This window comes from Ahaetulla prasina, chromosome 3, assembly GCF_028640845.1.
Source record: "Ahaetulla prasina isolate Xishuangbanna chromosome 3, ASM2864084v1, whole genome shotgun sequence".
Classification (NCBI taxonomy): domain Eukaryota; kingdom Metazoa; phylum Chordata; class Lepidosauria; order Squamata; family Colubridae; genus Ahaetulla; species Ahaetulla prasina.
The window spans coordinates 85,995,229-86,283,586 of NC_080541.1; the positions used below are offsets into that span (position 1 = coordinate 85,995,229).

Below are 288,358 nucleotides of genomic sequence, written 5' to 3' on the forward strand. Positions count from 1 at the left end.
AACAGTCAGCCGAGGCTGCAGCTGACTGTACCGGGATGCCGGCATCCACAGCCACTCCGTCTTGGAGGGATTGAGCTTGAGCCTGTTTCTCCCCATCCAGACCCGTACGGCTTCCAGACACCGGGACAACACCTCGATAGCTTCGCTGGGGTGGTCCGGTGTGGAAAAGTACAGCTGGGTGTCATCAGCGTACAGATGATAACTCACCCCGAAACCACTGATGACCTCACCCTGCGGCTTCATGTAGATGTTGAACAGGGTAGGCGAGAGAATCGACCCCTGAGATACCCCACAAGTGAGGCGCCTCGGGGCCGACCTCTGCCCCCCCGTCAACACCGTCTGCGACCGATCGGAGAGATAGGAGGAGAACCACCGATAAACGGTGCCTCCCACTCCCAATCCCTCCAACCGGTGCAGCAGGATACCATGGTCGATGGTATCAAAAGCCGCTGAGAGGTCTAAAAAGACCAAGGCAGAGGAACAACCCCTATCCCTGGCCCTCCAGAGATCATCCACCAACGCGACCAAAGCCGTCTCAGTGCTGTAACCGGGTCGGAAACCGGACTGGAATGGGTCTAGATAGACGGTTTCCTCCAGGTACCTCCAGGGTAGCTGACATGCCACCACACTCTCTACAACCTTCGCCGCGAAGCGAAGGTTGGAGACCGGACGATAGTTACCTAACACAGCTGGGTCCAGGGAAGGCTTCTTGAGGAGAGGCCTCACCACCGCCTCTTTCAAGGTGGCCGGAAAGACCCCCTCCTGCAAAGAAGCATTTGTAAGCCCCTGGAGCCAGCCTCGTGTCACATCCTGTGTGGCCAGCACCAACCAGGAGGGACACGGGTCCAGTAAACATGTGGTGGCATTCAACCTACCCAGTAACCTGTCCATGTCCTCGGGAGCAACAGGGTCAAACTCATCCCAAACAGTCTCAACAAGACGGCTCTCAGACATCCCACCCGGATCTACCCAATTTTGGTCCAGACTGTCCCGAAGCTGAACGATTTTGTCGTATAGATAACCACTAAACTCCTCAGCACGTCCCTGCAACGGGTCATCCCGCTCTCCCTGTTGAAGGAGAGAGCGAGTTACCCGAAACAGGGCGGCCGGGCAGTTATCTGCCGACGCAATGAGGGAGGAGATGTAGCAACGTCTCGCTTCCCTCATTGCCACTAGGTAGGTCCTAGTATAGTGTCCGATCAGCCTCTGAACGACTAGTTGTTAAGTTGTAATGCAGCAGGCCGTCTTTTAGAAGCAGCTCTAAGCAGGAAAATGAGGAAACAACAGTCTCATTTTTATTCAGTTTTTATGGTGAGGGTATTATTTACCCAAGGAACATTATGAACATTATACCCAAGTATCTCAGAAGCCCGCTACAACATTGCAGTTTGCTGCTAAACATCAATTTTTATATTGAACTTTTTATCATTCTGTAAGCTGCCCAGATTCAATCCAATAAGTGGTATCAAGAGCGTATAAATTTAATGAATAAAATAAAATAAAATAACCATTTATCTGTTGTAACTATTGTGTTTTATTATTTTATTATTGATGATTGCAGTGTTGTAGGGGTTAAGGCACCAAGCCTAAAAGTGGGAGTTCTAGGCAGCGGTGAAATCCAATTTTTTTTACTACTGGTTCTGTGGGCGTGGCTTGATGGGTGTGGTAGGGGAAGGATACTGCAAAATCCCCATTCCCACCCCACTCCAGAAGGATACTGCAAAATCCCCATTCCCACCTCACTCTGGGACCAGCCAGAGGTGGTATTTGCCAGTTCTCTGAACCACTCAAAATTTCCGCTACCGGTTCTCCAGAACCTGTCAGAACCTGCTGGATTTTACCCTGGTTCTAGGTCTACCTTAGGCACAAAGTCATCTGGGGCACTTTGGGCCAGTCATTCCTTTGCAGCCCTAGAAAGAAGGCAACAACAATTTGGTTCTGAAAATCTTGCAAAGGAAACTATAGGGACTTGCTTAGGCAATTGCCAGAAGTCAAGAGTAACTCAAAAGTCTGAAAAAAAGAGGCGATAGCAATACAAACTACTTGCTTGAATTTCAGACACAAGCTTGGTCTGGAGTCAGCACCCAAGATCCTTCTTCTGTTGCTAAACTACTATTTTGAAGATCTCATTGCATGTGATCATCCACTCAATTGAACAATCATACTTCATGTTTGGCATGGCAGGGTTTATTATTGTGCAAACTATTCCAACTTTGAAGTTTCAGAGTGGGAGATTATAAGTTCCAACATTAGAGTCCTGGAGGTGGTGTTGGTTTTTTTTTTGGCAAAATTTAATTACGTTTATTATAATATAAAATATGAATAATATAAAATATGAATAGAAACAAAAATCAGAAAAGGAAGCAGTGCAAAGATACAGAAAGAAAAAAAAAGCAGTGACTTCTGACTTTTTTCAATGCAATAGAATACAAAAAAAAAGTTACCTCAACTTTTTGCTTTGTGTTTCTATTAAAGCAGGCGGTACAGGTACCACTTAACCACCACAATTGAGTCCAGCATCTCTAAGCTATGGTTGTTAAATGGGTTGTGCCCGAGTTTACCACCTTTTTGGCCATGGTCATTAAGCAAATCACTGAAATCATTAAATAAAAGTGGTTATCGAATATGTCTTTCTCCACTGACTGCTTGTTTTAGAGCAGGGGTCTCCAAACTTGGTCCCTTTAAGACTTGTGGACTTCAACTCCCAGAGTTCCTCAGCCAACTTTGCTAGCTGAGGAACTCTGGGAGTTGAAGTCCACAAGTCTTAAAGGGACCAAGGTTGGAGACCCGTTTTAGAGGATCCCTGGGAAGGTTCCAAATGGCACTCAGGTGACACCCCTCCCCAGGACATTGCATTATTTTAAATACATGTCAGTTGCCAAGCGCCAGACTTTTGATCATGTGACCACAGGAATCCCTGCAGTCATAAGTGCAAGGACGGATTGTAAGTCCCTTTAACCAGCTCTATAGCAATTCTGAAGAGTTGTCGAAACAAATGGCCACAGGTCAAAGACTTCCTGTATTGGGGAGACTCTTGAAAGACACGGATTCCCATCCACTCCGGGTTCATTCCTTAGTATAGAATGGAGATCAGAATGGCCCATTCCTTGTGGATGAGTTGTGGCAGCTCCTATGTGGGAGGAACGGTCCCATCATTGTCTTGCTTTCTTTCTCAAACACATTTTAAACCAGGTGTCTCCAACCTTGGTCCTTTTAAGATTTGTGAACTTCAACTCCCAAAGTTCCTCAGCCAGCTTTGCTGGCTGAGGGACTCTGGGAGTTGAAGTCCACAAGTCTTAAAGGGACCAAGGTTGGAGACACCTGGTTTAAACCATCCATCGAAATTCTTTTTAGCTGCCTCCAAGGTTGTGGCTCTTGTATAAAAAAAGTCCCAATCTCCCTGGATGGGCAGCAGGAATTCTTGTTAGGGAATGGGAACGTTGCATGGCAGAGTGGCTCCGGGCTCAGTCCTCTCCAATTTTCTTCATCGTTCATATGAAGCTCCAGGGCAGGTCATCTTGTCAGTTTGAGTAGCCATATTATCAATCTAAAATAAAACCCTACCTGCTATTACAAACCACAAGCTACGGCGTTTGGCGAAGCATTTGACATCCCTGTTCTCTTGTCGCACAAAGAGAAGCAGATCTGCAGTGACTCATTCCAACATTAAGCCGATTCTGTTTAGCACATCGTCATGGCAAAAAAGAAAAACGAACATAAACTTACTTTCATTCATCTCCTGTGTGGGAATAGTTTCCATGCAATATGTAACATGTTTGGATTGAAATTAAAATTCCCTAGATAGAAACTCTCAGCTTTAAATCATTTAAAATTGATTCTGATTGAGATTGTTAAAGCATAGGCCTTTTTAAGACCTACATGGATTTTTCTGTCCCCTGCTCAGTTTCTCTCTTTTTCCCTCAGTCTTTCACATTTTTTTCTTTTGTCTTTCTTTTCACTTTCCCCCTTGTCTCCTCTCTTCTTTCCTCAGTTGTCTTCCTCCCTCTGTATTCTATCCAATCCAACAGAATGCTAGAATGAAATGATGTAATGGAGCTTGGCCATTATTTACCCACAGGACGACAAACATGGGCCAGTATAAAAGATGTATACTGAAATGGAAGTAAATTAGAAGGCCAACCAATATTTTTGGACTACCTTTCAGGGAACCTCCCATATTTTACTCAGAACCCTATGGGATGCAAGAGAGTAGCATTTCCCCAAAAATTAAAGTTGTTTTTCTAACAGATAATTGGGTTCATTTTGTGCTTCATGCATTACTCCGACTGACCACTCAATTTGACTAACTAAAGCAAGGGTGTCAAACTCTCAGCCCATGGGACGGATGCGTCACGTGCTGGCCACGCCCACCCCCGGTTTAGCGAAGGGAGGAAAGTCGCAATATGTCATGTGATGTGACGCCGCAAGTTTGACACCCGTGAACTAGAGTCTTCTTCCACACCATGGAAAACTGGTATCTCTTTCTGTCTTTTACAACCTACTTTGATCCCTTGACACTCCAAATTTCTAGGCTTGTTCCATTATCTCATGTGTATGTCAAATGACAAAGTTGGGAACAATGTAAAACTGGTTGTTGAGCACAAATTTGAAAAAAAAAAATCCACTTTCATTCAACCTTTCCCATGCAACTAAATGTCCTTTCCACAATTTAATTTTGTTTACTCAGTTTTTATTCCAAGAAGCTCAAGGCTCCTGACCCATTTATTCTTAGTTAGAACTTATGTGTTGAATGCTACCAATTGGCCCAAGATCATTTAATGAGCTTCATGGCTCAGTGGAGCTTTGAACTCAAAGCTTTCACCATTTATTCTTCTATTTCCCGTTTGTTGGCAACATGGCAATTTCTTCTTGATAGCAAAATACTATCTTCTTCACTCTTGAAATAAGAGCATCTTTCCCCTTTCCAATATGGTAATTCTTTAATAATGAGGACAGGGTAATGTTAGTTTAGTTTATCAACAACTGTTGTGATAAAAAATGTGAGAACCTGAAGTTTTCACTGTCAAGCCTGCAGATTATGCACATGCACATGTGTGTTTGTATGGACATACCAGAAGGCAGCAAATATTTGTAAATTTTTATATTTATTATAACAAAAATTATGACATGTTCATTTGTGCATTCTTCTTCAATATAACTCTTGGTATGTAAATGATCTACAGTAAATGAACTCTATACAATCATGCTGGTTGTGACAGCAGGGAGGAACACACAAAAAATGTGCCAAAAAAGTTAATGGTGAAGACTGAAAAAAAAATTAACACAAGGGTCTGTAGCCCACTGAAGTCTACCCAGCTTGTTACAGCTGCTCCTGCTAATTTTTGTGTGGATCGGAATCCAAAAATGTCGTCATTTGTGGGCAACTTCACATGAGAACACAGTCCCCCCCCCTGCTGACTTGGGCCCAGCCAAATCAAATGGCAACCGGACATGGTGGTACAGACACAGTAGGTCAATCAAGGCTTCCACACATTTCATTACTTTCACCCGCTGAGAGGGTTATATGTTGATAGGATTTTCCTGCCCTCCCAATTTGGTGGCATGAATGGTAGTTTTGACATACATGCGGAAGCTCCCGGGTGTAAATGGAAACAGGTGTGTGGGGGTGGGGGTGGGGGGGCAAATGTCAGTTTTATTAGGTTGTGCCCTCCTGCCAGGTCTACAAAAACATGTGAAGCATCACTATACAACACTGAGTTATTTACAGGAATTTCCCAATCAGCTGTTCTCTCAGAGAAAATTAGTGAGTCTCAGTGACTTAAAGTCACCTGAAAGAGTAAAAGCAACTCCTAGGAGTTAGTCTCCATAATTCTACAAATGTCTATCCATTTTCAAGACCAAAAAAGCCTTTTTTTTCTCTCAAAGAAATAACAGTATTACAATATTACTTAATCATTTAGCACTGGCAATACTGCCCTGTTTTCCAAACAGACAGAGGAAAGAAAAAAAAAAGAACAATTTTAAAAAATATTACATCAACGTCATCATCAGTTTCTTTGTAATATATTAAACCTTTTGTATTTTAATTTTTCTCCACTTGTTTTGTACACATCTGATATGTTAAGGAAGGGGAAGAGTTAAACTAGATTAATTTCTAACCAGTGAAGCATCACTAGAAAAAGAGGGGGGGAAAAAGAGTTGGTGATCATTACAGCTAACAAACAAGAAGCAGCTGCACTTCTCAGTTAAAGGGAAGGATCTGGAAGAGAAAGTGGAACAAAAGCTTTCCTCCTTCCTCACCTCGTTAGTGTAATACAAACCTAAGGAGCTTCCAGCTCTTAATGTCTTGTTAGCTTGTTTCCCAAAACTCCGTCATAGTGGCGTATCGTAATAATCGGGCAGTTGGTCCAGCTGATATTGACGCTGTTGCTGCTGCTGCTGCTGCTGTTGTTGTTGCTGCTGCTGCTGTTGTTGTTGCTGCTGCTGCTGCTGTTGTTGCTGCTGCTGTTGCTGCTGCTGCTGCTCATGATGTTGCTTCATTATCTCCTTCACCTCCTCCTCAAGCTCTGGTGGGATTATGAACTGATCATCTGGATCTGGCTGAGCTGGAGCAGCAAAATAGCCCCCCGTCTTCCTGAGTGGCGCATCGGCTGCTACTTCAATTAGGTTGTGGCTCCTCTCCAGAGGAGCCACTGAGCCGTTGCCTCGGCGGCGCCCGATCGTGCCAGTGGCAGAAGGGTCAGCCTTCCGAAGGAGGCACGTGTCTTCTTCATTCGCACTGATGACGATGCCTTCGTCGGTGACTTCCACCGGGGCCTGCAATACTATCTGCTTCTCCTTTGCTCGACCGCAGTGGATGTCCACTTCCACTTCGACTCTGCTGCCATTAGAAAAGACCCCTTCGATTGGCTCCTCATCATCGCTGTCAAGGCCATTGTCTGAAAAGGCGCTGGAAAACGTAGCGCTGGACAGCTGCCTTTGGAAGGAGTTGGAGAGGCAAACTGGGTGGAGCATACAGCGCTGTTCATTAGGGTAAGCGGGACTGTTTTCGTTCATGGTTACCTGAGGTGGCTCGTCGGAGGCCGTGGATCCAACCTCGCTGCTCATTTCGGAAGTGGAGATCTCGCTGCTGATCTCAGAGGCCATGCCGCTGCTTGATGAAGGCATCCCCAAACCATCAGAAGGCTTATCTTTGATTACTACGTTGACAGACTGGGGGAAGCTACCTGGGCTGGGAGGAGGCACCCCATTTAACTCACAGCAACAGAAGCTATCCTCAGTTACGTTGAGCTGAACCACCACGGCACTGAGGCTATCGTTGCAGCCATAGCTCTGAGCCAACGTGCAAAGTTTCTTGGCAGCTCCAAGGGCATCGGGGACGTTCCTGACAGCCTCCACAGCTTCGTCGATGGAGAGACTGTCCCATAGGCCTTTGCTGCCCAGAATGAAGAATTCATCCTGAGGAGTCAAAGTAATGGACTGTACGTGGGGGCGTGGAACAACACTTGGGTGAAGAAAGGTATATCCCAAAATTCTTGTTGAGTCTGTTACACCATTCACTTTGCCATCCTAGAAGGAAGGAACAAAACATATGTTAATTGCTTAATGTTGTTTTAAGAGCTAAATAGCAGCTCTTACTTGAGAGAGAGGAGGGATAAGGTTTGAGTAAAGAGCTGGTTTTAGAATCAATCCAAGCTGTTAGTACCTCTGAGTAGTGTGGACCATCATTCTGGTCCACTGGAAACTCATCTAAGAGAAATATAATATCTGCAATGTCTAGGATGTCCAATAATTTTAAAAGAGGCTGAGAGGAGCTCTGTGGCTTCAGAATGGACTGTCAATGTCAATCTAAAAGTAGTTAAAGGGAGAAGGGAACCTTATCCTACCTCCCTTCCTGCCACTTTTGAGACATGATGTTGAATTTCTATAACTAATAACAATAAAAAAGTAACAGATCTGCACCGTTACCGATACTGGGCAGATTAAAACTATAGGGCTTTTTCTCTCTGTAGATTTTTCACATCTGAAGTATGCAAAACCTTTCAAATTCAAAACATTCTGATCTCAAAAGCCTGATCTCAAAAGCCTGTCCAACTTTGGGAATTTTAAGACTTGTGAACTTTAATTCCCAGAAATCCCCAGCTAGCCATCTTGTGGAGTTGAAGTCCACAAGTCTTAAAAGTTGCCAGGGTTGGACATCTGTGCTTCACGTGGATTGTTCCAACTTTACCAAAAGTATTCCAACTTTGTTCAATTCCTCTGGAAATGTTCTGAGTTTGAACAAGACCTTTTCTGAGCTTTTTTTTTTTTGAAATGCATCATAAACTTCTACTAGTTACCTGCTGCCAGTTGTGGGAAAACAGTAATCCACAATTGGCCCACTGACCAGTGAAGTAATTATTTGTCACTTCTGCATTTTTTGAATGTTTGCATCTCTTTGTCACTGAATATCATCGCTTCTTCAGAATCCTACTGATATATATCACCCAGAGGGTGGCGAGACTCAGAAGGTAGATCGCTCAATCAATAAGAATGTAATGCTTGGTTTCTATGAAACATAACACCAATCATTCAACCACTGATGTCCGCATATTTCTGTAAAATATTTCAACAGAGGTCTTAGTGGCAATCTAGAAATGAGCATCAACGTTCTGGTATTTGCCTTGCTATTTTCACACAAATTCCACTTTGCCTGCTACTTTTTTAAAAATACTCTAGCCACAGCTAGAGAAGCAAGCAGATTCCCGAATGTTGTTTAGAAGTTCTCTATGACTTCCTGGACAACTTTATGTTGAGATCTTGGAAGGATTTTTTTTTTCCAGGATAGCCACTCTTGGTAAGATTTGCTATTGCCCTAAATTTTTTTAATTTTTTTAATTTATTTTTTATTTATTTTTTATTTATTTTTTATTTGCATTTATATCCCGCCCTTCTCCGAAGACTCAGGGTGGCTTACACTGTGTTAAGCGATAGTCTTCATCCATTTGTATATTATATACAAAGTCAACTTATTGCCCCCAACAATCTGGGTCCTCATTTTACCTACCTTATAAAGGATGGAAGGCTGAGTCAACCTTGGGCCTGGTGGGACTTGAACCTGCATTAATTGCAAGCAGCTGCTAATAACAGACTGTCTTAGCAGTCTAAGCCACCAGAGGCCCTAAATCATCTCCATTTCATAAATATGACACTGACTGGTTCTGGAGCTTTACAGATGATGTTGTAAAATGAAGCCTTCAGAAATGTCTCTTTAGGAGCATGACATGTCTCTGGAATCTACATAATAAGAACTTCATTGTGATGAAGGAAGTCAAAGTTTCTACCGTATATATTTCAACTCTTATTGTTTACTGATATGCTCACATAACTGGCCCTAGTTATCCCTTTAATTGGATGGATTTTAGACTCTGGCACCCCACATGTTGGATGACATCATTAATGATATAAATATTATGGAGTGATTTCTTCTTCTCTTCAGAAGACGTTAGTAGGAAGCCCTATGTGATTGTGAAGCTCTGATAACATTCAGTGGCAAAGAGATGCAAAAATCCAGATGACTTAGAAGTGAGTAATTTTTCACAGAACTGGTGAAAAAGAAGCTGGTGAGAAAAAGTGGCGACACCAGCTGCATGAAATAAAGCAGCGGACTACTTACCGAAGCAGGAATTAAGGACACTACAGGTAGTAGTCGACTTAACGACTACAATTGAACCCAAAATTTCTGTGACTAACCAAGTCGGTTGTTGAGTGAGTTTTGCCACATTTTATGACCTCTCTTGTCACAGTTGTTAAGTGAATCGCTGAAGTTGTTAAGTTAAGCAACACGGTTGTTAAGTGAATCTGGCTTCCCATTGACTTTGCTTTGAAAAAATGATCACATAACCTCAGGACACTACAAATGTTATAAAATGAACCAGTTGCCAAGCGTTTGAATTTTGATCACATGAGCATGGGGATGCTACAATAGTGCTAAGCGTGAAAAATGTTCGCAAGTCGCTTTTTTTCGATCTGTTGTAACTTCAAATGGTCACTAAAGGAACTATTGTAAGTCAAGGACTACCTGCAATGGCAACGGATACTTGGCATCAAATAACTCTTAACATACCATCCCTGTACAAGTCGCTTCTGCACTGCATAGCATTAAAAGAAGGAAAAATTAACAAGCTGTGGGTTTCTTTTTTACAGCCCTACCATACCAAACTCATATTTCTAGGCTTGGAGAAATGCAGATTTACTGTAATCATATAAATTGGAAGAGGAAATAAATTATGTCTGGGCTCTTGTTTGTTTTCAGGAAATTGCTCTGCAGAAAAAACTGTTTTCACATGCCCCAATTACATGTCTTTTTCAGATATGTTACTTCCCCTCAGGGGAAAAAAAGATTAATATCAGAGAGGAAAAACATTGTTTTTAAAAAATTAAAATAAGTAGTATTCATATTCTCAAGTTTTGGCTTGATTTGACTTTAAATAAAATCAGGGAATTTTTAACATCCTGTATTCATTTAAAGACTGGATCAAACATGAAAAGGGAAGTAGGAATGGGGAAAGAGGAAAGTTAAACTGAAGGAAATGTCTTGTATTTCATAACTTTACATGCTTTAATTTTAAAAATGTTATAAATGGTGGAAATGGGCAAACTGAAGAAAGTACCTTTGGTTTGGGAAGAATACCTGTGATATTAATATTATGGACATTGTAGTGGCTGTCCATAACAGCATTTTAGGAAACTTTGCCGTATATTTCTTTTAGGATGGCCTCCCAAAGATCTTGACTTTTCTCTAAACTTTGGGATAGTTTGATGGTAAAGCTATTAGATGCATATTTCATGAGGGATTGTGATATATGTTTTCTCTCGTATGTGAGGTTTCTTTTCTGTTCAATTTTGTCTGTTTTTTAAAAGACATTATATTGATTTTTTGGTATATGCTGTGCAGAGTCACTTCTGAATTGAAGTGTCCTTATAAGTCTAAATTATATATACCAGGTTTCTCCAAAATGAAGGCCAGGGTCTTATTTCCTTTTGACCCCTGAAAAAAACAGCTAGGCCTTTTTTTTTGGGAGGGTTCTAATTATTGACTCACCTCGCGGCGGTGGCACCGAAAGCGCTGCCCAGCAGGAGCCCGCTGCTGCCCCACTTCTTCTGTGGCCGCTTGTCACCACTCGCACGCATCGCCCCAGGCCTCCAATTTGCCTTCAGAAGCCTTCCAGCAGGCATCTGAAGGCAAAATGGAGGCTGGGGCGATACTTGCAAGTGGTGGCAAGAGCCACAGAAGAAACGGCCGCAGAAGAAGGCAAGGCAGGTGTCGGGGTGTGTGAGGCCTGGTAAGCAGCTCCACCCCTCCCATCCACACCCTAGCTTATTTTTTACCTGTGTGCCTCGCCCCACTCCCTGCGCCCCAGGATGGGCGGGGTCTTAATTAGGGCTAATTTTGTGGGTGGGGCTTAATTTGATCACATGTGTTCAAAAACATGATAAGGCTTCTTTTCAAGGTGGGTAGTCTTTTTGGAGAAACACGGTATATATGTACTTGCATACATGCATTTAAAAATTTTGGGATGGGGATGGGGATGGGGATGGGAATAGAATAGAATAGAATAGAATAGAATAGAATAGAATAGAATAGAATGCTCAGTGTACATAAAAACAACAAAATGATAATAATAATAATAATAATAATAATAATAATAATAATAATAATAATAATAATAATAATAATAATAATAATATCAGAGTTGGAAGGGACCTTGGAGGTCTTCTAGTCCAACCCCCTGCCCAGGCAGGAAAGTGATAGGTCATAGCTTATAAATCAAGTTACAATCATTAATCATAAGAATGTGGTCAAGATGTCAGAAGCAAATTCTGCTTTATTGGCAGCGTTCCGAAACAGATTTGCGAAGAAGCACCTGCATTTTATTAACCTGATCCCTCCCTCCATCACCCTCCCTGGGGCTGACAACCCAGTGTCTTACTTCTGTAATAATGGCCTTGTGCTGCTTGATCCTCCTCAGCTCTTCCTCACAGCTCATCATATAAGACCTAGACAAAGGCAGAGGCTTCCCGTTCCTGCAGAGAACGGATTGGCACTTTCCCACATTTGCTGAGGTTAACGTGAAGCATCCACCTGGATCTAATGGGTCATGTTTGATGTGGCAAAGGACAGCGGAACCTCCAAGTTTCTGCCCAGCAGTTCCAAGCTTCCTGAAATTTCAAGAAAACAACATTAAGAGGTTAAATAGGGAGAAGCAATGATCATGCGTATAGAATTAAGGTCATCACACACACTTATTTTCAAGATTCAGCAGAAAAAGTGAGGAACGCATACACACAGAGCAATTAAGACACCTACAAGTGAAATTTGATGCATTCTATTAGAGCTGCTGATGGAATTTTTACAGTTCATAGTTTAGTGATCATCCAGATGGTAGCAGTAGTTGACCTTGGCTGATTTTCAAAAGCTAAGGAGTGCTGGACCTTATTAGTAACCAGATGGGAGACAACCGCAACATACTAGGGCTGTAGGCTCAATTGGAATTTTTTTTAAATATCCAGAAAGGGGATATATTCTTGCCAATATGTTTATGAAGTCAGTAGGTGTTGAAGCTCTACCTGAAGATTACTTTTGCAGTTAATTGGTACAGTTTGTGTGGCTCCTTGATTTGTTACCTGACCTTCCCAGTTAAATAACTACATCAGTGGTAAAATTCAATTTCTTTCACTAATGGTTCTGTGGGCATGGCTTGGTGGGCGTGTTGTGGCTTGGTGGGTGTGGCAGGGGAAAGATACTGCAAAAAAGAAGAGGGCCGTGAAAATATTTACAGACCCCTCGCATCCTGGACATAAACTGTTTCAACTCCTACCCTCAAAACGATGCTATAGAGCACTGCACACCAGAACAACTAGACACAAGAACAGTTTTTTCCCGAAGGCCATCACTCTGCTAAACAAATAATTCCATCAACACTGTCAAAGTATTTACTGAATCTGCACTACTATTAATCTTCTCATAGTTCCCATCACCAATCTCTTTCCATTTATGACTGTATGACTATAACTTGTTGCTGGCAACCTTATGATTTATATTGATATATTGACCATCAATTGTGTTGTAAATGTTGTACCTTGATGAACGTATCTTTTCTTTTATGTACACTGAGAGCATATGCACCAAGACAAATTCCTTGTGTGTCCAATCACACTTGGCCAATAAAAATTCTATTCTATTCTATTCTATTCTAAAATCTTCATTCCCACCCCACTCCAGGGGAAGGATACTGCAAACTCCCCATTCCCTCCCCACTCCTGGGGGAAGAATATTGCAAAATCTTCATTCCCATCACACTCTGGGACCAGCCAGAGGTAGTATTTGCCAATTCTCCAAACTATTCAAAATTTCCACTACCGGTTCTCCAGAACCTGTCAGAACCTGCTGGATTTCACTCCTGGACTACATTAGAAAGAAATAGGAACTCTTCATCAGAACCCCCAGGGAACCAAAGCCATTCTCGTGCCCTCCAACTAGGAGGATCACAGAACAGAGACAACACTGTGCTATGTATGCAAACAGGCCAATTCAATAGAAGGTATCTCTTCCAACATTCCTAAGGCTGAACTCAAAGCAAATTCCCCTCAGAGAAACGGAAGACCTGACATTCCAACAGTTCAAGAATAGGGGTGCCCAAAATGTACTGAACTGAGATAGTTTTGACATTTAAAATTATATTTGAGTACAAAACAGCGACTTCCAATTATTCTGGAAGAGTTTCAATCTTGAAACAGCACACTTGAACTAGAGTGTTTCAAATTTGAAACAGTTCAAATTTCTTAGGTTTTGCATGCCCCCTTGTCCAGAACTTTTCTAAATAGGCAAACTATTAGAAAAGAAAAATAAGAAAGGCATTCTAGTTTTGCATTCCCTTTTCAAACCAACTGGATCAGATAAACATGACTGCAGAAATCCCAATTAAGTCCAAACTCACATATTAATTACATCCTCCCAACTGTACATTTCTCCAAAATTGGCGGTTTCCAGTTCATCTCAGAACTGTCAAGCCTACATAAATAATGCATAAAAATCCATCTATCTTCTTCCAAAAGCCGTATCTGGTTATAATTTAAACAATTTGCTTTTGATTATTCAGTCTAGAGTAATAGTGGAAATGAGCTGCTAGGGAGCTATGTATCTACATTCAGTATATCTATATACAGGCTGTTCTCTCCTTTTTTTAAAGGGGGGTATACAAGAAGAAATGTATGATTTTCATAATATTTTAAAAGAGTTGCATCTGAGAATTTAGGTAATTTAATGGAAGAAGAGAGCTGAGACAAATAGCATTTGAATCTATATATGCAAAGCACCAGAGCCAGTCACTTTTGTGCAAACGAAACAGAAGATAGAAATGGCAGGAATCAAGTCATTATTGTTTCTAGCAAAATGGTCACTAGCTTCTGTCCAGTTCACTTTTGGAATTAAGCTCTGGTAAATTAAATGCAGCTTGCTGTATTATTAATCTTCTCCAATTTTAGTCAAACATTAAATATAAAAACATGATTTCAAGGGGAATAAACAGTGTTAATTCATTGATCTGGAGAATCCTCCAACTTCTGCTGAAGTGTAAGCAGAAATGTTTAGCAAGTAAAGCAGAAATGTTTAGCAAGTAAATCCCTTAATTATCACTTATGATACATGGGAAATGCTGAACATATCTTCTCAGTGGCCAGTTTTCAAACTCTTTCTGTTAAAGACTTTTCTTAATGGTAATGTAAGAGCTAAGTTAATGCTACAATATTCTTCTTCAAATATCAACAACTGCAGGTAAAGGTTTTCTGCTGTCAAGTCATGTCAAACTCTAAGAGATGGTGCTCATCAACTTTGCAAACACAACTGACCTCTGCATTACAATGAACGTGTTGATCATGTATTCCTCTTCATTCTTAGTTTTCTGCAGCTCTTCTGCCAAGATATCACTCATGGTACATTGTAGAAGGTAGGGTATTTCCACGTTGCGGTCCCCATCAAAGACTCCATAGAGGGCCTCCCTGTTCTCACAGAAGTTATTGGCGGAAAGAGCTGCCACACACAGTCTGTCAAAATAAATAAACAAATAAATAAATAAATAAAAGTGTGGAGCAATCCAAGCCAGTTTAGCATGAGGGCAACTGACTGGCAATTTTCTACAAAGCTATCTTCATCAACGTGCCATCAAGTTTCACTCCCACATTTTCTAGGTATTAACATAAGCAGCTTTCACATTTCTTGCAGTTCATTTTGAAAAGAGAGATCTTAATCCAAAGAGGATGGAGAATGTAGTACTTGGTTGAAAAATCTGAATCCATCTAAACAATTCTACAGTAGAAGCAAAATAGAGAATAATCCTATTCTCTCAGCAAGCTAAGTATATGTGTAATCAATCTACTGGCCTTTTTGCCATGTAGTACTTTGGGCATTTCCTTTGGGCATGACACAGAAAAAAGCACTGGGTGTTAAAATCAAGCATATGTAATATACAAAAAGAAAACCATCATCCCATTTAATTACAAAAACATTACAATCATAAAGGACAAGACACATTTTTCCTAGATGTGCCTCAATGGAATTCAGTTATACTTGATTGTTAACCCAATTATTTTGCCATCAGCAAATTGATATAAGGCAATATATAGAAGAGACAGAAAAACATTATAGCTTAAATGGCATTCATCCTCTAGACCAAGGTCCCCAACCTTTTGGACCTCAGAGACCACCAAGTTCATAGTTTTAAATCCCATGGACCACTAATATGAATCCAGCGCCTGCTGAAGTGCTTGAACTCCCAGTGATGAGATGGGGTCCTTCAGGCACTCTCCCTCCTCTCTCTCTCTCTCTCTACCCCACTCTTTCTCTCTCAGCCTCTCTCTCTCTCATATCCTCTTTCATTCTGTCTCTTTCTCTCTCTTTCATTCTGTCTCTGTCTCTCATTCTCTCTTTCTCTCTCCCCCCTCTTTCTCTCTCTCATTCTCTCTCTTTCTCTTTGTAATCTTTCTCTCTCTCTCCCCTCCACTCTTTCTCTCTGTCTCTCTCTCTCTCTCTCTCTCACACACACACACACACACATATCCTCTTTCATTCTGTCTCTTTCTCTCTCTTTCATTCTGTCTTTCTCTCTCCCCCCTCTCTTTCTGTCTCTCTCATTCTCTCCTCTTTCTCTTTCTCTCTCCCTCTCCCTCTTCCTCCCCCTTTCTCTTTCTCTCTCTCTCATCTCTCTTCCCCCTTTCTTTCTTTCTCTCCTCTCTGTCCTCCTTTCTTTCTCTCTCCCCCACTCTTTCTCATTCTCTCTCTCTCTCATTCTCTTTCTCTCTGTCATCTCATGGGCCAGCCAGTGTCTTGGGGCTGAGAGCTCTAATCACAAGACTGGCCATTGCTTATCCCGGAGCAGCTCCTCCACCTGGGCGTGCTGCGGACTACCAGTGGTCTGCGGACCACCGGTTGGTAACCACTGTTCTAGATCATGGGTGTCAAACTCGCAGCGTCACATTGCCGTCACATGACTTTTTTCCCTTTGCAGAGCTGGGTTGGGCATGGCCTGCAGACCCCTGCTCTAGACCTGTGAATAAAAGCTGTTGCTGTTCACTGTGACTTTCTGGCCAATTTAAAATCACAGCAGAGGGATGTCCAACCCTGTCAACTTTAAAACCTGTGATCTTCAACTCCCAGAATTCCCTAGCCAGCTGGGGATTTCTGGGAGTTCAAGTCCACAAGTCTTAAAGTTATGAAGGTTGGACATATTAGACTTAGTGTGAAATATAACTTCAGTTGTTTTAAAGATGATTCTACACGTAACTGGCTTGAGTTTCCATTATCATACTAGAAATAGTGCAGCAAAGTTTAAGAAAAATTAGTGTCACTGAGAAATAGTTCAGCAAAGTTTAAGAAAAATTACAGTGTCACTGTCTTCCCCCCAAAAACTAGGAAGGAAATAGGAAATATTTACATAGAAAAAGGAACAGAAACTATATTAACTTCCTTTCTTTGGTATTCCTTTCTTTGGAATACCAATATCATTGTTGGTCTTCTTTTAAAATTTATATATTTATGATATATAAATAAATAAAATAGAAACCCCAAATCAGTCAACTTAATATTTGAACCTGCTGGCTTCCACTGCTATTCTGCTACCCTTTTTTTTTTAAATCCAACATATAATTTGTACCTTTCATCTAACTGAAAGGTGACTAAGGAGAAATATAATTTAAAAATTTCCACAAAACGTATTACAAAATAAAGACACAAAAATACAGGATGAAAATATATCAAAAAACTATCAAGAGCATTATTAAAATTAAAAAGGATATTATGTCCAATGTCAAAAGTTCAAGCAACAGAACACTAAATGTTTAAAATGACACATAAAGAAACCAGGAGGACATTTCCAAATCTGAAGCGATGCCGCCACAAAAGTTTATCTCAAACACCAATCTGCTTAGCAAAAATACAGAAACTATCACGACTCCTTTAACTTGTATTCCTGATTATTATATTTGTCTCTTGACTTTTCTTGAGGCATTTGAAGTAGCACATAGGAAGAATACTGCTCCTTTTATCCTTGCATCCTGATGGGGTAGTGAAATATTGACTAGCTCAAAGTCATGCTGCGATGTTCATGCAAATCATGTTTGTGAAATGCAGAATTCAGTTCAGAATCTTGGAGTTGTCGTTTTAAAAGAAAAAACAATGGCAAATTTCTCGTCCTTGCATATCCATGCCAGAGGTTAAGGCTCAAATGTATTCTTTTACTCACTGCCACTCCTAATGACTACCAAACCCAGAATTATGCAATGTAATATATAATTATGCTCAATTTGATAAGGAACAAAAGACCCAGAATTCTGTTTTTAGAAAAAAATGAACACAGAACTTTTAACTTTTTATCATAGCCATATTCTTTACAGTCCAGGGTGGATAAAAATTTATGTTGGTTTTTTTTTAAAGTTTTTAAAAAATCAGATTTTTTAAAAATTTAAATTGGATTTTTTAAAATCAAACTTATTTTAATAAAATGCTTTTGGAGTCAAAATCTATCTAAAGAGAGTTTTCTATTTAAGATACATTAATAATTTATTTTATTCAGCATGAAATGCAGCTGAATAAAATGTAGCATGAAGCTGTATATTCTGCAATATTTACATTTTTGATGGACTCGTTCAATGAATCTAAGCTCTGCAAGCTAAATAGGAAATCTTCATTTTGTTTGCAAATAATAATATTAAAGATTCTAACTACCAGCGAGAATGAGTCCTTACATTTAATGATCACCTGTCATTTCAGATCCATCATGGCAGCGCCTGTTAGTGGGCATCCACTCACCTGCTGCCCGCTATGTTCCTCACCTTGTGGTGTCACTGCCACAACACCAGCTGTCCCATTAAAGTGAATGGGACTGTCGGAGAGTCAACAGCGGGTCGGAAGAGGAGCCGTTGCGGGACAGAGATCACAGTTGCTCTTTAAAAATTATGATTTAAATTGAGTCGGTTTAAATCAAGCCTTTTTTACTAGTGATTTAAATTATGATTTAAATTGACTTGATTTAAATCAAATCCATCCCGTTACGGTCATTCACTCTTAACATCACTGGGCGTATAATGTACGAGTGTCCTTTTATTTTCAAACTCATCCTTGTTAATTTGGGTTTGTTCCTTTGCTCGCTTCATGCCATTAGCTTTCCTTCTGTACCAGAGGAAAAATGTCTCAAAATAGTTCTTTGGAGGATAAGCAGAGCCATTAGGATAATGAGGAAACAATCAAAAGAGGTTCTTACAGAAAGGGGGCATGAGAAATGAGGAGAGCCCAGGAAAACAGCTCACAGTTTTGATCCGAAAAATGAAAATATTTCAATCAGCAGGGAACTTGATGTGGCTGGACTCTGCAAATAGGCTTGATTCACACATTTCACTTAATCATTATGTATGAAATAAAGGACAATTGGCCAGGTTCACATAAGCTAATCCGCAAACCTTGCCTACAGACCTCAATGGCTAAAATAGCTAATCCAAAAACCAAGCAAATCACATTCTTATTTAATGCAACATGTTAATTTCATTAAGCAAGAGTAACTTGCTACCAAGGCAACGAATGTCACACAGCCTCTACTGAGACCCAGGTATTTACAAGGATAAAATGAAAAGGGAATATGTATACTTTAAAGACTGTCAATATTTCATTTTCATTGCCATGAAGCTTCAAGGTATTCCTCCAGTAATGGAAATGGCATGTTTCAGTGCCAATACCCAGAAAACGTGAGTGGGAACGTAGTAGTGCACTTATATCCTGTTTGTAGCATTGGCCTCTGTCTGGCACCATGCGAACAAAATAATATTAGTGGGACCATGGTTAATCAGTTCCATTAGGAATGACAGTTTATACATGTTGAGCATGTATAAAACTCTGAAGCAGTGAAGACTAACCTCTCAGCTAATCCTCTTGGCTGAAACTGACTCTACAGGTAGTTCTCGACTTACGACTGCAATTGAGCCCAAAATTTATGTTGTTAAGCGAGAAATTTGTTAATTGAGTTTTGCCCCCATTTTAGGACTTTCCTTGCCATATATGCTAAGTGAATCGCCGCAGTTGCTAAGTTAGTAATATGGCTGTTAAGTGAATCTGTTTCCCCACTGACTTTGCTTGTCAGAAGATTGCAAAAGGGGATCACATGACTGCAACTGTCATAAATGTGAGTCAGCTGTCAAGCATCCAAATGCAAATCACATGACCATGGGGATCCTGCAATGGTCGCAAGTATGAAAAACGGTCATAAGTCACTTTTTCAGTGCCGATGTAACTTCGAACGGTGACTAAACCAACTATTGTAAGTCAAGGACTACCTATACTATAGATACTCTTACAGATACAATGAAAGGAACATGCCATGAAGACATGCTGTATCTTCCCCCCTATATTACAGACTGGATAACCAGAAAGCAATCAAAATCATCAAGAGTAAAATCAGAATAAGATGTAAACAGCCGCCTACTTGAATTTATTTGTGTGTGTGTGTGTGTGAGAGAGAGAGAGAGAGAGAGAGAGAAAGAAGGAAGGAAGGAAGGAAGGAAGGAAGGAAGGAAGGAAGGAAGGAAGGAAGGAAGGAAGGAACGAAGGAAGGAAGGAAATTTTAATCAATAGAAATATTGTCTTTCCTCTCAAGAGCCTCCTCAGAAAATCTAATTCCTGTTATCCTCAAGAATGGGTTTGGGGGAGACTGCATTAAGAGATAATATCAATCTATGGAAAATAATTAAGCTCAGCAGAGAGAGTGGAAGGATCCTTCCTTAGCCAAGAGATGGATAGATGGAAGAAAATATCTCATGATATCATATATGTAATGAACACAAATATGCATCTGTCGCATAAATGATCTTCCATCTTAAACTGGATCACTTCCAAAAGTACAACCTTGAGAGGAAGTTCTCTTCTTTTTGCTCTAATTTGCATCTAAATACATTGATTTAAATAAATCCTCAGTTTTAAAGATCTAAATTCAGCAGACTTCAGACATTAAAAGCAAACTCTGATTTTGGACCTCACTTCAAAGGATAAAAATCTGTTGTTTGGCAAAACAGTCTGGTTAATGGTCATTGCTTCTGCACATGCATAACAAAAATATTGTACTCCATGATTTTAGGTGCAATTTTGGCAACTCTTCACCTGTCCCAGTGTTTGGGATAAGTTAGTCCTTGACTTAAAACCATAGTTGGGACTGGAATTTCTGTCATATGCTGTAGTTATAAGTTAAGTTGGACCCAATTTCACAGAGGCCCTTAAGTGAATCATATGAACACAAAAAAAGTCATATATTACAATTGCATGACTGCAGGACACTGCAACAGTCACAAATGTGAGCTACTTGCCAAGTGCCTGAATTATGATCCCTTGACCACAGGAGTGGTATAACGGTTGTAAATGCAAGCACAAGTTGTAAGATACTTTTCTTGAGGTAGTTATAATTTTGAACCATTGCTAAATGGTCGTAAGTCAAGAACGACCTATAAAATATTTTGTAAGGTTTGTCTAAAATATTTTGTAATATTTTTATTTTGGCATGCTAAATCTAGGAGGTTTAGGGGATTTTTAACGAACTGTTTTAATCGTTTTTTTACCGGGGAGTTTTAATGGGAATTTTAAGGGGGGGAGGGAAATTGACGGGTTTGGGTCGGGGGGGTGGATGGGTGGGGGGGGGGGAAACCTGTCAGGGAGGGTGCTAAGTCCACCATGTGTTCGCGGCAGTAACTTAACAGGTCCGAAGGTAGCGGGGAGGGGTGTCGTTCCAGCTTATCAGGGTCGAGCTATTAATACGGTAAGTGGGAGAGGCAGATATGATGGAAGGGGGGGCCACATCAGGTTTTGGGGGTTCGCTCTCGCTGTTTACGAGTGATTACGTGCTCCGGCCCCCCAGGATTTTCTCGTGACCCGAGTGGCCAGAGTACTTGGGACTTGGGCCTTTGGCTGATGTTATGTAATACCAGGTCCGTGGTTAATAAAGCCCCCCTGATTTCAGATCTAATTCAGGAAGGGACCGCGGACGTTATGGGCATTACGGAAACCTGGTTGGGCACCGAAGGGGGGGTTCCCCTAGTGGAGATGTGCCCACCAGGTTTCCGAGCATTCCATCAGCCGAGGGCCCAGGGTAGGGGTGGCGGGGTGGCGGTTATTATTAAGGAGAGTCTTGAGCCGAGGCAGACCACTGTGCCTCAGATAGCTGGGTGAAGTGGGGTCGTAGGACTCAGGTGGGCTTGCTGATCACGTACCTGGCTCCTTGCTGCGTGACAACAGCCCTGCCTGAGCTGTTGGAGTTGCTGGCCGGGTTGGCAGTTGAAACCCCTAGACTGTTGGTCATGGGGGATTTCAATTTGCCATCAACCGGCGTGGCATTCTCGGCGGCTCGCGAGTTCATGGCTTCCATGATGGCCATGGACCTGATTCAATTAATTGACGGCCCTACCCACGTCGGGGGAGGCACCCTAGACTTGATTTTTATCTCTGGCCAGTGGTTGAATGATCTGGTTTTAAATGATTTAGTTGTAGAACCTTTGTCATGGTCAGATCATTTTCTCCTTCGTCTAGACTTTCTGACCGCTACCCACCACCGCAGGGAGACGGAACCAATGCGTTGGTTCCGTCCCAGGCGCCTGATGGACCCAGAGAGGTTCCTGACGGAGCTTGGGCCGTTTCCCGAGAATCTGGCCCACGACACAACTGAAGAACTAGTCGCGGCCTGGGAACAGGCCGCGGCTGGAGCTTTGGACCGTGTTGTGCCTTTGCGGCCTCTGACCCGGCGTCGGTCTCAACCAGCTCCTTGGTTCTCCGAGGAGCTGAGGGAGATAAAATGCCGGAGAAGACGCCTAGAGAGTGTCTGGAGATCCAGCTGTTCTGAGGCTGACAGGACACTAGTTAGGTCCTATAGCAGGACCTACCTAGTGGCATTGAGGGATGCGAAACGTTCCTACATTTCCTCCCTCATTGCGTCGGCAGATAACCGCCCGGCCACCCTGTTTCGGGTGACCCGCTCTTTCCTCCAACAGGAGGGGTGGGAGGACCCCCTACAAGGGCGTGCCGAGGAGTTTAACGGTTATCTATACGATAAAATCGTTCAGCTTCGGGACGGATTGGATCAAAATTGGGTAGATCCAGGCGAGAGTTCCGAGACCCGTCTTGTTGAGGTGGTTTGGGATAATTTTGACCCTGTGACTCCCGAGGACATGGACAGGTTGCTGGGTAGGCTGAATGCCACCACATGTTTACTGGATCCGTGCCCCTCCTGGTTGGTACTGGCCACACAGGAGGTGACACGAGGCTGGCTCCGGGGGATTACAAATGCTTCTTTGCGGGAGGGGGTCTTTCCCGCTGCCTTGAAAGAGGCGGTGGTGAGACCTCTCCTCAAGAAGCCTTCCCTGGACCCAGCTGTTTTAGGAAATTACTGCCCAGTCTCCAATCTTCGCTTCACGGCGAAGGTTGTAGAGAGTGCGGTGGCATGTCAGCTACCCCAGTACCTGGATGAAGCTGTCTATCTAGACCCGTTCCAGTCCGGCTTTCGGCCCGGATACAGTACGGAGACAGCTTTGGTCGCGCTGGTGGATGATCTCTGGAGGGCCAGGGATAAGGGTTATTCCTCTGCCCTGGTCCTATTAGACCTCTCAGCGGCTTTTGATACCATCGACCATGGTATCCTGCTGCGCCGGTTGGAGGGGTTGGGAGTGGGAGGCACCGTTTATCGGTGGTTCTCCTCCTACCTCTCTGACCGGACGCAGACGGTGTTGACAGGGGGACAGAGATCGACTCCGAGGTGCCTCATGTGTGGGGTGCCGCAGGGATCGATTCTCTCACCCCTCCTGTTCAACATCTATATGAAGCCGCTGGGTGAGATCATCAGTGGTTTTGGGGTGAGATACCAACTATACGCTGATGACACCCAGCTGTACTTTTCCACCCCGGGCCACCCCAGCGAAGCTGTCGAAGTGCTGTCCCGGTGTTTGGAAGCCGTACAGGTCTGGATGGGGAGGAACAGGCTCAAACTTAATCCCTCCAAGACGGAGTGGCTGTGGATGCCGGCATCCCGGTACAGTCAGCTGCAGATGCGGCTGTCTGTCGGGGGTGAGTCGTTGACCCCAATGGAGAGGGTACGCAACTTGGGCGTGCTCCTGGATGGCCGGTTGTCCTTTGAAGATCATTTGACGACCGTCTCCAGGAGAGCTTTTTATCAGGTTCGCCTGATCCGCCAGTTGCGTCCCTTCCTGGACTGGGATGCCCTATGCACGGTCACTCATGCTCTCGTTACCTCTCGCCTGGACTACTGCAATGCTCTCTACATGGGGCTCCCCTTGAAGAGCACTCGGAGACTTCAGCTAGTCCAGAATGCGGCTGCGCGGGTTATTGAGGGAGCGGTTCGGAGCTCCCACGTAACACCTATCCTGCGCAGACTGCACTGGCTACCTGTTGTTTTCCGGGTGCGCTTCAAGGTATTGGTTACCACCTTTAAAGTGCTCCATGGCTTAGGACCGGGCTACTTACGGGACCGTCTACTGCCGGCTTCTATCTCCCAGCGGTCGGTGCGTTCCCACAGAGAGGGACTCCTCAGGGTGCTGTCAGCCAAACAGTGTCGACTGGCGGCCCCCAGGGCGAGGGCCTTCTCTGTGGGGGCTCCTACCCTGTGGAACGAGCTTCCCCTCGGGCTTCGACAACTACCTGACCTTAGGACCTTTCGCCACGAACTTAAAACCTATTTATTTCGTATGGCTGGACTGGCCTGATTTTTAAATTTTAAATTTTAATTGAATTTTGATGGGTCTTAAATTTCTGTAATTTTATGGGGTGTAATGTTATTTTAAATTTTCTGGCTAATTGAATAAGTTTCTTAAGGGTGGTTTTAATATTGTGTATGTTTCTGTTTGTATTTTACTTGCCTGTTCACCGCCCTGAGTCCTTCGGGAGAAGGGCGGTATACAAATTAAAATATTATTATTATTATTATTATTAAAGGCAATCATGGATAATCAATCATAGCCTCAAAGGGGGTGAAAAAGAGATCTTTTCTCAAAAATGTAATAGCTTTTATCAAATCTATATCTGATCATGAGGTCTAGCCTTCTTACTTCCATATCTGTGGGTTTTTGGATTGAGGGAGATACATGCTTCCAAGACTCAATTAAACTGGACAATTTATTCGACCCAACACCCAATATCATTCTCAACAAAATCTAGCATCTCGGCAGCAGCAACGCCATAAGGTGTGTTTTCTCATGTATAAGCCTATTTTGGGACATAAAGATCCTTATAAAATATATGTTACATTAATTTTACAACAGATGGACAGACTTAACCATACTTTCTACTGGGAAACTGTGAGTATTATAGACCAAGATGGAAGTTTGGAACTCAGACAAATCAGCCATCAACAAGCCCATAGAGATAAACAACATTTATATACTATTTAAAAGAGACAATAAAAAAGCTAAAAAGACCAGAACAACTCCTTACTAGTAATCAGCACCCGATAAGTGGGGATTAACACCAAAAATTGTTACTTAGCCTGCTAACAAAACAATCAAGATTGGAGTGCACCAAGGACGCTACACTTCCATACTATTGCAAAGCAATATAAATGTAACCTTGGGAACCAGTCCCCAAATGGAGCATTATAAATAGAAATGATATATAATTTACACTTAAGACTTTTTTCAAACCATAACTAGTGAATTGCAACTCCAAGGATTCCACTGCATTCTGAAAATGAGGAATAGCTTCAAGTGAACAGATTCATATTTGTAAATCAGTGAGTTCAATTTCACAGTGCCTATTCAAAAGCATTATATCCATACCTGACACACTCTTCTTATTCATGTTAACATAGGCACATGCAAGAATTCGCCACTCTGCACTCAGAGAATGATTCCTTTAGTTCCTTTACTGTAGAGCAGCGGTTCTCAACCTGTGGGTCGGGACCCCATTGGGGGTCGAATGACGATTTGCCAGGGGTCGCCTAAGACCATCGGAAATATGGGAAGTATACTTGCGAGTCGAAGAATCGTGCTCCAATGGTTGACTCCACAAGCCAGCTGCAGACTCTTCAAATCGCTAGCCGAATTCGGCTTCAGGCGCAATGAATTAAAAAGAGAGAAATCTTTGCTCTGATGTCTTCCTCTCAAGCCAGCTGCAATCACTCCCAATCGCTAGCCTAATCTGGCTTCAGGCGCGATAAACTTAATAGGGGAGGAGTCTCTGCATTAATGCCTCCGTCCTCAAGGCAATCACAAGCAGTTTAGATAGCTAGCCAATATGGCTTCAGGTGCGATAAATTCAAAAAAACAGTTTGCCGCTTTTTTCCCCCTTCTGCGGCTGCTAAGGCGCGCTGAGATCAGTTGGGGTCGCCACATCGTGTGGAATTGTATTAAAGGGGTCTCAGCACTATAAAGGTTGAGAACCACTGCTGTAGAGAGAGGGATAGTTGGCTCTCCTCAGTCTGTTCTCGTCTCAGTCATTCACTGCACTTTTCAAAACCAACATATCCTCAAAGGCTAACCATATTTAAATTTGGATTTGTAGGGGAGGAAAAAAGTGACGCCATGAGACTTACCTGAGTATAGTGCAATGCTGAGGAAGTCATATTTGTTAAAGCTGTCAGAAATACTAACTTGTGTAGGAAACGTAATCGGTAAAACTAAATAATCCATGCAGCTTTTAGAAAAGAAAGGGGCCACCCTTGAAGTAAAGACGCTGGTGTCAGTAGGCCTGGAATTTCTCAGTTTTGCCACCTGGGTTAAAAATAGCTCCCTAGCAAAGAATGTGAGGAATGGTAGCTGTGCCAAGTTGTAAGGAACTTCAAAGCAGCTTAACTGGTCCTCCCTCTAACAGGAATGCACAAGCTGACACTCCGGCATCATCAAAATATGGCTGCAGAAGTTTTTTGTTTTGTTTTTGAGGACAGGAGGGCCAAAATGAATAAATACAGGGAAAGCCGTGTCAATATTAAGCTTAACTGAATATCTAAGAGATCAATTCACTTTTAGATTGATGTGGCCTTGTCTTGTACACCATTTCATTCTGAAAAATTTGTATGACCTGCTCTAAAAGCATAGAGAGTGGTTTACACACAGGGAAGAGGTGGCAACAACATGGCCTTTGGTACACCACCAAATGGCTGCCCCCAACCCTGGCCTTCCCATTTATACACACATGCGCACACAATTGGTGAGCGTGTAAGATTAAATCTCTTTCTAATTAAGATATTTTTTTTATTTTAACAGGTGTGCTTCTTTATTTTGCATCCCTAAATTTTTACATTGCTGCCTGCAAAGTTTGCTGAATGTTACATTTATCACCCCTCCAGATCTGGTTGCTCAGTAGCCCATCTAATACCACGGTTAAGCTAGATCCAACAGAAGTGCCCCCCTCCCACACAGGTGAATATACTGTGATAAGGGGAAAGTCAGGCTTAAAAGCCTTGCAAGTGATTTTGAACAGCTTACTTGTTCTTAACTCCGGATGCTTCAGTGTAACCATGGCTCCACACTGCTGGGGCTCCAGAGGCATCTCCAGCAGAAGGCTGGTCAATCTTGAAGCAGCGAATATTACTACAAAGAGAAACAAAAAAGCTCAAGCATCCATGCTTCAAAAGAAAAGGAAGCAATCCCCGTTATCTTCTGCTAATCTTGTGTCATGTTTGTAGGTTATATTTTAAGTCACTAGACGAGAATGTATTTACGATAGCAGTGATAAGAGTCCCTGAATACGCAAGAAAAAATAGTCACAATGCTATATTCTTTACTCTGCTTTGCTAAAAAAAAAAAGTGTTGTCAAATATGACATTAAAAAAAAAGGAAATTAGAAATGTTAATAATAAGGTAAGTTAATTAGTTGCCCAAATAGGGTATTACAAAAAATAAAACAGCTATGCACAGATGAAAATGGTTTTCCCTCCCATGCATTCTGGCATAATTGCATTTTTTAATTCCTTCATTTCACCATTTTTTGGATTTATTTTTCAGTAAAAAGTATTTCACTTGTAGTCATCCAAAGTCATTTTTGTGTGTGTATGTTTCTGTAAGTTTGTATGTGTATAGTCATGAATCCACACCCATGTACCCTGCTTAAGTTGGCCGCACTTACGCACTTTTTCTTTGTCCATGAGCAACATTTTATCCTGCAATCCAGAACTCTGATGGCAAACTTCACCCACACACTTGTCTGAATTTTAGCTGCCACCCCACAAAAAAAAACCCCTGGAACTGTTTAAATGGTACTACTTAACACAAATATAGAGTGCAATAGGCTGAATGAATCAATGTTTATTTTTATAAACTATTTTTATTAAAAAAAAGAGAGAGTAAAACAAAGCATATAATTTAACCTGCTTTATATAAATACACGACTCTTGCAGATTTGGATGCTACTGCTGCTGATCCTGAGATATAGTTCAAAACAAGCAGTTTCATAAATAATTCTTAGTTCAGGAGCCGTGGTGACACAATGGTTAAAATGCAGTACTGCAGGCTATTTCTGCTGACTGCCGGCTGCCAGCAGTTCAGCAGTTCGAGTCTCACCGGCTCAAGGTTGACTCAGCCTTCCATCCTTCTGAGGTCAGTAAAATGAGGACCCAGATTGTTGGGGGCAATATGCTGAGTTTGTAAAACTGCTTAGAGAGGGTTGTAAAGCACTGTGAAGCGGTATATAAGTCCAAGTGCTAATGCTACTCATTATGAGCAAAGAAAGTAAATAACTCAGCTAGGCAACATGAGCAATGAGTTAACGAAGCGTTCATTGCAAACATTCGAGGAAGGACAAGGGAAGGCATTACGGTTTGTGTTTATATCTAAAGACAGTTTATTTTACCATAAATTAGCCTGATTAAGCTGAAATTCTGTCATTTTAAAGAAAGCGAGAGCCTAATAAGACAAAATATTAATTTAGAATAATCTATATGAAATGAGAAAATGAAACACTATAGTCAATTAGAGGATTAATTGATTAAAACATTGGGATATACATTAGATTGACAAATGTAAGATTAAACAAACTAATGATATGTATATGTTGAAATTGCACAAAAGATTTTTAATCAACCTACCGGCACACTGTATTCACTGGATTGAAGATGTTTTTTTATGTTTGTTTGTATTAAAAAATTAAAAATTAAAAAAAAAAGCGAGAGCCTCTTTCTAAGTTCAATAATGCATCCCCACCACCCCTCCAGCGTGACCCCTGGCCACTGAAAGAAAGTAAGCAAGGCCACCATCAGCTTGCCTAAGAAGTCAATTCCACTGGCGTGGAATAGTGAGAAGAAGAGGAGATGAAAGATTAAGGATTTTCTTATGTACCTTGCCCCTTTTCATCACTCCTTTCTTTCCCATGTATCATTTCATTTTAGCTCAAGCACAGGAAGCCAAACTTTGTTCTTATGCCCTACCTGTAGGTAGAGAGGGCATGGTATATGACATCAGCAGCAGCATGCTAAACTTTTCTGGCCTAGCTTTTTTCAATTTGGAGAACTACAAAAGATTATAATGCAATTTGAGGGAGATGTAGGGTGTTTAAGGAGCTTACTTTGCCCCTATAGATCCCCTAAGCATTTATTTCAAGGCTCTGAAAATTCTGTCCTTTGTCCCCTCCATCAGTCCTACTGCTGACCTGCAATCTGTTAGCCACGTTAGGTAGTAAATATGAAGCTTTATAGTACTTGGGGAGGGGGGGGGATGATGAGCTTCTGTTGCTCAGCAATTGGTTGAGAAGTTTCCATTCCTACCCACCTGCCCAAAGATAAAAGCTAAGCTGGAGTAATCGGAAATATATTGCAGCACATTAAACGGGATGACAGGGAAGGATTTAAAAAAAGCAGCAGGGAGCACTCCAGGAACTTGGTGTCTTCTAGAGTGAGCAAAATCATTTGCTTCAAACCATTCTGAGCATCAAATGTCACAAAATGTCTTGTCTCAAGTGGCAAACATCCCGTTTCAAGCACATCGAACACTTTCAAAAGAGAAGATTTCAAGCTTGGAACCTGTCGGCTTTGAGCTCAAACCAAAATGCCAAAGCATGCCATGTTCCAGTGAAATCAAAAAAGTTAAGTGCTTGAGCCAAATCTTTCTTAAAATGCTGCACTTAAAAACTTTTCAAAATGAAAATGTTTTGCACACCCCTATTATTATTATTATTATTATTATTATTATTATTATTGTTATTGTTATTGTTGTTGTTATTATTATTATTATTATTATTATTATTATTATTGTTATTGTTATTGTTGTTGTTATTATTATTATTATTATTATTATTATTATTATTATTATTATTATTATTATTTTATTTACACAAAATGACAGTATACACAGCAAACGAGATAATTATGCTGGATTTCATATCACAGATCTCATCATCATCATCATTATTATTAATAATAATTAATAATTAATATTATTAATGTGCTCCCTGTTAATTAAGTCTATCTAGAAGTTATTTTGGAAGACTGCTCAAAAACATAAGAGGTAGTCCTCAACTTACAACAGTTCATTTAGTGACTGTTCAAAGTTACAATGGGACTAGACTGTTTTTCACACTTACGACCGTTGCACCATCCCCATGGTTGCATGATCAAAATTCAGATGCTTGGCAACTGACTCATATTTATGATGGTTGCAGTGTTCAAGTGATCACCTTTTGCAACCTTCTGACAAGCAAAGTCAATGAGGAAGCCAGATTCACTTAACAACCGCAATGATTCAGTTAACAACTGTGGCAAGAAAGGTCATAAAATGGGGCAAAATTCACTTAGTGCTGCCAACTACTTAGCAACAGAAATTTTAGACTGAATTGTGGTCGTAAGTCAAGGACTACCTTTACTTCAAATTAAAAAGTTTGATAATTCCCACTCTAGATTATAGTTTCTATCAGTCCTGTCCACTTTTCATTTTAGCTAAGGGGAAAAAAATGTTTCCTTAAAAACAGGCAACTCTTGACAAGAGACCTTACAAATTTTGCCCTCTCCCCTCCTCTCCCCTCCATTTTTTAGTAATGAGCTATCTAGTAACTTAGGGATATTGCATATCTTTGAGTTTTTGGATTGTTTTTTTCTTCTCATACTGATGTGACGGGAAAACAACTAACCTAATAATGGAAAAAGATACCACTCAGGATGGGTTTACCTTCTCTCTCCTGGTGGTTCCAACGCTAGGAATGAGAAGGGGTTTGAGCCTATTTGCTAGAGTCTACTTAACTTGGTCATGCAGAACTTGGGAAAAGCCATTGCATGTCAAGATAAGATTCTTTATGCATGACCTGAATGACACAATCCTATGCAAAAATGGTGTGTGTTATCTGGGCCCTGAACTGGAAGCAGAGTAATTAATTGTTGGCAGGCAGCACAGTATACCAAGGGTTGGGCAAGTTTGTCGAAAGGAGTGGAGTTTCTAGAAGTGTCTAAAAATACTTATTAAACTGAACAGGAAGATTCTGTTCTAGGCAATAATATTGTGCTAATTGTAATTCATGCAGGTTATGTTTATACAAGTCCATAAAATGACTGAAAGTAATGCAAAGATTTACAGAGAGCTGGGAAAATGATCTCTGACAAAACTCTTCGAAAAATGACAGATATACATTTGCTGATAATCTCATCCTTTGGAACCAGGGGTTTACAATGATCACCGAAGACTGATTTCACAGCAATATGACAGTGCCACAAAGAAGCCATTGTGCAATTCAAGAATGCAGTCAAAAACCGCACGATTATTTCCTTGTACAGATATAGTGGAAATAAAGTTCACCAAAAGAGAACTTTGACCGTGACAAGTCATGAGTCAGCAAATTCAGATTATATTATATTTGAAAGTTATGAGAGACAAAGTCCTTTTGCTCAAAATAGCAGATCTTTCAATATTTCATAAAGAGGCTTATCCCATTTTAGTATGATGTGCAAAAAAAAAAAGAATACGTGCTGGGTACATAAGACCCTGCAACTCACACAAGAAACTTGACATTTTCTTGATAGGGCTGGTAGATTTAGCTGAAAAATGTATGCAGCAATAGAGCTATTGGAATCATAGGAGACATAAGTCAGGCTCATAAATATGTAAATATATAATCACTTTGAAAGGGACAAAGACATTTTGTTTCCTTTAGTTCGTCAGGATGCAGGGATGGGCAGCAGCCACTTTTATCATAAGCCAAGAAACACAGTTGAGGGCTTGAGCATTCAGCATAGCAAAACAGGAGCAAAGGGACATGTTCAGAGTTCAACTCTCCAACCAGGAAACTCACTGGATGACCTTGAGAGCTGGTCACTCTCTCAATTTAACTGGCAAAAAGACAAGACATGAACAGAACCAAAAATGACTGGTGATAGAAAAATAAAAAAATACTAGTTTTTACTCCTGCTTCTTGATTCTCTAAGTAAAAGGTGAAGGGGGGGGGAAGTCCTCCACATCTTCAAAATGAAAGTGTGAAGGTCAGGAGCAAAAAAAACCCCATTGTTTGGGTTCAAGGAGATTTTGGACAAGAACAAACAGGGACCATTAAAGGGGAAGGACTGGGCTTTTGGCTCTTATTTACCAAACCAGTTATTTACTGAGTTTCAAAAGAAAAACAATCCTCCTGAACATAGTCATTTAAAAAAAAAATTATGGGTGGTTAATGTTTACATAATAAGTGCTTTTCCCCAAGTGCATCGTGTACCCTTTGCCTATTGTGTAATAACATGGACGGCGCCTTACTTCAGCAGCTCCAAGGTTTTGTGATCCAGAACTAGTCTGGGGTTTCCAGTCAGGTCTAGTTCCTGCAGCTTCGGAGGCAAAGTTTCAGGCAACGTGACTTCGGTCAGCTCATTACAGCTCAGGTCCACACACTGAAGAACAAGGGGAGAGTTAAGATAAACAAGCCATGGGTTTCGGAACACAGATGCCTAATTGTTACATAAGAAATCAGAGTTCCAACTGTCACAATAAAATGCACAGTAATAAACCAAGATCTGGACTGTATCATTTCAGACCAGAGGTGGGTGCACAGATAATGGAAGGCTCCACCGCTCGGGAACTTCACCATTGAGAAAATCATTGCATAAATCAAGAATGTAGAATAAGCTTTATTCCTTAATATCTCATTTCCGGTGGGTAAGTATTGTCATTTAGCAGAGGGAACAACCCAATAAATATGCAGCTGCAGTCTGAAGTGACAGAGCTGAGAGCCTTTTCCTGCCGTTTAAGAGAATTAAGCCAACCTCCTCCATCACCACCCTTAATCAAGCAAATTCTACAATGGCATCAACAAAACACAAGATATGATTATTTAATATAAACATTCCTTTAAGTAATCCTCCTTTAATCTAACATGCTGTCATGAAACGTTAAAAATAAAACAGAGAGCAGCTGATATTCTAACTAATGTTAACAGCTGTATTTCCCCCCCCCCTTTCTTCTCTGTCTGATTTCTGAAAATCTTGGAAGGTTGCACACTATTTAATGACTCTGAGTGGGCCTAATTTAATTCTGTAACTTTTCTAAACTTTATGCTTCATTAAATAACCTCCATGTTTGTTGCAGAATGAATAGTGATTTGTCTACTGTCTGCCTTAAGAGGGTAATTATTATCCTTAAGCTAATGGAGCACATCAGTGTTAAGTGCGTTTTAATTAAAAGTAATTTTATAAATACATAGATTAGAAGCCAATTGCGGAAAGGGACTGTCATAATTCTGACAGAGCTGTTATTATTCACCACCAGCCTTTAATACAGAGCTATGTTGTGAATTTAAAGGTGCATTTAAAATCAATTTCAAAATGTAGGCTGCACTGAAAATCAAACAAAATTTTAAGATGCCACAAAAGAACAGATAATGAATGCCAATGAACTGGAATACTGCCGAAGGCATTAAAATATCCAGTTGGGTCTAATATTGAGAGTACAGTGATAGGTAGAAAGGAAAGACGACAGGGCTAAATCGTAGTAATTATTAAAAGTTTTAAAATTACTTCTTTTAAATTTACTCATTTTACACAACAGAGAATTTAATTGAATTTTAATTTATGTTCAAGGTAACAGGGCAATTGATTGGGCGAACCGGTAGTGGCGGCAGCGAGAGGCTTCGCCCACCCGCTTCTGTGCATGCACAGAAGTGTCATGTGTACGCACAAGTACGCACGAGCAAACCGGTAGCAAACTAAATTGAAACTCACTACTGCACCAGAGATGTATGATTTGGTTATAGAAAAGCATCTAACAAGTAATCTCACATGGCCAACTTAAAGCAAAAGGTTGCCTTGACATCTTGAGGAAGATGGAATAATTGTATTGATACCTTAAGATACCTTACATCTGTAAGATGTCTCACTTTACAAAAACTTTCAATATTTAAGTTGTTCTCTCTCTCTCCCTCTCCCTCTCCCCCTCTCCCTCTCTCTCTCTCTCTCACACACACACACTGCTCCAGTTACAATACCAATATTTCAAATATCTATTAGTGCTCTGAACTCTTCAAGGAACCATCTTTCTCTTTGAATGGAGAACATGGGGTTTTCTATAGAACATGGACAGAATGTAACTTCATCACACCAGGCTTAAGGTTTACTCAGCCTTCCATCCTTCTGAGGTCAGTAAAATGAGGACCCAGATTGTTGGGGTCAATATGCTGACTCTGTAAACAGCTTAGAGAGGACTGTAAAGCACCGTGAAGCAGTATATAAGTCTCAATACTATTGTTATTTAAATACACATGAGAAATTCATGAATTTCTCTCTATCTTAATTGGAGATATGTAAAAAAAAATGCTCTATCTTCACAATGGATGATTAACTTCAAGAAACTAGAAGGAGTTTTAGGAGTAAATTTTTAGGAAACCCCTACCTTGATCTCGCCAAGTTGCATGACTTCTGGAAAGACTTCGATGCAGTTGGAGTGTGCAATCACAGTATGCATGCGGCGACAATTCATGATAGTTGTTGGAATAGATTTCAGCTTATTGCCACTAACGTCGATTTCTTCCAACTCTTCAAGTTTGGCCATTTTACTACACAAAAAGGACAGAGAAAGATTTTGAGCATAAAACCCAAAGTATTCCCTTAGAATAATGACTTTAAAGGCCAAAGTACAGGTAGTTTTCGACTTACAACTGTAAGTTGTACTGTAAGTATTAACTGACTGTTCAAAGTTACAACGGCACTGAAAAAAGTGACTTAGGTCCATTTTTCACACTTACAACCGTTGCAGCATCCCCATGGTCACATGATCAAAATTCAGGCACTTGGCAACTGACTCATATTGATGACAGTTGCGGTTTCCCAGGGTCACCACTTCTGATAAACAAAGTCAATGGGGAAGCTAGATTCACTTAATGACCATGTTACTTCCTTAACAACTGCAGTGATTGATTTAAGAACTGTGGCAAGAAAGGTCATAAAATAGGGGAAAGCTCACTTAACGAATGTTTCACTTGAAACCTAAATTTTAGGCTCAATTGTGGTCGTAAGTCAAGGACAACCTGTATCCTGAAGCCTTTCCATGCTTGGCTTGTACAAAATAGTATGTGACAATTGATATGCCCATTGCAGAAAATAGCAATTTTTTTGATAGTTAGTAATAGCCCTGCAGATAAGGAAGGGCTCATTTGTTGATCTCCATTTCTTTCTTAAACGCTTCTTTGGAAAAATTACACTCACTTATATCACAACGTACTCTCATTGTGATATAAGTGAGTGTAATTTAATTGTGATATAAGTGAGTGTAATGATCTTAAGGTTCATGATTTCTAGCCAGAGGTTCTAGCATTCCTAAAACTGGAAGGAATTTACAAAGTTAGTCAGAACTGATTTCAGTAAAGGAATGTACCAGGATACCAGTTTAGTACAGTATTCTCGTAAATGTTTCCAATCTGTTCCCTTCAATATTACTGTACTTTTTCCTGATTTTGATCACCTCCTGTTTCTCTGCAAATTCTGCATACCGGTATATGGCCCTTTTGAACAACAGAGAATGTCTGCTCTACTGCCTTTATGATATTGTAAAATGCTATTATTTGCATAAATGAAAATTTAAAAAAAAAATCTAAGTAGAGAAATTCTTCACTGTATAACAGATGGAGAATGAGGGTTTTCCCATCCCTGTGATATTAATTTTTTTACAATTATAACCTTGGTCCTCTGGTTACTTTTCTTATCATTAATCTTCTAAAATAATTGGATTCCAAAGCCATTCAATTTTTAGGACATGCCAGATATGCTGATTCCAAGTTAGCCCATGAAACAAAGTTTCCAACAGACAAAGCCTGACATTCGTTGACCCTAAACAAAAGTCATGCCTTGTGATTTAAACGTAAATCTGGAAGATTACATTTCCTTCTATAATTGACAATTAGGGCTTCCTGAGTGAAAAGATCAGAGACAAATTTCCTCCAAATAAACCCTGAAACTGTGTTCAATTTTCAAAGACATGTTTTACAAATATATAAATATAGATTATTTCCTATGACAAAATCTTTTTCAAATGCATACTAATTTTACACCACAAACTTAAACTGAGTTCAGTCTATGTAACCAAACTACCGCTATTTCTGCCAATGAATGCACAAATATTTGCATTCCGTCTGATCTTCTTGAAATACACTGCAAGACATTTTCAAGCAAGGTAAGTTATAATCTATCAGAAGTTATGCTTCTTCATATAATTGCACATGGTTTATAAATGATGGCTCTCTTCATCCATGGTTTGTTTAGCATGTCAACCAAAGATGGATGAAAGAAGTAGCATAAAGAGACTCTGGTATGCTACTCATTTGATAGCAAGTCCAACTGCACAACTGTCCAACTGTCCAAAAGTCCAACTGTCAGTACTATGTTTACTCCAAAAGAAGCTACCATTTAGTGAAATATCTAACAACCTTCAAATAACCATATAAATAGCTCAAATGTATTTGATTAAGGAGAATCGGCTACTGCCATGCTTTTTTACCTTGCGGGAAAGCTTTGCAAGCGATTGTAAGCCATATGTAATATCTTCAGGTGAGGATGACCGGTTAACAAGGGGACACTTTTATCTGTGAGGTGATTGTTGGTCAAATACAGTTCTTGTAAAATACTATGGGTCTCCTCTGAGAGAGTGGCTGGAGGTAACATTTCCAGTTTGTTGGCAGAAGCATTCAAGTACCTTAAGCTGCAAAAAATTATTAGAGATAACTTTAGGTATACATTTTCAATGACCTTTTTAATGATTTAGTAGCACTAGTGCTGAAAATCTGTTTAAAATTGATCAACCTTTTTCTTACCTTTATCAGAGGTAGCCTTACTATCAAAAGAGAATTTAAATTGACGGAAATATGAGATAAGAGACTCCTTTATAGATCCAATTGATCCTGGGGATGTAACAAGGAAGCCAAAACAAGTTCTATTCTGCTTCGTTTACCACTATTTTAATAAGGTTCTCTGGTTAAACATTTTCATTTTCTTTTAAGTGACTGGCTGATACATATTGATGTGAATTATTCAGCTGATTGAGAGGACTGATAAACAAAAACAGGTACAAAAATAGAACTGAATGGAATGGAACGGAACGGAACCTTATTGGCCAAGTGTGACTGGACACACAAGGAATTTGTCTATGGTGCATAAGCTCTCAGTGAACATAGCAACATATGATAAATCATGATCATAATCATAATACAATAATCATAAATCATAAGACACAACACTTAGTGATAGGATAGGATACTAAATAACCAATCAATATAAATCATAATAGGATATTAAATAAATGCAGTCAACAAAAACCATAAACAACAAAGTTATTATAGTCATAAGAAACTAAGAAAATAGGTAATATAGTTTCATTAGGCACAAATAATATTACTAAGAAAAAAAAGTGTAAACAGCCAGTTTTGCTCAGTTTCTAAGATCCTCAGTAGTGCTTTGTTTCATTTAATTTCCAAAATTCTCAGCTGCCATAGTGCAATCAGAAGTTTAAGAAGAGCAAATTCTTCAGAAAGTTTTAAAAGCAGGGAACAATAACATTACTCATATAATAGAGACTTGAAGTGGATTCATATTACTTTTATATTAGCTTCCACACATACATGGAAGGTTATCTCAAGATGTTTATGTCTTTAAAAACTTACATAGTAAAATACGGTTATAATGAGAGTGATCTGTTTTTGAAATAGCAATTTTATGTATTTTAAATCAGGAAGCATTTGGCTCTATTTGGAGAAGTATCTTCTGCAGTAGACACCTTGGTAGACAAAAGAAATGGCATCGCTTTTGTAAACCACTTAGTATCTGGAGAGAACTGAGGAGGGGATTGGGATACAATTTAAAATGGAACGGCAGTGAGGAGATACCTTAATCCCTCCTTCTCCTTCCCATTCTCCTTTCCCAGCTGCACTGGGAAAATTGTTCGTTATAATAAATTTAATGGATGCCAAATCATATATTATGACCTTGGACAGCTAAACATAGAATTAAAAACCAAGAACCAGGCTAACAAGATAAAAAGAACACAAAAGAAAACATAATGGAACTGAACCCAACCCAAGATCAATTCCATCTCAAATCATAACAATGGAGTCACCCTGCTGTCTGGGGAACATCCAGGTCTTACAGAAGGCCTACAAGTTTGGGGCCACCCACATCTCAGGTTTCAGATGCAAGCGTGATCCATCTAAACATACTATTGGAATAAAATAGCTGCACTGGCTACCTGTGGCCTTCCGGGTGCGCTTCAAGGTTTTGGTGACCACCTTTAAAGCGCTCCATGGCATAGGGCCGGGTTATCTACGGGACCGCCTACTGCGACCAGATACCTCTCACCGACCCGTGCGCTCTCACAGGGAGGGACTCCTCAGGGTGCCGTCAGCTAGGCAGTGTCGTCTGGCGACGCCCAGGGGAAGGGCCTTCTCTGTGGGGGCTCCCACCCTCTGGAACGAACTCCCCCCAGGACTCCGTCAACTTCCAGATCTTCGGACCTTCCGTCGCGAGCTCAAGACTCATTTATTCATCTGTGCAGGACTGGCTTAGATTTTTAGATTTTTGAATTTAGAGGGGTTTTAAATTGATTTTAATATTTATATTTCTATTTTTAACAATTGGTATTATTAATTATTGGCATTAGAATAAGTCTTTTAATGATTATTTTAATTTGTATATTGATGTTTTTATATGCCTGTAAACCGCCCTGAGTCCTTTGGGAGATAGGGCGGTATATAAGTTTAAATAATAAATAAATAAATAAATAAATAAATAAAAGTGGCTTGGGAAACAATAGGTAGTATTAATCAAGAAGAAAGCAAAGGAAGAAAAAGGAATTAAGCATTTGCTGCTCTGCACCTACCAACTATGGTGTCAGAGGCATATTCCCAGTCAATCAATGCAATTGACAAATGGCAGTGTAGATATACTATCTTAATTTATAATATAGCATGATATGGATGAATAAGAACAGACTGCTTATATTTTCCCATTGATTAAGTGTTTGGATTGAAATGGATTGTGAGCTTTTTTTAATCACATGTTGCCATATCATCTAGAGCAGGGGTCTCCAACCTTGGTCCCTTTAAGACTTGTGGACTTCAACTCCAAAGCTAGCTGAGGAACTCTGGGAGTTGAAGTCCACAAGTCTTAAAGGGACCAAGGTTAAGACCCCTGATCTAGAGCAGATGTGTCAAACTTGTGACTTTTTTCCTCTTTGCTAAACTGGGGATGAGTGTGGCCAATGCATGACACATCCGGCCTGCGGGCCACAAATTTGACACCCCTGATCTAGAGTCTACACGATGAATTTTAGTTGACACTAACTCTTGCTAATTTTAGATAAGACAGCTTCATATAGTTTAAAATTAGTCTCTCTTAAACTAAATAAAGTCCAATTAAATGCCTTGTCCTGGCGTAGTTGCTGAAGAAGCTCTACTACTGATTTCCATCATTATCTTGAAAGAATGGAGAATATAATAATATTATAATGCTAGAAAAGCAGAAGTTATATTATAGAGCCAGCTTAAATCTCTTGCACTTTGGAAAGTTCAGTAGGAAATGTTTAATGAGAACAATATCAATTACATTTTTAAATCAGAAGGGACAACTCTAGTTAAACTCTAGTGCATCATATGTTCAAAATGTACAAGCTCAGACTGGATTTATTCAGGTTATCAAGCTTTTAATGATAGGAGATTTTTAATCAACACTCTTGCTGTAATTAAAAAGAAGCAAGAGCCAACAGCTATAATATCTTTGGGTGTTAAGCCTTTGATATGGTTTCCTGAAAATTTCTGAGGAAGGTTTTGGCAATTTGGCTTTCCCTGAAGTGCTATATTTTTTATCTGTCTATATCCTTTATTTAACTCTTAAATTGCAAAGGATCATTGTGTGCCTTATTATTATTATTTTGTTTGGGGGGGGGGGAACGACTCAGTTTTGACTCCTGGCAACTCCTTGGATTAATCCCTGCAGTTTTATTGGTAAGATTTTGGAAGTAGTTGGCCACCATCTTCTTCCTAAGGCTTCCCAGGGCTAAGAGAGTGATTAGTCTAAGGCCACCCAGCCAGCTTCATGCCTAATATGGGACTAAAACTCATGATTGCCTGGATTCTAGTCTAGTGCTCTTAACTAAAACCTCAAACAGGCTATTGCCCTCTTCTCAATTAAATTGATGTGCAACTTAGAATATGCAAATGAAGTTCTTGTACTCTTTGGAACCTTGGACCCCTTTAAGAATCTGTTGAAATCTACAGATGCCATTTGTCCTCTAATATAGTTATCATAGTGTTGAAAAAATAACAAAAAATTAATATAGTAATACTGTATATGTAAAATTAAAGTTGTAGTTTTTCTCATTCAAATTTAGAGACCCTTTAAAGTCTATGCATGGGCCTGTAAAGCGCAAATAAACCATAGATTAAAACTTCTATTAAACAACAACTTGCAGGCATAATTTAAACTTTTCAGAACTTTAATAGAATTACAATAAGGGGTCGAAAAGGTAATATTTTACTAAACAGTGAAAGTATTATATATTTTGGAGATAGATTGGATTAGGAATAATCTAATTTCTTTAAAAAATAGTTTGGGAATCTTGTAATCATAACAACATCGTAAAGGAGAGGAACCAGAGCATTAAATTATATTTTACTTCTTTATCTTAGCCAATTTATATGATCATCCATCTCAGGGACATTATTTTAGGCAGCACCAAATATGAAAATGAAAATAAGCAAAAAGTCTATGCAATAAAGACAGACAGACAGACAGCCCATATAGCAGCTAGAAAACCCATAAAAATGTCCAACAACACAAGTAGGAGACTAGCATAACCGCCAAGCTTTTTTTCTGATGGTAAATTTGAATTTACTTCACTATGATATAAACAAAAGATCTAGAGCAGGGATGTCAAACCCACGGCCCGTGGGCGAGATGCATCATGCGCTGGCCACGCCCACCCCCAGTATAGCGAAGGAGGGGAGTCTGGTACAGAGTAGTATAACTCCAAAGTACATTTGAGATAATTACCTGTGTTATTTTATCACATTACTTTAAACAGAATATTTGGGGGTGTGGGTTGTCAAAGTCATCCTGAGGAGATTTTCATTTTGCAAATTTCATTTTCACTGTGCAGTTTGCCAATATGTTAAGGAAAGTTGATTTAACTTTCTACTCCTTCAGGTTTATTTCTGCAGATTAATTCTAGTTTTAGATTAAATCTACTGACTAGATAAACTTCAGAACCAAGTTTCTCATTAGGTCAACTTGAGAATTATCATTTAAGCCCATATTTATGGATATTTATGGAATAATACCTGCTTAGGTAAACCATAGAAATTAAATAAACCATAAACCATAGCATAAAAATGTTTGGGGAAAGATTAGGTAAATTGGGCTGTTTAGAACTGGATCAATTCCAGTTCTAAAACAGTTCTTTTAAAAACCTTTTCAATAATTGTTTGGAGACAGATTATTACATTGGCGTCAGTTATTTGTAGGATCTATACAAAATTAGCATGAACATTCCTCCTCAAAAACAATGGAAGGCCCCTTTAAAATAATATGTAATTAATTCCCTATTATCTAAAAACAAGAGGGATGCAACAACAAAAATTGTTTTTTGTATAATGGATACCTTAGATAAGACCTGGTTTCAATCACTGTGCTGCTGGAGATATAACTCAGAAGTTGGAACTTTTAAGTTATATTTCACCTTTTCCATAGCTGTCATCTTTTGGGCCAAATCAACAGAATTGTTAGCATGATGTAAGCTAGTTGATATCTTTTGATAGCAACTTGTGTTCTTGGTTACAGTAAATATTCAGAAATTTTAATCTACCAAGAGGCCAAGAACTGTGAATATTACAGGCATGATAATTGCTTTAAATAATAATTCATAATATAATGAATTTTTTTAAAGGAATGTGATATGGAAAAAAAAAAGAGTACATAGTCCTGGAGACAAATAATTTAGGAAAGTAGTCTTGGAACAACTAACCCTGGAACTAGTTTGGCTATAATTGAAAAATATTTACAGATTTTTTTAATTTGCCACTGGAGAAAAAGAAAACATTATTAAAATGAGTTGCTTTAAATAGATTTACCCACGCTCCAAATAGTGAGCAAATGTCCTATTAAATTCAATTCTACCCCGATTTTCACCCTAGCTGGACACATAACTGAATAGCCATATTTTCTTGTGTGTGTGTGTCTATGTGTAAAAGTCTTTCCATGAAAGATAATAATAATAATATTCTGAGACACTCAAGGCACCCTACATATCTCAAAGAAGTCTTTTTGGCATTCTACCCATCCCAACGAAGTCTTTTTTGAAAAATACTGTTTAATCACTGTGACTATTCACTGTTTAACAAAAACATTTTGGAAGGAGGAAAGAGGCTGAAAGGTTTGAGGAAAAAGTGATAGAGGAAAATTCCTTGATTTAATCCTTCTATCTAGTTATGAAAATGCTAATTTCCATTCACAAATGGACAAAAAACCAGGCTGTTCTTTGAACATCTGCTATAGTACAATAAACCCCAAATAAGATTAAAACAAGAACCTGCCTCTGTCTTTAGATCTAAAATGGCAATAAATATTAAAAAATGAGAAATAAAATGCTTATATTATTAATGTGTTCTTTATTTCATGTTTTTCTTAATTCAGTTTTGAGGTCATCTGAGTCAACAGTGACTTTCAATGACTTACAATTAAAAAAATTAAAATAATGTATATCAAAGAAAAAGAGCTGGCAGGAAGAGAGAATTCCCCCCACCCCCAAAGCCCCAAAGAGCTCCAAGGCCTGGGAGAAAAGCCTGGTTTTTAACTATTGTGTAAAGTCTTTCCATGAAAGATAATAATAATAATATTCTGAGACACTCAAGGCACCCTACATATCTCAAAGAAGTCTTTTTGGCATTCTACCCATCCCAACGAAGTCTTTTTTGAAAAATACTGTTTAATCACTGTGACTATTCACTGTTTAACAAAAACATTTTGGAAGGAGGAAAGAGGCTGAAAGGTTTGAGGAAAAAGTGATAGAGGAAAATTCCTTGATTTAATCCTTCTATCTAGTTATGAAAATGCTAATTTCCATTCACAAATGGACAAAAAACCAGGCTGTTCTTTGAACATCTGCTATAGTACAATAAACCCCAAATAAGATTAAAACAAGAACCTGCCTCTGTCTTTAGATCTAAAATGGCAATAAATATTAAAAAATGAGAAATAAAATGCTTATATTATTAATGTGTTCTTTATTTCATGTTTTTCTTAATTCAGTTTTGAGGTCATCTGAGTCAACAGTGACTTTCAATGACTTACAATTAAAAAAATTAAAATAATGTATATCAAAGAAAAAGAGCTGGCAGGAAGAGAGAATTCCCCCCACCCCCAAAGCCCCAAAGAGCTCCAAGGCCTGGGAGAAAAGCCTGGTTTTTAACTATTGTGTAAAGTCAAAAGGATGAAGAAAACAGATCTTGGAGGGAATATCATTCCATATTTGCAAATGGTTTTATTAATTAGCATCAATGAATAAACTGCATAGTTACAAAAGATCAAATACCTCCACTAACAGTATTTCTTGTTTAGCATTAGATCCTCCCATACTATATAGCATCAAATTCCCAAGATGGTAATGAGATGAATTCCTCCAATGAAAAATGACCAAGACGTCCTCAAAATACATGGCAATGAACATTCATACAAGACTTAATAAAGACTTTAAACATCACATGGGAATTGATGTACTCGTCCAAAACTGAAAATACCAGAATGATATTTAGACTTAATAATTAAATAGTCTAGTCACCAAATGAGTATTTTCAATATCTGATCACTTGACTTAAGTAGAGGAATGGAAATAATCTGGACTTTATTTCTTAAAAGAAAACCGTTGCAATAGTAAATTGTGAAGAAAATGAGATACATTTCTAATTGTCTACTAGTTGAGAAATCCTCTATTTTCAGGCCACCATCTGCTTCAGATAAGCAGGCTGATTACCTAGAGATCCCTGGTGAGATATTTCCATCATCCTAACATGGAGATTTTTGCTAAATGTGTAAAATGAAATGAAATGAATGAAAGCATGTTGACCACGTATTTGTCCATTCAGTAAGAACTGAATAGAAATTGCTAATATTAACAATTCCAAAGACAATTTGCTGAGCATGATAATTTCAGGATGATGGCAATAGAGACTATAATATGCCTTTATTTTAAATGTGTAGCGTTTGAAAATATATTTGTATATTTTATGTATATTTTCATTTAGATCTTGAATGCAAAAAAAAAAAAAAGACAAATCTTAACAATCAATACCACAGATCAAAATGGAATAGATCCTGGAAAGTATGGAAATTTTAGAAAATATACATAGTCATAGGACAATACTGTATTTTAAACCACCTTGAGTGCTGTCTGTACTGTGACAGGCTGCAAAGTCATTTAGAAGCCATAAATATTAGTCTTCTCTTCTCCTACATCCTCTCTTCCAATCACAGAACAAATAGGCTGTGAAACAAAAGAATTTAATTTATCATCTAGATTTTGGCCACCTGCTCTACAAATAAATGGCCCAAGGGATAGACAGCATATTCCCTCATAGGCACTAATGATGGTGTTCAAGAAATAACAAAAAATGAAGTCAACCCTACTATGAGTAATCCTAATCTTCAAAACACATCTACCTATAACTCACAATCATAACATCTCAAGCATAAAGCCTTAAGATCCATGAAAAATATATTTCAGTTAACTTTTCATTCAGTCTTCCTTAAAAATGTTGTGAAAAATTTGAAAGAATGTGCTTTAGAATAAAAAGCTGGTGTTTCTTTCACTGCAGAAAGATCAATTTTAAGTTAAACTAACAGGATAGAGCATTTATTCTGTCAACAGGTAGCTCAAAAGCTGATAAAAATTGAACATCAAATTAAAAGTTCAATTTCTTTAATTCCATAATTTTAGAGCTGGAGGCTACAACAAATCAGTCTATGGATTAATTGACCATTTTATAATTCCTGAACTTTCCTAATATAGAGTATTCAAAAGTACCTGAGGGCAAGACAAGAAGTAATGGATGGAAACTTATCACAGAGAGATCCAACCTAGAATTAAGAAGACATTTTCTGACAGGGAGAACAATTAATCAGTGGAATGGCTTGCCTTCAGAAGTTGTGGGCGCTCCAGCTCTGGAGGTTTTTAAGAAGAGATTTGACAGCCATTTCTCTGGAATTCTATAGGGTTTCCTGATTGGGCAGGGGATTGGATAGGAGACCTCAAAAGTCCCAACTCTGTTATTCTGTATAGATAAGCATGAACATTTTCAAGAAATGAAATTACTTTAGGGGGTAATGCCTAAATATTCCTATAAAATACATGTATACATTGAAGGAGAAATTGATTTAGCCTGACTCTGCAAAAGGAAAAATTCAGAATAATAAAGAGCTAACCTTCCCCTATTGTAACTGAATGAGCCAACACAAAGAGGCTTCCTTAATTGGGGAACTTTCTATTTTTGATAAAAGTGACTATCCACTGTCGCTTGAAGAGAGAAGGTGTTCTGTGCTTACTGCCACTCGGTCCCAAAACACAAACAGTGACTTGTATAGTCATATGAGACACAAACACCTTTAAGGCATCAGTTTTTACTTTGGGGCAGGGTCACCAACCTTTCGGACCTCAGGGACCACTAAATTCATAACTTTAAATCCCATGGACTACTGATATAATCTGCGTAATGACCAGCTGGGTGGGTCTGGCTAGGTGGTCATGTGACTGGGTGGGTGTGGCCAACTCGATGTCACTCACGTTGAGGGGTGCCTCGCCAGCCTCTACTCACCCCTTCTGACCCAACCACTCCTCGCCTCCCCACCAGGGCTCCTTCGGGCCCCAGGAAGCAGTTGTTGGAGCTAAGCAGCCACCCTGAGAAAGAGTTGGCAAAACAGCTCAGTTCAAATCTGACAGAGAAGGAGGCTCAGTAGAAGTACCTCACTGAGGACTATGAGCATAGGCTTTCCAAGCAGAGGGAAGACCTGCATGAGTGCAAGACCAGGTACTGCCGCCTGGAGGCTCAGTGGGCTGTGATGGTCAGCCAGTTCCAGGCCATGATGCAGTCTCACTGGAACAAGGCCCTCCGGCTCTTCGCCACCAGGAGCACTTCCCTCTAGCCTTCGCCCAAAGCCCTGCACCAGGAGCCTGAAGCAGACCCCAAGTCGGAATTTCTGCCCCCCTCCGACCCACACAAAAAGACCCAGAAGGGGGAGACTTTCTGCAGCAACACAAACATTCATTGCATGTATCCGGCCCAGGAGCCGTAGTTTGAGGACCCCTGATTTAGTGCAATATAAAAAATTCAAATAATTTTTCTGCGGGCCACCAAAGTTTTCTCGTGGACCACCAGTGGTCCACGGATCATCAGTTGGGACCACTGCTTTGGGGTTTGAAAACTAGATTGCATCTGACTCCAGAAATGTTGTTCAGTTCTAAATATAAGACTATTTACATTTGATAACTTGCTATTTTTAGATAAAATTAAGAGAAGAATATTTTATGAATACTAGCTTTTACTAAGTTAACTATTAGTATTTTAATATATTGTATAGTTTGGCATTACTTATTTAAACTTAAAGATACATGATTGTATTGTTAATATCTCTGTATAAAAGAAAGTTGGAGGTCACTTTTGTTATATTTGGTAAATATTTGTTATATTTTCTGTCATGTTACTTTGTATTTTAATGTAGGTGTTGAAATTTAATAGATATTATTAAAAATACCTTTAAGCAAAGTATTTTTTTCTGTTTCACACTCTATAAATAAACATTTGGGGGATTAAGAGTGCATTGCCTGATTTTATTTACTTCAGTTTTTTTAATTAAAATAAAAAAACACATTTGAATTAAAAGTAGAAGTTATACAACTTGGAAATTACGTTTATACTGTTCTCTTCTCTTGGTGGATTTTTGGATTACCTGTCAGCTTTTAGCAGCAGATTAGATGGCAGCTCCACAAGTTGGTTGTGTTGCACATCCAGGACTTCCACATGAGTTCGTTCAATCCTCTCTGGTAGCCTTGCCAACTGATTGTGCCCGGCAAGTAATTTTCGCAAGCTGATATTGCAAAATAACCTTAAAACATACAAATAGCAGTAAAACTTACAGCTCTAATTAAAGCAAGCCTATTTCAGAGAAGCTGAGAAAAACTTCAACAACATTCTGATTATGAGACAGGGTCTAAAAGTAGCCAAAACAGGCACTGTGAGAATGAATCTATTAATTAAAAATAAAGGAGAGGAATCAATGTACAGAATCAAGTTACAACAGTTCATTTAATGATTATAACAGTTATAACAGCACTGAAAAAACTAGCATGATCGTTTTTCACGGTTACAACCTTTGAAGCATTCCCATGATCAAAATTCAGATGCTTGGCAACTGGTTCATACTTATGACTGTTGCTGTGTCCCAAGGTCATGTAATCAGCTTTTGCAACATGCTGACAAGCAAAGTTAATGGGGAAGCCAGATTCACTTAAGGTTACTAACTTACCAAATGCAGTAATTCACTTAACAACTGTGGCAACCAAGTTCGTAAAAATGGGGCAAAACTCACCTAACAAATGTTTCACTTAAGAACAGAAATTTTGGGCTCAACTGTGGTTGTAAGTCGAGGACTACCTGTATTTTACATACAGATAATCCTTGATTTATGACTGTGATGGAACCTTATCATGATCACTGTAAACCAGGTCACTCACATGACTGACCCAATTTTACAACCTTTTTTTGCAGCAACTGTTAAGTAAATCTGCAGTCTTTAAGTGAATGCCATGGTCATTAGTGGGTGATTTTGCTAAAAACACAGGGTTTTTTTTTTGGCATAAATTGTGGTCACATTATTGCCGGATGTTGTAAGCAGCTATAAATGTGGGCCAACTGCTGAACACCCAACATATGGCAATGTGTCTGGAGGATGATGAGGTGGCTATGAACTTTGGAACCATGTTGTAAGACTCTTCTGAGGATTATTTTCAAATGCAAATATCCTCTGGATATTTTTCTAAGGGGATAAGTGATCATCCAAGTTTTCTTCGGAAATTACATTGAACTTTCAATAATATCCTGAAATCAAAAGTATATTTTGCCAGGCTATACACAAGCATCATATCTAAAAGATGATACTGTAAGGTTGGGAAAAGATGCATGACCTTCTTTAGAACTTCTGCCTGGAAATCTGAGAGATTGCTTTGTTTACATCTGCATAAAGAAAACTGTTCTGAGTCAATGATATTCCATGAAGAAAAAGACAAAACCACATGGAACACAGTTCTGTCACTAAGCAAGCTAGAAACCGATTCAATGCAAACAATTCTCTACTTTGCATCCTGATTCTGGTTGTTTTAAAGGTAGGACTCACCTAGCGGGAAGTTCATGTATGTGATTGTGGCCCAGATCCAGTACTTCTAACTTTCGGCTATCACAAACCCATTCTGGAAGGCTCTCCAAGTGATTTCTGCACAAAAGGAAGACAAATAAAAAAAAATTGATGACAATATTATTAAGGAATGTTTACATATTACATCACATGTGGTTTAAAATGTACAAAAATATTAAGATGCCCTGTCAACTGCAGCACACAGCATTTAAGCAGCTGGGATTGACTGCAGCTACATGTGGAATGCTTATAGAATGGCAAACACAGATTGCCATGAAACATACGGAATAACCCTTAAATCTTGAATTAACCAACCTCACCACATAATATTATGTGTTAGACCACAAAAATAATCCCTCGTGCCAATTTACATGAAGGAGGTATCTTTAGTGAAGAGATATATAAAATGGAACATTTCAAAGCCACCCTAATGGATAAAACATTGTGTGCAGTATGTACGCATGCACATTTTGTCATTCAGCAGCTATTTTTTTTAAAAATCTTTCATTCCCACTCGGTCTCTCTTGCTTCAGTCTCTCTGGAAACAGATTGAGGCATATAATTCACTGACGTTTAGAAAGTAGTAGCAAGCTGCAGAAACATAATGTGGGCTTAGAAATGTCCCAGGATCATTTTCTCGTAAGTCATGGCAGCAGCTGCATATATATAACATGTTGACATCTCTATTACGGATAGTACTTGGGTTACAATGGGAATTGGTACTGGAATTTCCATTGCTAAGCAATGTGCTTGTAAAACCTGATGTCACATGACCACCTTGTTTACCAACATCAATTCTGGCAGTCCTGGTTGCCATCATTAAACAAATTGTTTTAGATGAGGATCCACCCCCCTTTCAAGCCACTTCTAGTTTTGGTCCCTCCCAACACTGAGCCTTGGTAAGGTATAGGACTGCCTCCTCTTTAACTACCTTAACCTGCCTAGCTTTCCATCCCTCACTGTCTTTTTAGTTACCTACTCCACTGCCTCTGACAGCCTTACCGCCTGTGCCTGCTGCCCCTGCCAACCTTGTTGCTCCAAGATGACCATCATTGTCTTCTACCTGCCACTGCTGAGGTGCACCTGGCCTGGCCTTTCGTGAGGCAGCTACTGGCCATGCCATGCCTGCTTCCTGAGGCTGCACCACTCTTTGTCCAAATGTGGCACAGTCTTCTCATGAGGTTTCTTTCATGAGGCACATGAAAGGCGGCCACTGCACTGGCACAAAAGGAAGGCTCTTCTAACCGGGGACCTTATTTGATGAAAGAAGGCCCTGGCTGGGACGTTGGAGAGGCCCCATTGGCATCAGTGTGAAAGACGGCAATGTAAAGAAGGCCTCATCCACTGCAGTCATGGTTTGCCGTGTGGCAGGCGTGGTGGCAAGCAGGGCTAGGCAATGGAGGCAGCTGGCAGCAGCAGGTAGGCAGAGGGCCAAAAGGTGGCAGGTGCCCTCAAGTGGGCCCAAATTTTGTTCATGTGACTGCAGGAGGCAGGAACTATTGCAGACTGGTCATAAGTCCCTTTGCTCAATGCCAATTTCAAACAGTCGCTGAACAAATGGACATTAAGCAAGGACTATTGTAGTCAACATCATCAGACATGGGAGACGGAGGAGTGAGATTCTTGTTTCACTCAATAAGCTCTGCTACATCAAAGATTAGTAGCGTTTGTAATATCTCTATACTAAAGCAGTAAAACCCCAGAATTAAATACAACACCATTTAGAAAAATTGGCAGTTTCATATAAAATTACACAACTTGCAAAATCATGTTGCTTCATTTACTTTGCTTGTTTGTTTTGATGCCTATGGCCTGAAAAGATTTAGCAGGAGCCTAAAACCTTCATATCTGGCAATGAGTCCTTCAACTTCACCCAACCAAGATACCCAAAACCTGTTCTGAAAGAAAGCTTGCTAGACTAAGTGGAGAAGATTATCTGCTATCATATCTGCTCTCCTTCTTAACCTTTAACTCTCAGGGCCATATTATTAACAAACTTTCTACTGTGAACAGTAAGAAGAAAATCTAATTACTTATGAGGTAATATGGATATTGGGTTCAAAGTTGTGGCATTTGCTTAGCAGCTCAGCAAATCAGAAGTAAGTGTAGTACAGAAAAGGGGATTCAGTGTGTTGAGGTTGTATTAAAAATCACTCCTCCGGTTTATACAGAAACATTTGTGACAAACTCTGCTTCTAAGTAAAGAAATATGAGAGACCAAATAAGTTACTCTCAATATTCCAGGATCACCACGGAAATTCACACAATCTCTTCAGTCAAAGAGATCACTTTATTAGCCTTCAAGTGCTCCAGTTTCTTCTCATGTTTTCACTAATGCCACATTTAAAACCGGTATCTTTCAAAGATATGCTTACCTAGAAACATCCAAATAAGTTAGATAATTTGGAACGGGATACACATCAAGGTGAACGAGTTCTAGAAGAGAAAGACAAATATTGCATTGCAAAGATCAATTTAAGTTCAAGCTACCAAAAGTAGACCACCTCATGTTGCCCAGGTTTACTGAAACAATAAAACAATTCATAGCATGGAGGACAAAATACAAGTAGTCCTCAATTTACAACAGTTCATTTAGTGACCTTTCAAAGTTACTGAAAAAGCACTGAAAAAAGTAACTTAGGACCATTTTTCACACTTATGACTGTGGCCTTGTAGCATCCCCATGGTCATGTGATCAAAATTCAGACGCTTGGCAACTGACTCATATTTATGACAGTTGCAGTGTCCCAGGGTCACGTGATCCCCTTTTGTGACCTTCTGACAACCAAAGTCAATTGAAAAGCCAGATTCACTTAACAACCATGTTACTAATTTAACCACTGCAGTGATTCACTTAACTGTGGGAAGAAAGGTTGTAAAATGGGATAAAATTCACTTAACAAATGTCTGACTTAGCAACAAAAATTTGAGGCTCAATTGTGGTCGTAGGTTGAAGACTACCTGCAATCTACACTGGATCACAGCTGAAGCAACTGAACAGTTAAAAACAGCAGCTATGAATCTAGTAAAAAAATAAAGAACATTTTAACATTTGAAGACATTTTACTGAAATAGATGGGATTTTCTTATTTGCCTTTACCTTACATACAATATGGCTCTGTTGTAAGGAAAAAGCAGTCATCCTTTATTTTGTAAACTATAGTTTTGCTTTAACACCTGTTAATTAATAGTGTGTGTCTTGGGAGTACATGAAATATCTTTCTCCCCAAGAGCTCTATGATATATCTCTGATCAGTAAAAAAAAATTGTATTGCGGTTTTATCACTTCACAACGCTACAGTTGGTATAGCTCTGTGATGGCGAACCTAAGGCACGCGTGCCAGAGGTGGCGTGTAGCGCCCTCTCTGATGGCACGTGAGATGTCACCCAGTTTAGCTCCGCTGCACATGCACATGCGCCTCCAGCCGACCAGCTGGTCTTCGTGTCTCTGCTGCATATGCATGGGAGCAGGGGGACATGTGGGTGGGCATGTGCGAGGGGACCGCACATGCATTGCATTTTGGGGGTTCGGGGGCACACGTGTGCACGCTTTGGGCACTCAGTCCAGAAAAGGTTAGCCATCACTGGTATAGCTCGTCTAGTATAACTAAGTTGGAAAGAAAATCTCTTCACATCGAAAATCAGCTTCAGTAGATTTAATCTGGGTGAGGACGCTAAAAAAAACCCTGGCTAAATTTTAAAAAGCTTCTCTAAATGGTCAAATGTTAGGCAAGAACAAGCAAACATTCTCCTAGTAGTCACTAGACAGAAATATATTGAGTGGGCACTGCAGATAGGCAGAATGAAAATTGCATTCTGATGTTATGCAGTCCTTGATTTCGATCTAAATCCTTCTCCCAACACCAAGCTCTCTTGACAAGTATTTTTGTTGTTGTAGTTAGTGGAATGGAGGTGCATTCAATCATACAACCTTTTCATTTGCAGAGTCTGCATTTGCAATACTACCCAGGCACAAATTAATCTCTTTGGTGAGAATGAGTCCTCTGGATAAATCAAAAATCTCTCATTTGATTATTTCACCAAGGACAGCCCCTAAAAAAGAGTTCACAGTACATTTGCAGGTAGTCCTCGAGTTATGATCACAATTGAGCCCAAACATTATTTTGCTAAGTGAAACATTTGTTAAGTTAGTTTGCCCCATCTTTAGTTAGTTTGCCACGGTTGTTAAATGAATCATTTCATTTGTAAGGTTAGTAATATGGTTGTTAAATTCATGTTTTTCACATTTACAATCATTGCAACATCCCCATGATCACATGATCAAAATTCAGATGCTTGGCAAACTAGTTCATATTTATGACGGTTGCAGCGTCCCAGGGACATGTGATCCCCTTTTGCAACCTTCCGACAAAGCCAGGATTGGACATGAGTGATATCGAACTGGCCAGACCCACTCCAACCCCTGAGGTCAAACACAACCCTGATGTGGCCCTCAATGAAATCAAATTTGACACCCTTGTTCTAGATCAGGGATAGTCAACCTTTTTATACCTACCGCCCACTTTTGTATCTCTGTTAGTAGTAAAATTTTCTAACTGCCCACCAGTTCCACAGTAATGCGGCGTGTATCGTCGTCTGCGCATGCCTCTCGCGTATCACGGATTGGGATGGGGGGGGAGCGGCTACCAGCTCTGCTTGTCTGTTACAGCTGGGTGGTGTGGGGGGAGATACACGAGCTATTCTGGGACGAGGCTCTTTTGTTTGTGGTTGCATTATAGCACCATTTAGTTTCACTTACGTAACGTGAACTGAACTTATGCGCGGGTGATACAAATAGTATATTTTCAGAAATTTAAATTGTCACAGGGAATTTTATGAAAACCTAATGAAATGTTTTTAAATAATGCTATGAAAATTATTTAAAAAGTTAATTAAATTTTAAAAAAAGGAAAGTGCTTCAGTATTGGACAAAACCCCTACCGCCCACCATGAAAGCTGGAACGCCCACTAGTGGGCGGTAGGGACCAGGTTGACTACCACTGTTCTAGATCAATGGTTAGGGAAGTAAAAATTAGCAGGAGAAATGAACTACTGATGCACAGCATAAGTGTGTATTTTAAACTAATCAATCAGTATTTCCAGCTAAAGAGAGCTTCAAGATTTGATGGAAATCTCCCCCCCCCAGTAGTAATATTATGTAAAGCAGGAGTATGCATAATGTACACAAACTGTGTGTGGGGGGGATTGTTTTCATTTGACCCAATTTTAAATTCAAAGTAAATTTAGTAACTTTTCTAGCTATGTCCTGCTGATTGCTTTCAGCAAAAAAATTCCAAAAGGGTCTGAAATATTATTCAAAAGACATGTGTATATCTTTGTTCTGAATAAACTTCTCAGCACTGTCACTCATCAGTACAGTGACCATAAACCTCTTATTATAAAGAATTTTATACAGCTGTCCTTTACATTTATTTCTCAAAAAATCACTTCCATCCTTTATTTTAGTCATTAGCATTTACTGTATAAACGAAACCACTTAATGCAGAATCTTTCACATTCATGTGAAAAATGTAGAAATTGAATTATCTTTTTAAAATAAATTTACATATACTGATTTTAGATATTTTGATTAGAATATGGGTTTTGTAAAAATTTTCTTGATTTTGGTTTGAATTTTCCTTTGTAAAGCAAAGTTACAATTTTTTATCTTTATGAACATCATTCAAATTTGCCCCTTTTTCAGGCTTATTCTTCATTTTTTCCCAATGAAATATGGCCACCGTACTCATAAGCCACATCAATTGCTGATTTGCTCCTTATCCTTTTAAATATCAGCACTAAACTGTCAACAATGAAACAGTGGCGAACTGTGGAGTTCCCAAAATGAATGTGAAAGGACAAGGAAGGATACATGGGAAAAAGCAGACAGAGAATCAATCTTTTGATAACAGGAAGATAAAAGGAAGATTGAGACCGTTTCAGATCTGAGCCTGTTTTAGATCAACTCAAAGTGTAGAAATCTAGAAGTTCTCCCTTGGCTTCTGCTGAGTGATATGGGCCCCTTATCAGAATATACTGCTAGCATGAGAAAGCTAGCTAAACTCCATGGGAAAAAGTATTGTGCAGTTAGATGCTGCTTTACTAGCTACTTGTCCCTTCTCCCTCTATGTATTAACTAGCACTTCTCCCTCTATGTATTCAATGCAGGAATCCTCTGAACCTGTCAGCCTTACTAGACAGTCCAGATAGGAAAACAGATGTGCTAAATCGATTTTATGGTCAGGCTACATTAACAGGTTTTTGCCAGTAAAAGTGCTATTCTCCTCCTTTACACCTTGGGAAACTAGGGAGGGTCTCTTGTGGACTTCTTGTCCCACTTATTATCCAGTTGGAGCTATGCAGTCTCACCGTTTGTCCAGAACTTTTCCAAGTACCATTATATAACCCATTTCAAAGAAGCTGAGCTGGCTGGTGAAAGAAATAATTACTTTCAAAAAGTGGAAAAAGAGAACAAGAAAGTGGAAATGGACAGCTGAGAAAACATCCCACAAAGTGTCTAGCTACATGAACCTGTGGTATCAATATAAATGGAACATAGGGGAATATTAAGGACTCTAATGAGAAAGAATTGATAATGTGCCTTCTCAATCCCTAACCCTAACCCAACCTAATCTGTAGATTAGAGTATTATTATTCAATGGAATAGGTAATCCTTGATTTACGATCATTTCTTTAACATGTCTTGAAGTTACAACTGGAAAACTCACATGTCCTTGAAATTACAATCACTGTAGCATCCCTGCAATCACATGATCTCAATTTAGGAACTTGGCAACCAGCTTAAACCAGCTTAAATTTTGCGACCTTCCCAGCTGGTTTCCGACAAGCAAAGTCAATTGGGGAATCTGGATTTGTCTAATGACAGTGGAATTCACTTCACTATGTGATTCACTTAACGTCAGCAGTGATTTGCTTAATGACATGGGGAAAATGGTAGTAAAATTGGATCTGGTCACATGATAATATAATTAATAACCACATCACTTAGTGACCAAAATTCCAGTTCCGATTGTGGTCATAAATTAAGGACTACTTGTATAAAATTTATATAGCTCTCTAGACCGATCACTTTATTTTATCTCACAAAGAATATACAAATTTGTGAGACACTGGGAGATTTAAAACTTGCATTTCCACTTTACAACACTCTAAAAGAGCATGTAAGCACCACTCTAGAAGCTTCCAAAATTCTGCTGCTAAATGTTTTATGCAAAGCCAGATGGTTAAGGACTGGAATCATCCACAACTTAATACTGCAAATAAACCCAGTGCAAGAAGAAAAGGCTGGGAATATCAATTCCTATTTGAACTATCTTCAAAGTAAACATACCATTTGAAGTGGCATAAAGAGCTTTAAGTAAGTATCCACTGATTTTGAGGGTTACCAGCTGGTTTCTTTCACAGTGTAGTATTTCAATGTTATTGAAGATGGTTGCATCTAACTCTCCTAGCTTATTATCCCGAAGATCGAGCTGGGTCACATGATGTAGGAAGTCACTCTCATCTCCCATCAATCTTCTAATCACATTTAACCTGGGACAGAAATGGGGAGGGGGAAAAAGAGCTGGGATCAGTTATTTAGCCTCCTTTTTTTAGAAAGCTGGAAAACAAAATTTGGCTTTTAATTTAACAATTCCAGGTATCCTTGGCCAAAAATGACCAAGTTCAACTTTTCTAGTTATACTTGCATTTCTCTGAAAAGTTTGCACTAATTTGTGAGAATGCTTTATTTTGTATTCAATACCCAATTATTTTTAATACCATCCAAGTCAGATGCCCTCCCCAATTATCCATTGCTCACTTTAATATTCCAAGGCAAATTATCAAGTCTCTCAAATGCATTTTTAGTATTTATCATTTTTGGGTCATAACTATTTTAAAGACTACAGTAAAGTGATGGCTTCCTAACTTTTCCCAATACAAAAATGTATGGAATTAATATCTGCTAAACATTAGTGGCAGATGAAGACATATTAACAAAGTTTTGATGATTCAATTATCCCTATTCACAACAAAGAAATGCTGACTCACATCAAATTTAGGAATTTCATCAGAAAATGCCAACATATATAGAATTTAAAACATTATTATAAGTTCCCTTGGAGTAAACAATGGCAAAGAAAGTAAAGAGAATGAATAACGTGAGGCTCTTCAAGTATTCAAGTTTTCTACCATTGGTAAAGCATTATGTGAATATACAGTCATGTGAAAAAGAAAGTATACGCTTTTTGAGTTCTATAATTTTATGTATTAGTACATGGTAAAAATCATCTGGTCCTTAGCATGGCTTTTTTTTTTTTTTGGTAAAATAAATGATGACATGGTGTAATAAGCCATGTGTTGTTGTTCAACTTCATTTTTATCTATTTAGAATAACAGAGTTGGAAGGGACCTTGGAGGTCTTCTAGTCTAACCCCCTGCTTAGGCAGGAAACCCTACACCACTTCAAACAAATGGTTATCCAAATATCTTCTTAAAAACTTCCAGTGTTGGAGCATTCACAACTTCTGGAGGCAAGTTGTTCCACTGATTAATTGTTCTAACTGACAGGAAATTTCTCCTTAGTTCTAAGTTGCTTCTCTCCTTAATTAGTTTCCACCCATTGCTGCTTCTTCTACCCTCAGGTGCTTTGGAGAATAGCTTGACTCCCTCTTCTTATACAATCTGAGGTTGTATTTACCTACTTATAAGAATTGTTAAACACCAGATGATTTTTATTATTTCCTGGTACGTAAAACCATAGAACTCAAAGAGGGTGTACTTTCTTTTTCACATGACTGTCTGTATATAGTGATAATATCGTGATCCAAAGCTCATTGCTGAAAGAGTAGGGCAGATTTTGCACCAAACCAGTTCATACTGAACCTCAAATAAACAAGGAAAGAGAACTTGTGACATCAATAAAAATTATCTGCAGAAAGCCATCAAACTGGTCACCTGAAATTTCTCTAAATTTTAATTCTCAGGGCTAAACAGATGAGATGGATGACTAAATCGCTTAATCAAAACACTGCTTTGGGATAAAAAGAAAAGTTATAAAAAAACTAAGAAAATAATTGTATCATATTAAAAAAATATTGCATTATTTTTTTCTTAAAATGTAGCACACGTCTTCTTTGTGAAATCAATATCCACTAGTAAAAAGGAGTTAATAGTGCTTTAAGAAGCAGGTTATTCCTGCAAACAGAAAAATAAATTGAAGCACTTCAGCAAAAATTGTGGAAATAAAACAATGCAATCCAATCTTACTGACAAATTTTGGGCAAATTAATATAGCTCCAATGTATATAATTATTTCAAGTTCAAAACTGCCACTGCATATGTATCCAATCCCTCAAAATTAAATCAGAATAATATAACAGGAATGAGGTCTTACACAAATATAGATAAAGGAGAATTGCCTGGTCTGTTATCATATCCATGGCCTGAAAAGCTTGTAAAGTTATGAGTTTCTGACTCTCTACAAATTTTCACTAAACACATTTAAAAATTAATAAGGAGCTACATAATAATTGCATTTTAACAATAATATGAAATAATATTTTAACAATGGGCTATATTAGCCTTCTCTTTTCTCATCTTTTCCAAAGTTTTCAACAATCTTTCCAATTGTCCCTAGTCAGAGGTCAGAATGAATTTCTAAGCCTATTTGGAAGTCAAAGAAAAGGTAAGGAAGTCTAAAGCTTTGGCTAATAATCAGTTCCCACAGAACCAATTGATCATAACAAATCAGTCATCAAAAGAAAGAAAAAATTAATATCTAACTGAATAAGTCAGTAAGACTGAATTTGAAAAGTACTGGTAAGTATTTCTGCTTAATACATTTCTCAACTGAAAGTACAGACCATTTAATAACAGCAAGCAATAATCTTGCCATAAAGTGATGAATTGTGTCAAAAATCAGCTGAAACCTCCACCATATGAATAAAAAAGCAAAGAAATGAAAAAGGTAATTAATTGGCAAGGAATACTCTGGCTGGAAAGTTTAATCATATGCTTCAAAGTATATGCTAATCACAACTAGTATCTTGAAAATATATTTTTTTTACAAAAGATAAATCCATCTTGGCTTGACACCATCTGTTAAAATAGTCATTTAACATTGATACAGATCTTTTTCCTCAGATGATACATACCTTAGATCTATATGTTTTATGTGTGGCATTTTTCTTAGTATTGGCAAACTTAATGTCTCCATACAATTTCCAGACATGCAGAGTTTGTCCATGGCAGTCAGTTTCTCCAGGACTTCAGGAATGTCACTGAATTCATTGAAAGAAAGGCCTAAATAACTAAGCTGATGCATCCTTTCCAACTCAGCTGGAAGGCTCTGGAGGAAGTTCCCATCCAACAAGAAGGTCTGTAAGCTTTTGATAAGAAGGAGGAAGAAATTTTTTTAAAAAATCACTTGTGAAAATTTTAGGTCATTAATCAATTATTTATGTCATGATTCAGATTGCTTTTAAATATCAGGCTCAAAATGAAGGTCTAGATCACGGCTGTCAAACTCGATCGTGTCATGTGACATCGTGATGTCATCACTTATCATGACTTTTTTGCCTTTGCGGAACTGGGCTGGACGTGGCCTGTGTGTGATGCACCCAGGCCATGGACCGCCAGTTTGACACCCCTGGTCTAGATCAAGGATCTCCACTCCAGCCTTATTATGAGATGTTCCTGCTCTTCAACTAAGCTCCCAATCAGTCTTCATATTTCCTCTAGGGTGATTCACTTTATGGGAGGAACCCACTAACCATTCTGTAGGCAAAGGCCATATAATTTTCTCCACAACCAAACACTGTTTGACAACCCACTGAGATTCAAACTGCTTTTAACATCTATGGTATAGACCTACTTGTTCATATCTCCAACAGCTGCTGGTATACTTCTGAGTGCATTGCAGGACACATTGAGCTCAGTTAAGGTTGGAATGGTGCACACCGCCAAAGGGAAATCTCCTAAATGATTGTTGGAAAGGTTTAAGCTCTTCAGCTTACTGAATCTAGAATAGAGAGGAAAAACCAGAAAAGGCATAACAGATTAATAAAAATAGTATCATAGGGAAACATGTAACTTAGAATACCTTAATACAGTTGAAATATCAGCCAACTATTATTTCTCCCAGTACTAGCCAAAGAGGCTAGGGTGATTTCCATTGTTGACTCTTTATTGATCTCTCATCACTTATACAAGCTGTAGACTTAAATGAAAAAAGGTATGTGCAGATGTTAATTTTATACCAAGTAAGGCAGCAGTGATCAAAATGCACAATGCTCAAGGGTGCACTAAAAGTTCCAGAACTATCCCAATAAAGCCTATAGCCTATTTTAAGATAGCAAATGCAGAATTTTTAAAGTAAATAAAGATTAAAAATCACTCAAGCTCTGGTCATCCCACGCATGGGACTATTGCAACACACTCCACATGGGCATACCTTTGAAGAGTATTCAGAAGCTATACAGCTGTACAGCTGACACAGTATGTAGCTGCACAGACAGTTCTTGGGGGCTCTAGGGTGGTCCATGTTACACCACTGTTCTGCGAGCTATACTGGTTGCCACCTTGCATCCAAGTTCAATTCAAAATGTTGGTTCTTACATTTAGAGCCCTTCATGAAGTTATCTAAGGAACCATCTCACCCCAATGGGGTTGGCCTACCCAATGCATGCACGGGCAGAAGGGACATGTTGAGGACGTTGCTGGTTGAGTAATTCTGGCAGGGGGTGGGAACGGGACAGGAGAAAAGCCTTTTCTGCTATGGCTCCCAGGCCTCAAAATATCATGCCCTTGAGATGAGATCTGTAACCCCCCTCTTCTTCTGACCTTTCAAAAGAGTCTGAAGACTTTGTGCTGCCAACTAGCCTAAACCCAATGGGGGCATGCCATTCTGGACATTGTTAATGGACTAAAACAAAATCTCCTCCCCATCTACATCTTGCTCCCTTTCTTCCCATTTTTGTGAATTTTAAATTTAGTGTTACTATTTATTGTTTTAATGTTTTATATAGTTTCTTTTACTGATTATAAGCTAGAGTCTAGAGTCACCTTTAGGCAAAATGGACAGAATGTTTGATAAATAAAATAAAATAAACATAAACATAATAGCAGTAGTATCACAGTTACAAAATTGGTCAAATTGGAAACTTATTATTATGATTGGTTGAACAGATGTTTAGACTAGATTTGGCATTTTTATCCACCTGTCGACCTGGGATCCCTAGATCCCTATTTCCCTAGACCTGGGATAGGCAGACGTTATGGTTTTAAAGGTATCGTCACAGGTTGTAAGCTGTTCCAAGTAAAGCTGTCTTTTGCTATTACTATTATTTTCATGGTTGCAATCTGTTAGATGTTTAGATTGGATTTGGCATTAGGTAGTTCTCAATTTACAATCACAATCTGGGCCAGAACTTCCATCGCTAAGCGATGCAATTATGTGGTCATTTAGCTGACCAGTTTTGCTGATGTCACTAAGTAAATCGCTGCAGTCAAGTGAATCACACAGTTCTTAAGTGAATCTGGTTTTCCCCATTGACTTTGCTTGTTGGAAGCTTCCTGGGGAAAGTCACAAATGGTAATCACATGACCCTAAGACTCTTAACAGTCATAGATACCTTCTAGTTGCCAAGTACCTGTATTTTGATCACATGACCATGGGGATGCTGCAACAACTGCACATTAAGGTGTAACTGCCCACTCTAACCACTATTCCTAATTCAGTTACAAAAATACTGTACAATTCTCTCTCCCCCCACCCCAAGTTTTCTTCTGCAACCATGGGACAAAAATTATATTTGATTTTTAAACAAAAACTCAAGGAACTGTTGTTCTTCTATGGTTGCCTGAGCGCCTCAAGATAGGATCCATGATTGGGAGCATAACTATGAACTTACACATTCCCTAGATTCCCTCACCCCAACAATTGCCTAAGTTATGAGTATTAAACGAGTTAAACATTCTTTGGGCAAAAAACATACTGCCTGACTCATCAGAAACATACCGCAAGGTTCATTAAAATGAGAAACTCATCATTAAGTTTTCAATTAGTAGCACTCATTAAAAAACAGTTTCTTAGTGAGAAGTTTTCTACACAGGGTGACTCCTTTTCTACAAGTTAATTTCATAGCGTTTTTTAAAACCTCTCCTTCAAACCTACCCAAGGAGAAATAATCCTTTTAATCCTTCTCAAAAATTTGCGCACCTCAAACTTGCGACAGCATCCTAAGAAGGACTCGATTTCAAGTAAAAGTTGAACAGGGAGGAGGATATGAAGAGATTACTCAAGAAAGCTAGAGGATAAACAAGTTATCAGGCCTGTTTCTGTACCCTACATTACCCAGATTACCTAACAACAGGGATCGTGAGGTATGTCATTGAGATAAATGGCTCAATGAAATGGTTAAAGGGCCCAACTGTACCAGGTTCAGACGGATAGAGGTTCAAAGTTCACCAAAAGGGGTTATTTTCCCTTCATTAAATCTCACATGATGAGGGAATTAATACACATATGCAGCGAACAACTGCAGCACCAAGAAAGCACTTTGAAAAATCAGCCATCTAAGAGGACTCTCTCAAAGTTAGCATCTTTCCTTCCCAACTTGACCCCTTTTCGGTCACAAAAAACTAGGGCAAATATGAAAGGAAGAGAGTTCAGTGCTAATGTTGAGGAAAATCCTACAGGAAAAAAAAAATGGAGCAGAAAGATACCTCTCAAGGAGGCCAGCCAGGTCAGAGAAATGCAATCTTTCTAGCTCTCAGGAGAAGATATTTAGGAATCTCAGGAAATCACAACTTCAAAATAGTTTTCATAGGGACACAGCTAATAAACAAGAAAAAAACTGTAATAAAGCAAAAAAAAAAAGCTTAATTGTAACAACAAAAAACACCTGAAGTGTACAAAAACATGGATCATAATTCCACCACACGGACCCATGTTAACTCAAACTAATGTCATCGTGGAGCAGCCCAAACCTGGGGAAACGGTCATGAAACTTTCCACCCCACTCCACCCCATATTTGTGTTGTTGTTAGTTGCAACATAAACAAAGCAATGCCAATTTATCGTTAAACTTCTTTCCCTGACTTTGTTAAATTTATCTGTTAATGTACAGTGGATGTGACAGTAAAGAAAGTGGGTAACTGTTCTAGGTTGCTTTAGGTTTCAAAATTAAAAATTGAATCATGTGGCAGTTTTTGTTTGTTTGTTGAGGCCATGCTAGCAAGCTGTGGGCACAACAGCACCACAGACTCAACCCAGAAATCAGATTAAACTCATCCTAGTAATATTGGGCAAATAAAACATAATTTACTTGAAGAAGTAAATCATGTCAGCAGGCTTAATCTTTCTTTCTTTCTTGAATGACTGGCTTCAGTAAGGAGATCTGACTTTGTTCAAACCACAGTGTAATGGTTCTGCTGGACAAAGAAATCACAAGAGATAAGCATTTTTTTTCAAAATGTATTTCAAATGATTTTCTGCACAATCAGTAAATCTCAATCTCACATTTAATTTTGAAATTTCCCCAGTATTTTTCAACCTAAGGTCCATCTTTCTTTTATCATTCTTCACTTCTTCTCCTTCTTATAAGAATATTAATGGTACATTATTTAATCTATCTTGAATCCATCAATTATTTTTTCTTTAATTCTTTAATGTCTGGTTCTCAGAGTCTGCCTGGACAAGTCCTTGAAGTTTTCTTGGCTAGGTTTTCAGAAATGGGTTGCCATTGCTTTTCTGAGAGACTGAGAGAAAGTGACTGGCTGGCCCAAGGTCACCAAGCTGGCTTTGTGCCTATGGTAGGACTAGAACTCATAGCCTCCCAGTTTCTAACATGATGCCTTAGCCACTACTCCAAACTGGCTCTCTATCAGATATATATCCAAACTATTAAATCAAAATTTCAATGTACTTCACTTAAGCATTGTCTGATTTCAAAGGAATGGAATTAGGGAGATTTCTATACCCTTTATGTTTATCCAGAAAAAAAAATCTAGCATTCTAAAAATCAACAATATTCTTGAGCACCTTCCTGCATTTACCATCTTTCTAAACAGATTTCAGAATAGCAGAAATTTGATGAACTAAGACAAAAGTTAAGTTACATTCAGTAGCTGGGGAAGCTGAAGGGAAAAAAAGGTTCAGGAAGTATGGTAAATCCTGTGAATCAATACAATGATTGGGCAGTTGGGAGCAATTCCTAGTAGAGGAAAATTTTTATTTATTTATTTTTATTTATAATTTAATTTCTATACCGCCCTTCTCCCGAAGGACTCAGGGCGGTTTACAGCCATATTAAAATACAAAGAATAAATAGCAAATTTAAAAAGAATTTAAAAACAAATATTTAGTAGGCCAATCGACTAAAACGGTCATAGACCGACATAAAACCCCTTAAAATTTACAGTTAAAATACACTTAGGCTAGTCCCGCTCGATGAAATAATAAAGTCTTCCGTTCCCGTTTGAAGGTCCGGAGGTCGGGGAGTTGGCGTAACCCCGGAGGCAACTCATTCCAAAGGGCCGGTGCTGCCACAGAGAAGGCTCTCCCCTGGGGGCCGCCAACTGACATTGTTTGGTCGACGGCACCCTGAGAAGGCCCAGTCTGTAGGAGCGCACAGGTCGTTGGGAGGCTATCGGTGGCAATATGAGAGTTATCTGAAGAGTCTAGCATAAATACGTACAGAGCTTTCTAAAATGCTGAGAGGGAAAAAGGGAAATGTGTAAGAAAAGACCTGGGGTAAATAACCAAGGCACACACTAAAAAGTGTAGGTACTCAGTCTCAGAAAACTAAAATGCAGTATAAGCTGAATAAAACAGCTTTTCAGGTTCCCCATGACAATATCCTATATTATATAACTCAACCTCAGCAATATTCCATAAACTATTACACATTTTATAAGAAATTTAATAAAAATTTATACCTTTATAAAATTCTATATACTCAAGCATTTCCTAGGCTCGCAAAATTTGGAAGATATAGCCTTCCTGGGTGCAAAGTGTAAAGAAAGAATATCAATCAGGATATAGCATCAAAATAACCTGAGAATTATTCCCTGACAGCCATGTAGGGTACGTTGCTTATCTCTTGGCCAAGGGAATCAGCATTGTTCAAAGACATTTTACATGGACATGTGGCCAGCATGGCTGAATGCCAAACATGCACGGAAAACTGTTACCTTCTACTGACATGGTACCTATTAATCTACTCACATTTGCACGTTTTCAAACTGCTAGATGGGTAGGAGCTGGGACAGAAACGGGAGCTCACTCAGTTGCATGGTGCTCGAACTTGAGCTGCAGCTTTCCGGTTGAAAAGCCCAGTGTCTTTAATCATTGAGCCATGGCGGCCCCTTTAAAAAATATGGAATTAATTTGTGTGTCATCCTTGATTATATTGTTTAGGAAGTTACTAAATTGGAGAATGAATTTGATATGGATAGTGGAGTAACATGAACACTTTGAATAAACTTTGCAAAGACTGGTTTATCCTATTCTAGTGCCATCCACATTTGTTGGGACTAGAAATACTAGAATTCCCAACCATTTGGGGCAATATATCTTGTTTCAACATGATACTAGATTGGAGAAGACTGCAGTACATTGTATAAAGAGATATTTGAGTCGTGGGTAAGATGTGGATTTTTTTTGACATCTTAAAAGACTATTTTTAAGCAGCTGTCATGAGAACAACCAGAAAAGAAACAACTAAAGATAATCCTACATGGTGGCCTGCACCTAGTGAGAGATGTGAGATTTACTGAATTGACTGAAAACAGTAACCGGTGTCATCAAAATAGGAACTAGAATGTTGAAAAGTTAAACATCGAGATTTGTTTTCCACCCTTCACGTAATAAAGAGCTTAAAGGTCATTAAATGACATTGAGATGCAGAAGATCTAGGATAGACAAATGATAATATTTTTTATAAGAGTTCTGAAATATTCCCAGTATAAAATAATAACATCCAATGTTAATAGCAATAAAATGGATTGCAATGGAGGTCACTGGGAAATCTGTCATATCTTATTAGAATCTCTAATGTATAATATTTACTGGGAATACAAGTGAGAGGGTATTATTGTACCATGCTTACAAGTTTCCCCTTTAAATCTAGTTAGCCAATGTGGGAGAAGAAAATTTTGGATTATAAGGCCCTTGCTGTGTTCCTTTCAATGAATTAAAGGCAACCGTGATATCCAATAATTTGACCAAAATATTCAGTCCATCCCATGCAGATTAAGATCTATATAAATTAGAAGTTTTGCCCCAAGTGTTTTGTGTATGTATTTTTGTGTGCGTGAGTCCACACATTTTTATCAGAAAGCCACACTCTTTTACATTGAAATTTCAAGAAAGACAGTTTAAACTCCTCAGGATAGTGTTGATTGCAATGCTTCACTTTAACATGTTATTTTCCTTATCGCAGCAGGTTTAGGGTTACTAAAAGATAACGCTCAAGGAATATAATATACTGCAACAACAAAAGCCTAATTGCTTTCTTTTTGAAGCAGACAAATCACCACAGATGAGAGATGAAAGCAGGAGTCCATCCAAAGTGCAAGTGTTTTTTTCTCTAGACAACAGAACCTTTGTACTCATGACAAGAACAGTCTTACAATAAGAAAGAAGAGTGGTTGGATACAGGAGGCATTGTATTTATGTAAGTAAAATGAAACAGCACAACAAGGATTATTTTATTATTCAGCTGCAAAAAGATTCCCTTGAGCAGACATACGCAACCTCTAAGAGCAGGACATTTACAGAACAACAATTTGTGGCTATATCCAGCCAAGCTGCTATACTGAGTTTAGGTCTAAAGCCAAGCTGCCAATCAGCTGCGCTGTCCTTTATTGTGCACTAGTAAGTGTGTTCCCTAAACGGAGAAGAATAAGTTGTCCTTTTATGTGCACAGAGTACAAAAGCTCCCTACCTCTTTCAAAGCACACCTTTCTACTGTGTTGTAGCAATTCAAAAGAAGTGTTTTAATGTAGCACAATTTTCAGTTTTTTTAGTCCAAACTGGCCACAGTAAAATCAGGAAAGCTGTAGCAGTTAAAACATTTTGGACATGAAGCTTTTTCATTAGAAAGCTGCAGTCATTGTTCCTTCTAAAAAGCATACACATTACTATGAGCATGGGGAACATGCATGCATTCACACGCACAAAGGATAGCTTTGTGGTTGATATCTTTTAACGCTCGATATAGTCACAGAATGCAAGAGATGGAAATACATTTAATCCAGACTCTGTCCAAAGAAGAATTAACCACTTTGTTACATAATAATTTTTGAATATTACAACTAAAAAAAAAAGAATCAATATAAATAAATAGAAACAGAAAGAAAAAATAGACAGTGAAAAAAAGAAAGAAAAAGATACAAAAATGACTTCCCCCTTCATAACAAATATAGGTAATTCTCGACTTACAACAGTTCATTTAGTGACTGTTCAAAATTACAATTTATAATTTATTTATTTATAATTACATTTTTATACCGCACCATCTCCCGAAGGACTCAGGGCGGTGTACAGCCAATATTAAAATACACATAACACTATGATATAAATATAATAAATAAACACTATTTAAAAAACAATTTAAAAACAAATATTTAGTGGCCAAATCACTAAAACGGTCGAAGACCGATTAAAAACCCATTAAAATTTCGCTAAAATACATTCTTAGGCTAGTCCCGCTCGGTGAAATAATAAAGTCTTTAGTTCACGCTTGAAGGCCCGGAGGTCGGGGAGTTAGCGTAACCCCGGAGGTAACTCGTTCCATAGGGCTGGTGCCGTCACAGAGAAGGCCCTCCCCCTGGGGGCCGCCAACCTACATTGTTTGGGCACCCTGAGGAGGCCCGCTCTGTGGGAGCGCACAGGTCGTTGGGAGGCAATCGGTGGCAGAAGGCGGTCTCGCAAATACCCCGGTCCTAAGCCATGGAGCGCTTTAAAGGTGATAACCAGCACCTTGAATTGCACCCGGAAAGCTATCGGCAGCCAGTGCAGGATGGGTGTTATACGGGAGCAACGTGGTGCCCCCTCTATCACCCGTGCGGCCGCATTCTGGACTAGCTGGAGCCTCCCGGTGCTCTTCAAGGGGAGCCCCATGTAGAGAGCATTGCAATAGTCCAGGCGGGAAGTGACTGAAAAAGGTGACTTACTACCAGTTTTCATATTTACGACCTTTGCAGCATCCCCATAATCATGTGATCAAAATTCAAACATTTGGCAACTGACTCACATTTATGACTGTTGCAGTGTCCAGGGGGTCATGTGATCACCTTTTACGGCTTTCTGGCAAGTAAAATCAATGCGAAAGCCAAATTCACTTAACAACCATATTACTAAGTTAACAACTGCAGCGATTCCCTTAACAACTGTGGTAAGAAAGGTTGTAAAATGGGATAAAATTCACTTAACAAATGTGTCACTTAGCAACAAAAATTTTGGGCTCAGTTGTGGTCATAAATCGAGGACTATCTATATAGACAATATTTATCACTTCTCTTAAAATATAACAAAAATCTTTTCTTCTCCCCATATCTCATCTCTTACCTATAAACAAATCTGTAAAATTCAGTCCTGACAGCAAAAGTCTATTAAAGGTTACCAGAGATAATGTATCTATTTTAATTTTGATTTTAAAAAAACCCCAATATTTCTTCTTTTTACTTTTAATGATCTTAAATTCTTAATCCTATCCAATAGCATCCTACAATTCGATTTCTTTCCATTTTTCCTTTGTTTCTTTTTCTGAAATTTTTCAAAAATTTTAACAGGACTCTTTTGTAAATTCCATATAAGAAAATTATCCCCGTTTGCTCTTTTGATTGGTTAAGACATCAGCCGGTTTAATTTGTATATCCAGTCTATCTAACATCTCCTTCCACATCATTCCCACAATCTGTCATTTTCAAATCAATTTCAGACCTATCCAGAAAAGCTTGCTCCTCTTCCATATCATCTTCCAAACACAGTGTCTATAATGGCAAACACGACACATTTTTTAAAATTAACTTCTGGGTTCGTTATTCACAAATATCCTTCAATATGTCCGATGTTAAATTATTTTGCTCCATTCTCTATTAGTAAGTCAAATCAAAATGCTCTTCTTCAATTGTAATATTTAATTCCTTATACAAAAATGGTGCCTCCAACCGAGCCTAACAAAAACCTGAAGTAGCCATATTCCAAGTCAGCAATAGTTACACAAATTAACAGCCTTTAGTGACGTTAGAAAACAGTATTTTACAATGTAATAACTGTCCGAAGTACCTGGGGGTAACATTGGACAGATCACTAAACGTCTGACAGCATCTGGAAAAAACAGCTGTAAAATTGAAAAGTTGCAAAACTTTACTGAACCGACTGGCTAAAACTAGATGTGCTGATACTAACACCCTACAAACAAGTCTTGGCTTTGGTTTATTCTACAACTGACTACTGTGCCAGTGTGTGGATTAACAGTGCCCACACCCAAAAGACCGATCTCCAATTCTGCCAGACAATATGTATCATCTCTGGCACATTGCATCCCACTCCTGTGCACTGGTTACCAATATTTTATAATTTCATACTGCCCCACATTAGAAGACAACGTTGTCTTCTCTGCAATCAGTTGTAAATGTGAGCTGGTTGCCAGGTCAAAATGCAATCAAGTGACCGCACAGGTGATGTGTCAGTCATAATTCTGAGAACAGGTTGTAACTTTTCTTGAGTCTGCCGTAACTTCGAAGGGTCATTAACCAACCGCTTGTAAGTTAAGGGCCACCTGTATTCCTTTTCCTGTTGTGTCCAACTAAGAATGGTAGCTGGCATATTTATAAACAACCATCCTGGTCACTGAAACCTGGTTGTAACAATCTCACCCTACTCAAGTTGGAAACAAACTCAGAGGCAATTTAAATGACAAGGCACAAACCACTAACTGCTTTACTATGTTTATTAACTATTATATCTTATTCCTACATTTTATGTATGTTCTTGCCACCAGAGAGTCCTGTGGCTATAATGAATTATTCAGTAACAAAGTTGAAGTGCGGTCAACCAAAATCAGTACATGGAACTAAAACGAAGTTTTTTCCTCCCTGGGACAGGAAGAAGCCTTAATCCTCCCTTCTAGTCTGAAGTGTACTTTCCTGGCAAATCCACTTGAAGTTAACAGAAAGATAATTAAATCCAACTAACGTTCTTTTCAAAAGGGACACGGTGGCTCAGTGGCTAAGATGCTGAGCCTGTTGATCGAAAGGTCGGCAGTTCAGCGGTTCAAATCCCTAGTGCCACGTAACAGGGTGAGCCCCTGTTACTTGTCCCAGCTTCTGCCAACCTAGCAGTTCGAAAGCATGTAAAAAATGCAAGTAGAAAAACACTTCTGGTGGGAAGGTAGCAGCGTTCCGTGCACCTTTGGCGTTTAGTTATGCTGGCCACATGACCATGGAGATGTCTTCAGACAGCGTTGGCTCTTCGACTTTGAAACAGAGATGAGCACTGCCCCCTAGAGTCGGGAACAACTAACACATATATGCGAGGGAACCTTTACTTTTACCTAACGTTCTCTCCGATAGTAAACTCTTTTCAAATTACATCACAAAAAATGCAAATAGTTTTAGAGGCAGCTGTTTGGATACAGTAAAGAAGGACTGTGTAAAGTAGAGGTATACTACTTTAACCAAGATCCCAACTAGCATTCACCCTTGTAAGCAACCATTTGAATAGCTAAAAGTCTTTAACAGAGACCCTAAAAGAAAGTAAATATTTCACATGGAAAAAGAGTTGATTCTCTATCTTTTGCAAGTAATCAACACCATACAAATAAAGCATATGCAGACAAGCAGAGTGGCAAAATCTGTGGGCCATTTGTCATTTTGTTTTGCAAGTGTAATTCGGTTAAATTTAGTCAATGGATCATTGTGGTTTTCTCTTTAGCCTCTACCCATTTTTAACGTGTCCTTCCCACAAATTCACCCATTGTAAAATATTGCTGCAACAGTCAGTTCCCACGATACCATCAAGTTATGTAAAATGGGTTGGGCTCTTGAAAATCACTCTGGGCACACACACTTGAGGTTCAGGTGAAAGACAGAGACTTAATACATAGCTAGAAACTTTTAAGGTATGGTTTAAGAGAGTTTAAAGCAACTGCAATCCTCCCCTGCCCCCCAAGGGAAAACGAAATAGATTAACAAGCTGTTTTACCTTTGTAGGTCATCAAGCCCTCTGACCATTGATGAGCTAGGGTTCAGCCTTAGGAAATTTTGCTTCAAATTGAGATGAGTGAGGTCCTGGCTATAAAAAAGATTGGCAGGCATATCTTCCAGGCTGCAGCATGAGAGATCCACTGAGCTTATTCGCTGGGATGCAATCTAAAAACAAATCATTTTTTTAAAAAAAAGTTAAAAGTGCTTATTGGCTAAGTAAGGATACTTTCCTGCTTATCAGATTAGTTCAGCTATAAAAGCTAAGTGTGTCCAAGGCTATTTTCAGAAAACAACGAGGGAGGAGAGTATCTCCTTAAATATTAATCTTTCAAAAAAAGTCTCATATTTATTTCACAGTAACTTTTAAGTTTCTCTATACCTGTGTCCTTCTGAATGGCCTGCACATGTTTATCAGCTAGAGAGTCTGCATGTGGAAAGCCATAGGAAATTAAAATGATGGAAGTAGTGTTGTTGCACTGTAAGCTCCATCCCTTTTGCATATCTGTTGTGACATCACACATGTAAAAGGGGGTAATTCTTTGTAGCCTGCGGATGTCTCTGTAGAAACATTTCTTTTTCTGTAGTTGTCTCTATTCTGCTCAATACACTTCATCTACTCAAAGATATCCTACTCCCTAGAACTTCACCTATTTTCTCCTGTTGTTTATGCTTGGAAATGTACTTCTGAATGCAACAAGCCTCCTTTATTTCCTTTAAGTTCCTCTTTCAAGCTCAGGAACACTTTAGGGCAGGGGTGTCAAACTCAAGGCCCGGGGGCCGGATCTGGCCCATGGGCTCCTTAGATCTGGACTGTGGGGCCGTCCTGGAAACAGCAAAGGACCTGCCTGCAGTGCTTCTGCTAGGGAAAATGGGCTCCCAGGCTCAGTTTTCAGCTGCCACAGCCTCCTGCAACCCTCTGCCAGTGAAAGCGACCCTCACAAACTCCTTTTTCACTGGCAGAGGGTTGCAGGAGGCCATGGCAGCCGAAAACTGAGCCTAGGAGCCTATTTTCGCTGGCAGAGCACTCAGGCCACCAAAGATGCCCCTGACAGGAGTGACATTGAACTGGCCATGCCCCCCCGCTGACATCCCCTCGAGGTCAAACACAACCCTGATGCGGCCCTCAATAAAATTGAGTTTGACACCCCTGCTTTAGGGCATTACCCTAGTTCCTATACCATAGTTAAACAAAACACACATGAATGAAACAATCTTATACAGTAGTGGCCAAAATTGTGGAAACCTTTTGGGAAAAGTGTATTTTCTAAAACTAGCTAATAACACTATTTTTTGGGGGGGGGGAGTAGTATTACATATTATATTAGTAGTATTATATATTAAATTATATATCAATGGAAAGATAATTTAATCAAAAATACACTTTTCCCAAAAGGTTTTCACAATTTTGGCCACTACTGTATACCGCTTGGTTTATCTCTGCATCCTTCTTCCCTCTTTCTTGTTTGTGTGTATTTTTTATTAGAAAAACACATGAGTTTTTGTAAAGCATTATGTATTTAGATCACTGTATATAAGCAAGTGAAACCACAAGTTTTTTTCTCATCCAAGAGAGCAGCTTTATGGATGAAACTGCAAAGAAATACAAATTGTCCTTTGTTAAAGTTCCATATGCTATCTCTTCTGATCTTTCTTTGATCAAAGAAAAAAAAGCAGAGAAAATATAGACACATCCTCTGTAGTTAGAGGCTCACAAACAGAATCCAATCCATTGAGTTTAAAGAGTTCTTCAACTACCATTGGATTTCTCTAAGGAATGAGAAAAGTATAGGACTGGGATTGTTTCCAATACAGGTAGTCCTCAACTTACGACCACAATTGAGCCCAAAATTTCCATTGCTAAGCAAGACATTTGTTAAGTGAGTTTTGCCACACTTTATGACTTTTTTTTGACAGAGCTGTTAAGTGAACCAATGCAGGTATTCAGTTAGAAAACATGGTTGTTAAATGAATCTGGCTTTGGCATTGAGGTTGCTTGTCAGAAAGTCACAAAAGATGATCACATGACCCCGGAGTATCGCAACCGTCATAAATACATGCCAGTTGCCAAGCATCTGAATTTTGATCACATGATCATGGGGATGCTGCAATGTGTGAAAAACTATTGTAAATCATTTTTTTCAGTGTGTTGTAACTTTGAACGCTCACTAAATAAATGAGTTTAAGTCGAGAACTACCTGAACTATTTGCCTGAGTTCTCTCCTCTAACTACTAATAAAATCTAAAGGGATGGAGGAAGATTTGATTTGATTTGATTTGATTTGACTGACTGATTGATTTACATGATGATGATGATGATTATATACTTTATTCATTAAACATGAAACTCAATCAACTGGATATTCAAAAATGCATCACGAATACTATTGACTGGTGCTAATGGTTGATACGGGTTGCTGCCAGCGCCCTAGGTATCAACCAAGTACCTTCTTAAGATGTACAATGTTCCAAGTAGCACAGTTTTTTGCAGTTGTGCTGGTGTTATTGCAGAAAGCTGCAATTTGTTGATGTATCTTATAAAATTCTTCAACATCGTACCAAATGCCCCAATGACAATGGCTATCACTGTTACATGTTTCATCCATAATTGTGTAGTTTCAATGGCCAGGTCGTGATATTTCATGGTTTTTTCCCAGTTCTTTCTCTTTGACTCTATTATTATTATTATTATTATTATTATTATTATTATTATTATTATTATTATTATTATTATTATTATTATTATTATTATTATTATTACTACATTTATATGCTGCCCAAAGCAATTCCAAAAACAAAGAGGGTTAGAGAGCAGTGAAAGAGCAAAACAAACCCTACAAAAGACAGCTTAGGTATGATTTCCCGAAGCACATGAAATACATTAAAATATGGAGAAGATGATTAACTATCATACTAGGAGTTTCATTAGTTTATTTCCAATTCAGCTAATGAGAGGGTAATAAAAGGTAAACTTAAAAAAAGAGAGAAGATTCAGCATCATTGCCTGGAGACTGAATGTTTCTCTACAGCAAATACCAGTAATAAGTGTAACAGACGCTTTCATGGGTGCACCAAGGGAACATAATTAATCTGATTTATTATGGTCTCCAACTTTCTTACTTGGTTCAATCCTCTATCACTTAACTAAAAGCTGAATATAAGTAACAATTTATTACAGAGGACACACAATAATCATTGAAAGCTATTCAAATGGCTGGGGGGAATTTTGTAAATGCTCAAAACTTCTCAAAATGGTTGCTAGGAGTTGAAAATGATTTAGTGGCATATAATTACGGCAAGTATGTTCTAGCTGCAGCATGATAACGTAAGCTAAGTTGTGTTCACACTAGAACCAACAAAGGAGAAAAAAACCCTGGAAAGGTAATCCAATATGGCTTGGAGGACACAATATTCATAATTTTTTGTCTTTCTGTCCGCCTGTCTGTACGTCCATACGTCTATCCCCCCACCCCTTGGGGTAAATAAATTTTTCAGCTGCATGTGAAAATGGCGGGGTGAGTGTGAGGATAATTTACAGAACTTGAAGTCTCTTAGGTATCTAAAACAAATGAATGGGGTTTTATAAGTTCACAAACTATCTAACATTAACAAAACATTATGGTTGCATTGGTTTTTTTTTATTATCCTTTACCTACAGTATTTATCATTCCATCAAACAATGGGCTATATGTATATAGTTGTATGTGAGCACATGTAAACACTCAGAGAAATATGCTTAAAATTAAATAAAATCTTTCTTGAACCTGATAATGTAGTTTATATTAGACATAAACATCAGGCCTCAGTCCTTTTTTCTCTCTCCAAAGGCAACAATCAAGGATATATGCCTTTAGCAACAATCTAAGAACGATCTTTATTACCATAAAATTAAGGAAGAATTTCTAACCTCAGGACAAGATGTGGTGATTCACAATACCTTTTGAATTGGACTTAACTCTGTGTGTATTTAGCTTCATTTGTTGCTTACCGCACAAGTTCTGTGCAGTACAATGTATTTTGTAGCTCAGATTTTACTACTATTAGCACTACTACTAAATTATTAATAGCAATAATCAAGGCATTGTAATTAATGTTACTAAATTGAAAAATATAACTTCAGTGCAATATTTGTTTAAAGAATGCAGTTTTAAAAGCTTAATCCTTAGCCTGACCCAGGTGATAGAGATAGATTAGCAAATTAGATTAGCAAATCAAAGCTAAGCCACAAAGCCCCCCTAAAAACCCAATGGACATACAGGTTGTCCTTACTTAGCAACACTCATTCAGCAACTGCTCGAAGTCACAATGCTGAGTGAGGAGACTTATAGTTGGTCCTCAAAACTGCAGTCATCACAATGTGCCCGATTGTGTGCCTGCAATCACATGATCATGATTTGGATGTTCAGCAACCACTTGCACAATTACAATGGTCACAGGGAACCACAGTCATGTGATCATCATTTGCGACCTTTATTGCTGGCTTCTGAGAAGTCAAGTCAATAGGGAAGCCATCAGCAGTCACATGACACTGCCCGTAACTGAATTGCTATTGTAAGTCGGCACAGTCATGTGACTTTTACTTTACAATCGCACTGCATAGTGACAAGGTTCCTGGTCCCAATTACAGCTCACTGAGGACTCCCTGTGAATTTGATTCAGAGGCCTCAACGTCTAAGATCTTACCTGCCATGAAATTAAGGATGCCCAAAATTGCTCCATTAAGGGTCAGTTTTAACAAAATGTTAAAGTGAGAAAATGTTAAGGAAGATTTGACAGACTCTAGCCATGATTTGAAATCTAGAAGAATTTGATGACACATTGCAGAACCTAAAGGAAGCTCTTAATGAACTTGGGTTGTTACTGTGAAGGTTCTCAGAACTTTATAATAGGGCTGTAAATATTGAAGCTATAGGCTCATTATCTTGACTCTAAATAAATTTAGGGACACCAGGATGCAATTATTGTTGCCACTGCTGATGGGTCATAAAATTGCACTGGCAGTTTTATGGGTCCAAGTAGAAACATCTTTCATCTGTTTCTTCTCTGACAAAAATGATTGGAAGGTAATATCCAGATATTTGAAATCTTTTTATTCGTTAAGTATTGCTGCTGATAAACTTCCAACTTCCAACTACGGCTACATTTTGCTTGTTGCTTGGGGATCAGTACTAACAGTTTTAGAGTAGCTAAAGGCCACTTCTTCCTTGCTATAAAACATGGAAAGCACTTGAAGGCTCTATCTTAGGCCTGCCAGTGTTGTACAAACCACACCTGCAATACAGGTAGTCCTCAATTTACAATAGTTCATTTAGTGACCATTCAAAGTTACAATGGCACTGAAACAGTGACTTATGATCATTTTTCACACTTACGACCATTGCAGCATCCTCATGGTCATGTGATCAAAATTCAGACCGTTGCCAACTGACTCGTATTTATGACGGTTGCAATGTCTTGGGGTCATATGATCCCCTTTTGTGACATTCTGCTATCAATGAGGAAGCCACATTCCCTTAACAATCGTGTTATAAGCTTAACAACTGCAGAGATTCACTTAACAGCTCTGGCAAGAAAGGTTGTACAATGGGACAAAACTCACTTAACAAATGTGTCACTTAGCAGCAGAAATATTGGGCTCAATTGTGGTCGCAAGTCGAGGACCACCTCTATTGGCTGACAAAGGAATGGAAATTCACAACATTGGAGGAAATTGTTTTCTCACTGAAGCTGATGAAACTAGAAACCTTGGACAAATATAAATCCAACGGAGGACTGCATTCTGGTATACAGGTAGTCCTCAACTTACAACCACAAGTGAGCCCAATATTTATGTTATTAAGTGAGTTTTGCCCCATTTTATAATCTTTCTTGCCCCATTTGTTCAGTGAATCACTATAGTTCATAAGTTAGTAACATGATTGTTAAGTGAATCGGGCTTCCCCATTGACTTTGTTGGTCAGAAGGTCACAAAAGGGGATCACATGACCTTGGGGCACAGAAGCAGTCATAAGTATGAACCAATTGCCAAGCATCTGGATTTTGATCACATGATCGTGAGGCAGCTACAAAGTTTGTAAATGTGAAAAATTGTCATAAGTCACTTTTTTCAGTGCCATTGTAACTTTGAACTGTCACTAAATGAACTGTTGTAAGTTGAGGACTACCTGTATATTATACACAATTATTATTTTTTTCAAAATCCTATTTGGAGTAAGTTCAATGTTTAGTTATGTGATTAACCCTAACCATGTGAGTATGTCCTAGGAGAGTGAAAGGAATCATCGTTCTATCCATCAGTGTCCCTCAAAAGATTACAAATTTCCAGTTATTCAGTTCCATAACAAACAAATCCACACTGTTAACTTGACATTTTTATCACCGTGGCTTTCTGAAACCTCAAATGAGATGCAATCAATCACACCATCTAAACGGGACAGAAAGAAAAAAAGAGGAGCTGAAAAACTAATTGCTTCTCAAGCAAACACCCAGGGAGCGCATACAAGAATTCATTCCTTTACTTAATACATAATAACTCAGAGCCAGTTAAAACTGTTTTTTGTTTGCTTATTTTGAAGCAGGGTCACATAACACCAGCAATAATGGCCTTCAAGTCTCTAATCGAAAGGCATAATCTAGATAACGTTAGAAATTAGAGTCAGCGATAAACGTTGACAACTTCTTCATGATCTCAGCTTCATGGTCTCAACAGCCTTGTATGCCTTCCTGTATTTTGGAGAACAATAAAAAAATAAAATAAAATAAAATAAATAAAAACATGGATGTCTGTGGGATTCGGGATGGCTCAGTTTCTTCCCCCATTATCTTGTACAATAGATTTATAGAAAGCTGCTGCCCTAATTCTTTAAAAATCAGTTTTCCTTTGATGTCTGAAGCAGCTGCTATGAATCACTTTTCAGAGCAGAATATTTTAGTTTGCCCTTAACTAGGTATGTCATTTGAAGCCTTCCAAATATTGTTGAATTGCAAATCCCATCATTTCTCTCCAGGGGCTCTGTTCCTAGGGTTTGTAGGAATTCACTCCATCACTAATCCACTGTTTCTTAGTTTAGATGTCACCAGTTTAAAAATCAAAAGTAAAATCCCACACGAGCAGACACATACAGAATCTATCCTCAGACAGCTAAACTAAATTTGAACTTGGCGATAGGATTCTCAGTTTAGAGAGACATAAATCTGATAGACATCCAGGATCTCAGCTCGGCCTTAATTGCGACTTACACTGTGACACCTTTCAAGTGATGTTTAAGGTGGCAAAAAAAGATCGCTGCCAGGAAAACAACATGTAACTTAGGTTCAAGTGAAGCATGAAAGCAAAACTGGTGCTTCAAATTTTATAATGGCATTGCCTCTAATGCATAAAGAAATCCTGTATCACACACACACAAAATCTATTTGAACGCTTTGTGTGTATTGGATGATTACTGCCCCAACTAGAACAGCAAAGAAGTGCAATTCGAAAACAACAAAGTTAAAAAAAATGCCAGGAAACAAAAGCAGTCTTTTAAACCAGATGAATATTCTAACCAATGCACTTTTTCATTTGTACCATTCTGAGACGAAGAAGACAAATCAGAGCTACCATTTTGAGGTGGTGGGGGGATGGAGTCCCTGGATAGCCATAACCTTGTTGTAGACCTTTTTTTTAGTCTACCACCTTCTTGTCGAAGGATGATTCAGTTGAGATACGAATTAATCTATCGGTGTTTGATAAAGCAGGACACGGAGAACTATATAGGAGCCCTGCAAATGTCTTGAGGAAGGGGTACATTATTTTATGTAGTCGTAACAGTAGCAGTACCAGCAGCATCAAGACCAGCAAAGGTAGCTACAAGGGGACTGAACTATAATTCACTGAAAGAGACGTACTCAGAATCTTTCAAGTTTATTGCAGAACTTGGTATTCCCTGACTGAGGAAACTTTGTGGTCAAGGTGAAGCCCTTGAAAAGACACTAGGTCTCACAGCTTCACCCAAGAATGGATAGCAGAGTTTGTTCAAGACCACTTCCAGCTCCCCAGGAAGACTTAAGAGAAATGTGCTTAACTGAAGACACGAGAAGTGCTAGTAACACTGCAGATAAGCTGTGCTGCAGAAACAAGAAATTCAACCTGCTATATATAACAGCCCCTTGTTGTTAAATTTTCGGTCTTTTTCACCTGTCCTAAAAAGGCAATCGTCTTCTTGCTGCTTGTTTCTTGACCATGAGTACAGAAGGCACCTGGACTGTCTTTTGATAAAAGGTTGTATCTTATCTATGGCTCTTAGTAGTCAGGCTTGGCAGTTTCAGCTCTACAGAGGAATTATTGAGTCTGTCATCTGCACCTCTATAACTGCCTGGTTTGGTTCTGCAACCCGACAAGACAGACACAGACTTCAGAGGATAATTAGAACTGCAGAAAAAACAACTCCTACCAACCTGCCTTCCACTGAGGACCTGTATACTACACGAATCAAAAAAAGGGCTGTGAAAATATTTACAGACCCCTCGCATCCTGGACATAAACTGTTTCAACTCCTACCCTCAAAACAATGCTACAGAGCACTGCACACCAGAACAACTAGACACAAGAACAGTTTCTTCCCGAACGCCATCACTCTGCTAAACAAATAATTCCCTCAACACTGTCAAACTATTTACTAAATCTTCACTACTATTAATCTTCTCATTGTTCCCATCACCCATCTCCTTCCACTTATGACTGTATGGCTGTAACTTTGTTGCTTGTATCCTTACGATTTATATTGATATTGTTTCCTGATTGCTTATTTGTACCCTATGAGTATCATTGTGTTGTACCTTAGAATTCTTGATGTACGTATCTTTTATTTTATGTACACTGAGAGTATATGCACCAAGACAAATTCCTTGTGTGTCCAATCACACTTGGCCAATAAAAAATTCTATTCTATTCTATTCTATTCTATTCTATTCTATTCTATTCTATTCTATTCTATTCTATTCTATTCTATTCTATTCTCTCTCACCAGGGGGCTGAGACTCTGAATTCCTCTGTCTGCTAAGGGAGATCTTGATAACTTGTCTAATGTTCAGTGTGTGCCATTCTTCTCTAATTTGGGGTTGGAGCAGTGCAAAGGCTCTCCTAGCCACAGTTGCCTTATGAATCTTTTAAAACGCACACACTCATTTGTTTAATGTGCTCCCCATTCATAGAACTGATAGATACATAAATTCAATATAGATAAGATAGATCTGGCTGGTATCGATAGATAGATCAGAGAGAGGTAGCCAGATAGTATTCTAAATCAGGGGTCTCCAACCTTGGCAACTTTAAGACTTGTGGACTTCAACTCCCAAAGCTGGCTGAGGAATTCTGGGAGTTGAAGTCCACAAGTCTTAAAGTTGGCAAGGTTGGAGACCTCTGTTCTAAATGTTAATTATTTCATGGAGGGCTTCCCAATTTTAAAGTCTACATCTGTGCCAGAATTGGAAGGGAAAAGTAACAGCTGCAGTATAGTATTAACCAAGACCTGTGAAGCTGATGGCAGAACACATCTCTCTCATCATTTCACACTTTTTTCTTCAGAGAACAAATAAGCAACTGCATGGAAAACAAGGCAAATTATATTATCTGTATTATTTTTCAATAAAAAGAAGTTAAGAAAAGAAATAATACAATGCAAGTGCGGCATCTAAAATACAGCTGAAAGATGAGATTAATTCAGACTTGCTCATTTGCTAGTATGAACTCTTGAGTGCAGTTTTCCAATATTTACACTTTTTAAAACCACTATAGCCATGATAGCAAACCTATGGCACACGTCCCCGAGGTGGCACGCAGAGCCACCTTTCCAGGCACGCAAGCTGTCACCCAACTCACCTGCAGTTGTGCATGCACGCATGCCCAAGCTGGTGTTCGGGTCTCTGGTGCGCATGTGCACAATTCAGGGGACCCAGCTGGTCTTTGGAGACCTCCTGTGCATGCGTGTGCATTTGCGCATGCATGCATGAGTACTTGTGTGCATGTGTAGACAGCACGAAAACTGTGTGCATGCGCAGATATGCGATTACACGCACAGCACACAGGGGGAGCCACACAAAACCTGCGCACATGTGCAGACTGTGCGACTGCGTGCTCAGCACACAGGGGAGCCATGTGAAAGCCATGCGCAGATGGTGTGGTTGCACGCACAGCGCACAGGGGCGCACGCAAAAGCCGTGCACATGCACAGATGGTATGGTTGCATGCGCAGTACATGGGGAGGAGCTGCGCATTAGCTGCTTCATTAGCTGTTCGGCACTCGGTGAGTAAAAGGTTCACCACCACTGCACTTTAGTATCCCCAAAAAAACAAAGCTTTAACTGCATCCTCATTTGGACATTTCTAGAGAGCAAGTATGGATAATAGTAGGGATAAAAAATCAAAACACAAATGCTAGCAAAGAAATTAGATCTAGCTCTGGTCAGAAATCTCACATGATAACTCTGAGCTGGTCTGTTATGGAACATTTATTTTAAAGAAGATATTTTGTCTGCAGGTAATCCAAGGCATAGGAAGGATCATAATGGCCAGACAATCCTCTAGTTATGTATACAACTTTGCCCTTAAAACCATGCACAAAAGAGAAACTCTTGAGGTACTTGGTAGCATATGAAAAGGAGATTTTTAAAAAATAATAACTCTCAAAGAAGAGTCCCAGTATTGAAAGCTTGACATAAAAGTATTCTATAATGCCTGCTATTCTGTTCTTTTTCCCCTTATATTCTCAATGGGCAGCCTGCAACGGGCTATGCATGCAAATATGTGGTACGTGTGTAGGGAACAGCCATCTAATCTCAGCCTTTTCAAGTAAGTGAGTAATTGTTCAAGTGGCAATACTTGGAATTCTGCATAATTTATGCTGTCTTGTATTGTAACAGAGGACAATCAAGTTGCCGAGTACTGTATCTTATTCTGCCTTTGTGGAGCTCGGCTCCAATGGTATGAGCTTTATTCTATGTATACCAGTGGTAGTCAACCTGGTCCCTACCGCCCACTAGTGGGCGTTCCAGCTTTCATGGTGGGCGGTAGGGGTTTTGTCCGATACTGAAGCACTTTCCTTTTTTTTTTAATTTAATTGACTTTTTTTTAAAAAAATTATAGCATTATTTAAAAACATTTTCATTAGATTTTCATAAAATTCTCTGTAACAATTTAAATTTTTGAAAATATACTATTTGTATCGCCTGCGCATAAATTTAGTTCACATTACGTAAGTGAAACTAAATGGCGCTATAGTGCGACCACAAACAAAAGAGCCTCGTCCCAGAATAGCTCGTGCATCTCCCCCCACACCACCCAGCTGTAACAGAGAAGGAGAGCTGGTAGCCGGTGCTGCCCCGCAAACCCAATCCACGATGTGCGAGAGGCACGCACAGACGACAATACACGGCGCATTACTGTAAACCGATGGGCGGTTAGAAAATTTTACTACTAACAGAGATACAAAAGTGGGCAGTAGGTATAAAAAGGTTGACTACCCCTGATGTATACTAGTATTTTCAGAGAAGAATAAGGAAAGTATAACATAATTACTCCCTTCTTCCAATTTGTCTGAGATATTTCCTTTCTAAATTTAATTAACCTGTTGAATATCATGTCCAAATTCTATATTCTATTGGACACTAACCAATCATATTAACTATGGCAGCTTCAACAAGTAAACTTCACAATCCATCACATGAGGTTGTACATGGCTTGATTTAAAAAATAATCAATATTAAGTGTAGTCTGTCGGGCTTTGAGGCGTGAACAAGAAGTAACTAACCAAAGCCACGGTGAATGTTTTCATATTTTTTCTCATAACGCTCCCCAAGAACAAAGGATTGGATTTCACACAACTCCAATCTTTCCAATAGTCTATTTATTTATTTAGGAAATTTACATGGCCGCCTACTCGCTCTCAGTGAAGCTAGGTGGCTTATAAGCAACAAGAACACAATATACTTAACTCAGCCCGTGGTGAGTTAAATGATGCCGTGTCCTTTCTCTCGCAGTGCCTCGGGGCTGTTAGGGGTTGTATGGGTAGCAACGGGTTGAAACTAAACCTTGGCAAGAGCCAGTGGCTCTGGGTTTGGGGTTTGTTGGCTCAGGGAGAATTGCCATCTTTGGTCTTGGATGGGGATGGCACTACTTCAAACAGACCCTGTGCGTAATCTGGGGGTTTTCCTGGATTTACGAATCCTGTTCAAAGAGCAGGTGATGGTCACAGCCAGGAAGGTCTTTGCACAACTGCAAGTTATGTGCCAGTTATGCCTTTTCCTGGACCGGCAATCCCTACTCATAGTCACTCGTGCCTTAGTCACTTCCTGTCTTGACTACTCCAACAAGCTCTACATGGGGCTGCTCTTGAACACAGCATAATTGGAAAAAATTTGCACATATTAATTGCAAACTCGCCACTTTAAGACACATATATAATGAAACACAGCATTATAATGAAACATAGCATTATAAATTGACAGGAATGTATGCTTTATCCTGCAAAGTCAAAATTCTCAACATCAGTAACCACCAAGTTTTTCATAAGCAAGCATTATAATGAAATGATCTTTTAAAAAATCCTAAGACTCTTTTTGCTTCAATAGACAGGGATTTATTCCCTTGGGAACAAAAAAATATTAGTTTCCCCTACCTGTTCTTGCTGATGTAATGAAATAAGTGACTAAATTTAAGTGACCCAAAGATATTGATATTTAGCACTATCAATTTATGTCTTGATAAGCAGTTGATTTGCTAGCAGAATCAAACTAATTAAAATGTCTACTTAGAAAGAACCAAAGAAAGTTCAATTAGATTAAATAGATTTGGTTTTTCTCTCCAAGTAAAGCTTGATTACTGGTAATATTTACGTTAGTCTAGTAAACAGCAAGATTTTTTTTTACCAAATTGTAATAGTTTAAATTCTCCTAAGCTTAGAAGACCATAATTCCAATTAGAATTATTCCAAGGGAATTGATTTATTTTCCTTTCCTGTTCTGTTTTATTAGAATTCATCTAGTAGTACTACCAGTAGATGAATTATTCATCTAGCATAATTATTTTTGCATCATACCCATGCCCAACTGTGAACCATTTTATCGTTCAGTGGACTGTCCTCAAATTATATCTTAATATTGTCAACCATGAAGGTGAATTCTTTTTTTTTCCTGTTAAAGAAGAATCATCCATATGTTCAATGCATTTGCAGAAATGAAAATTCAGTGTCATTTTAACTTTGCTAATTTGCAAGGCAGCACAAGCAACATAAAGTAAAGGCAAATCCATGAACCCACTTTTTTTCATTTACCGTTATGGATATAATGTGGCTTATTCAACAAGCCATGTAAAAATATTCTGCTTTAGCATTATGTGTGAATACAGCATGAAGAAAGTGATATACTCCCAATGTTAAGGGTTTAAATTTGTTAAGAATACTGATTGGCTTTGTTAAACAAAGATAAGGGGGGGGAGCTAAACATAACATTTTAGAGAAGATAATGTGATTATAGAAGTATAGCATGCTGAAAGAGACTAAAAGTGCTACGTACATGAAGGGGGAATTCTCTCTTTTCTTTATTTACTCCCCCCTTATAGATTACAAATTTGAAATAAAGAAAAACGTATTATTAAAGGGAGTGAAAGTTATATTATAAGGAAGGAAAGAATTTTTGAATCACTCCGGAAAAATATATTTGCATATGACAGAAAAAATTCACAGAACAAAATACTATTCTATCAGCCAGCAACAATATTACATGTCTATAAAATGGAGATATACTGAAGTTCCCATAATAGAAGATCAAATAAACAAGGAACTTTGTGGAATACTGCTGGACCCTTTTGGCTGAAAAGGGAAAGAGCTAAAATGTTTATTTTTAGGCTGGACAACTGAAAATGTGTTGAATGAGAGGACAAAGGCAGGGGTGAAATCTAGCAGGTTCTGACAGGTTCTGGAGAACCAGTAGCAGAAATTTTGAGCAGTTCGGAGAACTGGCAAATACCACCTCTGGCTGGTCCCCTGGGGTGAGAAGGAACATTGGCTTACCTGAAGGTTCCTTCCCCTGGAGTGAGGTGGTAATGGAGATTTTGCAGTATTCTTCTCCTGCCACGCCTACCAAGCCACACCACGCCCACCAAGCCACACCCACAGAACCGGTAGTAAAAAAATTTAGATTTCACCACTGGACAAAGGGATTACATTTAAGAGAGAAGAGGGATAATAACTTTGATTCTAACTGCTGAAATGAAAGTCGCTTCCTTAATTTTTTTTCCTTTTAATGGTTTTGTTCCCTGCAATTTTTTTCTTTCCTTTCCTTCTTTTATATATTTATTTTTCTTTTATTCAAGTAAAAATTCTTTAAAAACATTTTTTTTTAAAAAAAAGTTACTTTGAGAGAATATGGCTAAAAAGAAATACCTGAGATTTTGTCTAACTTTTTCAAATAGCATTAGTTTATTTCACAAATCTCCATTAAAGAAGAGAAATCAAGGGGCAAAGTTATAGATTATCAGGGAGCTTTCCTGTTGTCTTTCATACTTTTGTTAGTGACATGCATACACCACAAAAATATCTCAAAAGATACAAAAAGTGCTAACTTTTAGGCATATATCTAACGCGAGATCATACTGGACAGAGAAAGAAGAGAAAATACTGATGAGAATTCCTAGTTCGTTGTGTACCATTAAGGTATACGAAGGGCCTCTGCTAAACAGGATGAGTAATATAGGAGATATTACAAGGGCCCTTCATCAGCCGTTACCTGGATTATCAGGCCTTTCAAAGCTGTTTAACAGATCAACCTTCTAAGAGATGGACACAGCTTTAGATAATATCCTGGTTATGCGCTGACAATGGGAGCTCAGTCTCATTTCGCCATGAACTCAATTTTCAAGCATGCTGAAGTTCTTAGAAAAGATTCCATTCAAAACACTTCAAAAGCTAGTTCAGAAATTTTTAGAACAATTAACAGCAGACCAATCTTTTCTCAAAGGCTTTCAAATCAAAAACAAGTATTTTATTATGGGCTTGAAGTGATTTACCATATCACCTTTTTCTTAAATAAACATGCCTTTTTAGTTACAATTTAAACATCTGCTGCATTTCTTACAAACATTTGCATTTCCATAATACCAAGAAATGTGTTGCTGTTCTCTTTTTTCCCCCCCTTTTTTTTTAAACAAGGCTTTAAAGTTTGTCTATTTCTACACTGGCTTACACTAGCAGGTTCATATATCTCAGCATTCAAAGCAAAGAAGATGTTGCTGTGATTACATAATGAAATGGGCTTACACTGGCAATTTCCCAAACCAGCTGAACAAAGAGAAAGCACAGGATGGTACCAAGTAATCTCGTGCAATCAGGAACTTAAAAAGCTAGCAACTTCCAATCCTTCTCCCTATACTTGTGAATGTCATTATTTGCTTGGCTTTTCAGTGCAAGATATTACAATTAATTAAAACAACTGCTACCTCAGCGAAAGGACAGCCAGAATTAATGTAGTTACATATCTCTGTCGTGTGATTCTCCTTAGGAGCTTAAACCAATTCACATAGCATTTCTTTCTCCAATTTCCCCCACAAAAATTAACTCGTGAGGCAGAGTGATATGAGAGAGAGCTACTGGCTGAAAGTCACTCAGTGAGCTTCCATAGCTGAGGTGGATTTGAATCAGCATCTCCCCTTTCCTAGCTTCCTGCCTAACAGCGTAACTACTGCACCGTGCATTATTCAAGTCTATCCACAATTCACGGTTATAATATATTCTGGGCAATGAAGAGGGGAAAGGAAACAAAAGAGATGGAGAATATGATGGATTGCTGAAGATCTTTCACTTGCAACTGAACACAGGTAGTCCTTAACTTATAACTGGTTGCTTAACAACTGTTTGAAGTTATGACAGACTCTTCCCAACAAGGATTTACAACCCAGTTTCAAACTTCCTATGTTGTGCGCGCACCACACATGCACACACCTCCCCACCCCCGCAATGGGGTTGCATTTTGGACCCTCAGCAACCGGTGACTCCAGCACTTGGTGTTACATGACCATGGTTTATGATGCTTCTGCCAGAAACAGGTGCTTACTTCCAGTTTCTGGCAAAATTGGCCCACAGCAAACCATGGATCCACTTAATAACCATGACACTCGCTGAATGACCATGCCATTCACTTTATAATTGTAGCATTCACTTAATGCCAACTCTATCAATCATCCTGGTTTCTTCAAAAACAAATCACGAGTTCTAGCCTCACCTTACGCATGAAAGCCAGCTGAATGACCTTGGGCCAGTCCCTCTCTCTCAGCTCAACTCAACTCACAGGGTTGTTATTGTGGGAAAAATGGGAGGAGGAAGGAGTGCTAGCTAAGTTTCTTGCTTTGAGTTGTTTATTAAAAATAATGATAAAGGCAGGATATAAGCAAATAAATACCAGCGATCTGCATAACTACAAAAATGTTACCTTTGAAGCTTGCCGAAGCCATCGCAAGTACTCAGTGAAAGTATCAAAGCAGATGTAATAACTCTGACTTTGAGGTCCAGATGAGCTAAATGCTAAACAGTGTTGGTGCTTTTTAACTTCTTCTACCTGCATAGGGATGGATAGAAATACATTTAAAAAAACATAACTTTTAAGACAGAGGTTAAACTTCTAAAATATTATCTAAAATACAGTTAAGAAAAAAAGCCGCGAGGCTGTCAACCTAACAAAAGATATATATACATTTAATAAAAAGAATATGAAATTTCAAATTAATTCATTTCACTGGGTTGAACCAAACCAAAAGTGGTAATAAGTCTTCAGATCATATATCCGAGATTAAGCTTCAAGTAGTATAATGGGTCATAATTTCAAATTCATGATACATAGGATTTCATTGTTAAACAGTTTTAGAAAAATTCTCAACAATCCATTTTACTGCCAGACCTTTTTAACTAACAAATTATCACAAAAATTACACTTTTTTTTTTCCTGTTCACTGTATAGACCGGGGGTCCCCCAATCCCAGGGCCACAGACCAGTACCAGTCTGTGGCCTGCTGGGAACTGGGCTATGCAAGTGGCGGGCAAGTGAGCAAAGCTTCATCTACGTATGCGCAGGATCTAGGCTGCACATAAAACCATCCCTCCCTGGTCCATGGAAGACATTTTCTCTTCTGAAGCTAAAAGGAAGGTTGGGGGCCACCGGCATAGACTATCTTTGGATGAATGTGGATGTACAAAGCTGAAGTTCAAGTACAGCAGTATGGGATCTATACTCCTGATGTAGAGGTGAACATAAGAATTAGCTAGTTTCTTCAAAGATACATGAAAATGCATCTCCCATCTCTATTTTAATTTCCAATAATCTTTGCTAATAAAGAATCAAATCCCTTATGAGAGATAAGGTTTACCAAAATCTAAAAATGTTCTATGAAAATATGGTGTGCACTAGAATAACAATATACTGAGGGTTTTTTTAACCAAAAAGATTATATTCATGTTTTCAAGGATGAATGAAGAGTTCAAATGAATTATGCTTTTCATGCTTATCTGGTCCAGTGTTCTCTTTCCTAGGAAACCCCCAAGAAAGGTATCAGGACTTGCTCATCAAAGAATACTGGGAAACATTTGCTTTTCCGAAAGGCACAAGTTTACATCTGTTAAATTGTCCTTGTATCCTCTATTAAGCATTAAAAAAATTGTACGTATTCAGCATACAGTTAACATGGTGTTTTCCAAACATGTTGAATGCTTAATCCTCCCATATTCTATTTCATCATGGATATGGGAGAGTATCAACATATGGAAGATTAATCTAGCATGTCAAAAGAGTGGATACTTTTCTCCAAAAATTGTATTACAAATTACAGTGAACAGAACTGCTTCTTTGCAAACTTACTCCAGTTGGTGGTACCAAACCTGATAGATACACCGTTGCTACTTAAGGATTTAGGATTTAGTTCTCCACAGGGAATAACACAATGACCAGGTTGCTGAATGTAATGTGAATAGTATTCTGCCAGCAAAGGGACCGAATTATTGATCAACCTGTGATTGTGTCTCAAGCAAATCCTTTCTACAGCAAATGCACTGATTAACGTGGCTGTATAATCATCACAAGGACTCACTGGGCAGCATTAATTAAGCAATGACTTATAACACAATTTCTCTCCCCATGCTTGTAACTCTTAGTTACTGTACAGTGAGTACAATTTACAGCACCAAGGAACTCTGGTCACTTTGTGACTTCAATGAGAGGACAACAACGTTGATCATTGAACTCCACATGGTTGATAGGAGATTTCTGCTTCTAGATGCTCATAAAACTGGATATATTTAAAAGCCAACATTATTCCATGCTCTCAGAACCCTTTTTATGTTCTACAGCTTATGTCAGAATCTCACAGACAGACCGATTAGGCCAATAGAGTGTGATTTAAATGAGGTTATACATGTCTAAGCATCAAATTGAAATGATTTGGGTCTCACAACAAGAAACATATGGATTAGTTGGCCCCGCTAGAAATACAGTGTGGTTGCATGAGATTATGCCTATGTCTCCATGAATAGCTACTGATTAAAAGCCCAGGTCAGGATTTTTTGATTGGGGAATGGTATGCTATCTATGTTCCCAACTTATTCTCCAAGTGTAGTGGAAAATCAATCACTGTCCTCAAGAGCAGTGTGCACACACAAAAAAATAAAAAAAATTGATGTGCAAAACAAACCCCTTTACAAATAAATACAAAATGAATATGCCATCTAAAAACAATAATTGCATTATCATTTGACCAAATAAAGGATACTTTAGAGAAACTGAAAATCTCATTGGGACATATCCTATTATACAAAGATGGAGATTTATATAGTTCCCTTGCCTGAGGCTGCTTCTTGATTTTAAATTTGCTATTACAGAGTCTAGGTTTAATTATTTTGCCTACTCGAAGCTACAGATACACACACATAGCTATAATAATAATGAGGTTTTTGACATGTTATCTTTTTTCTATACAACTGTTTTTTGAGCAAAAATTACAAATACAGAGGAGTAAGCATTCTTAAGATTACAAATGTGCTCATAATTATTCCCAAACGTGATGTGTTTTATTTCTTAATACTGCTCTTGCTTTTTTTCCCCTTGGTTTAATTCCTTATTACGTTAGTTTTAAAATACGTGATTTTGATGATGCATTATTCATTTTAATTTTAATAAATGTAGACATACACACACACACATTGAAATTGTCAACTTGCCTTTCCACCAATTAAGGGGAGCACGTGCATTTTTCCAGTCTGGCTTTCTTTCACCGATGATACTATTAGGCACGTCCCACAAAGGATAACTTGGCGTCTTGTCCATCTGTTGACCGGCAAATGCATTTTCCCTTTTCTAACATTGTACATTCCTGAGAGCTGAATCCGTTCAGAGTTGCCAGTGCTGTTGGGCTTTCCTGGAATGAAAACAGCAAGTAACTTTATCAGTCAGAGTGCTTTTCCAATTATTCTTCAACATGCTCTAGATAGCACAACAAAATGAAGACCATATCCCCAAAGACAGATGCAAAGACCAGTATAACTTGAAATACATGGAAAATTACTGTCCTGCCAATTGCTTTTTAAATTTTTAAGTCCAGGAGTATTTTTAAGGGTAATAATCTTGATATATAAATAATTATGTGGATATAAAAGTCTATGGACAAATTTGCAGATTTGATTTCCAGGGAGAATAGCTTAAATTGCTATCAGACAGATGAAAAATATATTAAAGACGCAGGACAAAAGTCAAAAGTCCCACACTGTGGTGCCTTTTACTAGACCCCAAACTCTGTTATCCCAACACAAGATTGAGACGATCACTTGACAGAGGTTCTAAAAAACAGAAAAGATTTAATTAGATATTGCAATCACATCGGAGTGAATATCTAAACTTTCAACAGCAACAAAAAGACCCTCAAGATTAAACTATTAGTAGAAAGGCTTCTGAAGAAAGAACTTACTGAGTACAAGTCTACTGATTCAATGCTGAAAAAGAGGCTCTTTAATGGACACAGACTGCTTCGTCTCCGAACCCTTTAACACAATATACACCCTAACACACCAAAATCATTTGATTATGATGGGACAACTCTCCCTTGTATATTAGAGCAGCAAGATTTTCCTACATAAGTTGTAGTTTCCACCATTTCTTTCCACCATTTCCTTACTAAAAAGGCCAAAGGTGAAAAATGTGAGAATGCTACACAGCATCCCTGCTACAGGAACCACAGAAGATAAGGAACCACGGAAGATACGGTAAGATAGCGTTGATTAATGAGATGAAGCAAGCTCTGCCAAGATTTTGCCGGATGAGCAATTTTCACTCATCATTTGTTCTGGCCTCCATTTGACTCTCTTGCCATGCTGTGTCTATGGCTGATCCACAAAAGTACAGAGTCCAATATTTCAGGAACATATTGCTTGTACTAGCTGGATGTCTGCATCACAGAAATGGCATTTCAGTTAATTCTGGGCACACGGTCAAGATGTGCCCAATAAACAAGGAAGATACTTCCCTCTTAGCCCTCAATTCAGTCAAAACTCTTTAAAATTTTGCCACAGAATCTTCATATTCTATCAGACTTAATAAAATTGAATGAAATACAACAAAGTAAAAGTAGGATTACTAGCAGTACCTATTTACTTTAGTTGACTAATCCAATGGTAATATGCTAACTTAAGCTGGAAAGGTACTGCCTAAATTACAAAAGCAAAAGTGGTCCTGTCATAGCATAATTATAAGCTAACAAGTGTTTCAAGGATTTAACTTTAAAAATGTATTTAAACAATCCATACAAAAAATATTCCATTTGATTTTTCAGCTTCTGTTTAATGTTACTAAATTATGCCGTCATGAAGTAAAATCATTTCCTTTTCAACCCAAAATCTATTTGGGATTGCGAAATATAACCCAAACCATACTCAGGATCTTGGTAGCTGGCTGGTATAACTTTATTTTAGTTTTTAAGTTTATATGCAGTCCATCTTGCTATCAACCAACTCTGGGCAGTTTACAATATGACAAAGACAACAATGTAAAATATTAATATAATTTAATATTAAAATCAACACAATTAGTTAATATAGGGACCAGTATACAATAAGTTGGAGGTGGTGTCTTTTTTTTTTAATCACTAATCACCTCCAGTATGGGATATGCCTACTGGGACCTTAGGCCAATCAGCAAAGCCAGGTTTTGAGGCCCTTCTGGAAGGCCAACAGGATAAGGGTGGATCTCACCTCAACGGGCACGATGTTCCAGAGGGCGGGAGCCACGGTAGAAAAGGCTTTCCCCGCCCCCTGCGCATGTACGTGCTGTCAGCATTCCAAAAAAAAAAAAAAACCCTCCTGCAGAAAAGACTCCAAAGCAAACATCTTTCAAAGTTCTTTTACTAGCATAGGTAAACTGGCACAACTGGGGAAACTCTGAATCTAGGGATCCGGGTTTTTCCTCAGTAAAACAAACTCCAAAATCACCACCCCCTTGAACCCTTCTGCCAATCACCTGCTCCAATCACCAACCGCCCCATCTCGAGACATCACTCCGGCCACTCCTTCTCCAGATGTAGGCTCGGCCTGACCTTGACCGGCAGGAAGAATGTTATTATGTCTAATGGTCCCTTCTACCATATCCTCCCTTCTACTTTCCCACACATGGGAAAGTGGCAGCGCGGAAGCTTCTGGCCTAGTACGGCTTCCAAAGCTGACATGCGCATCTACTACATGTGCCCGCCCCTGCGCATCCCAAAAATCAGCTGCCCAGCTGGATGTGCGCGTGCACATGCGCAGTGGAGCTAAGCTGGGGACGACTCACATACCCGCAGAGAGGGAGCTGCATGCCAGCTGTGGCACACATGCCATAGGTTCGCCATCACGAAAATAGGTTATTAAATATATCTAATAAAAGAAACATACTTTTAATGTAAAAGAAAACATTTGTAAAAACTATGCACATCAAAATCTGTTCATATCACCTATGGGATATTGGGGAAGAGATCAGATACATCAAGGCGCAGTGACAAAACATCAACAAAACTGGGTATAAAAACAGAGGGAGGGTCAGATTCCAATACACAGAAAGGCTGGTCTTTCTTTTGTGATCCCAAGTTTCTCTTCCAACCACTTTTCATGGTAGCATTTTGCCTGTAAGTCTACTCTTATTTTTAAAAAAGCACATTCTCTCTATCATTACGGCTACTTCATTATTTTTTTCTCCAGCATACAATTAGTTTGCAGAGACACAATTTGTTTTGGTAACATTCAGTGAAATGCCCACTCCAAACTGCTGCTACTTAAAGCACAAAACACAACCCAAAAATTCAAGTCAACCTGGTCAACTACCATTGTGTTGAACAACTGTAGTGATTAATTTTTAGGACTCATCCTACAGTATATAATACATATTTATATATTTCCAATATATAAATACTACAAGTTTGACATTAAGGTTCTTTTGTTTATCTCATTTTTGGATTTGCAGGATAATTTCATCAAGTGTTTAAGTTGTTACAGCACAACAGATGAGGTATCCTTGTTCCTCTTGCCTCTAAGATGTAAGACTATTTCTTTCAGATTTTTTATACCTATAAATAGGTAACCTGTAAAGAGGGTGATTGCCATACTTGGTCCTATGCCCACAAAACATTATATGTACCCAACTCACACTAAAAAAGGAAAAAGGAAAATCTGCTTGCTCTGGTGTGTTAAAAGTAATCCATATGTTTAGTCACAGGACAGTCAAGTAATTAAACAAGGAACTGCTAAAGGTAAGAACTTTATTCCCCTAGAATCCTAAAATAAAATTGTTGGGAAAAGATACAAAGGTGAGAGATTTAAAATATAATTCATTTTGAAAGCCAAATCTTCGAAGAACTAAAAGCTGTAATTATGAAGTAGAACTGAGGAGACTTTACTACAGAATTTAAGATTTAAAGGAGTCCGAGAAGACAGTAGTGAAATAAATATACTGTCAAATTATAACCTATTCTCATCTAACAGAACCACCTTGTATTCAACTTAAACACTACTGTATAATTGCTGATTTAAACATTGCTTTAGGCAAAGGATATGTATAAACTAACTTGAGTACATTTACTGCTTTGTACCTAAGGGTTATTTGATACCTCAATGTTTTAATTTGTCTAATATGCATAGCCACTTCTGTGTCTTTATAGAATCTGTCAATCAATTACTGTTTGAATACTATAGATTTATGTTTCATGAACTTATTAAAATTACAGTATAAGGTATAACTGGTCTTAAAAACAACTGTAAATAATTGGTACGACCTTTCTATCGTGCTTCCAAGATGATGTTGCTAAAAACAGGACAGTCTCTGGCCATATCAAGCAACTTAGTTAAGTTCTCACACCTACTCTAATCACAGTAGCATTGTAATACTATTACTATTACAAGGCAACTCCTTCCCCTAGAGCTTTCACAGTAACAGGTTTCTCATCATCCATTGTTTCTTCATGTTTCCAAGCATACACGATTTTTATGCAGCATGCTTCAAAAAACATATAAAGATGTAAAATTATCGCTGGTCAGGACAGCAAGTAGCGTACCTTGGATTGGTTATTACAGACATAACCATTTCTTTCTAATCCTTAAAGGAGAATATTTGTATTACCACTGATGATGTTACCTAGTTTGAGTAATGACACATCTGCAAGAAAATAAAAAAACTCGGAGAGCACCAAGGACCCCTCCTTTCTGACCCTGACCCCATTTTCCATCTAGAAACTTCAGGGAAACATAGAATTATGTTTGTATATCTACTTTCAGGCACAAAATACAATGTCTGCATTCCTTATACCTTCAAAAAAGATGGTTGGGTCAGTCTACCAAGACAGGAACTGTGAGGATTAATAAAACTAAGGATAAAGCCTTCTGCTTTTCAAAACTATATAGGAAAAGCACAGATTGTGGTGGCCAAAGGACATGGCTCTCTCCTAATCATGTTTTATTTTAAAAAGGGTGGGGAACTTGTGGCCATCCAGATGTTGCTGAAGGATGATGAGAGATGTTGAGAATTCTGGTTTGGCAACATTTAGAGGGCTAGAAGACTTCCCATGTCTATTTTAAAAGAAATGGCAAGTTGCTTCCTTTTATGTATATCAGGGAGGGCCTGACAAAAAAAACCAAAAGTGGCATTTCTTGCGTTCCCCCACCCCCAAACCAGAGGTGGTATTCAGCAGGTTTGGACCGGTTCGGCTGAACTGGTAGAGAAAATTGCAGCACTGCCCTGGCACTATGCTGTCTTATTTAGGCACATTTTGAAGCCGTGTGCAGGCATGCAAGCCATGCGTGCGAGCAAAGCACATGTGTGGAACGCGTGCACACACTCACATTTGTGAACTGGTAGGGAAAGTAAATGAATATCAGCTCTGCCCCAAACAAATAAAACCAATATTCTATAAAGTCAGCCTTTATAGCTGCCGAAAAAGCCAATGTGGTTCTAGGCTGCATCAACAGAAGGATTGCATCAAGATCATGGGAAGCAATAGTACTGCTTCATAGTGCAGTGGTGAGATCACACTTTGATTCAAAAAAGATCCTGAGGCCGTAGTACAGTGAAGAGCAACAAAAATGATAAGGGTTTTCTTGAGACTAAATTATGCGATGAATACAGGGGTGAAATCCAACAGGTTCTGATAGGTTATGGAGAACCAGTAGCGGAAATTTTGAGTAGTTTGGAAAACCGGCAAATGGCACCTCTGGCTGGCCCCAGAATGGAGTGGGAATGGAAATTCTGTGATATCCTTCCCCCAGGAGTGGGGAGTGTTAAGTCCTCGCCCTTACGACCTGTCTGCCGCAGCCAGGATAGAGAAAATGTTCTGAGTGGCTGCGGCGCAGGCAACAAGAAAAGCGGGAAGTGGGAAGCGCGCCTATTGGTTCCTCCCTGACAGCCGGGTTCCTTTAGCTGTCAGTGCGAGCTCGGTCTTGTCAGAACTCTCTGGCAAGCTCGGGAATTGAGTTCTCTGTTGTGTATTGAAGTTAATAAAGGTTAGTTCTTGCAGCCTGGCCTCTGTCCTCATCTGTCTATCTCAGATCATAATACTGGCGACGAAGGTGGGATCTGCCCATTGTTATAAGATCTGAGCGATTGGCAGAGGGCACGAACGAGCCGTGGCTGTGGAAGAAAACTAAAAAAATTTTTTTTTCCCTCACAACTTTGGGGGATACAGCCGGCTGCCTGAAGATGGCCAACATGCTGCCCGTTTTCTCTCCATTCGTCCCATCATCCGATAAATGGGACGAATATATTCAGAGGTTTGAATGTTTCCTACACGCTAATGACCTTGCGGACCTATCGGGCCCGAGGAAACGGGGCTATTTTTTAAGCTCATGTGGCAGCGAAGTATTCAGTACCGCTCGAGCCCTCGCTGCCCCGCAACAAGTTTTCGACTTGACATGGGAATCCCTAATGGAGAAGCTGAAGAACCATTACTCTCCCGCCCCATCCCGAATCGCCCGGTGCCGCGCATTCCGAAACTGCGTCCAAAGGGAAGGACAGACCGTTAATGCATTCATGGCGTCCCTAAGAGTTGCCGCGCTGCAGTGCGAGTTTCGGGACCTAGATGACATGCTGTTGGACCAGTTGGTCTGTGGACTCCGGGACTTGCGCCTTCAACGGCGCCTCCTTGCAAAGAAGGACGTAGATCTGGCCACTGCGGTAGCTGAGGCAAGGGCAGCAGAAATGGCCGAAGAATCGGCCGCTGTGCTCCAGAGTGGATCCCTGGCAACTGATCGGCTGCTAGGCGTCCACCATGAGGAAACCAGCCGAGAGGACTCTCCTACGGAGGATGTGGATGTTCGCCGTCTAAATCTCCGTCAGGAGCGGCGACAGGACCTCCCTGACAAGCGCCCGCAAACACTATGCGTGGGTTGTGGCGGAGACCACCCCCGAGGCGACTGTAAGTTTAAGACTGCTGTGTGCCTCCGCTGCGGAAAAAGGGGGCACTTAGCACGAGTCTGCAGGGCCGCCCTGCCTGCCTACGACGACGCCCAAGAGTGAACCAGGTCACGAAACCCACCTGGGAGGCCGTTGCCACACCAACGAGACTGTTTCACTGTCTCCCGTTTTGACGATGAATCCGTCAGTTTCGCTACCACCGTGGCACCTTCCAACAAAATACACCTGACGGTGCGGCTTGAAGGAGCGCCGTGCGACATGGAAGTAGACACCGGATCGTCACGTTCGCTCATTGCCTGGTCCACCCTGAAGCGACTCCTGCCGCAGCTGCAACAAGAGTGTCTTCAACCCTGCACTGTTACCTTGCGAGATTATCAGGGCAAGATGATTCCCACCCTGGGTGTGGGCAGATTCAGGGTAGCCTACCATAAATTCGAAGGCAGCCTGCCACTGATTGTGGTCAGGAGCAACCTGCCATCCCTCCTGGGATTGGACTGGTTTGCTGCCCTGGGGTTAGATATCATAGGGGTTCACGCCACTCACCTTGACAGAATGTCGGAATTGGCCAGCGAGTTCGCTGATGTTTTTGGAGACAACCTGGGTAAATATAACGGTACTCCGGTATCTCTTCAATTAGACCCCCAGGTGTTGCCTATTCGGCTGAAGCCACGGAGGGTGCCCCTAGCGCTCCGCCCGAGGGTGGATGAGCAATTAGACAAACTGATAGCCCAGGGCGTTTTAGTTCCCATAGACCATTCCAAGTGGAAACCCCATTGTAACCCCTTGCCGGACGGATCCGTGCGGATCTGTGCGGACTATAAGGGACTATTAATAAGGCCCTCAAGCTAACCCGTACCCTGTCCCGGTCGTGCAACATTTACTCCACTCCCTTGGGCAGGCGAATTTTTGCTAAGCTGGATTTAGCACAAGCCTATCAGCAGCTCCCGGTGGATGAGGAGACTGTGTTAGCGCAGACCATCGTCACCCATCGGGGGGCGTTTAAGTGCACCGACTCCAGTTCGGAGTCTGCGTGGCACCTGGGATTTTCAGGGGCTTATGGAACGCTTGCTCCATGGGCTCCTGGGTTGTCCCTACTTTGATGACGTTCTGGTGTCGGGAAGCGACATGCCAGACCTAGTCTCCAAAGTAAGGGCTGTGCTAACCTGTCTCCATGAGGCTGGATTGAGGCTTAGAAAGGACAAATGTCAGATAGGGGTACCCCAAGTTGAATTCTTGGGGTTCCTTGTGGATATAGCAGCATCCATCCAACTCCCTCAAAGGTCGAAGCAATTCAAAATGCTCCGACGCCCACCACTAAATCTGACCTTCAAGCTTTCCTAGGTCTCCTCAACTTCTATGCTATCTTTCTCCCACACAAGGCGACGGGGGCTGAGCCACTACATCGCCTCCCAGACGCCGTGCTCCTGGAAATGGACTCAAACCAAGCAGCTTCTTTTGAAGCTGTCAAGCAACTCCTCACACCTTCCGCCGTTTTAGTGCAGTATGACGAGAACCTGCCCCTGTCACTCACCTGTGATGCCTCCCCATATGGGGTGGGGGCTGTCCTCAGCCACCTGCTCCCAAATGGGTCTGAGGCCCCCATAGCATTCTACTCCCGTACTCTCTCCAGCTGAACGAAATTATAGTCAGCTGGATAGGAGGCCCTTGCACTGTGGCGGAATCAAGCGATTCCACAACTACCTGTATGGCCGTTTCTTTTCCTTGGTCACTGACCATAAGCCTTTACTAGGCCTACTGGCTAGTGACCGCCCCACCCCTCAAATACTGTCACCGCGCATGTCGCGGTGGACGGAATTCCTTGCCGCGTATTCCTATCAACTTATACACAAACCCAGCAAGGAGATTAGACACGCTGATGCCCTTAGCCATTGTCCCCTTCCAACTTCGTTAGAAGACCCTGCCCCTTCTCTGCCAGTGCTCCTGATAGAGGAAGCAAACTCCCCTATCACCGCACTGGACATCTGCAGGGAGTCCGCTAAGGACCCCATATTATCGCGAATCCTTGATTGGACGCGCCGGGGCTGGCCCAGAGGACCCATAGGACCTGAATTTCTCCCTTATGCCCGCAGACAATGCGAATTGTCTGTCCAAAAAGGATGCTTACTCTGGGGAAACCGGGTGGTGGTTCCCCCAGCCCTCAGAACACCCATATTAGAATGCCTCCACATGGCCCACCCAGGTATTGGGAGGATGAAGGCCCTGGGTTGCGGCTATGTCTGGTGGCCAAAGCTTGACCATGACATAGAGACCTGGGTTGGCCTATGCCAACTATGCCAGGGCTCCAGAGCAACACCTCCGGCGGCGCCAACCCTGGACTGGGAGACCCCGCGAGGGCCATGGGCGCGAATCCATTTGGATCTCGCTGGGCCGTTCATGGGGCAAACATTTTTAGTGGTGGTGGATGCTTACTCCAAGTGGGTAGAGTTATTCCTAATGCAATCCACCACCTCGGACGCCGTAGTCAGGGTCCTAGACAAACTGTTCACAACGTTCGGACTTCCAGATGTGCTAGTCACGGATAATGGGCCCCAATTCACATCGGCCTCTTTCCTACAGTTCCTGGCATTACGGGGGATCCGGCATGCCCCCACGGCCCCATTCCATCCGGCTAATGGCCATGCAGAAAGGGCCGTACGGTCAGCCAAGGAAGCCTTAGGCCGCCTGGGCACTTCAAATTGGCAGCAGAAGGTAAACAGGTATCTGCTAGCCCAACACACTACCCCGTGCCCGATATCCAAGGTAAGCCCCGCAGAATTACTAATGGGGCGACGATTAAGGACTGTGCTTGACCGTTTGCACCCCACTTACATGCCAGAAAAGCTTCAAGAGCCCGTGGCGGGGCCCGAGCATTGTTAATGGGGACCCTATATTCGCGCAAAACTTTGAAGGCGAACAAAGTGGCTACCAGTTTCGTCATTCAATTGACTGGACCATACTCTTATAGGGTCCAGCTCACCGATGGAAGGATTTGGGCGACATCAATCAACTAAGGCGCAGAGAAATAGGCGGCGCAAACCAACAGCAACAACATCAGCTGCCTGCGCAGACCGATGAAATTCCACAAATCGAGCTGCCAACGGCACAGGCTTCGCTTACACCAAACCCATGCGACTTCCCAAAACTCCTGCCAACTGCCCATCACGCGCAACACGGGCGTTCTCGGCTGACTGACATACCTGATAATCCATCGGTTCCGGTTCCCGAGAGTCCAGCTCCTCCTCCATCCATGCCTCCTCCGGTAGTTCTTCAGAGCCTGCCTCCAGCTCCTCCCTCGAACGCCCCGACCTCAGGACTGAGGCGCTCGGGGCGGAGTCGACGACGCCCTGCGTATTTAGCCGACTATGCTTGCGCGGTCCGGGGGTTGAGGGGTGTTAAGTCCTCGCCCTTACGACCTGTCTGCCGCAGCCAGGATAGAGAAAATGTTCTGATTGGCTGCGGCGCAGGCAACAAGAAAAGCGGGAAGTGGGAAGCGCGCCTATTGGTTCCTCCCTGACAGCCGGGTTCCTTTAGCTGTCAGTGCGAGCTCGGTCTTGTCAGAACTCTCTGGCAAGCTCGGGAATTGAGTTCTCTGTTGTGTATTGAAGTTAATAAAGGTTAGTTCTTGCAGCCTGGCCTCTGTCCTCATCTGTCTATCTCAGATCATAATAGGGAGGGAATGGGAATTTTGCAGTATCTTTCCCCTGCCACGCCCACCAAGCCACGCCCATAGAACTGGTAGTAAAAAAAAATTGAACTTCACCACTGGATGAATGGCTAAGGGAACTTGGTATGTTTGGCCCAATGAAAGACGAAATCTTCTAATATTTGAAGGGCTGTCACTGTTAAAAATCTATCTAAAGATAGTTTTCTATTTAAGATACATTCATAATTTAGTTTATTCAGCATGAAATGATGTAGCATGAGGCAATATTGGGATTATCGGTGAGTCAACAGCAGGTCAGAGGAGCAGCTGCTGCGGGACAGAGATGACAGTTGCTCTTTAAAAATTATGATTTAAATCGAGTTGATTTAAATCAAGCCTTTTTACACACAGGCAATGCCCACCCCAGCTCCATAAAGGCAAAAAACATCATGATACGTCATGTGATGTGATTGAGTTTGATACCCATGGTGTAGATTCACCAAAGTTATCTGCCACTGCCTCCCTGCCAAACATACGCCAGGGAAAATCACAGCCATGCCTCCTCATCCTGACAATTAGTTGTAGTGCATGTGGGAAAGCAAGGCGAGAAGGTGGCAATGGCTCTGTCGGCTACAGTTTAATGATGGGACACCCCTCATAGGCTCCCAGATTCAACTCCCATCTCAAATGGCAAATAAATCAAAGTTTTAAAATTTAATTTTGGGTAACATTTTAAAGCACAGAGAATGGGAAGCATATCTAACTATGACTACTTGTTCTTTTAAAAACATGGCCTCTCTTGGTATTAAAGACAAAAACACAGAAGTTGCTAGTTCAGTTGGATGGTCCCCAGACTTACTTAATGGTACACACTCACAGAGCATTTGAAAAAGACTGGTCTAAATAACAAGTTAAAGGTTATTTCTTTTCCTTGAAGTCTAAGAGCTTTTTGGTGGATCATTTTTATATGGTTTTCAAGCTGAAAATCATTACTTTCAAGTACATTGTGACAGCATGGAAAGTTCATTGTCGCAAACTGCATCCCTCATCAATAGCAACTGTTACAAAAGAACGTCAACATTAAAATATTTATAAATTCAAAGAGACACACAAATGGCAGTTTACAGATTCAGGGGCACCATTTCCCTCATCATATTTATGCAGAACTGTAAAGTTGATTTACTGGATACAATGAAATGCAAGACACTTTTATCACTATCCTACAATAGTACTCAGCCGAATATACAAAAATGTTGAATTTTATTCCAAAAGACTGTCATCTTATCAAACTGCTCTTCTGTATCTCTAGACTGATTTATTTGTGGTGACTGGTGCCATTCCACCCCTTTAAGTGTTTGAAGCACAATAGTAATGTCTGATAGTCAAGCAAGCAAATCACTGGGGATGACAACTGGTCAAACTGTCATGCTTTTACTTGAGTTTTATGACTGATAAAAACAGGAATGCCGAGAATTAATATTATACTTAAACAGCATGAAGATCAAACTGCAATGAATGGTTTTAGCTACCATATGAGATTCAGTACAGGCTGTGTCCCAAATAATTAAATGACTCTTTAATGGCATGGGAAAACAAACTTAAAAACCAGTTGCCAATGTATTGATTGGTTTGACAAACAGTCAATTACTTGATGAAACTGGCATGTGATTCCTTCTTTGATTCCTTCTCTGAAACTGGGTAACAAAAGAGTTGTCAATTATCTGCCTAGCTACAATATACCCTTGGCGAATGGATTTGGTTGGTGGCTCACCAATTGCCTCAACCCATAGATATAAAACAGCCTGAAGAGATTAATTGCTTAGGATTGGTTACCTACAGATATTTTAGCTGACTCTTGGAACTGAGAAAAATGAGGCATACTGTACGTACACCCACACACCTACACCCACACAAATTGCAACTTTTTACATGAAGCAGAGTGAGTGAGGGCCAAGTCCTCTCTTTTTTTCAAAAGGGTCAACTGCCCACTTTCCACTTTCCTATCTGTAAAAAGGAAATAAACAATGGAAGCTTTCTAAAAGTCACATGCTTGATTCTGAAGGAGCAAGTGAAGGTTAGGGCATACAAGGACCTTGTTTAGTTTTGGCTGGTGTTCCAATGGCAGTATTATCTGAAACAAGATGCATTCATGCTCTTCTTATCTCTTGTTTGGATGACTGAAATTCACTTTACATTGGAATGTCCTTGAACAACACCTGGAAGCTTCAGCTGGTCCAAAAAGCAACATATCACATATTTACTGGTCAGTCTTCATACTGCTGTCTTGCTCCCCTGCCCCAATGCCAATAGGTGGTCACTATCTTAATTTTTTTTAATTTTTAATTTTATTTTTTAATTAATTTTTTAATTAATTTAAATTAATTTAATTAATTTTTTTAACAGTTAGGGGTGTCAGTCATACAAAGTAGATCAGCTTAAGAAACTAATTCCACATAGGTAAAAACTACTATTATTGTACCAGCTTTAGTCACAGAATCTTGCAAGTTTGAATGTGCCTCCCCCATCCTTCAGTTTATCTTCGGGTAACCTAGAGAGGAGCCTGTCTGAGATTTATTTTTTAATTTGTTTTTTTTAGACTGGGCTGAAGCCCTGTTTATCTGACCCATGCCTTGAGGGTGGCTTTTCTTCTAGTCCTTGAAGGCATTCCCTCTTCCCTATAGGGTGCATGAGTATATTATAAGAGACTTCCTTTCCCTGATCAAATATGTTCCTACAATCCAGGCAGTCAGAAAAAGCTTTCCGATAGTTCCCATCTACCAGAAAGTGCAATGGAAAGGAACAAAAGTATAAGTATCATACTTAGGGGCTCTTGCCCTATGGTTTATCCTTATAGCGACAAGTATTGTACTCCACTCTGTGTACCTTTAGAAAGCCAGAAAAAACTGACTTTTCTGGAGGGAATTTTAGGATTGATTCTAGAGCCATCAAAGTACATTTTAGTTTTATTATAGTTCTATTGTTTATATTTTATCCTGTTGTGTTAAAATGATGTTCTTTTATACTATGCACACTCCAATCTGCCTGGAGTCCAGTTGGATTGAGGCAGTGTGTACACTTCATGGCTAATTAAATAAGAATAAGGCAATGGTTGCAATCTGTATACTTGTATGGAACTTTGCCAAGAAGCATCTGTGAATTGTGGAATCCATATCTTGCCTTGTCCACATATTTTCAAGCACATTCTCATGTACTGCAGATGCAAGTGGCTCCAATACGCTTCCATTCAATGTCTTTTGTTCTAGTTCTCTTTTTAAAACCTCCCCAAAATGATATTCTATGTTTTTCATACATGCACTGATGATGTTATCTAGTTTGGGTAACAAAACGTCTGCACAAAAACAAGCAAGCTCAGAGAGCACCAAGGAGCCCTAATTTTCGTACAGGAGCAGCAGAATTTCAAATAACAATTCTCTATATTCCACAATAGGGGAAAAGGAGAAAATGCCTGACTTTCTTTTTATAAAAGAACGGGCCTTAACTTTGTCCATCTGGAAAGAATGTTTAGCTTATAGCAACTCATGCTAAACTGTTGGGTATATTCCTTTCTGTGACATTGCAGCCTTTTCCCCTGGAAAAAAAAAACAACAACCCACCAAATGCTGAGACTGCACATTTATTTTTGATATGTCATGTAAACCAAATCCTTACTTATAGAGTTTCTAACATTCTTAAGGAAACCACAAACTGACTCAAATTCTAAAAGAACACGTTTTGGACCAGAGCATGAATTCTCCTCACCAAAAATCTAAACTAATGTTTAGTGAGCAAATGTAGATTTATTTGCAAGGAAAGAGAGTTTGTTTCCCCCACTCCCCACCCCCCAAGGGGATCCAATAGAAAATACTGTTTCATTAAAGCAACATCAAAGACTAACACAAAGTAGAGCTAAAACATGGAACTATGCAAATATATACCATCATGACATGGTTCCAACAGATGATTAAGTCTGAAATGAGCAAAAATTTTCTCCACCAAGAAAACTCCAAAATCAAATCTAGTTCTCGGCTCACGGGAGTGCTGCATGGTTTTTAAGAGGCAGAAATACTAATAGTATCGTAGCTACAGGTAGTCCTCGTCTTACAACCATTCGTTTAGTGACTGTTCAAAGTTACAATGGCACTAAAAAAGGGGACTTATGGTCCTTTTTTTCTTAAACTTTCTTCCCCCAAACCCATGCAACACAAGACAAACAATATGGATCCTAAAGCAGAACCTTTTTTATTTTTTTTCTTAAAAAAAAAAAAAAAAGGAACGGATTGATTAACGTTAACATGAACCATGAAGAATTGCTCTTGGCTCTTCCTGAGCCAAGAAGGGAAGCCGGACAAAATCTGGGAGAATGTTGATGGTTTAGTTTCCGAATGTTTCATCACCAGGCTAGTGTAACATCATCAGTGAAACTTCGGTTGAAGGATCTTGTTTCAGTTCTCTTCTGCTTTTATAGGTCTTATGTGGAGATCAGAGGTGGGTTTCAGCAGGCTCTGATCAGTTCTGGAGAACTGGTAGCAGAAATTTTGGGTAGTTCGGAGAACTGGTAGTAAAAATTCTGACTAGCCCCACCCTCATCTGCCTCCCAAGTCCCAGCTGATCGGGAGGAAATGGGGGTTTTGCAGTAACCTTCCCCTGCCATGCCCACCAAGCCACACCCACAGAACCAGTAGTAAAAAAAATGTGAAACCTACCACTGGTGGAGATCTATACAAGTAGACCCATGTAAGACTGACATAAGGCCTATAAAAGCAGAAGACAACTAAAACAAGACACTTCAACCAAAATTCTGCTGCTGATGTTAGCTAGCCTAGTGACAAAATGTTCGAAAACTGAACAACAAGCTCAGAGAACAAACCACCACGAACATCTACTACCCAAGCTACAAATATTTTCCACCATTTCTAATCTGGGAAAATATCTAACAGCAACTGCTCTTGTACCTCTGGAAAGTCCTAAATGGTAGTTTATTGAGAGAAAAGACTCAATCCAAGGGAGGTGACAATTGTGGCACAGAACTATTCTCATCTCAGATTAAAATCATACACTATGTAACAACACTCAATTTTTCCATGTAAAAGAAAAATTATGGAAAGGAAATCCTATTTCTGAGTTGAAGCATTGTAGTTTTGAAATACGTTTTCTGTTGGAACACAGTCTAAGCTTAGGAACTGCTCAATCATCATCACTATTCTCTTTATTTCCAATTTTAGTTTTACCTTGCTTGTGGATCTAAAGCTCTAAGTCTTCGAATTATGACCACAATTGGGACTGGAACCTCTGTCACTAACTGATGTGGTCATCAAGCGGGTCCTCACATGGCACCTTATTTTATGGCCATTTTGCTATGGTTGTTAAATGAGCTACACCAATTATTAAACAAATCTGGCTTATCCCACCCCAGTAACATTGTTTGTTAGAAGATGGCCAGGAAGGTTGCAAATTGTGACATGAGCATGGGATGCTACAACCATCATAAATGTGAGCTGGTTGCCAAGCGCTTGAATCATGATCATATGGCCGTGGGGATGCTACCATGGTCTAAGTGCAAGAACTGTTCATAAACTACTTTATCAGGGCTGCTATAGCTTAGAATGGTCACTACATAAATGCCAGTTGCAAGCTGAGGACTTCTCATACATCATTCAGAAGATTTCAGTATATGTTTCAAAGCAAGGATTTGCAAAAAAACAAAAAAACAAAAAAAACAAACACCAAACCTAAAATAGTTCAAAGGGGAAAATCCTTAAGTGCAAGATGGAAGCCAGAAAACAATTCCATGAAGACTCAAAAATATGTTGTGTCTACTTATGCAACAATTAACACCCCCCCCAAAAAAAGAGGAATGGGGTCAAATAAGCAAATAAGGGGAACATGCAGATTTGGGAAAGATAGCAAAAGGTACCTCCATTTAGTGATGCAATGAAAAATTGTTTTGAAGCACTCCAGGAATAGGAGAAAGTTGCTTACAGAAATCAACATAGAAAAATCAACTATTTGAACATAATTAGAATCCCTCCCCAATATGGAAGAGAAAATCTAAACAAATGGATTTGGTAGTCAAAGAATACAGATTACCTAATAGAAAGTAAAACATGGAAGTATTTCAGATTACATTTTGATAGAGGATTACCATATAAAGTTTTAAACTAAGACTATATTTATTTTTTATTTATTTATTTTTATTTTGCCTGTAATGTATCTTTAAAATGTTTTGGCGGGAACCAAGCACGTTGCTGATTGGTTGAAGCCGCCGGCTAAACTGTATATAAGGAGAGGTTTTTCCCCAGCCCGGTTGCTGGGTTCACCATATATTAAAGAGCTGTTGTCACTACCCTGGTCTCCAGCCTCGTTACTGCCCGAACTTAACACTGCCGACGAAGGTGGGATTTCGAGGCTAAGAGCACCAGGAACGAGCTGAACGCACGGAAGAACCGAACCCAGCAAACTCAGGGCAGAAACGCAGCGATGGCCAGCTACACTCCGCCCGCACCGTTTGACCCATCCAGGGAGAAATGGGGGCATTACATGACCCGTTTGAGAGCTTCCTCGAGGCAAGCGAACTGCAGGAGTTCCAGACAACCGCAAAGGGCGTATTTCCTGAGCCACTGCGGTCCCGAGGTCATCGACATCATGAAGCCCTGGCAGAGCCAACGCCGGTACAATCGGTATCGTGGCAAACTCTGCAAAATCTATTGAAGAACCATTTAGCCAACACCGTCCAAATATGTGCGGCGTTTTGAATTTGGAGAGCAGACAGCAAGAGGGCGAATCTATCAGCGATTACATGGCCGCCCTGAGGAAAGCCTCCAAGGATTGTGGGTACCGAGACTTGGATGAGGAGCTGTTAGAGCAACTCATCCGTGGGTTCAGAGACATTCGTTTGCGGAGGCGGCTGCTATCAAAAAGCAATCTAGCTGGCAAGCGCTCTGGGCGAAGCCAGAGCTCATGAGATGTCCACCCAAGCGGCGGAAACCCTACAAAGCCACTCACGCCATCAACCCCGGTCCACGAAGAAATCCAGACCCGAATCAGACGGCGAGGATGAGGAAGGAGTTTGCCTCACCGGGAAGGGGCAAAGACCGGGATGAATCGCGGAAGTTGCGGAGGGCAACACCAGCGTCAACAATGCAAGTTCAAGACGCTACATGTCGGTGCGAGAAGAAGGGCACCTGGCTCAAGTCTGTCGAGCACCCCAACCTTCCCGCCGAAAATTCAAACCAACCAATCAGAGCGCTGGATCGGCTGCGACCCGTGATTGGTCAAAACAAAAGGCGCGAATTCAAATCGAGCGACCGTGATAGTAGCAGCAACCCGCGTGAGAAGAAAATCTTCACAAAACCGAAAATCGAAGGAGTGCCGTGCCGACTAGAAGTGGACACAGGGTCAGCGATCACAATCATGTCCTGGGACACTTTTGCAGCTTTGCGAAAATAAAACGCAAACTGCAAACACAGCGGCTAAGAGTTCACGACTACCAAGGGAATCGCATCCCTGTTCGAGGGACCACCTCCGTCCGCGTCGATACGGACCACACAAGAAGACCCTGCCCATCACGATCGTCGAAGGGACCCTGCCAAGTTTGTTGGGACTAGACTGGTTCCACGTTGGGGCATGGGAGTGACTGGCATCTACAGAAATGACTTTAACCTAAAGGACACACTCATGGACGAATTCAAGATGTTTTCAAGGACTGCCTGGGCAAGTACAAGGGGACCCCTATTTCTTCAATTTAGACCCCAGGTAGCCCCCATACGGTTAAAAGCAAGGAGGGTCCTTTGCCCTTAAACCCAAGATTGACAGGAGATAGACAAGCTCATCAGTCAGGGATACTGGTGCCAGTCGATCATGCAAAGTGGGAGGCATGTCGTCACCCCAGTGAAACCAGATGGGTCAGTTAGAATCTGCGCTGACTACAAGGCAACGTTAAACAAAGCCTTGCAAAAGCACTTACCGGTCCCGTGGTGCAACACTTGCTGCACTCGCTGGGGCAAGAACGCGTTTTGCCAAATTAGATTTGGCCCAAGCCTATCAACAACTGCCTGTAGACGCCAACACAGCGAAGCCCAGACAATTGTGACTCACAGAGGTGCTTTCAAGTGTACCCGGTTACAGTTTGGGGTGAGTGTGGCGCCTGGTCTGTTTCAAAATTTAATGGGCGACTTCTGCAAGGGCTCCCGGGGTAGTCCCTATTTTGATGATGTATTGGTATCAGCCAAAATTTAGAAGAATTGGGGGCGTTTGAGAAAAGTTCTGGGCATTTTCGGTCAGCGGTCTAAAGGTTAAAGTGAACAAATGCCAAATAGGGGTAGAATCCGTAGAGTTCTTGGGCTACAGAATAGACAAGGAAGGAATCCACCCACTGAGAGCAAGGTCAAGGCAATAAGAAAGGCTCCAGCGCCCAAAAACAAAACAGAGCTACAGGCATTCCTGGGTCTAGTGAACTTTGCGGTCTTTTGAAAAATAAGGCAACCGTTGCCGAGCCGCTACATAAGTTACTGGGAAAGAATACTGTTTGGTCTTGGGGAAAGGAAGCTAGGGCTTTGAGCAGTAAAAACCTACTCTCGAGCGATAGCTTACTGATCCAGTATCATAGCACGATGCCATTGGTATTAGTTTGCGATGCTTCCCCTTACGGAGTGGGTGCTGTGCTCAGCCACAGGCTTCCAAATGGCACAGAAGCCCCAATAGCCTTCTACTCTAGAACGATGTCCTCGACAGAGAGGAACTATAGTCAGTTGGATAAGGAAGCTCTAGCTATAGTTTCAGGAGTAAAAAAGTTTCACGAATACGTCTTTGGGAGAGACTTTGAAATTGTTACAGACCATAGACCACTGTTAGGGTTACTGGCTGGTGACCGCCCAACGCCTGTGGCACTTTCGCCCCGATTGACCCGATGGACTATCTTTTTAGCCGCCTACTCCTATAAACTGCGGCATCGGCCAGGAAAAGAGTTGGGGCATGCAGACGCGTTAAGCAGATGCCCACTGCCAGGGGCGATCGAGGACCCCACTCCGGGGACGCCCATACTGTTAATTGACTCTCTGGACTCTGGCCCAGTCACGTCGAAGGAGGTGGCTCGGGCGTCATACCGGGACATTATTTTGAGAACTGTACTTGGTTGGGTACAAGAGGGTGGCCAGCCCGGGCGAGAGTTTGTAAAGCGTGGGGAACTTTCGGCTCAAGGGGTGCCTGCTATGGGGGATCAGTGGTGATCCCAGAAATTGAGGAAAAGGTGTTGGATCTCCTCCACGAGGTCACCCAGGGATTGTAAGGATGAAGGGTCTAGCGAGAAGCTATGTGTGGTGGCCCTTAATGGACTCGGAAATTGCTGAAAGGGTAGGAAATGCCAGGCCTGCCAGGAGTCCAGACCGCTACCAACGGCCCGGTTCGGGAATGGGAGAGACCCCAAGGGCCCTGGTCTAGAATCCACATTGATTTTGCGGCCCTTCCACGGCCAAACCTTCCTGGTAGTAGTCGGCCTACTCCAAATGGCTGGAAATCATTCTCATGAGATCCATGACAGCCGAGGCCGTGATCTCAGTCCTACGGCACCTATTTGTAACCCATGGGTTGCCCGACACGTTAGTATCCGATAACGGCCCGCAATTCACGGCAACCCAGTTCGAGGAATACTTGGCAGAAGAGGGCATCCGGCATGCCCTCTCGGCGCCTTTCCACCCTGCGACGAATGGCCCTGCAGGCGTTCCGTCCGGGCGCAAAGAGGCATTGTCAGACTCAAGCCAGGCGACTGGCAAACAAAATCGATGTTTTCCTGGCGTCAACACAGAACCCCCTGTGTCACAACCGGCAGAAGCCCCGCAGAATTATTAATGGGCCGAAAGCTCAGGTGCCCACTAGACCGTTTAAATCCAAACTATACACCAGAGGGTTACAAGGGGGGACTCGGAAAAACAAGAGGGATGGACATAGGCGACCGAGTGTGGGCACACAACTATGGTGAAGGCCCGGCCTGGCTAGCAGGAAAAATCCTAAACATAACAGGTCCAAAATCATACTTGGTGGAGATACAGGACGGCCGGGTATGGAGGCGCCACATAGACCAAATAAGAAAACGCATAGCCGAACAATCCGAATTAGACGAAACAGGCCCTGACTATACAATGTTTGAATCCACAGCTGACTCAAACCCGGGAAAATCGCAGGACTTATCTGAGTTCCCGGAGGTCCAGCGACGCCAACAGGTTCCATTAGAAAACAGCAGGGACGACTCTGCAAATCATCCAGGGCCGGATGGCCTAGAGGAGGAGCTGAGAGGAGCAAACAGCCCCTCCGGTCAGCTCGACCCACTCCCAGGGAATGGACTGCGCAGGTCCGAAAGAGTCAGGAGACGCCCAGTCTATTTGCGTGATTACGTTGAAAAATAATATGTAAATATCATGTAAATATTAGTAAAGTGTTTTCTGGGAGGGAAGGAGTGTAATGTATCTTTAAAATGTTTTGGCGGGAACCAAGCACGTTGCTGATTGGTTGAAGCCGCCGGCTAAACTGTATATAAGGAGAGGTTTTTCCCCAGCCCGGTTGCTGGGTTCACCATATATTAAAGAGCTGTTGTCACTACCCTGGTCTCCAGCCTCGTTACTGCCCGAACTTAACATTGCCGAATACATATTAAATAATATATATAAGTATAAGCATGAATTGAATATATTAAATGAATAAAATTAAAGGGAACATTAGGACAGGGACAGTAGACACGCTGGTGCTCTTATGCATACCCCTTAAGAAGAAACATCGTTTTGTCCAGCAAGAATAGCAAACTGTTTCCTGAAGATTACTGGGCAGTTAATAGTTAATATAATAATTGGTCTTTACATGTACACCAATCACCAACAGAAATTACAGTCTTTCATAACTGCCCTCATTTCTAAATAATGAAAATTCTATAGTGCAAAAGACAAGTCGGGTACAACTGGATCATGTTGCTTGAGTGGACAGCTTAAAACAACCTTCTCAACCCTAATAGACTCCAAATATATTTGATTATAACTCCCAGAATGCTTTCCCAATACAGTTTCAAAGTTTTATTTAATTGCTAATCACTAAAGAAGCCAGATATATATATATATATATATATATATATATATATATATATATATATATAGATATAGATATAGATATAGATATAGATATAGATATAGATATAGATATAGTTATATAGTTATATATATATATAGTTATATATATATATATATAGTTATATATAGTTATATATATAGTTATATATATATATAGTTATATATAGTTATATATAGTTATATATAGTTATATATATATAGTTATATATAGTTTTATATATAGTTATATATAGTTATATATATAGTTATATAGTTATATATATGCTTAAGAAACACTTTAAGCCAGTTCAGTATATGCTTAAGAAACACTTGTATTAAAAGACTATGATTATTAAATCATCTCAATTTAGAACATTTATCTTTTCTTGGTTTGGTTTTGTTTGGGGAATTTGGTTCCCACCCAAATGTATTTTTGTATCACTGCATCTAAATCACAACACATTATCCCAAATTTGAATGAATCATTTGGAGGGGTTTCCTTCAGACAATAATGAAAATACAGGAAGAAGTTAGGAGTGAACATTTTTTGGGATTCTAATTGTTGAATGCCGCTTCAAACTCCCTTCCTTTTCCTCCAGGGATCTTACTACAAGGTCAAGAAAACAAGGCTGGATGAGTGGTGGTCATCCCATTTTACATCATCCCATCTTAACAAAGCCATTTGTTGGGATGCCATTACGCACCTCCTATAGATCAGCGGTCACCAACTATAGTTAATGATTTCCGTAGCTGAGTAGATCAGCAGTTTCTCTAGGGCGAAATAAAATGCCATGCACCAGGCCCTATGAACATCTAAAATAATTTATTTGAAAGCACATGCAATGTAAGTTATTGATATACGTATTAATCTGTATGTAAGTGATTGATATATCACCTACATACAGGTGAAACTCAAAAAATTAGAATATCATGCAAAAGTTCATTTATTTCAGTAAAGCAACTTAAAAGGTGAAACTAATATATGAGATAGACTCATTACATGCAAAGCGAGATAATTCATGCCTTGATTTGTCATAATTTTGATGATTATGGCTTACAGCTCATGAAAACCCCAAATTCACAATCTCAGAAAATTAGAATATTGTGAAAAGGTTCAATATTCTAGGCTCAAAGTGTCCCACTCTAATCAGCTAATTAAGCCATAACACCTGCGAAGGATTCCTGAGCCTTTAAATGGTCTCCCAGTCTGGTTCAGTAGGAATCACAATCATGGGAAAGACTGCTGACCTGACAGTTGTGCAGAAAACCATCATTGATATCTCCATAAGGAGGGAAAGCCTCAAAAAGTAATTGCAAAAGAAGTTGGATGTTCCCAAAGTGCTGTATCAAAGCACATTAATAGAAAGTCATGTGCAAGGAAAATGTGTGGAAGAAAAAGGTGCACAAGCAGCAGGGGTGACCGCAGCCTGGAGAGGATTGTCAGGAAAAGGCCATTCAAAAGTGTTGGGGACTTTCACAAGGAATGGACTGAGGCTGGAATCAGTGCATCAAGAGCCACCACACACAGACCGATCCTGGACATGGGCTTCAAATGTCATATTCCTCTTGTCAAGCCGCTCCTGAACAACAAACAACGTCAGAAGCGTCTTACCTGGACTAAAGAAAAAAAAGAACTTGCTCAGTGGTCCAAAGTCCTCTTTTCTGATGAGAGCAACTTCTGCATCTTATTTGGAAACCAAGGACCCAGAGTCTGGAGAAAGAATGGAGAGGCACACACTGCAAGATGCTTGAAGTCCAGTGTGAAGTTTCCACAGTCTGTGTTGATTTGGGGAGCCATGTTATCTGCTGGTGTTGATCCACTATGCCTCATTAAGTCCAGGGTCAGTGCAGCCGTCTACCAGGAGATTTTGGAGCTCTTCATGCTTCCTTCCACAGACGAGCTTTATTGGGATGCTGACTTCATTTTCCAGCAGGACTTGGCACCTGCCCACACTGCCAAAAGTACCAAAACCTGGTTCAATGCCCATGGGATTACTGTGCTGGATTGGCCAGCAAACTCGCCTGATCTGAATCCCATAGAGAATCTATGGGACATTGCCAAGAAAAAGATGAGAGACATGAGACCGAACAATGCAGAAGAGCTGAAGGCCGCTACTGAAGCATCCTGGTCTTCCATAACACCTCAGCAGTGCCACAGGCTGATAGCATCCATGCCACGCCACATTAAGGCAGAAATTGATGCAAAAGGGGCCCAAACCAAGTACTGAGTACATATGCATGCTTATACTTTTCAGAGGTCCGATACTGCTCTATGTATTATCCTTGTTTTATTGATTTCATGTAATATTCTAATTTTCTGAGATTGTGAATTTGGGGTTTTCATGAGTTGTCAGCCATAATCATCAAAATTATGACAAACCAAGGCATGAACTATCTCGCTTTGCATGTAATGAGTCTATCGCACATATTAGTTTCACCTTTTAAGTTGAAAGGTGAAATGAATTAACTTTTGCATGATATTCTAATTTTTTGAGTTTCACCTGTATTTTAAACTGATAAAGTAACAGCATCCCAAAGACAAAATGAGGATGGGACCAGACAAAGCTAATTACTGTACAGGGATATTTATATTCTGCCTTTGGCACAGATGTCAAACTTAGACAAAGCTCCTGAAAACATCTCTTCACAAAAAAAAAAGAACCACAAAAAACCCCTAACTTGTTTCACAGCAACAGTCTTGTCTAGTTTGCTCAGGAATCTGGGGATCTGAATACCCTTTCAACACATTTCTTGCTTCAAAGAGAAATCAGAATTTCAATCCGTGCCTCCTTTTGCATATTGTGGAAAGGCTGTAGCTTGGGGTCTTCATCTGTACTGTGATCTTTCTCACAGTTCTAAGAAACTATCGTTTTACTCAATGTTTCCTAACAATTTAGGATAAGTTTTACAAAAGCTGAACTGGTAGATTAAAGCAGATATTCAGGCAAGCAGCCAGTTCAACAATTGTCTAATATGCATAATCTGTACCTATGTTAAATTTAGAACAAGCTTTACACATTTATTAGTTCTTAAAGAGCAAAACACTCATATTATTACACATCCACGTTTCAAGATGTCCAGAGTATTTAAATGGTCGTGTTATTAATATACCCTTAAGATGAGTTTTCTGAATAAATTCCAAGAACCTATTACCAAAGTTTTCAGCTTTCAACAGGTTTGAAAATGGGGACTTCCTGAGCAGACACAGAACTATCTAAAAGCCTATATTTGCTTAATCAATATTCAGATAACAAGCCATAATTAAACAGCACTCTTGGCCAATGCTAACAAAGAAATTCCAACCTATTTCAGCAGTGCTGCTTGCTGGGACAATTACAGACCCAGATAAAACGGTGAGTTTCCCTTACGAAAGCTAAAAATCCTTTCTGTTGATTCCAGTTATCACAGCTCTTTTATTTCATGCCAAGTCCAAATCTTATGAAGATTTGTTACCTCTTCTTCACCGTCGTCGGATTCTATTAAACAGTGAATATACGTAAGTTCAAAATGAACTGCGTATTGTTCTGTTGCCTCATAAATATTGGTACAATACAAGTAGTCCTCAACTTACGACCATAATCGAGTCCAAAATTTTTGCTGTTAAACAGGACAGTGGTTAAGGGAGTCATGCCCCCATTATGCAACCTTTCTGCCATGGTTGTTAAGTGAATCATTGCAGTTGTTAAGTAAATCATGTGGTTAAGATCATATAACTTCTGCCTTGGTTTTTCTTGTCAGAAAGAAGCTCCCTAGGAAGGTTGCAAATGACAATCCCAGGAGGCTGGAATTTTGGTCACATGACTGTGGAGATGCTGCAACTGCTCATAAGTTACTTTTTTAAATGCCATTGTAACTTTGAACGGTCGCTAAATGAAAGGTTGCAAGTTGAGGACAATCTGTACCCGCCTCTGGTGGCTCAGCAGATTAAGTCTGTCTGTTATTAACACAGCTGCTTGCAATTACTGCAAGTTCAAGTCCCACCAGGCCCAAGATTGACTCAGCCTTCCATCTTTTATAAGGTAGGTAAAATGAGGACCCAGATTGTTGGGGGCAATAAAGATGACTTTGTATATAATATACAAATGGATGAAGACTATTGCTTAACACAGTGTAAGCCACCCTGAGTCTTCGGAGAAGGGCGGGATATAAATTCAAATAAAAAAAAAATAAAGTAGTCCATAAGCATCCTTCACGTTGATGCTATTCGTTCCGTAACTGATTTCAAAATATCCTAAAGGTTTTATAATCCAGGGATTCCCAAAGACTGCCAGGCTGCAGCCCATTAGGAACCGGACCGCAGAGGTAATGGGCGAACATGCGCAAAGACAATGAAAGCACCATGCACACGTGAAACCATCTCCTCTCCCACCCATGCTGCCTCTGCTAGTCTGCCGAGCCGGAAAGATTGGAGACTGCTGTTATAATCCATTAGTTTCTGCCCTGCCTCATTCAAAAAAAATCCAGCGTTCAACCAATTCATTCCCTCCCTCCCTCTCTCCCTCCCTCCCCCTCACCTTTTACCTCTTTGGATATTGAGGGAGATACAAAGTTTAACCAACAAACATCCATTTTATCATAATATATATGATAGATAGGGCTGCACAGCACTTCAAATTTAAAGACACGATAGGGTTTTGAGGTATATAGAAAAGGGCATCAAACACCTATTTCCCTGGGACTATTTTGCAGCTGTAGAATCTAATCTAGAAAAGGATGTGTCTGCTTTAAAGAGATGAAGACCCAAGCAATGGGCAATTGCCATGCTTCAAAGCACCTTAAGTATTTATTTATTGAATTATTTTGCTGCCCATCTCCCAGTAAACGACTCTACAAATGATAATACACGTATTTAATAATCACAAGCCTTGTAACAGGCCTAGAAAAAGTTAATGCTTTTTTAAAAAAAACAAAATAAAACTCCACAAATTTATTTCTGCTGCCAATCTGAAATATGGGGTATTGAATCACATTCAGATAAGTACATAAATATTCCCTTCTGTAATATGTTAAACCTGACCAGTTAGTTCAATTCTGCGTGAATTGCTTTGGCATTTATGACAACTTGGTGAACTGGACCAAATATAAGTTTGTGATCATTATCTTAACAATGAGGGTGGTGCCCATCTAGATATTAGCCTTTGCAAAAAACCAGTTCAGGACTCATATGGCTTTCTTAACCAGACTGTGCAGCAATCTGGATATCCTTAAACCAAATGCATCGTTCCCTCAGCTCAGACTGCAGCTGTGGAGACCAACCCTGGACAGGCTAAGAAAAGATACGGCCCCAACACCCTCTAAATCATCTTTTCCTCTTTGAACCTGGACACTGTGCAACCGTAATTCTTAAACTGTTTGTTGCATTGCCATGGAAATCTCAGAAGAGATAGCACTGCTTTTGCCCCTTCATGTGACACCGAAATTCTGAAGCCGGCAGATTCTTAACAAAAATACCTTTCCATAACCTATGGCAGAACAGCAATCAAGTAGTTGTAAGTTCCATGTAACACTGAGTCAACTGCTCAAACACACGTTTTCCGTCCAAATTCACAGCGGACTTTTCCTTTATCTTCTTTTTTTTTTTTTTTTTTTTTTTGCAAAATTTTTTTATTTTTCCATAATAATTCCCACAATTTGACCAGTGTACAATACAATCACTTATCCAACAATCAGTCCTATACTCAAATTATACTCAGTCAGGGCTGCTCGACTGCCACTCCCCCCTTTAATCCTTTCTTCCCTTCTCATCCTTCTTAAACTTCCCCCACCACCTTCTCCTCGCTTTCCTACTTCCCCTCCTCTTTCCCACTTCTCACTACCATCCTTTCTAACCCTCTATCTCCTTCTTCTCCTCCACCTATCCTTTCTTCTCCTCCTTTTTTCCTCCCTACCCACCTACCTACCTACTTTCTTCCTTCTTTACTCCTCTTTCCTTACCCTTTCCCTTCGGGAGTGTTTGCCGAGCAGTCCCGACATTACACCATTCCAACTTGTTTAATTCTACCATTATTCCTGTACAATGGCAACCAATCAATTTATAGTCTTCCCCTTCCCCACCTCCTTCCCACCCCCCCCGAGACTTCCCAGAACAGAATACAGGGTATTGTAACTAACAAACATAATCTAAAATATAACATAAAACATATTCCATTTCACACCATCACACTATCAATTCCCTTCTTTCTTAAACTAATACATAATAATTCCTAACTTCACTCAAAAACTAATTGATATTTTTTAATCTGATACTTATTTTGAATATAATCAATCCACTTCCTCCATTCCAATATATATTTTTCTTGTGTACAGTCTTTCAAGTAGGCAGAAATTTTTGCCATTTCTGCTAAATTTGATACTTTACTAATCCATTCTCCAATTGTGGGTAAGTCTTCTTTCTTCCAATATTGTGCAATCAATAATCTTGCAGCAGTTATTAAATTCAGAATCAGTTTTGTCTCTATAACAGTGCAATCTGAGATTATTCCTAATAAAAAGAACTGTGGAACAAACTTGATCTTCTTTTTCAAAATGTTCTGCATAATCCACCATATTTTTAATCCAAAAGGCTTTAACTTTTGCAAGTCCACCATATATGATAATAGGTAGCATCCTCACAATCACATCTCCAACATTTTGCTTTCACATTTGGATACATACATGACAGTTTTTAGGATCTAAATGCCATCTATAAAACATTTTATAAAATTTTCTCTTAAATTTTGTGCTTGCGTGAATTTAACATTCCTCACCCAAATTTTTTCCCATGTTTCTAACATTATAGGTTGTTGAAAATTTTGTGCCCATTTTACCATACAATCTTTAACCAACTCCATTTCTGAATCAATTTCAACCAATACATTATATAATCTCTTTATATGCTGTTGACCTTGATCTTTTATTTGTTTTACCAGATTATCATCACTTTGCCTTATACCAATTTTCTGATCTATTTTCCATCTAGATTGCAATTGTCCATACTGGAACCATGTATAATTTCTTCCTTCATCCCTCAATTTCTCCCTAGATTTCAACTGTAATTCCCCTTTTTCCATAGTCAAAAGCTCTTTGTAAGTGATAACTTCCATTTTTTGTAATATATTTATATTCTCTATCATATGTCTGGGGATGGTCCATATTGGTATCTTTCCATCTAACTTATATTGATATTTTTTCCAAATCCTCAACAACGCATTGTTGAGGATTTTCCTTTATCTTCTTGACCATGCGTTTTAAAGAGGTATATCCTCTTTAAGGGCTGCAATCTGAACGCTCTGAAGTTTCTCTCAAAGGAAACACCCTCAAAAAAAAAATCCAACTCATCTAAATGAAAAAAAAACCCCAAAACCTCTTTAGTGCATTTTCCCCTCGAGGCTAGAAAACCTGGGGAAGAAAGACTACACATGTTATCTTACTTGTCGTACAATCTATTTAGGCTTCGTATTTCTTCATCTCCACCCATGCAGGAAGGGAAGGGTGAGGTTAAGAATATGTTCAAACATCTAAACATTCGTAAAAAGAAATCCCCTTGGGGGTTGTCCATGTGTAACCCAGGCTACAGTATTAAATTAACTATAAAATGAGCAGAAAAGATTAAACTGTAAAGTGTTACCATGAAGTTTTGTTATCGTTTCCCCCCCCCCTTTTTAAAGGGGAGATAACTAAATTATGCCTTGTTTGTACTTTGGCAATTTTGCATTGAAATTTACCACAGCATCCAATTCTTCTGTAAGATTCATTCCAAGTTGTTCCATAAACGTTAATTACGCTGACTGTATAATGTTTTAACTGCACATGTTTAAAAGAGGTTTAAATGGTTATCCAGCTACATGTAACAAATGCTGACAATCACTTGATTTACCCTTACTGCAGTTGCAAAATTTGTTTTCTAAGGTCTTTCTCCCACTTTTGGTCATTGTGCCCACTGCCCTTTTTTGTCTGCCTGCTCCACCCAAATTAACTCATCTAAAGAGAGAAAAAACCCTTTACCTAGGACTAAAAACACTTTATGCAGGACTAACATTCCCGCCTTCAAGCAGAGTACTTGTGTTCTGCTTCTCAAAGAAATTCTTCCTGCTAGGGTATTGAATTCTTTATTCATGCTTTGCGACAGTTTATTTAACCAGGGTTTGCTAACATAAAGCAACTGGGATTAGCAATCATGATTTACCCTCCACAATGCTTGAGTGGACACACCAAAACATGCAAAATCAAAGGCAAATTATTCACACTGTTGTTTAATGAAGTCAACCCAAAGAGTCTCATGATTCTATCAGCGTAAAAGAACAGTGGCAAAGTTTTTACCAGACTAAAATAAACTATGATTGTTATCCCCTGAGCATCTGATGGAACTTAAATCAGGGAAAAGTCCACTCTTTCACACAAAAGCAGTAATGAAAAATGTGTCTTTAATTTCAGTGTTTTGAGGCACCCACTGCACTAAACCTTAGGAATTAGATCTCAAAACCAACTTATCAATTTGCTGGTTGGGCAAAATACATACACTACTAGATGTGTCTACTGACAATGAGAAGCCTTCTAATCTATCAGTCTCCTCAAGAAATAGGTCATCATTCCAAACCTGACAATTCCCTTTACCTCATCTGGACATTATGGAAAATTTACTTCAATAACTATTGGGAAACCCCAACTGAGAGAAGCTGCCGGAGACAATGACAAAAATGAAGGAAACAAGTGACATAGCATTCAAAATGAGAGTAGAAAAAGATCATTCATTCTTGATGGATAGTCCATTGCACAGCAATGGAAGTGAGATTGATGGGTAGCAACTGTAAACATTTAATTTTCTCACGTGTACAGAAATTTTTTACAAAGTTAAAAGATAAATTCAAAAAAATACAGAAAGAGGAAAAAAGATTTTAAAAAGTTGAAAGGGGTTATCATGAACCCCCCCCCCCAAAAAAAAACAACAACGGTATTCCATGTAAACAAACTGTAATCCAAGATCATATTTCAGAATTTTCCGAATGGATGACTACTTTAGTAGTAATAAGTTTCTGGGGAAAAATGTGTTAGAAAATCAAAAGTGACCTGCTAGATACTTTCAGGCAAATTTATTAGAAATGACTGAAGTTTGGAGACAGTATAATACCTTGACAAAAACAGAGTAGCACGATTCCTAAGCTTCATAGGAAACCGAAGAGCTAACTCTAAGACAGAAACCTAAATATGAATTTATTTATTTCATATGGAGGCTAAAACATATGAAGAACGGTTGCAGGAACTCGGTATGTCTAGTTTAATAAAAAGGACTAGGGGAGACATGATAGCAATGTTCCAATATCTCAGGGGTTGCCACAAAGAAGAGGGAGTCGGGCTGTTCTCCAAAGCACCTGAGGGTAGAACAAGAAGCAATGGGTGGAAACTGATCAAGGAAAGAAGCAACTTAGAACTAAGGAGAAATTTCCTGACAGTTAGAACAATTAATAAGTGGAACGACTTGCCTGCAGAAACTGTGAATGCTCTAACACTGGAAATTTTTAAGAAAATGTTGGATAACCATCTGACTGAGATGGTGTAGGGTTTCCTGCCTGGGCAGGGGGTTGGACTAGAAGGCCTCCAAGGTCCCTTCCAACTCTGTTGTTTATATTATATTATATTATATTATATTATATTATATTATATTATATTATATTATATTATATTATATTATATTATATTATATTATATTATATTATATTAATTATATTATATTATTTATATTATATTAATTATATCATATCATATCATATCATATTATATTATATTATATTAATTTATAGTTTCAGCATTCCTCTGAATATACGCTATATTATTTTCTTGGTAAAATCAGGTATATCGTTTAAATCAGGGGTCTGCAACCTTGGCAACTTTAAGACTTGTGGACTTCAACTCCCAAAGCTGGCTGAGGAATTCTGGGAGTTGAAGTCCACAAGTCTTAAAGTTGGCAAGGTTGGAGACCCCTGATTTAAAACACATAGGAAAGATAAGAAACCACTCAGTGGGGCTGAGTTTATCTTTAACTTTCCAAACACAAAACTATTCCATATTCAGATTTTATGTTTCATGTTAAGAAGATCATATACAGCCGAGAAATCAGGTTATTAATAATTATAGTAATAGGTGAACATTATAAAGCATTAAAAGATGGAAGAAATTGGGAGGAGAGAAAAATCCATTTTCATTGTAGAGTCAAACTTTCCATGTCTATCTTAATTTGTTTATGAAAACATGAATCTTAACGTTTCTGACCTTTTTAATATGTTCATGGTTTTTCCCCTTGCTTTCCTCTCAATCACTTTACTTTCAGCTTGATCAGTATTCTATATAGTTACAGCTGATGTTCCAAATCTTATTTTACAGCTTTTAACTGGTTTTTTTAATAATGCCTTGCCTGCAAGCTCCTTATCCAACTGTTCTAGAACAAAAATAGTCGCCTTTTGAAGCAAATACAGCCATTTGTTCATATAAAAAGGAAAGAGGTGGGGAGAAAGGAAACTGCACAACTGAATTTTTCAAGCATCCCTTCATAAGCTATTCATAGCTTCGGGTGATATCTTGTGTGAGGATTCCCTGAAAAATGTTTCTTCTCAATATATGTACAGTGGTGCTTGAAAGTGTGTAGCCTTGGTTCATTTTCCTCAATAAATTAATGAAAAGTATAATGTTTTTGACTCATTTTTTTAATTGGGTTCTTTTCAATCAAGTTTTAGGATGTGTGTGGAGAACACAGTTTGAAGTAACATTTTCAATATATAACCACTGCACTGATTCTCTTAAAAATTGCAATGATTCATTTAACAACCAGGTCAAAATGGTCATAAATTTGTGTGTGAAAGGGTTTAAGGCCAGTGATTTGACTTGACAAAATATGAGTAACCTGTATTATTTCCTAACTGAAAACTTTGACAAGGTATTTTTTTTCAGAGAGGTCCTGAATGTATGATTTTAAGTTATTTCAGTCACTGTTTTGAATATTTTTAATATTTTTACCAGTACATTGTGTTTGCTCCTATAAATGGTCTTCCTTATGAGTGGCTGCTTAATGTCTGTCTAAAGTTAAGATGCCCTTAGAAAAAGTTACTTACCACATGTCCTCAAAGTTATGACTCTTATACCCTCTCCAAGGTCATGTGATCACATTTTGAGTGCTTGGCAACTTGGATTCCATTTATGATCAGTTGCAGCACTTTGTAGTAATGTGATCATGTTTTGTGAGGTTATTTGCTATCTTCTGGCAAAAAAAAAAATGCCCTTTGGATAAAATGGATTCAGATGTATGACTATGTGAAATCATTTAACAACCAAGTGATTCACTTAAAATCAATCATATGAACTTAATGACCACAACTTATGACCAAAAATATCAGGCTGAGTTGTGGTTGTACGTCAGGGACTCCCTAGATAGCAGGCTTCTGTTTTATATTTTTGTATTTAGAAACAGCGTTTTTAATTGTTCGCCTTGAAGATCGTTAAGCCATCAAGTATTCTGTGGAGGAATAAGCAAGATACAAATCGGGATAGTCAATCTTTTTATACCTACCGCCCACTTTTGTATCTCTGTTAGTAGTAAAAATTTTCTAACCGCCCAACGGTTCTGGGGGGAGATGCACAAGCTATTCTAGGACGAGGCTCTTTTGTTTGCAGTCGCACTATAGCGCCATTTAGTTTCACTTACCTAACGTGAACTAAACTTATGCGCGGGCGATACAAATAGTATATTTTCAGAAATTTAAATTGTCACGGGGAATTTTATGAAAACCTAATGAAAATGTTTTTAAATAATGCTATGAAATTTTTTTAAAAAGTCAATTGAATTTTAAAAAAAGGAAAGTGCTTCAGTATTGGACAAAACCCCTACTGCCCACCATGAAAGCTGGAATGCCCACTAGTGGGCGGTAGGGACCAGGTTGACTACCACTGATATAAATGTTTCTAGTAGACCATCTGAATGGCAGCAAAAAGGAGATACTGGTACTTAACGAATAACCACAAAACTGGGTGAGCAAATAACAAATGTGTGATAATGAAATCACACAAGTCCCATGACTTATTTATTTATTAAATTTATTTGATGCCCATCTTGTGAGCCGTGGTGGCTCAGTGGTTAGAATGCAGTACTGCAGGCTAAATCACTCCTCACTCCAGGAGTTCAATCCTGGCCAGCTCAAGGTTGACTCAGCCTTCCATCCTTTCGAGGTCAGCCGCTTAAAGAGAGCTGTAAAGCACTATGAAGTGGTATATAAGTCTTAAGTGCTATTGCTATCTCACCTTGACCAACTGTTATATAACTTATAAACTTATATAAAAATATGAAACAACTGTTCTATCATGGTTGGATGTCTTGACTTGATGCAACTTGATTGCTGCATTTGCTTGGTTATGTTATGTTGGTTGCAAAGCAACATCTGTACTGGAAGATGGAGAATATATATATATATATATATATATATATATATATATATATATATATATATATATATATATATATATATATATATATATATATATATATATATATTTGTTTGTTTTCTGAGGTTTTCACGGGTGTTTGTATGTAGGTCTTTGGTTGTTCGGGTTTTCTCCCGTGTAAAATTGGTCCCTAACACGAGGAATGACACCAGACCCACACTCACGAGGTCCACACAGGATGTCACCACCGCACATCCACCCAGAAAGCAGACCCAAACCCACACTGATCATGAAACACGACCAAAGACCAGAAGCCAGACTGCAGCTGCAACATTAGCCATTTCAAACCCCTCCAATCCATACACGCAGCAGACTGACACCCACTATGAAGATGTAGCACGACCACAAAGCCAAACAACAGCTATGCAGCTCACCAGCTCAAATCCCCCTGCAACGCAGACTAAACTGAGCACAACCAAGCCCCCACCCAAACAGGACACACCCCCAGCCAATCAGAGCACAAAAAAACCCCCATCCAATCAGAGCACAGCCAAGCTCCCACCCAATCAGTTCAAACCCCCACTAGCAGTTAAAAGGAAGAAACAGCTGCGATCCCAGAAGCACGAAGCTGAAGCCTGAAGATGACGAATGAGACTTCGTCGAAACGTCACCAAGACACTTCCAATTTTACACGGGAGAAAACCCGAACAACCAAAGACCTATATATATATATATATATATATATATATATATATATATATATATATATATATATATATAGTCATTTTAATTTAGTTCATTATAGAACTGGTCCAGCACAATACCTGTCAAGAAGATATGCAGTCAGGATTAAATAAGTCTCCAGCAAAGACAATAAATTATGAGGTGCCTCAAGGGAAGAATAGTTTATACAGCTTTACTGTTCTTTTAGGCTGATGTAAAAACATATTCAAAACAAACAGGTTGGGAAGAAACCATAATCTTCAGCCTTTGCAATTCTCCAGGATCCATCTCTATATCTCTAACTGGGAATAGTAATATTGCAATTGGAAACCATCTTTAATTCAGATGGTGGCCAGATTAATAACGGGTCCTTATTTGCCAGCTGAAAAGCAATTGCTTTCAATTTAAGGAATATTTTGAATAGGGCAGTACGTCATATGCAGGTAGTCCTCGAGTTATGACTATAATTGGGATCAGAATTTCCATTGCTATGCAAGGCAGTTCTCAGAACTTTGGTGTAAAATCAGGTAAGGATACTTTCTCATTTAATAATTAAATCTGGTAGAAGTGGGACATCAAAAATCATAACAATATTGCATTCACAAAATGTGCTCATTTCAAAGCTATAAGCCACTAGTGGTGATAGGGCTTGCTTTTATTGATTCTGTTTTTATGCCGTTCTTCCAGAGGGGCAAATAACTAAGGTAGAATATCAGCAAATAGCCCGAGCCTGCAAAGATGAAGGGAGGAAAGCTAAGGCTCACAATGAACAAAGGCTTGTGACAAAAGCAAAAAAACAACAACAAAACTTCTTCCAACATGTTAAAAACAAGGAAAAAGTCAAGGAAACAATTGGTCCATTGCTGGGAGAAAGTGGCAAGAAGGTGACAAGCAACAGGGAGAAAGCAGAACTACTTAACTCATTTTTTGCATTTGTCTTCACACAATGGGAAAAAACAGTCCAACCTATCAAAACAGTACCACAAAAAACAGATTAGAAACACAACTTAAAATAGGGAAGAAAATGGTAAGTGAGCACCTATCTACCCTAGACAAGTTAAAATCACCAGGACCAGATGGATTACACCCCAAGGTTCTGAAGGAACTGGCAAATGAGATATCAGAACCACTGAACTATATCTTTCAAAGATCCTGGAGCACAGGGGAACTGTCAGACAACTGGAAAAAACCGATGTAGTTCCCATCTTCAAAAAAGGAAAAAAAAATAGATTCAGGAAACTACAGACCTATCAATCTGACCTCAATACCAAGGAAGATTCTGGAAAAGATAAGCAACAAATCAGCAAACACCTTGAAGCAAACAAAGTAATAACCAAAAGCCAACATGGGTTTGTCAAAAAGAGATCATGCCAGACTAATCTTATTGCATTCTTTGACAAAATTAGTGGACTACAGGAATGCTGTCGATATAATTTACTTGGACTTCAAAGGCATTTGATAAAGTAGATAATAACCTACCATTAGATAAAATAGAAAAATGTGGGTTAGACAGCATCACTACCAGATGGATTTGTAACTGGCTGACCAACAGCACTCAACATATAGTCCTCAATGGAACTGCATCTACATAGAGGGACGTATGCAGTGAGGTACCCCAGGGCTCTGTTTTAGGCCCAGTACTCTTCAATAATGATTTGGACGATGGGGAACTCATCAAATTTGCAGACGACACCAAACTAGCAGGAATAGCCAACACTCCAGAAGTTAGGCTTAAGATACAGAAGAATCTTGACAGATTGAACATTGGGCGCTATCTAACAAAATGAAATTCAATGGTGAAAACAGTAAGGTTCTACATTTAGGCAAGAAAAAAAATGCACAGGTACAGTATATGTGGTATCTTGCTCAACAGTAGTAACTATGAGAGGGATCTTGGAGTCCTAGTGGACAACCATTTAAATATGAGCCAGCAGTATGCAGCAGCTGCCAAAAAAGCCAACACAGTTCTAGGCTGCATAAACAGAGGGATAGAATCAAGATCACATGAAGTGTTAATATCACTTTATAATGCCTTGGTAAGGCTACACTTGGAATAGTACATCCAGTTTTGGTCGCCATGATGTAAAAAGATATTGAGACTCTAGAAAGAGTGCAGAGAAGAGCAACAAAGATGATTAGGGGACTGGAGGCTAAAACATATGAAGAATGGCTGCAGGAACTCGGTATGTCTAGTTTAATGAAAAGAAGAACTTTTCTTCATTAACATGATGAGGGCACCTGAGGGCAGGACAAGAAACAATGGGTGGAAGCTAATCAAGGAGAGAAGCAACTTAGAAACAAGGAGAAATTTCCTGACAGTTAGAACAATTAATCAGTGGAACAACTTGCCTCCAGAAGTTGTGAATGCTCCAAAACTAGAAGTTTTTAAGAAGACATTGGATAACTATTTGTCTGAAGTGCTGTAGGGTTTCTGCCTAAGCTGGGGGTTGGACTAGAAGACCTCCAAGGTCCCTTCCAACTCTGTTATTCTGTTTTCCACACAGGTCTATGACAATTTGCTGTAGCTATCTTGCCACAGCCAATTCAGCATGGCCAACTCGCCATGGCCAACTTACTACAGCCAACTCATCGCAGGACAACTCACTGTGGGAAAAGTGTTACACTAATATCAAAGAAATAGTGGAATAGACTCATTAAAGAAAGGATGCAAGAGGGACAAAATGAAATGTGAATGACAAAACTTTAAAAAATTATTTTAAATAATTAAAATGAATTGCTAAATTGTCCCATGGCGAGTTGTCCCATTCCACGTAAGTGGCATAGGAGCCATTTAAGCTCTTTCAGGCTAAACTGAGTAGCCCAGCTCCTCTGTATGTCTCTAGATGCTCCCCCCCACCTCTAGCTTTTTATTTCACCCCCCTGGGGAGGATGCAGTCTAAATTAGGGGTCTCCAACCTTGGTCCCTTTAAAACTTGTGGACTTCAACTCCCAGAGTTCCTCAACCAGCTTTGCTGGCTGAGGGACTCTGGGAGTTGAAGTCCACAAGTCTTAAAGGGACCAAGGTTGGAGACCCCTGGTCTAAATCCATTAGTGCAGCTCTCCAAATTCCTTGTGTTGTCTCAAACACACATCCACCACTGGGGTGGGTATGATAAAAGCTGAGTCAAGATTGTGTCTAGCTTCTATAAACCTTTGGTTAAAACTTCTATCCTCAAGAACTAGCAACGTTAATTCTTCAGGACAGTTTTCAGTCCAGATGGATCAAGGCTGTTGAGTCTAATCTTTTAATTCTAAAATACTTTCTCTCCTCAGTTCTTAAGGTGGAATATGATCAAGCAAAAGAAACACTGAAGCAAAAGATAAAGAATCCAGAGAGGCAAGCAGATCTAGGGAAGGCTCCAGAATTCCTGTCACCAGTACACAACAGATATTTTGTCATTACTGTCAGTTACCTTACACAACTACAAACACTCGGCTATTGGAAAGCATTTTCTCTTGCCCAATGCTATACTTTTCCCACTGCAGTATTGGAAGGTAAATATAAAGAAATATTATTGGCAGAAAAGCTCTACCCTTGTGATTCCAAAGAAGTGGCAACTACAGAACATTTTTATGGAGGTATCCAAACCAGTTTCAACCTATTCTGATTAGTAAATATCCTGGTCACCAGATTCAACCTTAACTTTTTTGAACTATATAAGAGACTTATGGGAACTCAAGTAAAATCTATGCCTCTGCTTTTCAAAACATGTATTTAAATACATAAAATAAAATACACAGGTGCATATTGTATAACACTGGAAAATATTATGGTGAAAAACAGTTAATAAAACATTTAAAAATAATAAAGATAGAATATAGAAATATTTGTGCTTCTTTGTTAATTCGTTAAATCAGTAACAAAACAAGCTTTTAGTTACAGGTTACTGAAAACCACAGTAATTTTTTCCACTCAAGTTCTTAAGACCATTTGAAATCAATTTGAAATCAATCTACAAACATCCAAAGAATTCATGAAGATTACACAGTTCTGCTTTAGAATTAGAATGTTTTACAATTAAAAGAGCTTCTTGTGGGAGCTGCATAGAATAAATGAGCAAACATAGCTCCTGTCGAATCTCTAGGAAAATTCCTAGGATCCTAGGAATGCACCACTAGATCCCAAGTAATCAGCCAGTAACAAGTGCAGTAGGAGGAAGGGTTTGTGTAAATTCAGAGGATCATTCAAAGAACGTTACTTACTGATAAAGAGCAAGTTTATCAGGGTCTCCATGATTCACATTCATGGATGAGTAGCTAGCACAATACTTGGGGAAGGACCTGCTGCGCATAAGGTGTCTTCCAAGATTACAGTGCTTGGAGAATCAAGACCCAAATAATAAGGCTAAATAAAGACAAAAGGTTAGGCCTAAGTAAATAATAATTAATAATTAATAACCAAATAATTCAGGTAGGGGAATGCCAGGTAGAAATTCACAGTTGCAGTTACAGCTGTGACAGAATCACCATGAATCAGTAGCAGGTATTTTTGTTTGCCTAGCTCAACGTAGATGTTGATAACTGTTACTATCCAGTTGGATTGTGTATGTCAGGGGTCTCAACCTTGGTCCTTTAAAACTTGTGGACTTCAACTCCCAGAGTTCCTCAACCAGCTTTGCTGGCTGAGGGACTCTGGGAGGTGAAGTCCACAAGTCTTAAAGGGACCAAGGTTGGGGACCCCTGGTCTAAATCCATTAGTGCAGCTCTCCAAATTCCTTGTGTTGTCTCAAACACACATCCACCACTGGGGTGGGTATGATAAAAGCTGAGTCAAGATTGTGTCTAGCTTCTATAAACCTTTGGTTAAAACTTCTATCCTCAAGAACTAGCAACGTTAATTCTTCAGGACAGTTTTCAGTCCAGATGGATCAAGGCTGTTGAGTCTAATCTTTTAATTCTAAAATACTTTCTCCTCAGTTCTTAAGGTGGAATATGATCAAGCAAAAGAAACACTGAAGCAAAAGATAAAGAATCCAGAGAGGCAAGCAGATCTAGGGAAGGCTCCAGAATTCCTGTCACCAGTACACAACAGATATTTTGTCATTACTGTCAGTTACCTTACACAACTACAAACACTCGGCTATTGGAAAGCATTTTCTCTTGCCCAATGCTATACTTTTCCCACTGCAGTATTGGAAGGTAAATATAAAGAAATATTATTGGCAGAAAAGCTCTACCCTTGTGATTCCAAAGAAGTGGCAACTACAGAACATTTTTATGGAGGTATCCAAACCAGTTTCAACCTATTCTGATTAGTAAATATCCTGGTCACCAGATTCAACCTTAACTTTTTTGAACTATATAGAGACTTATGGGAACTCAAGTAAAATCTATGCCTCTGCTTTTCAAAACATGTATTTAAATACATAAAATAAAATACACAGGTGCATATTGTATAACACTGGAAAATATTATGGTGAAAAACAGTTAATAAAACATTTAAAAATAATAAAGATAGAATATAGAAATATTTGTGCTTCTTTGTTAATTCGTTAAATCAGTAACAAAACAAGCTTTTAGTTACAGGTTACTGAAAACCACAGTAATTTTTTCCACTCAAGTTCTTAAGACCATTTGAAATCAATTTGAAATCAATCTACAAACATCCAAAGAATTCATGAAGATTACACAGTTCTGCTTTAGAATTAGAATGTTTTACAATTAAAAGAGCTTCTTGTGGGAGCTGCATAGAATAAATGAGCAAACATAGCTCCTGTCGAATCTCTAGGAAAATTCCTAGGATCCTAGGAATGCACCACTAGATCCCAAGTAATCAGCCAGTAACAAGTGCAGTAGGAGGAAGGGTTTGTGTAAATTCAGAGGATCATTCAAAGAACGTTACTTACTGATAAAGAGCAAGTTTATCAGGGTCTCCATGATTCACATTCATGGATGAGTAGCTAGCACAATACTTGGGGAAGGACCTGCTGCGCATAAGGTGTCTTCCAAGATTACAGTGCTTGGAGAATCAAGACCCAAATAATAAGGCTAAATAAAGACAAAAGGTTAGGCCTAAGTAAATAATAATTAATAATTAATAACCAAATAATTCAGGTAGGGGAATGCCAGGTAGAAATTCACAGTTGCAGTTACAGCTGTGACAGAATCACCATGAATCAGTAGCAGGTATTTTTGTTTGCCTAGCTCAACGTAGATGTTGATAACTGTTACTATCCAGTTGGATTGTGTATGTCAGGGGTCTCCAAACTTGATCCCTTTAAGACTTGTGGTCTTCAACTCCCAGAGTCCCTCAGCCAGCAAAGCTGGCAGAGGAACTCTGGGAGTTGAAGTCCACAAGTTTTAAAGGGACCAAGGTTGGAGACCCCTGGTGTATGTGAACTTTTTCCCTCCCCTCTTTTTAACCTTAAACACAAATCTGTTTTACAAAATCAATTATTTTCTTACATGCAGCAGTCTCTACCCTTTTCTTCTTAGATATTATCCATAGCTTTGCTGGCAACCTCCATGGCTTACATATCTGGGAACAAGCCCTAGTTTTACAGAAATTTCACGGTTTTACAGAAATGGAGGCAAGCACCAAGTTTTAGGATCTATCTTGTTCATAGTTAGAAAAGATGCAGCATCAGCTAAGAATAGTTGAACTCAAAATGGTTTATTTGTTTCCTAACATTTCTATTCTGCCTGCTATAAGTACTATAAGTACTATATATTCTGCCTGCTATAAGTATAAGTACTGCTATAACAAGTACTGTGTTTTCCTGAAAATAAGAGCCTGTCTTATATTTTTTTGAACCCTGAAATTAGTGCTTAGCCTTATTTTCGGGGAGGTCTTATTGTTTTGGGGTGCATGGAGCAAGACGGGGATCCTCTTGCCATCTTACCTGATTTCCAGCTCTATCTCCCTAACCGTAACCACACTGGCTGTGCATGCATTTAAATATTTTCAGGGGAGGGTTTATTTTGGGGGGAGGGCTTATTTTCAGGGAAACACAGTAACAAACAGGAAGGTTCAAATGTTCATTTATTTATTGGATCCCTCCCCCTTTATTACTTTATAAGGAACTTAAGGCAGCGAACATATATAATACAGTACTGTTTCTTCCTCTTATTTTCCCCACTGCAACCACCACCCTATGAGTTGAGATGGGCTGAGAGAAAGTGACTGGTCCAAAGTTACCTAGCTGGTTTTCATGCCTAAGGAGAGACTAGAACTCACAGTCTCCTGGTTTCTAGCCTGGTCTTTTAATCATTACATCCAAGTGGCTAATAACAATAGTTACTGTAATAAAAATAATGTATCCAATAAAAATTGATGTAGATGAAAAAGGAATTGCAACTTTACTTAGAGGTACCCTAAAAAGGGAGTGGCATTTGTGGAAAGTTCTTGTATTGGTTCCAAGATGGACATAACCCATTGCTCAAAAGTGACAAGGAGACAAAGGAAAATATACATGGACTTCCTCCCAGATTCATTTTTAGCTCTCTCTAAGCAGTCTCATCCAACCTGATGGCTCTCAGAAGCAATAGACTATAATCCTTACTATCCACATCAAATAGCCTTTGTTCTGATTATATGGTAATGGAAGATGTAAGTTATATAGCACCAGCACATCATTAAAAATTAGTTTTCAACTATTACAGAAAGTGCCATGGAAACCTTTGATTGGCATTTTGTTAACCTTTCCCAATTTGATGTTCTCCAAATGGATTGAGATAAACTCCCAGAATTACCAGCCAGCATGAGCTTTCACAAAGAACATTGTACAATCCTTTATTATATAATTATAATCTATAATAAACCTTATTGGTTGCCACTGTTTAGTCAGCTTCATAAAAATAATAACAGAATATTAATGCCAAATCACGTCTGTGATTTAAGTAACATTTTAAAATGTGACTCATCTTATATATATCAAAGAAAACTGGAAATTAAAAAATAACGATTGGTATTTAATCATTACCATTGGAGGAATGATTCATAAATAGTGGAACAGAGACAATTTCAATTCAGATGTGGGCCTTTTTAAAGGCAGAAACACCTACAGAGAAATCTGGTCTGCCAAATAACTGCACATCTAAATACACATATAGTAAGAACTGAAGTAAATAGAGGAAAAATTATTCTTTTGCCTTTCCCAAACTTCATCTAGAAGCTGGTTTGTCTTAGAGCCTTCATTCCTTTTTTTTTAAGATAGCTCAATCCAAAAATCTCTTTACACATATTGAATAAGGTGGAAAAAATAAAGCAGAGACATACGAGTTAAGCCCAAGAATTTACGAAGGGTTTAACATCACCAGATTATTCCTTCAAAAATCCGTTACAAGCAATAGCCAAATAAATGTTCTCAGTACTGCAAACACAAGGTTAGAACATTTTTCTGCTTTTGGTCTTTCAAAAAGAACCTGGTTGGCATGGATCTTGCTTTGATTAAGCAAATAACAATTTAGCTCTTAAAGGTGATTTGAAGGGCTAATGAGATTTGCTTGCTTTTGGTTTAACCCAATATGTGATTCTACTTTGTAAATCACCGTATATAATATAGTGGGGTGTGTAAAACAGACCACTAGAGTTTATTCAACAATTCATAGCTAAAACAAAGAATGGGTTTTCATGAAATGTGAGTACAGCCAATGTTTAACTTCCTCTTAAGGCGAACAACAGAGCCTCTTCTCTATTTCTAATCAGGTTTTCACTTAGTATTAAGAATATTTAAAGTGTTAAGATGCTGAGTTTCTCTAGTCCAATGTCATTAGAGAGCAATCTCACTAACTCAGTATATACAAAGACTACATGACAGGAAAGAATACTTCAACCATGAAAAAGTCACACAAAAATTTGTTAAAGCCATACTATACACCAAATAGAAACATTATACAGTACATTTTGAGTAGAATCCCAAGAACCCAAGCATATACCGTGTTTCCCCGAAAATAAGACCCTGTCTTATAATTTTTGAACCCTGAAATAAGCGCTTGGCCTTATTGCCATGCGCTCAAAAGCCCAATTGGGCTTATTATCAAGGGATGTCTTATTTTGGGGAAAACAAGGTATGTATATATAAGCTGTCCCTTCTCAGTACATCCTATGACTTTATAACCTGTTCTTAAAGGTAAAAAGACTTAGAAATAGTATGAGGCACAATGGATAGTCACATTAGTACAAGGAGTCACAGAACTTGCTATCTGTGTAACGAAGTACCTTTAGCTCTGTTACGGGATTCTTTCATTCCTGAAAATCATTAATGCACAAGAGCAAGGATCAAGGTTTTTTCTTATCCCCCAATGATAATTCTCAAAATGCTCTTATGTTATAGATAATACTGAAATCCTAACTTCTAATTGAAAGTAGAACAAACCAATTACTGGAGGTGGAGAAGTAAATAAGAAAATATGTCACAACCTACCAAGCTCCCCTAAGAAATTTGATTATGTGCATCTTCCTCTGGAAGTGAATGTTATCTTCAGGACAACCTCCAGAGCTTGGGGTCATCTATAGATAATACTTCTTCTGTGCATCCTATTTTTAACAATGATAACTACAGGCATGTGGCTTCAACAAAGAAAGAATCTCATAAGAAACCAATTAGCTAGCACCCGCACACTTCATTTCTTCCTCATGTGTGACTATATTTAATGGGTAGTAAGAGCTTGACAAAATTGGGAACAGATTTGCCAGTTTAAAAAATGAAGCAAGGATTTAAAGGAACAGGAATTAAAGAAATGTTTAATTCAAAGTAACTTAACTGTCAGTATAATTTTACTGATAAAAAGGACATGATAATATAGAATGCTACTTCAGATTCATAAGCTAAATTAATGCAACATTTCTTCTCTTTTTGAATACCTCATTCTTGAACTTTAAGATCTGCTGATCTTGCTGGCATATAATATTGAGAAGCTTTCAATAACTTTGTTTCCATAGCTTGTTATGCAATATAGAATGACAATGTGCCCACCAGATGTCCTTGGCACCCACTTTCCCAACAATCTGCCCTATTTAATTTTATTTTTAAATATATCTTTAGTTTAAAAATAGAACAAAATGAAATAATGCTGCTAGAATAGATACATTGTTAGAAAATAAAAGGTTGGGTAATTTCCACCCAATTACTTTTTAAAGTTCTAATATGTTTGGTTTTTTTAATGGTCATACTTGCCATCCTATAACTTTGAGAGCAATTTGAAGATTGTTCCAAAATTACTAATGTGCTCACTGGCCCAAGATTGTGAAACTGGACATAGTGTAATTGCCAACACTAGTCAGAGCATTTTAACAGTTATTTGCAATAGTGACCTGAACCAATATGAATGACCATTATTAGCATTCTCTTAGAGTGAATATATATACTCTTGATGGAGAGAAACAAGGCATATTTTTTTTTCATCATACATGATTTTATGTATTTTATTTATATCCCACCTTTATTATTTTTATAAATAACTCAAGGCAGTAAACTTATGTTAATACTCCCGACTCCTCTTTTTTTCCTCACAAGAATGGTGTGAGGTGAGTTGGGCTGACTAAGAGTGACTGGTCCAAAGCTTAGTCAACCCAGCCGGTTTTCATCCCTGGGACTAGAACTCAAAAGTCTTCTCATTTCTAGCCTGATAACTTTAGCCATGGGACCAAACTGGCTCATTTATTTATAATATTTAAAATTTATAAACATTCAGTTCCATTCTCTTTGTGGATTTGCCTCAGCTTGGCAAACTTGTACGGGGAGATAGGGATTTCCTAGATTTAAAAAAGTGTTTTTGAAAAGGAGCTCTAAAAGGAATTACAAAATTTAAAAATGAACAGAAGCTAGGATGCCAAACCGAGACAGGAGCAAAAGCAGCAGGCCTGTTCAAGTTCTTTGTAATTTATAGCAGAGATTAACAATGTGGCACCTCCCAGAAATTCCTGCTCAGAGTTAATGAGATCTGAATTCCATAATATCTATTAAAGTACCTTCTACCTGTTGTTGAAAATTACTTCTGGAATACTGTGTGTGAGAGAGGGGGGAGGAGGGAATAGGTAAAAACATATTTTACTGTTTTTCAGGGCTGTTTAGGGTCATTTGAAAAGACGGAAATTCCATACATAGATCTATTCTTCCAAGCCAAAAAAAAATAAAAAAATTGACTGGCAGATTATTCATCAAAATGGGTGGGTGGGGAGAGTCTCTGAAAGAATAACTGTTTTTTTAAAAAAATTCTCTTCCTCTTTCCTTTAACTTCCCCTAATTAAACTCTTCATTTTCTTAGAATAAGGGGATGGTAACATTTATTAGCAATTCTAGTTTTAAAACTGTCATTTCACCCTTCCTCTAAAAACCTCAAGGCAATATTCAAAATACCTCCCTTTTGCTCAACATTCAGTTTTAGTAACATTAAGCAACAATAATTAAGCCATAACAAGAGGTGTTTAAATGTTAAACACAGACCAATCTTATAATGACTACCTGTAGCTGAGGACTACAGGTAGTCCTCGACTTACAACCACAATAAAGCCCCAAATTTATGCTGCTAAGTGAGAAATTTGTTAAGTGAGTTTCATTCATTCATTCATTCATTCATTCATTCATTCATATTTTTATACCGCCCTTCTCCGAAGACTCAGGGCGATGTACAGCCAATAAAACGACAGAAATACTATAACAAGTTTAAAAATCTGATTCAACCACTGTATACTTAAAATATTAGCTAAAATTTTATCAAAAACTAAAACCCTATTAAAACCCTATTAAAACCCACTAAAACCCCCCATACTAAAATCAATCAGGCCAGCCCCGCTTGGTGAAAAAAGAAAGTCTTGAGCTCGCGTTTAAAGGTTTGGAGATCAGGGAGGAGACGGAGTCCCACCGGCAGCTCATTCCATAGAGCCGGGGCCCCCACAGAGAACGCCCTTCCCCTGGGGGCCGCCAGCCGACATTGCCTAGCCGACGGCACCCTAAGAAGGCCCTCCCTGTGAGCGCGCACTGGACGTACCGGACAATGGGAGGTAACTGTCGGCAGCAGGCGGTCCAGTAAATATCCCGGTCCAATGCCATGGAGCGCTTTAAAGGTGATAACCAACACCTTGAAGCGCACCCGGAAGACCACCGGCAACCAATGCAGCCTGTGCAGGAGAGATGTTACATGGGAGCTACGGGGGGCTCCCTCAATCCCCCGCGCGGCCACATTCTGTACCAGTTGGAGCCTCTGGGTGCTCCTCAAGGGGAGCCCCATGTAAAGAGCATTGCAGTAATCCAGGCGGGAAGTGACGAGGGCATGAGTGACCGTGCATAACGAGTCCCGGTCCAGGAGAGGGCGCAATTGGCGAATCAGGCGAACCTGATGAAAAGCTCCCCTGGCGACGGCTGTCAAATGGTCTTCTAAAGACAGCCGTGCATCCAGGAGAACGCCTAAATTGTGCACCGATTCCCTGGGGGCTAACGATTCGCCCCCCACAGTCAGCAATGGGGTAAGCTGACTGTGCCGGGACGCCGGCATCCACAGCCACTCCATCTTGGATGGGTTGAGTCGGAGCCTGTTCGTCCCCATCCAGACCCGAACAGCCTCAAGACACCGAGTCATCACATCGACGGCTTTGTTGGGGTGGTTCGGGGTGGAGATGTACAGCTGAGTATCGTCCCATTTGCCCCATTTTATGACTTTTCTTGCTATAGTTGTTAAGTGAATCACTGTGGTTGTTAAATTAGTAACATGGTTGTTAAGTGAACCTGGCTTCCCCATTGATTTTGCTTATCAGAAGGTCGCAAAAAGTGATCACATGACTACCCCCACCCCCAGGTCATAAGTATGAAACAGTTGCCAAGTATCTGACTTTTGATCACATGATCATGGGGATGTTGCAAAGGCCATAATTGTGAAAAATGGTCATAAGTCACTTTTTTCAGTGCCGCTGTAATTTTGAATGGTCACTAAATGAACTGTTGTAAGTTCAGGACTACCTGTACAACTGTAAGTTCATCTTCACAGAAGCTTATAGACCTTAACAGTTTTATAAAGCAAAGAAAAGTTGGAGATCATAAGCACAGTCACAGTTTTCCTTAGTGACTTAATGACCAGTTGCCAGTCCCAACTGTGATCGTTAAAATGAGGACTCACTGGCCTAGGAAGCTCACAAGCCTAGATTTAAGGTTAATGGATTTTCTCCACTGTCACTTTTCCACAAACTATGTTTAATGTAAGTTGCCCGTAATTCAAGAGGGGCTCATCAGTCATAAAAGTTAATAGTTACCGATATTCTGATGTTACATTTATTTATTTTATTTTATTTATTTATTCAAATTTTTATACCGCCCTATCTCCCGAATGACTCAGGGTGGTTTACAGCCCGATAAAATACAAATATAATACAAGATAAAAACACTGATTAAAAAACTTATTTGAAAAGGCCAAAATTTAAAAATACAATTAAGACAATAAAAACCCCTAAAATTAAATTTAAAACTTAAAATCTTAGTCCAGTCCTGCACAAATAAATAGATGTGTTTTAAGCTCGCGGCGGAAGGTTCGAAGGTCAGGAAGTTGACGAAGTCCTGGGGGAAGTTCATTCCAGAGGGTGGGAGCCCCCACAGAGAAGGCCCTTCCCCTGGGTGTCGTCAGTCAGCACTGCCTGGCAGACGGCACCCTAAGGAGTCCCTCCCTGTGAGAGCGCACAGGTCAGTGGGAGGCAATCAGTGGCAGCAGACGGTCCCATAGGTAACCCAGCCCTAAGCCATGGAGCGCTTTGAAGATAGTTACAAAAACCTTGAAGCGCACCCGGAAGGCCACAGGCAGCCAGTGCAGTCTGCGCAGGAGAGGTGTCACATGGGAGCCACGAGGGGCTCCCTCTATCACCCGCGCAGCCGCATTCTGGACTAACTGGAGCCTCCAGGTGCTCCTCAAGGGAAGCCCCATGTAGAGAGCATTGCAGTAATCCAGGCGAGATGTCTCGAGAGCATGAGTGACCGTGCATAGAGCATCCCGGTCCAGGAAGGGGCGCAACTGGTGAACCAGGCGAACCTGGTAAAAAGTTCTCCTGGAGACGGCCGCCAAATGGTCTTCAAAGGACAGACGTGCATCCAGGAGAACACCCAAGTTGCGCACCCTTTCCATTGGGGCCAATGACTCGCCCCCAACAGTCAGCCGCACTTGCAGCTGACTATACCGGGGTGCCGGCATCCACAGCCACTCTGTCTTGGAGGGATTGAGCTTGAGCCTGTTTCTCCCCATCCAGACCCGTACGGCCTCCAGGCACCAGGACAACACTTCGACAGCTTCATTGGGGTGGCCCGGGGTGGAAAAGTACAGCTGAGTATCATCAGCGTACAGTTGGTAACTCACACCGAAACCACTGATGATCTCACCCAGCAGCTTCATATAGATGTTGAACAGGAGGGGTGAGAGAATCGACCCTTGCAGCACCCCACAAGTGAGGCGCTTCGGGGTCGACCTCTGCCCTCCCGTCAACACCGTCTGCAACCGATCAGAGAGATAGGAGGAGAACCACCGATAAACGGTGCCTCCCACTCCCAATCCCTCCAACCAGTGCAGCAGGATACCATGGTCGATGGTATCAAAAGCCGCTGAGAGATCTAATAGGACCAAGGCAGAGGAATAACCCCTATCCCTGGCCCTCCAGAGATCATCAACCAACGCGACCAAAGCCATCTCCGTGCTGTATCCGGGCCGGAAGCCGGACTGGAACGGGTCTAGATAGACATTTTCATCCAAGTACCGGGGTAATTGACATGCCACCACACTCTCTACAACCTTCGCCACAAAGCGAAGGTTGGAGACCGGACGATAATTACCTAAAACAACTGGGTCCAGGGAAGGCTTCTTAAGGAGGGGTCTCACCACCGCCTCCTTCAAGGCAGCAGGGAAAACACCCTCCAACAAAGAAGCATTCGTAATCCCCTGGAGCCAGCCTCGTGTCACCTCCTGTGTGGCCAGCACCAACCAGGAGGGGCACGGGTCCAGTAAACACGTGGTGGCATTCAACCTCCCCAATAACCTGTCCATGTCCTCGGGAGCCACAGGGTCAAACTCATCCCAAATAGTCTCAACAAGACAGCTCTCCGACCTCTCGTCTGGATCCACCCAATTTTGATCCAAGCCCTCCCGAAGCTGAACGATTTTATCGTATAGATAACCACTAAACTACTCGGCATGTCCCTGCAGCGGGTCATCCCGCTCTCCCTGTTGAAGGAGAGAGCGGGTCACCCGAAACAGGGCGGCCGGGCGGTTATCTGCCGACGCAATGAGGGAGGAGACGTAGCAACGTCTCGCTTCCCTCAGTGCCACTAGGTAGGTCCTATTATAAGACCTAACTAGTGTCCGATCAGCCTCGGAACGACTGGACCTCCAGGAACTCTCTAGGCGTCTTCCCCGGCGCTTCATCTCCCTCAGCCCCTCGGAGAACCAAGGGGCCGGTTGAGACCTGCGCCGGATCAGAGGCCGCAAAGGCATGACACGGTCTAAAGCCCCAACCGCGGCAAGTTCCCAAGCCGCGACTAGTTCTTCAGCCGAGCCGTGAGCCAGACCCTCAGGAAATGGCCCAAGCTCCATCCGGAACCTCTCCGGGTCCATCAGGTGCCTGGGACGGAACCATCATGTTGGTTCCGTCTCCCTGCGGCGTTGAGCGGCAGTCCGAAAGTCCAGACGAAGGAGAGAGTGATCTGACCATGACAAAGGTTCAGTGACTAAATCTCTCAAGTCCAGATCCTTCAACCACTGTCCAGAGATAAAAATCAAATCCAGCATGCCTTCCCCAATGTGAATAGGGCCATCCACTGCTTGTGTCAGATCCATGGCCGTCATGGAAGCCATGAACTCCCGAGCTGCTGTCGATGACAAGCCGGCCGATGGCAAGTTAAAAGTCCCCCATGACCATAAGTCTAGGGGTCTCAACTGCCACTCCAGCAAGCACCTCCAGAAGCTCGGGCAGGGCCGCTGTCACGCAGCAAGGAGCCAGGTACGTGACCAGCAAGCCCATCTGACACCTATGACCCCACCTCACAAAGAGGGATTCACAGCCGGTAATCTGAGGCACAGTGGTCTCTCTCGGCTCTAGGCTTTCTTTAATAACAACCGCCACCTCCCCACCCCTACCTTGGGCCCTCGGTCGATGAAATGCTCGGAAACCCGGTGGGCACATTTCCACAAGGGGGACGCCCCCCTCTGTGCCCAACCAGGTCTCCGTAACGCCCATAAGGTCCGCGGCACCCCCCTGAATGAGATCACAGATTAGGGGGGCCTTATTGGCCACGGACCGTGCGTTGCACAACATCAACCGGAGGCCCAGGCTCTGAGGGTCTTGACCATCCGGGGAACGGGAGAATGATGAGGGATCGGGGCGCATGATCGCCTTTACACATCGAGCACGCGTCCCCAGAGAACGATACGAGCCCCCACTTCCAGTGCAGCCCATATAGTAAGATCTGACAAAGTGGGTGTGCTCCAAATCCCATAGTTAAACATCTAATGGGGTCTTGGCAAGGTGCCTGATATGTCCCACAGTAGGCTTTTTGAACTGTATTCTCCTAGAAGTTCAAATCACCATGTTGTCCTTCAAACAGGTAGCTTTCCCCCCACATTGTTAGGAAATGTGTGTCTGCTGTGGGTACTTTATTAATGTTTCGGCACATTAATCTCCAGTTCATCACTTTCTTTTGTTTCTACTCCACTGATAAATAAAATAAAAAGTGTCGGGTTTTATCTTGCCTATTATCCACAGTCACTGTGACTTAGGCAATCTATGAATTTGATTTATAAATTTATAAAGCATTTCTCTCTGTTGATCATGAGTCCCTGTGAATATTGTTTCAAGAGATGACCCCAGGCTCCAATATTGCAAGAAATGGGGAAACGTTTATCTGTGACATATATGCCATACGTTAAAGAAGTGGCGGAGAGGAGGAGGAGGAGGAAGATGAAGAACGCGTATGTATTACAGAAGTACAGTTATATGCTGCCATGGTTGAGCAGATTCACAAGGAAGAGTGGGCTCAATTATTAAGAAAAAGGACCTCTTCACTTATTAAACTTTTGACAAGTGAGAAGAGGACAAGGTTACCTCCTTAATTATAAGCCTTTTTTAAAGCCACTACCAGGGGTCTTCTTACTACTAAAAAGTTATCGATTTTGGAGAGGGGGCATCAAACAGATCTTCCTTGTCAGGGATTGAATGAATTCCTACAGATAGCAGAAGTTGTGGAAATAAAAGTGCTACTTGGACAATATAAATTCGGGGTGCTTACTGCTTAGGATCCTACTGATATTACTTCTAATGATATCAGCAAGGCAGAAGTCACATTGGTGTTCCTGTATATCATTCATACTAAGCTAGAGCCCCAATTCCTCTGGCCTTTCTCACTGGAGAACTGCTCCAGTCACTGATCATTCTGGTTGCTCTTTATATTATTACACCTGCCCCTAGCACTACAGTAGTTTTTCTGTAATGAAGTAATCAACACAATACTTCAAATATGATCTCACTACAGATTTAGGTATGTATTATTGTGGTTCATCGCACATAAACTGGATGTTTAGGCTGGACTGGCATTTTTAACACGCTATTGAGTCCTTCCCAAGGACCTGGATAGGCAAATGTTGTTTGATGCTGTTAAAGGTATGGTCACAGGATGTAAGCTGTTCCAAGTGAAGCTATCTTTTGTAATTGACTGAATGGTAACTTTGTCAATGCCAATGGTGTTCAAGTGGTGCTCCAGATGTTTGGGGATTGTATCTCTGCTTGGCCATAGTTGTTCTACTTCCACTTGGATCTAACTGGCATTTTCTCCAGTTCTTTCTCTTCTATTTTGCTGTCTCCAGGTACTGCCACGTCTACTATCAGACATTTTTGTCTTCCTTATTGACAATTGTTATGTGGCAGGTGTTTCTCTATTTGAATTCTAAAGTCCCAGAGCACTTCAGTTTCTCGTTTACTATTACTTTGTATATTTTGTGGTCCTTATTATTATATTGCCAGTTGTATTTTCGAAGGCTATGCTAATATGTCCAAGCATGGAATTTGCTACCTTTAAAAGTAGCACTGGCTGGCATTTTCATTAATGTGTCCACCAAGGGGCCGGGATAGCTCAGGCAATAGAGAAGCCTGTTATTAGAACACAAAGCCTGCAATTACTGCAGGTTCGAGCCCGGCCCAAGGTTGACTCAGCCTTCCACCCTTTATAAGGTAGGTAAAATGAGGACCCAGATTGTTGGGGGGGCAATAAGTTGATTTTGTAAAAAAATATACAAATAGAATGAGACTATTGCCTTATACATTGTAAGCCGCCCTGAGTCTTCGGAGAAGGTAGGGATATAAATGTAAAAAAAAAAAGATTCCAAATCCTTATTTTTAATTAGTTAATGCCAGCTCAGATCCTATTAAAGTACATTCATTACTTGTTTCATGTACATCCCATTACTCATTTTACAAGGGTTATCAGTCTGAAGCCCCTGCCCTCAGCAAAATAGGCCTTTCAGAGCTCTTCAGAATTCCTTTTTGCTTTTAGTACCCTGAATAGTTTGCCAACCTCAGCAAAAATGTTTTCCTTCAATTTCCGTTCAATATATAAAAATTAAAGATGCTTATCCTTACACCAATTCCAGACACACCCTACTTATTCCTGTTCTGTGTCCTGTTGGTGTTTTTTTTTTTTAAACAGTTGCCAATTCTTGAGCATACTTACCCACTTCTCCCTATAGCAGCTGAGTTTGCTTTGGAGCTTTTATGGATGGAATTTGTCAAAGGCTTTTGAAAATATACTGGCTTGGCTATTTTCTACTTATTTTAATAATACTTTTAAGCATGTTCCTCGGAGGATATGTTAACAGATAGCTCATAGTATTCTTTGTAGCACATTTTCATTTCTCAGAAACAGATGCTGATGTTACAAGAGAAGTTGCAGATCTTCACAGTTTATGTTCTCTAAGAATACATGGGTGGATACAATCTGGAACCAGAGATTTAAGAATTTCTATTATTTGTCCAATCTTTCCCCTGAAAAAGCAGGAGCTATGGTGTCTGTCCTATGTCTACAAAAGATAAAAGGAAAAATACATTTGGTTTCACTATTTCCCCATCCTTTAGCCCACCTTTAATGACCCTATTGTCCATGACCCTTCTTCAGAATTTATTTGAAGAGTGTTTTTGTAGGTTTTTTTACCCTGTGCTTCTCAAACTTACTTTCCTTTTTATCAACTTCTTGCTGTGTATCAATTACTGATGATGTGAAGGACACAGAGATCAGCCTCTTACAATACACACACACACACACACACACACCCCTCTCACAGAAATGTTGTTTGAACCCTGAACTAGTGCCTGGAAGCCAACTGACAATGAGAAAGAGAAAATAAACAGACTTCATCTAGTGGAGATGCTGTGAGTAGAAAAATATATTGATTGCTTTCAAACAGCCTCTGAAGACCTGGTTATTTATAGCTGCTTTTAATCAATTAGTCTGAGGCTGACTTGTGCTTTTAAATTGTGATTTTAATCCATGGCTGCTGATATCTTAACTGCTAGCTTTTAACTTAAGTTGTTCGGTGATGTTCTTATTAGGAACATATGTGTTTATTCTATTTAACTACTTTTGATATTTGTTTTTAAACTGTATGAACTGTTCTGAAAATATACAGCCTTGGAAAAACTGCACATAAATAAGTAAGTATCAGAATCTATCAATGACTGGATTCATGAATCATGTTAAATCATACTTGAATAAGCCCCAACTGACTGAATTCACAATACTGTGTTATATACCATGGTATATAAACCACACTGATTATATGTTTAAAACATAGTACGCCAAAGCAAATAAAACTGTATTATGAATGTTTAATTTGTAAACTAAGTAAGCAAATTCAATTTCTAACCAAACATACTACCAATAAAAAACCCCAGATATATAATCTGAGATAACCCTCCAGCACAAAATACATCCATCTATGACTGTGCTTTCAACCTAATGTATTTATTATTAGAGCTCTATCCCTCCTTTTACTTTCAGTCAATTCAAGCTGATATACATATCTAATATTCCCACCTCCTATATCCTCCACAACAACAATCCTGTGAGTTGGGTTTATAAGAAGAGCACAGTTGGTTATAAGCTTTTATTTCCTCTTCCAATCACATTACCTTCCTACAATGCCAATGAAAAAATAGTGGCCTTCTGCCACCTTGTCAAATGTTACCTGCATACCCCATACAGCATTTAAACTTCATTCAACTTCATACTCTCATTTTATGATTGTTCGCCATCCAGCATTTCTTGCTTGAGATAGGCAGCGATAGAAATTGAATGCACAAATAAACATATAAATCCTTCACTGCAGACTGTAAACCCTTAAGAGTACAGTACAAGGCTTCAGATCTGTAACTGAAAAGGCACTGGAAGGCTAGGTCACAGTTGTTCACACCTCTTTAAAGTAGCTGCATCCATTCCTGGATTGCCACACAATTGGAGGAAAAACACTTTTTTTTTACTTAAGGTAGAACTGGTACGGGCATCTTCATTTGAAATATCTTTTCAAGTTGAGATTCAAAGCATTGCACATTCCTACTGAACTTCCTGATGCAAGCACCAGATTCAAAAGTAATTGTGAGGATAATAGCATGAAATGAAGTCAACATGCAATGCAAAGTGTGCATTGTGAAATATGAGATCTTCATAGCACTTGAATGAATTGATGCAAGGTTCATTAGTCAATTGCCAATTGGTGAAGCTTTATTCTTCTTTAGATATTCTTCCGTAACTCATGTGGTGCTTCACATGAATATTTCTGGAAGCTCTTTTATATGGGAAGGGAAAAAAGCGAGAGTCAAAATGAAAATAATGCAAGATACACGGGAAAGAGGAGGATTAAAAATGCCTAATTTAAAACTGTATTATGAAGCAGTTGTTCTTTCGGTAATAAGTGATTGGTTTAATTTGACGGAGGAAAGGATTTTGAATATAGAAGGTTATGATTTATTATATGGTTGGCATGCATATTTATTGTATGATAAGAAAGTAGACAAAGCTTTTAAGAATCATGTGTTGAGAATTTCTCTTCTGCATGTCTGGAAAAAATATTATTATAAGTTAAATTATAAAATTCCTATATGGGCAAGTCCTCGGCATGCAGTAGAGAATATAAATATAGAACAGGAACAAGAAATGATTACTTATAAAGATCTTTTACATAATAAGAGGGGAAATTTACAACTAAAATCTTTGGAGACATTAAAAGAAGAAGGGAGGAATTATACTTGGTTTCAATATGGACAGTTAAAGGCTAGATGGAAAGATCAGAAAATTAGTATTATTCAAAATGAAGAAAATTTGGTTAAACAAATTAGAAATCAAACCCAGGGGCATATAAAGAGATTGTATAATGTGTTGATAGAAATAGATTCTGAAAGAGATTTAATAAAGGATTGTATGATAAAATGGGCACAGAATATTCAGGAACCAATAATGTTGGAAACATGGGGAAAAATTTGGGTTAGAAATGTTAAATTTACGCAAGCGCAGAATTTAAGGGAAAATTTTTATAAGATGTTTTATAGATGGCATTTAGATCCTAAGAAATTATCATGTATGTATCCAGATATGCAAGCGAAATGTTGGAGATGTAATTGTGATGATGCTACATATTTTCATGTATGGTGGACTTGTAAGAAAATTAAGTCTTTCTGGATAAGAATTTCGTGGATTATGCAGAATGTTCTGAAGAAGATGATAAAGTTCCTACCACAATTATTCCTTTTGGGAATAACAACAGACTGTACAGTGATTGAGACTAAATTGATTTTGAACTTAATAACAGCAGCAAGACTTTTGATTGGACAATATTGGAAGAAAAAAGAATTACCCACAATAGAAGAATGGATATTGAAAGTTTCCAATTTGGCTGAGATGGCTAAAATCTCAGCCTTCTTGAAAGACAGTACTCAAGAAAAATATCTAAATGAATGGAAGAATTGGATTGATTATATTCAAAATAGATATCAGATTAAGAAATTTCAGATTGCCTTTGAATGAAGGACGTTGTTTTTGATTTTAATGGAAGAAGTCAGGTTATGTGAGAGAGAAGGATTATAATTGTGTTACATTTTAAAAATTTAATGTATGACTATTTGTTTATTGAACTATACCCTGTGTTTGCTCTGGGAAGTCCAGGGGGGAGGGGGGTTTTGGAGGGAGGGGGAAAGGAGGGGGAGGGGAAAAATTTAATTGTTGTTGTAAAACCTTTTCAATTAAAAAAAAGAATATTTCTGGAAGCTCTTAAATTAATATACTCTATTTCAGGGCTGTCAAATTCGTGACAAACTCTGGTTGAGTGCGCCATGATACGGCTCAGTGGTGGCCTGGCCTGTTGTTCATAGGCCGACGCAATGCATGCCTTTAGCCATCGTCTAATGGTGGACGGAGATACCTTCCTGCCCATAGATCTGGGCTGAAATGAAACAAATAGAGCTTCTGTCTGTTGGAAGGTTGCCGTCCGGTGTTATGTACTTGCGCAGTGCTCTGCGGACATCTAAGGTATGCCAATGTCGTTCGCGTGGGTGTCTGGGGTTCGGACAGAAGTCTGGTAGAATAACTTCTTGTGCCCTGTGGTACAAGGTGTTAATCTTTGGCACAAATATTGGGTCCAAACAGAGAATAACTATCTGGGTAAAAATGCATAAGTCTTGTCGCACAGAGAGAGCCGCCAGCTCCAAAATCCTGCGTGCAGATGTGATTGCTACAAGAAAGGCAATCTTGAAGGTAAGCAGCCAGATGCTGGCTGATCCTAAGGGCTCAAACGGGGTGAACATGAGCGCCTGCAAGATAATTGACAGATCCCAAATTGGGATCGGTGGACTGTTGGCGGTAACTGGTTGGACACCCCTTTTAAAAAACTACGCACCTGGGGGTGCTGAGAAAGAGGAGTTTCACCCTAACCTGGGATAATAGTGGCTAAGGCTGCCACCTGCCTGTGGAGGGTGTTTGTGGATAAACCTTTTTCAAGACCCAGTTGTAAAAAGTCCAGGACCTGTGGAACTGTCGTTGATGTAGGAACCAAGTTTTCCTTAGCGCACCAGCGGGAAAAGGAAGCCCACGTGGCCTCGTATATCCTGTTCGTTGATGCCTTTCGGGAAGCAAGAATAGTTAAAATTACTTTGCCAGAATATAGTCCCTTCCAGAGGATCTCCCTTTCAAGTGCCAAACGGCCAACTGGAGCCATTGAGGGTCCAGGTGTTGTAGGGCCCCTTGGCTGAGGGAGATCCTGTGAGGCAGAATTTTCCATGGCCAAGAGATGGAAAGTGTCATCAGGTCTGCGAAACACGGGCATCATGGCCAGTGAGGTGCTACTACTAGTACCTCTGTCAAGATCTTCCTGATAACTCTTGGTAGTAGGGGGGTTGGAGGAAAGGCATATAACAGTCCGGCTGGCCACGGGCAACGGAGAGCGTTGATTCCCTCTGCCACATGTGTTCTGAACCGGGAAAAAAATCTCGGCAGCTGAGTGTTCTGTGGGCTGGCAAATAAATCCAGTACTGGAAGGCCAAACCATTCCATTATTTGGTGAAAGAGGTCTATTCACCAATTTGGACTAGTCAATAGTTGTTCTGCTCAACCAGTCTGCTTGGGTGTTGGCCATCCCAGAAATGTGTTCTGCTCGCAAGGACCGCAGATGTCTTTCCGCCAAGAGACCTAAGACCTTTGCCGTGCGGATCAGGACCCTGTAGTGGTTACCCCCTTGCCTGTTGACATGCGCTTTGACCGTCACATTGTCTGTCAGGAGTAGTACGTGCTGATCTAACAATTTGATTTCAAAATGGTGTAACACCAGATGAGCCACTCTCAGTTCCAGCCAACTGATATCATTGAGAAGGTCCTGCTGGGACCAACAACCTTGAATTATCCTGGAGTCCAGGTGGGCACCCCAACCGAAGAGCCTGGCATCCGAAGTCAGAACCAGCCGGGAAGGTTCTCGAAAGAGGCAGCCTTTCTCCATGGCCTCTGATATTCACCAATCCAAGGAGCAGAGTACCTGCTTGGGAACCCTGACCTTGGGCATTGAATTGCTGCACCCTAATATCTGACTGCGTAGGAACAGCCATTGTAAGGCCCTGGTATGTAACAGGTCCAGAGGACTATAGCTAGGCAGGATATCATTTTCTCTATTAGTTGGGAAAGAAGCAGTAAAGGAACTAGCTCCAATGACTTGACCTGTGACACCATCTCTCTTATGCTGGTTCGGTATTCCTGAGATAGGAATACCTGCAATGTCTGGGTGTTGATCACTGCCCTTGATGGGTTAGTCTAGTGGATGGTGCTAAATGACTTTTCTCCCAGTTCACAGAAAAGCCGTGATCCTGGAGAGTTTGGGTCATGAACTGAAGGTCCTACTCCACCTGCAGTAAGGACGACTACTGGATTAACACATTGTCCAAGTAACATTGCAGGCGAATGGGCATTGCCCATAGATGCACTACTATAACATCTAGGAGCTTGGTGAATGTGCATGGGGCTGAGGAGACGCCAAAGGGGAGCACCCTGTATTGGCAATGGTGACCTGTATATGAGAATCTGAGAAACTTTCTGTGAGACAGTCTGATGGGAACATGGAGGTATGCCTCCTTGAGCTCTATGGATGTTAAAATATCTCCCTGTCTGATGCCACCCAGGATAGTATGTAGGAATTGCATTTTGAATCTCTTGTATTTTATATATACATTGAGGTCTTTCATATTCAAAATGGCCCTGTGTCCCCCTGAACTCTTGGGAACCAGAAAGAGGATGGAATAAAAGCCCAAACCCCTCTGACCTACTGGCACCAGCTCTATGGCCCTGATGGCCAGCAGGTGCTGAAGCTCAGCTTCCATCAGGGCCTTCTTGTTAGCATCCCTGTCCACAGGGCACTGAAGAAAGCGTTGTGAAGGGCTTGAACAAAACTCCAGGCCCAAACCTCACTGTTTGTAATGCTCAAGCATCAGTAGAGGTCTCCTGCCACTGGCTGGCAAACAACTTTAACCGGTTGCCAATGGGGATGTGTGACAGAGAGTCACTTTGTGCGGCAGTAAAGTTGATTACTGGCATCCCGATAGGACCGTCTAGCTTGTGATTGACAAGCCCTGTCACGGAAGGCTGACCTGTCCTGTGACCTATCCATACTGTAAGGATACTGTCTTTGGTATTGAGGGGCGGAGAATCTCTCCCCAGAGCCACGAAAGGGCTGCCTCCTGTAAAAGGGGGCAGATCTCCTATCCACTCACTTGGAAGGGTGAGGGATTTCCTTGCGTTTATCTTTCCCTTCCACCAGGATTGGATCTAACACCTCCCCAAACAGTTGACGTCCCTTGAATGAAGCTGATGCTAACCTCCATTTGGATTTCATGTCGGCTTGCCACTGGCGTAGCCATAATAAGCGCCTGGAGGTAACTGGACGTTAGAGCCCTTGAGGCAAACTTGGCAGCATTGAGAGTCGCATCAGCGGAATACTCAGCTGCTGCGATGAGTTTACTGATATCCTGCTGCAGATGGGAATCCTCTGGAGACGCCCTGACCTACATTTGCCGCAGCCATAAGAGCGATGTTCTAGAGAAGAAGGAAGCAGCTTTGGCCGATCTAATTGCCCATGCGGCAACCTGATAAGTTTTATCGGCGGACAGTTCTGCTTTTTTGTCTTCTGCCCTCAACCCTTCAGCAGTGTCGGAAGGGAGAATAGCTGCTAAAGCCAAGGTGGCCAGTGGGATATCTACAGTTGGAATCTGTAGGAGTTCCTCTAGCTCCTGCTCCGCTGTGTACATCCTCTTATCCATGCCACTAAGGGCAGGGATAGAGCCAGGCTAATTCCACTGCCTTTGAATGACATCCACAAAATGGGAGCTCGACCTAGCGCCGACGCTGCCTCGCAAGCCTCCTGGCTCCTCTCACAACCCGCAGTGGCTTGGCGATTGTGGCTGCCACCCACAAAATGGCAGCTATCAGCGTTCCGATATCTGCGCAGCAGATAAGCCTCGACCGTAACTCGCCGCTGTCCACCAAGCTCCAGACCGATGCCTCGGTCTCCAAAAGCTGATTTTGATCTCCTGTAGCCTCAGCCACCCCGGCTGAACTAAAGAGCTGACTACACGACAATGGCGGCTCTGGAGCTATTGCAGTGCCGCTCTCGGCATGGAAGGCAAGCCAATCACTTCCTCAGCGCTCCAGCCACTTCAAGAATAGATGAAAGAGTTTTTTTGTAATTATCCTCATTATATCTAATTAATTGATCAACTAGCTATAAGTCTCTCTAGGCCGACTGAGTTGAAAAAACAGGATTGGCCAGGAGGAAGAGGCGTGGCCAAAAAATTTACAACTCAGTTTCTGGCCAATCAGACGAATTGAAACCCATGCTTGGACTCTCCAAGCAGCGCACAGGAGAAGCTTCTCTTCCCAATTTTTCTTGCCACAGTTAACATTAAAGGCTCTTTGTATAGTCCTGATTACATCACCATTGGCAGAATGCTGCACTGTAATTGTTTATTGGTAGAATGCACTGCATGCCACTGGCATGTGATCAAAGTTCCCAGCTATCTTTTAGACAATAATTTAGTGATTAATAAAAAATATCAGCCAACAATCTTTAATCAGAGAGAAAGAGGAAAGCTACCAATTATCAAAATTTTCCCACATTTTGTCAAGGCACATTTTATAGCCCTTTACACATTCAATGCTCAAGGCCAAAATGAAAACTACTTCTTCACTGAAAGACCATGTGCCGAATGAGTTAAGAATAACATTTTTACAGAGTTTGCTTAACTTCCCCTCCTCTCCATTCTTAAACTTTTTTTAAAGAAAAGTGTTGGATTAATTTACTTCTTTATTGGATCTATGAAGAGAACTCACCAGTTTGATTCAGATCTGTGACAGTGCAAGCCTTTCTTAACCTGCCACACTTTTATATGAACAGATTAAACTCCAATAATTCCCAGCTTTCTGCAAGCTGATTGGGAATTATGAGAGATGCAATAATTATTAATGGTTTTGTTTTTTGTTTTAAAGTGAGTATCTGCAAGGCTCAAATAATTCAAAGGCAGAACATACATTGGCCACCTATACTTGGAAGAGGCGAGTCAGAGGAAGATTTCTGGAAGCTATTCCAGATTCCAAGCCTGTGACAACTTGCCAACTTTGGCACTCAGAACCAAGCTCATTAAAAAATGAAAACAAAACAAAACAAAATACCCTGTGACTTCATCAACCTCAAAAAGCGAACATTTTTCTATTCTGATGGAGAAAAGGCACTGTTTACCTTCTATCTGGCAAATGCATTAATTTTAAAATGAAGTCTTTACAGCAAAAGGTCTGCTTTTAATTCATCAATTATGTAAATACACAAATTAATACTGTTCTGAAGTTTGAGCACCTTTCAGTACAGCTTACTGATTTCAGTGAACAGACTAGTCATAGGCACACAGGTAGGCCTCAACTTACAATAGTTCATTTAGTGACCATTCAAAGTTACAATTGCACTGGAACAAGTGACTTATGACTGTTTTTCTCAGTTACAACTGTAGGAATTTAGCACCCACCCCACTCCTAGAAGAATGAAATATTTTAGAAAATACTTAAAAGGCAGAATGTATTTCCCTGGATGAGAAATGGAGAAACATGTTTTAAAGACAAAGCAGCTTCCTGACTCCCCCCCCCCTTTGTTAATGGGCCATTAAAGCCTCAACCAAGCTCACTCATTTCCCCCCACCTTTGTCAATGGGTCAGAGGTAGAAACTCAATCCCCCCACCTTTGTCAATGGACCATCATTTGCAACACAATAGAACAGAAACTCACCACATGGCAAGGCTCAGGCAAGCTTGAGGGACAACCTACAATGTTAACTAAGACCCCTAGACCACCTGGGAGTTTGACAACCAATCAGGATACTCTTCCTGTGCCCCAGAAAGTTCAAAGCTCAGAAAAAGCATAAAGCCAGGGAGCACACAGGATCTCAGCCCTTTTTCTGTTCAGGAACTCAAGCCATGTGATCCTGACCACCATTCAACCATCTTTCCAAGCAGCCTCCATGTTTCCAGTGTCTTTGTCCCCACTTGGAACTGAACCCAGATGGATATTTCTTCCAACACAACCATTGCAGCATCCCTATGATCATATGATTAAAATTCAGATGCTTGGCAACTGGTTCATATTTATGACTGTTGCCGTGTCCCAAGGTTATGTGATTACATTTGGGACCTTTTGTCAAACAAAGTCAATGGACCAGATTTACTTAACAGCCATTTTATCAACTGCAGTGATTCACTTAACTGAGGCAAGAAATATCATAAAATGAGGCAAATCTCACTTAAATGTCTTACTTAACAACATAAATTTTGGGCTCAATTGTGGTCGTAAGCCAAGGACTACCTTTAGTGTGTCTTCCCTGGAACAGAATCTAAAAAAGACTTTAACTTCAATTATGTCATGCTCATGTAACCCAATAATTAAAAAATAAACCTGGAACAAAAATCGGATTTAAGATTCCTGAAATAAAAGTTACCCAACTTTTAATTATAGTTACATTAGAAAGCAATTCATACTCTCATAATAAAAGTAATCTCCCTCTTGAATAATTTCTTTCAAACATCCAAACATAGTTGAATGTAATACATTGTCTTCATAGGATAATTGAAAGCCATAGGAAAATTGAAATAACAGCCTTTCCAATTGGTGTTCAGAGAAATGTTAAAGGTTTGGTTAATCAAATCCACTTACTTCCAGTTCATGTCACACATGAATTCTTTTTCTTCATTGATCTAAATTTTTTAAGTAACAGATTCCTCAATTTTTTTTAAAATACTAAAATGAAATTGCTAAATACAAACCAGAAATAATTCGTCATTTCATTTGTTATGTTTTCCTTCCACTCTAGCCTGTGGTCTTTTCCCATATAACCAGTAATCAACTTTGACCCTGCCTAATTTTTTCACGATCAGCCAAGGCCAAATAGGCCAAATAGGCATCCCTCAGCAGGAAGATCAGGAATAAAGAATACAGTACTCCGCTGCCCAATCCTTTCTGCTGCAGGCCATATTCCAGCATGTCTTCTCCGTTGACTTTAGGAAAGAACAACATCCAATATTGGCCAACAGCCCACCTAAACTGAAAGAACAATCTAAAACAGCCATCCACAACCGGTGTCTTGTGCATATTCTAGATTATATCTCCTGTACCCTGAACCTGGATAGCCATAATCTGATGTTTACACTTAAACACACCTTTAGGTTGGGGAACACTGCTGTAGAAGAATTCTTTGGAATTATCTGCAGAACGCCAAAAGTTTCCAGTCAATCATGGCAATAATGGGAGGCACTGTCTAAAGTTCTGGCAGTCAAAAAAGGGGAAAAATAACTATTTGGGAAAGGAGTCACATCATCATCATCATCATCATCATCATCATTAAAATATTCTGCTTTCAGGAAATATAATTTTTTCAAATATTTTTATTTTTCAAATATTTTTATTACGAAATAGGTATACAAATTTTTATATGCAAGAAACTCTGAAGTATTGCATAGTTCTGGATTTCACAACAAATCAAATCTAAGTCTAAAATCAAATAGATAAGATTGAAATACTGACGTTACTAGGGTTTTTTTTAAAAAAATTGCAAACTATCTCAAACCTTTCAATAAATAATAATAAAGTGTAGGCTTCTGAATTCAGCAACTGGAAGCGAGCAGTTCAATTAAATACCTCAGCCCTAGAACAGGTCATTCGGTATTTTTTTTCTCTTATGCGATACAGTATGTGTGACCCATGAATTTTGACCTGACAAAGCAACTCGTTATTTATCAAAACAACTCCTATCTTGAGGACACTGGTAAATGAATAACACACATAAAATGGAATTAAATATACAAATCCTACATTAAAAGGGAAAAATATAATCTTTCTTTTAAGACGGAGAGAAAGGAATTATTTCTAAAGAATGATATGGTATTTTTAAATAATTCCAAAAAGAAACACCCAGACATTTTAAATAACTAAATATTCCATGATATCCTTAGGTTCATGTGCAACAACGGTGTTGTTTATACATAAAATCCGATTGATCCTGCACTGGCTGGGCCTGAATTGGCAAATGATCCCCAGATCTCTGCTTAATAGAGTAGACATGCAGACTTCTGCAGAATCTGGGCTGTCCCCAAAGGAATGTCATTTGCTTCTCTTACATTTCTCTAAAGCTAGGGACTGCCAGCTCAAAGCAGTTTAAAATATATGGCAATGTCTTATTTTCTTTCCCAACTCATTAATTCACTGCTCCCGATTCTTAAGCAAGTGTTAAAATGCTGTCTGGCATGTTTTGCCAGCTTCAAAATAGCGAAGTGGGGGCAGTTACCAAAGCATTGTGCTTCAAATTCTATGCTGTGTATCTTTCATTTGCATGCACATACAGATAGAAATTTCATACCCATCCATGTAAGACTAGCTTTTGAGGAAAACTAGAATTCCTTTCATGTTTGCCCCTTATAAAGCTGATGACCTTTGCCATCAACTCTTGTCTCCTTTATGGCTCAATAGGCAGTCAAGTCAATGCCTTAAAGGCTTACGACCGCTTTTGTATTTTTAAGTCTCTAGTCCCTTTCGGCAGCCACATTCAAATTGCTCTTTCCTTTCTTTTCAGCTATGCAGGAAACAGGCTTCCTAAAAAAAGTCACAGAGGCTTCAGAAGTTCCTTTTTTTTAACAACAGCCTAAGGGAAATTATTTTCTTTATCTAATCTCTTGTTCAGGCAGGCAGAGATTACATATCCATGGCCATATTGCCTGACCTTATGCTGCCTTTCCCAATTATCATAAATAGTTCTTAACCCAGCTCACTACTCACTCACTTACTCACTGGGAAATTACTACAATACTAGGCCTTAGGCACTGCAGTCATAAACCAGAAGTATATTTTGTCCTATAGTGGCATATTCTGCCACACTTCTATATCTAATCAGAAATTTTGCAAAATCTTGGCAGGAAAACTGATAATTTCCAAGCCAGTCATTCAGTCAGTCAATTTTCTTAACTTACACTACATTACTACTACACTACATTAACCTATAGAATATGGTATAAAATTCTATTGTATGCTGCCAAGAGTCACTTTGTGTGAAGTGAGCAGCCATATAAATGTGTTACATACGTACATACTGGCCTTGGCAGGTTGGCTGATGCCTTTGCCTTCATGTGCTTCAGACAGGTTTTTATTAAACACATTGCTTTACATCTCTTTAGCTACAACTAAACTCTTGTTCTAAAAACAGCAGCCTTTCTATTCAGGGAGAGAATCCCTCCATTCTCCCATAAGGACTGTGTTAGATCCATCCACCCATTCTTCTATTTACAGACACTCCATTCACAGGAAGCTTTTACTAAAAGTTGAAAAGCTTTTCTCCAAATCCTATGTCAATATAGACAGTCCTCAAATTACAACCATTTGCTCCGTTTGAACTTACAGTGGTGCTGAATAAATTGTACTTATGCCCAGTCCCTAAAGTTACAACCACTGCAGTGCCCCTACAATCATGTGACCAACATTTGAGTAATTGGAAGCCCGTCTATACTTATAACCGCAGGGATAAGTCCTCTACATTTGTTCCCTTTTGGCTCCCTGCACACCAAGGACTCTGTTGCCCTATCACAGTGAAGCCTTCTCCATCATCTTGCTCCTGCTGCTGACTAGTATGCCCACTCTCACCCTTCATGAGGCAATTGTTAGCCATGCAAGGCTTTCTTCCCAAGGTTATACATGTTGATTTCCATGAAGATCTGAGGATGAAAGTGTTGTGGTCCGCCAGCAGCCTGCGGAGCTGGCAATGGAGTCAGACAGTGATGAGGCTGAGGAAGAGCATGGGCCTGTCCTGGAGACTGGGAAAGGCCCGGATGAGGGCTCTCCATCGGCGGCAGAGGTGGGGCCGGGGCCATCGGGGAGTGAGGTGTGGACTCCAGAGCCTCCAGAGGCTAACAGTAGTGAGGCAGAGGAAAAGGAGGAGCCTGTTCCTTATGAGAAGAGCTGCCAGAAGGCAAGAGCAGCTAAAGCAAAGAGGACGACTCAGGAGTAGGGCCAAGAGATGATTGCCCCTCCCATAAGGCTTAAAAGACCAGCAACGGCATTTGGACTTTTTGCCGGAAAACAACATTGATAGCTTTGTCTTGTTGTATTTGCTTCGTATTGGTGTCTTCTGAACTTTTGCCAAAAAAGGCCTTTGGCAGTTTGTCTAATTGGACCAAGGTTACTGATAGGAATGAGGAATGGTTTGGGAGGAATTTGCTTTAATTTAGTTGGACTACGCTGAAAATGAAGTAATTCTCAGCTGTTTTAATACAAGTTTGTTTGTTTTTACACTGACTGAGTTTCCTACTACCTACTTGGGCCTGGGTCACAACAGAAAGTGTCATGTGGCCACAAGCTGCCAGACCAGGCCCACCGGATCAGCAGCAGCAGGATGATGAAGGTCAGCTGGGGTTATAAAGTTCAGGGTGTCAGGGGACTCAGAGTGCAGACAGCAAAGGCAGTACGGGGGTAGATTGGCTGGGCCAAGCTCAATGCTATAGCTTTGCACTAGATTGTTAAGACGTGTCAGGGCTGGAGTGCAGCAGTTGTGGCTTCTCGGTGTGGCTGCAGCTTCACACAGTAATATGCTGCAGGGATGTAGGAGAAAAGCAGGTGGAGCTGGAAGGTGGGGATAAGTATGTTATCAATTTGGAGTCCATGCGGTGCCACAAGAGACACAGGTCCAGCCCCCCATGAACTCCACTGACCCTTATCTAGCACCAATTTAGCTTTAACCATTGATTGACTGTATAGGTAGCAAAACAAGTAGTCCTTGACTTACAACAGTTTGTTTAGTGACTGTTCAAAGTTAGAACAGTACTGGAAAAAGTTATTTGTGACTATTTTTCACATGTAGACCCTCTGCAATATTCTATGTGATCAAAATTGGGATGCTTAGCAACTGGGTCATATTTATGATGGTTGCTGTGTCACCTTTTGCAACCTTCTGATAAGCAAAGTCAATGGGGAAGCCAGAGTCACTTAACAACTCTGTCACTAACTTAACAACTGCAATGATTCACTTAACAACCATGGCAGGAAAAGTCATAAAATGGGGCAAAAGTCATTTAATTGTCTTGCTTATTAATAGAAATTAGGGGCTTAATTATGGTCATAAGTCAAGAACTACCTGTATTACAAATTCTCAGTGCGATATAAATTCTGTAGGATATTTAAAAGCAATTAATTATGAAACAGGGTCATGTAAAAAGGAAGAAAAATGAAACAGTTGGAAGATTCAATGATAAGGAAGTTTTGTAAACTGGTCAGTCAATTACAGATTGATAGGAAAGCAAAAAGTGAAACTTCTGGAAGTAGTTAGATTAGCAAACTGAAAGTAAAAGTTTAACATTTATTTTATTCAAGTTGCTGTCAATGCTGAGACAGAACAAAGCAGGGAGGGAATTGTGGTGTTTCAGCATCTAAGGCTAACCTTTTTCAACCTGATGCCTTCCAGATGATGCTATTTCAGTTCTTATTATCTTTAGCAGTAAATTAGGGAAGGCTGACTTTAGTCTATAATGTATTTCCAGTCTCCAAATTTACTGCAGACTGAATTTCAAGTAATAAATGAAAAGGATATGCTATTATGACACATTGCTATTAACAGCTCGCAATCCCTGCAGAGCTACTATACAAAAGAATGTGTGACAAAAATAGCTTCTACAACTAGATGGTTTTAGCTTCCCTAATGTTTTTACCTTCCCCTGTGCCATTTTCCAAAATCAGAGTGGAAATACATTCAAAGCAGTAAGCTATCTGGGGCATGTTAGAAACACAAATCCAGGGGCACTCCTTAAAAAAGATAAGATCGTGCTATATTAACCACTCTAGTGGAACACACTAACAGACAGCATGAAGAGAGGACAAACAGAATTTAACACCTTCATTATACTTCATTATACACATTACATACATATTAATTCATCATTACCTTTAATAATTGGGTTATCTGCCTTATAGCAGAGACAGAAGAGCAAAATTCAGCCTTACAGAATCTACTACTCTGTTTAATTAAAAATGGACGCCCACCAAAGCCAGAAATAAATTATATGTAATCTGAAAATAACAAAGAGCCTGTAAACATACAAGCCTTACAATCTTGTTTTCAGTACTAAACTGAATTCAAACCCTTTTCCATAATGTCTTCTCCTAATCACTTAAATTTAAGTGGAAATGCCAATTACCATTGCATATTATTGAAACCATGGGCAAACAATTGTTGTTCTGTCCCTAACGTATTGTTTTTATACATCTGAAGTGGAATACTTGAAGCAAACAAGAATAAAACCATTTTTGCTACCCCCAAAAATGCATTCTTTAGCTATTAGTAATAAGATGGGATTTCTGAGAAAAACTTGCTAGTGAAGGTTGACCTGATTTAGTCCTGGATTATATTTCATTTATAAAAGAGAGATTTGAACAGAAATAAAACATGCTAGTGAAGAATCATCTGAAAACAAAATTAAATTAAACTTTTATGTTAGTTAATTTGAGCATTAACGCATTAATTATATTACTAACTTTATGAAACAACAGATTCTCAGAGAATACCTCTTTTTAGCTTCATAAAAAGTGAGAGATTTTTCCTTTTAGTTTTTTTTTTTTTTGCCTTAAGTTTTCATTTTTCCTTTCCTAAAGAAACAAAATTGAATTAGGACAAGAAATATCTCACGTACTATTTGCTAGGCAAAGTCCAGGTATAAATATATTTGGGTGATTCTGTTGATGAAAGAGGTTCCTGAAAAACAAAACAATTTCCTCTACAACGCAGATGTTCACTGTATGCCATGTGAAGCAATGCTCCAAATTAGAGAGAGATTTCATTTCAAGTTGTCATACATTTTATGTACAGAAATGCAATGTATTAAAAATACTGCTAGCAGGTAACATTCTGCAGACAAACAAACAAAAAAGATGAAAAAAAATCTCCAGAAAGACAGAGAATGGGGCTTGCTTTTACAGACTAAAGTGTCCCCTTTTTACCCATACTACTTACTGAGAGAACACAGTAGACATTCATTCTAAGAATGCAGCACAATTGCTGTTTGTTGCGACCAGTACTACAATGAAGCATTTATCTAAGAGGAGAGTAAGCAGTGCTAATAAAAATTAGGATGTCATGAGAAAAAGGCAAGGAAAACTCAGCCCACAAAAGGGACAATGGAAAGCACACCTCCCTTCAAAGCAAAATCAATGCAAATGAGTTCGTAGAAATGAACTTGGTCTGAGTTCTGGAAGCTTCATCATAGGAAACTCTAGCCACTAATTTTTCATAGATTATTTCATTTCAGCCAAAAATTAACAGTTTCATAGAAAACCACCCAAAAGTTCCAAAAGCTATGTTAAGCCAACCACTTTTTCAGGCCAATTTGAAATCACAAAATAACAGACACTGTTTCAAGTTCTGAGAGGCTCTTTATTAAACTTCATGATAAACAAAGGAAAGGACTCAATAGGAGTTCAAGTCACTTATCTGTATTTAGTCACCATAAAAAAGAGAGAGATTTAAAAAAAGAAATTTAAACCACGATCTCTCAGGTTCCTAAAATTAGTCAACAGTTCCCAGCTGCTGCTTGGATGAAAAAAAAGTGAAGCTATTCAGCCGCTGGGAGACTATAGCCCAAACATCTAAATAGTTTAAACCTATGCCATAAATTGGTACAACAATGTAATGCTAATAAGGGAGGAAGCAGTGGTGGGATTCAAAAATTTTTACTACCAGTTCCGTGGACATGGCTTGGTGGGTGTGGCATGGCGTGGCATGGATTGGAGGACGTGGCAGGGGAAGGATACTGTAAAATCCCCATTTCCTCCCGATTAGGTGGGATTTGAGAGGCAGAGGCTAGATGTGGACGGGGCCAGTCAGAGGTGGTATTTACCAGTTCTCTGAACTACTCAAAATTTCTGCTACCGGTTCTCCGTAACTGGTCAGAACTTGCTGAATACCACTTCTGGGAGGAAGGATTGTATAGATGACGTTGGAATCTTGGAAGAATATCAGAATAGAAATGTAACATGCAAAAACATTTTTTTATGACAACAGAGTTTTGTTGCAGTAGGTCTAAGAAATCCTAACAAAGCTGCTTTGGGATATTAAGTGGTCTAATTCAGAGTAAGATTAAGTCTACTATACTTTTAAAAAATAATATAAATATATTAATATCATGGCTATTTACTATCAATATCCACGATTGCTTGGATATTCATGTAGGTAACTGAGAAAGACGCTCCAAGAACTCAATAACATATAGATAGAGACTGCTTTTTATGTTATGTTATGCCAAGTTTATGTTGGTTTTTATGTTTTTATTTATGAACATAAAAATCCAGCAGCTTAATATAAATATATATACCGGAAGGTTCTAATCAGCAATTCAAACATGATACAAAATAAAACACCTATGTATGCTTGCTCATATGTTTCATGATATATTGCCTACATTCAGCAGAAAGACTATGAATAATAGTTTCAGCTTCTTTTCACATTAAGAAGCTACCCCATTCTTCAGACTGCAGGTAAGATTATTGATCTCTGAAGGCAGTCCGTTCTTTATTTAATGTTTAGGCTACTTCTCAAAAAAGTAGCTTTAAAAAAATGCATCATCACCATCCTATCAGGCAGCATGATGATGATGAGGAGGAGGATTATTTTGTAATACAGTCTCTTCCACAGCTTTACTGGCCATGCTGGTCCAATATGCTAACACTATTCAAGCTAATAGAATGAGACAATTTTATACTTTTTAAATGGCTGCAAAAATGAAGTGTTGCCTTTTATCCTCGACAACCTCAGAAATGCCAAAAAGATTCAATAACTACGGCACCAGTGAAGTAGTAACTATTTTTCCATACATCGTTCAGCCTAGATTCTATCAGTTTGTTTTGAGAATTAGAGTTACATAAAAAAGGACTGCATACAAGTCACAACTTGAAGCGCAAGACTCTTTTTCTACATGAGAAATTATTCCAATACAATCATGTATCGGCTAAGACATAATTTTAAAATGCAAGTACAGGCTGTCAGCAGATAGCTGGATGGAAAATGTGGAACATATGTGGGCAATGTTCAAAGAAATTGTCGGATTTCTACTTATTAACATGATCCAATAGATGACATGCTAAGTTTAAGATTTTTATCTTTCTCAACTTAGAAATACATATAAATTATTTTTCCTTGTATGTGTCTAAGATCACATGCGCATGTAAGATACCAGAGAACTATCATACTGAACAAAATACTTCTTTTAAAATGTATTCTCTTATCCAAGCTAATAAAACAAAACTAAGTATAAACCTTGTGCAGTTAAATGCATTCCAAATTTCTGAAAATATAAAGCTTATAATATTTATACAATTTGCAAGTATACTATTAAACACCATAGAGATAAAATGGATTTAGGAGAATTTGGACAAATAATTTTCTGTTTCTGCACAAAAGTGATGTTATGAAAGTACATCTGGGTTTGTTTCAAAGAACATTGGCTGAGTACAGATTCATAACCTCATACACATGCTTCTTCATTCATAACTTCTTCCTTATTTATATGAAAACAAATAAAGCTCCAATATTTGTGGGACTTATTCACAACCCAATCAAGGAAATAAACTGGCATTTCTGTGAAACCAGTTTACATTTCACGCTGAGATACAGCCTTAAGAATAAATTACAAAAGGCAGATCTGCACTCCACTATAGGCTACACATCCTGCTTACAAACCAGAATGGTTAGGTCTAGTCAATACACAAACAGGTAAATAATAACAAAGGTATATGCCAAATTTAAAAAGACTGGGAAGATAATACCCTTTTCAAGCTACCTTACACTGAAAAATTGTCTGCAAGATGACACTGCTATATTTGTTAAAATAGTAAGATCACTGTCTATTACACCCTTAAAAACAAATTTTAAAGAAGGCTTTATAAAAATTTACCAACTTCCAAAGGGCTATGCTGACTGGGGAACATGAAAAATATAATGCAACTTGGAAGGCTATATTAATATTACAATTGCTGTTTCAAGTTTATCATATGAAGCTAAAATGAGAGGCAGTGCAAAGCACTTCTCCTTTATCGGCCTTTCCCCTTTTCACTTTCAAGTTAGATTAAAAATAAAAAAAATTAAGTTCTTCAACACTTATTCACACATAAATCCACATTGGTTTAATATTGGCTTAATATTATTTTAAGCAAGCAGCAAGCCAGGATCACCAGAAATGAAACATTTGTGGTTCTAAGCAAGTTTGCTGGCATAAATGGTGATACTATTGGAAGTCACTCACACATTCCATTAGCTTTAGACATGGGTGCTCAGACAAGCAATAAACATTAACAGTAATCTCTGTCATAAAAATCCTTAGATTTCAGCTAAAAAGGTTCTCTTTCTATCAATACGTCCAGACATCAATTCAGCCCGCCACAGCATCTACATATGATCTAGGAATGGGGTAAACATATCAAATAGAAAAATAAATCCTGCATAGAGATATTCTCTTTTGAAAGTAGGCTCCAATGCTGATGAAGAGATGGCTAATAAAATTACACACACAAGAAAGGTTACAAGAAGACTACAAAGTATGAAGAAAAAGCTGATAAGATAAAAATAGCATCTTTCCAAAGTCTTTCTTTTAGAAAGAAAGAGAAAGAAGCATATCACCAGATCGGGGTGAAATACTACTGGTTCGGACCGGTTCAAGCTAACCGGTAGCGGATATTGGGGCTGGTTCGCTGAGCCGGTAGCAGTCGCTCACTGGCCATGCCCCTGAACCGGTCAGCGGCCCGCAGTCCTTCCATGCTTCCCTGCCTTCCACACGGCCTTCCCGCATCCCCGTGAACAGTTTGTGAAGGCAGGCAAGTGGAAGGCCACGTAGAAGGCAGGCAAGCATGGCAAGGTTATGGGGAAGGGAGCTAGCAGCCTATTCCCTTCCCCACAGCCCTGCCATGCTTGCCTGCCTTCCACGCTGCCTTCCCGGCAGTCCCCCACGCCCACTTGCATTCCAAGGTTGGCATCCGGCCGGGCTAGTGGGTGGGCAGGTGGCCTTTGGTGGAGATGCTGCCACTGCGCTGCCCTGGGACATATGCAGCAGCCCCGGGGCCGGGACATCCACCTGCCCTCCCAGAGCACCACCATGGCACCTGGCCTTCTCCCCATTCCACCCCTCTTACTCTGCTTCTTTGCCGCTGGAAAGTGGTGGCATGGCTGAGCCTCCTTCCCCCGGAGTGCCAGACTCTGTGGGCCTAGTTCCTGGAGTGGCACCAGCAGTCAAAGAGAGCAGGCAGGTGGCTGGGAATCCATTGGGCTGCTTCAGGGCCACAAGCCCCACAGAGCTGGCACGGGTGGAAGATGGCCTTTTCTGCAGCATCCCCCTCCTCTCTTTAGATCGCCCTGCGGGGGGGGGGGGGCTCTGCCTCTGCAGAAACGGAGTGGGCAGCTTGTATGGAGGATTGGCGGGGGGATGTGCAGCCCTCTGGGACATTCCATCAAGTTGTCCATGACCACCTGGTCACGTGACCACCAAGCCATGCTCACCAAGCCACGCCCACAGAACTGGTAGCAACAATTTTTAGATTTCACCACTGCACCAGATGTATAATATGATGGGTATGTAGCATAAATAGAGGACCCTAGATTATAAAATATTTAAAACACCAATGCAGCATAGACTTAAAATTAAAATGTCAACAACTGTGGACTCAAGATGTAAAAATAGAGGTAGTCTTCAATTTACAACCACAGTTGAGCACAATCTTTATGTTGTTATGTGCAAAATTTGTTAAGTGAGTTTTGCCCCATTTTACGACTTTTCTTGCTGCATTTGTTAAGTGAATCACTGTAGTTGTTATATTAGTAACACGGTTGTTAAGTGAATCTGGTTTCCCACTGACTTTGCTTGTCAAGAGGTCACAAAAGGAGATTCACATGACTCGGGGACACTGCAACTGTCATAAATGTGAGTCAGTTGTCAAGCATCTGAATGTAAATCAAGTGGCTATGGGTATGTTGTAAGTGTGAAAAATGGTAATAAGTCACTTTTGTCAGTGCCATTTTAACTTTGAATGGTCACTAAATGAATTGTCTTAAGTCGAGGACTGCCTATATGAATTGATAGGGTGCTTCTGCAGAGCACGACAACAGGAGTGTCAGAAACCAAATCTTCTCAGTTCAACAGATAAAATAAAACGAGCTTCTTCTGCCCTGCTTAACATTTAAGCTAATCAAAATGTAATATAAGTAGAACAGAGTTCCCCAAAACACTGAAAATGCAAAAATGTGCGGCCAACTGATTCTTTATATCTGTTCTGCATAAACAGGTGTGTCCAGCAGGGGAAATATTAAAGCATTTTCCTGCAGTATCATAGAGAAACAAGCTAAATTTGGCCAGGTATTGTTAAAGAAATAATGGGCCATTCCTAGTTCTTCTAGCCACCAAGTTTGACTAATACTTCAAAAAATGCATACAATAAAGGCATGGCAACCTTTTAGTCCCAGACAGCTCCAGGGGATGCAAAAGGAATGCTGATAAGATTCATTTTTTCCCATTGGTATGTTCTGGATTAATTGTCAAATAAATTCTGCTGCTCAGGATAGATATGGAAAAACAAAGCAGAAGGTAACATAAAGATGCAGGTTTCTCAATCTTTTCTCCTTGGAGCATTTCTCTGTTAAATTCATGAATATTCACAGCTGCCTTTATAGAGCATTTCATCTAAGGCCTCGGGTGCTAAATGGAGATTTGCCGTTTCTTCCCTTCTTCCTCTAAGCATGTTTGTTGCATATCACCATTTATTTCTATTATATTTCTAAGCAATAGAAAATTGCCAGTATGAAAAATTTTCAGATCTGCAGCATAATCACCTTTAAAATGGTTAATAGTTGTGGCTTCTTTCAACTTTCTTCAATGTTCAGAACCAGTGATCGAAAGCTAATTACACCGAGTGGAAGTTTGATTACAATATTTTTATGATACTTTTGTACTAAAACAACAGAAATATTTAAAGGGATTTTTAAACACACACACATACACACACACACACTACCAGATTAAGAAAGAATTACACTTAGTGTCTGTTCTATCTACAGTTAGAAAAACATGTAAAGATGCATTACTTTCACCAGGATTAAACTGTTCAGTGATTTGGAGGCATTATGCTTAGTGCAAAACTAAATTTGTGTTTTAACAGTTTGTATCCTTTTAAAATTTTTATATCTTGCTAGCTGCCTTGAATTCTTGCCAGAATAGAGAATCAGAGAACGTTTCAATCAATATATTTTGCTAAACTCAGTAATTGTGGCTGGCAATAGTTACGTTTAACACGAAAGCAAACCCATACTATCTTGCAGAATTAGATAATCTGGTACCCAGCCAAGGTTTTGAACTTCAAATTCCATCAGCCTCAGATAGCATGGAGAATAGGAATGTGGGATGAGCTCTTATCCAAAATGTTTGGATGAAGCGAGATTGCATCGATTTACTATGGTTGCAGTGAATTATAGCAAAAAATAAAAAGAGGGAAATTAAGGCAGGAAGAAGGTACGTCATGTTCCTGATATTTTAATTGAGTTATCTTCTAATTCTAATTCTAATTCTGAAGAAGATAACAGCCAAGCTATCTAATTCAGGATTACTGTGATTTTAAAACACATATATGACTAAACTCTCAATCTGCACTCAAAAAAGAATCCACGGGAATTGCCCTCCAGACAAGCCTAATAAGGATAATTAGACTGCCTTTGCTCCTAACGCAGAAGGTCAGAAAAGAAACCATAATGTTGTTCAGCTAAATACCATAGTGGTTCACATAACTGAAAACTTTTTTCCTTAGTCCTCAAAACTAATGCACACATGGCAAGTGTGTGCCTGCATATGTATGAGTACTTATTTTAAATTGTGCGTGTACTCCATTTACTGCCCCTTCATAAATATGGACACTTTTAAGTGTTATCCATCTAAACTCCCTAAATTTTTTTTTTTAATTCAGGTTTTTTTCTAGAAAAAGTCTTGGAAGGGTGGGGGAGGACTGGGGTTAGTGCCAGCAGTTTTACATTCCTTGATGGTGATGACATGGTTATAATTTTGCCCTAACATTTGCACAATTATATAACATGTGCCTCTTCAGCCTGTGGTTCACAAGGCCATTTTGCCAATTAATTACCGTATATACTCGAGTATAAGCCGAGTTTTTCAGCACGTTTTTTGTGCTGAAAAACGTCCCCTCGGCTTATACTCGAGTATATACGGCTTATACTCGAGTTTTGTTTTTTTTTCCTTTTTTTCACATTATACCGGCCGGCGCGAACTTGGCAGGCTTTTGCTTTAGCGCGGGGAAGCCCTGCCGGTGCAGTGAGAGGGCGGGGCGGGGGAGCCGCCAGCCTTCTCGGCCGAGGGAGGGAGGGTTTCGCCGACCGGTAGCTGCCTCATTTCCCACCCTCGGCTTATACTCGAGTCCCCAGTTTACCCCAGTTTTTTGGGGTAAAATTGGGGACCTCGGCTTATACTCGGATCGGCTTATATTCGAGTATATACGGTACACCAATTACAAATACCATAGACCGCAAAAAGACCCAAATGGCCCTAAAAGGCACACAAAGACATACTTCTTTCCAGGAAAAAAAAAAAAAGATACCATAGAATTGTAGTATGACATCAGGACAAAAAAAGCATTCAAAACCAAGGTGGACAAAATTATATGTTCTCTATTTTATAAATCAGATTTCAAAACTTTTATTTAAATAATTTATAGAAAAGTAAACATATACGTAAACATATATGTAATTATGAATGTTGCTGTTTATATTGTTTTTTTGCTAATATGTTGATGACAGATAAGGTATAAGAGTTGTTAAGTGGCTTCTTTGTGAAAAAGAAATGATAAAAATTAATGAATAAAAGATTATTGGTACAATTTAAAAGCTCGTGATGGTTTTTAGTAGTAAAACTATTCTCCAAACACCCACAAAAATTAAAGGAACTGGAGCAGTTTCAGTCCCTGATTCAGAATTAAAATCATATTTTCACTATTTTACAAAAAATATCAGAAAATATCCTGACAAAACATTGCTTCATATGCTTTCTAAAAACGGAATCTTCTGTTCAGTGTTAAACAAGAATGCATTTTTATTGGATATTATTACAAAACCTTCCTGTCCACAAAATGAAATTAAATGAAGTCTTTCCCCCATAATCAGGAGTCTGCCCTGGTTTAAACTGAAGATTTCAAAATGACAGCAACAAGCTCTACTATTTATTTTGGAAAGAATATTTTTCTACTCTAGGATGTTTGTATATTAATCTGAATGTGTGTGGAACAAACAAGGAAAAATAATTAATTTGTTTCAAGATAGCCATGAATACTTCTTCTACAAGGCAACTTCTAATGTGATAATCAGCAGGCTAACCAAGTCTTGTTTTAACACATCTAAAGAAACTTAAGTAATTTCACCATCTTATCATCATCAAATGGGCAAGTAATACTAGAAACACAGTCTTGCTTTTCCTCCACCAGAAGTTCTAGTTAGGATCCCATCAATATTTTCACTATACTCAATTATAGGCCATGTAGTTTGACTAAGATTTACTAAATCTATGGCCAATACAACCATACAGTGGATATTCTCCAAGAGACCTGCAGGATCCCCACTTCTGTTTTCCATAGATAAGATACAGGCACTCCTTAGTTAGTGATCGTAATTGGGACTGGAAACCATCACTAAGTGATGCCATTGTAAAGCAAAAAAATCCCAGAACTACCTGACAGCAGTTCCAGTTGCGGTTATTAAGCAAATCAAAGCATGATGTCCATGAACTTGCCACTTCCTGCCCATGTTCCCACTGACTTTGCTTGTCAGAAGGTGCACTGAAGGTCCTAAACGGTAATCACATCATTGTGGGACACTGCAACTGTCACTATTACATGTCAGTTACCAAAGTGCCCGAAACATGATAGGATAGAATAGAATAGAATTTTTTATTGGACAAATTTGTCTTGGTGCATGTATCATGTAACTGCAGGAATACTGCAGCAGTGAAAGCTTCAAGGATAAGTCTTAACTCTCCTTGTTCAATGGTGTAACTTTAAGCAGTTGCTCAACTAGTGGCTACTAAGCAAGGTCTAAGTGTATACTCTTGGGAGAGCCACTACCAATCAGCCATGTGATCTAGCTCAATATTCTCCTGATCGTATATTTATTTAATTTATTTATTTATTTAATTTAATTTTTATACCGCCCTTCTCCCGAAGGACTCAGGGCGGTGTACAGGCAAGATAAAAACCAACAATACAAATATACAAGTTAAAATACCCTTTAAAAAACTTATTTAAAATAGCCCAAAGTTAAAAAATTGCCATCAGTTAAAACCCCATTTAAAATTAATAAAATTCCCCTTATTAAAATCCAAATTTAAGCCAGCCCCGCGCAAATAAAAAGATGGGTCTTCAGTTCGCGACGGAATGTCCGAAGGTCAGGTATTTGACGTAAACCCGGGGGAAGCCCGTTCCAGAGTGTGGGAGCCCCCACAGAGAAGGCCCTTCCCCTGGGGGCCGCCAGCCGACATTGTTTGGCGGACGGCACCCTGAGAAGTCCCTCTCTATGGGAGCGTACGGGTCGGTGGGAGGCGTGTGGTAACAGCAGGCGGTCCCGTAAGTACCCAGGTCCTAAGCCATGGAGCGCTTTAAAGGTCGTCACCAACACCTTAAAGCGCACTCGAAAGGCCACAGGCAGCCAGTGCAGTCTGCGCAGGAGCGGTGTTACATGGGAGCTACGCGTAGCTCCCTCTATCACCCGCGCAGCTGCATTCTGGACTAACTGAAGCCTCCGAGTGCACTTCAAGGGGAGCCCCATGTAGAGAGCATTACAATAATCCAAGCGAGAGGTAACGAGCGCATGAGTGACCGTGCATAAGGCATCCCGATCAAGGAAGGGGCGCAACTGCCGAACCAGGCGAACCTGGTGGAAGGCCCCCCTGGAGACGGCCGCCAAATGACCTCCAAACGACAGCCGATCATCCAGGAGGACCCCTAAGTTGCGCACCCTATCCTTTGGGGCCAATAACTCGCCTCCGACAGCCAGCTGCGGCTGCAGCTGACTGAATCGGGATGCCGGCATCCACAGCCACTCCGTCTTGGAGGGATTAAGCTTGAGCCTGTTTCTCCCCATCCAGACCCGTCGGCTTCCAAACACCGGGACAGCACTTCAACAACTTCATTGGGGTGGCCCGGGTGGAAAAGTACAGCTGGGTATCGTCAGCGTACTGCTGGTATCTCACCCGAAACCACTGATGATCTCACCCAACGGCTTCATGTAGATGTTGAACAACAGGGCGAGAGAATCGACCCTGTGGGACCCCACAAGTGAGGCCCCTCGCGGTCGACCTCTGCCCCCGTCAACACCGTCTCGTCCGGTCGGAGAGATAGGAGGAGAACCACCGATATCGGTGCCTCCACTCCCAATCCCCAGCCGCGCAGCAGGATACCATGGTCGATGGTATCGAGCGCGCCGAGAGATCTAATAGGACCAGGGCAGAGGAATAACCCCTGTCCCTGGCCCTCCAGAGATCATCCACCAATGCGACCAAAGCTGTCTCCGTGCTGTATCCGGTCGGAAGCCGGACTGGAACGGGTCTAGATAGACATCTTCATCCAGGTATTGGGGTAGCTGTCGCGCCACGGCATTTCTACAACCTTCGCAACAAAGCGAAGGTTGAGACTGGACGATAGTTACCCAAAATAGCTGGGTCCAGGAGGGCTTTTAAGGAGGGTCTCACCACCGCCTCTTTCAAGGCGGCAGGAAAACCCTTCCAATAAAGAAGCGTTGATAATCCTCTGAGCCAGCCTCGTGTCACCGCCTGAGTGGCCAGTACCAGCCAGGAAGGACACGGGTCCAGTAAACATGTCGTGCCGTGAAGCCTCCCCAACAACCTGTCGACGCCCTCGGAGCCACAGGGTCAAACTCATCCCAAATGAGCTCAACAAGACGTGCCTCCTCTCCCTCGCTTGATCATCCCAAATTCGTCCAGACCGTCCCTCAGCTGAGCGATTTTATCGTATAGATAACCACTAAACTCCTCGGCTCGTCCCTGCAAGGGTCATCCCGCACCTCCTGATGTAGGAGAGAGCGGGTCACCAAACAGGGCGGCCGGGCGGTTATCTGCCGACGCAATGAGGGTGGGCGTAGGAACGCCTCGCTTCCTCATTGCCACTAGGTAGGTCCTAGAATAGGACCCAACTAGTGTCCGATCAGCTCGGAGCGACTGGACCTCCAGGTGCTCTCCAGGCGTCTTCTTGGCGTTTCATCTCCCTCAGCCCCTCGGAGTACCAAGGGGCCGGACGAGATCACGCCGGGTCAGAGGCCGCAAAGGCACGACACGGTCCAAGGCCCCGCCGCGCCTGTTCCCAGGCCACGACCAGTTCTTCAGCCGTGCCGTGGGCCAGATCCTCAGGAATGGCCCAAGCTCCGTCAGGAACCTCTCAGGGTCCATCAGGCGCCTGGGACGGAACCACCGATAGGTTCCGCCTCCCGCGGTGGTGAATGGCGGTCCGAAATCTAGGCGAAGGAGAAATGATCCGACCATGACATTGGTTCTGTTACTAAATCATCTAACACCAGATCATTAAGCCACTGTCCAGAGATATAAATCAGATCCAGCGTGCCTCCCCGTGTGCGAGGGGCCATCATTTACTCGAATCAGGTCCAAGGCCGTCATGGAAGCCTGAACTCCCGAGCTGCCGTTGATAACAAGCCAACTGATGGCAGGTTAAAATCCCCCATGACTATAAGTCTGGGGGTCTCAACCGCCACAGCAGCGAGTACCTCCAACAGCTCAGGCAGGGCTGTGGTCACGCAGCAAGGAGCCAGGTACGCGATCACCAAGCCCAACTGATTCCTATAGCCCCACCGCACATAGAGGGATTCACAGCCGGCAATCTGAGGAACAGTGGTCTCCCTCGGCTCTAGATCCTCCTTAATGACAACCGCCACCCCCCCACCCCTACCTTGGACCCTCGGCTGATGAAATGCTCGGAAACCTGGAGGGCACATCTCGACAAGGGGGACCCCCCCCTCTGGGCCCAACCAGGTCTCCGTGATGCCCATAAGGTCCGCGGACTCCCCCTGAATAAGATCACAAATCAGGGGGGCCTTATTAACCACGGACCGAGCATTACATAACATCAGCCGAAGATCCAAGCTCTGAGGATCATGGCCACCCGGGGAACGGGTCGGGACTGAGGGGCCGGAGCACGCGATCGCTCGCAGACATATATGGCAGGACCAATATCAGAAAAAGAGAATTTGAGATATTGCTGTGTTTCATTATGAATATTTAGTCTCTCGGGATAAGATACCAATGGCATTAATACTTGTTGCAATTTCATGATCGTATTTAAACCTAATTAAAGAGGATAGGAAGGAATAGCTAGGAAGGAATTCTTAAACTCAGATGCACAAAACAGTTCACATATAACATAATCACTGACTCTGCTTTCAGATGATTTACAGAAACAACCGGTTAATAACATGTATGTGCCAGCTGTCATTTTTATGACCTTCACAACAGTTATAACTTTCAGATCTTGGAAGCAGGAACAACAGAAATAGTTCATTAAAAATGTTAATTCCACTGAAAGAATTTTAAAAATTTGTTAAATCAGATTTTATTTTAATTCTATAATTTTTTTTCTAGATACTTGGAATATTATTCTTCAGGATGTCCAGAATATCTTTTCGGTATTAAATAGAAAGTGAAGGTTTTCCTATTACTTCCAGCCTCTGGTTTCCTGTGTTCCCAAAAAAATGGTGGGGAAGGAAAACACCCAATTTATTCTTGTTTGCAAAGAACAACAGACCTAATTTCCTGGGCTGCCTGGCAACAGAGTTTATTACATTTGTAATCTCTCCTTGAATCTATATTTCCCCTCCCCTGTCCCCTTGTGTGTTGGGAAACAGCTGATATTGTTAAGACTTGGCTTTTTATTAATAACGCTGAGAACTTTTCCCCCACTGATCAGTCTTTGCTCTTCAAAATACATAAAAGTCATACCTTCAGTCAAAACAGCTATAAGAATAATAGTATTGGCTTATTACAAAAATGAGGGACTTTTTACGCCACTACAGTGTTTCCCCGAAAATAAGAACCTGTCTTATATTTTTTTGAACCCTGAAATAAGCACTTAGCCTTATTGCCATGCACTCAAAAGCCCAATTGGGCTTATTATCAGGGGATGTCTTATTTTGGGGGAAACAGGTTATTTGTTGTTGTATAAGATTAAAAAAAAATGTAAGTAAGAAAACCAAGACTTCATTTCAAGAAGTGGTAGTCACATCACATGCCCAAAACTCAAAGCACAAATCAATGGCTGAAACCAATGTAAAATTTACATACTTAATGGTAAGGCAGCCTCACTGGCTGTGTTCAGACAGCAAACAATGTTAGCTTATTAAACAGATCATGATGATTTGGTGACTGTAACAAGGGGGTTCACCCAACACTTCTCACAAAGCAAATAAATAACATAGTGTGATGTATGATTCTAGGCCATTCAGCTGCACCTACAAACTACATCACTATTGCTAAAGTAAAACAGATTTGTCTTGACAAAGAAGTAAAAAAAAAATCCAAGATCCAAGTTATTGCAGTTTTTGATGTGCCCCCAAGTCAAGAAGCCTATCACTCATTACACTCATTCACTTAACAATTGTATTACTAATTACTAATTTAACAACTGCAGTGATTTACTTAACAACTGAGGCAAGAAAGGTCGTAAAATGAGCAAACTCACTTAGTTTAACAACAAAAATTGGGCTCAATTGAGGTCATAAGTCGAGAACTACCTGTAACCCCCAGCTATCTCTGCAATGTCAGCCACTTCACATATCTATATATCTATATAATCATTTTAGCCATTGTCTCTCCACTGCAGGATGAAGATCTCTTCAACATATTTCCAACCAATACATGCATACATATACATATATGTGTGTGTGTGTGTTTGTGTGTATAACATGTAGGCCAAACTGGCCAAAGATCAATTCCTAATTCAAGCTTTCATGATCCCTCAAAATACAATGTTGTCAGTCAAGCCTGACCAATGGAAAAGCCCACACTAATCAATTAAAAACTATAATCGGCTACAAAGGAATACCTGGTACACTGATCAAGTGTTCAACAGCTAGCAGAAAAGCCGCCACCCTAGAATTTATGGTGAGACCTGAAGGTATGAGAGGCAGTCAACAATGCATCTTATGGAGTGTGTCAGTTTGGCGACAAATTTATTGTCTTTTTTTTAAAAAAGTGTCCATGGGTTTCCTTGTTTATTAAATTTCTCTGGATAAGGCTGCCTGGTGCACATGTGGGCTATATGTTGTGCTAGCCTGGGGTAGATCAAGGATAAGAACTGGGCTGTGTGCATCCCACTTCAGTTGTTTGAGAGCCCTCTTACCAATGCTGCAGCTGTTATTACTATAGCCAATTGTTTTTGTCAGGTCAAATAATCATAATACTCTCTCAGAACACAAACAAGAACTCTCCAACAATGAAGAGTCATAGTGATTTGGGTCCTGCAGAAGAAGGGGCTGTCCCTTCCTCCGTTACAAAACAACAAGCAAAACAAAACTCCTGTTTATATTTTATGATCTTTTAAACTAAAGAATAAAGTGGGGTGGGTATGTGAGGAAGCCTACCCAACACAGAATTCAGATACTCTACTTTCTGTTGGTTACCACCTTTAAAGCGCTCCATGGCATAGGACCGGGTTATTTACGGGACCACCTGTGCTACCGGTGGCCTCCCATCGACCAGTGCGCTCCCATAGGGAGGGTCTCCTCAGGATGCCGTCGGCCAGACAATGTCAGCTGGCGACCCCCAGGGGGAGGGCCTTCTCTGTGGGGGCTCCAACCCTCTGGAACAAGCTACCACCAGGGATCCGTCAACTCCCTGATCTCCGGACCTTTCAACGCAAGCTGAAAACGTTTCTGTTCTATCGCGCAGGTATGGCCTAATGGTTTTTTAAATGGGGGTTTTATTGGATTTTTATAGTTCCTAGCCAAATTTGAATTTTTGTCTTTTAAATTTGTTCTTAATTTTTGTATCTGCTGTTTTTATTTTGGCTGTAAACCGCCCTGAGTCCTTTGGGAGAAGGGCGGTATAGAAATTAAAATAATAAATAAATAATAAATAAAATAAATAAGAGAGGACTCTATATTTATTGGATCCTTTAGAAGAACTGCCTTTCTTCTAAACTTTCTTTCTTTCCCAACTTTTCTGGCACCAGCGACCAATTTCATGGAATTCAATTTTTCCACAAATCCAGGGAAGGGGGGTGGTTTTGTGTGCAACCTAGATCCCGCGTATGCGCAGATGAGGCTTTACTCACTCGCCTGCTACTTCTGTGGCCCAGTTCCTAACAAGCCAAGGACAGGTACCGGTCCGTAGCCCAGGATTTGGGGATTTCTGCTTTGGAAAATCAGCAGTGGCTGCAGAGATGGTAGTCAGGAGATATAAAAGCTTTATATAATTTCAATGTAGGTTGTCTTGAATATATACTTAATTCCCCGAAGGCATTCAAAACAGAATAGTCACTGAACCTGAGTCACATAAAATAGAGATACTGTGCGTGAGGGTAAAGGCCTGTTAAATTCCACATACCAAAAAAAAACAAAAATACTTCTACTAACAAGGATGCTCAGGGTGAAATGTACAATGCCCTGATCTTATAAATCAACTATGTTTTTTTTATTTCTGTATTTGGCTTTATAAGAATAAGTCAAAGGTTATTGAGGAATGGATCAATCATTTCTGTACAATATAGCAATGCTGCAGATTACACAGCATTACACAGATTACACAGGACTAATCTAGTTCATTATTCTAGCCATTGTCTATTCACTGCAGGATGAAGTCCTCTTCTGCATCTTTATCTTGTCACAAAGTAAATATCTAAAAACAGATTTTCATAGAACTATGAAAAATTATATTTATAATAAATCAATTATAGATTTATTTTCATAAATTATTATAGAGACAGAAAAAGTTCTCAGTTCTGATCATTATCCAATTGAATGGTACAAAAAACATATCAATTTTTTTAGCTTGTTTATAGCAATATTTTTTTCTCCCAACTTTCTTGAATGAGGCTTAGATAATTTGTGATTTTGAAGGCTGATTCTGAATGTTCTGCAGATGGTTACCAATTGAACGCCAAGAGATATTCCGGCGCTTGAAGCTGATTGATAAATTATAACATTTAAAGGGAAAGACAATGCCTAGATGTTCCTTTGTAATTTACAGTAATCATAGAATAATGGAGGCTTAATTTACCCAATTTTCAATTTTATAACTACATACATACTGTAACTTATATTTCCTCACAGAATGTTCAGTAATTAAAAAACCACAATGGGCTCAATTAGATATTATTTGACTGACTGATACTAAGGCAAAGGCTTCTGCGTGGTGGTGCAGTGGTTATAATGCAGTATTGCAGGCAAAACTCTGCCTACTGCCAGGAGTTTGATTCTGATCAGCTCAAGATTATCTCAGCCTTCCATCTTTTCCAGGTTGGTAAAATGAGGACCCAGATTGTTGGGGGCAATATGCTAAATGCTATTGCTATTGATTCCTTTTTGTGTGTGTCATAATTCCACAATTCCAAGCTGGACATCAGCTATTTTTAAGAACTTTATAATAAAGAATTGGAATATCTCATATTAACAAATCTATGATTAAACCTCTTAAAGAATATTAAGTAAATCTTTTATCATCCTACAATGAAATTTATTGAACAACAGGTTTCCTTTCCTTTTAGTTGACACATTGCACCATATCTTTTAAAAGTTTATTGTCAAACCGCAAAATAACCTCAAATGCTCAAAGTCACAGATTTAGTCATAGAGTTTGTATCTATTATTTGCTTGTGTATTGTTGTGGTTGAAGCTGAAGTAGTTATTGACAGGTAGAACATTGTGGCAGATAATTTTATGTACTATGTTTAGGTCAGATTGAAGTCGGCGTAGTTCTAAGTTGTCTAAGTCCAAACTTCGGAGTCTGATAGCATAAGGTATTTCCCAGCCAAACCTGCCTCTTCCTCCTCCTCCTTAAAACAGTGAAAATTCTCATTATCTAATCAAAGAGCCGGTTGGTAAACAGGCCCGAAGGCTTCACTGTTTCCCCCCCCCCCTTCTTCCTAACTACTCCCACACACCATTCAAAGGAAAACAATTTAAAAAAAAAAGAGCCTTCGCTTGATCCCAGCTCAACCCATCCTCCTCCTTGTCCACTCTTGAATGAATATGAGAACTTCCTGCACTCAGAACAACATGAATAGACCTGGCAATGAGTCAAGGAGATAGTACAGGCCTATGAATGCCCCGAATTCAGCTTCTGTGCTGCCGCTAAATTAAAAGCAATTCAAAGGCTTCACAAAAGCTTGGCTATTTAACGGATTCAGTCTTTTATTTGATAATATAATTAGGCAGCATACAAATGGGGAGGAAAAAAAAAGACCTTTTCCAAGTGTCTGTGCTGAACAATCATGCCGTGACTTCTTTACATCCAGGCACTTTTCCTTTTTCTTGAGCTGACGTCATTATCACATTCCTATTTTTTAAATATTTTTAACATAAACATATATTTTAAAGATAGGTTTGGGGAAGCTTACAGAAGAGATTCAGATTTTTGCTATAATTGTTTTAGGCTGTACGAAAATGTCCTTTCTCTGCCCAAAAATGATGGACACACTCCCATTATTTTTACTGCCAAATCTTCTACTATTCTAGTTTGGTACTGCTAGCCAAACTGATGCCTAGCTTATGAAAATGAATCTGGGTCAGTTTTTCTCAACCACTTTGGAGATATTAAGCTTGCAATTCCCAAACCCACTCTAGTCAATGTGGCCAGTTTGGTTAGAAATTCTGGGAGTTGTAGTCCCAACATGTTATGTGTATACCTTCTTCCAAAGATTGATACAAACCGTTCTTGGCGCATTCACTATATCCGGGAAAGACTGCCAAATGTATGCGCCATCAGTTTAACAAAGGCACACACACCCCTTAAATAAGGCAAATTTAATCTTCTGGCTTCCAGAGTAAGGAAAAAAAAAGATACAAGCGCTGATATAACCTGTAAGTCAAACAACTATTACATAACAGATCATTCTGACACCCCATTTTAAACTCAAAGTCAGTCCCTTCAGCCCTCAAAACTAAAGCAGAAGCTAAACATTAGCAGCTGATGAGGTCTTCAAGGAGGGAGAGAGAAGGGGGGGGAAACGAGTCAATCCAAACTGCCTCTTTGTTCATGCCACCACCCATCCCACAGCAAACCCATGGTTTGTTGTTGTTTTTTTGGTTAAGATCTGCTTCCATAATTTGGCTTCTTTTCCATAATTTCTCCACAAAACAACAGAGAGGCCTGTCAGAGTCTGTTTGGTAATGCAGGCCCATTAGAATGCAGATACATATAGCCTAGCAACTTTCAAAAAAAAACTTTATGCAAATAATAACCACATTACACATACACAAACATACAAAAGCTTTAAAACATGCTTCAAAGAAGCAAGATTACACGCTCCAAACACTTTGGTTTGATGAGTAAACCAATTTAAGAGATCCTCCTGAAGGCTCATGGAATGGGGTAATTAGACAATAGACCAACACTAATTCATAAAGTCAACAATCTGATCTTCCTTAAGGAATACAGCAATAATAACTCCAACATGTACTGTACAGCAGGGACTGCAACACTTTTTCTGGTTAGGGAAATTTTTAGTTTTTTGTTTTTTTTTAAATCCCAAAAGTCCTGATCAAAGACAATGGTTAATGATAGACAATTAATCCTGTCCCCCAATTTCTTATGGAAGCCTATTAAGTTTTCATGAACATTGCTGTAAATGACTGTAGGAGAATGAGTGGCAGAACCTGGAGTAGAGTTAAAACAGGGATAAGCCTAGAATCCCTAAGTAGCCACAATTCGACAAAGTCCAACTCCCCCTTGAATTCCATGAATTCTTATCTAACTCCAAAAGCAGGTGAGAATCATTATTTGAGAAGATTTAGAAATGAATCAATTTAATTGGACCTTCATTGTAGCCTTTCCCACCTGACAAGTACTGAGTATGTATCTAAGTTCAAGGAGACTTAAATAATATATTCCCACCCACCTCCATCGCCAACTTTATAGCTACCTTAAATTTAGAGTTCTGCTACTTTGGTGTTTGATGTACGACCATAAACTTCAGCCTCAATGTCTAAAATGATTCAGTGTGTAACTTAAGTTCCTAACAGGACAGGAACAATTTTTCCTCGGATACAATGTCTCCCTTTTGTAACATAATGCAATTAAATTGACATTCAGCACTTGCCAATTCTCAGATTCAACTTTTGAGAGTTTGCTTGCAAGATGTGTGCTAAATTCATATACCAGCAGTTAAGTCTTCTTAAATTGTTCTATATTTATTATAGTTTAATTTTTTTTTTACACTGATAACCTGGACAAAGGATCAAAGGTCAATAACAAGCCTCTGAAACATGGAGTTGTAGAGAACAAAGAAGTGAAAAGTAGGGCAAAGGCAACATTTATGTTCGTAGGGCATGATGTCAATATTGGTTCATGGTTTTAATAAATATATTTTAACAATTTAGAAAATGTAAAATTATACTGTTGCTGATGTGCTAATGTATTTCATATCCTTACAGTCAACAGAGAAGGTTAGCTAAAAGTTAAGCAACGTAAGGCAAGCTTCTATAACCATGGTAAGTCAAGTAAAATGAACACCTGTCTGCAGATCAATTAGCACCATCTGACTTAGCAGTACAACCTGACTCCTTTGAAAACATTTCTCAAGAACGCAGAAATCATTAAAATGAATCAGAACAAAGGCTTTCTAATCCAGAATTTGAGTCTCTATAGTGATCACACGCCTTATGGAAACCCGTAATCAGAATTATGAAACCAACTATTCACCTTAATTATCAAACACTCCCTCTTTTAACAATATTTTTTGTCAATCCGTATCATCTACATAGAATTTATTTACAAATGCTTTATATCAGCCTTCCCCAACCTACTGATGCCCATAGATGTCCATCAGCCCAAGGATGACAGACTACAATCATCATAATTTCCAGTCAACAGGGAGGTGCCATACTGGGAGGGGCTGATCTAAATGCAGATATTTAAGATAACAGCTTAAACATATTTAATCAATATCCAATTTAATTCATTTCCAAGCCTTGATACTTGTAAGAAATGTAAAAGTTATTAATTAGATAACAAGGTTAGCCCGCAATACAAATTGTGTCCAAAGCAGGTCAGCATTTAAGGAAAAAATTCCATAAAGCCTAGACTTACAACGAATTGTTGGAACTAGTTACTACCACCTCAGTTCTAAAGTGTTAAAGCTGGTACTTTTTATGTGGGCTCCTCCCACATCAAGGAACTACAAACCCTTTCCCACCCCTAAGTTGGAATATGAATATATATATACATACATATACAGTGTATATATATAGTATGTAGGTTTTGGTATGTTCGGTCTTTTCCTGTAAGATTGAGATAGCAACGTCGATGAGATCTTACTCATCATCTTCAGGCTTTGGCTTGTGAGCAAAGTGAGCTGAGATCTCATCAAACGCTGTATATATATATACATACATATATATACAAACACACATACATATATATACAAACACACATACATATACAGTGTATATATATAGTATGTAGGTTTTGGCATATTTGGGTCTTTTCCCATGTAAGGTTGAGTGTATATATATATAGTGTGTATATATATATATATATATACATACACATATGAATGAGAAAGCATGAAACTTAGCCAATATGTGAATTAGCAGGGAATTTTCTTAAAAGATATTAATGAATATTCTTTCCAACATGCAAAAAGTTCTAAGAAGCTCAGAGACAGATGCTAGATCTGGCAGACACCAATTCAGATTCAAAAAGAACAAATATTTTCAAACTTACATTAGAGAATAAGGCAGAGGAGCATTAAACCAAAAAAAGTCAGAGCTGTACATAAAATAAGACAGGACGCTTCTCATGCATCATGGCAGGACCCCAGATATTGCATGATAAGCAGCATTAAGTGGCTCATAGAGGAATCTCTCTTTAAGTCCAGTATCCTCAATGAAAAGAAGATGTCCTTCCATTAACAAAAGGATGAATCTAAATCCAAATTGAAGACTCCTTGGATGTGTTTGTGATCCCATGTATGTACAGGTGGTCTTTGACTTACGTCCATAACTGAGACCAGAATTTTTGTGGACAACCAAGGCAATTGTTAATTGAGTCACGCCTGGTTTTAAAATCTTTGTCACCATGGTTGTTAAGTGAATCATGCAGTCACTAAGCAAATTCAGCTTTCCCCCTGACTTTGCTTGTTAGAAGCCAGCTGGGAAGGTCACAAATGGCCATCCAAAGGCCTGAGGATGCCACAACCATTATAAATACACACCAAGATGCCAAGCACCTATATTCTGATCATTGATCCATGGGGATGCTGTGTTAGTTGTAACAGTGAAGCTGTAAGTCATTTTTTATTTTTTTTGCAGTGCTATTGTAATTTTGAATGGTCACTAAATGAGTGGTCTTAAGTCCAGGCCTACCTTTAAATGGGGTTTATTTCAATTTAATTTTTTTTTCTGAAATAGGAAATACTTTCTTATCACCTGGATAAAGTTGAGGAGAAGAGTTGAAGAGCAAGAAGAAAACTTGTAGTTTACAGAATGTTCATCTTCATTTTTCCAGCCAGTTCAACACACCTGTATTTTATGGTGGGCTTCCAATACCATTTAAAAATTCAGCTAGCATGGTGCCTACTAGATTCCAAAAGTACTGACAAAAATCAAATCATATTTGCTTTTGGGGATTCCCAATATAGCTATCTTATCAGACTTCAACAGCTATGCTGAAACTCCTTTCCCAGAATTGCTGCAAATGTAATGGCTACTATGACAACTGTGGATTAAGAATATTTCTGCACATATTCTGTATTACTGATCACACTACGAACTCAAAAAACTTTCCCTGGATCCAATAATACTGGAGTGGATAATTTTTATCTAAACTTTCATTTCCATTTCCATGTTTAAGAATGGAATACATTGTTAAAACTGTATCAATCATAATTATACATTACCTCTGAGGGGAAAAAATGAAACGTTGACTTTGGGCTTTGCTAATTAGATAGGTTTGTTGTTATAGAAATGGTTAGTAAATATTACTATGTAATAGTGGAGGCTGGAATGTTATTTATCTTATTCTACCGCATTAAAAAAAGTTGGAAGTCAATACTTTTCTTTCTTTTTTCTTTTTTACCCTACGCTTTCTCCTCTTCTCTTTTTCTCTCCTATCTTCCCATTATTTTAATTTTACTTTGTATTTTATATCCTGATAAACTAATAAAAATGTGATGAATAATTATAGATGGCCTCTGGCAGGATTGGGGTGGAGACAGTGCATCCAATCTAGACTTCCTTGATATCTCAGAGGCTTTCAATACTACTGTGGTTTAGGAGCTCCTTAAACTTCCATCCTACTAAAGTCAGTAAAATGAGGACCCAGATTGGTACAGACACTATGAAAAGGTACATAAGTCTAAATGCTATTGCTATTGCTATACATCTCACTCTAGGCCAGGGGTCTCCAACCTTGGCAACTTTAAGACTTGTGGACTTCAACTCCCAGAATTCCTCAGCCAGCTGGCTGAGGGATTCTGGGAGTTGAAGTCCACAAGTCTTAAAGTTGCCAAGGTTGGAGACCCCTGCTCTAGGCCAGTGATGGCTAACTTTTTTGCCATCCTGTTCCAAAAGCGGAGGGAGTGCGGTGGGGGGGGTGTCACACAAGCGTGTGCCCACACCCATAATTCAATGTGCCCTGCCCTCCCATGCATGTGTACATGACCCCCACTGCACTCCCCGCAGCTTTTGGCACGTGATGGCATGGTGGGCCCAGTAGGCCCGTTTTTCACCCTCCCCAGGCTCCGGAGGCTTTCTATGAGTCTAGGGAGGGCAAAAATGGCCTTCTCCACCCTCCTGAAGGCCCTCCAGAGGCCAGAAACAGCCTGTTTCCCAACTTCCAGTGGGCCCAAAAATCAGCTGGTCGGCACGCACATGCGCACTGGAGCTCAACTAAGGGAACGCTCACATGCCAACTGATATGGGTCCACATGCCACCTGTGGTACGCATGCCATAGGTTTGGTATCATGGATCTAGGCCATTAAGCCAACCAAGTTGTGAAATCCAGGTTGTTCCCCAATGCTTGGAGGCTGTTAGGATCAAGTTAAGGAAAACAAGCTTTGACTCAATCTTAGCAAGACTAAGCTGCTTTGTGTTTCTGGATCTCCTGACTTTGGGCACTTTCTTTTTTTCTTTTTGGTCTTGGAAAGAGTTTATGCTTCCCAGGCAGGTCTGTATACACAGAATACACACACAAATGCACGAAATACACCCGATGTGCGGATCCTCTTGGGACTTTCAGCTCCCACTGGAATAACAAGCAACAGCCAGGGTCAAGAGGCTCCTTGCATAAATCTGTATTTTCTGACAATTGTGTCCATTTTTGGATTAAGGAGGGGGGAGTGAAGGTCTGATGATCCAGAAAGCCTTAAAAACTTAGTTCTACCTTGGGCAAGGGATCAGAATAAGGAATGAGTCCATGTAGAATGAAAGACCTTGACTGAAATATGTCTGGACTGGCTTTGCTTAATTCTGGCCTTATTTGTTGTTCTGTTATTTTATTGCTTCTTAATGTTCTAGATGTTTATTTTACTGTATTGCATTTTATTCTGTTTTTAATCCCTTGTTTTCATTTCTCTATAAATGGTAAGCTGCTCAGAGTTATTCGGTGAATTGGACAGCCATATAAATCTAATAAATATGTAAAATGACTAATGCCTTTTTATTACAATTTTTATATCTCATCTTTAAGAGAACAATCCTTACAAATATCCATATTTGTATTAACTACACAAGAAACATCATTTAAATAAAAAAAAAAAAGAAAGAAACTCCTAGGATTCTTTCTGCAATGTAGTGAACTACAATTCCAATTTTCAGAGGCAACCATTATTGCTCTTGTAATATTGTCCAAAAAGGTTATGTTCATACATTATGCTAAGCTGGGATAAGCAATATTTCTGCAGAGAAGTGAAGCACTATAATTTAAAAATTGAACCACTAGCCTCTGAGAGCCACCGAGGACATGGGTAATAATGTCATGCTACTGTCAGAGTAATACCATTTTTAAGGTTTTAAAGATTTAAGGAATGACATTAGTATGAATGTAAAAACTTACATTCTTGCCTAGAAAATTGCTATGGCAGCATGATTGGGGTGCTATGGAGGCCCCAGGACAGATGAAAGGGAGACCATGGCTTGCCCATTCTATGCTAAGTCCTCATGTGGCTTTGACTGAAGATAGTGTAAACATAGCTATTATTGTTTGTATAGATTTTAACTCACTGTGATATATGAATCCAATCAAACTGCTAGCTCATTATAAGTATGATGTCTGAATCCTGTAACTATAAACATGAGTTCAAAGCCAGTAGTTCTCTGGCCAGAGTTGGCATATATACACTTGGCAATTGCTCTCTTCAAGGTCATCACATGCCATGCAGAATCCATGAATTTGTGGCGAGAAGGAGAGGCTACTGGTTTCAACTACTGAGTGTATAAAGAGGCACTTGTGCTTTTCCATTGGGTATAAACCGTTTTGTTCAGCTTTATTCTTGTCTGCAATAAAAATACTTATCCAGCTGAGTCGGTGTCTGAGATTCCTGTTGGGTCCTAGTTTAGTCATGTGAAATTAGAAAATCAGTGACTGAAAATTATTTAAAGTCAGGCAGTATGTATATTATGGTTGGGGGAGCCTGACATTTTCAGAAAAAATATAAGAGAAGGATGGGGTCCAAGCCTGATAGTTTCACCCTTTTGTTCACTGCCCTCCACATGTACAAGTGACATTGCTTGCTACCATCCACATATATATTCCAGAGAAATAAGATTACCAAATTAATCCAAAAAGAACCCCCCACTAAAATCCAAGACAGAGAACAAGAAAACGGCACAGCCCTCCTCTCATATATAAAAGGCACCACAGACAGAATCAGCAAGATCCTCCACAAACATAACATCAAGACAGCATTCTGCACAAACCAAAAAATATCCACCATCCTAAGAAACCCCAAAGACAAAATTGAGTTAGAAAATCAAGGAGTATATGAAATCCCATGCACCGCCTGCCCCACCACATACATTGGACAAACCAACAGAAGAATAAGTGCACGCATTGAAGAACACAAGAACTCATTCAAAAAAGAGGAACCAACTTCTTCCCTGGTCCAACACCTTAAAGCCACAGGACACGATATTGACTTTAAAAGACCAGAACTATCGCCAAAACTGAACACTTTAACAACAGAATAATCAGAGAAGCCATTGAGATAGAAAACGCCCACACAGCATGAACAAACGAGATGATACCTCCCAGCCATTTGGAAACCCGCCCTTATTGACAAACGAGTCCCTAACACGAGGAATGACACCAGACCCACACTCACGAGGTCCACACAGGATGTCACCACCACACATCCACCCAGAAAGCAGACCCAAACCCACACTGATCAGGAAGCACGACCAAGGACCAGAAGCCAGACCGCAGCTGCAACATTAGCCATTTCAAACCCCTCCAATCCATACATGCAGCAGACTGACACCCACTATGAAGATGTAGCACGACCACGAACATGAAGCCAAACAGCAGCAGTGCAGCTCACCAGCTCAAATCCCCCTGCAACTCAGACTAATCTGAGCACAACCAAGCCCCCACCCAAACAGGACACACCCCCAGCCAATCAGAGCACAAAAAAACCCCATCCAATCAGAGCACAGCCAAGCTCCCACCCAATCAGTTCAAACCCCACTAGCAGTTAAAAGGAAGAAACAGCTGCAATCACATTGCTCCCAGAAGCACGAAGCTGAAGCCTGAAGATGACGAATGAGACTTAAACGTCGCCAAGACACTTCCAATTTTACGGGAGAAAACCCGAATAACCAAAGACCTATATATATATATATATATATATATATATATATATATATATATATATATATATATATATATATATATATATATATATATATCTATATCTATCTCAGTATTTTAGATCAAGCCAAATCTGAAATGCCAGGGAATTCCTGGAAGTTTGATGATCAGACAAATCAGCCATCAACTAACAGATAAAGCCCATTTGTAAACTATTCCCTAAAAAGGAAATAATTATCCTAGACCCTAGACCCAAAACTCAGATAAGCAGGAAACAGCTCCAGATAAGCAATCTGAGAGGAAACCATATCCTAATCGAGAAATCATCACGCCAAGACTGGCAAGATAAGCTATTATATATAGACAGCCAGTAAACCCTTCCTTCTCTCATCCTGATGATGTTACCTAAATTAATAATGAAATGTCTACAAGAAAACAACCAAGAACAGAAAGCACCAAGAATCAATCTCCTTTACCCAAGCAATTGGGAACTAAGACTCTGACTTGCAGTAAATAGGAAGACCAGCACAAAGGACATCCAGAAAAAGTAGACCATGGCAGAGTCTGAAATCTTCCCACCTAGTTTCATGAAACCACTTCTAGCTCCACTTGCACGTAATATCAAGCCAAGATTGTTTTAACCACCTACTATTCCATATCAATTTAGGGTTATCACTTAAATTCAGAATTAGTAAGCCATGAATTAGCATACATACTTCAAATTGTGGTTTACTGCCACAAATTAAACCATGGTTTCTTTATTAAAATGGATTCTCACCCTGTAAGCCATAATATGACTTACTATTATGAACATTTTCCATGGCACATGTACCTTTGCTGGAAAAAAGCATAGAGGTTTCATAGGTTGGCCTCTGAGTGGTCACTATATAAAATACAGCATTAATCACAATTTTAATCCAGCTGGCTTCCATGCAGCCAAGCACATATTCTGTAGCCATCTGGCTAGGACAAGATATAAACTGTACTCCAGGGAATCAGTGGGATGCAGAAACTTAAAAAACCACTTATCAAGGTTGTCAATTTGTTCATCAAAACAATTTTGAACAAACAGTTGCTAACTTTGGTTTATCGCTGTCCTATTGTGTTAGGAATTTATAAAAATATTCTGCCAAGGATTAGCATGTGAACAACTGCTATCAAATCCAAGAGGATATCATTCCTACCTCTATCTCTGTAGACTAATTGGTCATTAAAGAGTAAGAGATCAGTAAATATTTGCAAAATATCCTCTGACGCTAACAATTCATTCATGATCAGAGGCACGTAGATTGGGAGAGGAGTAGTATTCTGATGTGATGTTTCATAAACAAAGCTTTAATGCATTAATCATAGGTAGCAACACTCCCAATTTTATTCAAAAAGCTGATGTCCCAGTAAACATTTCTCTAGCCAAGTAAACCTTCATGTGTGAAATGCTTTCTGCTGTTATGATAAATAAATGCAGAAGCACACAGCAGCCACAGTAAATCATGTTAATCTCTTATTTCTATAGTGGACTAAGTTTGAAGATGAATGTTAATCCACTTTAAGTACAAGATGTATCCTCATTTTACCACAGGTCTTAAGCATCAATCATCAGAAATCCTTGGAATGTGACTCTCAGCAACATCCCGCTTCAGAATTTGCCTAGGTCTAGGCAACCACAAGATGAATTTTAACACGTTGCTTCAAAATATGGACTGAAATCTATGGCACAGCCTAGGTCATCAGGGAATAATAGATAATATATCCCCCCCCCTCTCTGTGAGAGAGAAAATGAGAATAAATGTATGCTTCAATGGGAAGCAGGTCCCAGAAATATTACTACTAAAGGAAAGTGTCCAATGAAATACACATCCAAATTTTATTTCTCACATATTGCATTTTATCTTGTTTAAGACATTAGGAGGAAGAAGTAGATCTTTGGAAATCTACACTATTTGCAAACAATTCCCTTCTCTACTTCTGTCCTTTCCTCTTAAAATAACCCCAATCTTTTAATTACGTAAAATTGAAAATAGGCAGTTTGGGGAACAGTGCAAGATGTTCAATTTAACATAATTTCTTTGCAATTTGCATAAGCACAAATACCATGGTCACATGCTGCTAAAATAGATGTGCTACAGTACTTTTAGCGTAACTTTTATTGGCACAGCAGTCCTCAGCAAAAAACAGGACCCTTGATCCAAACCTACTACATCCCTCCCATCAATTTTAGATATGAGAGAGAAAGAGAGGGAGGGAGGGAGGGAAGGAGGGAGGGAGAGGGAGAGAAAGAAAGAGAGAGAGAGAGGAAAAGGTAGTGTTGCAATGTTAGCAGCTTACTACACATCATAGAAACACTATGGCAACAAAACAGTAGTTATTACAAAGAGGAAAACTCAACCAATCTTTAAATCCTGTGCTAGTTAAAGACTGCCAATTTTAAACAAAAGGGAAGGAAGAGCATATATTCAGCCTATTATAGACGATAGCATCATTTCTTCCACAATGTAAAATGCAAATCAACTTAAATAATATGGAGCCGGTTAATATAATTATAGCACTATCTTAAACTGCATAATGAAAAGCTAGTCAGAAAGCCATAGGTTATCTTAGCAGTAACTATGTGTCATAAGTTACTCTGGTTTAGATGCATCCTACGTTGGAGCGTTAATAATGTTTACTAAACATAGCCACTTCCTCTTATTTGATAAGATTAGTTTTGATGGGACAACAAGCTTGTGAAGAAAACAATTCCCCACAAATAGCGGGGCTTCTACTATTTCACTAACCTACAACCAACCCCCAATATATTAAATGAACCTCATAAATGAGGGCTAAATTTGGACTGACCTACTAATCCTGTTCCCACTGGTATAATATTTATTTATTGACTTTGTAAGTCGGCTGACACCCAAAAGACTCAGGGCAGCTTCCAAGGCATACATAGAGGGGGGGGAGGGGGGGGAGGGAAGCACATCCAGAAGAGTGAAACAACCAAATATACCCCAAGCTAGCAATAAACTAATGAAGGCTACCCTGGCCCAGACCTGGGAGCAAAGTGACATTTCAGGATCAACTGAAAGCCTGGAAGCCATGTCAATCTCCAGGAGATGTTTGTTGTTCCAGAGGGCAGGAAACGCAACATAGAAGCTGAACTGTAAAATTCCTAATAGAGGACATTGTTTGTCTGAGGGAACCTAGAGTGGTCTCAATTACACTGAATGGGCACAAATCAAATAACCAGGCCTTTTGCAATGGAGGGTTCTATAGGTGATTACCGGCACCTTCAATAGCACCTGGAAGTTATTTAGGGACCACATACCCCCAACAGTTTCTCCTGTCCCATACTTTGTGACAAGACTTATCAAGCACCATATCCCAGTGCTGATGGGGCCCAGGAAAGTAGCTTTGTCTGGAACAGACCCTGCCCTCTGCATGCAACATTTCCTTTGAGATCTGTATAGCTCCCATCTTGAATGTATTTAAATGAACCCTCAAGACTTGGCTGTTCCCTCAGGCCTTATGTTAAGAGTATGTGACAGACTCTTTGTGTGGCTTTCAACTGAGATTGTTTGGAGGCTTTTGGTGTTTTGCATTCTTTTTATATTTCTATTGTTTCTTTGTTTTTGTAAACTCCCCAGAGTTGTGATTATGATGGCCTATCAATGTTATAAATAAAATTGGCCTCTTTCTGCCGACTTTCTATCTGTGATTAAGGAATAGCATTCATCTATTATCTTATAAGGGTACTAAAATAACCTATGCAAAACACTTGAGACATTCAATTAAAAAGAGACAAGTCTCTATAGATTAAAATAGGTTAATGGCATTAGCCTTTGGCCATGTTTGGGGTTTCAGGCATAAATTCATTTCCTAATATTTTCCAAATATACAGAGTGAAGAGCTGATTAGCTTGCACAATAGAGTCGCCCTTCAACGTTTATACTTATCACACAAACATTTGTGAAAAGGAAGTGGTAACTGGAATTTCCATCTACCCAATGTCCGCCTGAAACTTCAAGATGAACACAGTGCTGTCATTAGTCACTTCCTACGTAGGGGCTGTTGCTGCCTAACAGCAGGTTATTCCTAGAGCAGGGGTCTCCAACCTTGGTCCCTTTAAGACTAGTGGACTTCAACTCCCAGAGTTGTGATTATGATGGCCTATCAATGTTATAAATAAAATTGGCCTCTTTCTGCCGACTTTCTATCTGTGATTAAGGAATAGCATTCATCTATTATCTTATAAGGGTACTAAAATAACCTATGCGAAACACTTGAGACATTCAATTAAAAAGAGACAAGTCTCTATAGATTAAAATAGGTTAATGGCATTAGCCTTTGGCCATGTTTGGGGTTTCAGGCATAAATTCATTTCCTAATATTTTCCAAATATACAGAGTGAAGAGCTGATTAGCTTGCACAATAGAGTCGCCCTTCAACGTTTATACTTATCACACAAACATTTGTGAAAAGGAAGTGGTAACTGGAATTTCCATCTACCCAATGTCCGCCTGAAACTTCAAGATGAACACAGTGCTGTCATTAGTCACTTCCTACGTAGGGGCTGTTGCTGCCTAACAGCAGGTTATTCCTAGAGCAGGGGTCTCCAACCTTGGTCCCTTTAAGACTAGTGGACTTCAACTCCCAGAGTTCCTCAGCCAGCAAAGCTGCCTGAGGAACTCTGAGAGTTGAAGTCCACAAGTCCTGTCCTAGAGAAACTAAATCCTAAACAAAATGAGCGATCCCTTGTACATAAGGAGAAGACCACCAACGAATAGTCAAACGTCCATAGCCTAGGTGGCATTCTAGCTGTATTTATTCATTTTTATTTACGTATTTATATCCCATCTTTATTTTTATAAATAATTCAAGGTGGCAAACATACCTAATATTCTTCCTGTTTTCCCAACAATAACCCTGTGAGGTGGTGAGCTGAGAGTGAAGGATTAGCTCCAAGTCACCCAGCAGACTTTCATGCCTAAAATGGGACAAAACTCACAGTCTCCAGATTTACTAGACCAAACCAACCCTCTGAAGTACTACTACTATGAACCTCTATGTAGTTTTGCCTACAAAGTAATTCAATTGTATTAGAGTGCCACTATATTTGGCCTAATTATATAGATACAACAGGAAATAAATTAAGGCTGAGGTAAGCAGCTTGTACTACTTGGCTGAATTTCAAAAGCTAACCTTAAATGTGATCACTCTACTCTCATTGATAAATTTTTATTTGTTTCCAAAGTTTTCATTTTTCATTTTTGTCTTTGTGTTGTTCTTTTTTCTTTTTGGATTTTGTAATTTAACTTTGGAAAGAAATAAAAATATATCAGCTCTACTCTCAACATTGGTTTCAGTCCCTCCCTAAGGAAAATTTAATTCCAGTCTTGCTAACATCACCACCAAAAGATTCCACACAAATGTTCCAAAACATTTCGAAGTTTTGACCAGCAATTATCCATAAGCATTTGAGAACACGCATGTTCTCAGCATCCTTAGGATTGTTCAGGAAGATGCAGAGCACTAAGGAATCCTATTTTTACTAGAAAGTAAAGGTTGAAGAAGACAAATAAAATAAGTTTTTCTCTTCTCACATAATATTAGATCCTGGAGTCACCAACAAAGTTGAATGGTGGAAGAATCAGAATAGATAAAAAGTACTTCTTCACATACCGGTTAGTATGTAATTAAAATAATGGAATATAGAACAATATATTGTAATGATGTCTGAAAACTTCTACGCTCCTAAAGGGGCACTTATGTTTACAGGATAACACTATCCATGGCTACACAACTACTAGTCATGCCAATTACATATTATCTCCAGTAATATAAATAACATAAATATGAAGCACCACCTTTGAACCTCCAAGATTGTAGCTTCTGCTCACAAATAACAGGTTATTCTTTTTAATTGTTCACAATAAGGATAGATAACCTTTCATTTCAACAGTAAGCTCTTGACATGGAGCCATGCCAGCAGCATATAATGAAATGGCTAACCAAGATACAAACACATTATTCTCTTCTAAAAGGTCCTGTGCTGATTAGCAGTGGCATTCATACACACTGTCTGCCAGCCTTCCAAGTAAAAATGATACACACTATGTGGCCAATTCTTTTATTCTAGCAGGATTACAGCCTCAAGAGCTTGGAAGGGTCATCACACAATACCGAATAATGAATCTGGACATAGAAGCAAAACAAATCCACAGTTGAAATCAGCGGGAAAATGAAGGGCAGAAAGTGCAGACAGGCAGACTACACTTGGAAAGCCTACATTACATCTCTTTATAATTTTACACAATTCACAGTTATGACATAGCACAAAAATTAGGACCTTATCCTTTGTGAGATTTACATACATGCTTGATTTGTATCTTTTTTAAACTGAAGAATATGAAACCAAGGGCCCTTTTATTTTTACTGGATTCTGATCAGCTGTGCATAACCATAAACTAGTTAGAAAGTTGATTTTAGGGATGATTTAAGTTGTCGTACCCAATATCTGGATATGAAAGATGGGAGAATAGTGAGACTAAGATTTGGATGATATTCTGAACTGGATCACAGTGTTCTCGTACCCTTGTATACACATGCTTCTCTGTTTACAGCATGGTAAAATTTCATACAATATATAGCTAGCAAAAATTGGCAAATTTCAGTGAAACATTCCAGAACATTAAACTATTGTTTCTTACCAGCAAAACAGAGTGTTTCTAGCTCTGCAACCTAGATCGAAAGGAACAAATTATTTTCTTCTCTGTCATCAAAACTGGAGTTGAAAGGAAAGTTGAAAGGAAAGGAATACCTTCACTATCTCAAACTCTTCAAACATGATTTAAAATGTTTTCAGTCTTATGCCCTGCCACTTTCTGGTGGCTCCATTTTCAGGAGCCAAGGGGGGAAAAAGGTTTAAAATAACAGCAGTTGCACGTCAACTGCTGTTGGCAGAAGACTGTAGCCAAGAAATCCACAAATTAAAGCCAGGATAGCAGTCTTAGTGGACACAGGGACAATATCCTATACCCCATCAGAAGGATGACAGTGGGGAAATGTTACTGGATGTGGAGAAATGTTGGAAGGGGTTGGACCTTTAAGAAAAGGTCCAGGGATATATGAACTGGCCTCCTGATAGCCAGCCCTGTAACTAGAAGATGAAAGGAAGGGTTACATCAATTGGTATCTACTTGCACAAGGAACAAAAGGCCCAGTCCCCTAACTGCTCCGCCAGATACTTTCTTCAAAGCAGAAATATAATCTTAAACTATAGCAGGGGATAAAGCTACTGTTCCTTTCAAAAACCACTTCTATTCAATTGTTCATTCCTAGACCAAGAGAGGAGCTGAAGGAGCAAGAAAGCATCTGGAGATATCTTGGGTCTCCATCCTCAGATGCCCAAAGATAACTTCCTTGGACAGAGGTAGTGTTGTGATCCAGTCCCCCGTAGGTAGTAGGAAACTCAGTCAGTGTAAAAACAAACAAACTTTATTCGAACAGCTGAGAATTACTTCATTCTCAGCGTAGTTCAACTAAATTAAAGCAAATTCCTCCCAACACAAATTCCTCAGTCCTATCACCAAGCTTGGTCCAATTAGGCAAACTGTCAAAGGCCTTTCTTGGCAAAAGTTCAGAAGATACCGATACCAAATAAATGCAAGAAGACAAAGCTATCAACATTGTTTTCTGGCAAAGCCCAAACTCCATTGCTGGTCTTTTAAGCCTTATGGGAGGGGCAATCATCTCTTGGCCCTATTGCCGAGTCGTCCTCTTTGCTTTAGCTGCTCTTGCCTTCTGGCAGCTCTTCTCATGAGTGCATTAGGAACAGGGACCTCCTGTTCCTCTGCCTCACTACTGTCAGCCTCTGGAGGTTCTGGAATCCACACCTCACTCCCCGACGGCCCTGGCCCTACCTCAGCCTCCGATGCAGAGCCTTCCCCAGCCTCCAGGCCTTCCCCAGCCTCCAGGACTGGCCCATGCTCTTCCTCAGCCTCATCGCTGTATGACTCGGTTGCTAGCTCCACAGGCTGCTGGCAGACCACAACAGGTAGCAAGATATTAAACTACCAATACATCTGCATTCCTTTACACAATGGGTTGATAGCAGAAAGAGGGTAAGCCATCCATGATTTCACACAATTCACAGCTGTTCAGATAAGAAGTTAATGTTTTCCTATCACGTCCATCTTCCACTGACCTCAAAGGTCCCTCATGCCATGCAAGTACTGTGCATTTCTCCAAAATGTTAAATGAAAAGTTTTTTTAAAAAACAAAGCACTTTCAGGTAGCTATGTCTCAGTTGCTTCTGCAGAGCTAAACTTCATCCCTATTACTCGTAACAGGAAAAATGGAATATAGGGAAGATTTTCTAGGTAGCCTTTGAATTTGTAAGAGAACACTATTCAGTAAACAAAAGCAAGCACAAAGCTGGTGGGAAGTGTTTGGATGAGAGCTTTGAGTTCTTTTTTATACTGTTCTGAGGGCTTTCGTGTGGCTGTATATCACCAACAGATTGTATGAAACGTCTAGTGTTCCGAGTTGAACAGATGGATAGTTTAATTGCACAGAATGCTCCGAGGTATATCAATACCACTATCGCCAAGAGGAGATTTAAAGTAACAATGTCCAATAATGAAAGGCAAAAGGATCAGCAGGGTGGGGCCCTTTCAGTTCTTAATACGTGGGACTAACAACCCAAGCAAAATGAAACTGGACAAAACTGGTTAGAGACAACAGAACTCAATTGCTTCTTGGTATGTGTCTTGAGGTATTATATTAATATATGGCTGCAATCCTAAGCAAACCCCTAAGAAGTAGGCCAACATGAGTTCAGTGAAAATCCTTTGAAGTTAATCCACATAGATGGGATAAAAAAGTTCAAAATATGCAAACCTCAGGGCACGGGTACAATCACAAGGTGTATTAACTGTCACTTCCGAAACTAAAGTTGAAACAGGCCAACATTTCTGAAAGGTCACTCCAGCATCAAAAACATGTTAAGGAAGGATGGACAAAATTCTTCGACTAGCAATAGGAAAACAATTCTACTGGCTGGAACTACAGAGAGTTGCAATTCAGCAACCTCTGGATAGCCATCGCTCATGCATTTTGGTTTAGCAAAATCTGGGAGGCCCTGCATCAATTTAACTTTAACTTTTAGGACCTTTTTGGTCACCATTTTTTTTAAGCGATAACTCATTTACATGTATGTAGATAAGGTTTCTATGACAGGGGGAGGGGGAGGGGAGACTGTCAATTAGCAATAGCACTTAGACTTACATACCGCTTCACAGTGCTTTACAGCCCTCTCTAAGTGGTTTACAGAGTCAGCATATTGCCCCCAACAATCTGGGTCCTGATTTTACTGACCTCGGAAAGATGGGAAGGCAGAGTCAACCTTGAGCTGGTGAGAATCGAACTGCCAAACTGCCGGCAGTTGAGAGTCAGAAGTAGCCTGCAGTACTGCATTGTAATCACTGCGCCACCACAATTTGTCAAAAGTAGAGTTTGTTCTGGTTCTGCAGCTTATTCCCCAAAATCAGCAAGTACTTTCATAACCGGGAGGTAAACAATAGGCTGATAATGTGCCAAGATAATTCATTACAATTTTCATATCGGTGTTGAATAAGATGATCAACAGTTATCACTCTGGCAAATACATACTTAAGTCATATTTCTATCCTTGGGAAATTTAAGAAAATAAGATTTTGTGAACGAGCGGTAAGCTTGTGCACACCATTTTGCAGGACAATACAGGTAGTCCGCAACTTATGACTGTTCTTTTACCCACCGTTTGAAATTATGATAGTGTTGAATCAAGAGAGTTACGGCCCCTGCCTGAACTTACAGCTATTGCAACATCCCCAGTCAAGTTAGCAAAATACAGTCACCTGGCAGCGTATCCATCCTTATGCCCATGGGGGTGCTTCAACACCAACCCACCTACTTGTCTCCATCTCAGCTGCCCACCCAGTCCACCAGCGCGCATAAGGCTGTCACAGACTCCAGGGCAGGATTCCCCCACCCTGCCATGGGGGGGGGGCTGAGTCCCTCCCCCACCCTGCATCCCTGGGGCCAATTACATTTGCTTTATTCTGTAGGAGCTGTGGGGGGGAAACTACCTTTCTGCTAGTACAAATTATCATTCTTAAAAACATTGTCTTTGCTACCTTTCTGGGAAGCAAAGAGCCTCTTCAGCCTTTACATCAATCATCTTCCACAGCAGAGAGCTTCCTTTCTTACAGCAGGTACAGAAAAAGTCAAAGGTAAGTGGACCTGGCCATGGTGGGATTGGGAGAGGGACTAGGCCTCCTGTGCATGGTGGGGCAGGGAGAGGGCCCAGGATTTCTGGCTATGGCAGGTTTCTGTGCTCCAGTGGTCATTAGACTTCCCCCTCTCCACCGGATCCCTGCAGATTGTTTAAGACCACAACTGGGAGAGGCAGGATTTCAGTCATTGAGTGAAGTGGGCCATGGGTACGTTACTTAACAACAGCTTCACTCTATGATGGTTGTAAGACAAGGACTACTTGTACTGATTGTTAGCTTACCAAGAAGTTGTATAGAAATTCAAGCTATGCAACCCTTTCAGATCTTATCTCCAAAATGCTTCAGAGCTCATCAAAGCACCTACTGCAGCAACTGCCACAAGATCTTAAGAAAAGACATGACTTCTTTAAAGTATTGCAAATAGATGCTGCATTCATTCTACCAAACACATCAAAGTGTATTTTGGAAACTGTACCTGAAAACAGAGGACATCCCAAATATAAGACATAAAACTAATTAAAATGGTTCTCTAAATCTGCCCATCATCACCTGCCTGCATTTGCACATCAAAGCCCTAAGGTTTATTCCAAAATATTCCTCACTTTTTGTCAATGAGACTTTTAATGGAAGCTAAGCATTTCCAGGACAACTTGTGTCAATTATTTCTTCCAAGCACCTGTCACATACTTTCCTCAGGTCTGAATCTTCCATTTCCTCTTAGGATCATTGCTGCTGAGAGAACAAAGTCATCTCAAACAAAATAACTTGCTTTCTCATCATTCTGTTGTGGGAACAAGCATTCCACAGATAACTCTACTAAAAGAAGGTCAGGTTGAAACAGAATTGATCTTGTAAGACTTCAGCACACATTTTCCTCCTATTGCAAAGGCCTAGATTATTCTAGTTTCTTCTCCCCACATGCCCTCAGGAATCTCACTTAATCAAGTGAATTACTTCTTGCCACAGCTTTAAAATCCATGCTTGCAGCTACAAAAAGGCAAGCAAAGTGTAAAAATAAATGTATGCTCAAGCTCTGGAGAGGCAGATATTTTAAGCAAGATTTAAATGGGCCAGTCTGAAACATCACAATTATACAAGGGGAAGCTCGACTTACAAGGAGACGGGATATCTAAAACTTTAAACTGTACATAGAAAAACTATTGGTAGCACTTGTCAAATTAGTGTTTTTATAGTGCTTCAAAGATAACATTCACATCAGATAAAATCACCTGCATCCAAAGTTCTATAAAATCTACTATGAATCTTAATAAATGAAGTATTCAAATATTCTATTTATAATTTTTTGCATATTTCCACTCCTACCAACTAACTCTTTCGTTTACTACCCTCTAAACAATTTTTCTTAAAAAGCATTAAATGAAACAATCCCTCACAATCTAAACATGTAATAGCAACTAACTGGCAGAAAAAAAGACAGCAACCACAAGCAGCAGCTTAACTTTATATCATAACAAAGTTATGTAAAAATTATTTGGAACACTCCAAATGCTTCAGAGACAGTCTGTATATCAGGCCTCAATATTAATATTTTATACAACATTTATAAACAGATGCTTTCCACCAAAGTCACCCAAGAGGACATGTTTCAGTTCTCTGAAACAGAACTTCATAATGACCATTTTGAGGAAATTAATTTGAAGACCATCCACCAACTGTTAATGTCTGACAATCAAGCAATCTTCTTCAACCTTCGTGTTCAACTACCATAATTAAACTTCTGAAGGACAGTTTGGAAAAGTTGGAAAAGGCTGTCTCATTATCAAAATATTACACTTTTTTTCAAAGAATGCCCCAGTACGGGTAGTCCTCAACTTAATAACCATTTGTTTAGTGCCGTTTTAAGTTACAACACACACAAAAAAACCCAATCATGATCGGTCCTAATACTTACCAATATTACAGCATCCACATGATCAAAATTCGGTACCCAACATATATTTACAAACGTTTCAGCAGGCCCGGTCTGTGGACATGCACCAGTCCGTGGCATGCCAGCAACCAGGTCACGCAAACAAGCAAAGCCCCATCCACAGGATGCAGGCAGCATGCAAAACCACACCACTTCTGGTCCATGGAAAAAAGTGTTCCATGGAATCGATCCCTGGTGTCCAAAATGCTGGGCACCGCTGAGTTATAGCACCCAGGGTCATGTGACCACCTTACCAGCTAACTCCTGACAGGAAAAGTCAATGGGGGGAAGCTGGATTCGCTTAACAACCATCTTATTCACTTAACATCTGCAGTGATTCACTTAACCAGGTCATACAATTGTATGTGACTCATTTAACACCTATTTAGTAACAGAATATGTAGTTACAATTGCAGTCATAAGTTGAGAACTACTTGTACTTTACTGATTTAAAAAGGTTTTTAAACTTTTTAAAAAGGAATTTATTTATTTATTTAATCAAATTTTTATATCGCCCTATCTCCCGAAGGACTCAGGGCGGCTTACAGCCCCATAAAAATACAAATATAATACAAGATAAAACACTAAATTAAAAAACTTATTTAAATAGGCCAAAATTTAAAATTACAATTGAAATGATAAAAACCCCATTAAAATTAAATTTAAAATTAAAAGGAAGAAGCAAAATTCAAGAAAAAGCTACTTGGATTTCAAAGTTACAGATCAAAGTTACAGATTTCAAAGTTACAGTATTTAGTTCATACAACCAAGATGAAATCTGGAACTAAAAATCTCTTCATTACTTCCTCTGTTCCATCAACCCCCAAAAGCTAAGCTCTTACAGTGCACAAACTTATGGTAGGGCTTAACCATAGTTTTTAATAACCATGGCTGTCTTAAGTTCAGACAACTTTCTAACTATAAACATTAGCAAACCAAAACACCTGAATTCATGCAACATTGTAAGCTATACACATGATTAGCTTACTGGGCGAGTCCTTTGGATTTCAAAGGACCCAGATTGTTGGGGGCAATAAATTGACTTTGTATATAATATACAAATGGATGAAGACTATTGCTTGACATAGTGTAAGCCCCCTGAGTCTTCGGAGAAGGGCGGGATATAAATGCAAATAAAAAAAAAAGCAAAAAAGCAAGATCCCAAGAAAAGGCATAGTTAATCCTCGACTTACAAGTTTGTTTAGTAACCGTTCAAAGTTACAACAGCACTGAAAAAAGTGACTTATGACCATTTTTCACACTTTACAACTGTTGTAGCATTCCCATGGTTATGTAGTCAAATCTCAGATGCTTGGCAATTAACTCATGTTTCTAACAGTTGCAGAGTCACTGGGTCATGTGATTACCTTTCGCGACCTTCTGACAAGCAAAGTCAATGGGGAAGCCAGAGTCACTTAATAAGCATGGCAAGAAAAGTCGTAAAGCTCGCTTAACAAACATCTCAGGAAGAGAAATTTTAGGCTCAATTGTGGTTGTAAGTCAAGGACTATCTGTATCTGAAGTAATGCAGACAGAATGTGTGCCTATGATATAAAACACACCTTAAGGTGCCTTTTTGCTTTCAAATCCAAAAAAGTTTTCCACAGCTTAACAGATATCACGTCAGTATGTCAATGAACATCAGTGTCATAAACAAGATCCATATATATTTAGCTTTCTATCTAGAACTAAAAAAACATCTTTTAAAAGTTAAGATGATGATCAAGACTTGATATAGTAAAACAGAAAGCATCAGCTGGGAGGCTGCATTCAGCATTATGGATCTTAAGAAATTAAAGTAAATTGAATATCAGAAAAATGTTTTGCCTTTTCCATCTTTTAATACGCAATGATTTTCACCTATGAGAAACACAAGTCCATTCCCAGATTCAATCTATCTAAACTGGACCAAGCAGAGTCTTTGACCTTAGATTGTAAATAAAGCTTGTTCAGATAAAATAAACCACAGGTTAAATAGCATGTCTCAGCTGCTTCTCACAATCTTCAGACTTTTTAAAGATCCTTATACCTGCATTTTTATTTTGCCCCAGAACACTTTTACACACATCAATTTTGTAAATGAGAATTAATGCCATCTAGAAAACAGAAATATTTAATATTTTACATATGCATATATTTTTTCTTATGCCTAATGAAAGGAGTGCACATGCCTTGAAACAGCATTCCCCTAATTTCCACTCAGGTGCCTCAATAAACAGGTACGGATAGTAACTGAAGCTTTCTCTCTCTTAAAGGTGAAGTAGAAACTTTTCTGACCTGCTTTTCTTACTGCAAATTTGGAGGGTGTGTGTCTGTGAGAGAGAAAGAATATCTGTAGACAGTAGAGAACCCCACTTCCACATGCCTGACCCACAAGTTTCTTCAGACAACCTTCACTCCTTGGCCACTGAAGAAATTACAGAACAGACAAGCAAGTTCCATAGACCAGTCAGGAGGTCTATTTTCTCACCGATCTTTTGCACCCACTCTTTCTTCAGAGCCTTTCCCTGCCGGTGTTTCTAACCTACTAATAAACAGACTGGGAAATGTAGACAAAAGGGATCAGAACTCAGAACATTTGTGATTCATTTCTGGAAATCTTCCAAAGCTCCACGAAAAGTAAAAGGGACAAAGATAAAGCCACAGGGATCCATCAGGCCGATCACATCTTTCCCCCTAGAGATCCCACCCGCTGAAGCCCGATTTTTCCCCCCACTTCACCGACCAGTGGTACTATTTTCTCCATTAAAATACTCGTAGGTTCACTATTCCATACTGAAGACAACACGCCAGAGTACGAGAGCAGATCTTCCCATCCCATTCTCTCCTCAAGAGAGACAGAGCGATCCCCTCTCACTTCGTTAAAACCCAGGAAGCGGCACGGTAACGGATGATTCACACGCTCCTCTGAGCACGAAAACACGCCTCCCATTCATTTCTCACCCACCTGCATAGAAACGGATGAGGCAACCGGTCTCCGAGTCCATGCCCTCCTCCTGCACCCGCCACAGGTCCCGGAAGCCCAGCTGCGAGAGGTAGTCGTTTTGAATCTGCAGGGGCTTCTCGTGCGATTCCAGCCGGCGGGCGGTCTCTCCGTGGAGCTGGACGTACAAGGCCGGAGGCTGCTGCGGAGTGGCGGCTTCCCCAGCAGGAGAGGAACTTCCCCGCAAAGCTTTCCCCTTGCCCGGGGAGTCCCCCGAAGCTCTCCCTAGCCGGGATTCCGGACTGTGCACCGAAAGCGGGTCGCCCGGCCGGCGCGGCTGGTTCCTTCCAGGCCCCGATCCTGCTCCTTCTTCCTTGGCCGCGGTTGGCGGCGCAAGATCCGCTTCCGATTCTTCCGAAGAAGACGAAGAGCCCCCGCCTCCGCTATAAGGATCCAAGCGGTCGGAGGCGCTCTCGGCGCTGGGGCTGAAGCTCTCGGTATCCGACCCTCCCAAGAGGGACGGGCAAGAGAGCGGCGGGCCGGACAGGTAGAGTTCGGTGCGGGGCGGCGGAAAGGCCCGTCCGGGGCTGCAGTCGGAGGGGGAAAGGCTGGACTGGCCACTCGCCCGGCCGCTCTCCCCTCCACTGAGAGCCAGGCGCCTGGGCCGAACAGCCGCCGCCTCTCCAGCTCCCAAGCCGTTGGGGGTCCCTCGACGGCTTCGGGGCCTTCTCCCGACTGGGATCGGGGTTAAACTTCCCGCCGGAGAAGTCGGAGCCTCAACGGGCTCGGGCAGCGCCTCTTCTTTCCCATCGAGAGAAACCGACGACGATTGTAGGAGCAAATCATCCGCCGCCGCCTCTTCTTTAAGGGGCAGCGGAGCCTCGGCCGCGCTGGCGGCCGCCTTCCCCCAAACCCGGACAGCGCTACTCCCGCCTCCCCGGTGTCCGAGCTGCAGCAAGCGAAGCGCCACTTCAGCGGCGGTGGTCTCCAGGTTGCAAAGCACGGGGAGCAGAGAGCAGCCGCCGCCGCCACCCCGCTGTTGCTGCTGCTGGTGATAGTAATAGTAGACATGGACGCATCCTCGCTGTAGGTCCCGCCGCACCCAGTCTCGCTCCGGGGCTTGGAGAGGCTGAAGCTGCCGGGGTGGCTTGGGCAGCAAAAGCAGGGTCTTCCGATCTAAACTGCGCGTTCCCAGCGCGGCGGCGGCGGCGATCGGAGCGGCGGGGGAAGAAGCCGCCGAGAGATTCCTCTTCAGTCTGCCTCTCCGCAACAGGAGGGAGTTGGCGCCGCTGCCGGGAATAGCCGCCGCCGCTTGAGTCCCGTTGGCCGCTAGCGCCAACGAAGCGCCGCAGCCGGTGGCCGCGGCCCCTCGTTTCCTTCGCCGGTGGTGGCCGCCGACTAGCCCCGTTCTGGCGGCTCCTGCGACGGCGGCTGTTCCTTTGCCCCCTTCCAACGGGCTGGGTCTTCCTATGCCGTTGCCGCTCTCGGTGCCGGGGGCTGCTTGGCCCGGGTTGCTCGGCCGCTCCCCCTTGCCGATCATCGGGGCCGGCGTTTCTCGGCTTCCAAGCTGTGGTTGCTGCGCAGGTTCCATTGTAGAACGGCCGGGCGAGCCGCGTTCCGAAGGGGGGAGGGGGCGCGGGATTATGTAGCAACAGTGAACATTCCGTCGGTGTCTTAGCGTTCCATTCGGCTCAGCCTTGCCGCCGCGCAGCTGCTGCCGTTGTCGCGAGCGCCATTAGTGACTGGAGAAGAGACGGGCTCAGCGGCGGCAGGCAGCAGCCACCGCCTCCTTCCTCCCTCCCACCCACCCGGCGTGGCCTCTCCTCTCCTCCTGAGGCTCCTTATGAATATTAATTAAAGCAGGCCTCATACGAAGGGTGTAATTTTCTCTCTTGCCTCGCTCGCTCTCCCTCTCGCTCGTTCGAGCGCCTTCTTAATATTCATGAGGAGTGACGACATCCCTCGTGAGTTAGGAAAGGGCGGGGCTCCGGGGATAAACAAAACGTGATAATTTGCGCCCAAAGATGAACGGTGGGAGAAATCGACCGATGAAAAGGTTGCCGGGAAACGTAGTTCTGAAGCTCAGCTCTGCTTCCCGAGATCTCCCAGTGCTGACTACATGTCCCTTTAGCCGCCGCGCCTTCTTCGTCGGGCGGGAGAGAAAAGGCAGCTTCTCTAGCTTTCCTTCCTCCTTTAGCTGCTCGCTCTCTTTTTTTAGGGCTTGTGGTATTCCGCATGTAGAATGTGGTAGCTTCAGTTGTCCTTTATCTTTCCTCATCCCTATTTGCCCTCGACCTTTATATATAATTCCATAATTGTTGAGGGTTTCGCAGATACAAACGTTTGCACGTAGGCAATAGTGGCGAATATCTCTAGCTTGGGTGTCGGGTGAGAAAAAAATCCTCATTTGCATGTATATTATTTGCACATACACATATTATTTGCAATAAGAGCATATTTGTTCTCAGTGCCCAGATACTTATGGTACTGCACTTTTACCAGCATTGAATTCACTGCTCATTCAGAGGACGCTTTATTGCAGTTTTGGTTCATTTCTGTTTGAGACATAATATGAAAATTTCTTAAACTGGTTAAGACTAGATTAGAATGCTATGGGGTAAAAAACTAAAAGCATTCATGTATCCAAAGCAAATGGACAGGCAGGAGTTTACCCACTGTATCTCTGTGATTCTCTATGATTAACTGCTCTGACTTTATTTACTTCAGTCAGGAAGTTTATCCAAGCCAGAACAGTGACTCAGAAATATAGGAAGTTGCCATTCTGAGTCAGACCACTGACCCATCTCACCCAAGAATGTCAAGGCAATCCAACAGCAGTTCATTAGATTCTTCCATAATTCTTTCTCCCCACTGAGAAATGAACTTACACCTGAAAATTTCAACATGCAATACAAAATATGTATTTTACCTTACATATATTTAGGTGGTGACCACCTCTGCCCAAGGTTGATAGCTACATTTGCACCCTATGTAAGGAACCTACAGGTCTAGTCCCATATTAAGACCTTGACATTTTTGTCCATTTATCAAATCCTTTCTAAGGATCTGAATAGGCAAATGTAAATAATATTAACGGTATGGTCACAGGATCGGAGCTGTTCCAGGTAAAGGAACACCTTTTGCAATTGACTGATGCAAAACTGACTTTGTATGGTGTTAGCATTAGCATTGCTAACTGGTGCACACTTAGCACAATGCTAAATGTGCACCAGTTGTTTTGTAATAGCACCTAAGGCACCTATTAACTGTAATATCCGCTATCTACTTTTTTCCTCTTTCTCATCAACAGTTGATAAGTCTGGGGTATTATGTGACAGATGTTTGAATTCTAAAGTTCCAGAGTACTTTAGCTTCTTTATTTTCTATTACTTTATCTGTTTTGGGCTCTTGTTATTTCTTGCTTGCTGGCAAATGATATTTCTTGCAGATCTTCCAATGCACCATTATTACTACTTTGTCATGACATTGTTTGTGGTCAGTCTGTGTGATCTTGCAGCAAAGACCCAACCAGGGTTTCTTCAGCTTCTTTTGTATGGATTTGTTCTTGCGGCTTGCTATTGTGCAAACAGAATTAGCCCCTCTGTCTTTTTCTTCAACTTTCTGGCTCTTAGCCATTGCCAGGACTTGTTGTTATCTGTTTTGCCTGCTAGTTTTTCTTTGTGTACTAGCTTTGCCTTGCAATGTGTCTTTTCTATTCTTCATTTGGTCTTCTTGTAGGCAAGTTTGATCTCTACAGTATTCAATAAGCCTACATGATGTGCTAGTTTCAGTGCATCTTCTTGTCCTTCAGATATTCTTCCAATACCCTTTTTTCTTCTTCAACTGTCGTATATGCATTCAACTGTTGCAATTCAACTGTTGTATATGCATACACCAGGCAACATTAAGCCACCCAGAGTCACAGTATGTGAGATGGGTAGCATAAAACCTTAATAAATAAGTAAATAAATAAGTAAACATTCCACACCTACCTATGTTCCTTGGTAAGAAGAGTCTGTCAGTGTCACTGAGTGGATGAAAGGCATGATTCATTTTCATTATTTTTCAAAATTCTTTCAATTCTGCTCGAGTCCAGTGCACTGTGCCAGCTGAGTATCTAATGACTGGAATTGCCCAGGTGCTAATTGTCTTGATGGTATTTTCTTCACCAACTTTAAGAGCTTCTTCATTCTCTTGATGTATTCACTACTAACCTTGACTTCAGTGTGCTTGATATTGTCGTTTGAAGGTGTCCTTGTAATTTGCGGTGTCCTTCCGTCCAGGCTCTTGATTTTATTTCCATGGTGAATCTTTATTTCTTCCGTTTTCACTACTTTTTCCCTGTTGATGGGGGTGGCACGTTTGTCCAGTCCAAACTCTATTGGAATATCTTGGCTGTATCTATGGATAGCATTGAGCAGCAATTCTATTTCAGAGGGTGGTTTTCCCATACAGCTTCAGATCTTGTAAAGGAGGTAAGATAGCTAGATGTTTTTGATGTTTGATAACCATAGCATGATTTGTTCAAGTATTGTTGACAGAGGAATCAATCCAACGACAAACAATAGTAATAATGAGTCTCCTTGAAAGATTCCTCTCCTGATATTAACCTGTCATCATTGACCAGCAACTGTGTCTTCCATTGTGCCATTCTGATGTTTCTACTATCGTTGTTGTTGTTGGACACACAGTCAGCCAGAGATTTAAACTGGGTTACAATATTGTGATTTAAACTAATCCTCAGTGACTCTAGTCAAGGCATTCACAACAATGAAACAAATTACATGAAATCAATAAAAGATAAAGATAAAAGATGGTGAGTATAATGGCATGAAGGATCTCACTCACCCTCACCAAGGCCTGGGTGAACAGCCAGGTCTTCCCAGCTCTCCTAAACAACAGCAGAGTGGGACTCATCCAGATCTCAGAAAGAACTTTGTTCCATAGCAGGTGTTGCTACAGAGAAGGCCCATTTCTGGGCTCTGGATAGATGACATTGTTTTCAATTGAAGAAACCCAGAGGGCACCAACCCTGCAGGATGGAATCTGCCAAGATTAAAATTACAAAAAAGATATCTGAACCAGGTAATAATTGCAGCCATAGGATAAGAAAACAACAGCCAAATGCTGGAATATTGACATTGATTCCATTGAACAATATACATGATGCCAGGTCATGGGGAAAAAAATAATCATAAGAAAGTACTAGCAAATGTCGGCATATGCATAACATTCATGTGAATGCAGAATTGGTTCCATACTATAAAAGTAAAGGTTCCCCTTGCACATATATGGTAGTTGTTCCCGACTCTAGGGGGCAATGCTCATCTCCATTTCAAGGCCAGCACTGTCCGAAGAGGTCTCCATGGTCATGTGGCCAGCATGACTAAACACCAAAGGTGCACAGAACGCTGTTCCTTTCCCACCAAAGGTGGTCCCTATTTTTCTACTTGGGTTTTTTATGTGCTTTCAAACTGCTAGGTTGGCAGAAGCTGGGACGAGTAACGGGAGCTCACCTTTCGATCAACAAGCTCAGCATCTTAGCCACTGAGTCACCACGTCCCTGTTATACTATATATATTATACTATATTGTATTGTACTATATATACTATTATACTATCAGCCTTACTATAGCCGTCTCTTATTCTTTATTCCACTGGATTCATTTGCCAAACATGCCTCTTGAAGCAGAGGGGAATTGTTCCTCTCTTTCTCCAGAGGAAGCCCAAAGAGCCTGCTCTTCTTAGTGATTGATTAATAACTGCAGCTTTTGCCTGTGGCTGTGCGTCTTTCCTCCTACAGTCTCTCATTCCGTAAAGGCTGCAATGAAACCTTGTGCCAAATGCTTGTTCAGAAATGCTACATTCTGTCCTAAAGTGAACGATGTTGGCAGAAAGCTACAAACATTATCATTGGATGGAGACAGAAAATAACTTTTCCTCCAACAAGCATTCTAAATATGTTTTCAGTCAGCAAAACATGACTGGCTGACTTAATGCAAAGGCTGGCTGCAAGTCTCAATGCCCTCAGTTGTATAAGCAGGAGCAATGCCATGCAAATCACAGGCAGCTCAGGTTTTTCTGCCAAAGGGAGGAACAAGAAGCAAAAGATCTTACTATCGCCCCTTCCAATTTTCTGTTTTAACTATTAGAGTGGAAAGCTTTAATCAGCAGTTACTAATCTAAAGCTGCAGTTCATTAATCAGTGCGAGCCGGTTTTAATCAATGAAGCTGGGAATTAAGCATAAGTATTTGTAATGTGGTTCACATTTCTTAACATAAAATAGGGTTTCACATTTGCAACTGAAACTCTCTCTTCACGCACGAAATAGCAATTTGTTTAGTAAATAAAGTTTATCTCAGAAAGATATTTAAACATGGATTTGCTGTTTGTCCTAACAATTCCTTCTCAGATAATATATCTCCTAATGGAATTTAGTTCCATGTATGGTGATAGTTCCATCAGATTGGTGCAGTATATGCTATATTCACAGTGTACTAAACCACATCTGAAACAGCCCTAGCATATCATCTAAATCGAGAAGTTTCCAAGTTACAAAAGAGGCAGCTGTGTTTCCAATAGCCAAAGTTAGTTGTTATATCCTACTAACTATACCACTTGAAACTAAAAAACAAAAACCACTCATTTGCCATGGCAGGAGGGAGGGAGTTACTGCCTGGTCTCGGGTTATGTTTTCTTCACTCACATCCAGTTTATGGGAGCAAAGTGCAACAGAGACATCTCATTTTTAGCCAAGATTGTGTCTCAGATACACACTTGGATGAGAAGTGAAAGTGTCAAGAAAGTCCAGTTGCCTTTTGAAAAAGCTCATTTGGGACAACTATGACCTGGATGATTGAGAATCTCCATAGATACTGGATACATAGAATAAACTGGCTGAGGTTTTAAAAATTAAAAGGGAAATATAAATGTTAAACCAAGATAATCATCTGGAAAAAATGTGTTATATCATCTACAAAACAGACTTGGTAAAACCTTGAAGAAATGTGTGTGATAGGATAAAGAAGAATTGAGGAGAAATCAAATCCTACAACAATATTTGATTGAATTAAATGTTAAGATTATTATAAGTAAAAGGAAGGAATATAACATTGGTTTATTTGACCAAGGTTAAAATAAAATTTACTTTTTTGCAAAGTTCTAGTGACCCTTGTAGACTTTCTGCTGACTTTGAGATTGAACAGTTGATGTTTTTTAGATTTGCTTATACCTAAGTGATGGAATATGGGCTGAAGAGATATCTGTTTAATGTTATAGGGATGAAACGTTAGTACATTTGTTTATACTTGTGATGAAGGTTAGAAGTCACTTCTTTATATATTTCTTTTCATTTTCTTTCTTCTTTTCTTCTTTGTTTTTTGTGGTTTTTTTAATAAAAATTAATCCTAATTTATTATTTTTATGTATAACTCAAAATGGTGAAAATATGTAACACTTCCTCCACCTCCTATTTCTCCACAACAACAGCAACCCTATGAGGTGAGTTGGACTAAGAGTGTGTGACTGGCCTAAAATCACTCAACCAACTTTCATGCCTAAGGCAGAACTAGAACTCATAGTGTTCTGGTTTCTAGCCTGGTGCCTTAATCATCAGACCAAACTTTTATTTCTATTCTCTTTCTCTAAATTTAGTTTGTATTAGTTTTTACAACTGTAATTAAAATTCTTAATAAAAATATATTTTAAAAGAAATGGTTGTTGTAATTGTAAACTCTGTACATATGAAAAGATACAAAGAACAGAGGGAAGATCCTGGAATCACAGCTAAAAGTGGAAATTCAGTTCTAAATGTATGGATGTTTTAAAAAGGAAAGCACTATCTATATGAAATTCAACAGTGAAAAAAGTAAGGTTCTACATTTAGGCAAAAAATCCAAAATGCAAGGTACCGTATATGTGGTACCTTGCTCAATAGTACTAACTGTGAGAGGGATCTTGGAGTCCTAGTTGACAACCATTTAGATATGAGCCAGCAATGTGCAGCAGCTGTCAAAAAAGCCAACACGGTTCTAGGCTGCGTAAACGGGGATAGAATTAAGATCACGTGAAGTGTTAATACCACTTTATAATGCCTTGGTAAGGCCCCACTTGGAATATTGCATTCAGTTTTGGTCTGAATGTACGATGTAAAAAAGATGTTGAGACTCCGGAAAGAGTGCAGAGAAGAGCAACAAAGATGATTAGGGGACTGGATGCTAAAACATATGAAGAACGGTTGCAGGAACTGGATATGTCTAGTTTAATGAAAAGAAGGATTAGGGGAGACATGATAGCAGTGTTCAATATCTCAGGGGTTGCCACAAAGAAGAGGGAGTCAAACTATCTGCCAAAACACCTGGGGGTAGGACAAGAAGCAATGGGTGGAAACTAATCAAGGAGAGAAGCAACTTCGAACCAAGGAGAAATTTCCTGACAGAACAATCAGTGGAACAACTTGCCTCCAGAAGTTGTAAATGCTCCAATACTTGAAGTTTTTAAGAAGAGATTAGATAACCATTTGTCTGAAGTGGTGTAGGGTTTCCTGCCTGGGCAGGGGGTTGAACTAGAAGACCTCCAAGATCCCTTCCAACTCTGTTATTCTACATTCTATATATGTTCAGCCACTTGTTAAGGCTATGATGTTGGTAAAAGGCTCCTGTGGATTCTTTGGGCAGCAAAAGTGACAAGTAACTATTAGACTGTATAAAACAGGGGTGTCCAAAGTTTTTTGAGTGAGGGCCAAATACTGAAAAATAAGCAAAGGCCCGGGCCACGGGGGGGGAGGGGGGGGCTAAATTTTTTGTACCAGTTCTGTGGGCGTGGCTTATTTTGGGGTGTGGCTTGGTGGTCATGTGACTGGTGGGCGTGGCTAACTCCTCATGTGACTGAGTGGATGTGGCTATGGGCATAGAAACTACTCAGAGGGCTAAAAAAAGTAATTTTTGACCAGTCCTCACACTTATGACCATCCTCACATTTATGCCCATTGCAGCATTTTTAACAACCATATCACTCATTTCACAACTGCTTCTCTTCACCACGGTTACAAGATAGGGTGCAAAATGTAAAGATAGTTGTAGGTGTGAGGACCAGTCAAAAGTGTGAGGACAGGTCAAAAATAACTTTTCAGCCCTCTGAGTAGTCCCTATGCAAAATGCTGCAACAGGCATAAATGATGACCGGTCATAAGTGTGAGGACTGGTCAAAAGTGCGATATAGTTTTGTCTGGAGACATTCTGCACACTTCCCCCACCAACGCTATTCGCCCTCGCCGCCTCACCTGTTTCTCGATGCGGTCTTCTTCTTTTCCGCCAGAGTCCCAGCTGCTTTCTATCAGTCTGCAGGGTGCAAAACTGTCATGCTGGGAGATCCTGCAGCATGCAAAAAGCCCCAAGGGTCCCTCGGTTTGGGCACAGGTTTGGGAGCAGAGCCCCCAAAGGGCTTTGAAGCTGCTCCGAGGGGCAGCTGGGGCCCATGTACAGAGTGCACACAATAGCCTCAAGCCACAAGAGTTTTGCAGCCAGCCAGTCCTTCTCAGAGGCAGACAAAATGAAACAGAAACAAGCCAAGTGGGTGAGAGACACCTTCAAAGGTAAACAAACAAAAAAACTTCCCTTTTGGGAAGAGGCAGCGCTGTGCTAGGAAGGCCGGCTGTTCTCCCCCTCCGAGGGCCTTGTGGGTCAGCCAGGAGGCTTTGGCCCCTTGGAGGAACAACCCTGGCAATGCCCCATGGGGCACAGGGGCCACCAGCCGGCCAAGCTGCCTTGGGCCCAAAAGACTCTTTGCGAGGAAGGGCTTCATCCCCCTTGGGCATCCCGGCATCCCAGGATGTTGCCATCTTCCCCAGCTGTGGCAACACTGCGGGGGGTGGGGTGGGGTGGGGTGGGGTGGGTCTCTTCGGCTCTCTCCCAGAGCCTCCTTGGTCACTCAGCTTCCCGGACAAGGCCCCAACTCAGCTGCGCCCCCCCTCACCAGGCGTCGAGGGATTCCCACCAACTGAACTGCATCGCCGGGGGAGGGGGGGGAGGCGGTGGCTGGAGAGGGACAACCCGCCTTCGCCGCCCCCCACCCAGAGGTTCTCTGGGGAGCAGAAGCGTCCCGTTCCCGCCGGGACCCTCGGCAGCCCCGGCAGCGGGGCCCACTTAGCAGCTCAACCCTCCCATCCTCCTCCGCTCCGCTCCCCCGCCCGTCCAGCCCTGCTCTGCCGACCCGCCCGGAGAGCCTACCTGCGCGGCGCCGCGAGCCGAGGGCGCCCGGAGCAGCGCCGGAAGCTCTGCCGCCCGCACGCCCGCCTCCTCCTCTGTCTGGTGGGCCGGGCTGGAGCCGTGGGCGTCCCGGGCACCCCCTACAGCCCAGTGGCGGAATGGCCGGCCCGCAGCCCCGGGTGGGCGGGGGTCGCCTCAGCGGAGCCTCCCCGCATCTGCAACCGGGCGAGCGGCGGCGTTGCCATCTTCCCCTAGCTGTGGCAACACCGCGGGGGGCGGGGTGGGGTGGGGTGGGTCTCTTCGGCTCTCTCCCAGAGCCTCCTTGGTCACTCAGCTTCCCGGACAAGCCCCCAACTCAGCTGCGCCACCCCTTACCAGGCATTCCCACCAACTGAGTTGCATCGCCGGGGGAGGGGGGGAGGCGGTGGCTGGAGAGGGACAATCCGCCTTCGCCACCCCCCACCCAGAGGTTCTCCGGGGAGCAGAAGCTTCCCGTTCCCGCCGGGACGCTCGGCAGCCCCGGCAGCGGGGCCCACTCAGCAGCTCAACCCTCCCATCCTCCTCCGCTCCGCTCCCCCGCCCGTCCAGCCCTGCTCTGCCGACCCGCCCGGAGAGCCTACCTGCGCGGCGCCACGAGCCGAGGGCGCCCGGAGCAGCGCCGGAAGCTCTGCCGCCCGCCCGCCTCCTCCTCTGTCTGGTGGGCCGGGCTGGAGCCGTGGCGTCCCGGCGCCCTACAGCCCAGTGGCGGAATGGCGGCCCGCAGCCCCGGGTGGGCGGGTAGCCTCAGCGAGCCTCCCGCATCTGCAACCGGGCGGCGGCGTTGCCATCTTCCCCAGCTGTGGCAACACTGCGGGGGTGGGGTGGGGTGGGTCTCTTGCTCTCTCCCAGAGCCTCCTTGGTCACTCAGCTTCCCGGACAAGGCCCCAACTCAGCTCGCCCCCCTCACCAGGCGTCGAGGATTCCCACCAACTGAGCTGCATCGCCGGGGAGGGGAGGCGGTGGCTGGAGAGGACAACCCGCCGCCGCCCCCACCCAGAGGTTCTCTGGGAGCAGAAGCGTCCCGTTCCGCGGGACCCTCGGCAGCCCGGCAGCGGGGCCCACTCAGCAGCTCAACCTCCCATCCTCCTCCGCTCCGCTCCCCGCCCGTCCAGCCCTGCTCTGCCGACCCGCCCGGAGAGCCTACCTGCGCGCGCCACGAGCCGAGGCGCCCGGAGCAGCGCGGAAGCTCTGCCGCCCGCCCGCCTCCTCCTCTGTCTGGTGGGCGGGCTGGAGCCGTGGCGTCCCGGCGCCCTACAGCCCAGTGGCGGAATGGCGGCCCGCAGCCCCGGGTGGGCGGGTAGCCTCAGCGAGCCTCCCGCATCTGCAACCGGGCGGCGGCGTTGCCATCTTCCCCAGCTGTGGCAACACTGCGGGGGTGGGGTGGGGTGGGGTGGGTCTCTTGCTCTCTCCCAGAGCCTCCTTGGTCACTCAGCTTCCCGGACAAGGCCCCAACTCAGCTCGCCCCCCTCACCAGGCGTCGAGGATTCCCACCAACTGAACTGCATCGCTGGGAGGGGAGGCGGTGGCTGGAGAGGACAACCCGCCGCCACCCCCACCCAGAGGTTCTCCGGGAGCAGAAGCGTCCCGTTCCGCGGGACCCTCGGCAGCCCCGGCAGCGGGGCCCACTCAGCAGCTCAACCCTCCCATCCTCCTCCGCTCCGCTCCCCCGCCCGTCCAGCCCTGCTCTGCCGACCCGCCCGGAGAGCCTACCTGCGCGGCGCCACGAGCCGAGGGCGCCCGGAGCAGCGCCGGAAGCTCTGCCGCCCGCCCGCCTCCTCCTCTGTCTGGTGGGCCGGGCTGGAGCCGTGGGCGTCCCGGGCGCCCCCTACAGCCCAGTGGCGGAATGGCCGGCCCGCAGCCCCGGGTGGGCGGGGGTAGCCTCAGCGGAGCCTCCCCGCATCTGCAACCGGGCGAGCGGCGGCTTCCTTGGGGGCCAGGACGGGGGCCGCACCCCACTGTCCACCGAGAATTTGCTGCGGGCCAATAAAAACTGACCCGCGGGCCGCAGTTGGCCCGTGGGCCGTAGTTTGGACACCCCTGGTATAAAACCATACCAACAGCTGAAAGAGAATGCAGGAATGCATATGGCACACAAATCAGCATTTTCTTAAAGGAGTTGTGTCTTCATCTGGACTCACGCAATAGTCGTGCAACACCAGGAAAAGACACAATTTAATTAAGGACATTCCAATAGGGGACTTCAGATCAGATATTACAAATGGCCTTAGCTGAAAGAAAGCATTGCCTCTTCACCATATGTACATCTGATCCAGTCAGATGAACCAACTAGAGTTGACTTACTGTATCAGCGTTATATTTCTCATTGCCAGTCTCTACACTTACTGCAGTATCCTTCTTCAGAAGATTAATAATTGAAGAAATGTCCACATATTAAGACTGTTATTTTTATTTTCCAACCCTTTTCTTTCTACCGTTTATACAGAGAATCATTAGCTCACTATCAACCATAATTCTTGTTTGTCCAGTGCTTAATGACAATTTGGTTCGGTCTATTAATCATGATGATATAAATATTTTCACCCTTTTACACTGAAATTCTTCACATATTTAATCAGAATCTGTATTCATCTCCATTCTACATAGAGAATTCTTATATACTGTTTGAGTCTTGAGTAAAATTCTAACTATTCACTCTAAAAAAAATATTTTTAATTTTTAATTAATTTTGAATTCAAACAGTTTAATGCACTTCTATAAAATACATGTTCAGAGTGGTTTATAATTCTACTTTTAAAAAATGGTGCAATCAGTCATAGTTTGTTTCTTCCTCCAGGCAGCACAGAAGATAGTCTTGGATGCAATTAACAATCATAGTACATTATAAGATTAATTTGAATGCCAGCATACCATTCCAGCATTCCATCTAAGAATAGTTAATAGATGTTGCTAAATCAGAACTTGCTGATGGCTGGATTTAGGTTGGCTTATTATCTGACTCTACCCATTGTGGGCGTAAACCATAATTTATCATTTAATAAACTGTTCATAAACTCCTCTAACTGATGTCTATCAATAAAGCTTGACTTTAAAAAAGCGTGTTCATTATCGTGCTTTATCAAAACATGGCTTTTGTCAGCCTTTCTTTAGGCTCGCTAGAACAGGGGTCTCCAACCTTGGTAACTTAAAGACTTGTGGACTTCAGCTCCCAGAATTCCTCTGGGAAAGTTGGCTGAGGAATTCTGAGCAAAGCTGGCAGAGGGATTCTGGGAGTTGAAGTCCACAAGTGTTCAAGTTGCCAAAGTTGGAGATCCCTGAGCTAGAATATGGCTGAAGCTTCCCAAAAACTTTAAAATTAGCACCTATTCACCTTGCCCTTTCCTGTTTTATTTTTCTCACATTCTGTTTTATTGATGCTTTCGGAATTCCTGTGAGTGAAAACTCTGGTTTCTGACATATTTCCCACATCAGTTTGGAGTATTTTTAATCTGCTATGGAAATACAGATTTTATGTTTTCTAAACTAAGATTAACAACCTAGCAAATTATAGTTTATTCAATAAACTAAATACATCTAGGCTTTAGGTGATGTGTGAACCTAGTAAATGTGTTTACTCAGCCATTGCCAGGGAATAGAAATGCACGGCTAGAAAAGCATACACCATTTTCTCCCACTACCACCATGTATCACCTTAATGGATGAAGAATTCTTGAGACCATAAAACCTGCTCACTTTTTCTGGGCCCCATGAGATAATTGCCTTAAGACAGACAAAGGAATTTATTTCTAAAAACAAGACTGAACAGTACACAGTCCACTCCATAGCAATCTAAGATGATCACTTTGTATATTTAAGAAATCCCACTCTTTCTGCCTCAACTCAATTGTTAATTTTTCAGGACAATCTACACGGCTATTTTTCTGAAAAGTGCTGGATGAATTCTTACTCATTCCAATAATGAAACTGAAGGAAGTCTTATTAGAATAGTGCCTGTGTTTATTTGTGCTCTGTATGGTACATGTTGCTATCTTTTATACTGCTTGACCTTTTGGCCTTGCTATATGAGATTATTCCCTCCCATCTCCTCCACATCATCTTCTTCCCACGCACAGGATTAATCTATCTAATAACTTAGGTATTCACAGGGTTCCACTGACAAAATTGGCCAGAACACATCAAGTGTGATGCTACCTTGAGAGGTCACAAAGCAAGTTATTTCAAGAAAACGCATGTCTGCATGCACCAGTAAACATTTGTTATAAACAGAGGCATATTAAACATACTGAAATATCCTCTCCTTTGTCTTCTTAGGTCATTGACAGTTTTCCTTTATTATGCAGGCCTAAGCCAGTCTACTGAGTTGAAACACCTGGATCATTACACCTCAGGTGATAGTCCACCTTTTCTACAAAGCCTTGTTGTCATTGTTGTTAGTTGCGAAGTCATGTCTGACCCATCACAACCCCATGGACAATGTTCCTCCAGGCCTTCCTGTCCTCTACCATCCTCCGGAGTCCATTTAAGATCACGCCGACTGCTTCAGTGACTCCATCTAGCCACCTCATTCTCTGTTGTCCCTTCTTCTTTTGCCCTCAATCTTTCCCAGCATTAGGCTCTTCTCCAGTGAGTTCTTCCTTCTCATTAGGTGGCCAAAGTATTTCAGTTTGATCTTCAGGATCTGGCCTTCTAAAGAGCAGTCAGGGTTGATCTCCTCTAGGACTGACCGGTTTGATCACCTTGCAGTCCAAGGGACTCGCAAGAGTCTTCTCCAGCACCAGAGTTCAAAGGCCTCAATTTTTTGGCGCTCAGCCTTCCTTATGTTCTAACTTTCACCGCCCAAAGCCTACTTCCCATCAGTTCCCAGTCTCATTGGGCCTGCTGGGGGCATCTAGCAGACTCCCAGGCTGGAGTTTGCATCAGATCTTCCCTTCCTGAGCTGGTATGCACCATCTGTGCCTGGAAAAGATACTAGTAAATAAAACAAATTTCCTCATTATGTGAAGGAGAACAGAAGGAGATACCAGTCCATATCTTCTCTTCCACTGAGAAACAGAGGAAACAGACATCTGTAAATTGAGTCTATGTAGTACTCAATACTATTGAGTATTATGGAATCATATCAGTGAAACCCTGCTCTCTGTCATCATCTTCCTCCATGCTCTAGGTCTAATGGTACCCTGGATCCAATTTTTTACCTTGTCTTACGGTGTATGGGAAATGACCATTACAAATTTCAGTACAGACTCTGTTTTGAGGGATTAGAGGCAGACCCGAAGCTATGAAAATGGATATGCTTGCATTTTATGTCCCAGAGCTTAACAATTGCTTTGCGCTCTCTTTTATTAGTTATATTTGATTCTCATTTTTTTTTAGCAATATAGTGATCTTATTCTTACAGTAACTCAGCTTGAAAACTACACGTGGTAAGCAAATTTAGCATTCAAATACATTAGCTTGGATTCCAGCCGATGGTGCAATTTTGCAAATGCATTTCAAATGTCACTAAATATAAAATTCTGTCTAGGTGTACCAAATGGCTTGATAATCAGCCTTCAGCTAAATATAGAACACTGGTGCTTTGCATACACAGGCATGAATCCTCTGGCACAAAACCGTGTAGCGCGCAACTTAGTTTGCCTCGAGAAACTTTCTGTGAATAAGGAAGAAAATCACCTCTGAGATTACCGCATTAACCTCCACACCTGTCAGAAGTGACCTTGAACTCAATAATTCTGGGCCACCTGCATTTTTTTTCAATTACTCTCCTTAGTATAAAGAGGCATGCATGCAGTCAATTGTCACTACAATACTTTAAGCAGTTCCATTTAAAACATTTGGTGGACTAAAACCTTTTAAGCTACAGCCTACCAGAGAAGTCTCCCTTATCTGAAAATAAATTAAGATTGATGTAATCAATCAGGCTTATTGCTAAGCATTGGATTGCTCTGCAATCGGCAGTTCAGCAATTTGAATCCCTAGTGCCGCGTAATGGGATGAACTCCCATTACTTGTCCCAGCTTTTGCCAACCTAACACTTCGGCAGCAAATAAAAAGTGCAAGTAGAAAAATAGGGACAACCTTTGGTGGGAAGGTAACAGCGTTCCGTGCGCCTTTGACGTTTAGTCATGCCGGCCACATGACCACAGAGACGTCTTCAGACAGCGCTGGCTCTTCGGCTTTGAAACGGAGATGAGCACCGCCCCCTAGAGTCAGGAAAAACTAGCACATATGTGCAAGGAGAACCTTTACCTTTACCTTTATGTGGCACCACTGTCAGGAATACTCTGGTTTTAGTAGTTGTTAGCTTATCCTACAAGCAAGAGCGTGAAGAATACCTGGAAGAATAAATCTCAGACACCCCATTCATACAACACATTTACTTGAATTACAGCAGGAATAGCCAATCATGTAATCATCCTAATCCAAATAATTGATAAAATCAACTAAAAGCCGAGATATTTTTTGCTTAAAGTAACACCATCTAGTTAGCTCTGTTGTGCAATTTGTTCTTGTATTCACACACCTCCCACTTTCTAGGATGGGAAGAAAGGATCCCTAATGTACTGATCCTAGACAATGACAACAAGGAGGAAACAATAGTTTATGAGGAAAGATATGACCCTCTTTTCCCCAAAAAGAACAGAAGCTAGGGAATGTGATTTTTTTCAAGGGAAAACGAAGAACTGTAAACACTTCTCTAATCTCTATTGCAAATAAACTAAGCCCATGCTGATTAGTAGAATGTTCCAAGCCCATCTATTTAGAATAACTATTGTGTCAACATTTGGAAGCATCTTCACTTTTGAAGATTCCTGCCTTTAAAGAGAGCTTCCATTGGAATCCTGAAGCCCCTCCCTTTTGGGGTTTTATTTTGATTTTAGCCAGTGGTGGGTTTCAATTTTTTTTACTACCGCTTCGGTGGGTGTGGCTTGGTGGGTGTGGCATGGCTTGGTGGGCATGACAGGGGAAGGATACTGTAAAATCTCCATTCCCACCCCACTCCAAGAGAAGGATACTGTAAAATCCCCATTTCCTCTCAATCAGCTAGGACTCAATCAGCTAGGCAGAGAATAGATGGGGGCGGGGTCAGTCAGAATTTTTACTACTGGTTCTCTGAACTACTCAAAATTTCCGCTACCAGTTCTCCAGAACTGGCTAGAACCTGCTGAAACCCACCACTGATTTTAGCATGGATGGTCTGATCGGAAGCAGAGCAATTGCTCAAGAATTTTGCCTTTGCTGCTATTGCTACAAATAATGACAACCATTTCAATATTTGTTTTAAGAAAGGGTAATCAAATGTCAAGAGCCAATCTGATGTGGTGGTTAAGGCATCAAACTAGAAACTGGGAGACCGTGAATTAGACACAAAGACAACTGGATGGCTTTGGGCTAGGCACTTTCAGTCCTAAGAAGGAGGCAATGGCAAAGCACTTCTGAAAAACTTCACCAAGAAAACTGCAGAGACTTGTCCTGACAGTCTCTAAGAATCAGACATGAATGGAAGAAGGGGGAAAAAAACTCCTAAAAATTAAAATATTAATTTGAACTTTGGTGTTGGAGAAGACTCTTGGAAATACCATTGGCATTGAAGGAAATAAAAAAAATGGATCATCAACCAATTAAACTAGAGGTTTCATTCAAGGCACAAATGACCTTGCTCAAATTATCCTATAATTTGTGAATACATCCTATAATGTATTCAGGCACATTGTACAAAGACCTAGTTCTATGGAGAAGGTTCAAATAATTGGAAGAGTGAAGGGTTAGAGAAGATTTCCAGCAGCAAGGTGGAAGACTTAGTTATAGTAGCAATGGGTGCACCACTAAAAGACTTTAAAGGGCCAGAGTATCAGGGTGGGGGTGGGGAATCTATGTAATTGCTAAGAGTTAATGTTAATTTGATGACACATAATCATAAGCAATAAACTATTACGCCCAAGAGAAATCTGAATTGTGAGAAGGAAAAACGAAATAACGAAAAGTGAAAAAGTAACTAGAGATGGGATGGCCCATAAAAAATACCAATAGTTAAGTTAAATTTGTACACTACTTTTCTTCAAGTACAATGTTATTTATAAAGGGAAACTTTCAATAAAACCTCATGTCAGTCTTCTTTTTACATTGATGTCATATGGGTTAGGGATTATAGGAGTACTCTAAGTCAGGAACTTTATATTTATATTTCATGTTTCTAGACAACCCATCTTTCTTAAGGATTTGCCTTTGTCTAGCTGTGAGACCATTTGGCTGATTTTGACTGATCTAAACAAGAAATTAAGTAGGATCACACTCAGCTAGTACTTAGGCAGGAGAACACCAAGGAAATTCCAGGATTGTTGAAGAAGACAACAAGAAAGCATCTTCACATTGTAGCAAAGAAAATCCTGATGAAGACATCAGGAATCAAGCTCAGTAGATAAGCCATTTAACTGATGCAACAGTGTAATATTTACGTAATAATGCAATCACAGATAATTGTGTAAAAATGAATCTCTTTTATACTTAAAATACTTCAAACCTGATTTACTCAATCTTTCTTGGCAGTACAATAAGCAAGAATATGGTATATATGTAGATAGAATCTGAGGGAAATTGAATGGATAACAAAATATTACAAAATATGATTTCCAAAACCACACTAGGTGTAATATTTGTGGTGTTATAATCCCATTAAAAAAAAAAGACACATGTCCAGAGAGGAACAAAACTTAAAACTCTGTAACCGAAGATGTTTTCATAATAACTATTCAACAACACCTGACCAACAACTGTAAGAAAATAATCACTGCATATGTGTATGTTACACTGAAGTGTGTGTGTGTGTGTGTGTGTGTGTGTGTTACACTTAACACAACCCCAAAATAACTTTGGAATACAAATATATTTTGTATTCTTTTTGCATTGATTTCAAAAGAGGCAAAGTTGCTGGTCTTATTAAGCAGTTGATTGGTTACATTTTATTATTATTACATTGGTTTAACCCTCAATGTAATAATAATAAAATATATCTCCTGTGGCAACCACAGCTTAATTTCTCTCAGCTATGTTAGATATTCTTATAATTTTTTACTATCTGGAATTGTGAATACAAGCACTCCAAATTGCTGGATTTTGTTGCACAGTGCTTTTGTAGATATTAAACCTGTTCACACATAAAAGTGTATGCACACTTTATTTAAATAAAGAACATTTTCTTTTAAGTTAATTAGGATTCCAATTTTCCAGAGTATATGGGACTATTTCCACATTCTTCCAGGCATAGAAATCTCCATCATTATATACAACTAATCAAACTACACAAAGGCATAGCTTAACATTCTAATCCATTATTAAGAACAATGCTAAATTATTAGACTATTTAATCAAATAGAAAACCCTCTCTTGAGACCACTTTGCTAGCTTCATTTTCATTTATTCTCTAAGAGTTAAAGCTGCTTGACCCCACCCGCTGAGCTCTTAATAAATGAGTTGGCTGAGACGGCTCTAATTGTTCTACTGTTCATCTTTTGCCAGCAGTGATGGGGGGGAGGAAATGCAGAAATTTATCAATGGTCCCCCTCAAAAAAAACCCCAAAAACCTCTCTATCTTGTATTTATGGTCTAGTAATGAGAAAATAACTTACGCAAGCATAATATATTTTTCCTGATTTATTTTAGTTTTTTAGTGGGTATCTGTTATTATATTATATTATATTAATGTTAACATCTCGGAAGTGCATCATTACAAAAAGTCATGTTTCACTTTGTTAGGAACTGTTTAATAGCAATGGTTGTTTGTGGTTAATAAAAATTGTACACAGAGATCTCGAACCTAGTCCACTTTAAGACTTGTGGACGTCAACTCCCGGAATTCTTCAAACAGCCATGCTGGCTGGGAAATTCTGACGGTTGAAGTCTACAAGTCTTAAAATGACCAAGGTTGGAAATATCTGCAGTGTACACAATTCCAGCAATTTAAAAATATATTTCAGTTGTCTGTGTAGGCAACTGTTTCCAGATAAGTCTACAATAGACCTTTAATTGATGCAAGCTTTAAAAAAAGAGTTAGAGGAATATGTCAATATTTCAAGACATCTGAAATTCTAAAAAAAAGATCCTAAGGGAAAGTGGTTAACTCATTTCCTCCCAAGCTTATTTCAAATTGCCTCAGCCCACATTAAGAAATTTTTGGTGAGCAAATCAGTGGTGAAATCCAAATTCTTTTACTACCAGTTCTGTGGGCAAGGCTTGGTGGGCATGGTGTGGCTTGGTGGGCTTGGTTTGGTGGGCGTGGCAGGGAAAGGATACTGCAAAATCTCCATTCCCTCCTCACTCTGGGACCAGCCAGAGGTGGTATTTGCCAGTTCTCTGAACCACTCAAAATTTCCGCTACCAGTTCTCCAGAACCTGTCAGAACCTGCTGGATTAAACCCCTGGAGCAAATTACTAAGAAGAGAATTTCCCCCACTAAGTCAATTCTAGGAAAATATTGATAGATTATCTCTGATCCAGCGGTGAAATCCAGCCGGATCTTCACGTGAACCAGTAGCACCAGTGGCAGGAGGCGCCACCCACCTGCCAGAACGTTGTTACATCCTGTTTTTGACCCTCTGCCCATGCGCGGAAGAGGGGCGTGTGAGCGTAGTGAGCACACAAGTGTGCGCCCATTCCCAAACCAGTAGTGAAGGTAAGTGGATTTTACTGTTGATCTGATCTCTGAGCCACCCTATTTCTTATTTAAGTCTCAGAAGTCAATAGAACTTTTCTCTGAGAAGGTCAGCCTAGCACAGGACTGCAAGACAACCAAGCAGAGAAGCTTTGTGTAACCTTAAAACGCTTAAAGGAAAAGCAATCTTGGAAATGAAAATTGTTTTTTTATAAAATTGTTTCTAACCCACTTCTAAATAATTTGCCATGCTTCCTGGCTTATGTATTTATCTGGGCTTCCATGCTATTCTAGAGCAAATTCTTTATTTTACAGACTGCAATGGAATTGTTCTATGGGACGTCAATAAAGTTTCTAGGACAGGAAGAGAGGACGGTGGTGGTATTACTAGATACCTGCTCCTCTGCCAGCCCCTAGCCAAATATTAATAACCCTGTGGAAATATTCCTAACAACTCTTAGCTGTCATCCTACTGAAGGTATCTGCTCTAATTATAGTTATAGGAGAGCCATAGTGGCAAAAATGACTGCAGTTCATGGACATTTATGCCTTTTAGTCAACAAAAGGGCTACTAGACTCATCTACTCTAATGTATAATTCCTAAAAGACTTCTCTACTTGGCCGTCTGAAAGGAAAAACTGTTGTGAAGAACTCTACTGTCTATTTTACAAAGCATTCTACATGAGGCTGCCCTTGAAAAGTATCCAGAACCTTCATTGGTTCAAAATGCAGTGCCTGCATGGGTTTGTGCAAGCCTAGATTTGCATAAATGTGTCACCTCTCTTGCGGGAGCTGCACTGGCTGCTGATTTGCTTCTGGGTACAATTCAAGATGCTGGTTGCCACCTGTTGTGGTCCGCCAGCAGCCTGCGGAGCTGGCAGCGGAGTCGGACAGTGAAGAGGCTGGGGAGGACAATGGGTCAGTCCTGGAGTCAGAGGAAGGCCCAGATGAGGGCTCTGTGTCAGAGGCAGAGATGGGGGACAAGGCCATCTGGGAGTGATGCGCAGACTCTGGAGCCTCCAGAGGCAGACAGCAGAGAGGCAGAGGAACAGGAGGAGCCTGTTCCCAGTGCATGCATGTGAAGAGCTGCCAGAAGGCAAGAGCAGCTAAAGCAAAAAGGATGACTCGGGAGTAAGGCCAGGAGATGATTGGCCCCTCTCATAAGGCTTACAAGAACAGCAACGGTTCTTGGGTTCTTTGTAGGAAAGCAACATTGCTACAATTGTTTCTGGTTGGCATCTCCTGTTTCTGAACTTCGTGGGGTTCTTGCCAAGAAAAGCCTTTGGCAGGGTGCCAAAGAAGACAAAGGTTTGTGATAAGGCCAAAGGACTTTTTCTGAAGGACTTTGTTTTGGACTTTATTTGAACTAAGCTGAGAATGAAGTAATTCTCAGATGTTCTAATAAAATAAGTTTGTTTAGGACTGATTGTGTCTAGTAATAACTACTTGGGCCTAGGTCACAACACCACCTTCAAAGCCCTACATGGCATGAGACTAGGTTGTTTGAGGCACCATCTTTGCCCAGTCTTATCTACCTGACTCACCAGAGTGAGGAGGCAGAGAATGTTATATGGACTTAGGGAGGTCCATCTAGCTGGGATGAAGGAGAAGGGTCTTGTCTGTGGGGATTCCCTCCCTGTGGAATATCATCTCTGCAAAGATAAGATTAGACCCCACTTTGACACTCTTTCACAAGGCCCTTAAGGTGTGGTTCTGCCAACAGGCCTGGGCTCCGCACAGTGATATGGAGCCCATCAAGTGGTTACTTTGATTGTTGCCGCCAGGTGAATGGAGGGTCATTGGGTTTTTTTGCACTGAGATTTTATCTTTGTAAGCTGTCCAGACTCACCAAAGTTGAGTTAGGTGGCTAAATAAATAAATGAACAAACAAATAAATAAAAAGCAAACCTTGAAGGGATTTCCAGACCCTTTTCTTTATGAACTATTCCTACTTATTTATTTATTTATTTATTTTGTCACAACAATATATGTAACTATCATACAGAAAGGTTATATAGTATATAAAGGTATAAGATATATATATATATATATATATATATATATATATATATATATATATATATATATATATATATATATATATATATATATATATATATGAAGAAAAGAAAAACAATAGGACAGGAACGGTAGGCACGTTTGTGCGCTTATGCACGCCCCTTATGGTCCTCTTAGGAATGGGGTGAGCTCAATAGTAGAAAGTTTTTGGTTAAAGCTTTTAGGATTATGAGAAGAGACCTTCTTTGTTTAAACATTTGCTTCTTTGTTTAAACATTTGCAATTTCTACTGGAGTGTGGGGGTCGAGAAGGGAGTATCTATAAATCTGATGACAAAATCTTTAGCAGGTGGAAACACCTGGTTAATCAAAGAAACCAAGCAGAATTGGCCCAGCTCAGCATTTAAATGAAGGCAATATCTGGGAATTCCAGGAAAGTTAGATAAATGAGATAAATATCTCAGAAGACAATGGCAAATCACTTTCATAATGGTGCCAAAAACCTGCATGAATGCAGCCTCCAAGAGTGAGTTAGTGAAAAAAGAAGGAAAAAAATCTTGGAATCGCCAAATTTATTACAGCATAAGTCTTGGTCAGTTCAACCCATTTCATTTTCTCTCCAGAGAGAAAAGCAAACACAGGGATTGCGGACAGAACATCCCTCTGTTGAGTTGCACAAATGTTTATTGCTTGTGATAAAAATGGTGTGATTCAGGCGTACTTAATTCCTGAGATAACTGCAAGCTCCCTGTTCTGGTATCACAAGAGTCCGTAAACGGGAGCCAAAGGGCAAAACAAAGCAAAAAAGAAACAGAAGGAAAACATAAAGAGGGACAGCCATGAAGGAGATAAAAGTAAAAGTAAATCTCTTGAGATAGAGACAAAGGCAGAGATAAAGGACAATGCTCCAAGCAAGGAAGAGAGAAACACAGGCAGAAACACATACACACACCGTGCAAGGCCACCCCACTTCTTTCCAACCTCTTAATAATTCTCCCATTCTGGGTTAGGTGAGCAGGAGGAATGAGGCTTCGAATAGGAGAGTTGGAAGCATTCCTAGCCACTGCCCAATTCTCTCCCACAGTCTAGGGGTATTTTGATTTGGCCTATTTTTGAACTTGCCTTCTTTTGTCAGTATGTCCCCCCACCACAACTATTAATCTTGGTCCTCTTCTGTTCAGTTTTCAGGGACTTGTGCTGTTGACACATACGACGGGGCCACTTGCTCCCACCCTTTACAATGGGCAAGAAAGAATTTTAAAATTTAAAAAGGGGACGAGCTGAGGTGCAGACGTAGGCATGGGCTAAGAGAGGCATGCATCATTTGTAAATCACCCAAAGCTGATGGGAGTCATGCAGGGCTTAAATTTAATACATCATCATTGGAATGGAATAGAATAGAACAGAACAGAGCAGAACAGAACAGAACAGAACAGAACAGAAGAATAGAATAGAATATTATTGTCACTTTAAATGTACACTAATCAGCATACATTAAAATGAAATCACCAGCACTATTCTCAATCTTCGTTATTTTGGGGCAAAATGTGATTCAAATGGCTTTATGAACACAAACTAGATTGCCATGTGCCGGAACCTCCTCCACCCCGCCCTGCCCCACCCTCCATATCTGGTGTACTACTCTTGGGTGACTATAAATATAAGCACAACTTTAGGAACTAAATGTGTCAAAGGCGATGTAATATCCTACAGATGTTGACATACACAAGACAGACAAAGGAAGGGAAGCAAGGTCTTTTCCTCTTTGAGGGTTGGAACATTGAAGTATTACTTCATCCCCTTCCTTTGCTGAAGGAACTGGAAGGGAAGGCCTCCCAGAAAAGAGGAAAGATGAAGCACACAAAATGTCTTCCTCTCACACACCCACGTACACTCAAGCACTAGCTTCATGAATCTTATTCAGATGACAAAGTTGCCATTGCTCTTGTGTTTTTCTAAATCTAAATGGCATGGCATGGCATGGCATGGCATGTTCTTCTACAAGAGACATTAGGGAGATATGGTGCTAGTACTATACTATCCACAGCATTAAAAAAACCAAGTTATTTTTTTAGAATGTAAAGTAAGATAGATTTCTAAGACTATATTACAATTATAAAATAATCTGGATGGTTAGGATCATACATTAAACTAAAGCATATTTTATTAAATGCTGAATACGTCAGAATAAATTATATGTTGACTTAATAGTATACTATTGTGAACCTAGCCCCTCTTTTGGCCAAATATTATTTTCTTTACTGAATGAAGGTCCATTAAGCTATTTAGCACATATACACATACACACACACACAATGTGTGTGTGTGTGTGTGTGTGTGTGTGTGTGTGTGTGTGTGTGTGTGAGAGAGAGAGAGAGAGAGAGAGAGAGAGAGAGAGAGGGAAAATAAGAGAGGGAATAAGAGAGAAAGAATAAGAAAAAGAAAATAAGAGAGATGGCATCTATTCAGAAGTATTTTTGGCTTGATTCTTTGAGAGGAAGGAAGAATTCTTAAGGAAGAATTAAATATCTTCAAGGGAAATACTAAAATAGTTAAAGGAGTTAATTCAGAATGTTAAGAATGTTCTATTCTTCTGCAAAAGATGATTGGTAAAGACTCGTACAAACTACAAAGTCTATAACAGGCAATATCAGGATTCCCTTCAGACACTCCTTAGAAAGATAATTTGCTGAACAAACTCTTTAAGCAAAATCAGGCAATATAATAAAAATTGGCACCATTAAACAGCAAAATCCTTGACTTTGCAGAGAACACATGCTTTAGAAGTGTTTCATTCGCGTTCGGAGAACTGTTAAGTTTTAGATTATTTTAAAATAAAGGCTGGCATTTCAGTCACTTCCCTTCTGTATGGATTATAGAAACTGAAACACTTCTGAACAGCAGCAGATTGAGGAAGGCACATTTTCTACATCTTAATTAAAATTTGATGGGGGTCTAGTTTAACACCTTTTAGTGTGGGTTTGAGCCAAGCAAGTATCACCCAATGGGCATCATTCTGTCAGTCAGTCTTGGAACATGGTGTCATGACTCATTTCATATCTGAATGCAACCAAACTGATGGGCTAATCCCATTTAACATTGGTGGTGGGACAACATATGCCATAGACTTTACAAATCACAAGCTAGTCTAAAGCATGCAAAGTGGAAAAAAATGGCATGGATAACTTTGTCTTCCCGTATCCCTTGTCTCCCCAGTCTACTTCTCCAGATAACCAGCTCATTCTGTCCATGACAGGATCAGTGCTATCTAGAAACAAGGTGAATTAATGCAGAGGATCATTAAGAGGAAACTTCCACTTCCCGCTGTTTTCTAATTTTTTTTTTATTTTTTTTAATTTGAATTTATATCCCGCCCTTCTCCGAAGACTCAGGGCGGCTTACATTGTGTTAAGCAATAGTCTTCATCCATTTGTATATTATATACAAAGTCAACTTTTATTGCCCCCAACAATCTGGGTCCTCATTTTACCTACCTTATAAAGGATGGAAGGCTGAGTCAACCTTGGGCCTGGTGGGACTTGAACTTGCAGTAATTGCAAGCAGCTATGTTAATAACAGACAGACTTAGTCCGCTGAGCCACCAGAGGGAATAATAATTGGAGAATAATTGGGGAATAATAATCCGAAATACATTCTGACTGTGGTTAAAACACTAATAATAATAACAGAGTTGGAAGGAACCTTGGAGGTCTTCTAGTCCAACCCCCTGCCCAGGCAGGAAACCCTACACCAACCCTACACCCCACTGTTTGCATAAGAATTAATACAAGTATCATTTCAATATTGTCATTCAATAACATTTTTTGTTATCCAATGCCGAGTGCTTATCAAGAATTGGTTGTGCATTCAGAACTGAAAAAAATTATATTTGCTTGGAAGAAAACCAGATTGATGTCATTCTCAAGCATATTTATTAAAGCCTGAACAAATCAATTTGGGGCATGCAGGGGTGAAATCAATAACTATGCAGCCTATCTTAAGAAAACAGAGAAATGCTTCCAACCAGCAGAGAATCTTAGCATTATTATTTCCCTGTGACTAATTTCCTTATTTTGGACTTGGTTCACTTATATCATTGAAGCCATTTACTCATTGTGGGTTATACAGGACAATGTTGCTGACACACAGCCAGAGAAAACAAATGTAGTGTTGAAGGACCAACTGCTAAACCATTGCTTCTGTAGCAATACTACGTTTATCAGAGGCCAGGCATTACTTCCGGCAAAGGGATGAAAACTTCTGAATTGAGTTAATAAAGTCGATTGTGATTCTGAAACCGTTCCAGGTCATTCTGTAGATCCCAAATTGCCCATTTTACACATGACATAAATAAGATTCCCCGGACCAAGAGCATTTTATTACGTTGGTTTCTTATTCCTTCCGTATCCCATCAAGACATCAGTTTGGACTTGGCACTACTGCAGACTCAAATCCCAGTAGTCCAGGGTGGAGCATCTGTTGGCCCTCCAAATGTTGTTGGAGCTAAATCCCATCAGTTCAACTAGCCTGCAGTCAGAGAGGGAATCCAAGAACATTTGGAGAACCACCAGCAATCCCCCATGGTGGTGGTTCAGGAAATCCAAAGATGTTGGAGCTTGCACAGAACAGAGGTAAGGAAAGAAAACAAGGGGCCAAGGAATTGCCTAATTTAAATTGAGAATGCAATTATCAGTGGAGGAGTAAAAGTATAGGTAGTCCTCAACTTACAACAGTTCATTTAGTGACCGTTCAAAGTTACAACGGCACTGAAAAAAGTGACTTATGACCATTACAGCCTCCCCATGGTCACATTATTTACATTCCGACGCTTGACAACTGGTTTATGACAGTTGCAGTGTCCCGGGATCATGAGATCATCTTTCGTGACCTTCTTGCAAGCAAAGTCAATGGGGAAACTAAATTCATTTAACAACAGGGATAGTATGAAGGTTCTGACAGATGCCCTAATAAACTCATGAGCCTCGAGCCAAGTTTCAAAAGAGTTGCCAGATACTAATTTAACCATTGCAGTGATTCCCTTAAAAATGTGGCAAGAAAAGCCACAAAATGGGGCAAAATTCACTTAACAAATTTTTCACTTAACCAACATAAATTCTGGGCTTAATTGTGGTGGTAAGTCAAGGACTACCTGTAGTTAGGAAATTAGGACTTGAGGTGTAGCCTCATGATAGTGGGTGGATGCAGTGGTGAAATCCAAATTTTTTTACTACTGGTTTTGTGGGCGTGGCTTGGTGGGCGTGGTGTGGCTTGGTGGGCGTGGCTTGGTGGGCATGGCAGGGGAAGGACATTACAAAATCTCCACTCCCACCCCACTCTGGGGCCAGCAAGAGGTGGTATTTGCCGGTTCTCCAAACTACTCAAAATGTCTGCTACCGGTTCTCCGAACTACTCAAAATTTCCGCTAGAACCTGTCAGAACCTGCTGGATTTCACTCCCGGGTGGATGGCATTTTTCATCCTTTACAGCTTTGAGATATGCATGCAATAAATGCTTTCCAAATGGCAGAGGCCCCCAGGGGAATGTTTTCATTATAAGTCTCACATTCGTACTTTCCCCCAGTCTTTCCAGAAAAAGTGTGATTTGTCTCCAGGCAGAAATCTAAGGTTTTGTTCTTTACTGCAATGTTTAGGAGACTTTCCTGGGAGAACAGATAGGCACCCTGGGACTGTCAAATCGTTATCAAGAAACAAAACTCAGTACTCGGTTGAGAAATGAATCTACATGCCAGGATTACAAGCGAGCTACTGCAACTATATGCCTCACTGTACAAAGAGATTTTTTTGTTTTGTTTAAAAAATAGTCATGCTGGCATTCAAGTTAGACAATAGTAACCCAGTCACTAGTAAAGCGATACTCCAGTTAGTTTAGTTTACAGTTATGATTCCAGAAAAGTGTCCCTTTATTAGCCCATCATCCTCAAGCCTTGGTTCCTGTTGATTTATTCCCATGATATGCTGCTCATGGTTAACTCAGTATGAAATATCAAATCATAAAAGTAACCACACAGCCTGAATTTCCAGAACTCACAGTCGGCTAAAATGTGGTTAGCTAGTTGTGATTCAAACACACACAATCTCTGTGTTGTGTCTGTGCGGGAAAGAATCATTGCATCATTGATGTTTGAAGCCACGGTGGAAGTCTTTTTGGACAAAAAGTAAGGTAATGTTATTTGAAGAAAACCCCAAAAATACTTCTGTTTAGCGCATTCAAAACAAGATGTAAAGACTTGGTGGACTTGCAAGAATATTAAGGCCTTTTGGATAAGAATTTGGTGGATTTTACAAAATGTTTTGAAAAAGAAGATAAAGTTCCTGCCGCAATTTTTTTTACTGGGAATTATCACGGACTGTACAGTAATTGAGACTAAATTGATTTTAAATCTAATAACTGCGGCAAGATTACTGATAGGACAGTATTGGAAGAAAAAAGAATTACCTACAATAGAAGAATGGATATTGAAAGTTGCCAATTTGGCTGAGATGGCAAAAATCTCAGCCTTTTTGAAAGACAATACGCAAGAAAGATACTTAAATGAATGGAAAAAATGGATTGACTATATTCAAAACAGATATCAGATGAAGAGATATCAGACTGCCTTTGAATGATTAGGATGTATTATTTCTGATTGTATTGGAGGAGGTTAGGATTTGATGAGAAATGCAGGAGTATAACTGAGTTAGGAGGGAAAATTTTTAGCATATGTTTGTTTTATTTTTAACTATACCTTGTGTTTGTTCCGGGAAGTCGGGGTGGGGGAAGAGGGGTTTTTGAAGGGAGGGGGGAAGGGAGTAAGGGGGGAAGTGGGAAAGGGGGGGAAAGCTTTTTTTTTTGGTAAAATCTTTTTCAATAAAAGAAAAACAAGATGTAAAGAAACAGAAGTATAGTCTATGCTATCAGTTGCCTCTTTGCTCCTTTTCTACCAGTGCTACTTTTGATCAGATACCTTGTATTTGAGGTACAAGATTATTTTTTTCACTATCTGCTAAGACCAATTTTATCTGAGAACTTCTTAATGGTGGTCACACAAGTTTATCATCATGGTTTCCATCTATTAAAACAGGCAAAGAGGTATGTAAAAAAAAAAAGGCTCTTTTCCTGAAAATACAACTTCCTCAGTTCCAGATACTTCCTCCCTTGAATGTATCAGGTCTACAAACAGAAAGTCTTTTGAGGTATTAAACTTAAATCTAACAGTCTAAATTAGCATTTAGCCAAGCTTGGCCAATATCAAAAAGTTAGCATGAGTTACAGCAATATTTCTCCTAATCAACACATATTTTTTTTAATCCAAAAGGTGAGGAGAGCATATTCCTTGCTATTTTGCATTCATTTAAATCGCTAAATTTCTTGAACTGGGATGTCTCCTGTCCAAGCATGAAATAGACATAAAATATTCTGTCGTGCAAGGTGGGAAACGAAGATTCAATCATTGTTTGTAAGTAAATCTCTTATCTGATTACTATTCTTAGCTGCTGTCTGTCCATTACTATGTGAGAAACTGTCAGTTTCTAGAAGTGAGGAAGTGTTTCCAACATAGCTGCTTTAAAACATTTTCTTTCAACTGTGACTGTAGAAAACTGCCTGACAGTGAAAAAGGAGACGCGAAAGAAGACAGAAGACTTCAAATTATTATTTGAGGGGGTTATTCAGAATACCATGGGCTGTACCAAGTAACCAGTCTTGGAAGAAATAAACACTGACAGTTACTTTGAGGAGTGATTAGCAAGCAGAAACTCACATATTTTGGACTTGACCTGCCAATAGATGATCTAGTAGAAGAAATGTCTGCTTGGCAAGGTTGAGGAAATACAAAAGGAAAACAAGATGGAAAATGGTGGGGGAATGAAATTAGGGATCTCACTGAAACGCCTCTTGAACTGCTGCTATAGATTGTCTACAGGACACGTAAAAGCAGAAAAGACCAAGAGGAATCTATGTCACCACCAGGAGTTAGCACCTAATTACAAAGAGTTTAGTCTAATAAGTAAGCATTCAGTGTAAAGCTCAATTTTAAATTGTTCCATTTCTCCTAAAAAGAAAACTCTATTGCTTTTTCCTTCCTTATAAGCATCTGAAAATACAGTGCGACTTGTCAGAGTATATTCATGAACTGGAATAGGACCTGGTAACAAGTCAGCCAATGGGGACTGTTTGGATAGACATGGTAACAGGTCAGCCAATGGGGACTGTTTGGAAACTGAAACATAGTATTTGTTTGTATGGGGCCATAAGAGACATTCTGGAGTCTGGGCGTGGCTTAGACTTGCTGAACTGTATATTAGAGTTGGTTTGGCCTTTGTAATGGAGCAGTGTGACTTACGACCACAACTGAGCCCAACATTTCTGTTCTTAAGTGAGACATTTGTTAAGTGAATTTTTTCCTATTTTACGACCTTTCTTGCCTCAGTTCTTAAGCGAATCACTGCAGTTGATAAGCTAGTAACCTGATTGTTAAGTGAATCTGGCTTCCCCATTGACTTTGCTTGTCAGAATGTCACAAAAGGTGATCACATGATCTTGGGACACAGCAACGGTCATAAATATGAACCAGTTCCCAAACATCTGAATTTTGATTACCTGATCATGGGGATGCTGGAAAGGTCATAACTGTGAATAACGGTCATAAGTCACTTTCTTCCTTGGCATTATAACTTTGAACGATCCCTAAACAAACTTTTGTAAGTCAAGGACTATCTATACTTTATCCTCAGTGTCAGAAAAAGAAATCTCTAGACTTTACTATTTTGCACAAACTGTATTCAGTTGTAGGATACCTGACAGAAAGATGGGCAACAGATAAATATAATAAATAAAATGCATTTTCTTAGCACGCAGGAGGTCCCAGTTTCAATCTGCAGCATTTCCAGCTAGGTCAGACTCTGGTCTGAAGTCCTGGAGAACATTAGCCAATGAGTATAGATTGCATTCAACTGCTTGGGCCACTCCTCAGACTATTGAAAGCAATTTTCTTATGTTTCACATCACTGATCAAAAGTTCACCCATTTAAAAAAAAAAAGTGCATCTGAGAGAGATGGGTTGTATATAATAAAACCTGAAGTTGTGAAGATACTAGTTTAAGCCAGAATTCTCCGCCTCCATCTGGTTATCAAGGTGAAAAGTGGTAGATTTGTTTGATGGGGGTTCCCTCTCCCACCGGGATAATGGTACTTTCACTTATATAACCACACCCTACAGCTTGCTGTCCAAAGTCCTTTGGTATAGCCCACAGTCAGTTTTATGATCTTGAAATGTACTATGACCTTGAGATCTTCCCTGTGGGAAAAGGCAAAAAGGTAGTATTCTTGCATATAAATGGGAGATGCCCAGCACTGAATACAGCACGAAGTTCTGCATAAATCAGTTCCTAATTTTATTTTATTTTATTCATCTGAGAGCATTTAATGCAATAATTGGTCCAGATGCTATGTCAGAAACCATGAAATAGAAGACTACTTTAATATTATGCCAATATTGTCAAAGTACTTTAAAACCATCTATGGCCATCTTTAAAAATAAAGTTGGAAAAGCGAGTAATATACTCAGAGAAAAGCAACATCTTTCTGAATGAATTATTGTTCTTGGGTGACCCAACTGCCGTTTCGTAATGGGCATAATTTCTCCCAGATAGTAACAATCTGTGGAGTCAAAATTACATGACTAATAATAAAAGAATTTGGTTCAAATCCAAATACTATTCCCCTCAGAGTTGCTCCGTTCCTTCCAAAATAATTTACCCAACCGGAGAAATAGAAGGAAAATAAATGGAATTCAATATGATTCAAATATTAACGGACCGTTAGCTGTCTTCCTCAAAAGTGGCCGGCAGCTGTGCAAAAATAAATAAATAAATAAAAAATAAAAAATTGGTTTGGACCCCTTGCAGTGTAACCTCCTTCAGCAATGCCAAAAGCAGGTCTCAGATGGGCCAGTTTGTGAAGGAATTATGGAAACAGCTGTTAAGACCTCAGGCAAAATAACTCACATTTTCTAGGGAATTCCAATAATCTTTCTCAAGATTCTTTGCAGCTAGAATTATGGCTCCTTTAGAAGAGGGGAGCAAAGATACAGAGAATGCACACCAGCTGTGGAGGAAGGAAGAGCAAAATTCCCTCCTTATCCTAGAACGTAAAGCTGCTGTTTGCTCGCAGACAGTTTGGGTGTTTGACCCAAACACTAAGCAGTCTTGCAGACACAGGCAGCAAATTTTAGGGTGGGGCTACAATTAGCAGCATATTTTCCTTCCAAATCTCCCAGCTGTTCCCTACCGTTTTAAACAGAGCTGTGCATCTTATGAGGCCGGTTCTGTAAGACAGAATAACATCCGTAAATACGTTTAGAAGATGCTATCCTATTGTCAATGTTAAAGACTTAACTACAGGTGGGTCCTCGACTTACAACCGTTCGTTTAGTGATGGTTCAAAGTTACAACGGCACTGAAAAATGTGACTTACGATCATTTTTCACACAACCATTGTATCATCCCCATGGTCGCATGATCAAAATTTGGACGCTTGAAAACTGACTCATATTTATGACGATTGCTGTGTCTGGGGGTGGGGTCATGGTGATCACCTTTTGGAGGCCTTCTGATGAGCAAAGTCAGAATCACGTAACAACTGCATTACTAACTTAATGACTGCAGTGGTTCACCTAACAACTGTGGCAAGAAAGATCGTAAACGGGGGCAAAATTCACTTAAGTGTTTCCCCGAGCAACGGAAATGTTGGGCTCCATTGTGTAATTTGAGGACAACCTGTATTAAGCACAGAGATTCCTGCATATTTTGGGAAGCAGGAACTATCATAACTTTAGTTTCAGGCAACAGAATGCCTTCAATCAGCCCCTTCTGGTCCTAAATAATTTGCGCCAGTGTTCACCCAGTCCTGAATTAGATTCAAACCTGCTGTATAGCCTCATGTTTATTTCCTCAGAACTTCTAATAAATTCAACCCAGTATAATTACAGGTAAATCAATTGTATATTTGCAGTCTTAACGATTTCCTACTAAAATCACTATACTTAAATACCATCAAATTACTAATTCTGTTCTTGGGTCTTCAGATGTAAATCCTATTCAGTGGTGGGATTCAAGTAATTTAACAACCGGTTCTCTGCCCTAATGATTTCTCCCAACAACCAGTCTGCCAAACTGCTTAGAAAGTTAACAACCGGTTCTCCCAAAGTGATGCGAACTGGCTGAATCCCACCACTGATCCTATTGCATTTGGATGGCAAATCAGGCAAGCCTGTACGCAACCACGGTTTGGATGCAACCAAGTGTGATGAACTTAATGGCCTCATTACTAATGGCACGCTAGTCTTCCTAATTCTGAATTTTCTAAATTAATTCCATGTTTATAGTTTCAGATATTTTGTAGTTTTTTAAGAATTGTAATGACGTGTTAGTCTCAAAGGTGCTTTTTTTTTTTCAACAGGCAACTGGACTTTTTTTCTTTTTGCTTGAAGATGTTTCACTTAAGAAGCCTCTTCAGTTTTGAACTAAAGAAGCTTCTTGGATGAGAAGTGAAACATCTTCAAACAAAAACAAAAACAAAATCCAGTTGCCTGTTGAAAAAAAATCACCTTTGGCATAACCATGACTTGGATGACTGAGAATTTCCATAGACAACAACAACATGTTAGGAAAAGGCCATGGACTGAGAATCAAACTTTTTCTTCCATTGTACTGAAAATCTGGATTATCCAAGACACAAAAAACTTCAGATATATGTAATAGAATGTAATTGTCCGTAAGCATATATTCATAAAATCCAAAAGGTTATACTACTAATTATTATTTTGGAAGTAACATTTAAATACAAAGTATACAGGACAAAACTATACAGAATCTAGTTTAGTGTCTACTTTGCAAATATATACAAGTCCTATTACTATTTGTAATTCACATAGGCATTCCTCAGTAGATTTTAACACATTAAATATAATTACAAAATTTTGTTCGAGCCTTTAATAGCTAAAATGAAATTGTGTGAATTCATCATACTAAGCATACTGTCAATGTAACAATTCAGTGGTGAAATGCAAATTTTTTTTACTGCCGGTTCTGTGGGGATGGTGTGGCTTGGTGGGTGTGGCTTGGTGGGCTTGGCAGGGAAAGATACTGCAAAATCTCAATTTCCACCCCACTCCAGGGGAAGGATACTGCAAAATCCCCATTCCTTCCTGAGGGAAGGATATTGCAAAATCTCCATTCCCACCCCACTCTGGGACCAGCCAGACGTGGTATTTGCCAGTACTCCGAACTACTCAAAATTTCCGCTACCGGTTCTCCAGAACCTGTCAGAACCTGCTGGATTTCACCCCTGTAACAATATTACATTGTTACAATGTAAGTTCTTATCAGGTGACATTACCATAAACTAAGAAGAACTAAACATACATTTCTACTTTACTATCTGGCAAAAAAGATAACAAGCATCATAACCATGAAGGAAAATATCTGCAAAATACTAAAAATCTGCAAGGTGTTAATTTTGTTACTATTAGCTCTTCATATAATTGTTTTCTAAAGCAATATTTACTGCATATGCTGTTTTGAGAGAGAGACAGAGAAAAGGCAGGAAATTTTAGCAAGCTAGAAATGGACCAAACAGTAAAGGAATTATTTGTCTCTACTGTGAATGACAGACTTCCCAGCTGCCTCAAGTCCATTTGCATCTAAAGATTTCACCAAGTTTTCTACTATGAACTTTTGACATGAAACATTCTCCAAATATTCTCTAGATTATTCAGATGAAAGTATCAGATCAAACATCCAAGTAGAGGCAATAATGGCATTTGGTATTCAAGTAAAATTTAATTTCAGTATATGGCAGGTAGTGTTTTGGCAATATTTAAAGAAGCCAATATCAGAATTTCATGATTTCTCAGCTGAAAACGTGGCTCTTGAAGCAGCTGAAAATGTCAACAGATAGCAACATTTAGTAATGATGAAAACAATATGATTTGTTATTTTACCCTGGGCAAAATCTAACAAGATTCATATTGGAGTACAAGAATGGCGATATGAAGGATTTAGTAGCATAGGAAATGCTTAAGGATTAGCTTAATTTTTCAATAATTAGTCCTTGGCCTCTAATCAATGCTCTTTGATTTTGGCAAGAACATGGAAGGCATAACTGTTTATATTTTACAGAAAGAGAGATGCCTACACCCACTTCTCAAAGAACAACAACAAGTTTAATGGACATTACAAGCTTAATGGACATTACCTTACAGATGACCCCCACCCAGTTAAAGACCTTGGAGTTTTCATATCAAATGATCTAAGTGCTAAAGCCCACTGCAACTGCATAGCAAAAAAGGCTCTAAGAGTTGTAAACCTAATTTTGCATAGCTTCTTTTCCAAAAACTCTACACTACTAACTAGAGCATTCAAAACATTTGCCAGACCCATTCTTGAATACAGCTCATCTGTCTGGAACCCATACCACATCTCTGACATTAATACAATTGAACGCGTCCAGAAATATTTTACAAGAAGAGTTCTCCACTCCTTTGAAAACAACAAAATACCTTATACCACCAGACTTGAAATCCTGGGATTAGAAAACTTAGAACTCCGCCGACGCTGACAAGACCTGTGTTTAACACACAGAATCATCTATTTCAATATCCTTCCTGTTAAAGACTACTTCAGCTTCAATCGCAATAATACAAGAGCAAACAATAGATTCAAACTTAATGTTAACTGCTTCAATCTTGATTGCAGAAAATATGACTTTTGTAAAAGAGTTGTTAATGCTTGGAATACACTACCTGACTCTGTGGTCTCTTCTCAAACTCCCAAAAGCTTTAACCAAAAACAGTCTACTATTGACCTCACCCCATTCCTAAGCGGACTGTAAGGGGCATGCATAAGAGCACCAGCCTGCCTACCGTTCCTGTCCTATTGTTTCCTTTCAATGTATGTGCTTATATATAATGTTGTGACAAAAAAAAATAAAAAAGTTCTATTTAACATAATATTACATGCCTCAACAGGCTAGTGCAAGTGATTTTGATAGTCTGAAGAGCTTTCTGTTGCATAGAATACCTGCCTGCCTGCCTGCCTGCTGGACTGCCGGACTCCCTGCGTCAGAAGTGACATTAAAAGTGAGGGAGTTATACTGGTTCCAAAATATCTTCATTGCGGATTTGTGTAAACTGTTACTGAAGCTTTATCAAGCACTTCTTAAAGATACAGGTATGTAGAATCTAGAGCTCATTCTCTCTACCAGAATAAAGATAGTCTTCGATTTACGACCACAATTGAGCCCAAAATTTCTGTCATTAAGTGAGACATTTGTTAAGCGAGTTTTGCCCTGTTTTACGACCTTTCTTGCCTCAGTTGTTAAATGAATCACTGCAGTTGATAAGTCGGCAACCCAGCTGTTAAGTGAATCTCGCTTCCCCATTGACTTTGCTTGTGTAACGGTCGCAAAAAGTGATCACATAACCCTGAGACACGGAACTGTTGTAAATATGAAGCGGTTGCTAAGCATCTGAATTTTGGTCCCATGATCATGGGGAGGCTACAAAAGTCGTGTGAAAAATGGTCAGAAGCCACTTTTTTTCAGTGCCGTTGTAACTTTGAATGGTTACTAAATAAATTGTTGTAAGTCAAGGATGACCTGTAGTTGCAGTCACGATTCTGTTTACTTTGCAAGAGCTTTCGTGGAATATTCCATGTTTGAAATGTGTGAGTTTTTCTGTGCACTTTTTCATTGATAATAACATGGCTTATTATTAGTCTGACTGATGTATCAGTGTAGTAGTCTGTCGAGTGATGCCCTTCCTATTTGTTTTGCCTTCATCTAATATATGAAGTACGTTTACTGCTCTTCAAAAAACTATGGAAGAGTGTTATTTGTGCATCATAGTTTAAAGTTATATTTACATGACTAAGCATACACACACATACACACGCATATATAGCAAGAGCAGACAATCAAACCACGAACTCCTAGTAATCTCTCTAAGGAATAGCCCTAGGTTTCTGTGACTCTCAATCTAAAGCCTTAGTAAGAATACCGCAGAGGAGGCAAAACTTAAATGTTCCTGGAAGTAAGTAATAAAATACTCCTTTGAGGCCGCCACCAATTGGCAGGATTAGAAGTTGTGTAAATTCCACAGAACTGTGTTGACCTACAGTTTCAAGAAAAAATAAGAGAGGATAAGAAAAGAATGAGGGCAATGAGAAAGAAAAAAACCCCAATAAAGGCTCCTTTTTAAAAAATAAATAAAGCTCTCAACTGCATTGAGAACAGGTCAGAAACAAATTCGAGAGAAAACACAGAATTCTTTTTTGTGTATTACATGGCCAATAGACGAGAGGTCACATCACAATAAGGGGCATGCATAAGAGCACAAAAGTGCCTACCGTTCCTGCCCTATTGTTCCTTTCATTATATCAAATTAACGTAGCTGTTGCATACTTTTGGATGTGTGGTGGTGACATCCTGTGTGGACCTCGTGAGTGTGGGTCTGGTGTCATTCCTCGTGTTAGGGACTTGTTTGTCAATAAGGGCGGGTTTCCAAATGGCTGGTAGGCAGGAGGTATCATCTCGTTTGTTCATGCTGTGTGGGCGTTTTTCTATCTCGATGGCTTCTCTGATTATTCTGTTGTTAAAGTGTTCAGTTTTGGCGATAGTTCTGGTCTTTTTAAAGTTAATATCGTGTCCTGTGGCTTTAAGGTGTTGGACCAGGGAAGAAGTTGGTTCCTCTTTTTTGACTGAGTTCTTGTGTTCTTCAATGCGTGCACTTATTCTTCTGTTGGTTTGTCCAATGTATGTGGTGGGGCAGGCGGTGCATGGGATTTCATATACACAAACCAAAAAATATCCACCATCCTAAGAAACCCCAAAGACAAAATTGAGTTAGAAAATCAAGGACACCAGACCCACACTCACGAGGTCCACACAGGATGTCACCACCACACATCCACCCAGAAAGCAGACCCAAATTCACACTAATCATGAAGCACGACCAAGGACCAGAAGCCAGACTGCAGCTGCAACATTAGCCATTTCAAACCCCACCAATCCATACATGCAGCAGACAGACACCCACTATGAAGATGTAGCACGACCACAAACACGAAGCCAAACAACAGCAATGCAGCTCACCAGCTCAAATCCCCCTGCAACTCAGACTAATCTGAGCACAACCAAGCCCCCACCCAAACAGGACACACCCCCAGCCAATCAGAGCACAAAAAAACCCCATCCAATCAGAGCACAGCCAAGCTCCACCTAATCAGTTCAAACCCCCACTAGCAGTTAAAAAGGAAGAAACAGCTGCAATTACACATTGCTTCCAGAAGCACGAAGCTGAAGCCTGAAGATTACGAATGAGACTTCGTCGAAACGTCACCAAGACACTTCCAATTTTACGCGGGAGAAAACCCGAATAATCAAAGACCTACACACATATATATATATATATATATATATATATATATATATATATATATATATATATATATATATATAATGATGTGTTGTTTTTTATTTATGACGAGGTTTGTGTATACTGTTGTGACAAATGAAATTAAAAAAAATATGATTCCCGGTTCATAAATTGCATCGAAAACTGTACATGCTGTCATGTCAGAAAATGTCATTCCGGTTTTGTCTTTTTAATTTATTTGCTCATTGGTTTTTTTCCCCTAAAGAATGGTTAGCCCCAAAGTTAGCCAAGATGTTGGTGTTGAAAAATGATGTTTAAGATTTGATAGAATACATAACCTGAGAGCTTCAGTAAAGATCATGTTTAGCTCCTGATGACTTAATGGATACATCCGTTCAGTCTTCTTAGTAATCATATAGTTTGCCATTATTTGTTCAAATATTTATTTTTTCAATTAGACTATAGTTCTGGGATTTCCTGGTGGTCTCCTATCCAAGTATTAATCATTCTATTTTTTTTGTATTGGCCAAGCTTGACTAAATGCTAACAACTAATTAGGCTGTTACATTTAAGGTCCAAATCTTCACTCAGTACAAGGTGAGTCATTTTATTGAATTAATGATTTACTACTTCAATACTGGAAAACTTCATTGTACTCTTCTAAGGATAGAGACAAAGGGACTCTTATAACAATGGCAATCAAGTATCACAGCCAGGTCTCTAGAATAAGAGGATTTCCCCCCCCCCCCACAGACTCTTCCTCCATCTACAAGTCTTCTAGATAGTCTAAACCAGGAGTTGGCAACCTTAAATACTCAAAGAGCCACAAAGGTCCTAACCGGAAGGCCCTGTTCAATTCTGAAGCCGATCGGAAGTCCAGTTCCCCCGCCATTGAATCTCCTCCTAGCGCAGCATCCTTTTTCCTTTATCTGTCCTAACTGAAAGCCCTCTCAATTGTGGAGCCGACCAGCAACAGGGAGCCACAGCAGAGGGATGAAAGAGCCACATGCGGCTCCAGAGCCATGAGTTGCTGACCCCTGGTCCAAACTGTAATTTTCATCATCTGTCATCAGAATAGCTACCAAGTTTAAGTCCCAGCAATCCTCACCCTGCTGAACTGATACAGATAACACTTGCTTGATGCCACAAGTTGATGAATAGAATAGCTTTCCTAGCTCCCTTCTTCTACAGCACTGAAAAAGGGACCATCTGACCTGGTGCAGTTGCCTCTTCCATTACCAAGGCTAAAGTCCAAAAAGAATGAGTGTCACTGGCCCATAAAAAAATCTGAACTTTATCACATACAGCCAAGTTAAAGAAGAAGAAAATTTAAAAGGCACAAAAAGAGAATAGAATAGAATAGAATTCTTTATTGGCCAAGTGTAATTGGACACACAAAGAATTTGTCTTTGGTGCATACACTCTCAGTGTTCATAAAAGAAAAGATACATTCGTCAAGAATCATAAGGTACAACACTTAATGATAGTCATAGGGAACAAATAAGCAATCAAATCATATTAGAGAAAGAGAGAAAGAGGGGAGGAGGAGGAGAAGGGGAAGGGAGAATATATGAACAATGACTTCTGGAAAGGTTGATTACTGTAAAACTGCTGCTTTTTCAGATCACACACAAAACAAAGTCCTTCAACACCAATCACAGTTTGCAAAATAAAATCAGAAATTTAGCTTTACTGGTTCCTAGTTTGCTATATATTAATTCTCCAATTTTCAATTCAGGCCACTATGGATTTAAGTTCTTATGTGGCTTTCAGCCAGCATGGAAAAGAAATACATCTATTCCTCCAGGGAAAGGGTGGGGGAGGGAGGAGGAGGAGGAGAGAGACAGAGACAGAGACAGAGGGAGGGAGGGAGGGGGAGAGAGAGACAGAGACAGAGACAGAGGGAGGGAGGGAGGAGGGAGAGAGAGAGAGAGAGAGACAGAGGGAGGAAGGGGGAGAGAAAAAGAGAGAGAGAGAGAGACAGAGGGAGGGAGGAGGGAGAGAGAGAGAGACACAGAGACAGAGAGACAGAGGGAGGGGGAGGGAAGGAGGGAGGGAGAGAGAGAGAGAATTGCCCTCCTTGAATAAAGGACAGTCTGATTGACTCTTTGGAATCACATTTTTCTGGGGTTCAATTTTTTTTTTTTTGCCTGCTACCTGCATTGATTTTTTTTTTCTTAATTCTTTCAATGTCTGAATCTCTTGGAATGGGATTGCTTGCCATTCATTATAGGATCACACAGATACTATTGTGTGTATGGGTACGTATGCATGTGTATAAATGTATGTATACACACACACTTGCATACAGATACTATAAATGTATATTACATTTAAAGGGAATTACAATGACTCAGTGGTTTAGACACTGGGCTTGTCAGCTGGAAAACCCAAGCTTCACACAACAACGGGGTGCATTCCTATTCCAATACCATTATCGCCTCCACTTGGATGTTTGATCCGATACATTCATCTAAATTATCTCAAGAATGTTTGAAAAATCTTTCATGTCAAAAATTCATAGTGGAAAACTTGGTGAAATGTTTAGGTGCAAATGGACTTGAGGCAGCTGGGAAGTCCGTCATTCACAGTAAGGACAAATAATGCCTTCACTGTTCGGTCCATTTCTAGCTTGCTAAAATTTCCTGCCTTTTCTGTGTCCCTCTCTCTCAGAACAGCATACGCAGTAAACTTTGCTTTAAAAAAATTCTATGAAGAGCTAATAGTAACAAAATTTTGCAGATTTTGCACCTTGCAGATTTTGAGTATTTTACAGGTATTTTCCTTTATGATTATGATGTTTGTTGTATTTTTGCCAGACAGTAAAATAGATACGTAGGTTTAGTTCTTCTTTGCTTATGGTAATGTCACCTGATAAGAACTGATATTGTAACAATGTTGACAGTAAGCTAGGTATAATGAGTGGCTCTTTCAGAATTTACACAATTTCATTTAACCTGTTAATGGCTTGAATCAAGTTTTGTAGTTATACTCAATATTTTAACATTTATTGAAGAATATTGTATGTGTGAATAAATCTGGCATTATTCTGTAATGGGTATGCATTTTCTGTTTAATAGTAATAGGGCCAGGTGGCGCAGTGGTTAGAATGCAGTATTGCAGACTAATTCTGCCGACTGCCAGCAGTTTGATTCTCACTGGCTCAAGGTTGATTCAGTCTTCCATCCTTACAAGGTTGGTAAAATGAGGACCCAGATTGTTGGTATCAATATGCTGATACTGTAAACTGCTTAGAGAGGGCTGTAAAGCACTATGGAGCAGTATATAAGGGCTAAGTGCTATTGCTCACTCTTTCGATATTAAGACTTTTCAAGCAGCTTTACCAACATTTCCTGGTAATATACATGAAAAAACATCATTGAGGGGCAAGTCCACTTATGGTTAATGTTAGATCTTCATGAATTTGGAGAGCACAATGGACTTTGTCAATGGATTTGGAGTGTAGGGCTATGTTTAGGTGGGCACTGACTTTTTGAGCCTGCCTTATCTACGTTTTCTGATAAAATACAAGCAGAAATCCCATTGCGGGGTAAATCCACTTAAGAGTAGGGTTAGATTCCCATGAATTCAGAGAGCAAAATGGACATTGCCAACAGATTCAGAGTGCATGAATATGTTTAGTAGGGCACTGACATTTCGAGCCTGCCTTATCTACATTTCCTGGTAAAATACATGGGAAAATCCTATTGGGAGGCAAATCTCCTTAAGGTTAGGGTTAAGTCTCCATGAATTTGCAGAACATGATGGGTTTGCCCAATTCTGTGGCCCATGAAGTAGCTACTGTGGTTGAGTTGCACAATCTCACCCTGAATTCTTTATTTAAGGTACAAAGTGTTGTGTAAACCTGGAAAATTTGTTAAGACAATGAAGTATTGTTAACCATTGATGTAAGCACAGCCTACATCTGATATGTACTAGTTTTAATGTATGCACAGAAGCATATTAAGGGGGAAAAAATCAATATGAAGAACGCCTATTTTTTCCCCTCTTGGTTCAAATGTCCCTTGGAAGAAAAGCTGAGAAGCAAGTGTTGTAAAGTGTTTCTAACTGAGGTTTAGGAATTCAGATCAAATGTGTTCTGCCTTGAAAAGAAGGCATTAAAATTAAAATTATTTCTTAATTACAATACATTTTTCTATGGCAGATTGTTGCTCTCTGATATATGCATATCTGGAAAGATAGTGTATCAATACTAATTTTAATATGTGTATTTTATAATAAGTGCAGTGTTTGAGATTCTCCATGTAGAATAAAGTGACCAGATTTCAGCATTGGCAAAGCGGGACACCATTGACGGGGGGGGAGGGGGGCTGCGCATGCGCACTGAGTCTTGCCACCTTCCTGAAGGAGGAGGAGCGGCTGCTGCTTCTCCGCTCTTCCAGGCAGGCTCGGCTCTCCTCTCGGCTCTTCTCTTCCTCTCGGGTGAAGTCAAGCGGTGTCTCTCCTCTCTCTTGCACCCCCTTCTCCACCACTCCCCCTTCTCCGCCTCCTCCTCTTGCGTTGCCGCCTCCCATTTTTAGAATGGGAGTGAAACAAAAAAAAATTGGGACTTTTTGGAATTGCCGCGGGACGCAGGACATATTATTAAAAAGCGGGACTGTCCCGCCAAAAGCGGGACGTCTGGTCACTATAATGTAGAACCCATTTAAATTAGAAGAAAAGGTGGCATTGCTTGCATGGAGTTCTTGCTACATCCTGAATAAAGGTTTCCTACAATTCTTCCTTTATTATAAATTCCTAGCAAGTTTCTCTTTTAATATCACTAAAGTTAATGCACATGTGAGCAAACTTCATAGTTGAGGTTTCTTTTGCCTCCAAGGTAGGAAGCAATTTACCTGTTGAAAAAGTTGCCAAACATAAAAAAACAAGATATTCTTGGAATGTGTTGATAGAAAGCTGTGTAGTCTGAGAAGTCAAATCTAACTAGTTCCCTCTGTTCCTATGTCCTGTTTTAGTTTTAATACTGTACAAAACATTCTAAAAATGTGCCCTGAGAGAGACTCCAACAGTTCAAACCGAAACACTTCAAGGGCTACAAAAGAGCAAAATTATTCCCAATTAGAAACAAAGTCTCTGCCAACTTGCTAATCTTCTAATTGAATTACTGAAAGAGAAAGAGAGAAAAATCTCATAAAGAAAAACATTTGCCCTTGGCTTAGCAGGTACCAAACCCTCCATTAAAACAAATCTGTTTATTCTGTTTTTATAACCTGTTCTTTGGCCATAAGATAAAATAATCATATCATATTATATTATATTATATTATATATTGCAATAGTACTTAGACATATACCACTTCATAATGCTTTACAGCCCTCTCTAAGTGGTTTACAGACTCAGCATATTGCCACAATAACATGGGTTTTCTATCGAAGCAACCTGGTCTACCCAAATATGAGAAGGAGCATTCTACTTCCTTTCACCTTTCAGCCCCAATCCAGGAGCCCTCAGGCAGTCGCTTTCACGACAAACTATTTTTGTGTAAATGTATATTTACTGACAAAGAAATAAAGGGAGACTAGTGTAGATCTATTTCAAGCTATTTAGCTCTCATCAGCTAGCCATACCTTTCTGGAATTCGAGCCCAGGTTCAATATATGATACATAATATGTATGTATGTATGTATGTATATATATATGTGTGTGTATATGTGTGTGTGTGTGTGTGTATGTATGTATGTATGTGTGTGTGTGTGTGTGTGTGTGTGTGTGTGTGTATATATATATATATATATATATATATATATATATATATATATATATATATATATATATAACATAACATATAACGTATATATATATAGGTCTTTGGTTATTGGTTTTCTCCCGCATAAAATTGGAAGTGTCTTGGCGACGTTTGATGAAGTCTCATTCGTCATCTTCAGGCTTCAGCCGTGCTTCTGGCTTCAGCTGAAGCCTGAAGATGACGACGAGACAAACGTCGCCAAGACACTTCCAATTTTACGCGGGAGAAAATCCGAATAACCAATATTCGGGTCTTTTCCTGTGTAAGGTTGAGGGTATCTTGGCGATGTTTCGACGAGGTCTCACTCATCATCTTCAGGCTGGTACATGCCAGGAACACATGACAAGACCTTGGGCTCGGAGCCAAACCAAAACCTGCGATGCTGCATCACAGCCATCTGCTCAAGACATCACATCACAGAACTCCAGAGGCCACACCACCAAAACTCAGGAACAAAAAACTAGGACCACACACACGCAGGAGGCTGCGAAACAGCCGACCAATCTGCAGGCACTCACTCCATCTACCGATCAAGATACAGCCACACAGCCAACCGGCCCGCTCACAGCAACACTCCCCACCTCCCCACCAGTATTTATAGAGAGACGGCAGCTCAGACCACGCTTTGCTCACATGGGCACGAAGCCGAAAGCACCAGCCTGAAGATGATGAGTGAGACCTCATCACACGGGAAAAGACCCGAATATGCCAAGACCTATATATATATATATATATATATATATATGATATAATATGATAAATATATATTAATTATATATTATATTATAATGTTATGTTATGATATTATATGATGTTATCTTATATTATATTAGTGTGGTGCAGTGGCTCAGTGGTTAAGATGCTGGGCTTTATGGCTGGAAAGCCAGCAGCCTATGTTTAAGACCTGACGGGATGAGGATCCCATCCTTGCCCTAGCTCCTGCCAACCTAGCAATTTGAAAGCATGCACATGCAAGTAGATAAATAGGTCCCCTTCAGAAGTGGGAAGGTAACAGCATTCCGTGATGTCATGCTGGCCACATGAGCATGGAAATATCAGCAGTGATCTGTGTAAACTACCGTACAGATTTCCTGAATATCTTGATGTATTGATAGTCAAGACTTATGGTACTTCATTTTTTTAAAAATGAATGCCCTTCAGACTTTCTAGAATAGCTTGCTTTATGTCTGCACTACACACATGCAATTTTGAACTGAGCTTTTTGGGTTTGTTTTTTTTTGGAGGGGGTGTTTGCTCACAGGTTCTGCTGAATCAAAAATAAAATCCCACAGGCTATGCACACATGATAGAGTAAGCTAGGATGTGGCTGGCTGGTTCCTGAGTTCATGTGTTATGCAAACACTGATTATGTGGTCCACGGTCTGCCGCTACACAACAACTCTTTTGAGCATTACACAGTAGGTTCTCCTGGGCTCCTGCAGCTTTGCAGGCAACCTGCTTGTTACAGGAACAACCATGCTGTGTCACTATCTTAATGAGAAAACTGTTGGCAGGGTACCTCAGGATTAGTTTGCAATAAGCAAACAGTTTAAATGTTAAATGCCCACCCAGCACACATCACTGTATATAATAAATCTGTCAAGCTACTCATATATTAAATGGTTAGGTATACATCTAAGAGGATTTTATTAACATCCCCAAATCTGGGAGCTTGGACTGGTAATTGGGTTTGGTCTGGGAATTGCATTGAGGTGCATTTTCTATTTGAGCATATATTTCACAATACAAGGAGCCCTCAACTTACGACCACAATGGTACCCAACATTTCTGTTATTAAGTGAAACATTTATTAAGTGAGTTTTGCCTCAATTTATAACCTCTCTTGCCACAGTTGTTAAACCAATCACTGCCGTTGTTAAGTCAGTAACATGGTTGTTAAGTGAATCTGGCTTCCCCTTTGACTTTGTTTGTCAGAAGGTCGCAAAAGGGGACCACATGACCCCGGGACACTACCACCCTCATAAATATGAGTCAGATGCAAGTGTCTGAATTTTGATCCTGTGACCATGGAGATGCTGCAAAGGTCGTAAGTGTGAAAAAAAGTCCGGGGTCACTTTTTTCAGTGTTGTTGTAACTTTGAACGGTCACTAAATGAACTGTTATAAGTCGAGGACTCCTATATAAGCAGTAACATAATACAAAATATTTTTATGTTGTTGTAGAACAATTTGTGGGTAGATTAGTTAATATGAACTGCTAGCTAGATTTTTTTAAAAAGCACTTTCCTGGAGTATTTTGATGACAGCAAGGGTATTTTTATCTTCCTTATACAGTAATAAAACTTACAGATGTACTTGCTCTAGATTTGAAGGAGTTAAGACCAGCAAGCCCTCTGATGCATACTTTACTCAATTCAGGGGTGAAATCCAGCAGGTTCTGACAGGTTGTGGAGAACCGGTAGTGGAAATTTTGAGCAGTTCGGAGAACCGGCAAATACCACCTCTGGCTGTCCCCAGAATAGGGTGGGAATGGAGATTTTGTAATATCTTTCCCCTGCCAAGCCCACTAAGCCACGCCCACAGAACCAGTAGTAAAAAAAAAATTGATTTCACCACTGACTCAATTGGTAAGTGGCACACCACACAGCACAATTAGGGCAAGCTCTATTTTAACTTTCCAATGTAATACCACTGTAGGCATTGAGTAAATCAAAAGGGCAGATATATCCAGCTGTCTCCTAGTTCCTGGAACAAGGAGCAGGGGTGGGCTACTGGGGGTTCGCAGGGGTTTGGGAGAACCTCTAGCTAAGATTCTGTGCCATTTGGAGAACCCCCAAATCCCACTCCTGGCTGACCCAGCCCAGCCCAGCCCACCCTGCCCCTCCCAGGAGTCCCCACACGGCCCATTTTGGATACAGGTAAGTGCAGGTGCACGCGGAAGCTTGGGGAGGGTGAAAAACGGGCCTGCTGGAAGTTTGGGAAGGCCAGAAACATTTCGGCCTTGGGAGGCTGTTTTTGCCCTCCTGGAGGCTCGAGGAAAGCCTCCAGAGCCTGGGGATGGCAAAACGCCCCTCCCCACACTATGGTGCATGAGACCGACTAGGCCACACCCACTATGGCCATGCCCACCCAGCAATGGGGCAGAGAACCCCTTGCTAGAATTTTTGAAGCCCACCCCTGACAAGGAGATAAATCTAGTTTAATTTAGAGATAAGAGGAAAGTCTGTTTCTAAAACAAGGTCAAACTTAGACAAGGGATTTTGGCACACTAATGTAATTGTCAGAAAATCTCATCAGGGTAATAAAAATAAAATCACAGTTCTTACTTTTTTACGCCATTTCAGAAGAGTTTTCCCATTCTAATAATGGAGCTAGCCATTTAAGTATTATTGCGTGTGCATGCGTACACACACATACATAGACTCAGTATTGATATTAATCTAGAGAGGCAGACAAGAGATGGCAGGAAATGCTGGGTGAAAGAATGGCCTGCTCCAGAATACGCAGAAAGGACATTTAAATATATTTTTTTTCATTGAAGGAACAAAATTGAAATCTCACTATGCATGGAAAACTGCAGTTTCAAAATTCCACAGGTTTTTTAAAAAATATGGTGTATTTTTTTGGTTTTGTTTTACAGGAGGGAACAATTAATTTTGAGTTTAAAGTGTTTCAAGGTATTATTCCTTCATGTTAAGTTTCTACTCAGGGATGTAGAACCTGTGACTCTTCATATGTTGCTGAATTAGAATTTTCTGGGATCTGCCAGCATCCTTCCCTATGTACAGTAGTCCAACAATATTTCAGGAAGCACGCTTCCAGCCTTTATAATGAATGTTTCATGTCAAAATCAAGGCTTCTATTAAACCTGATAGATAGATGCAGAAAAAATGTAAATATTATTCAGGCAATCCTTTGAAGGCCGCAGAAGAGACTGTCCATGCTGGATGAAGACTTTACTGCCACCTGAAGGGCTAAACTAGATTTACACTCAGATCTAATGTAACGTAACTTTTAAAGTAATGTACAAATATTTCTGAAGAGGCAACTTAAGATGAAGAAGTGGCACTGGATTTCACAGCTGCCATGCACACTACTCCCCTACAATAAATAATTTTTTAATTATTCCTCCTGTTGCTGAGTTGAACACAGGTTAGGCTCTACTACTAACTAGCCAACACAGCCACATTATGACTAACTATGTTCTATGAACTCAGCTTTTATGATTAGCCGGTGGTTCTGTATGTCAGATGGACACATTAAATTAAGAGAGTAGTTCAAGGCTAAGTTAATTGCTGAGTAAATATGTTGTGAGAACAGGTGCAAATAGGAAGTTACCACTTTCTCTGAAAGTCCCTTTGTGAAAGAAAAAAAATCATGCATGCATAGAGAGGGGGAACATAGCCTAAAAGTGAGGGAGAACTGGTGAAAGATTTTGGTAGGCATCTTATTAAAATTGGACAATTAACATGTGTTGATCCTATAGAAACCTATATCGGTACTTATACAAATGTGTATAAATTCTGGCAGGAGAAAAACACATCCTGCTCAAGCTGCCTTAAACAACAGGCACGTTTTATAATCCCCCACCCTATTAAAAACATGCCTTTGTTCACCTACTCTTTATTCTGTCAATGTGATTGCAGAAAACTATTGGGGATTGTAGAGCAGCTACTAAATAGAGTCTTTAGTTTTTCAATTATGTAAACATTCTACTCAACTAAGGACACATCTGGATTTATTGCTCATCCCATCAACAGAACCAGACAGCAATGGTTTCTGAAGAGAAGCAGCATCTGTTATAATTTTCTAGTGGTTTTCTACTCACCTTCAAAGCATCCTCCATGCATATTTTTCTGCACTACTTCCAAAGCATATATTTTCCCCAATGTTGCCTTGGGTGCTCTCATCTATTTACAATAGGTGCTTCTAAATTGAAGGTAAGCTAAATACAGCAGATAATTGGCTGCCACTCCATTGTCAAGAACCACAAGTCATCTTTCACCAAGGTGGTTCCAGCGCTGAAGCACCATTTTCCTTGACGATCAATGCACAATCTTGAACTCTTGACATGATTTTTCTCCACTTCGGTGAAATGCAGCCATTCTTTCAGAAAGTTATTTAAAATATTGACTGGAATCCACTCCTCATAAAATGCAAAACCAAGCAGCCCATTTAAACACTTTTTCAGAGGGCAGTAATAAGGAAAGTAAAGGCAAAGCAAAACAAAAGCAAACCCTGATATTCACAGGAAGGGAAAGCAGCTTAATTGATACAGGTGAGCGGAAACTGGAATGGAGAGGTTATCTAATCAGCTTCTAAAATTACTTATAATCCAGCAGCTGCATGTTTAATAAATTGTCTACCTTAGTCTGGACCACTTTAGCTTAAACTGCTTTAAACTGATCACAGAACAGAAACAATTTAAATGGTAAGTGTGGATATCCCTTGAGTAATTAGAAACCAGGAAGCCCTGAGTTCTAGTTCCATCTCGGAAACAAAGCCAGTTTTGTGAACTTGGGCCAGTCATACTATCTCAAGTTCTTAAAGCAAGCAAAAGCATATCACTTCTGAAAAATCTGCCCAAGAAAAACTACAGAAATTTGTCCAAGCAGCTGCCAGGAGTCAAAAACTGACTTGATCACGTTACCACTGGAGGGGGAAAGGAAGACATAAAATGACTTTTGCTGTGGAAAAATGGCAAGACAAAGAATCAAGCCTACATGCTGTTTTAAGTATCCCAACTCTTCCTTTTAAAGACATTTTTGTGTAATGGAGATCACATCTGTGCCCTTAACCCCTCTGAAGCAAGCAATTGTTTTTAGGTCAGAGGAAACAAAACTACTTGTTATTTCTGATCAGAACAGGGGGGGGAGGGGGAAGAGTTCATTCAAATGCAGCCAGAGCCACATCTCTCAACTTTGGCAACTTTTAAGATGTCTGAGTCCTGATTCCAGGAATTGAAATCCAGGCAATTGTCAAGGTTGAAAACCAGGGCTTTAAAGAAACACTTCTTTTTTGATCAGGCATTTTGAGATATTTTTTAACAGGTTCTGCAGCTTGAAAAAAATGGATGGCTGCAAATGCAGAATTGAAGCCCCACCCTCAATATGTGTTGCATGTAGATAGTAAGAAATCACTGAGGAGAAATGTCATTACAAAATAAAGGAGTAAAAATTAAAATCAAGGGGAAAAAAGCATCTAAAGAAATAAGATTACAAGATCTAGGTATATTAATGATTCTAAATGAATGAGACACACTTTAAAGATAAACCTAGAAAGCAAGATAAATAATTTCAGTAAATGCCTAATAATGCAAAATTACTGATGGGTTTACCCAGAAGGCTAAAACGTAAGAGTCCCTTGTTTATTTTGGCTTGGCATGTTTTATGAACTCAGCCATTGCAGTTTCTAAATCACAATTTATGGCTTTGCATATTCCATGAACTTGGCCAGTTGTGATTTGCACAAGAAGAAAGTCAATGACTTAAAACATGTGAATTAATTGCTTTCTATAATGAGCTATTTCAGTCTTTATTTATTCCAAATACTGGAGTGACTAATCCTTGAATTAGTTCCAGTTAAATTCTGGATTTTAGGCAACCAGTTTCCCTCCATGCTAAATGTACATAGTAGTTGTACAATTGTGATAGTGTATTTAACTTTTTAGCATTCTGTTATTTCTATTTTACTGCTCCTTTTTTTCTTCCTAAATTAATTGTACTCATTTGAAGTCTGTAAATCCTGGTCTACAATAGCTTACTATTCTGGTCAGCAACCATAAATTATATTTATTGTTTTGTTAAAGCTGTTTATCTACCTCTTCAAGAAACTCTGTTCCATTTGCAGTTTACTTTAAAAAAGCAAGCTAGCAAAGTGCTTTATGTCAATTACATGTTTACATAATAAAATCCAAGTAAAATTACTAAAACACGCTACTAAACAGAACAGCAGGAAGAGGTTATTAATTCATTAAGTAACTATGAATGCAACAATTCTACCATGGCATGAAGGTTGCTTTCTTGAGGACTCACAACAATGAATAAAACTCTGGGGAAAAATAAGTTGCCTTGGAACTGCAGGCTCAGAGTTGAAGAGGCTCAGAGCAATTTCTTTGCCAATTGTAATAAAGGACCTGTGAGAGAAAGTAACTCTTGAGCTGTTTTGATTCAAGGCAATTTGAAAAATGTAACTGCTTCTCTGGGAGAAAATATTATTTAAGAGAAAAACTGTACATCATCTCTGTGTTGATCGCAGTGAATTCTTGATTTGTGGAAAAAATAAGCTCAATAGCTTATATTATAGCATTCTGTGTAAGAGTAAATACCCTTTTGTTAATGCTGTTATTGCTCGCCATGGCTCAATGTTGGTCAAGTTTATTGCAAACACTACATATGAAAGCTGCAGATCAGAGGATATGGTTATACATGGTACTGTGCTGTATGGTGAACTGTTGTTTGCAAACTTTTGTTTCTAAGACATCTTTTCCACAATCTAAAACCAATGTATTTAACATTAGATTTGTATGACCTACCCATTGTAACAAGTCATGTGGTACACATCCTTGCAATATGGCAAGATTATTTGAGAGAAAGAACATTGTTGGGATGATAACTAACGCACAAAACTTGGTAACCTGTACATGGGGATATGAGACCCAACATTGTTTTTCTTGTACATTCAGAGCCAATTTTTTTTTTTTTGGAAATAATTTGAGGCAATGGAAAAATATGTTATTTCTTCCTAAAACACTCAAGAAACTTCTATTTAAATTAGAGATATCTGGAGCAAGCTAAATGAACTCCAAACTTGAAATCATGAAATGGTAAACCAGCACAACTTCTCACTGTCATAAATAATACATTATTTTCAAAATACGATTTTTTTCTGTTTTTATTGCTGTTAATTCAAGGAAAAATGCTGCATAAAATCCAATCTGTTCTAGAAATATAAGTGACCTTTCCAGTACATAACATTTCAAATATCAAAGTATATGGTAAACATACAAATAAAGAGGAAGGCAACATACTTCCTATTTACAGTACAGTATCTTAAATCACAAAATAAGTTCCATAAAGTAAACTGGAAGATAATTGAGAATGCAAGTTCAAGGTGCTTTACACCTTTATTGAACTCAGAAGCAGTCATTTTACTTAAATATGGTCCAACATACCCAGCACAAATAATTTTTAACCAAAATAATTTCCTATACTAATTTCTTTTAAATTAAAGCTCTCTTCTTCTACCCCTTTATTCTTTACTTTCAAAATATATTGGTGCTATAAATATAAATGCTATCTATGAATAAATGTAATAAATCAAGTTTCTTCAAGTTTGTTTAGCAATTAGAATGAATCAAATGTTCTGACTGGTATTCATCTGCTGCATATCTAATTTAAAAAAAAAGTAAAATCTACATTTTAATGAATTGTGGTACATGGAGATACACATATACGGTGGTAGTTCAGTGTTGATTTAAACAGTCAAAAGTTTTCTTCCAGATAAACTCAGTGCAATTTAGTAAAAGTTGGCTTTGAGAAATAAAATACAGCAGCAATAAAGTTAGCAATATGACACTAACATGATCAATTTTCACACTCATTGGAATTTTTCACATTATATTGTGATCACACAGTGGTAAATTGTCATAAGAAAGTGACATCGCTATTTGGTAGACTTTTTCTAGCATACAAATATTCAACAGATTTTTAGAATACATACAAGGTTTTTGTCCAAAATGCTATACCATTTACATTCTAAACACAACACTGTAGTAACTTCAGGGGAGTAATGTTAAGAACATTTAACACCCCATTTGTGTGTCTTTTATACTGACAAGGTTGAAAGGTTAATAAAGATACTTGCTGCCAATATCCATTACAAATGCAGACATAAGCTAAGGCATTCATTTTAATTTTTTACTCTGAACCGAAGAGGTTTTAAAAAGAACTGAAAACCAATGTGAAATTGTTTAATGTATTTCTATTTCAGAAATTTTAAAGATCGTATCATTTTAAATGTTCCTCATCCAATTTTAGCATACAGGCAAATTAAAGAACCGTATATATATTGTAAATGGTAAACCCTCTCAAGGAGAGTAAGCAATACCCCCATCAATTCACAAATGTAGGATTTACTAGAATTAATGAGCTGATTATCTACCCAGTCCCATGGAGACAGGTACACTCAGCAAGGATAGGAGAGAAGACTAGCAGCATTAAGACAAGAGAAGGGAAGGGAAACATGACTTGGGAACATAACCCAGTTTCTCCTTTTAACCATATGGCTGTTCACCAGTGTAGTTGGAGTTTAAATGACCTTTTAAAAAATGCAGTAAACATCGCATCTCTCAAGTCTTCAGTGCAAAAGTCAATTAATTCAAATGAATGATTGGCTGAGATAGCAACATGCTTTATGCAAGTCAGACCAGGAGTAAAATTGATTTCTTCTTTTCTATTAAAACAGATGTTCACAAGCAATGAAAAAAAATATGCAACAAAACATAAACACACACAAAGAATCTCTCAAATCCAAAGAATTTCCCAGATTTCTCAAACTTCATTTTGGTATGTAGGCAATGTTTACTTGGTTTCAGTCAGCAGAATCCAACGTATCATTAGAAGGGGGTGGGGGAGGAGGTGCATATCTCAATCTGTAAGTGCCTAGAATAGGAAAAAGAACTTACTAAGTCACTGCTTACACTTCATAAAATTATGAGTAAAACTACAAAAACTCAAGGTGAATACTGTCTTCCAAAAACGCTATACTATTATACCAAAGAAATTCCACATGTATATAATCTATGTAGAAATCAGTTTATTTTTAAAGGAAAATCTTTCAAAGTTTTCCTAAACAAATAAACACACAATGGCTACAATCAGACATAATACCAAATCATGGTTTAGCTTTGAGAATAAACCTAGCATATAGTGTTCTCTGGCTTCCATGCTTCTTTTCCCCATCCTCCCATGTAGCTTTAGAGAGGACCTCAAAACTTCCCGTTCTGTTTTAGATTGGTCAATTTCACATGCTACCTAACATTTGGGTTATGGTTAAGATTAATTATGTATCATGAAAGTCAGGCTGTTTCGTCCGCTATTATTTGAAAGCTATGCATTCCCACAACTAAAGGCAAAAATTAGTATCTGTTCATCTGCATCTATGTTCAGGTGATCCACCAAGCAAAAACTCCTGAACTACTTGCAGCAAACATTATGGTGGCCATAATGTGGTCAGAGAGGAAAAGTTATCTTGACTCAGCATGACATCCAAACAAACTTATAATAACTTCAAAATCCTTGGATGGACTTAACTGTGCAATGGGGACTGTTCTAAAACTATATCTTCCAGATATCAGCTTACAAAATTGGTCTTTAGTAGTCAAGTATCAACAGAAACAAAATAATAATAAATATGAAAATGGATATACTTTACAATTACAAATATAAAGAATTAAGGTATAAAATTAATAACATCCCTTGCTTTTAATGGCTTAATTCACACCTATGCATTTAAGGTAATTTGCTTTTTCTGAAAATATCTCTGGTCAGTCACATTTGCAGGGAAAACAAAATCTACCTATGCGTTAATATAAAAATATGCTCTTTTTAAAAAATAAGCTTATAACGTATAACAAATGTGACTTACTTTTAAAAGCTAGGACGTTTTTGCCTGACTGCTCTGAATGTACCTTTGAAATTTTGGCATCATAATTTTTAGCAACTAGACAAATGCATTAAGTTTTAGTTTGCTTTCCATTATGGTTATCAGTGAATAGGTTAACTGAAAAGGTGCTTAGCTATCCATTAATTCCAATACATTATTGTTGAAGCAATGTAATTCTGATCCAATTGCAAATGGAGCCAAAACATTAAAGTATGTAGTGATTTTATACTCCTCCCATTAGATTTTCTGTGCCTAGGGATTACATGTTTATTTTCAGTGCTAAGGGACATGTGGCAGAGACACAATTTGCCAGGTTTCCCCTCCTTGACAATTTTTCACTTTTTTCCAGGGTACAGTTTATCTTAATGTCTTATGCCTATTCTAAGGCTTAAAACATCAAAACAACCCATAAAACAGCAGAAAGTGACCTGCAGTTGTCAGTCTTTGCTGCTGAATTTTCAGCAAAGTGGTTGGAGGCTGCGGGCTGCTCACCTCTGTTAACAGTCAGTCATACATGCATACACAGACATACAAACCATAGATAGCAGAATGAGAATGACTTGGCCAATAACAAAAACTGTGTAGACTCAGAAGCAACTGTGTTGGGTGTTATGATTACCTTGTTGATTGGCTTCCATAGATGACTGCTTACAATCCTGTGCATAGTGCCCAGTAACACCACAATTATAACAGGACACATTCCCATTCTTCTTGGGACCTGATCCATTAGAACTGGCAACTACATTTGAAGCTTGATACACAGGATAAAACCCCCGATATCCTGCCATTTGCTGCACACCATAGTTGATTTGGCTCCCCATTACGGGGTCATGCATTGAATATGGGCCCCGAGAGAAGAAATAAGGAATTTGTGTTCCATTGGTCTGATGTCCTTGGCTGAGGTAGCTCCCATTGCAAAAGGGCAGATGGAAGAAAGGTGAAACTCTGTAGACTTGTCCTTGAATCGGATTAGGATAAAAGTAACTGTTAATCTGAAGGTTTCCATTGGAGCCACAGCTACACCTACGACCGCAAGAGCCACAAGGCCCAGACCCCAACTGCTGCGGGGACAACAGTGTCCCATTTGCATTAGTATTCCCAACAGCATTAATATAGGATGTGCTGTCGCTCTGGGCAGTGCTGTGTGTTAAAGCCGGGCTTGGACTAGGTGCAGGACCAGGAGTGTGGGTTGGTATTGCAGGAGGAATAGTTGGCTGCACTGGACTAACACAAAGACCTGTTGTTGGAGATGGTGGTGTGGATGCCACAGTATTCAGCACTGTTGTACTCTGATTAGGCAAAACGTTGGTAGCATGAAGAGTTACCGGTACAGTAAAAGGAGCTGGTGGAAGTGCTGGGGTGAGCCCAGTTGCAGGAACCACTACTTTTAGATTTGGAGGCTGAGGGATCACTCCTGTGTTTCCATCAACATGAGGCACCATTTGATTTAAGCCCATCACATGCGATACAGATTTTGAGACTGGATCTGCTGTCGGAATGGGAGTTCCTGTAAAATTACCTGGGCTGTGAACTGGAATAAAGGCAGTGTTTGGTGATCCAATATTTAAGCTTCCAGTTTGTTGCTGGGGTCCATTAACTCCACAATTTTCAGATGATGCCTGTGGGGAAGATATTTTCATTCTGTGTATCGCTAACTGCAATGCAGGGCTACCAGATTGGACTGTAGATGGAAAAAATGTGGCTGGCAAAGGGGAAGACATAAGTTCGATGTGTTTCTCAGATTCAACTGAAGATCCCATTCCAACAGGAGCAGAATTAGCAACTACCATTCCCAAAGTTTTCCCATCAGCAGATATAGGTGGTGACACTACTGTTTCAGGCTTCTGTGCACTATTGAGCACAACACAGTGCAGGGCAGGCATAAATGAAATGTGTTGAAACTGTGAACTCAAAGGATCCTCCACAGTATTTTTATTGTTTGATGTCACTGAAATTTGTGTCGGTGCCTTAGCACCATATTCAGGAAACCTCAGCACATTTTGGTTCCCAGAATCTTCAGAATTGCTGTCTGTGTCTGTGAAAAAGGCATTAAACAGGATATTCAGATTTCTAGAAAAACAATGTTCCCTAGACAAAAACATTACTTTTGAAAGTACAATTTTTATAGTAATTAAAATAAAACATTAGAAGTCAATAATAATAAAAAATACAGAGTTGTAAAAACCTGCATCAATCTAATAGGTGTCATTTACAACTGACCAATTAACCTGGTATTTCAAATGACTATTATTATTTAAAGGAAAACATGTTATAAAAAGCAATTGTAGAAAACAACTATATGAAAATTGTGTATTTGAAACAACATCTTTAACAGATATATAGAAAAGATATATTTTCAATGCTGTGAATAGTTTACTAACTGCATTCTAAATAGGCTATTCATCTTACTTGATTTTGCTTTGCGGAATGAGAATAGTTTAACATGAGGTAATTTAATAACAATCAGTTGCAAAATGTTTCAGATTTAGATATTTTTGAATTCAAAATGCTCCCATTCTGAATTCAAAACAATTCTTTGAATCAACTGGTTTGCATTCATAATGGGCTGTTTCAATTTGCTTAAAAACATTTCAAGCTTGAAACTGCTTTTTTTCCAATTTTCTTCTTTAAACTTAAAATGGAGCACCAGTTCTGAAACATTTTCAATATCCCTAGCTTTTAGCTTAATATGACGTAGAATCCCACCAATTTAGTTGCTAAAACAATTAATTACACAAAATATGGCTTAATTCATGCACAAAACCAGCTTTTGTGTAATAAGCATGGCTTTGCAAATTTGAAAATCATGAATAGACATATTTCATCTGTAACAACTGTTAAAAATAGTTAGGCTGTGTCACACTAAAAGCCTGCCTGTTCTCATTACAGCAAAGCTCATGCTTCTCAGTAGACCAGGGGTGTCAAACTGGCGGCCCACAGGCCGGATTCATCATGCACAGGCCATGCTCAGCCCAGCACCACAAAGGGAAAAATGTCACAAAACGTCACGTGACGGCAACATGACGCCGCGAGTTTGACACCCATGCAGTAGACTATAAGCAGGATTTGAATACATCATCCTCATTTCCACTCACATCTCATAGCTGGTGCTGAAAGCCTTTCTGATGCTGTTACTATAAGGAATAATTATCTTGATTAGTAGCCTTATCCACCTGTAATTTATTAACTTTCCAGTGGGAAAGCTGCAAATTAGTTATGTATGGGTTTTAAAAAAATAAGCATATTTTGGAAAAATAATTATTAAAAATGATTACATACTTTTAGAAAGATACAGAAGATCTTTAACAAAGCTAAAAGCCTACTTTTCATAAAGATTGCGATTATAGCATAAATCTAAGTTTACCTTCCCCCCTTTTCTTTTTTCAACAGCATTAAGGGAAGAAATAGATTGACTTAAGAAGTAGATGTAAAAGATGCAACTATACAGAACAGCAACCGCATGCTCTGTGAGCAAAAAGTTTTGATGACACCACGAACATGGTTCCACAGATAAAAAGTCAAGATTAAATTTGGGCATTTTGCAAGATTTGTTACATTTATAAGAACTTCTCTAAATATGTCGTTTTATCAAAACTATTATTCTACATGACAAGGGAGAGGGAGGGACAATTCACATGTAATTCTCAACCTATGTATAGAATACAGTTTCTTGCATTCTCATCTATAACTTACTGTATATAACTGTATGCTGTAAACTTTCATCAATGAAATTGTTAAAGTCTATTCCTGATGACTGTTACTTGGGGACACAAAACCAAATTAAAGAAGCAGCATACTAAAGTGATTCTATATGTTCTTATTTTAAATACAAAAATACAACCTCTGTCTTTTTCTTCTTCACTTTCAAAACTTTCCCTTCCATCATGCCGTGGACTAGAAGGAGAACTGTAACTCTCTGAAGAGGTTTCTCCACATGTGTCATTTCCAATTGTAATGTCTAAATTTGAATCTAGAAAAGATGTCATAACAGCAAGATTACTGCTAAACACCACTAAGTAATATGCAAATTAACTTGGGGTTTTTTGCATTTTTACTTGCTACCCAAGCACCAACTCTCTGCATATTGCAGCCAATAAACAAAAAATATAATCATCCTTTATCAAAGGGTAAAAACCATTGGTCTGCACAAAATTATTGTCACAATATATATAATACATGGGCGAGATTCTAAAATCTATTTTTTTACTAGACAAATCTAGATGTACCAAGTAGATTTTTTTTAGTTTTCTCACCCCAGACAACCAAAATTCAACATACAAAAAGGCTTTTGTAATTCCCATAATTGAAAAGCAATCTTAAGTAACATACATGCCTTTTATTCAGGAAAAAAAATCAATGCTGTATTATGCAGGCTTTAATTAGGTCTTGAATATAAATTCTGAACTCCATAATATATTCTAATCCTGGTAAGAATTCAGATTCCTGCTTTTTAACTTATGATTTGTATGTATCCACAGAGATTGCACATTCTAATCCAGGAGCAGACACTTTTTGCTCCCGCTTAAAAGGAAAATCTGCACATGACTTTATTTTTAAAAAAGATAACTTTCTATACAATTCCTTTCCAGTTATGATGCAAAGCTTTCTTCAAGTACATAAAATAGTTGCAGCAGGAAAGAATGACAAGTTGCATGACTGTACAAATGACCATGAGAAAAACATGTACTACAGGTAAGCAAACCTTTTCATGAACTATATGCAATCTTGCCTCTATTGGCTAGTCAAAATATTTCCAATGACAATTCTGCAAAATGCTACATTATTTCTTGAAAATCCATCAAATATGTACTGTGAGAAGCATGGTCTGACAGTTTCCCCCCCAGATGTATTTATGTTCTACCAGGCAATGGAAACCACCATTACTCAATTATAGGCATACCTATGGCAGCAATATTTAACATATTTTGGCTCAAGGAAAGCATATGCGAATACATCTTGAAGAGAAGTTTTGAGACTAATGAGCAAGAAAGAAATCCTATCAAAAAAAACAACAACCCCAGTCAACTTTCTTATTTCACAAGAAAAGGAATTGACTGAGAGAATTATATTGCAGTTCAAATAAAGTATATTTTTGATTCTCAAGTTCCTTGTAATGGCTTGATACAGTTTATTATTTCAGGTGCTGATGTTTATGAAGTTAGAATTTGAACCTCTATTCTTTTGAAAAGAGGTGGTTTGGCTAGAAACTGGAGGATAAGCTGGATAATAAATTGAGCTTCTTGATGGTAATGATAATGCTAGGTATTATCAAAGCCCTATTCCAGAACAAAGGCTCACACAGACCAGTATGTATTTCAGTGTTTACTTTTTCTTGGTCAACTTCACTGAACTAAAGGTTATGACCATACAAAATTAGCAATTTATTTATTACCATCTTGACACTAATGGCATTTTTTGAGCAACTTCTGTTCCTATTATGGCATGGGTAACAACCACTGAAATCACTGATTAAAAAAAAGACAGGATTGCTGTCTTAGAAAAATAGAAGAAAAAGTCCTCCAGTGAATAAACTAGATCTCAAGAATTCAATAGAAAATCTTGTCTTCTAAGTCCTCCAAATCACTGCTATCATAGCAGACAGAAAGAAAATGAGCATTCGGCTTGTTTTTCAAAGCATCCATATGATGGATGACTTTAGCTAGTCATACTCTCTCAGCCCAACAACTTCTCAAAGTTATTGTTGTGGGGAAAATAAGAAGAGGAAAAAGCATTGTAGTAGGTATGTTTGACCCCTTGAATTATTTATAAAAATAATACAGTCAGAATAGAACTAAACAAAAAAACAAAGAAAATAAAAGAAATAACATTCCTGCTTTAATAAAGGCTTGTGGGCAGCAGTTCCCTGATATGCCAAATAGATTGCATGAACATGCAGAATCCATATGGAGAACTGAACAAAGGTGACTCATAATGTAAGAGAATCTACATGAATTAAACTAAACTCTGACTAACAGCATCTCTATATGTCTTGCTATCTCCCCTTTTTATTGCACAAGTAATAGTATTATGCTGCATATTTGCTAAACGTATTGCCCACCATATAAGTCAAAGAAGAATATTAAAACAATCTCTAATGTATTTGAAGAGTGTTTTGTACCTTTTGCGGTTCCTGGATGCAGGTGATGAGCATCTGCAACTCTTACATAGTTGGCTCTCATGGTTAGTCTGGAATCAGTCCTCTTTATTTTATCTCTGCACAGGGATAAAAACATTAATCAAAAGGATAAGTATAAAATATTTATTTTATTCATATATTTATTCATATACTTATGAATTCTAAACGTCTACTATCATCAACTTGTGAAGATCTAAAATGGTATGATATCCAGGTTGTGTTTAGAATATGTCTCTCCAATACTTTTTTAACAATGGCAAACCTGCCCAGAAACTCCAAAATATGAATCGATGGTAATAATAAAAGTTTTCAAAGAATTCAGTGATGGTTAATTCTACAACAGCCAATCTTTCAAAGCCCAAACTAACTCAATGAAATTCTTTAGGCAATTTCTCATCAAACAGCAAATCCATCAAACTGCAAAACCTAAGTTGTTCAGAAATGAAAAATAACATAAGGTCATTTAGTTATTTCTGAAATGGGACATCACTTTGTCCACAGGGAATATTAAAAATTAAAAAATACTAACTATTCAAACGTCTATTAACTAATAACAGTAGCAAACTCCCCGTGTTTATTCAGAAATCTACTATATCCTATTAATTACAACTTTAATTTTAAATTACATTTATCAATTTTGCACATGCTATTCTTAATATGCATTCATCTGTCTAATATTGCTAGCAATCAAGATCAACCACACTTGTCTGAATAATAAATATTCACTTTTTAGTAACAGATAGTAATATATTCCAGGGATACTGGATATATTTGGGAAAAACATTTAAACAATACTCAGTTTCTTTTAAAAATGAAATTGACACCTACTTTTCTGGTTGCTGTTTTCCTTTCTTTTTGTTTAATACAGGTAAATTCCTTTTCTCTCCCGCATGCTAGATGAAATAAAAAACAGATCAGAAGTTTTCTATGTGAATACAATTTCACTTAAAAATGTAACGATATTAGTTGCATTTGTTGCCTTCATATGTAACAGTTGCCAATTATATATCTATCTATCTATCTATATATGAGAATGAAAAAGATTTCAGCCTCTGGTATCAGCGCTAGAGAATTTAGATACAATCTGAAACAATGACACATATCTTTATGTGTCTCTTTAAGACACATAATATCTCTCCTCTTTCAATCTTTGAAAGTCACCCTTCTTGAAAGTCACCCTTCTATTTTTCAGTAACAAAAATTGGGTGTCATTTTTCAGGCTGAGGTTTGTAACATGTTTGTATAGGTCTCATATACCATATGATTTCAGTTCAGCTATAGAGTGTATGTGTGTAAGAAAAATGGAAGACTGATTATGTTTTATTTAACATGTTTAACCTGCTTCCAATTTTGAAATTATAAATTTAATCACATCAGAAAGATAAACCATATGGCACTATCTGACAGTAAATAGTTATTAAAAACTTCAACAGTAATCAGTGCTTTCATGAAAACAATAATTCCTATCATATGCTTCTAGATGAATTATCACCAGGCCATATGAATACTGCCCAGGTGTAGTAAGACATTTATTTATATTAATTGGACATACGTTTTCAGAGTACAATTGTATATAATTCAACCTCTTTGGATATTCATGAATTCAATGTTTATATATAGTAAACTTATTGGTTAAATTGCAGATCTATGCAAGAGAAAGCTACCAAAAAAATTTATAGCTTCAAATAATTACTAGTGAAATGGCAGATTGTAAGAATCATTTAGCTTCTTAGAACACTGGAGGATAGCCATAGCAATCTAATTTCTAGAGAAATAGGCAGCGTCCAATCCACAAACCACATATGAAAATTAGCTATGCTGGGGGAGAGGTCACCTTGTGTTAGATAAGAAATAGCACTGCCTAAGTTAAAAAAAACCCACAGAAAAAGATCCACATATTTAGATGTGTTGTTTAGATGTGTTAAAAACTTGCCATTTTTTAGCAAAAAAGAAAAAGAAACGATTGAAATGCCTCTACTTTAATTCTAACTTAGCTTACTTCCCTTTTATTTATTTCTTATGACATAACTTGCACACACCTCCTACCCAACCTAAGTAGTGTGGAAAATTATCTGCACCTTAAAGAGGAGATGACAAATTTCTACTAGAAAAAGCTAATATTTAAAATGAAACCAATCAATTCAATAAGTGTAAGAAATAAGCCTCTTTATAGGAAATTTTGCTGTCATTTTCTTGCATATGTTTTCTAAGATGAAAAAACCAGAATACCTGATCAAGTATTGTGCAATGCTCTGGATGCTGCTGTAGAGCCCAGCCTTTTCTTCTCCAGTCTGTTACACCATTATATTCAGCATGTGTTATGTCAAAACCATCCAGTGAAGAACATCTGGAATTAATAGTGCTGTTATAAAACAAATAATAAGAAACTATAATTAAACAGATTGCTGACTTTTCAACCATCCAAACCAGTGGTTCTTACTGGGGATAAATTGGGCATATCCTGGGACAAAGCATCCAGTTTAGGACTACTGCTGCCAAGACATTTGTGTTTTATTTTGTTTTTCCATTTTTTTAAAATGGGAACATTATATGACTAAGAAAGAGGGTAAGAATTAAAAATTGTAGACCTAAAGTATATTTCCCTCTAGAAAAATGATTGCTGCTTATCTTTTGACTACAGCGCTTTGGGTGATTAACTTTGGACTTGTGCAGATTATTATTTCAGAATGATCCTCAACTGACCTTTATTATAGTAGACCTACTTTTATCCCATTCATTCACAATAGTTGCTTCACTAACCAATATGGGTAGGCCTGAAATAGCAGCTAGGATTTCTTTGAAAAGAAATCGCCTATATCAGGGAAAAAGAAATATTGTATGTATGCAGATGCCCATTTGAAGAAATACAACAATAGCCATTGTCTATCTTATCAGAGATGCAGAGTCTCTAAAGAGCAGCTCAATTTTTTTTTTTTTTGTAAAAGTGAGATTTCAAAACTACTTTCATGAGATAAATTAGGCCTCGATGTACTCAGTCTTGATTCTAATGTATGTTTTTAACTTTACGTCCTTTGAAATTTTGTTAGCCAACTTGTTTATCAGAGAATGGTACAATATAAATTATACAATTAATATAAAGTCACCAGAATTTTTCTGTTTGCCTATAACATGAAAAGTTTGGTTCCTTATGCATTAGTATTATAATGCATGTGCTGGGTGAGAAAAAGTTCCTATGCCTCGTTTGGATGATGTAAATTATGGCTGTCATAGCCAGTTGTCTGATTTATTGGCTTTATTGCTCCACATAGTTCCAGAGCATTATTATTTTATTTAACAGAATAACATAGTACTTACAATAAAAGATTCACTGAGTATAATTCATCGCAATTACAAAACAGGATTCTTCAATTATGCCTGTTTAATCTCTGTACTCTCAAGAAAATTTCAATGTATTTATTTATTTATATCCCACCTTTGTTTTTATAAATAATTCAAGGTGGCACATGTATATAATAGCTTCCTATTTTTCCCACAACAACAAACCTGTGAAGAGGGTTGGATTAAGAGAGAATGACCGGCCCAAAGTCACTCAGCCATCAGATCATTTGTATAATAACAGCTATTTTAACAACTCCCAAACTTATCCAAATTTATCAAGTTATGAAAGTAACTTTAAATTCATCTAATGAGTCAAATACCAAACACTACTTTAAATGAAAAGAGAATGAAAGATTTAACACCTACTTAGCAACAGGACATTTTCCATTATGTTTCTTATGAATCACTGGGTGCTGTATCATATCTAGATAGAAAATAAAGTATTGTGCTATTAGTTTAATATTACATTATACTGGCTTTATTATACAATATCATACAAATTCCTTCAAATAAATTATTACAGAATTATGTTCTTAGTATATTATCATGACTGCAAATACCTGAAGTACTATAAAGTAATGTATTTAGTAACTTAGTAATCAACTCAATTGCTAATTAGTATCTTTTACAATTACCTATATTTATTCTGGTAAATGTAACTTTCTTGCTCATAACATTGCAATATGGTTAAAATGAAGTACTAGACCTATACAAGTCAGATGGCACAGTATAACCAACATTCAGTTCAAAAACTGAACTATGTAATGTTTTGGTTTTTACTTTCTAAACATCTTTAGACTTGAGCATCTTTTACTTAAAACATACATATATATTTATCACACTATTCCCCTTTGGTGTAAACAACTCTATGAAAAGAACAGAAAACAAATAGTAGCAAGCAATAGAATTCGGAAGCAGGTGATAAAAGGTGAAAAAAAAGAGAAGAAAATCTGAAATTATTTTATACTAGCATCATTCATTACACCTTTCCAAAGCAAAGATACATTAACTGAGAAACCACAAAATACAATTCAGAAAGAACTTATCATTCATTTAATCTTGGAACAAACCTTCTTCCTGGCTTGAGGCTTCTGAGCTATCCTCCTTGAAATGTTCTGGCATTTTAGATGTCTTCAGGGAAGACTGGTAGTTGTCTGAAGAGCAACAGACATTAAACAATAAAATATAATTATTTTAAAAGTTTAAGTAGAAAAATAAACTAGATGTACAAAAATCTGAACATTTGAAGTTAGAACAAGTGAATTCTAACAGCTGCTGTTGGCAGAAATCAATGCTTGCAATACTCAATGTAATGCTCACAGGAAGACAGTATTTATAATACTTCTAAACAGTATCTATAGGCATGCCAAATGAAATATATATACTAGAAGGCTACAATGAAAAAAATGTATATTTTAATGTATTTGTAATTAATAAGCAATTGTGGGATTTTTCCTAATTAAAAAAAAAAAGTCTTTATCAAACATCTGCCAACATCATGGGCATGTTCATCTAGTTTTCTTGTCTACGGAAGTGGTTTGGCATTATCTTCTTCTGAATCTTCTTCAACTTTCTAGTCAAGCTTACAGCACTGCTATTTCTTCCTGGTATTCCACTCAAGTATTTATAGGGCTGACCCTGCTTATCATTTTGAAATCAGATATCGATTATGTGCTACCACAGAATGTAGCTTTCCTAATAAATCAGCATCCAACTGAGGTATTTTTTATATATAAGTAATCCTCGACTTATGATCACAATTGGGACTGGAAAATTTGTCATTAACTGGGGTGGTCATTAAGTGAGGCTTTGCACAATTGGATCCCTTTATGATGCTTTTGCTGTGGTTGTTAAAGCACAACATCACATGAGCATGATTTGTGACCTTCCCTATTCAGTTTGCTTGCTGAAGGTCAGCTGTAAAGGTCACAAATCATGTGAACACATGAATTGTTGTAAGTGTAAGCTGATTGCCAAATGCCTAGACTACAACCATGTGACCATAGGAACACTGCAATGGTCATAAGTGTGAGGACAAATCATTTGTCACTTTCCTTCTCTTGAAGTTGTATTGTAACTTCAAACTGTCGCTAAATGAGTGGTCATAAGTGAAAGACTACTTGTAAGCATTACATTAGTGTTCATTTCATATATTCTCATTTAATAATTCACTTGATTTTCATTCAAGCTGATAAACACACAATTTGGATGCCTTCATAGTGTGGAGCTTAAGTCAACAGTGCATCTAATTTAGGAAAAATAATTCACATGATTCAGTAAATTACTTACATGTTATCTATACAGGTAGTCCTCCACTTACAATAGTTCATTTAGTGATTGTTCAAAGTTACGACGACATTGAAAAAAGTGACTTATGACCATTTTTCACACTTGCAACTGTTGTAGCATTCCCATGGTCAAGTGAACGAAATTCAGATGCTTAGCAAATGACTCACATTTATGGCAGTCACAGTGTCCTGGGTCATGTGATCCCCTTCTGACAAGCAAAGTCATGGGGGTCCGGATAGAGGATAACTAGCTTCAGCAAGACTGAATGGTTTTTTGGTGCATGGAGCTTCAAGATCCAGGACTTTTAGTTCTGGATGGGGTTGCATTACAGACCCAGAAGAGCAGGTGGCAGTCGAAGTTACAAGAGCTTTTGCAAAACTCTATGTTATGTGCCAGTTTCACCCTTTCCTAGCCTGGGAGGCCCTCCACTTAGGCCCTCAAGGCCTAGTCAACTCATGTTTGGACTACTGCAATGTCCTCTACTTGGGGCTACTATTGAAGAGCATTTGGAAGCTGCAACTAATAGAATGTGGTGGTGTGAGAAGTTCTTGGGGCCCCTAGAGGGCCCATGTTACACCGTTGTTCTGTGAGCTGCACCAGGTGCCAGTTTGCTTCTGCATTCAATTGTTAGTTATCAGCTTTAAAGCACTGCATGGCATGGGTCTAGGCTACCTGTGGCACTGTCTCACCCCAGGTGACATAGTGGTGAAGACGCTTGTCTCCTACACATAAGGTTGAGGGTTCAATCCTAGGTAGCCGCAGATGTTTCTCTGCTAGGATGCAAGGAAAAATATCTGCTGCGAACTCTGTGTGGCATCAGGAAGAGCATCCAGCCAGTAAATGCTCAGCTCCATCCAGTTGTCCTGACTCTATCCCGAATTAAGGGATTACAGGGTCATAAAAAGGGAGGGTTTTTTTTCTTACCCCAATGGGACTGGCTCACCCCACCCATTCCAGCAGAAGGGGCATGCTGGAGGCCCCATTGGTCAAGAAATCTTGGCCGAAGGGGCCCAGGAGAAAAGACTTTTCTGCCATGGTGCCTGCCCTTTGGAACATCTTGCCCCCATCCTTCTGATCTTCTGTAAGGCTTGAAGACCTAGCTTTGTCAGTTGGTTTAGGGCCCCAACAGGGGTGTATCATGTTGATTAAGAGAAGAGTTCACCTCCCCTCTGAGCATCCTGCTCACTTCCTCCCCATTTTTTAAATTGTAATTTTACTGTTATTAGAAATATTTCTTGTTCATGGTTTTATTGGCTTTTAGTGTTGTAAGCCACCCAGAATCGCTCTGAGGCAAGATGGGCGGTAAATGAATGAATGCAAGAATATAAATAAATAAGATTGCATTTTATGGCTGTGCAAATAAGAGGTAGTTTCAATTATTCTCTTTCACTCCTCTTCACTGCAGTACTCTGTGTCATTTCAGATAACACAATCTCCTTCTCTGCTATAACCTAACATTTGTCTTTGTTTCTTATGCATACACATGTATAATCTAAATGCTGCACTCAACAGAAATGAGATGCTAGTAAGATGCTTTGAATCCAGAAGGTTGCAGAAGGTGAAAAAGATTGGTTGCATGAGCCAAGTTACGACACATACAATTAAAAGAGGCCACCCATTAACAACTATCCTGAAAGTAATATACCAAGAACACCTAATAAAAATGAACTGATCAAGAACTTAAGGTAACATTCAAACTCTGTAATTTTAACTGGCATAAAGATCAAATATGCTTCTAAATAGGAAACTTGTGTACAAATTCATAACAGAATACAAAAATCAGAGTTTCTTACTATGAGAATGTAAATCTTCTGAAGACAGAGTCTGAAAGAAGTTGTTTACTCTCTGATTCTGGAGAAAAGCTGGGGAAGTATTTGCAAAAAGTTGCCTAAAACATATTAGAAAAATCAAATTACAAAGGAATATATTTAAAGCTAATATTTAACATATAGAAATGCCACTGTGCATCAAACCTCTCCACTGCAAATAAACAGATACATAAACAGGAAGGAAATAAAGGAAAGGAGATTTTATTATGAGCAAAGTCATGGATGTTTAAAAGTTTGTGAATCTTTTTGAATTTTCAATATTTCTGCATAAATATGACCTAAAACATTATCTGTTCTCCACATAAATCCTAGAACTCAAACAAATTCAATAAACAAGTCAAAATATGTTTGTTTTTTTACTGAGAAAAATGATCCAAACATATTTGTGTATGGTAAAAGTATGTGAACCTTTACTTTCAGAAAGTGATATTCCCCCACCTTCCCCTTGGTCAGCAAAAACTGCAACTGAATGTTTCCAATAACAGTTGATCAGTCCTGCATGTTGGTTTGACATAATTTTAACCTATTCCTCCTTGCAAAACAGGTTCAACTCAGGGATGCTGGTGGGCTCCTTGCACATTCTGCCCACTTCAGGACCATCCACAACATTTCTATAATATAGATTAAGGTCAGGACCTAACTTTGCTATTTCAAAACATTAACTTTCTTCTGCTTTAACCATTTTTTGGTTGTACAAATTGTGTGTTTTGGGCTCTAGTCTTGCTGCATGATCAGCTTTTTCTTGAGCTTCAATCCACAGGCAGATACTCTGAAATCATCCCATAGAATTTATTGATACAATCAGAATCCATAGTTCTATCAATGATGGCAAGCTGTCCTGATCCAAAGGCAGCAAAGCAGGCCCAATTTAGGATATTGCTACGGTGTTTCATAGCTGAAGTTCTCATGCTGGAAAGCAGAACTTGCCTTTTATCAAACACTGCACTTTTCAATCAAGCCAATAAGTTCTATATTAATATCATTCTCCACATAACATTCTTCCAATAGTCTTCTGGCTTCTCCACATTTTTTTTCATGAACTGTAGATGGGCAACAGTGTTCTTTTTGGAGAATACTGGCTTTATTTGTCCAACCCTACCATGCAAATAATTGTTGTCCAGCATTCTCCTGATGGTATGCTCATCAATGCTGACATTTATCAGTGCAAGAGAGGTCCTTAGTTCCTTAGACCCTGCCCTGGGGTTCTCTGAAATCTCCCAGAGGATTGCAATCCCTTATTCTTGGTTTGAACTTGGTTACTGCTGGACAGAGTAACAATGTTGTTGAATTGCCTCCATTTAGACATAATCTGCATGCAGTGAACAGATGGGAGTCCAAATTCTTTGGAAATAGTTCTATAGTCTTTTCCAGACTAGTAAGCATTAACTATTTCTGAGAGGTATTCACAGCTCTGTTTTATTCAAGCCATGACAGACTGATAGGCCTGTATCACGAAGATCTGATTTTAATGGCAAGTACCCAGAATTCTGTTTTTTAAATAAGGCAGGACTTTCTAGTCACCCCTGATTATCATTCCATTGTTTGAAACACCTGGCTCTAATTTCCCATTCAATTGCACTGATAATCTCAGCGGTTCACATCCTTTTGCCATAAATAAGTATGTCTTTTGGATCATTTTCCTCAATAAACAAATGTACAAGTATAATGCTTTTGACTTGTGTGTTTAACCGATTCTCTTTTTGTAGTTTTAGGACTTTTGTGGAAAACATATGTTTTAGATCATATTTTTTGCAAAAATACAAAAAATCAAAAGGGTTCACAAACATTTAAGTACATCTGTGTAATAAAATGTTACAGAAACCATGTGAACAAAATCTCATATAGTATGATCCAAAAGACATAGCAGCTATCTAAATGTTAAATGACTTAACCTATTTAGAGTCATGCTTTTTTTCATAATACCCATGCCTCTATATGTATAATTCAAATATTGCATACCACATTCTATATACACAGGGACAAAAATGAATCTATATATATATAAGCATATTATTTAAAGACAAAGCCTCACACAACTGGGAATTTTGCAGATTTTGTATAGAAACTTTTGTAAGATGCTTAGGGCCTAAGGTTTGCAGAGCAGAGAGAAGGTTATAGCTTAATGGTACAAAATATGGTCAACATTTAAACATTTGTATGTTCAACACGGTTAGCAGTATTCAGCTGGATCAGGAATAGATATCTTGATACCCACTGAATGTTAAGTATACAGCAAACCCTGGTAATTAAGACACATTGGTTGGACCTGGCAGAATTGAGAAAAATGTAGATTGCTTTATCCTGAGGTAAATGAACTATACGTGATTATATAAAACACTGATTTCTCATATCTCGAACTGAACAACATACATAATAAAGGAAGTGATGAATTCAAGATAAATTTACAGTAAAAATAACTATATTCATTGCTCAAAAGTTTTACCTTATCATAGGCTCAAAGTCTGAATGCCTCCTTTCTTCTTGTTTTTGTAACCCCTGATTTAATGCTGCTAAAATAGTCTTGTCAAATGATTCAGAAGAAAGATCCTTTGGAAGCTGATGAAAAGTACATTATTAATTATTGTAGAAAAAGTAACATTTATCATAGGTAAATGGATAGATGATTATAACATTTAACTGACCCTGTTAGAACTTCTTTCCTCATTTCAGAAATTCACAGATCAACGCTTTGAATTATTTTTGACTTATTTTTATTTAAATGGATCAGTATATCTAGTAATACAGCATGTCGAAGGTGAAAAAGCCATCACCACATGCATAGTATCCAGTTCCAGTAGAATAGTCAACTGAACTTTATTTTCTACAACAGGATGTGGAATCGTTATTTAATGAAAGATGAAACCCACCCAGACAGAAATCTTTAGAAACAGGAGATACAATTATAAAGTTATGATGAGAGTAAGGAACAAAAGGGCAAAGATGGAGTTTTGCAAGGCAAAGCATATTGATGCTCAATCTCCAGATAACCCATTAACAAGGTGAATTATGTTAGGAAGCCAGTATCCAAATGCTTTAAAATATATTATAAAGTAGAATGTATGTATGTGTGTGTGTGTGTGTGTGTAGAGAGAGAAAGAAACTGTGCACTCATGTGCTAGGGCACATGTCAAATTTATTATCTGCCTTTGGGGCAAAAGCATGGCTTTATCCATCATGCAATGCGCTCTTGACTCCTATAATCCAAACCGAAAAAGAGTAAAACATACATTCTTTTTTGTCAGAAGATGTGTTAAGATGACACATCTTAACAATCTGAGCAGCATACAACAAATATTAACGGAATCACTAAGAATTTTGAAATATATATTTGATGTAGAGTTCTTGATGCCCCTTGAGCTTGGTTGTTCGCTTGCAGACATTTCATATCTAGATAACATCATCAGTGCCTGTGAGTGTGGTGCTTGTTCATTTTAATATAGAAGCTTGTCCTGATGGTATTGATAGAGGTGTGATTTTCTTCTTGATAGATGACTGATTAGAGTATATAGGTTATTCAAAATAAATAAATGGAAAACCAATAAAAGAAGTGGTTGTGCCATTAGATGACAGAGTAAAAGAAATATTCAAAGACAGTATGAAGCCTGCAGGGAAACTGAATGAATTATTTCTATCCATCTTTAGTATGAAAAAGAAATTGGATAGATACCTAAGCTTCTATTGACTTTTAGAAGCAAGGAGACTGGAAGAACAAAAGTAAACGAAGGTAATATAGTTACCTGAATTCTAAGTCATCTTGAGAGAATACAAATAACAAACCATCAGATCCTGATAGAATCCATCCAAGAATTAAATAACTCAAAAGTGAAAAATTAATTACTTGGCCCTCAAACTGGGCTCAAGCAGCAAAAAGATTGGAATGGAGCCGATTCAAAGAGGATATGGGAAAATTATAGGGCCAGTAATCTTACTATCTATTCCAGGGAGATTAGTACATACGGTAACCTAATTAAAACACACACAAATACGAACATATAAAACAAGAATTAAGGTAAATCAACATGAATTCTGATCAAGAAAATCCTGCCTCACTAAGCTTATACTGTAGACTTAAGAGTACTAAGAGGCACGTGGAACTGTTAATAATGTATCTTAAAAAAACATCTTGGACAAAGTTGTTCTTCAAAGATGCTCAATTAAATTAGCAGTCATGGAACAAGAGATCTCAAATATATTATAGATCACTAACTTTTTTAAAGGTGAAAAGTAATCAGAAGTTAAATAGTTTTCTTAATGGAGGGAAATAAAAAGTAGATACCTTTAGGAATCTGTGCTGGGCACAGTGCTTTTTAACTTGTTTATAAATCATCTTGAAGTATAAATATACATCAGCTGGCAAATTTAGGGATGATAGTAAAAACTGAATGGAAGTTTAAGCACTTAATCTATGAATTCCCATAGTACATGTGTCAGCCCCGGAGACCATCTTTTTCTTTGGATCTTCAGGGCTGCCACACTTAGTGCTGTGGGACATTGGGAGGGAGGTTTTATCCAGCCCGCCAAATCCAGAGTGGCAGCCCCCATACTGTTTAAAGAGAAAAACAATGGGGGGGGATGAGGCTCTGCATGGATTTTTGTGGAATTAATGCCCTGTGCGTGGAGAACACATACCCCTTCCCCCTCATGAAAGACATGTAAGTCATTTAGCCAAGGGCAAGGTGTTCACCAAACTGGACCTCAGAGAAGCCTATTACCACATACGGATTAAAGAAGGGGACGAATGGAAGACCACTTTTAACTGCCCACTTGGCAGCTTCCAATTCAAGGTCATGCCATTTGGCCTGCAAGGGGCCCCCCCGCAGTCTTCATGTAGCTGATTAATGAGGTGCTACACAGGCACTTATACAAAGGGGTCCTAGTTTACTTAGATGACATTCTCATATTGAGTGAGACTCTAGAGGAGCACGTAAAGCTAGTGCGGCAAGTGCTGAAAAAAGTCCTAGCCGCAAGCTTTACGTGAAGCTGTCAAAATGTGAATTCTATAAAACCGCCCTAGATTACCTAGGCTGCTGAGTGTCAAGCAGAGGAATGGACATGGACCCAAGGAAAGTGAAAGCCATGCTAGACTGGCAACCCCCACGTACCCGCAAACAGCTCCAAAGCTTTCTGGTTTTGCAAACTTCTATACGCAATTCATCCCAGCATTTGCAGAAGTCGCCATGCCCTTAACAGAGCTGTTAAAAACAGGGCTCCCTCCCACAAACACATTATTATTATTATTATTATTTATTAGATTTATAAACCGCCCTTCTCCCGAAGGACTCAGGGCGGTGTACAGCCAGAATAAAAAAGCAATATACAGTTAAAATACAGTTAAAAAACTTATTATACAATGTGGCCGAATTTAAAATAATTAAGAATCTAAAAAACCCCAATTAAAACCAAAGAGAAATTTAGAAGTTAAAACTAAACAATTTAAGAAAGCCCCGCACGAACAAACAGATATGTTTTCAGTTCGCGGCGAAAAGTCCGAAGGTCAGGTATTTGGCGTAAACCAGGGGGGAGTTCGTTCCAAAGAGTGGGGGCCCCCACAGAGAAGGATCTTCCTCTGGGGGCTGCCAGCCGGCATTGTCTGGCGGACGGCACCCTGAGAAGGCCCTCTCTGTGCGAGCGTACGGGTCGGTGGGAGGCATGAGGTAACAGAAGGCGGTCCCGTAAGTACCCAGGTCCCAAGCCATGGAGCGCTTTAAAGGTGGTTACCAAAACCTTGAAATGCACCCGAAAGGCAACAGGAAGCCAGTGCAGTCTGCGCAGGAGAGGTGTCACATGGGAGCTACGTGTGACTCCCTCTATCACCCGCGCAGCTGCATTCTGGACCAACTGAAGCCTCCGAGTGCATCTCAAGGGGAGCCCCATGTAGAGAGCATTGCAATAATCCAGGCGGGAGGTAACAAGAGCGTGAGTGACTGTGCATAGGGCATCCCGATCAAGGAAGGGGCGCAACTGGCGAGTCAACCACTTGCCTGGTCAATGGACTGCCAAAGGGCCTTTGAAAAATTAAAGCGGCTCTTTGCCGAGGAGCCAATCCTTCAACACCCTGACCTGGAGAAACAATTCATCGCCAGGCCAACACCAGAGATGTGGCGGTAGCGGCTGTGCTCCTACAGAAGGACCCACAGGACCAGCTTCTGCCCTGCGCGTATGTGTCCAAGAAGCTAACCAACACTGAGAGGCGGTTGGCAATTTGGGAGAAGGAAGCCTACACAGTCTGCTGGGCCCTTCTCTCCTGGAGACATTTTCTTGAGGAGAGTAAAGTGCCTTTTGAGGTTTGGACTGATCACAAAAACATAAGAGGCCCTAAAACCCCCAGAAAACTCTCCCCCAAACAAATCCTCTGGGTACAATACTTCAGGCGGTTTAACTTCAAGTTAAAATACACCCCGGGGGAGGGGGGGGAAGAACCTGCTGGCCGACGCATTATCAAGAAAACTGCAGTTCGATAGTCAGAGGGAAGAAGTCATCCATGCCATCATCCCCCCCTCACAATAAGCAGCGCAAGTCAACACTAGGGGCCAAGCCAGATGCCAACACGATCCCATACAGGACAAACTGACAGCTGCACTGAAAGCAGCGCTCCCAGCCGACCAATGGTTCACAGATAACAAAGATGTCTTGATCACAAGAGATGGACTGGCTTGGAAGGGGTCCAAACCATATGTCCCTAGCAGCTTGAGGCTGGAAGTCTTACAGTGCAGCCGCGACTCACGACTGGCAGACCATTTTGGTTTCTTGAAAACTCTGCACCTGGCCAGAAGACAGTTTTGGTGGCTGAAGATGAAGGCTGACGTGGAGGATTATGTAAAAAGCTGTGCCACTTGTGCAGCCATGAAAATAAGACCAGGGAAGCCTCCTGGGCTCCTCCAACAAGTGGCTAACCCCAGCCAACCCTGGGAGAAAATAACTATGGATTTTATAGTCGAACTCCCAGAGAGTGGAGGAAATGGACAGCGATTGACTTGTTTTCCAAGCAAGCCCACTTCACTGCTTGTTTGGGATTACCCTCAGCTAAGAAACTGGCAAAGATGTTTATCAAGCAGATTTACCGGCTGCACCGATTACCCCCCAACTCATCTCAGACTGAGGTGTCCAATTCACCGCTAAGTTCTGGAGGGAGTTCCTGAAATCGGTCGGGTCCATTCAGGGACTTAGCTTGGCTTTCCATCCGAGTACGAATAGAGCTGCGGAACGAGCGAATGCAATGGTGGAGCAATATATAAGATGTTATATGGATTACCAGCAAGAGAATTGGGCGGACTTGTTACCATTCACAGAAGTTGTTTACAACAACGCCGTACATAGCAGCACCCCCTTTCAGATCAGGCACGGACTTTGTCCCCTGCCTGAGCTGCCCAGAGAGCCACCTTTCTCTATGATTCTGACCAAATGGACACCATGACTAAAAAAGGAGTGGGGAAAACACCAAAAAAGTGCTGGTAGAGGCCGCTAAGTCGTATAAAAAATAAGCAGATAAGCACCAATCTCTTCAGCCCCCCTTCTGTGTGGGAGATTGGATTTATCTATCAACCAAAATAAAATTGAAGTTGCCCAGTAAAAAGCTGGGACCTAAATTTTTAGGACCTTTCCCAATTGTGAAAATAATTAACCCAGTAACAGTTCAATTTAACCTCCTACGTATACTAGGGAAAGAGCATCCTGTCTTTCACTGCAGCTTACTAAAGCTGGCAGTTGGGTCAAGACTGAGGCCACAGGGCCGACCAGTGCCCAAGCCTATAGTGGTGCAAGGGGAGACTCATGAATTTAAGAGAATCCTAGACTCCAGATTGTATAGAGGTTGATTACAATATTTAATTCATTGGAAAGGGTACCCCTTGTCTGAAGCTACTTGGCTTAAAAGCTGGGATGTAAATGCAGAGAGATTAGTGAAGCAGTTCCATGATAAATTCCAATTAGCCAAAGGGTCCTAAAGGGGCAGGGGAGGGAGGGGGAGAGGTGATTAGGGAATATGGAATTAACCCCCTATGTTCCTCTCGTTGATCATCGGTTGAGGGGGGGCAGCCCATCAGCCCTACAGGCCATCTTTTTCTTTGGATCTTCACTTACTGCTGAGGAAAATTGGGAGGGGGGATTGCATGGAGTTGCAGGGATATCTAGCCATAACAACATTCTTTCTCTGAGAGTCAAGGACATCCAGCCTGCACCTGGAGTGGCATGACTGCGAAGCATCTCCAGTTGGGATGGTGCATTGATCGGACCATGTGATGGACATGTGGGTGCAGGGGGAAAGGTCTTTGACTTTCTTTTGAGTGGCAAAAACCTGGAAACTTTCAGATTCGCGTTTTCTCAGATGTGCCAATATGACATCTCTAATAAAATGGAACTTTGAAGAACTTCTAGCCTTGGAGTCTTCTTTCGTTGGGGGTGTTACTTGGAACCCTGACAACATGTAGATGACCTCTTAGTTGAATGGCTTAAATGAGTTATGAACAAATTCATGGGACACAGGTTTATCAGAGACTATTAATTTTGAAAATGTAGTATTATATTTGTATTTGGGGTAGATGTCTTTAAATACCAATTGTAAGAGAATAATGGCAGAAAACGGGCATTTTAGGTCCAGAAGAAAATGGTCAGCAAAAATGCTGAACTATGATGGTACTTGGCTCTAATTATATTTTCATATTCATCAAAAGTAAATTGCATGAGCAGAAGTATACCTTCTCTTTGTGTTTTCAATTGGTCTCAATAGTGCATATTTAAGTCATAACTTTTTGCAACTACCCCAACATTCCCTGACAGGTTATTTCTTTTAAAAAAATCAGCAAAATCAACACAAGCACAAAACCTCATGAAATTATAGAGTGATGTGCATAACTTGTTCAAAGTGGAATCAAAATATTTGATATGACTCTTGCACAAGTTAAAGAAAGGTTTTTCTGGAACTAGAACAATATTTGTACCACTAGAAACAATTTATTGCTTCCTAAGTAATTATAACATGGTTAATATTTCATAAGAAATAATACCTGTATATATTCTCTAGAAATTGAATATATGAATAATGTTTGACAGATTAGCATATCAACTCTGCAGATCAAAAGCAATCTACCACTTTAATTTGAGGTAAAACATCATGCCACCTAGCTTTATTACATAAGCCTTTGAATATTTACCTTTAAGAGAAATTCTTGTAGTTCCTGGTGTGTTTTTGTTACAAAGGACACAGAATGATCAGACCAGATTACCTGAATGAAAAAGAAAAAAACCTTTAAGAGTTGTTTCTATAAAACTAAGATACAGATAGTCCTCAACTTATGACCACAACTGAGCCCAAAATTTCCACTGCTAAGCAAAACAGTTATTGAGTTTGCCCATTTTATGATATGCCCCAGGACTTCGCCAACTTCCTGACCTTCGAACCTTTCGCCGCGAGCTTAAGACACATCTGTTTATTTGTGCAGTACTGGATTAGAATTTTAAATTTTGAATTTGGTTTTAATTGGGGTTTTATTACTTTTATTGCTATTTTAAATATTCGGCCTTATTTAATAAGTTTTTTAATTGATGTTTTACTCTGTATTTATATGTGTGTTTTTACTAGGAATAATTATGGACTATACAGCTATAGAGACTAAATTGATTTTGAACTTAATAACAGTCGCAAGACTTTTGATTGCTCAGTATTGGAAGAAAGAAGAATTACCTACAATCGAAGAATGGACACTCAAAGTATCAAATCTGGCAGAGATGACAAAAATCTCCACTTACTTGAAAGACTATACACTAGAAAAATATATTTTAGAATGGAAAATGTGGATTGATTATATTTAAAATAAGTATCAGATAAAAAAAATATCGAATAGCATATGAGTAAATTTAGGAAATATTTTGTATTAGATATATTTTTGAAGGAGAGGGGAATTGAGAGTGTGACTAAGTGTGGTGTGACTAGAGATTATAATTTAGGAATTATTTTGGATTATGATTGTTAGTTTTGATACCCTGCATTTTGTTCTGGGAAGTCGGGGTGGGGGGTGGGGGGTAAGGGGGAGGGGAATTGGGGGGGTTTGGTAGAGATGGAGTGATGGTTAATGTACAGGGATTATTGAAGAAATATAATTAATGTAGGGTCGGGTCTGCATAGTTACCATTTTAGAACGGTGAGGAGGGAGAAAAGAGAGAGTAGGAGGTAGGAAAGAGGAGAAGAGGAAGGAAGAGGGATAGTAGAGGGAGAAGGAAGGTGTAGGGTGGAGGGAGGAGCGGATGTAGATAAGAGAAGGAGAGGAAGGTTTGGAAAGTAAAAGAAGGTAGAAGAGGGAAGAGTGTTAAAAAGGGTGGTGGTGACTGGGCAAGCCCGACTAATTGTATATAACTGTACATTGGATGAATTATTTGATATGATTGTAAAAATAAAACTTTTTTTATATATGTGTGTTTTTTATCAGGCTGTAAACCGCCCTGAGTCCCTTGGGAGATAGGGCGGTATAAAAATGTGAATAAATAAAATAAAAATAAATAAATAAATATATCTTGCCATAATTGTTAAGTAAATCACAGCAGTTGATTATGTTAGTAACACAGTTAAGTAAATCTGGCTTCCCCATTGCTTGTCAGAAGGTCACAAAAGGTGATCACATAGCCCAGAATACTACAATAGTCATAAATACATGTCAATTGCCAAGCTTCCAAATTTTGATCATGTGACCATAGGGATGATGCAACAGTAGTAAACGTTAAAAACGGTATAAATCACATTTTTCAGTGCTGCTATAACTTCAAATGGTCATTAAATGAACGGTTGTAAGTTGAGGACTACCTGCATTTCATACTCAAACACTAAGTAACTAAGACAGATTTTAGAAACAAAAACCAAGAAAAATTAAGAAACCCTCCACTGGTTCCAATCAGTAGCCTGTTTAGTCCAGCAGTCTTAACACAAAGTGACCAATTTGATATATTAAAAAAGTTCACAACTATGGATAGCCTTTTTCTGTTGCTAATCTCAAGCAGCTATGCTAATTTCAGAGGTTATTGCTAATCTTGGGCCATAGTTCCATAGTAGTTAGAAACATTTAAGACCACCATGAGTTTATTTAATCTCCCTTTAGAATTATCTAAACTAGTAATCAATACTACATGTAAAAATTCCACAGCTTATCCATTTCTTTTTTTACTTCATTCCATCATGTCCTATTCTTGAACACGGACTGAGCAAGTCAATGCAGTTTTTTGGGCAAGTGGTTTTTCAGAAGTGGTTTGTCATTGCTCCCCTCCTAGGGCTGAGAGAAAGTTGACTGGTTCAAGATCACTCATCTGGCTTTGAGCCTAAGGTGGAACTTGTGGTCTCCTGAATCATTACACCAAAATGACCCTCCATTCATTACTTGCTGATCCTAAATCTCCCCACATTTAATCTTGTTAAACTTAACTTTTAATATTACAAGAGCAAACCAACTTTTGGACCCTTATGAACCTAAAACACAGATAAACGTCTTTGTTTCATTCACAAATTTTACCTATTATTCGTATTTAATGTCATTATTGTGGGACAGATAAATTTGTTTTATTTCTTTTCCCAGCTATGTGGAAAGAAAAGTGAGGAGCATAAAAGTCCAGCATTTTAACAGGCTCCTTTTTAATCATGGTGCTAAACTAAGATTTACCATTATGACTAATGCATGCATGAGTCAATTTTTTAGATCCCATGTAATTTTAAATTACAGAGATATGACTTCAGATAGATAACTTACTTTGAAAGTATACTCCAAATGTTTATCAGATCTTTTCCTAGGTACTCCTTTCAGCATTATTTTCTGAATGTGTACAGCTGAAAACAAAGAAAACAAGATACAATTTAGTAATTTAGTGCTATTTAAAATTTAATAGATCTTTTTCACTTATTTGGCCATCGTGTCACTATTACTGGAAATTTAATTTTTTTAATAGAATTTCAAGAGATCAATGAAATGTCAGTTTGTTTCTACACTTTGTTTTATAATACATTAATATCTTAATTATAATTACAATCCATAATTATCTTTAATTATGGATTATAAGCAACTGTGCCACTGCACTGAGGGTCTTCTCCCTCATTATTATCCATTCTGTGATTGCTTTGAGCAGTCCAGGTGTCTGAAACAAATCTGAGCATGTGAAATGAAAGACTTCTCATGTAAGACTGGATATAGCATTGAACTCTGTTACTAAATATATGTTGTCCCTGAAATAGTTAACATAGATTTAAGAATGGAAACAAATACAAAGTACATAAATTATGCTTCTACCTCTGGCCTCCAAAAGGCTTAATGGAATGCTTAATGGTCAACAGTTATTATTGAATGTTCTCACTCATTTAATCAGGTACAAAATTGGAGGAAACTACAAGTTTACCAGACATTAGTTGAATACTTATCACAGCTAGTTTGTAATAATATAAAATGATAAATGATTTTCCTAGAAGTCAAGCTTTTCAAGATATAAATATATCGAAATACCTTCTTGCTGTGGTCTGTGAGTGGCCACCATAAGTTTATCATGAACTGCTGCCCTTTGTTCAAGTAAACTGCTCTCACTTGTTGGCATGCAGTTATGGGAATAGTTCTAAATTGAAGGAAAGAAAAATGACAGTGTTACATATAAATGTCATCACTTTTAGAAATACAGAAAATCAAAATGCATTAACTCAAGTGTACTGCAATCTTAAAGTTTCAAGTATTTTTTAGTCCCTACTTGCATTCCACAAAATTAAGATGCTCTAGAGTAGAGCTATCAAACTCAGTGTGGTGTCACGTGACATCAGGACTTTCCCCCCCCCCTTCGCTAAACTGGGTGTGGATGTGGCCAGTGCATCTGGCCCATGGGCTGGGAGTTTGACAACCCTCTTCTAGAGGGATCCAGAAGAAACTAAAGATTACAAGTAAAGGACAAAAATGCTGTAATTTGATTAATATAGAACAAAGCAAAATATTTAACCCTGGACATACTGAAGGATGTTTTTTGAACAATGAACTCAGAAATTAATTTTAAGAGTGTGTCCTTCTATAGATAGACTGATTAAAGGATGTTATAAAAGAGGAGCAAGTTATATCTGACAAGCCAGAGACTCTGAAAGTGGATTTAAAAATAGGCTATAAGAATGATATGGAAAAAGATACACTGGACAAAAAAAGAGAAGCCGGCTAATGTCTTAATAATTAAAAAGAATATACAAACAACAAACCAAGAGAGCAACCTAGGCAATTTTCCTATATTAAAATTTTGTGAGAAGGGTCAAAGAAAAAAATGAAGAGAAATCAAGTGCTAGAAAATTATTTGAAGGAACTAAAGATCAAGATTGTTCAAAGTGAAAGGAATATAAAGGTGATCAAACTTAAAATCGATACGTTATCTCTGGTAACCCTTAACGCATTTCTGTTGATTCGGACTGAAATGATGAAGCTTTAAGGATTTCTTTATAAGATAAGATATGGGAAGAAGAAATTTTTTATTTTAAAAGAAAGTATAAGTTACTAAAATTGTTTAAACTTGTGATGAAGGGGGAAGTCATTTCTTCGTATATTTTTCTTTTTATATTTTTTCTGCACTTTCTTTTTTTATAATACAAGAAGCATTAGTTTTATCTTTTTAATTATAATTTTAATAAAATTATATAAAACACCTCCAAAAGACAGAAGAATCAACAATTACAGCCCCTCCACCTATTTCTGTTTTCATAACTCTAATCTTTAGCAGCCCAGGGATCTATTATCAGGTCTGGCAGGATCTATAAAAGATTACTATTTGATACATTTGGGAGAACCCACACAAGGTCATGCAAAAGGCAAATGGCACAGAAAATTAGCAGCCAGGGACCAGGTGGTGAAGGGACATGCTCACAACAACCCCGAATAACCAAGTGAAGTTGGGCTCCAAGTTTATTGTGATAGGAAGTGCAAAAGGTGGCATTATTAATTTTCTGTCCCCTCAATACAAGTGCTGAGACATCTCCAGATTTAAGTTAGTAAGTCATGGGGAAAGAGCTCACTAAACCACCTTTGACCTACCAATAGATTATGTTATTAAACACTGTAACCTAATCCTGTTTGTGCATTACTTTACAAACAGATAAAATCAAAACCACAGGAGTCTTTAGAAAAGGATGAGAAACAGCCTTTAGTTGACAATACTACTCAACTGGCCTTCCCCAAACAAGCTTCCTCTACATATGACATATTACAATTCCTCAGATAGTGTTGTTATCAACCATGCTGGGTGAGGAAGATGGAAACTGTCATCAGAGTAAAAGTGTGTTTGTGCCTTCATTACAGCAGGTAGAAGCAGCACAAAGATGCTTTCTGAAAGAGTTCATTCGGGAGTACCGATTAAACAAGAGGAGGGCTGTCCCAAAGGTGCTTTTTCAAGAGGCAAACTGGACTTTCTGGTTTTTCTTTTGAAAACGTTTCGCTTCTCATCCAAGAAGGTTACTGGATGGCCTTCAGGAGAGTTGACAAAGCTTCTTGGATGAAAAAGAAAAAGCAGAAAGTCCAGTTGCCTCTTGAAAAAAAAGCACCTTTGGGACAACCATGACCATGACAACCATGGATGACTGAGAATCTCCATAGACAAGAGAAGGGCTGCAGAGTGGTGCCGATGTTGGATGGGATACCCTTACCCGTGACCCACGGCAAGGGAAGGCCTCCACGTCGTCTTCATCCCGGCAGAGGGCTCTCCGCAACCGCTCCAAGTGCTCTCTGAACGTGACTCTCTGATGGAAAGAGAAGGCAGGGTGCAGAGAAGCCATGGTGAAAAGGAGCAACAGCTCCTCTTGAGCCACCAGCCCCAGGCCTTCCGCCGTCGCCGCCTCCGGTCCGGCTAAGGCTGCCCCCTCCTCCCCTTCCCCCTCTTCTTCTTCTTCCCCTCGTTTTCTTCCCGGGCGCAAGGGCCCAAGCGATCGGCAGCTCTGCAAGATGGCATCCACATGGGGCAGCAGGCGATGCAGGCGGCTGGCAGCTTCGCGGTTCTCGGATCCCAGGAGGGCCAAATAGACGATGAGCTTGGAGCGGACCGCAGGGTCGCGGAAGTCGCTGCCGCCCAACGCCAGGAGAGGAGTCGACGGAGGGGGGGAACCGGCGGTCACAGCCCCGGGAGGAGAAGCCGGGGGCGGCGGCGCCGTCAGCAGCTGCGTTGGCGGCGGCTGCTGCTGCTGCTCTCGGCTGCCCCCGGCTGCCGCGGGATTGCTTCCCGCCGGGGCAGTGTCGGCGGTTCCAGAACCGGCGCCCCCGGCCCCGTTAGCTTTGGCCTCCGAGTCCCTCAAGCAATGGTAGTCCTTTCGGGCCAGCTCCTCCAGGCAGGAGCCCAGGAAGCGCAACTCCAGCGGGTTGAGCAAGTCGAGCAGTCCGACGGCGAACTCCAGCCGCTGAGCCGAGCCCAAAGCCAGGCCGAACCACTCGTAGACGGCTTCGCGGGCCCCACCGGCCGAGCAGCCGCAAAGGCAGCGGAGACCCGTCGAAGAGCCGCCGGAGCCCGGAGCCACCATCGTCCCGGACCCAGCTTCGCTGCGAGGCGGGTGATTGGTTAGGCCTCCGCCCCCGCCTTGGGGCCTCAGTGGGATTCCGGCGGCCGCTCCCGCGTCTTCTTCCTCCGCCCTTTTACGGCTCATCGTTTGCCGCTGCTGCGGCTGCTGCTGCTTCGCCGGCAGCTTCATCTTCAGCATCCTCGAGACGGAAGAGGACGGGAAAGGGCGTGAATTGGGCGGGCTCAGCGCCGTCGCTGCCGCCGCCGCCGTGGTGGTGGTGGTGGTCAAGAGCCGCCGCCGCCGCCGCCGTTCATCTCCTTCCCCTCCCGCCGCCCTTCAGAGAGGAAACCCTGATTCGAGCTGAGGAACGGCGGCGGGAGGGGAAGGGGGGCTTTGCAACGGCGCTGGCTGGAAAGGAGGCAATGACGACAATGGCGGCCGCTGTTCCTGTCAGCCGCTGAAGCAGCGCGTGAAGACCTGGCGGGCGGGGTTAGCGAGCGAAAGGGAGAAAGGCCCGGACTGCGCAAGTCACTCCTTGTCGCTTTACAATAATTCTCTTTTTGAACCCCGGCGAAGAAAAAAGTGTGAAGGGAGTGGGGCGGGGGTGGGGGAAGGAACCGGGAGAGTTCAACGGAGCGGGGAGGGGAAAGAGAAAAAAAATCTGTGAACTAGGCAAAGAGAAGACGAAATCGAAGTGGAACATTCCGCGACAGCCAATCGGGGGCGAGCTCCCCAATGGCGTCACTACGCGTAGTTCTGAGATCCTTCGGGTGGTCTCACGGCCTTGACGGCGAGCGTCCCGCCGACGTCTAGCAAACCGCTGTAGGGTCTAGTCCTTTACTTTTCGTAATCGGCTGTGGGTAATGTGTGCAGCCTGTATTTGTATCCGTCGTATAATTAGAGAAATAAGTTTCATATTTTGACGGTATATTATGGAGGCTGCGATGCTGTTCCTATTTACTGGACAGCTTAACCCAGTTGCTCAGTCGATTTATTGAATTTATATCATATTTTCTCTCCAAAGTCTCAAGGTAGCGTATAAAAGCCATTGCTTCTCTCATTCTTTCACATAACACTGTTCCTAGGAAGTTAATCTGAGAAATAACACTCCTGAATATGGATTCTATGCTATTATGCTTGTAATTTTGAACCTATGGATGGGTAAGCTAAATACTATAACCGAGTTTCATTTCCTATCACCTTAAAAAATGGTTCATAAAATCGTGGATTTACAAGAAATATATATATGTCATAAATTCTTCATTGCAAATGGATATTTTTATTAAATTTCTATATCACCCATCTCACTGATACAGCAACACTGGGCAAATCTTAAATGCATTAGTTAGCACATGCCTGTGTTTAACACACAGAATCATCTATTGCAATGTCCTTCCTTTTAAAGACTACTTCAGCTTCAATCGCAATAATACAAGAGCAAACAATAGATTCAAACTTAATGTTAACCGCTTCAATCTTGATTGCAGAAAATATGATTTTTGTAACAGAGTTGTTAACGCTTGGAACACACTGCCTGACTCTGTGGTCTCTTCTCAAACTCCCAAAAGCTTTAACCAAAAACAGTCTACCATTGACCTCACCCCATTCCTAAAAGGACTATAAGGGGCGTGCATAAGAGCACAAAAGTGCCTACCGTTCCTGTCCTAATGTTTCATTATATCAAATTAATACAATTATTACAATTATTACTAGCAGAATATGGCTGGATTTACAGCTCATTTACCAAAATGTGGTTTATTTGTACCTCAGCATGTCATGTAAATTCTCAATATAAGTTACGGTTTAATAACTTGTGTTAAACTAAGCTTGTAATTTTGGATTAATTGAATCAGTCATGTTTCAATTAATCATGGGTTAGCTGATTATACAAACCACTAATCAGTTTAAGCATGGTAATAGCTATGTTTACATGGAACAGCTAGGATTTTGCAAAGATATTCACCCAGACTCTAAGCTAGCACAAAAACCACCCCCAAATTTGGTTAGCATTCACTATGCCACAATATCTAATTTAGACAATATACTGAAACCATTTCTAATTTGTGTATCTAGGTTAGAGAAGCATTTTCCTGCTGCTGCCATGCAGATCAGTGGGATAATAATTCCCTAAATTGTTTAGCCAGCATTATTCCAAGTTACTCCATCAGAAAACAAAAAGATTGTTCCTTTTCATTTGTTAATTTTCTCCTCACATGTAAAATCTCTTCAGGTCTTGCTGTGGTTTCATAATGTACTAAGCCAGTGGTCTTCAACATTAAACACTCAAAGAGCCATTTGGACCTGTTTCCCACAGAAAAAAACAACACACGGAGCCACAAAACGCTTCCCGTGCCTGATTATTTCTTGAGTGGCCACAAAACTAGCATGTATAGTTGAATTAAATGTTCTGTTTTTTTCTGAAACTTTTCTTTTCTTGGATTTATCCATGGTTGGCCTACTGGGGGTTGAAAAGTTCAGTAAATCATGTGCTGGCGGGTGTCACACATTGGCACATATTTTGAGTGACGGAGCCGCAGCACAGGGGTTAAAGAGCCACATGCAGCTCCAGAGCCGCAGATTGCTGACCCCTGTGCTAAGCTAACAACGGTTAAATTCACAATATGATAAACAAAAACAAGCAAATAAGCTGGCCCAGTGTGTTGTCTGAAACTAGTCATTAATAGCATGCAGACACAGGCTTATAGTTAAATTAACCATGATTTAATTATGCAGGCTGAGTTCACCATCACTCTGAATTACCAACTAGTCAAACAGGTGCTATATGCATCCAGCTAAAATCTTATAATACACATGTTTTAACCATCACCCACCTCACACCATAAAAAATCATTGATGAGAGGGATGGAAGAATTGCAAAATGCCTTTTGGTTCTTAGCTAAATAAATTATTCATCTAAAACAGTGTTTCTCAAATTTATCAACTTTTAACTATAGACTTCCAATCCAGAATTCCCCACCCAGCATGATGGCTGGATAATTCTGGTAGTTGAAGTACGCATCTTAAAGTTGCTGAAGTTGAGGAGGATTAAGCTAAAGCTCAGGTGTCAAACTCAC

At 39.9% G+C, this 288,358-nt stretch overlaps 2 protein-coding genes across 5 annotated transcripts; both read right to left on the minus strand.

The window, feature by feature from the left end:
* Window positions 1-5,086: 5,086 nt before the first annotated feature.
* PHLPP1 (PH domain and leucine rich repeat protein phosphatase 1) lies at window positions 5,087-202,332 on the minus strand. 2 transcript variants are annotated; one of them, XM_058175660.1, is made up of 17 exons: window positions 200,554-202,332; window positions 89,804-90,000; window positions 87,030-87,155; window positions 70,573-70,739; window positions 59,233-59,379; window positions 58,514-58,744; window positions 55,708-55,910; window positions 50,732-50,792; window positions 48,339-48,434; window positions 46,896-47,051; window positions 36,412-36,612; window positions 34,312-34,474; window positions 32,188-32,318; window positions 26,953-27,057; window positions 14,851-15,045; window positions 11,934-12,162; window positions 5,087-7,530 (listed from the first exon to the last, which is right to left on the minus strand). In XM_058175660.1, the coding sequence occupies exons 1-17, from the start codon at window positions 202,118-202,120 to the stop codon at window positions 6,334-6,336; spliced, it is 5,172 nt and encodes a 1,723-aa protein (XP_058031643.1). In that variant the 5' UTR covers window positions 202,121-202,332; the 3' UTR covers window positions 5,087-6,333. The 2 variants fall into 2 exon arrangements, with proteins under 2 accessions (XP_058031643.1, XP_058031644.1); XM_058175661.1 differs by having other exon boundaries at window positions 87,030-87,151; window positions 89,800-90,000.
* Window positions 202,333-253,435: 51,103 nt separating this feature from the next.
* Window positions 253,436-285,869, minus strand: ZCCHC2 (zinc finger CCHC-type containing 2). Of its 3 annotated transcripts, none has more exons than XM_058176439.1 (14): window positions 284,442-285,869; window positions 282,286-282,391; window positions 281,542-281,618; window positions 278,965-279,036; window positions 272,259-272,371; window positions 269,780-269,874; window positions 266,768-266,851; window positions 266,064-266,121; window positions 264,588-264,705; window positions 263,187-263,251; window positions 262,341-262,435; window positions 260,064-260,192; window positions 256,842-258,257; window positions 253,436-255,219 (listed from the first exon to the last, which is right to left on the minus strand). In XM_058176439.1, the coding sequence occupies exons 1-14, from the start codon at window positions 285,480-285,482 to the stop codon at window positions 255,149-255,151; spliced, it is 3,540 nt and encodes a 1,179-aa protein (XP_058032422.1). In that variant the 5' UTR covers window positions 285,483-285,869; the 3' UTR covers window positions 253,436-255,148. The 3 variants fall into 3 exon arrangements, with proteins under 3 accessions (XP_058032422.1, XP_058032421.1, XP_058032423.1); XM_058176438.1 differs by having other exon boundaries at window positions 264,588-264,720; XM_058176440.1 differs by lacking the exon at window positions 260,064-260,192 and having other exon boundaries at window positions 264,588-264,720.
* Window positions 285,870-288,358: the final 2,489 nt, after the last annotated feature.

What these genes read in the sequence shown, in the direction of transcription:
- PHLPP1 (XM_058175660.1), bottom strand. Translation starts at nt 202,120, where the DNA reads ATGGAACCTGCGCAGCAACCACAGCTTGGAAGCCGAGAAACGCCGGCC. An exon ending in CCTCATCCGTTTCTATGCAG is followed by an intron (nt 90,001 to 200,553) that starts GTGGGTGAGAAA and finishes TTTTCATTCCAG; the next exon opens with GAAAGCCCAACAGCACTGGC. An exon ending in GCATCCGGAGTTAAGAACAA is followed by an intron (nt 15,046 to 26,952) that starts GTAAGCTGTTCA and finishes TTATTTTGACAG; the next exon opens with ACTGTGTGTGGCAGCTCTTT.
- ZCCHC2 (XM_058176438.1), bottom strand. Translation starts at nt 285,482, where the DNA reads ATGCTGAAGATGAAGCTGCCGGCGAAGCAGCAGCAGCCGCAGCAGCGG. An exon ending in AGAAGATTTACATTCTCATA is followed by an intron (nt 266,852 to 269,779) that starts GTAAGAAACTCT and finishes GTTGCTCTTCAG; the next exon opens with ACAACTACCAGTCTTCCCTG. An exon ending in GGAAAATGTCCTGTTGCTAA is followed by an intron (nt 264,721 to 266,063) that starts GTAGGTGTTAAA and finishes GTTTTATAACAG; the next exon opens with CACTATTAATTCCAGATGTT.